The sequence below is a fragment of the Coregonus lavaretus genome, assembly GCF_964263955.1.
Source record: "Coregonus lavaretus genome assembly, chromosome: 4".
Lineage (NCBI taxonomy): Eukaryota > Metazoa > Chordata > Actinopteri > Salmoniformes > Salmonidae > Coregonus > Coregonus lavaretus.
Window position 1 is genome coordinate 67,750,972 of NC_139991.1, and position 288,358 is coordinate 68,039,329.

General features: G+C 43.8%; 13 protein-coding genes and 1 long non-coding RNA gene across 19 annotated transcripts in view; 7 read left to right on the forward strand and 7 right to left on the reverse strand.

Annotated features, from left to right (window-relative positions):
* slc25a25b (solute carrier family 25 member 25b) overlaps positions 1–42,233 on the forward strand; it is a gene marked incomplete at its 5' end in the record, with an annotated part of 63,381 nt that extends 21,148 nt beyond the window's left edge. The window contains 9 exons of one of the 2 annotated variants that reach the window (XM_084159918.1): positions 10,913–11,071; positions 21,170–21,296; positions 21,633–21,720; positions 27,663–27,774; positions 38,791–38,949; positions 40,380–40,532; positions 40,813–41,088; positions 41,260–41,410; positions 41,727–42,233. In XM_084159918.1, the coding sequence (XP_084016044.1) occupies positions 10,913–11,071; positions 21,170–21,296; positions 21,633–21,720; positions 27,663–27,774; positions 38,791–38,949; positions 40,380–40,532; positions 40,813–41,088; positions 41,260–41,410; positions 41,727–41,911 (1,410 nt within the window). In that variant the 3' untranslated portion in view covers positions 41,912–42,233. Of the gene's footprint in view, positions 1–10,912; positions 11,072–21,169; positions 21,297–21,632; positions 21,721–27,662; positions 27,775–38,790; positions 38,950–40,379; positions 40,533–40,812; positions 41,089–41,259; positions 41,411–41,726 lie in introns of those variants that run through there. The other variant, XM_084159917.1, reaches the window with a different exon arrangement.
* A 7,761-nt stretch (positions 42,234–49,994) lies between these two features.
* pkn3 (protein kinase N3) lies at positions 49,995–69,604 on the forward strand. Its single transcript, XM_084159106.1, has 22 exons — positions 49,995–50,297; positions 50,999–51,278; positions 51,616–51,770; positions 55,233–55,362; positions 56,723–56,874; positions 57,197–57,422; positions 57,720–57,902; positions 58,764–58,873; positions 59,865–60,008; positions 61,039–61,114; positions 62,846–63,035; positions 64,701–64,815; positions 65,072–65,145; positions 65,309–65,384; positions 65,591–65,682; positions 65,828–66,004; positions 66,276–66,338; positions 66,594–66,670; positions 66,960–67,102; positions 67,423–67,530; positions 67,969–68,049; positions 68,154–69,604. The coding sequence occupies exons 1-22, from the start codon at positions 50,277–50,279 to the stop codon at positions 68,352–68,354; spliced, it is 2,874 nt and encodes a 957-aa protein (XP_084015232.1). The 5' UTR covers positions 49,995–50,276; the 3' UTR covers positions 68,355–69,604.
* Positions 69,605–73,603: 3,999 nt separating this feature from the next.
* Positions 73,604–75,325, reverse strand: LOC311127525 (palmitoyltransferase ZDHHC12-B-like; the record flags this gene model as incomplete). The annotated part of the gene is made up of 3 exons (XM_084159346.1): positions 73,604–73,910; positions 74,182–74,289; positions 75,315–75,325. The coding sequence occupies 3 exons, from the start codon at positions 75,323–75,325 to the stop codon at positions 73,604–73,606; spliced, it is 426 nt and encodes a 141-aa protein (XP_084015472.1).
* Positions 75,326–77,043: 1,718 nt separating this feature from the next.
* On the reverse strand, positions 77,044–85,085 carry uap1l1 (UDP-N-acetylglucosamine pyrophosphorylase 1 like 1). Its single transcript, XM_084159527.1, has 9 exons — positions 84,366–85,085; positions 82,624–82,828; positions 82,201–82,376; positions 81,542–81,714; positions 81,157–81,350; positions 80,698–80,838; positions 80,147–80,332; positions 78,788–78,845; positions 77,044–78,248 (listed from the first exon to the last, which is right to left on the reverse strand). Exons 1-9 carry the CDS (start codon positions 84,649–84,651, stop codon positions 78,159–78,161), a joined length of 1,509 nt encoding a protein of 502 aa, XP_084015653.1. The 5' UTR covers positions 84,652–85,085; the 3' UTR covers positions 77,044–78,158.
* Positions 85,086–85,138: 53 nt separating this feature from the next.
* On the forward strand, positions 85,139–89,400 carry LOC311127667 (protein SET-like). Its single transcript, XM_084159528.1, has 8 exons — positions 85,139–85,385; positions 86,313–86,370; positions 86,470–86,612; positions 86,799–86,902; positions 86,979–87,092; positions 87,250–87,420; positions 87,820–87,948; positions 88,109–89,400. Exons 1-8 carry the CDS (start codon positions 85,316–85,318, stop codon positions 88,127–88,129), a joined length of 810 nt encoding a protein of 269 aa, XP_084015654.1. The 5' UTR covers positions 85,139–85,315; the 3' UTR covers positions 88,130–89,400.
* A 221-nt stretch (positions 89,401–89,621) lies between these two features.
* dync2i2 (dynein 2 intermediate chain 2) lies at positions 89,622–94,082 on the forward strand. The gene is made up of 9 exons (XM_084159923.1): positions 89,622–89,884; positions 90,436–90,696; positions 90,991–91,100; positions 91,209–91,366; positions 91,489–91,598; positions 91,951–92,118; positions 92,361–92,593; positions 93,137–93,294; positions 93,593–94,082. The coding sequence occupies exons 1-9, from the start codon at positions 89,807–89,809 to the stop codon at positions 93,829–93,831; spliced, it is 1,515 nt and encodes a 504-aa protein (XP_084016049.1). The 5' UTR covers positions 89,622–89,806; the 3' UTR covers positions 93,832–94,082.
* On the reverse strand, positions 94,083–142,254 carry LOC311127995 (spectrin alpha chain, non-erythrocytic 1). 4 transcript variants are annotated; one of them, XM_084159919.1, is made up of 49 exons: positions 142,158–142,254; positions 125,076–125,315; positions 124,523–124,648; positions 123,693–123,833; positions 122,601–122,881; positions 122,164–122,463; positions 121,692–121,827; positions 121,456–121,557; positions 121,214–121,351; positions 121,004–121,114; positions 120,850–120,927; positions 120,405–120,560; positions 119,925–120,129; positions 119,392–119,573; positions 118,524–118,890; positions 118,066–118,283; positions 117,810–117,902; positions 117,423–117,557; positions 117,051–117,199; positions 113,485–113,683; positions 113,160–113,264; positions 112,882–112,914; positions 112,734–112,769; positions 111,199–111,246; positions 110,149–110,240; positions 109,872–110,016; positions 109,469–109,750; positions 109,165–109,362; positions 108,554–108,804; positions 108,275–108,437; positions 107,504–107,518; positions 105,898–106,029; positions 102,745–102,882; positions 102,180–102,284; positions 101,679–101,887; positions 101,304–101,546; positions 100,918–101,149; positions 100,586–100,745; positions 100,350–100,426; positions 100,036–100,245; positions 99,541–99,837; positions 99,138–99,250; positions 98,245–98,262; positions 96,497–96,551; positions 95,813–96,009; positions 95,674–95,727; positions 95,069–95,215; positions 94,712–94,859; positions 94,083–94,499 (listed from the first exon to the last, which is right to left on the reverse strand). In XM_084159919.1, exons 2-49 carry the CDS (start codon positions 125,310–125,312, stop codon positions 94,374–94,376), a joined length of 7,383 nt encoding a protein of 2,460 aa, XP_084016045.1. In that variant the 5' UTR covers positions 125,313–125,315; positions 142,158–142,254; the 3' UTR covers positions 94,083–94,373. The 4 variants fall into 4 exon arrangements, with proteins under 4 accessions (XP_084016045.1, XP_084016048.1, XP_084016046.1 ...); XM_084159922.1 differs by lacking the exon at positions 111,199–111,246; XM_084159920.1 differs by lacking the exon at positions 107,504–107,518.
* A 6,351-nt stretch (positions 142,255–148,605) lies between these two features.
* LOC311128384 (outer dense fiber protein 2-like) lies at positions 148,606–177,582 on the reverse strand. The gene is made up of 19 exons (XM_084160501.1): positions 177,516–177,582; positions 176,811–176,924; positions 176,447–176,560; positions 174,814–174,966; positions 174,499–174,689; positions 171,349–171,496; positions 169,358–169,444; positions 168,976–169,050; positions 168,703–168,774; positions 168,478–168,594; positions 168,050–168,235; positions 167,687–167,796; positions 164,025–164,160; positions 163,421–163,531; positions 162,996–163,259; positions 154,228–154,328; positions 150,442–150,604; positions 150,117–150,242; positions 148,606–150,042 (listed from the first exon to the last, which is right to left on the reverse strand). Exons 1-19 carry the CDS (start codon positions 177,516–177,518, stop codon positions 149,872–149,874), a joined length of 2,442 nt encoding a protein of 813 aa, XP_084016627.1. The 5' UTR covers positions 177,519–177,582; the 3' UTR covers positions 148,606–149,871.
* A 1,729-nt stretch (positions 177,583–179,311) lies between these two features.
* LOC311128522 lies at positions 179,312–180,687 on the forward strand. Its single transcript, XR_014613214.1, has 3 exons — positions 179,312–179,417; positions 179,540–179,827; positions 179,953–180,687. It is a non-coding gene; the product is annotated as an uncharacterized lncRNA (long non-coding RNA).
* A 715-nt stretch (positions 180,688–181,402) lies between these two features.
* On the reverse strand, positions 181,403–182,753 carry LOC311128521 (D-dopachrome decarboxylase-A-like). The gene is made up of 3 exons (XM_084160714.1): positions 182,577–182,753; positions 182,197–182,372; positions 181,403–181,560 (listed from the first exon to the last, which is right to left on the reverse strand). Exons 1-3 carry the CDS (start codon positions 182,682–182,684, stop codon positions 181,488–181,490), a joined length of 357 nt encoding a protein of 118 aa, XP_084016840.1. The 5' UTR covers positions 182,685–182,753; the 3' UTR covers positions 181,403–181,487.
* Positions 182,754–185,842: 3,089 nt separating this feature from the next.
* chchd10 (coiled-coil-helix-coiled-coil-helix domain containing 10) lies at positions 185,843–189,650 on the reverse strand. The gene is made up of 4 exons (XM_084159802.1): positions 189,462–189,650; positions 188,518–188,758; positions 186,513–186,654; positions 185,843–186,084 (listed from the first exon to the last, which is right to left on the reverse strand). The coding sequence occupies exons 1-4, from the start codon at positions 189,506–189,508 to the stop codon at positions 186,065–186,067; spliced, it is 450 nt and encodes a 149-aa protein (XP_084015928.1). The 5' UTR covers positions 189,509–189,650; the 3' UTR covers positions 185,843–186,064.
* Positions 189,651–204,102: 14,452 nt separating this feature from the next.
* On the forward strand, positions 204,103–245,312 carry mmp11b (matrix metallopeptidase 11b; the record flags this gene model as incomplete). The annotated part of the gene is made up of 8 exons (XM_084160065.1): positions 204,103–204,216; positions 223,414–223,715; positions 233,526–233,669; positions 237,899–238,032; positions 239,644–239,858; positions 240,109–240,313; positions 244,679–244,939; positions 245,185–245,312. The coding sequence occupies 8 exons, from the start codon at positions 204,103–204,105 to the stop codon at positions 245,310–245,312; spliced, it is 1,503 nt and encodes a 500-aa protein (XP_084016191.1).
* Positions 245,313–253,487: 8,175 nt separating this feature from the next.
* Positions 253,488–268,598, reverse strand: LOC311128432 (SWI/SNF-related matrix-associated actin-dependent regulator of chromatin subfamily B member 1-A). 2 transcript variants are annotated; one of them, XR_014613210.1, is made up of 9 exons: positions 268,491–268,598; positions 267,654–267,765; positions 267,154–267,262; positions 266,641–266,778; positions 264,281–264,408; positions 263,834–264,000; positions 256,808–256,998; positions 254,977–255,634; positions 253,488–254,177 (listed from the first exon to the last, which is right to left on the reverse strand). XR_014613210.1 is itself a non-coding variant. In XM_084160566.1 (9 exons), exons 1-9 carry the CDS (start codon positions 268,572–268,574, stop codon positions 254,138–254,140), a joined length of 1,101 nt encoding a protein of 366 aa, XP_084016692.1. In that variant the 5' UTR covers positions 268,575–268,598; the 3' UTR covers positions 253,488–254,137. The 2 variants fall into 2 exon arrangements, 1 of the variants encoding a protein (XP_084016692.1); XM_084160566.1 differs by having other exon boundaries at positions 254,977–255,108.
* A 12,475-nt stretch (positions 268,599–281,073) lies between these two features.
* On the forward strand, positions 281,074–283,667 carry LOC311128402 (uncharacterized protein). The gene is made up of 2 exons (XM_084160522.1): positions 281,074–281,374; positions 281,921–283,667. The coding sequence occupies exons 1-2, from the start codon at positions 281,182–281,184 to the stop codon at positions 283,069–283,071; spliced, it is 1,344 nt and encodes a 447-aa protein (XP_084016648.1). The 5' UTR covers positions 281,074–281,181; the 3' UTR covers positions 283,072–283,667.
* The last annotated feature ends 4,691 nt before the right edge of the window (positions 283,668–288,358 follow it).

Genomic DNA, 288,358 nt, shown 5'->3' on the forward strand with positions numbered 1-288,358 from the left:
CTCTTAACGACAGGACATTTGGCCTGGCAAAGTTGCACTGCCATTTTTTACATGTGTGTCTTATGGAGTGAGTGTCGCACACACATCCCTCTCTCCATCCCCCCACACACATCCCTCTCTCCATCCCCCCACACACATCCCTCTCTCCATCCCCCCACACACATCCCTCTCTCCATCCCCCCACACACATCGTTCATGACACATGTACGTGTGTCACACATGTTACAGACTTTATCTCAGCTGTAACCTCCAACCTATAATTTAAACCTGTGATTTTCACCACTCACAACAATACATTAGGGCTGGGAATTGCCAGGAACATCACGATACAATATTATCATGATACTTAGGTGCCGATTACGATATGTATTGCGATTCTCACGGTTCTATATGTATTGCGATTCGATAGTGCGATTGTATTGCGATTCAATGCTCTCAATTGGCTCCCTATTTTTAAAAGAAGTTCGAGAACAAGCTTTGAATAAAACATTTTGGGGTGTTTTGGTGCAGGTACATCCAAGTAGCGCAAAAATAATATTGCGATATTGTCAATACAATATATTGTCAAAAATAATATCCTGATGTAACTGTAGCGATTTACTCCCCATCACTACGATACATACTGACTGACCGCATGTTTCTCTGCTCTAGAAAAGCGGTTTGACATTTGGACTGATTATCTGAGAACTTTTTAGACATGCCTAATGACAGAACTGTATTGGAGAGGGATTGCTGATATGCTGATAAAACTATATGTTTATGTCCATTAATTATAATCCACATAATAATTAACATTTCCTTTTGCGGCAGTATTGTTATTCCTGCTTTAGCAAACTGGCTCAAATTAAGATCCTACATCTGTAAGACTGCATTAACGAATGAGGGTAATGTCCCATACCTAGGGTCGTCACTAGTTGCCACAAAGTCATAAACCCTGCCTATTTCTACAATTGATCTTCTTAAAATGTGATTATAGACCTAACCTTAACCTTAACCACACTGCTAACCTTATGCCTAACCTTAAATTTAAGACCTAAAAGCTAATTTTTGTTTACATGGATTTTTACAATAGCCAACTTTGACTTTGTGGCTGTGGTAACTAGTGGTAGGGATGTCCCCAACAAACAAACAAATATTGGTTGACCGAAAGTCGTCTGTTCTTTCAACCAACCGATTGGTTGAAGTATTTTTCCATCTATAGACACATCCTATGTGTTTTTTAATAAAATAAACTATATGCATAGAGCTTGTCTGATGCTTTAAGCTTACTGTTTGACGAAATAAGACACAAATGACTCGAGGGCGCCATTGATCAAGATAACCAGAAGAAAAAAACCTTAACCTGACGCAACCATTCTCCTCCCGCTCCTGCTGGCTTTCACAGATTCAGCCGTTACTCTCCTGAAGTTGCCGGTAATAAGTTACACGAGGAGTCGGCAACCTTTCTCATGTGGAATGCGGATTTATCTTACCGATCTGCGTGCCAGTTATGGTTTTCATATGCATATTTTCCTGGACCAGTTTCATTTAATTTATAATAACGTCTCAATCTCAATCATTGTCATGTGGTTAATCAACATTCTATCCAAATCTAAATTAAAATGATACAAACCTAAACAGTAACTTCTATTGCCATTGCCAACTATGTAAAAATAGCCTACATAAAGCCAACAAATAAAAACATTGCACCCTGCAGGTAGAAAACATCCTGAAAAAATAAAATAATCCTATAAATCACATTGGCTTCGCATGGCCTGTCTGCAATGAACTTGAATATTGTATCAACTATTAACTTGGGTCTGGCCTGAAGCTTGCACTAGCAAACTTGTATAAAATATTCTAGGCCCTCAGTTTCCCACGCCAGTGAGCTCGGGACAGACACAGCTGTAGCTATTTGCGCAAGGGATAGGAAGCAGTGCATGACTTGGGCAGGAGCTCACCAGAGCTGAATATCGACACCTCAAATGTTCTACTACTTGAGCTCCTGTTTCTCTTATAGAATATTAGCTCAAAAGTATTATGGAGATCCTGCACCTAAATATAAACAGTACCAGCACCAAAAATGAGTACCGGAACCTATTTCAGTCCATGTCAAGCATTGATAAGATGTAGTCAGGTAGGCCTATTTTATGACGTTTCCACTGGATCAGAGCATGACATTTTTGAATTAGTATTCCTTTAACTTTATATCAAGTGAATCACATTTGTGTTACTGTAAATACACTGAACAAAAATATAAACGCAACATGTAAAGTGTTGGTCCCATGTTTCATGAGCTGAAATAAGAGGCCAGAAATTTTCCATACGCACAAAAAGCTTATTTCGCGCAAGTTTTGTGCACAAATTTGTTTACATCCCTGTTAGTGAACATTTCTCCTGACAGGTGTGGCATATCAAGAAGCTGAATAAACAGCATGATCATTACACAGGTGCACCTTGTGCTGGGGGACAATAAACGGTCACTCTAAAATGTGCAGTTTTGTCACACAACACAATGCCACAGATGTCTCAAGTTTTGATGGGGTGTGCAATTGGCATGTGGACTGCAGGAATGTCCACCAGAACTGTTGCCAGACAATTGAATGTTCATTTCTTTACCATAAGCCGCCTCCAACTAGGGCTGGGCGGTATACTGTATTTGACTAAATACTGGTATTGATGCACGGACCGGTTTGAGTTTTTACTTTACCTTCTATAACGGAATGTTTGGTTTGTTAAATGTGATACTCCGTGTGTAACGCCCATTTTTATAGTTTACTTTGCTAGTTTGTTTTTTCTTAGCAAGTTGAGCCTATATCTTGTTAGCCGCTAATGCTAATCGCTAGTTAGCTGGCTTACTAGCTAGCTAATAAATGTACAGAGTCAGAGCAAACTTTATTAGCTATACAGCCAGATAATACCATTGATGGTGTATACCTAAATCAGTATGTTGTTTGTGCAATGGTATCTTCTAAATCAAAAGAAATACACGAAGCATGAATGATAGCTACATGAAGTAGCTAAGAGAGAACATTCAATGTAGCCAAAGATTATAGGGTCCCCTAAGAAACACTTACCCTGTCACAATAACTCCTCCCTGGCATTTTCATTTGTTGTCATGTCAAACAACACTATTCAAAGCGGCCACTATATAGTCTAACTATAGAATTAGAATAATCATTCTATTTCCGTGATTCCAACAGTTCACCCAAGTGTTTTGCTGTAAATCGCAAGTCAAATCGCAATTGCAACATTTGGTTAAAAGAAATACGGCCTAGATTGTTTGCCCATATCGTACAGCCCTACGTAGCAGTGTAAAAATGATCTCAAATGAGTGCAGAAATTGAAAATAATAAATGATTTTTGGTTGAATTGAACAGTATAAAACAATCAGAATGGAGAAAGACCCATTGAAATCACTTAGAATTTATGTGTTGCCACCCAAGGGTCACGCACTACTCATAAAACTAATTTAGAACGTATTATTCCAAAACATAAAATACTGGCATACCGTCATTTTTGTTTAAATACAGCGATTATTGTGTTTTGGCCATATCGCCCAGCCCTACCTCCAACGTCGTTTTAGAGAATTTGGCAGTACGTCCAACCGCAAACCACGTGTAACCATGCCAGCCGAGGACCACCACATCTGGCTTCTTCACCTGCGGGATCGTCTGAGACCAGCCACCCGGACAGCTGATGAAACTGTGGGTTTGCACAACCGAATAATTTCCTCACAAACTGTCAGAAACCGTCTCAGGGAAGCTCATCTGCGTGTTCATCGTCCTCACCAGCTTCTTGACCTGACTGCAGTTCGGCGTCGTAACCGACTTCAGTGGGAAAATGCTCACCTCCGATGGCCACTGGCACGCTGGAGAAGTGTGCTCTTCATGGATGAATCCCAGATTTCAACTGTGGCAGACGGTGTGTATGGTGTTGTGTGTGTGTGTGTGTGTGTGTGAGAGAGTAGTTTGCTGATGTCAATGTTGTGAACAGAGTGCCACATGGTGGGGTTATGGTATGGGCAGGTATAAGCTATGGACAACAAACCCAATTGCATTTTATCGATGGCAATTTGAATGCACAGAGATACCGTGACGAGATCCTGAGGCCCATTGTCGTGCCATTCATCTGCCGCCATCCCCTCCTGTTTCAGAATGATAATGCACTGCCCCATGTTGCAAGGATCTGTACACAAAGTTTGTGGAAGCTGAAAATGTCCCAGTTCTTCATTGGCCTGCATACTCATTAGACATATCACCCATTTGAGCATGCTTGGGATGCTCTGGATCGACGTGTACAACACCGTGTTCCAGTTCCCGCCAATATCCAGCAGCTTCGCACAGCCATTGAAGAGGAGTGGGACAACATTCCACAGGCCACAATCAACAGCCTAATCAACTCTATGCGAAAGAGATCTGTTCCGCTGCATGAGGTAAATGGTGATCACACCAGATACTGACTGGTTTTCTGATCCACGCACCAATTTTTTTGAAGGTATCTGTGACCAACAGATGCATATCTGTATTCCCAGTCATGTGAAATCCATAGATTAGGGATTTAATAACTAAGCAGAGTAAAAGGGACTGAAATGTTTTACCTTATAAATCATTGACAGCTTAATGGCCCAGCTTAAAGTCATGACATTGACCAGACTGTTCAGATGTTTGTTTGTAAATGCCTATAGTAGATTATAGCCTAACTCTAAAGGGGTGACTAGGTTTAGTGGATATTACTATGTTTTAGGATCTAAAGATCTAGCAGCATCTAAACTCTGTACAGGTATTCTCCTTGCATGCACGTGTAACAGCTCCTGGATGTGCATACGTTATCTTGAACCATGGATTTGACCTTCAATTTGACCTCACAACACACACACACTCACCCTTTACCAAGACGCCTTTCGTCAGCGGCCATTCCTCCTTCACCCTTGGACCCCAGCCGAGTGACTCACCCAGAAATAGCTGGCCAGGTGAAATGGGAAGACCGAGAGCTAGATACCTGGCTTCAGCCAAGAGTTGCTTGGCTGAAAATGCCCCCCTGTGCCCCGCACACCCCCTCAGTGGGATAGCTTTACAGGTGATTCCTCTAGCAGGCAGTGGACAAGTGCGTGGGTGCTACAGGCTTGCTGCTGTCAGGCATCCTGCTGTCTCTGGGACTCTCCATTCTCCTATGCCTGTAATTGAATCACTCCTAACTCTCACCACCTCTATCGTTGACAGGACACTTTATTGGAGCAGACTGTTATGTCAATGGTGTTCTCCATTACTGACACACAATACTGTCTGGGATGGAGGTAACCTCTCATTAGTCCTAATTCTACGGGTACATGGCATGTTCTTTCTTCAGAATGGGAAGTTTCATGCTGCTATTTACTTGAGTTTTCTACTTAAAGGGCCCATTTGTAAGCCTACCTGTATACATTTCAAGAGTAAGCTACTAAATTCAAATAGGCTAAACTTAATAAATCCACCAATCTCATCCCTCGGGCGGCAGGTAGCCTAGTGATTAAGAGCATTGGGCCAGTAACCAAAAGGTTGCTGGTTGAAATTCCAGAGCCGACTAGGTGAAAACTCTGTCGATGCGCCCTTGAGCAAGGCACTTAACCCTAATTGCTCCTGTAAGTCGCTCTGGATAAGGGCGTCTGCTAAATGACTAAATGTCAAACGTAATCCCTCTTGACTACACTTTGGGTTAGACTTTGTGCTTCTGCTACAGTGGGGAGAACAAGTATTTGATACACTGCCGATTTTGCAGGTTTTCCTACTTACAAAGCATGTAGAGGTCTGTAATTTTTATCATAGGTACACTTCAACTGTGAGAGACGGAATCTAAAATCCAGAAAATCACATTGTATGATTTTTAAGTAATTAATTTGCATTTTATTGCATGACATAAGTATTTGATACATCAGAAAAGCAGAACTTAATATTTGGTACAGAAACCTTTGTTTGCAATTACAGAGATAATACGTTTCCTGTAGGTCTTGACCAGGTTTGCACACACTGCAGCAGGGATTTTGGCCCACTCCTCCATACAGACCTTCTCCAGATCCTTCAGGTTTCGGGGCTGTCGCTGGGCAATACGGACTTTCAGCTCCCTCCAAAGATGTTCTATTGGGTTCAGGTCTGGAGACTGGCTAGGCCACTCCAGGACCTTCAGATGCTTCTTACGGAGCCACTCCTTAGTTGCCCTGGCTGTGTGTTTCGGGTCGTTGTCATGCAGGAAGACCCAGCCACGACCCATCTTCAATGCTCTTACTGAGGGAAGGAGGTTGTTGGCCAAGATCTCGCGATACATGGCCCCATCCATCCTCCCCTCAATACGGTGCAGTCGTCCTGTCCCCTTTGCAGAAAAGCATCCCCAAAGAATGATGTTTCCACCTCCATGCTTCACGGTTGGGATGGTGTTCTTGGGGTTGTACTCATCCTTCTTCTTCCTCCAAACACGGAGAGTGGAGTTTAGACCAAAAAGACCACATGACCTTCTCCCATTCCTCCTCTGGATCATCCAGATGGTCATTGGCAAACTTCAGACGGGCCTGGACATGCGCTGGCTTGAGCAGGGGAACCTTGCGTGCGCTGCAGGATTTTAATCCATGATGGCGTAGTGTGTTACTAATGGTTTTCTTTGAGACTGTGGCCCAGCTCTCTTCAGGTCATTGACCAGGTCCTGCCATGCAGTTCTGGGCTGATCCCTCCCCTTCCTCATGATCATTGATGCCCCATGAGGTCAGATCTTGCATGGAGCCCCAGACCGAGGGTGATTGACCGTCATCTTGAACTTCTTCCATTTTCTAATAATTGCGCCAACAGTTGTTGCCTTCTCACCAAGCTGCTTGCCTATTGTCCTGTAGCCCATCCCAGCCTTGTGCAGGTCTACAATTTTATCCCTGATGTCCTTACACAGCTCTCTGGTCTTGGCCATTGTGGAGAGGTTGGAGTCTGTTTGATTGAGTGTGTGGACAGGTGTCTTTTATACAGGTAACGAGTTCAAACAGGTGCAGTTAATACAGGTAATGAGTGGAGAACAGGAGGGCTTCTTACAGACTAACAGGTCTGTGAGAGCCGGAATTCTTACTGGTTGGTAGATGATCAAATACTTATGTCATGCAATAAAATGCAAATTAATTACTTCAAAATCATACAATGTGATTTTCTGGATTTTTGTTTTAGATTCCGTCTCTCACAGTTGAAGTGTACCTATGATAAAAATTACAGACCTCTACATGCTTTGTAAGTAGGAAAACCTGCAAAATCGGCAGTGTATCAAATACTTGTTCTCCCCACTGCAGTTCTCCTTGGGTTAGTGGTAGCGTAATAGCGTAGTGGTAGCGTATTAGCTGTGATGGTCTACTACTGCAGTCAGTCTCATAAAAGATGTCATCAATGCTAATGGTGTGGTAGTGTGTTGCCAAAGTTCCTGAGCACATCAGACGGCCTCAACCAGTGGGCCATTTTCATATCTAACAAGATGGCTAATATCCACTGTATTAGCCATCTTGTTAGGAAGATGTTAGACAGACGTTTCAAAGTTGCCCCACAAGTACAAGTACACTGCAGTGAAACACAGATTTTGTGCATGACCTTGTACTGTAGGAGATGGTCATCAACGTCAAACATCGGCTAGCTTAAATATCATGGGTTGGGTAACACTTCTCTGTAAGCGTATAGCGCATAGAATTAAAAAGGTATTGTCGGATATTATTCATTCTAATCAGACAGGTTTTTTACATGGAAGATACATTGGAGATAATATAAGGCAAGTATTGGAAACAATAGAACACTATAGAAAATATGGGAAACCAGGCCTGCTATTCATAGCAGACTTCGAAAAGGCATTTGATAAAGTACGACTGGGGTTTATATATAAATGCCTGGAGCATTTCAATTTTGGAGAATCTCTTATAAAATGGGTCAAAATCATGTATAGTAACCCTAGGTGTAAAATAGTAAATAATGGCTATTTCTCAGAAAGTTTTAAACTGTCAAGAGGAGTGAAACAAGGTTGTCCACTATCGGCATATCTATTTATTGTGGCCATCGAGATGTTAGCTATTAAAATCAGATCCAATAATAATATCAGAGGATTAGAAATCCAGGGCTTAAAAACAAAGGTGTCATTGTACGCTGATGATTCATGTTTTCTTTTAAATCCACAACTAGAATCCCTCCACAGCCTCATAGAGGATCTAGATACATTTTCTAACCTCTCTGGATTACAACCAAATTATGACAAATGTACTATATTACGTATTGGATCACAAAAAAATAAAAATTTTACATTACCATGTAGTTTACCAATAAAATGGTCTGATGGTGATGTGGATATACTCGGAATACATATCCCAAAGGAAATAAATGATCTCACTTCAATACATTTTAATAGAAAGTTAGCAAAAATAGCTAAGATCTTACTACCATGGAAAGGAAAATACCTGTCAATTTGTGTAAAAATCACCCTGATTAACTCTTTAGTATTATCCCAGTTTACATATTTGCTTATGGTCTTGCCTACGCCTAGCGAACAGTTTTTTTAATTATATGAGAAAAAAAGATTCCATTTTATTTGGAACGGCAAGCCAGACTAAATTAAAAGGCCCTATTTGTATAATGAATATGAATTCGGAGGACAGAAATTATTAAATATTAAAGCATTAGACCTATCACTAAAAGCTTCAGTCATACAAAAGTTATACTTAAATCCGAACTGGTTCTCAAGCAAATTAGTAAGATTCTCACCCAATGTTCAAGAAAGGCCTTTTTCCCTTTATTCAGATTACAACAACTCATTTTCAGTTATTTGAAAAGAAAATAATCTCCCAAATATCACTATTTCTAAAACAAGCCATAGAAAGTTGGTTGCAATTTCAATTTAATCCTCCAGAAACGACAGAACAAATAATGCAACAAATATTGTGGTTAAATTCAAATATACTAAATTACAAAAAACCTTTATACCTTTTTTAAACATTCTGTCAAAAAATAATCTTTGTAAATGATATCATCGGTAGGACTGGTGGAGTTATATCGCACATGCAGCTAACAAAAACATATGGAAATGTCTGCTCTACCCAAAATTACAACCAAATAATTGCAGCCTTACCGCAAAAGTGGAAGAGGAAAGTGGGAGGGGGAGAAAGTAAGGAACTTGTCTGTCGGCCTTGCATTAAAGAACATAATTGGTTAAGGAAAACTGTGATAAATAAAAAAGTATCAGTTTCACTTAAGGACCAAAGGATTGACAGCCGTCCCATATAGATTGCAAAATAGTTGGGAAGAGATTTTTGACGTACCGATCCCATGGCATAGTGTTTATGAACTGACACGCAAAACGACACCGGATTAAAAAATTAGAATCTTTCAATTTCAATTATTATATAAAATTCTTGCTACCAATATAATGTTATTTATATGGGGGATACAATCTTCCCAGCTCTGCAGATTTTGCTGTGAAGAGACAGAATCATTAGATCATTTGTTTTGGTACTGTCCATTTGTAGCTTGTTTTTGGACACAGGTCCAGGAATGGCTAAAGGATTGCAATATTTACCTGGAGCTAACCTTGCAGATAGCATTACTGGGTGATCTGAAAAGTCATAGTCAATCGATCAATAATATAATAATACTTTTAGCAAAAATGTTTATTTTTAATTCACAATCTGTAGAAGCAATGAGAATAGAAAGGTTCAGAACTTTTGTAAAACATCACAGTACGGTTGAAATATATATGGCAAAAATAAATCCTATATGGATGGTGTTAAGAGATAGATGGGAGGTATTGAATGGAGTTGGAGGGGACTAATAACAAATAACAACAAATAATAACAAGATAACTAATAATGTAAGCATACTGTGTCCATAATAAGTATATAGGTTGTATGTTGGGAGCTTTTGGGAAAGAGCACAGTTAGAAAGATATGGCATATAGAAGCAAACCGGATGGACATCATGAAAATGATCGGAGAGGTTGAGAGTAGAAGAAGTTCAGGAGCAAAAAAAAACAACAACAAATAAAATAGAATTATTGTCAAATTGACTGTGTCCATAAGGTGTAGATAGTAAGAATAGGCTGGAAGTAGAGGCCTGGGCATTGTTGTTCACTAATTTACCCCAAGTAGGGAAAGGATGGCGGGGTTGAAAAGTAATAAAGGGGAGTATATATATATATATATATATATATATATATATATATATATATATATATATATATACATGGGGGATTGGAAGTGATGCAGACAATTACATTGATAGAAGTTACAATCTATCTGCAATATTGAGCTGATCTACCCCCCCAAAAAAAAAAAAAAAAAAAAACACTTCTCTGTAATACCCCAGTTAAAGGTGTTGATCAACAGTTACCCACAGTTTGGGTCCCAAGATCTGACTCCTTGTAATGCTGATGATCTCATGATTTCCTCTGTATAAGAAAGAGGAAGATTAATATTATTGCCACAAATGGTGACGTTCCAGCACGGTAGGATATGGCTTGTGTATTTAAGCCATTGTAATTAATTACAAATAAGAAGCATTTTGACTGAAAGAAAGAGGGGCTTTAAAAGGTTTTCTGGAAAGTTCACCTCTGGTTCCTTCGTTTCATTCAAGTGCACAAGTAATTTTTTTCATGAAGGGGCCATTTGTTGGGGGCTGAAAGGGGGGGTGGGCTCCTTCTTCGGAATGCTGTCTTGATTAGTGCTCTTGAAATATTGACAGCCTGTGGTGTAAAGATAGTAAGAGGGTGGGATGTTGTGGCATCCAATAAGATTGCTCCTTGGTCCTACCGGCCTCTGTGTGGGAGGGACCTTTTTGAGTCCTTTTATCCCGTATGTGTCTTCTGCCTAACAGCATTTTAGCTTTGCACTACAGAGCGGGCAGACTCATTTTTCTATATAACTTATTTATTTATTTGTATTTTACACTTACCTAAGAGAAACATGCTGTGCGTGTGCCTGTACGTGCCCTTTCCAAACTCAGAACAGACTGAATTTGAGTATTTTGAATCGAATGGACTACCAGCTGAACTCAAGTCTCTCTTCAAATTGAGCTTATTTCTTCCATCTCAGGAATTTTCTACATATCGAAACTGGCGGAAGGTATATGTGCTGTTTTTAAATCTGGAATCTTTTTATAACTGTATAATTCTGTTTTTATGATCATAGCTATAGCACTTGTATGCATTCCGGTTTGCATTTTGCTATTTCATTCAGCGCTTTCATTCAGCGCTTTCATTCATATGGCAACACTGGCAGACAGCCCGACAGCTGTCGAATGCGCCTTTTGAATGATTGTGTGGGTGGCCAGTCTGTAGACAGGCTCTCTGCCTCTGAGTAATAACTTAGAAATTATTGTAAATTCATACAAATTTTAATTAACTCTTTCTTGTTATATATCATCTGACATTCTGCTGAACATTTGTCAGCAATGCATTGTCCTTTGAACCCCCTCTTTTATTGTGCTTCATGCACTGTCCTTATTTGGTAATTTGGTCTTTCATAGGGGTCAAATATGGCCTTAATGATTTATTCCAACAAAGTATTTTTAATAACCATGAGTTTGTCATTAATTCATGTTCTTTCCAACTCTATCCAGTGGCTATGTAGTCAGACTTCATTTAGCCTCTGCCACAGGCTTTGACCTCACCTTCTGTATGTGAGTGAAGCCTGGGAGCCGATGCTAGACTACTCTTGACTCTGAGTCTAAACTGGTTCTTTAGATTATTAATTTAATCAAGGTTAGGTCAGTGGTTTGGCAGCTATCCTTCAAAGAGGGCTCAGACTCTTCCTGTGGAACAAAGTGTCTAGAAAATCTAAGAAGAAACTGGATTAGTGACGTCAAAAATTATTAGAATGTAGGCTAGTGCATTGGTTGATATTTGCTTGTTGTCAAAATAACTTAAATGTATTCTGAGGGATGTGTAAGAAAATGGCGCAATAGTTCATAACAGACTGGACTTTGAACTCATTTCTGTTATCGCCCAAAAATTCTGTACTTCCTCAATAATTTGACTATTATCTGGAAAACCCACTATTTTATAAACAAACTGGTGAGCATCTGTCCAGTTTTACCCTCAACTGCCTAAGCTTTTGTAAATTGCTCCCGGTCTGTTTTTAGGCTTCGGCTTGCAGAAATAGCCAACTAGTGCACATGGTTGAGTTTATCTGATGTTCAGTCAAAGGTGTCTCCTTCTTTTCGAGGGCAAACAAACCATTGTTAAAAGGATTGCTCATGGTCATCCGTCTGAGTTAGCGAACACCCATATTAGCTTAGTTTCCTGGGTCCACTGACCGACCCTGGTTATTTGAATTTTTTTATTTGCCCTCTCCTATTCTCAAAGTATCTCTATATACAGTGGGGGGAAAAAGTATTTAGTCAGCCACCAATTGTGCAAGTTCTCCCACTTAAAAAGATGAGAGAGGCCTGTAATTTTCATCATAGGTACACGTCAACTATGACAGACAAATTGAGAAAAAAATCCTGAAAATCACATTGTAGGATTTTTAATGAATTTATTTGCAAATTATGGTGGAAAATAAGTATTTGGTCACCTACAAACAAGCAAGATTTCTGGCTCTCACAGACCTGTAACTTCTTATTTAAGAGGCTCCTATGTCCTCCACTTGTTACCTGTATTAATGGCACCTGTTTGAACTTGTTATCAGTATAAAAGACACCTGTCCACAACCTCAAACAGTCACACTCCAAACTCCACTATGGCCAAGACCAAAGAGCTGTCAAAGGACACCAGAAACAAAATTGTAGACCTGCACCAGGCTGGGAAGACTGAATCTGCAATAGGTAAGCAGCTTGGTTTGAAGAAATCAACTGTGGGAGCAATTATTAGGAAATGGAAGACATACAAGACCACTGATAATCTCCCTCGATCTGGGGCTCCACGCAAGATCTCACCCCGTGGGGTCAAAATGATCACAAGAACGGTGAGCAAAAATCCCAGAACCACACAGGGGGACCTAGTGAATGACCTGCAGAGAGCTGGGACCAAAGTAACAAAGCCTACCATCAGTAACACACTACGCTGCCAGGGACTCAAATCCTGCAGTGCCAGACGTGTCCCCCTGCTTAAGCCAGTACATGTCCAGGCCCGTCTGAAGTTTGCTAGAGTAAATTTGGATGATCCAGAAGAGGATTGGGAGAATGTCATATGGTCAGATGAAACCAAAATAGAACTTTTTGGTAAAAACTCAACTCGTCGTGTTTGGAGGACAAAGAATGCTGAGTTGCATCCAATGAACACCATACCTACTGTGAAGCATGGGGGTGGAAACATCATGCTTTGTGGCTGTTTTTCTGCAAAGGGACCAGGACGACTGATCCGTGTAAAGGAAAGAATGAATGGGGCCATGTATCGTGAGATTTTGAGTGAAAACCTCCTTCCATCAGCAAGGGCATTGAAGATGAAACGTGGCTGGGTCTTTCAGCATGACAATGATCCCAAACACACCGCCCGAGCAACGAAGGAGTGGCTTTGTAAGAAGCATTTCAAGGTCCTGGAGTAGCCTAGCCAGTCTCCAGATCTCAACCCCATAGAAAATCTTTGGAGGGAGTTGAAAGTCTGTGTTGCCCAGCGACAGCCCCAAAACATCACTGCTCTAGAGGAGATCTGCATGGAGGAATGGGCCAAAATACCAGCAACAGTGTGTGAAAACCTTGTGAAGACTTACAGAAAACGTTTGACCTGTGTCATTGCCAACAAAGGGTATATAACAAAGTATTGAGAAACTTTTGTTATTGACCAAATACTTATTTTCCACCATAATTTGCAAATAAATTCATAAAAAATCCTACAATGTGATTTTCTGGATATTTTTTTCTCATTTTGTCTGTCATAGTTGACGTGTACCTATGATGAAAATTACAGGCCTCTCTCATCTTTTTAAGTGGGAGAACTTGCACAATTGGTGGCTGACTAAATACTTTTTTTCCCCACTGTAATATTATACTCAAATTGCTGTCACCTGATTTAGTTTATGGCAGTCAACTTCCACTTGGCACTATAATCCACTCTTTCCCACCTTTTTGCTGCCAACAACAGACTGTTCAATATGGTATAAAACCGTATGCTCTAAAAATACTGTCTGGTCCAAAATTATTGGCACCCTTAATAAAGATGAGCAAGAAATACTGTGTCAAATAAATAATACAAATACTGAGCTATATTGTATGCTCAAAATATATTTTGCTTAACAAGTAAGGTTTGTTATGTTTTTTAAGATGGGAGTCAAAATTATTGGCACCCCTGTTTTCAATACCTCACCTTGCGAGGATAACGGCACTGAGCCTTTTTCTAAAATGTTTTATGAGATTGGAGAACACATTGGGAGGGATCTTACACCATTCTTCCATAAAGAATCTTTCCAGATCCTTGATATCCTTCGTCTACATTTATGGACTGCCCTCTTCAATTCAAACCACAGGTTTTCAATGGGGTTCAAGTCAAGAGACTGAGATGGCCATTGCAAAATGTTGATTTTTGTGGTCAATTAAGCTTATTTTTGTGGATTTTGATTGGTGCTTGGGGTTATTGTCTTGCTGGAAGATCCACTATTTTGCACTATATTCACTGGTCCTGGGGCCCTTGTTAAGGTCAACGGCATCATGAACATTACCCAGGACATTTTAGCCAAAAACCTGGTTGCCTCTGCCAGGAGGCTTAAACTTGGCAGCAAATTGATCTTCCAGCATGATCTTCCCCAAGCACACATCAAAATCCATAAAGAAATGCTTAATTGACCACAAATTTAATTAAGCAGGATCGAGTTTGGGAAACCCTGGTCGAAGATCCTTCCAAACGTGTTTTCCAATCTCATAAAACATTTTAGAAAAAGGCTCAGTGCCGTTATAAAAGGTGAGGTATTGATGACATCCCATATGGATGTCGATTAAGGCAGCCCCCCGCACCTGTCTAATTCAGAGGGCAAGTATTTGGGTAGTCTACTCTATAAACCTGATGTAATAGGCGTTTAGGTTAACATAAGGAGTTACACTCAGTTAACGAAGGGTTATTCTTTCACCTAACACGTCCCCCAAAGGTCAGTAGTTCAGATATTGCTGGAAACTCTCAGAACCGTACACACACACCCCTACAGTCATGTTTATGCACACAAGCACGCGCACACCCCTGTGAGTCAGTCCTCATAGATTCAGCTGGCCCAGACCCACTCATAAACTCCTCACCCAAAGTTCATAACTGTGAGTCAACATTGACTGTACAAGATGCAATACTCAAATCTCTGAGCACAACTCCCAGGTTTAGCTCTACCTTTTTAATAAAGGCTCTTTCTTGGCCCAGAGCCCATTGGGGTAGGGGTTAATGATTGAAATGCACAAGGCACTCAGCTCCACATCCATTTCTCAATGCCTTCAGCTCAATGGCTCGGACAGCCTGTGTGCTCCTTCCGCCAGGCCTGAGTTTGAGTTCAACGTGTCTGTGATGGTCTAAACGCTCCACACTAATGGAGCAGGTGGATCAGGTGATACCCACTATATGACCACTCTGGAGCAAACAAGACCCAGATCACCTTCCTCTCACTGACCTACACTCCTGTCCTCAAATCACTCCTTCCATCTCTTTCTCGTGGCTCACCTTTTGTCATAGTTTTAACTAAACGTAGGCTATAATTTCCCCTAGCCTTGAGAATCCTCAATTTCTTTTTTAAAACAATCTCATAAAACATTTTAGAAAAAGGCTCAGTGCCGTTATAAAAGGTGAGGTATTGATGACATCCCATATGGATGTCGATTAAGGCAGCCCCCCGCACCTGTCTAATTCAGAGGGGTTGGGTTATCTTTTTGAGAGAAGGATTACTTCTTAAACAAAGTATCTTTCTCTGAGCAATTGTATTAGTATAAAATAATATAATTTTCCAATTTTGAGTATACAATATAGCTCATCTTTATCAAGGGTGCCAATAATTTTGGACCTAACTGTATATCTAAAATGCATCCCATCTTTATGAAGACGGGTGAATCATGCTTAGTTTGTAGAGGGAAGGACACTTAAACAAGGGAACCTTTTTCCCCCTCCCCCAGTGATGGCCCAGTTGTCCCCAAAAGTAGGACTGTTGGTAGGCAGGTTAGTGTCCAGTGTCCGGCTTAAAGAACTTCACACGCACTCTAGCGCAGCACGAGGCATTAAGGCAGTGAAAGAAGATCTATCTTAACCTGTTGGCCTTGTTTTACCCAGCAGCCACTACTGGCCATCAGCTAACTGCTCAAGAAGACCTGAGATTTGTTCTATTTATTGAATCATAAGGAGGAGAGACACACACACACACACACACACACACACACACACACACACACACACACACACACAGTAGTACACACACTTCTCAGGAAATGACTGACTCTCAGGGTCCTCCTGTTGGGTAGGAGTTAACCAAACTTAGCATGCGTAAAAGAAACGCCTGAAACTAGATCCCCCTACATACTGGTCTTGACCAGAAGGGGGGAAAACTGGAGGTTCTCTTCTGCACTGTTCAACCAATCCAGTAAATGTGGAGGAGGAGTTAAGATAGAGTGTCGCCTTGTTAACGTCCAAAAGCAGAATTTGCGTCACAGGCTCTCTTTCCATTTCCCCTGAAAACCGGATGCATCCGGTTGTTGGGGACTCGGCAGAGGCTAGGTAGGAGTTAAAAAGGGTCTTGACGGTTAGAAACACAATAGTCCTAGAATATATAGAATAGATTGGGCAAGTATTTGGGTAGTCTACTCTATAAACCTGATGTAATAGGCGTTTAGGTTAACATAAGGAGTTACACTCAGTTAACGAAGGGTTATTCTTTCACCTAACACGTCCCCCAAAGGTCAGTAGTTCAGATATTGCTGGAAACTCTCAGAACCGTACACACACACCCCTACAGTCATGTTTATGCACACAAGCACGCGCACACCCCTGTGAGTCAGTCCTCATAGATTCAGCTGGCCCAGACCCACTCATAAACTCCTCACCCAAAGTTCCTTATGTGAGTCAACATTGACTGTACAAGATGCAATACTCAAATCTCTGAGCACAACTCCCAGGTTTAGCTCTACCTTTTTAATAAAGGCTCTTCCTTGGCCCAGAGCCCATTGGGGTAGGGGTTAATGATTGAAATGCACAAGGCACTCAGCTCCACATGCATTTCTCAATGCCTTCAGCTCAATGGCTCGGACAGCCTGTGTGCTCCTTCCGCCAGGCCTGAGTTTGAGTTCAACGTGTCTGTGATGGTCTAAACCAGGGGTGTCAAACGTACGGCCCGCGGGCCGGATCAGGCCCGCAAACGGGTTTAATCCGGCCCGCGAGATGAATTAGAAGAAAAAAAAGAAAGAAAAATAAATTTTTTTTTTTTTTTTTTTAAGTATAAAAATGCGCTGCAATTTTTCAATAAAATAAACTGCTGTTCCAATTGCGTCCACTGGATGGCGCAATAGCAATTGTGTTAAGCAAGCAAACTGTTTATACCGGGGCAGAGCAAGTAGGTCAAGCACGTGCAGCCAATGAGCTACTTTGTTTTGCCCGCGATATTTATTACGGCTTCTACTTTTAACATTATGTGCTTTGGCACTCTCATTGCCCCAATATGTCTCTGTCAAAAAAGAGAAAAGTGGACGCAGAGTGCAGAGTGTTCCAAGAAAAATGGTCATCCTATTTAATCACGGAATTGAATGGGAAAGCTGTATGTTTGGTGTGTTCAGAGCATGTTGCAGTGCTGAAAGAATATAACCTTCGTCGCCACTATGTGAGTCTTCATGCCGACAAATATGACAACTTTCAAGGACAGCGGAGATGAGAGAAGGTGAATGAACTGTTGGCGGGTCTGAAGAAACAGCAGTCTGTGTTTACTCACAGCCGAGACATCAGTGACGCTGCAGTGAAAGCTAGCTACCTCATTGCTAATGAAATCGCAGTGGCTTCAAAACCATTTAGTGAGGGTGAATTTGTAAAAACATGCATGATGAAGGCAGCGGAGATTGTGTGCCCTGAAAAGCGGCCGGCTTTTGCAAATATCAGCCTGACAAGAAACACAGTTGCAGACAGGATTTCCGATCTTTCAGTGGATTTGGACAGCCAGTTGAAGCAAAAAGTAAAGTCATTTATTGCGTTTTCGGTTGCAATTGATGAAAGCACGGACATTACAGATGTTGCACAACTGGCCATTTTTTCATCCGCGGAGTTGATGACACATTGACCGTCACCGAGGAGTTCATGGAGTTGGTGCCGATGACAGATACATTACATTTAAGTCATTTAGCAGACGCTCTTATCCAGAGCGACTTACAGTTAGTGCATACATTTTTTTTTTTTTTTTTCATACTGGCCCCCCATGGGAATCGAACCCACAACCCTGGCGTTGCAAACGCCATGCTCTACCAACTGAGCTACATCCCTGCCGGCCATTCCCTCCCCTACCCTGGGCCAATTGTGCGCCGCCCTGTGGGTCTCCCGGTCGCGGCCGGCTACGACAGAGCCTGGATTCGAACCAGGATCTCTAGTGGCACAGCTAGCACTGCGATGCAGTGCCTTAGACCACTGCGCCACTCGGGAGACAACGACAGCAGCTGATATTTTTACCGCACTCGTCGGCGCGCTGGACAGGGTCGGAGTGGACTGGTCCCGCGTTGTCAGCCTGGCTACAGATGGTGCGCCCTCAATGATCAGGAAAAAAGCAGGCGTTGTGACAAAGTTCAGAGAGAAAGTGCAATCTGCAAATGGAGGACGTGATTTTTTGACTTTTCACTGTATTTTGCACCAGGAGGCTTTGTGTTGCAAGTCATTAAAGATGGATAACGTCATGAAGGTGGTCATCCAAACTGTTAATTTCATCCGATCCAGAAGTCTGAATCACCGTCAGTTTGACAGCCTTCTCAGAGAGAAAGACCACATCTATGGCCTGCCATGCCACACTGAGGTAAGATGGTTAAGCCGAGGTGCTGTGCTGAGGCGTTTCTTTGATTTACGAGAAGAAATTGAACAGTTCATGGAAGAAAAGGGCAAACCAGTGTTAGAATTTCATTCCGCAGAATGGATGCCGGACCTTGCATTTATGGTGGATGTTACAGAGCACCTGAATAACTTGAACAAACAGCTGCAAGGGCGCAACAAAGTTATCACGCAGTATTATGACAGCATACGTTCTTTCAAGTTGAAGCTGTCATTGTGGGAGACGCAACTTGCCGGTGGTGATGCAGCTCACTTCCCCTGTCTGAAAAATGTGTGCGCGACCCAACATGTGGCAGACATGAAGCGGTTCAAAGATAAAATAACTGGACTGTTACGGGAGTTTGAGCAACGCTTTCAGATTTATGTTTATATGTTTTTATGTTGATGTGCTATTGTTTTTAATTGATTTTATTTTATTTGTATATTTAACCTATTCTTGACTCTGTGGTTCTTGCACTTGTTTGGGGAACAGGATTTCATTATTTTTATCTACATTTCTGCCTGAGAAATGACACCCTTATATAGTTCTGTGATCTGTGATATACTTCTGTGAATCACTGAGGCATTGTGTGTTTGTGTGTTCTTTGTCCTCAGAACTTTCAAATAACTTGAGGTGTTTTATGATTCAAATCAAATCAAATCAAAATCATTTTATTGGTCACATGCGCCGAATACAACAGGTGCAGACATTGCAGTGAAATGCTTACTTACAGCCCTTAACCAACAGTGCATTTAATTTTAAACAAAAAAAGTAAGAATAAACAACAACAAAAAAAGTGTTGAGAAAAAAAGAGCAGAAGTAAAATAAAGTGACAGTAGGGAGGCTATATATTACAGTAAAATAAAGTGACAGTAGGGAGGCTATATATACAGGGGGGTACCGTTGCAGAGTCAATGTGCGGGGGCACCGGCTAGTTGAGGTAGTTGAGGTAATATGTACATGTGGGTAGAGTTAAAGTGACTATGCATAAATACTTAACAGAGTAGCAGCAGCGTAAAAAGGATGGGGTGGGGGGGCAGTGCAAATAGTCCGGGTAGCCATGATTAGCTGTTCAGGAGTCTTATGGCTTGGGGGTAGAAGCTGTTGAGAAGTCTTTTGGACCTAGACTTGGCACTCCGGTACCGCTTGCCGTGCGGTAGCAGAGAGAACAGTCTATGACTAGGGTGGCTGGAGTCTTTGACAATTTTGAGGGCCTTCCTCTGACACCGCCTGGTATAGAGGTCCTGGATGGCAGGGAGCTTTGCCCCAGTGATGTACTGGGCCGTACGCACTACCCTCTGTAGTGCCTTGCGGTCAGAGGCCAAGCAGTTGCCATACCAGGCGGTGATGCAACCAGTCAGGATGCTCTCGATGGTGCAGCTGTAGAATTTTTTGAGGATCTGAGGACCTATGCCAAATCTTTTTAGTTTAATAGTGATGTTGTGCTTTTGGACACTGTCCTCAGGCTCCAGCTTTATGTTTATATGTTTTTATGTTGATGTGCTATTGTTTTTAATTGATTTTATTTTATTTGTATATTTAACCTATTCTTGACTCTGTGGTTCTTGCACTTGTTTGGGGAACAGGATTTCATTATTTTTATCTACATTTCTGCCTGAGAAATGACACCCTGATATAGTTCTGTGATCTGCGAAACAGTTCTGTTAATCACTGAGGCATTGTGTGTTTGTGTGTTCTTTTTCTTTAGAATTTTCAAATAAACTTGACGTGTTTTATGATTAATAGTGATGTTGTGCTTGTACTATTTTGGACACACTGTCCTCAGGCTCCAGCTTTATGTTGTATGTTGATCGTATTAAAACAAAGAAAACAATCTGAAGTTGTTGTTTTTAAGTTATATATACCATGATTTTTCCGGTCCGGCCCACTTGGGAATAGATTTTCCTCCATGTGGCCCCTGAGCTAAAATGAGTTTGACACCCCTGGTCTAAACGCTCCACACTAATGGAGCAGGTGGATCAGGTGATACCCACTATATGACCACTCTGGAGCAAACAAGACCCAGATCACCTTCCTCTCACTGACCTACACTCCTGTCCTCAAATCACTCCTTCCATCTCTTTCTCGTGGCTCACCTTTTGTCATAGTTTTAACTAAACGTAGGCTATAATTTCCCCTAGCCTTGAGAATCCTCAATTTCTTTTTTAAAACAGTTGTATCCTTGACTCACCTCTCTTGTCTTCAACCTGTATGTACGTTGATATTTAATCCTTATCTAAATGTAAAATGCCTCTCTTTCTCTTCTGACAGAAAATAGTGAAAGCAGGAGACAAGGACCTGGACGGCCAGCTGGACTTTGAGGAGTTTGTCCACTACCTGAGAGACCACGAGAAGAAGCTCCGGCTGGTCTTCAAGAGCCTGGACAAGAAGAACGATGGTACGATTGGAACACAGAGAGGAGCCCCATAGGCTGGAGCCACACAACCACTGCATGTGTTTACTTGTATCACTACCAGTTACACTTAAACCAATGTTTAGCCTTCGAAGTGCTATAACGTACTAATCACTTGGGCAGGTGGGGGGAAGCTGTGCATACATAATGACATACTGTAACTGAGGAAATTCTGCATTCAGATCTGTTACATTTGATGTACTATTCTATAAGCTGATATTCAAAGCTTAGTGATATAATATCCGGTCAATGAGATGATGTCATCATAATTCAAGCCCATTGCGAGTGGCCGATGTTGATGTTTACTCTTTTGCCCCACAGGTCACATTGACTCGCAGGAAATCATGCAGTCCCTTCGAGACCTGGGGGTTAATATCTCCGAGCAGCAGGCTGAGAAGATCCTCAAAAGGTGAGGCTGTCAACCTGGGCTGACGAGTCTCCCGTCTCACCAAAACTCCCATCTAAACTAATGGCTCGTAGTGTCTGTGTTTATCAGTCCAGCATGCATTTTGTCTCTGACCATCTCTACTTCTCTCTCCTCTCAAATTCAAATTCAGATTGCTTTATTGGCATGAAATACAATTTGTAGATATTGCCAAAGCAGTATAGTGGTACAGAATTTCAGTAAATACAGGACAATGCAAAGAGGATAATGAAATCCAGTTCATTTCAGTAGTAATAATAATAGGACATATTATCATGTATGCAGGTTCAACACTACTGCTGTTGTATTGCGTAATCTTCGGTCAAATATCCTCGGGGGAGAGTTCATCTCTCCTCTCTCTTTTTCTCTATTTAATCTTTAATTCCCGACTGGCTAACCGGTCTTGTCTGATCGCAGTCAGTGTCGTCTATTTACCACTGCCTGGGTCGACTGGGTAACCCGAGTCCACCAGAACATTCCACAGAAGTATTGGTATTTCCCTCAATCACCCTGCTAGCCCTGGTCAGAGCTGCCACTCCAGTCCTATACTGTCTTACCTGATGGCTTTTCTGAGGCTTGGCCTTTCAGGATTCTCCCCAGGATTTTTTAACAAGGTGGTGCTGCTGAGTACGACGGCGGGAGAGGCTGGAGGAGGGCAATGACCCCCTTTGGACTCAAAGATTTTTGAGTTTTTTAACACCTGTAACTGCCATTTCCTGCAATCGAGAGAAAATAAATGCTATATATATATATATATACACACATATACACAGTGCCTTCGGAAAGTATTCGTGGTCCTCTGTAGCTCAGCTGGTAGAGCACGGCTTGTAACGCCAAGGTAGTGGGTTCGATCCCTGGGACCACCTGTACACAAAACAAATTATGCACGCTTGACTGTGAGTCGCTTTGGATAAAAGCGTCTGCTAAATGGCATATTATTATTATTATTATTCAGACCCCTTGACTTTTTCCACATTTTGTTAGGTTACAGCCTTATTCTAAAATGGATTAAATTGTTTTTTCCCCCTCATCAATCTACACACCATACCCCATAATGACAAAGCAAAAACAGGTTTTTAGACATTTTTTATAATTTCTTAAAAGTAAAAAACAGAAATATTACATTTACATAAGTATTCAGACCCTTTACTCAGTACTTTGCTGAAGCACCTTTGGCAGCGATTACAACCTTGAGTCTTCTTGGGTATGACGCTACAAGCTTGGCACTCCTGTATTTGGGGAGTTTCTCCCATTCTTCTCTGCAGATCCTCTCAAACTCTGTCAGATTGGATGGGAAGCGTTGCTGCACAGCAATTTTCTGGTCTCTTCAGCGATGTTCGATCAGGTTTAAGTCCGGGCTCTGGCTGGGCCACTCAAGGACATTCAGAGACTTATCCCGAAGCCACTCCTGTGTTGTCTTGGCCGTGTGCTTAGGGTCGTTGTCCAGTTGGAAGGTGAACCTTCGCCCCAGTCTAAGGTCCTGAGCACTCTGTAGCAGGTTTTCATCAAGGATCTCTCTGTACTTTGCTCTGTTAATCTTTCCCTCAATCCTGACTTGTCTCCCAGTCCCTGCCACTGAAAAACATCCCCACAGCATGATTCTGCCACCAACATGCTTCACTGTAGGGATGGTGCCAGGTTTCCTCCAGATGTGACGCTTGCCATTCAGGCCAAAGAGTTCAATCTTGGTTTCATCAGACCAGAGAATCTTGTTTCTCATGGTCCGAGAGTCTTTATGTGCCTTTTGGCAAACTCCAAGCGGGCTATCATGTGCCTTTTACTGAGTAGTGGCTTCTGTCTGGCCACTCTACCATAAAGGCCTGGTTGGTGGAGTGCTGCAGAGATGGTTGTCCTTCTGGAAGGTTCTCCCATCTCCACAGAGGAACTCTAGAGCTCTGTCAGAGTGACCATCGGGTTCTTGGTCACCTCCCTGACCAAGGCCCTTCTCTCCCGATTGTTCAGTTTGGCCGGGCAGCCAGCTCTAGGAAGAGTTTTGGTGGTTCCAAACTTCTTCCATTTAAGAAAATGATGTCATGGCTTTAGAAGCTTCTGATAGGCTAATTGACATCGTTTGAGTCAATTGGAAGTGTACCTGTGGATGTATTTCAAGGCCTACCTTCAAACTCAGTGCCTCTTTGCTTGACATCATGGGAAAATCAAAATAAATCAGCCAAGACCTCAGAAAATACATAGTAGACCTCCACAAGTCTGGTTCATCCTTGGGAGAAATTTCCAAATGCCTGAAGGTACCACGTTCATCTGTACAAACAATAGTACGCAAGTATAAACACCATGGGACCACGCAGCCGTCATACTGCTCAGGAAGGAGACGCGTTCTGTCTCCCAGAGATGAACGTACTTTGGTTCGATAAGTGCAAATCAATCCCAGAACAACAGCAAAGGAAACAGGTACAAAAGTATCTATATCCACAGTAAAACGAGTCCTATATCAACATAACCTGAAAGGCCGCTCAGCAAGGAAGAAGCACCATAAAAAAGCCAGACTGCGGTTTGCAACTGCACATGGGGACAATGATCGTACTTTTTGGAGAAATGTCCTCTGGTCTGATGAAACAAAAATATAACTGTTTGACCATAATGACCATCGTTATGTTTGGAGAAAAAAGGGGGTTGCTTGCAAGCCGAAGAACACCATCCCGACCGTGAAGCACGGGGGTGGCAGCATCATGCTGTGGGGGTGCTTTGCTGCAGGAGGGACTGGTGCACTTCACAAAATAGATGGCATCATGAGGAAGGAAAACTATGTAGATATATTGAAGCAACATCTCAAGACATCAGTCAGGAAGTTAAAGCTTGGTCGCAAATGGGTCTTCCAAATGGACAATGACCCCAAGCATACTTCCAAAGTTGTGGCAAAATGGCTTAAGGACAACAAAGGTATTGGAGTGGCCATCACAAAGCCCTGACCTCAATCCTATAGAACATTTGTGGGCAGGACTGAAAAAGCGTGTGTGAGCAAGGAGGCCTACAAACCTGACTCAGTTACACCAGCTCTGTCAGGAGGAATGGGCCAAAATTCACCCAACTTATTGTGGGAAGCTTGTGGAAGGCTACCCGAAACGTTTGACCCAAGTTAAACAATTTAAAGGCAATGCTACCAAATACTAATTGAGTGTATGTAAACTTCTGACCCACTGGGAATGTGATGAAATGAATAAAAGCTGAAATAAATCATTCTCTCTATAATTATTCTGACATTTCACATTCTTAAAATAAAGTGGTGATCCTAACTGATCTAAGACAGGGAATTTTTACTAGGATTAAATGTCAGGAATTGTGAAAAACTGAGTTTAAATGTATCTGGTTAAGGTGTATGTAAACTTTTATATATATACAGTATCTCACAAAAGTGAGTACACCCCTCACATTTTTGTAAATATTTGAGTATATCTTTTCATGTGACAACACTGAAGAAATGACACTTTGCTACAATGTAAAGTAGTGAGTGTACAGCTTGTATAACAGTGTAAATTTGCTGTCCCCTCAAAATAACTCAACACACAGCCATTAATGTCTAAACCGCTGGCAACAAAAGTGAGTACACCCCTAAGTGAAAATGTCCAAATTGGGCTCAATTAGCCATTTTCCCTCCCCGGTGTCATGTGACTCGTTAGTGTTACAAGGTCTCAGGTGTGAATGGGGAGCAGGTGTGTTAAATTTGGTGTCATCGCTCTCACTGGTCACTGGAAGTTCAACATGGCACCTCATGGCAAAGAACTCTCTGAGGATCTGAAAAAAAGAATTGTTGCTCTACATAAAGATGGCCTGGGCTATAAGAAAATTGCCAAGACCCTGAAACTGAGCTGCAGCACGGTGGCCAAGACCATACAGCGGTTTAACAGGACAGGTTCCACTCAGAACAGGCCTTGCCATGGTCGACCAAAGAAGTTGAGTGCACGTGCTCAGCGTCATATCCAGAGGTTGTCTTTGGGAAATAGACGTATGAGTGCTACCAGCATTGCTGCAGAGGTTGAAGGGGTGGGGGGTCAGCCTGTCAGTGCTCAGACCATACGCCGCACACTGCATCAAATTGGTTTGCATGGCTGTCGTCCCAGAAGGAAGCCTCTTCTAAAGATGATGCACAAGAAAGCCCGCAAACAGTTTGCTGAAGACAAGCAGACTAAGGACATGGATTACTGGAACCATGTCCTGTGGTCTGATGAGACCAAGATGCACTTATTTGGTTCAGATGGTGTCAAGCGTGTGTGGCGGCAACCAGGTGAGGAGTACAAAGACAAGTGTGTCTTGCCTACAGTCAAGCATGGTGGTGGGAGTCTCATGGGGAGCTACAGTTCATTGAGGGAACCATGAATGCCAACATGTACTGTGACATACTGAAGCAGAGCATGATCCCCTCCCTTCGGAGACTGGGCCGCAGGGCAGTATTCCAACATGATAACGACCCTAAACACACCTCCAAGACGACCACTGCCTTGCTAAAGAAGCTGAGGGTAAAGGTGATGGACTGGCCAAGCATGTCTCCAGACCTAAACCCTATTGAGCATCTGTGGGGCATCCTCAATCGGAAGGTGGAGGAGTGCAAGGTCTTTAACATCCACCAGCTCCGTGATGTCGTCATGGAGGAGTGGAAGAGGACTCCAGTGGCAACCTGTGAAGCTCTGGTGAACTCCATGCCCAAGAGGGTTAAGGCAGTGCTGGAAAATGATGGTGGCCACAAAATATTGACACTTTGGGCCCAATTTGGACATTTTCACTTAGGGGTGTACTCACTTTTGTTGCCAGCGGTTTAGACATGAATGGCTGTGTGTTGTGTTATTTTGAGGGGACAGCAAATTTACATTGTTATACAAGCTAAGCTGTACACTCACTACTTTACATTGTAGCAAAGTGTCATTTCTTCAGTGTGGTCACATGAAAAGATATACTCAAATATTTACAAAAATGTGAGGGGTGTACTTACTTTTGTGAGATACTGTGTGTGTGTATATATATATATATATTATTATTATTTTTTACATAGTGCCGCAGCGCCCCTCTTACATTCGTTGGGAAGAACCCTGCCTTTTATAGTTCTAAGGACCCACACATTTTATATGTGCAAGACATATTGATAAGCGGAGGAAACTACAATGATTTACTCTAGTTGAGATAAACGTAGCGTCTTTCCTTCTCTGACTGAAGTGAAGTTGTTTTAATTACCCGGAAGTAGATCTATTTCTCTTGTATGTTACATATTAAGCCATTTTTCACCACGTCCAATATGGATATCATGAAATCACTAAGAGTAATTGGTTTTATTCCATCCATTTGAAAGATTCTTCCTCAGGCGTTAGTTAGGGTGAGCATTATGACATCACCACCAGAGCCCCCCTCGTTCTTTGTAGTTCTAATGTGTGTGTATATGCATGTCCCTGCCCTCCCCCTTTCTGTGCCTCCCCTCTCCTTTCTCTACCCCTCTCTTTCACCCTCTTGCTGGTCTCAGAATAAGGAAGGGCCTTGTCTGGGCCCCTATCATGTAGTAAGTAATGGAATCCTCTCCGTCTGCTTGCCCTGCCTCACAAATGCGCATCATCGTCTTCGCTTCGTATTTCACTTTCTTTATGTTTCTGCCCTCTCCTCCTCAAGTTTTATTTTCATTGTTACAAAAAAAGCCACCGCAAAAACCTGCAGCCCTTTAATTGCTTGTAAAAAGCCCAAATTAAGAAGATTACTGAAAGAGATCCCAATAGACAAAATGCCAATGGCATGCTTACATTTGGAAAGGATAAAAGCAGCACTTAAAAGCATTTATCATTTATTTCAAAAAGTTGTGCATGTGTGAGCTTACTGACTGTGAATTCAGGCACACGCCCACACATAGACGGTCTGGTGAAACAACAGAGAAGACGCGCTGTGAAAAGCTATTTTGTAATGGTTCTGGTCTTTTCTGTTTTCTCTGTCAACAGCATGGACAAGAACGGCACGATGACCATCGACTGGAACGAGTGGAGAGACTACCACCTGCTGCACCCTGCAGATAACATTCCGGAGATCATCCTGTACTGGAAACACTCTACGGTAAGATGGACGACTTAGTTAGATGGAAAAACATCACTTTTTCCTCTCGGTTGTTCAAAAGCAAATTTTGTTTTTCATCAGTCGTTTCAAAAGCACAAGTTTTGGTTGTTTTTCATTAAGTAAAAACAGTGGGTCCTGTATGGCGCAGTTGGTAGAGCATGGCTCTTGCACCGCCAGCGTTGTGGGTTTGATTCTCGGGGCCACCCATTCGTAAAAATGTATGCACGCATACCTGCAAGTTGCTTTGGATAAAAGCGTCTATATGGCGGCGCGAACGCAGCGCCCCTCTTACATTCGTTGGGAAGAACCCTGCCTTTTATAGTTCTAAGGACCCACACATTTTATATGTGCAAGACATATTGATAAGCGGAGGAAACTACAATGATTTACTCTAGTTGAGATAGAGCTAGGCTCCCGAGTGGAGCAGTGGTCTAAGGCTCTGCATCGCAGTGCTAGCTGTGCCACCAGAGATCCTGGTTCGAATCCAGGCTCTGTCGTAGCCGGCCGCGAACATCAACTAGTCCCTGCATTCGGAAAGTATTCAGACCCCTTGACTTTTTCCACATTTTGTTACGTTACTGCCTTATTCTAAAATTGATTAAGTTAAATGTTTTCCTCATCAGTCTACACACAATACCCTATAATAGCAAAGCAAAAACAGGTTTTTATAAATTTGTGCAAATGTCAAAAAAAAAAAAAGCCCCTTTACTCAGTACTATGTTGAAGCACCTTTGGCAGCGATTACAGCCTAGAATATTATTGGGTATGACGCTAGAAGCTTGGCACACCTGTATTTGGGCAGTTTTTCCCATTCTTCTCTGCAGATCCTCTCAAGCTCTGTCAGGTTGGATGGGGAGCGTTGCTGCACAGCTATTTTCAGGTCTCTCCAGAGATGTTCGATCGGGTTCAAGTCCAGGCTATGGCTGGGCCACTCAAGGTCATTCAGAGACTTGTCCCGAAGCCACTCCTGCGTTGTCTTGGCTGTGTGCTTAGGGTCGTTGTCCTGTTGGAAGGTGAACCTTCGCCACAGTCTGAGGTCCTGAGCGCTCTGGAGCAGGATTTCATCAAGGATCTCTCTGTTCTTTCCTCTATTCATCTTTCCCTTGATCCTGACTAGTCTCCCAGTCCCTGCCGCTGAAAAACATCCCCACCATATGTTGCTGCCACCACCATGCTTCACCGTAGTGATAGTGCCAGGTTTCCGAATGCACTGATCCAAAACTTTAAGGAACTGGCAGTTTCTCTCTCTCCTTCTCTCTCTCTGTTTTCTTCTATTGAATTATACACTGAGTGTACAAAACATTAGGGACAGCTTCCTAATATTGAGTTGCACCCCCTTTTGCACTCACAACAGCCTCAATTTGTCGCGGCATGGAATCTACAAGGTGTCAAAAGCGTTCCATAGGGATGCTGGCTCATGTTGACTAAAATGCTTCCCACAGTTGTGTCAAGTTGGCTTGATGTCCTTTGGGTGGTGGACCATTCTTGATACACACAGGCTCTGTCGTTGTCGGCCGCGACCGGGAGACCCATGGGGCGGCGCACAATTGGCCCAGCGTCGTCCAGGGTAGGGGAGGGAATGGCCGGCAGGGATGTAGCTCAGTTGGTAGAGCATGGCATTTGCAACGCCAGGGTTGTGGGTTCGATTCCCACGGGGGCCAGAAATAAAATAATAATGTATGCACTCACTAACTGTAAGTCGATCTGGATAAGAGCGTCTGCTAAATGATTTAAATGTAAATGTAATGCTCTACCAATATTAAAACTACTAGGACTGTATGTTGACAGGTTTGTCTTATGTCCTTTCTCCTCCAATTGAATAGCATAGTAGTGTTCATATATTATTAATGGTCCCACAGATACGAACACATTCTCCATGCCCCAACCATATTAGCCGTCTAGGCCCTGACCAGTGTTCCCGGAAAGACTCCCTAGAGGGGCCAAACTGGTCACTGGGATCCTGCTTAATCCCCTTGACCAGATCAACCAAGAACTACTGCTGACGTCAATCAGCTGGTCTTTCTGCTACCCCATCCCGTTAGGCCAGACAGTCGGACCTGTAGATCGCAATGGAGATTCCATTCACACACTCGTCGTTCACACACTCGTGGTCCATATGTGACCGACTGGCTCGATTCGGTCTTATGTAGCAAAATTTGAAATGGTGTTTTTTTACATTGGATAAAAGTAGGGACAGAGCTAGAAAATGTTACACCATACACTAGAGTTGAGGAAAAATGGGGAGGTAATTCTGCTTTGAGTTAATAAACTTGTAACCCCACTTTTGAGAAAATGGCCCTTGAATCTTTTGTTACAGCTACAGGAGAGCTCTTCTTTGTCTACGCCCATTCAGCATCGTTCACACCCTCTTAAGCCTCCCCCCCCCCCACCCTCTTATTACTTTCCAACCCCACCACTCCTTCACTAATTGGAGTAAACTAGTGAACAACAATGCTTAGGCTTCTACTTCCAGCTTATACATACTATATACATTTTATGGACAATTTTACAATAATTGTATTTTGTTTGTTTTTACTCCTGAACTTCCTCTACCCTCAACCTCACCCTCATAAGCCTTAGCCCCACCCATCTCTTTAAGGATTCACATGTGAGGCCATGTGCTAAACAGAGTGAGTACGGTAGTGTACTAAACAACCAAAGATTTCAAGACTAAAGTCTGGTTTATACTACATCTATCGACATGTTTGTAGACAGTTGTCGCAGTGACATCATGAACATTCTATTGTTGTCCGACATCAAACTTGTCGTTGTCGTTATGAAAAAGTATAAACACAAAAAAGACAGGCTGCATGACATCAGCAGCCTGGTGGTCCAAAATGGCATATCTGGTGTATTTTAACACCAATAAACCCATCCGTTTAAAAATGAATGTAGTATATATCAATCTAGCAAACCAGGCAACTAAAAGCAACTTTCTAAACAATGTTTTGGTTCGTTTCTAGCTTGCTTGCTTGCTAACGTTAAGTTAGCTGGCTAGCCAGTTCAAATAATGACCATATCATAACTGACAACGTCTTAACTTTAGCAAAGAAAATATCATTATTATAGGAAAATAAACTCACAACAAGATCATTATTTACAAGTTAATTACAGAAAATAGCTTACGGTTGTGAGTGTGCCAAAATAAAAGCAGGGCATTCTACCTGAGAATTTTAGAACTTGGACACGGTCTCGTTGGCCTAACGTTATATCCTAATTTGACTGTTCTTCACATTACTGTCTCTGGTAAACACACACTATATAAAAAATAAAAATAAAGTTTATTTGTCACATGCACAGGATACAGAAGGTGTAAAGTGAAATGGTTACTTGCATAGTGGAGTCTTTGTTTAGACATAGCTAGCTAAACAATTAACCATAATCCCAACTCATAACGTTACTACCAAGTATGAATCTGCAGGTAGCAAAAGCTAACCAACTAGGTTCAATGTTAGCTAGCTAGCTAACATTAGACTATAACTAGCAATGCAAATGGTTTCTGAGATGATGATAATATTACTACACAGATCATACATGTAATGTTAGCTAGCGAGCCAGCCAGCTAACAGTACGCTTTAACTTGCAATGAAAACGACTTTCTTTAAAAAAAAGCTGCGTTAGAAAGGATTACCTACACGTACTGAGCAGCTCATGCTATAGACAGAAGCATGCTACATGGCAGACCAATCGGAACTCATCTCCCGGCATGTCCAGCCCATCCATTATCTCAGCCAATCATTGCTAGCGGGAAGGTTCCTATCTTTTTCCGTGGCTAAACCAACTAGTCTCGTAATTTAACAATTGTATTTACAGATGGCATAAGAGTTTGTTAATAAGACACGTGAAAGTTCACATGTTCCAGAAAGCATTTCTGCCAAAAAACGCATTTTGATAAAAAAAAGTAATGTTTACGGTTCAAATGCCTCTCCTGTGAAGTAGTGACGTGCAACATACTCCTAGTTTCCTGAAACGAGTCACATACTGGAGCTAGGCTTGGCGGTATCCAGATTGTCATACCTTCATACCGACCTTGTGCCATCCTGGGATATACGGTCATATCGGCACTGAACATAAGGAGCGCTATTTTCTAACCCCACAGTCTCTGTAATCCAAAGGTTAGCAATACAAAAAATGATAACTAAATGCTAGTGAGCCCATTGCGAAAATTTTTATAAAGTCTTTGACCTAAACTATTTGCAGGACAGACACCCCAGCTCATAAAGTTATACATTTAACATTTAGTTGTGAATTCCATACTGTAATTAGATTTTACACCTGGCGCGTGCTGCACAACAGTGAGTGACTCACAAGGCTCTGGTCTCTCGTCGTTGTGTGCTTGTAAACACCACGTGACTGGGGACTACCGGTACGCTTCATCATGAAAAATTGTGACAGGTGAAATGAAGAAAGCGATCTTCAAATCAAATTTTATTTGTCACATACACGTGTTTAGCAGATGTTATAGCAGATGTAGCTAAATGCTTGTGCTTCTAGCTCCGACAGTGCAGTAATATCTAACAATTTCACAACATATACCCAATACACACAAAACTAGTAAGGAATGGAATTTAAGAATATATACATATATGGACAAGCAATGACAGAGCGGCATGGACAAAGATACAGTAGAATATTATAGAATAGAATGCAGTATATACATGAGATGAGTAGTGCAAGATATGTAAACATTATTAAAGTGACTAGTGTTCCATTTCTTAAAGTGGCCATTGATTTCAATAGGCAGCAGCAGCCTCTAATGTGCTAGTGATGGCTATTTAACAGTCTGATGGCCTTTTGATAGAAGCTGTTTTTCAGTCTCTCGGTCCCAGCTTTGATGCACCTGTACTGACCTCGCCTTCTGGATGATAGTGGGGTGAACAGGCAGTGGCTCGGGTGGTTGATGTCCTTGATGATCTTTTTGGCCTTCCTGTGACATTGGGTGCTGTATATGTCTTGGAGGCGGGTAGTTTGCCCCCGGTAATGCGTTCGGCAGACCGCACCACCCTCTGGAGAGCCCTGCGGTTTCGGGCGGTGCAGTTGCCGTACCAGGCAGTGATACAGCAGCCTGACAGGATGCTCTCAATTGTGCATCTGTAAAAGTTTGTGAGGGTTTTAGGTGCCAAGTCAAATTTATTCAGCTTCCTGAGGTTGAAGAGGCTCTGTTGCGCCTTCTTCACCACACTGTCTGCGTGGGTGGACCATTTCAGTTTGTCGGTGATGTGTACGCTAAGGCACTTGAAGCTTTCCACCTTCTCCACTGCGGTCCCGTCGATGTGGATAGGGGTGTGCACCCTTTGTTTTGTTGATGTTGAGTGAGAGGTTATTTTCGTGGCACCACACTCCCAGAGCCCTCACCTCCTCCCTGTAGGCGGTCTCGTCATTGTTGGTAATCAAGCCTACTACTGTTGTGTCGTCTGCAAACTTGATGATTGAGTTGGAGGCGTGCTTGGCCACGCAGTCATGGGTGAACAGGGAGTACAAGAGGGGGCTGAGCACGCACCCTTGTGGGGCCCCAGTGTTGAGGATCAGCGAAGTGGAGATGTTGTTTCCTACCTTCACTACCTGGGGGCAGCCCGTCAGGAAGTCCAGGACCCAGTTGCACAGGGCGGGGTTCAGACCCAGGGCCTCGAGCTTAATGATAAGCTTGGAGGGTACTATGGTGTTCCTCTTGTCCAGATGGGATAGGGCAGTGTGATGGCGATTGCATCGTCTGTGGATCTATTGGGGCGGTAAGCAAATTAAAGTGGGTCTAGGGTGGCAGGTAAGGTAGTACTTCTTGATCTGCTAACGTATTGCACAAGTTGACTGCAGGTATTTACTTGAAAAGCAGCTACAAATATTCACATTTATTAAAACACTTCAAATAAATAGTTTCAACGGTATGGAAAAACTATCCCATGGCTATTTCCAAATACCCCGGTATATGGTACACACTGTCGCTTATATGTGAATTAGAGTTTGGAGCAGGATGCCTTTAAACTACTGTCACGGGGAATCTGGTTCTGGTCGGTTAGACGGTGAATCTTAAAAGCGGTTCTGCAGCTGAGATACAGTGGGTGTTTTCACTGTTTGTTGTGACCCCCCCCCACCCCCTTTTAAGAGCTGTAGTGACCCCCCCAACACCTTGTAAGAGCTCAAAGTTAATTTCAAGGGACATTCCTGTTTAAATGATTGTGGGGTACCAACTGGCTGATTCCCTGCAGGAGGTGGAACGCATGTAATACCTGTTACTTGTGATGCTTATTTTCCTTAGAGGACCCCCCCTCTACAGTTGTCAAAACAAAGCTTTAAATGATTTCCCAATCGAATGCCTATATATTTATATACCGTTTATACTAGGGTGTAATACTGTGCTACGCCACTGCTTATAACTAACTATAAGTTAAGTATAACTATAAGAAATCTAAGATGTGTCAAATAAATTATATCCAGCTCAGGGCTCCAGCTATGCATTTGGCTCGATGTCATAATACGTATATAGGTTATAGGTTAAGAACTTTTGTGAGAGAGCACAGTTTGAAAGATATGGCATATAGGAGCAAACTGGATGGACACATGAAAATGATCGGAGAGGTTGAGGGCAGAGGAAGTTCAGGAGTAAAAACAAACAAAATAGAGCTATTGTAAAATTGACTGTGTCCATAAAATCTATATAGTATGTATAAGCTGGAAGTAGAGGCCTAAGCGTTGTTGTTGTTCACTAGTTTACTCCAATTAGGGGAGGGGTGGTAGGGTTAGAAAGTAATAAAGGAAAATATATATTTTTAAAGGGTGTGTGTATGTATGTATGTATGTACAGTGGGTAGAACAAGTATTTGATACACTGCCGATTTTGCAGATTTTCCTACTTACAAAGCATGTAGAGGTCTGTAATTTTTATCATAGGTACACTTCAACTGTGAGAGACGGAATCTAAAACAAAAATCCAGAAAATCACATTGTATGATTTTTAAGTAACTAATTTGCATTTTATTGCATGACATAAGTATTTGATCACCTACCAACCAGTAAGAATTCCGGCTCTCACAGACCTGTTAGTTTTTCTTTAAGAAGCCCTCCTGTTCTCCACTCATTACCTGTATTAACTGCACCTGTTTGAACTCGTTACCTGTATAAAAGACACCTGTCCACACACTCAATCAAACAGACTCCAACCTCTCCACAATGGCCAAGACCAGAGAGCTGTGTAAGGACATCAGGGATAAAATTGTAGACCTGCACAAGGCTACAATTTTAGACCTTCCCTCACTGTATGTAAACTTCTGACTTCAACTGTGTGTGTGTGTGTGTATATGTATATACACTGCTCAAAAAAAGAAAGGGAACACTTAAACAACACAATGTAACTCCAAGTCAATCACACTTCTGTGAAATCAAACTGTCCACTTAGGAAGCAACACTGATTGACAATACATTTCACATGCTGTTGTGCAAATGGAATAGACAACAGGTGGAAATTATAGGCAATTAGCAAGACACCCCCAATAAAGGAGTGGTTCTGCAGGTGGTGACCACAGACCACTTCTCAGTTCCTATGCTTCCTGGCTGATGTTTTGGTCACTTTTGAATGCTGGCGGTGCTTTCACTCTAGTGGTAGCATGAGACGGAGTCTACAACCCACACAAGTGGCTCAGGTAGTGCAGCTCATCCAGGATGGCACATCAATGCGAGCTGTGGCAAGAAGGTTTGCTGTGTCTGTCAGCATAGTGTCCAGAGCATGGAGGCTCTACCAGGAGACAGGCCAGTACATCAGGAGACGTGGAGGAGGCCGTAGGAGGGCAACAACCCAGCAGCAGGACCGCTACCTCCACCTTTGTGCAAGGAGGAGCAGGAGGAGCACTGCCAGAGCCCTGCAAAATGACCTCCAGCAGGCCACAAATGTGCATGTGTCTGCTCAAACGGTCAGAAACAGACTCCATGAGGGTGGTATGAGGGCCCGACGTCCACAGGTGGGGGTTGTGCTTACAGCCCAACTCCGTGCAGGACGTTTGGCATTTGCCAGAGAACACCAAGATTGGCAAATTCGCCACTGGCGCCCTGTGCTCTTCACAGATGAAAGCAGGTTCACACTGAGCACATGTGACAGACGTGACAGAGTCTGGAGACGCCGTGGAGAACGTTCTGCTGCCTGCAACATCCTCCAGCATGACCGGTTTGGCGGTGGGTCAGTCATGGTGTGGGGTGGCATTTCTTTGGGGGGCCGCACAGCCCTCCATGTGCTCGCCAGAGGTAGCCTGACTGCCATTAGGTACCGAGATGAGATCCTCAGACCCCTTGTGAGACCATATGCTGGTGCGGTTGGCCCTGGGTTCCTCCTAATGCAAGACAATGCTAGACCTCATGTGGCTGGAGTGTGTCAGCAGTTCCTGCAAGAGGAAGGTACTGATGCTATGGACTGGCCTGCCCGTTCCCCAGACCGCTCAAAAAAATTAAGGGAACACTAAAATAACACATCCTAGATCTGAATGAATGAAATAATCTTATTAAATACTTTTTTCTTTACATATTTGAATGTGCTGACAACAAAATCACACAAAAATGATCAATGGAAATCAAATTTATCAACCCATGGAGGTCTGGATTTGGAGTCACCCTCAAAATTAAAGTGGAAAACCACACTACAGGCTGATCCAACTTTGATGTAATGTCCTTAAAACAAGTCAAAATGAGGCTCAGTAGTGTGTGTGGCCTCCACGTGCCTGTATGACCTCCCTACAACGCCTGGGCATGCTCCTGATGAGGTGGCGGATGGTCTCCTGAGGTATCTCCTCCCAGACCTGGACTAAAGCATCCGCCAACTCCTGGACAGTCTGTGGTGCAACGTGGCGTTGGTGGATGGAGCGAGACATGATGTCCCAGATGTGCTCAATTGGATTCAGGTCTGGGGAACGGGCGGGCCAGTCCATAGCATCAATGCCTTCCTCTTGCAGGAACTGCTGACACACTCCAGCCACATGAGGTCTAGCATTGTCTTGCATTAGGAGGAACCCAGGGCCAACCACACCAGCATATGGTCTCACAAGGGGTCTGAGGATCTCATCTCGGTACCTAATGGCAGTCAGGCTACCTCTGGCGAGCACATGGAGGGCTGTGCGGCCCCCCAAAGAAATGCCACCCCACACCATGACTGACCCACCGCCAAACCGGTCATGCTGGAGGATGTTGCAGGCAGCAGAACGTTCTCCACGGCGTCTCCAAACTCTGTCACGTGCTCAGTGTGAACCTGCTTTCATCTGTGAAGAGCACAGGGCGCCAGTGGCGAATTTGCCAATCTTGGTGTTCTCTGGCAAATGCCAAACGTCCTGCACGGTGTTGGGCTGCAAGCACAACCCCCACCCGTGGACGTCGGGCCCTCATACCACCCTCATGGAGTCTGTTTCTGACCGTTTGAGCAGACACATTTGTGGCCTGCTGGAGATCATTTTGCAGGGCTCTGGCAGTGCTCCTCCTGCTCCTCCTTGCACAAAGGCGTCCACATCTCCTGATGTACTGGCCTGTCTCCTGGTAGCGCCTCCATGCTCTGGACACTACGCTGACAGACACAGCAAACCTTCTTACCACAACTCGCATTGATGTGCCATCCTGGATGAGCTGCACTACCTGAGCCACTTGTGTGGGTTGTAGACTCCGTCTCATGCTACCACTAGAGTGAAAGCACCGCCAGCATTCAAAAGTGACCAAAACATCAGCCAGGAAGCATAGGAACTGAGAAGTGGTCTGTGGTCACCATCTGCAAAACCAGTCCTTTATTGGGGGTGTCTTGCTAATTGCCTATAATTTCCACCTGTTGTCTATTCCATTTGCACAACAGCATGTGAAATGTATTGTCAATCAGTGTTGCTTCCTAAGTGGACAGTTTGATTTCACAGTGTGATTGACTTGGAGTTACATTGTGTTGTTTAAGTGTTCCCTTAATTTTTTTGAGCAGTGTGTATGTATGTATGTATGTGTATATATATATATATATATATATATATTTGCAAAAAATATATATATTTGCAAAAAATATATTATTTGCAAAAAATATATATATTTGCAAAAAATATATATATTTGCAAAAAATATATATGGAGGATTGGAAGTGATGCAGGCAATTACATTGATGGAAGGTACAATCTATCTGCAATATTAAAGCTGATCTACCCCCTACATTTTTTATTTATTTTAAATGACATTTTATTTTTGTGTCAAATCACAAGTTGAGAATCCCCTCCTGGATCAAGATCCCTGTTGCCTAAATAGTTATTTTTTTATATATATCTTTTTAAGAAATAGTGCCCCTTGTGTGCACATTCTTTAACACTCTGTACCCCAGTATGGTACAGAAACGGTATGAAAATGTGGATACCACCCAACTCCATTCTGGATGATGATTGCATAATACTGTTGGTCACAGGTTAGAATAAGGAAAGCAGACCCACCAGTCCAACAACTCTGTATGTCAATCATGGGACCTCACTGGAAGTGTGTATGCGTGCCTCATACTTCCCTCTTATCATGTCAGAGCAGCCTGTGCCGCTCCTCATCCCTCCCATGTCCCAGAGAGTCTTATAGAACTCACCCAGACCTGATGTGGTGCTTCAATGCTCACCTAATGCCCCAGTCAAGGCCCGTAGCTGCCAGTTCAAGGCATAGCAGTCATTAGGACATGGTCATAGCCTTGAAATGGTACACACAGACAATAGTCTTGGGTATCATACTTTTGCAATGTTACACACATAATAGGCCTCTTGTTTCAGCCTCTAAACGTATATGGACGTCTGATAGAGCTGTTGAAGGTACTATTCAACAATGTACATGCACTGTAATGTGTGTGATTATTACACTGTAGTTGCCTATGTTATTTCCATGTAAATACCTACATGCCTTGTCAAACATCGCAAGACACGTTTTCATTGACAGTGTTCATGGTCATTTTAAAATGGGTTTGCCTATAGTTGTGTTGATATAGTTTAGGCCAGAGGAGAAACTCCATTGACCTGTCATCTTACCTGTACCTCTTTGTTTATCGGTCAGATCTTTGATGTTGGGGAGAGTCTGATGGTGCCAGATGAGTTCACCGCAGAGGAGAAGAAGACTGGGATGTGGTGGCGACACCTAGTGGCTGGAGGAGCAGCCGGCGCCGTGTCTCGAACCTGCACCGCACCTCTGGACCGGCTCAAAGTGCTCATGCAGGTAAGGACACTCCCTTTGAGAAGATATGTCAAGAACTGACCTCACGCAAAAGGGACAAGAACTCAGTTATTTGTGTTCACACTGCAAGTGAAACCGGATCCCCTTTTAATGCAACAATTCTTAGTTCACTTTAACGTTAAACAGCCAGTCAGGATTTTGGCTCACATTAAAAACAAGCTTGAAGAGACCCCACCTCTACCTTAAACAGTAGTAATATCACGTATCTATGTGTTAGTCCTATAGACGGGTTGGTCGTTTAGCAACAAAACCAACGCGTGCGCAACTATGGAGCAAAACAGACTGGGTTGGCTTAGATTGTTGACAACATGTAAACTATGTTTCGTCTCCAGTGTTTCTTGAAAACATAAATACATTTGCACAATGAGCACTTGTTGTCTCGCATACATCATTAAAGTTGTTGGTTAGCTAGCTAGTGAATTTTTGCCATATTAGCATAGATGTGACATCAGTCAAAACACCTCAAAACAACACATGTTGTTATTAAGAACAAGATAAAACTAGCTGAAACGAGCCATCTACGATTCCCTACATGGCAGCTTATTGTCATTGTTGCTAGCTATCTGGCCATCCAGAATCACAACAACACACAGACTTCTGACGTTGTCAGCTAACCCATCTATGGCAGAGAGCCAATTGCATAAGGTCTGTCCTTAGGACACCGTTTCTGCTAGCATGTGCAATTCCACTGATATGATGCACCAGGGATTGAGACACAGATGGGTGACATGGCAGAGTAGGAGGCAGAGTTCAGCTTTCTCACATTACATTTTTTATTCAACCTTATTTATCCAGGTAGTATCATTGAGATAAAATATATTTTTCAAGAGCAACCTGGTCCAACCAAGACAGCAGCAGGGGGGAACAATGTTTCAGCCAATTATCAGACGTATACACGCCATAAACAAATGTATAGATGTAGACAAACATTATAATGACATCCTCAGATCAATCCCTAAGGCGCCAGCCCGAGCACACCCTCGTGTTGTAACGTGATTGGGTGGAAGAGAGCCAATGCGAGGGAATGTTCATGCATGTCTGTTGGTCAGTGATGTCAGCAGCGCTCGTGTGTTCCATCAGCAGAAGCAGACTGGCATAGATAACAGCACGGAGTTTGTCCCTCTTTCTTTTTCTCTATCTGTTCATCCCTCGTTCTCTATCTGTGTTTTTCACTCACATCCAGTTTTTTCTCATTCATTATTGCATAAGCAGGGTAAGTACAATAATGGCAAATGACATGAAAATATGAACAATGACTTAACATTCCATCAACATTCATAAGGGGATTTGATAAGGAGTAGGAGGATGTGAAGTTGCATCCAGTTCCTCCCTGTTACCAGTCAGTTCAATAACTTGACTTCACAGGCAACATGGTGTTGACTAAATAACGTGTCTCTCGGTTTGGTGTCCAGGTCCACGCCACCCGTACCAACAGCATGTGCATCGCCGGCGGCTTCACCCACATGATCCGCGAGGGCGGCATGAGGTCACTATGGCGAGGCAACGGCATGAACGTCATCAAGATCGCCCCCGAGTCGGCCATCAAGTTCATGGCTTACGAGCAGGTAAACCTATCATTCAGCACCCTTACTTTGACATGACGGGACCCTTTCTAGTGTTGTCAATTGAAGCCAATGAAATATTTGGTATCAACAGCTCTGTCGTTTACTGTCCTTCGGGCAAAAAATTACTCCTTCAGACTCTGTCTAGAAACATACCCCGAGGAAATATTTTAAGCAACTGTCACTTAACAAGTTTGTCTTAACTAGGTCCTCATGGCGTAGTAGTTGAACTCAAATGCTCTTCAGGACTGACACTAACCAGAGTTGTTGTGGTGTTGTCCAGATCAAACGGTTGATAGGCAGCAACCAGGAGACCCTGGGCATCCTGGAGAGGTTTGTGGCTGGATCCCTGGCTGGAGCCATAGCTCAGAGCAGCATCTACCCTATGGAGGTGTTGAAGACCCGCCTAGCCCTGAGGAAGACAGGACAGTTCTCTGGCATCGCTGACTGCGCCAAACACATCTTCCGGAAGGAGGGCATGGCAGCCTTCTACAAGGGCTACATTCCCAACTTGATAGGCATCATCCCCTACGCTGGCATTGACCTGGCCGTCTACGAGGTGGGTGTGTGTGTTTGTGTGAGTGAATGGAGGGAATCTAAAGGAAGTTGTTTAATATTATTTTAGTCTCACTGTCATTCTTATCTCTCGTTCCCACACATCTACTTTCTCTACAACTAACCTCATTGTCTATTTCTTTCTCCCTTCTCCTCCCTCCCTCCATCCATCCAGACTCTGAAGAACTCATGGCTGCAGCGCTACGCCACAGACAGTGCAGACCCGGGGGTGTTCGTCCTGTTAGCCTGCGGTACCACCTCCAGCACCTGTGGTCAGTTGGCCAGCTATCCCCTGGCCCTGGTCAGGACCCGCATGCAGGCACAAGGTACGCTCACTGCCAATTTCTCTTTGGAGTTTCATTAGATCACTTGCACAGAATTAATTGGTGACAGTGTTGGTTCATGGACCCACCAAAATCAGTGGTACAATGGAATGTGTTAATCGGGGATGCATAAATACGTCTGTCTCCGTAATTGGTAGTGGGGTACATGGGAAGTGTATTTTATAACAGATATTATATATATATATAGTTGCCATATCAGATAGTTGACATTGACTTAGTTTCCAGACCGGTGCATCCCTAGTGTTGATGTGTATCTCTTGTCTCTCATCTAACTTCCTCTCATGTTGTGTCCCCTCAGCCACCATCGAGGGCGGTCCCCAGATGACCATGTCGGGTCTGTTTAAACATATCGTGAAGACTGAGGGTGTGTTCGGACTCTACCGGGGCCTGGCCCCCAACTTCATGAAGGTCATTCCAGCGGTCAGCATCAGCTACGTGGTCTACGAGAACCTCAAGATAAGCCTGGGGGTTGTGTCTCGGTGAGGACCAGGAGGAGAGGGAGGGGGCACCTCCCCTAAAGGCCAAAGGGTTCTTTTTTGCTTTTCTTTTTGGAGAGAAAAAGAGGAGAGCGAGGAGGAGGAGACTGTGGGAAGAGTTGCCAAGCAGCGGAGCGGGTGACTCGGAAAGAAGGGGTTGTTGCTGGGGTTGTTGGAAACGTCATCTCATTCTGTGAATGTTATGAGGACAGGTGAGGAGAGGTGGATGGAGGGAGGAGATATATATACTGTATATACTACAACACTAACGACTAAAACTGGGTTCTCCAACCCTGTTCCTGGAGAGCTACTGTCCTGTACGTTTTCACTCCAACCCTAATCCAGCGCACCTGATTCTAATAATTAGCTGGTTGATCAGCTGCATCAGGTTACTTACAACTGGGGTTGGAGCAGAAATCTACAGGAGGGTAGCTCTCCAGGAACAGGGTTGGAGAACCCTGGACTAAAAGAAGCGATGGACAGATGTGGACGGACACTGTGACTTGGAGGGAGGTATGGGGATCCTCTCTCAGATGTAACCTTTAATCATCATTATTTAATGCGTTATTTTGTTATCAATCCAGAGGCACTTCACCTTGAGTCCACTGTTGGCTTTTTGTTATTCAACATGAAGACCCAGGTTAACTAAAAAGCAATCTCTTCACTGGAACACCAATATTCTCCAACCTGCTTGAAGTTTGCTAACAAAAATGTTTTTAGGGACCAAGAAGCTGCTTTTGGTTGTGACTGTTGCATTGCGGCGGCTGTTGTATGTTTGTGGGGACTGACAAAAGCAGCTGGGGGAGCAGGTATCAAGTAAATGTTTGACCCTTCATCCCATAGTACTATCCTATAGATGGCAGTATTGGTTAACCTATCTGGCTTGTGAAAGACAACCAAAGCCTAATTCATGACAAAGGGCTTTTCTGATTGTCATCTAAAATGTTCTTATGTATTATCTGTCCCCCTTTAACGCAGCACTCCCCAAGTCGGCAACTATTAGGGCACTAACTGTGTTAAATTTGTCTCAAGGGAGAAAAACCTCAACTCAGAATTTTGGTTTATCTGGTTAATTCCTGTATTGTTTTGCCCCATTCAAAAGAAATCCAAACTGTGGTTTTCCTTTTCCTCATTGTTTGACTTGATGATAAGAATGTTAAACTGATTTGAACTGAAAAGGCGATGCAGGTTGGATGCCCATAGTGTCTTATTGTCCACTTAGTCTTAAAACAGCTGGTAAGAAGAAGTTTGTGTCTTGATGCTATCTTTTATTTTATTTCGTATTGTAACGAGATATTTATTAAAATGTGGTCCGTACAGGCAGCACTCAAATAATAGATGCTGTTAGCATATGTTTAGTTACAATACTATAACAACATATTCAGCAACTATTTATATATTGTTTTTATCGATATGATGCAACACACAATGATTAGCCTACCTACCTATTGATCAAGGTTTGGGGTGTTATGCTGTCACTACCTGTTTAACATTTCGGACAGGAAGTCCTGATTTGACATGGTTCCTCCGGACCTTCTCTGCACCTGAAGTCTACAGTCTGTAAATGCGTGAATTTCCAGGGTGCTGGATATTCCATGTCCCATTTCAATAAGTGTGTGAGGGCGTGGTGGTGTAGTGCGGCCTTAGTCAAAGTGCAGTGCACTTGGAAACACAACATTAGCAAGTGTGGGACAGGGCAATGGTCTGTGTGAATGAGGTCTCTCGTTCTGCTCCATTACATTTAAACTGCAATGAGCAAACACCTCCACTACCAAGCTTCCTCTCACTGCACTTAAACAAAGAACACTTAATAATGCACTTGAAGGTAATTTTCTTTTAACTTTAACCAGACTTTAATATATTTTTTTTTTACTGAAATCAAATGATGGATGCTAGCGTTGCATTGTGATGTCTTTAAAAAAAAAAAAACATACTTTTCACTAAAATTATTAATATTAAAGGCCCAGTGCAGTCAAAAACAAGATTTTCCTGTGTTTTTATATATATATTTCCACACTGTCGTTGGAATAATATTGTGAAAATGATAATGCCCTTTTAGTGTAAGGGCTGTTTGAAAAGACCTCCTGAAATTTCAGCTTGTTTGGGTGGGATGGAGTTTTGGTCTTCCATGGTGACATCACCATGCGGTAAATTAGTTAGACCAATAAGAAAGAGTTCCAAACCTCTCCGCCCATAACAGCTAATTTTCTGTTTTCCCCTCCCAACTCAGACCACTCCCAGACAGTCCTAGCAAAATTCTTGCTTTGATAAGAAGATATTTTTGTTTCTTTTTGATCATTTTTATTAAAAATAATCCCAGTAAGGTACTTAATTGTTACCCAGAAATTATTTGATATTGAGATAAAAATGGCTGCATTGGACCTTTTAAGTGTTATATGGAGCATGAATGGAGGCTGATGTGTTATTTGTTGTAAGCCTTAATGTCTCAAGCTGTTTTTCCTGTATGCTGAAGGCCATTTATTTTGTTTTCCTCTGAATATGTGAACAAAACATATTTAAAGTTCCAATTTGAGACTTGGTTATCCCTCGCAAATCTTCAAATGCAAGACTTAAGTGTTCTTGCAGTTGCCTTATTTTACCTGAGATCCATTAATCGAAAAGTACTCCGTTTCCAGAGGATGGAGAGGAAAATTGGTCTAATTAAGTAATTTGTTATTTTGTTCCATCCTCAGGGAGAATTTAGTATTTCTTGAGTTCGGGCTTTCAGTGTTCTGAAAAACAACAAATTTTCCCTTAATTCCCCCGTCAATGTTTCCCAGTGTTCACTAGGCAGCGTCAGTTTCCCTTGTCTTCACTGTCCCCTCACTGCATGTATTTATCAAGGGGACATTATATGCATAAAGACGATGACACGATTGTCATTATTTGGCTAAATGCTTTTTCTGCTTGGTACAGCTCCACAAAAATAAGTTATCTTTTGCACTTTTGCTTTAGTTCAAATATCGGTGCCTGAATCCATATATTCTGCTGTGTCTGTAGTATTGTACTCCAACTAAGGATACCACTCCATACTGCCTGAAATGTAGCGCCTTATTACATTTATGCCTTATCTTGCATTGACGAGCGGGCAATCAGACTCATCGCTTTTGTAAACTTGAAATGCACTGCACATGGTCCCCCCCATTTATTGCTGAAGGCTGAAATGTATAGTATCTATATATTAGTCTTTTAGATGGTCTCTTTTGAATCAAAACAGCTCATTCATGGTATCTAAATATTTTACAAAACATATACAGACTAAATCCTGATTATATTTAGAAAAGTATTGAAAAATGTAATTGGAAACAACTGTCCTTTTGTAGAAGAATACATCTTTATTGAAGGAATGTACATCTAAATGTATTTATGCTTATATGTTTTAAAGTAACTCAATATAAAATTTTGTATTGAGTCCTGGTTTGAATTGACCACATCTGAATCACTTCACATCTTAAGCACTATACACAGATATTGCATAGCAAATGGTGAATCAATGACTGTCCCAGCCTGTACCAACCAGGCCTCATCATTGACATGGTGGGAGAGGGAGGTACAGACTTTAAATGGGATAAAATATGAACGAACATGAAACTTGACACCTGCAATAATTAATTTTATAATGCTTAAAAATTGTATCCCAGACAATGGAAGTGAGAAGACCATAGTGACAATTAGTCAAATCTATTTAAAGTGGAACAGAGACTTTGCTTTTGTTTGTCACTGTTGCACTGGGATGGCAGCTGTTGTGTGTTTGTGGGGGAGACAAAAGTAACTGGCAGAGCTGGTATCTCTATGAAAAGTGAGCCTTCACCCTGCAGTACTTATGAATATCATATAGGTGCCAGTATTGGTCAACCTGGCTAGTGAAAGACCACCAAATTCAAGACAAAGGGAAGATAGTCATCATACAGCCCTACACCTCCACAAACTTTACACATCATTTAAGGGGAAAATGCCATGTATGCTACAAAATACAATCTACAAATGTGTATCTTGCATAGGGGGAAAAAACGTAAATACATTTTGATTTCTAAACTTTCTGATACTGATAAATAATTGGGATTTCCCCCAGTGTTTTACCAAAAAGGCTCAGACTTTTGTTTCCATGGACCAGCTCTAGTGTCGCGCTGGGCCGTGGCCTCCGTGGACCTGCTCTGACTTGGGACCAAGGCGAGACCACTGGTACTTTTCAGCTTGCATTTACATAACAATGGCTAACTGTGAATATGGGTTAACAACAATGATGTATTGTTATAGGTCCCCTGTAGCTCAGTTGGTAGAGCATGGCGCTTGCAACGCCAGGGTTGTGGGTTCGTTTCCCACGGGGGGGCAGTATGAAAATGTATGCACTCGCTAACTGTAAGTCGCTCTGGATAAGAGCGTCTGCTAAATGACAAAAAAAATATATATATATATATATAAACTCTGGATTGCTGTATTGCCCATTGAGAGGCTTTGAAGTCACTGGTCGGCCATATTGGCACTCCCCAGTAGGAGCAGTCCTCCTTCGAAATGAATGGAATTCTACAATATTTCAATTAAATGTTTCAAGGACAAAATTACATGTATTTCAGTATTTATTTGTTGTAGTGGGGACAGTAACATTAGTAATAAATAAAAAAGTATGTTTAGCTCACATATAATTTGAAAGTATGCATTAAGGTGTCTGTAATAGAATAAACATGGCAAAAACGAATGTAGACATTAAATGCATTTCTATAGCTTCCAAAATATGTTTTACAATTGTGGGGGAGTGCCAAGATGGAGGCAAGGTGGCTTCAACACAGTGCCCCCTATTAGTCATCTAGTGTATATATAAATCAACACACTTGTGCTGTAATGGGAAAACCCTATATAAGACTCTGTCTGGGGGTAGCCCCTGGCCTCTGCCTTTGGGGCACTTGAGTAGATCTGGGGGAGTTGGTTGGGTGGGTGGATGATTTAGTGGTGGCTCCACCTTGCCCTCCAATGGGACGGGTGGGGATTTTTGCTGTGTTGCTAGTGACTGACCGGTCCCTTCCAGTCTGTGAGTGGGGATGGGGGTTGGGAGGTGTTTACGGACAGGGTCGCTGTGTCTCTGGACTGCCTCTGTTCCCAGTGGTTATGATGCTCAGTCAGCCAGAAGAGGATGCCCCCCCCCCCCCCCCCCCCCCACAGTCCGCATAGTGCCTTAAGGTGTTTTTTTTAAATCTGATACTAAATCTGATGCTACTCGCTTGAGTTACTTGATATGGCAGACAGTTTCATGTAGTCATGATTCTATGTAGTACCGTGCGTTTCCCAGTCTGTTCTGGACTTGGGGACTGTGAAGAGACCCCTGGTGGCATGTCTTGTGGGGAATGTATGGGTGTCTGAGCTGTGTGTTAGCTGTTTGAACAGACAGTTTGGTGCTTTCAACACATCAATACTCATAAAGACCAGTAGTGATGCAGTCAATCTCTCCTCTACTTTGAACCAGGAGAGATTGAAATGCATGTTATTGATATTAGCCGTCCGTGTACATTTAAGGACCAGGGCCCGTTGCATAACACATCTTAAGTGTTTCCCTTAAGGAATAATTTTCCCTTACCTAAGGGAATTTATTAAGGGCGTTGCATAGATCCTTTCAAATATTTCCTTAGGTAAGGGCATACTTAAGGGGTTTTACAGTAGTTTGAAGGCATGTTTGGCAGAAAGAGTATCTGGTTACCATGGAGACGGCCTGATTCACTGACTAAATGTCTCATCAAAGAGATGGCTTTCATTTTGTGAGATAGCAAAATAGAACTTCTACGATCAAGACAGGATAATCAAATTGCTTAAGAAGATAATAAACCACGTTTCTTGTTACTTTTTTCTCAATTTGTTTATAGTACTTTCTAGTACATCAAGCTAGCATACAGAGTAGCTAAAGCTAACTAGCCAGCTGGCTTTGTAGCCATGGATTGTGCACCTTCCATTGTTTAGAATGAAGCCGTTAAGGGACCTCATGGGCACCCTTAACTTTTTCACTTAATTTAAGGGGGAAATTCACCATACAATGTTTTGTGCAACTGACTTAAAGTTAAGGAAACTTTAAGGGAAAAGATAAGGGGGATATTAACTTAAGGTGTTTTATGCAACCGGGCCCAGCTGTGCTGCTCTGTGGCCATATAACTGGGCAGTAGTCCAGGTGTGATAAAAGGCCTGTAGAAAAGCAGAGCAGTGCTTTAACACGGACAGACCTCTTCCCATCTTAGCTACCATTGCATCAATATGTTTTGACCAAGTCAGTTTACAATCTAGGGTTACACCAAGCAGTTTAGTCTCCTCAACTTGCTCAATTGCCACATTATTCATTACAGAATGAGATTTAGATGAGATTTAGGGTTTAGCAAATGATTTGTCCCAAATATACTGAATAAAAATATAAACACAACATGCAACAATTTCATTGATTTTACTGAGTTATAGTTCATATGAGGAAATCAGTCAATTGAAATAAATAAATTAGGCCCTAATCTATGGATTTCACATGACTGGTCACAGATACCTTTAAAAAATGGGACTCACAATGGGCCTCAGGATCTCATTGTGGTATTTTTGTGCATTCAAATTGCCATCGATAAAATGCAATTGTGTTTGTTGTCTGTAGCTTATGCCTGCCCCTACCATAACCCCACCGCCACCATGGGGCACTCTGTTCACCACGTTGACATCAGCAATACGACGCCATACACATGGTCTACGGTTATGAGGCCAGTTGGACGTACTGCCAAATTCTCTAAAACAATGTTGGAGGCGGCTTATGGTAGAGAAATGAACATTCAATTCTCTGGCAACAGCTCTGGTGGACATTCCTGCAGTCAGCATGCCAATTGCACGCTCCCTCAAAACTTGAGACATCTGGGGCATTGTGTTGTGTGACAAACTGCACATATTTAGAGTGGCCTTTTGTTGTCCCCAGCACAAGGTGCACCTGTGTAATGATCATGCTGTTTAATCAGCTTCTTGATATGCCACACCTGTCAGGTGGATGGATTATCTTGGCAAAGGAGTAAATGCTCACTAACAGGGATGTAAACAAATGTGTGCCCAAATTTGAGAGAAATAAGCATTTTGTGCATATGGAAAATTTCTGGGATCTTTTATTTCAGCTCATGAAACATGGGACACTTTACATGTTGAGTTTATATTTTTGTTCAGTGCTCTTAGTTTTTTATATATGTAGGACTTGCTTATTACTTGCAGTCAGTTTTAGAATGGGTCGCAACTCTTTGTTAAGTATTGCAGTAATTTCACTTACTGTGGTAGCTAACGTGTATAGTAATCAGCGTACATAGACACACAGGCTTTACTCAATGCTAGTGGTAGGTCATTGGTAAAAATATAAAAAAGTAAGGGTCCATGTCCACATACTTTTGTATATATATAGTGTAGGTAGGCTCTCGATCCACGATACGGTAGAGGATGTAAAGCCATAACATATACGTTTTTTTCAGCAGCAGACTATGATCGATAATGTCAAAGGTCTAACAAAAGTCTAACAAAACAGCTCCCATAATCTTCTTATTATCAATTTATTTCAGCCAATCATCAGTCATTTGTGTTAATGCCGTACACGTTGAGTGCCCTTCCCTATAAGCGTGCTGAAAGTCAGTTGTTAATTTGTTTACTGTGAAATAGCATTGTATCTGGCAAACACAATATTTTCCTAAAGTTTGTTCGGTAGCACCCTGATTGGTCGGCTGAGTGACAATATAGTCCGCTACCAGTTATTTTCCATCCAAATTGTCAGTACCAGTAGGTTAGTAATTATTGATAGGCAACAATAATGAACGCAATAATGCATTTTGGCAGCACATCTGGAGTATTTTGTTAAATGGAAATCTGTTATGATGTAAACAGTTTTGAGTACATATAAACTTTTTTTCCAGAGAAATAGATACCTTGGCAGGTGCACAAAAAGGATGATCCAAAATAGCACGTGACACGATCTGATTGGGGATTCTTGTGGTTGTGCTTTGATTGACAAGGTATTCAGCCAATCGACATTTTGGAAGGGGAGGCGTCAATGTTTATTCAAACCATCAGCAGGGTGTAATGCCAGGAAGCACAGGCAGTTTGCTTTTGCCACCAAGTACATTCAATGGATGAGGAATCCGTACGTGCAGACGCTTTACTGCGCCTTGGTCACTTTTTGTAACTTTTACAACTTTTAGTTGTCGGTTGTGATAACTCAAAAAAAGCTGTTCACGATATTTTAACTGGTTATAAAGTTGTTCAAATTGTGTTTCTTTCGAGCGAAACAGGACGAGACGCTGACGTTAGCAGTGGTCAGTGTATGGCTATATTCCCAAGCCTCCCACCCAGTTTGAAATCCATAATCGCGTTTATGACATTTTGAGTCTGACATGGCAGGTTTAACACTACAGGTAAGCACAGATTAATATGTTTTATTTAGCCTAATTACTATCTACAATCGCTTCTCTCTCATCAAGATTTGTTTGTACCACTGTCTCGTGAAAAATCATTGTGAATAGCCACCAGACAATGGATGGTTTCTGGTTAAACTGGTTTCACCACTTTACTTTGCTTTTATTAATTACATTTTCCTTATGCAACAATGCAGCCTGGGTAATACCAAAGTAGCTAGTTAGCTATACCAACCGGTTTGTTTCAATGGTTCATGTTACTGTTGTGAATCAGACAGGCGTTTTCCCACATGTAACCAGCCATCAACTCCATTGGCAGACATGCCGGAGAGTTATATCTACTCTCGGTTCTCTACTTCTCAAGCCATAACACTGCTCCATCACCAGCTACAATGTACCGTTCTTGAAATATCCAGTGGTAAAAAGCATAAATGAGTAGTTACAGTATTAATTCTGATTTGGCCAGTGGGTGACAGGGTGTGTCAGAAGTGTGGTCAGATGATTCAGTGTTTCCCTTAGCCTTTAGGCAGGGAGGGTTGTTCCTCTACAGAGCTTTCGTCTACAAATGTTCTGATTGGACAAAAACTGGTGCCACATGCAAACACAACACATTGCCTTATATTGGCCCGGTTGTTGCAATTTGCTCACATATATAAACCGTTGCCACCTTCCATTCATCAAAAGTTCCATCCCTCCCAAAGCACCTGCCTGCGGGCCTGGTGGAGGGGGACATCCTGGACCCGGAGTTCCAGCAGCGGCTGGAGGACGCACGCACCCTGCTGAGGCAGGAGATCCAACGGGAGCTGAGGATCAAGGAGGCGGCCGAGAGGCTGCGGCGGGCCGTCACTAACCGTAAGAGCGCCGCCGAAGTGGAGGGCCAGTTGAGGGCGTCGAGCCGCAAGCTGGAGCAGCTGCACTGGGAGCTGCAGGAGCTCAACACTCGTGCCATCACCCCCAAGCCCCAGAAGGACAGCACCACAGGTAATAATTATGACTGTTCTCAGATCTGTGTGTTCTGTAAAGCCAACTTCTATGGTTGACAATGACCATGGACATGGGAGTTGGCTTTACAACACAAACAGGTTAGTAATAATCATGATGATGATCATCATCATGATGACAATATTAACTTTTGACAAATTATGCTCAATCTGCCATCTAAAACAGATACTATTAGCAGTAGGAACAAGTAATGGTACGTTTTTGTTGTTGTTGCAAGGAATAGGCTAAGACAAATAGATCACTAAATAGGCTTTTTCAGCAACTGTATCCCAACTTTCTGTCCTGTCACTTACTGCTTGTGTCTCTGTCAAAGCAGATGACACCACGTCGCCTGACCCGTGTCGCTGGGAGGAGGTGACATCCCCACTTGCCGGGCGCATCTGTGCCCTGAAGAAACAGCTCACCATGGAGACCAAGGTGAAGCAGGGGGCCGAGAACATCATCCAGACCTACGTCAGCAGCTCTGTCAAGGTTTGGTACACACACACACACACACACACACACATTTACACTATGCATCTGTCAAATAAGCTTTCCATGTTACACGAATGCCACTAAGGTCAATGTTTTGGAAACCACTATACTCACCATATGAGTGAAGAGCCAATTCAATTAAGGCATTATAGTGCCTCAGCACTTTTGTTTTGGACCAATGCCAGAAGGATTTCAGCACTCCGTCCCCCCCAAGACGCACACACAACTTTTAAAGTCCTCCTTGCGTGATATTGACTCTGTTGAAAAGCAGAATACATCATGCTGTCTAATGTAGTGGCTTGTAAATGATATTAGACACAGGGCTCCCATTTGTTTTGTCATGTTGAATGTTCAGTAATGTGATGCTGAGGTACGCTGTTGAACTCTGCACTGGCAGCCAGTGATTTATGCCTCCACTGCTATGTGTGATTCAGACTCAGCTTGTGTATGGAGTTTCCATCACATGCACTCACTTACTTGCTCAGTCAAGCACACTCACACACACCACACACACGCGCTCTCAACTGTTCTCTCTCACACATACACAGTCACTCACTCAAAATCAGAGATATATGATCACACAAACACCCACACCCTTCTACTGAGCCGACTGGGTTTATGTGTGGACTTCTCTCCTCCCGGCCTGGCGACAGCAGCAGACCATGTGACTCTATGCTAGCCAATGTAGTTGTAGGGTAGAGTCAGCCAGGGTCCTGCCAGGCACAGAGTTAAACTTGTCCTGTGGAAGGAAGTCTGGAAACAGAGGGAGAAAGGGAAGAAGAGGAGACTGAAGGAGGGATGGAGGAGGAGACTGAAGGAGGATGCTCTCAGCATGCTGCTGTTCTGAGAAGCTGGGCGTCTGTTAAGTGTTAAGAGCGAGTGAAGACATAAGGACCGAGTATGGTGGTCAGTGTCGCTAGCCAGTGAAGAGTGGATGAAGACGCTCTGTAAATGAGCAGCCCAGGAAGGGCCAAGAGAAGGACACCAACATAAGAGAGGGGGAGAGAGAGGAGGTAACTTGTGGTATGTTCGTTACAGATGCTGTTTTGAATTAAAGAAAATTGTACCTCCACACTGAAGAAGGCTGTAAAGCCGAAACGTCTGTGTACGCTATCCCTGATGCAGTGAAACGTCTGTGTATGCTATCCCTGATGCAGTGAAACGTCTGTGTATGCTATCCCTGATGCAGTGAAACGTCTGTGTATGCTATCCCTGATGCAGTGAAACGTCTGTGTATGCTATCCCTGATGCAGTGAAACGTCTGTGTATGCTATCCCTGATGCAGTGAAACGTCTGTGTATGCTATCCCTGATGCAGTGAAACGTCTGTGTATGCTATCCCTGATGCAGTGAAACGTCTGTGTATGCTATCCCTGATGCAGTGAAACGTCTGTGTATGCTATCCCTGATGCAGTGAAACGTCTGTGTATGCTATCCCTGATGCAGTGAAAATCATTAATAACATTGAATAATGAAGAAAGCTTTATGCTACATCTTTTTGAGTGTGAACCCATTACATCTCCTTGCATTTCAAGGTGAGGCCCGAGAGCGGCTTTTGAAACTATGCATGCACCCTGTACGAATGTAATTAGAAATGTAACACTAGCCATAACCAATTACCAGCTGTAATCCTAACATTAAGGGTTTAGGGAGTGCTCCTAATCTCAGCTTGTTACCTGTATAAAAGACACCTGTCCACAGAAGCAATCAATCAGATTCCAAACTCTCCACCATGGCCAAGACCAAAGAGCTCTCCAAGGATGTCAGGGACAAGATTGTAGACCTACACAAGGCTGGAATGGGCTACAAGACCATCGGCAAGCAGCTTGGTGAGAAGGTGACAACAGTTGGTGTGATTATTCGCAAATGGAAGAAACACAAAAGAACTGTCAATCTCCCTCGGCCTGGGGCTCCATGCAAGATCTCACCTCGTGGAGTTGCAATGATCATGAGAACGGTGAGGAATCAGCCCAGAACTACACGGGAGGATCTGAAGGACTGAAATCCTGCAGCGCCCGCAAGGTCCCCCTGCTCAAGAAAGCACATATACAGGGCCGTCTGAAGTTTGCCAATGAACATCTGAATGATTCAGAGGAGAACTGGGTGATGTGGTCAGATGAGACCAAAATGGAGCTCTTTGGCATCAACTCAACTCGCCGTGTTTGGAGGAGGAGGAATGCTGCCTATGACCCCAAGAACACCATCCCCACCGTCAAACATGGAGGTGGAAACATTATGCTTTGGGGGTGTTTTTCTGCTAAGGGGACAGGACAACTTCACCTCATCAAAGGGACGATGGACGGGGCCATGTACCGTCTAATCTTGGGTGAGAACCTCCTTCCCTCAGCCAGGGCATTGAAAATGGGTCGTGGATGGGTATTCCAGCATGACAATGACCCAAAACACACGGCCAAGGCAACAAAGGAGTGGCTCAAGAAGAAGCACATTAAGGTCCTGGAGTGGCCTAGCCAGTCTCCAGACCTTAATCCCATAGAAAATCTGTGGAGGGAGCTGAAGGTTCGAGTTGCCAAATGTCAGCCTCAAAACCTTAATGACTTGGAGAAGATCTGCAAAGAGGAGTGGAACAAAATATCTTCTGAGATGTGTGCAAACCTGGTGGCCAACTACAAGAAACGTCTGACCTCTGATTGCCAACAAGGGTTTTGCCACCAAGTACTAAGTCATGTTTTGCAGAGGGGTCAAATACTTATTTCCCTCATTAAAATGCAAATCAATTTATTAAATTTTTGACGTGTTATTCTGTCTCTCACTGTTCAAATAAACCTACCATTAAAATTATAGACTGATCATGTCTTTGTCAGTGGGCAATGTACAAAATCAGCAGGGGATCAAATACTTTTTTCCCACATGGTACTAGCGACTACGGTGCTGCACTGCAGAGAGCATCTCACTTTCATAAGCAGATGTGACCATCTTCTATAGGTTAATCACCTGTCACACTTGCCTGCCCTGAATTGCAATTTAGATTGGTTTGTTGCTAGCGCAGCATCTGACCTGAGGGGTAACTACACCGCTTCCTTTCCCCATCTTCTCCATTCATGAGCATGAACGGATTGGCTAGGATCCACCACCTTACTTTTACCTTGGAAGTCCTATGGGGACACCGCCCGAGAGTGTTCACATCAGATGAATGGTGCTGCGCTTGTAAAGGGTTGGCCAAGCTGTCAATTCAAACTTTACACGGCAGCGCTCTCGAGGGGACTCGATTCTCATTCATCATGCTGCCATAGACTTTGAGTGAATGCAGGTGTTAGTGGTGATGGGTGTTGGCTAGCACCATGCATGTCAATGACCAAGGGCACTAGGACTGCTGTAAGTGGCCAATGCTGTTAAGGGCTGCTATACCATGGACAAGGGAGGTACAGGACATGGCTGACTTGTGCACTAGGTGCATATCATTTGAGGTAGAACTCTCTTGTGTCTGGTCCCCCCTCCCCAGGACCGTAAGATGCTGTCCACGGCCCAGCAGATGCTTCAGGACAGCCGCACCAAGATTGAGCTGCTCCGCATGCAGATTGTGAAAGTCACCCAGGCCAGAGAGGGGGAGCGGGAAGCCACAGAGACAGACGGTGAGATGTACACAACCTTTGTGTGTTTGTGTGAGCTTGTTTGTCCTTTGCCATGTCATTGTCTTGGTTATACACTACATGGCCAAATATATGTGGACACCCCTTCAAATTAGTGGATTCAGCTATTTCAGCCACACCCGTTGCTGACCGGTGTATAAAATCGAGCACACAGCCATGCAATCTCCATAGCTAAACATTGGCAGTAGAATGGCCTTATTGAAGAGCTCAGTGACGTTCAACATGGCACTGTCATAGGGTCCCACCTTTCCAACAAGTCAGTTTGGCAAATTTCTTCCCTGCTAGAGCTGCCCCGGTCAACTGTAAGTGCTGTTATTGTGAAGTGGAAACGTCTATGAGCAACAACGGCTCAGCCGCAAAGTGATAGGCCACACAAGCTCACAGAACGCGAGTGCCGTAGAGCGTAAAAATTGTCTGTCCTCGGTTGCAACACTCACTACAGAGTTCCAAAATGCCTCTGGAAGCAACGGTAGCACAATAACTGTTTGTCGAGAGCTTCATGAAATGGGTTTTCCATGGCCGAGCAGCCGTCCACAAGCCTAAGATCACCATGTGCAATGCCAAGCGTCGGCTGAAGTGGTGTAAAGCTCGCCGCCATTGGACTTTGGAGCATTGGAAACGTGTTCTCTGGAGTGATGAATCATGCTTCACCATCTGGCAGTCCGACGGAAAAATCTGGGTTTGGCGGCTGCCAGGAGAACGCTACCTGCCCCAATGCATTGTGCCAACTGTAAAGTTTGGTGGAGGAGGAATAATGGCCTGGGGCTGTTTTTTCATGGTTCGGGCTAGGCCCCTTAGTTCCAGTGAAGGGAAATCTTAATGCTACAGCGTACAATGACATTCTAGACGATTCTGTGCTTCCAACTTTGTAGCAACAGTTTGGGAAAGGCGCTTTCCTGTTTCAGCATGACAATGCCCCCGTGCACAAAGTGAGGTCCATATAGAAATGGTTTATCAAGATCGGTGTGGAAGAACTTCACTGGCCTACACAGAGCCCTGACCTCAACCCCATCGAACACCTTTGGAATGAATTGGAACGCCAACTGCGAGCCAGGCCTAATCGCTCAATGTCAGTGCTCAACCTCACTAATGCTCTTGTGGCTGAATGGAAGTAAGTCCCCGCAGCAATGTTTCGTGGAAATCCTTCCCAGAAGAGTGGAGGCTGTTATAGCAGCAAAGGGGAGACCACCTCCATATTAATGGCCATGATTTTGGAATAAGATGTTCGACGAGTAGGTGTCCACATACTTTTGGTAATGTAGTGTGTTTTTCCCAAGTGCCATTCTTTTTATTGTTAGTTCACTGGTGAATGCTCACCCATTCCTCCTCTCCCTCCCTACAGGCCGTCCCTCTGAGACGATCAGTCCTCTAGAGCTGCGGGTGGCTGAGCTACGGCACCACCTGAAGATTGAGGCTGCCGTGGCAGAGGGGGCCAAGAACGTGGTCAAGCATCTGGGCGGGCGCAAGGTGCAGGACCGCCGGGCACTGGCAGAGGTAGGGCACCAGGATATAACTGAGGTCTTTCGAGGAAATCTGGTAAATGCAGGTCTGATTCCTTTTAGGTTGCAGCTTAAAGATGGAATCTGCAGTAGGGGGAAACGGCGCCACTGTCCGTCCTACGGACATTGTTATTGTTTTTAGTTTTTTTGACGAAGCAGAGGTGGGGAGCATTGCGCATCAAGGTAAAAAAATAATAATAATGGCAGTACATATGCTGCTGTTCCATGCAATGATGTCAGAGGGGGGAAAATATTTATTTAAGTGTGTTTATGTGTGTGTTTGTGCTCATGTATGTGACTATATGTATGTTCCCCAGGCCCAGACTAGGCTGCAGGAGTCGTGCCAGAAGCTGGACCTGCTGCGTCTGTCTCTGGAGCGCCGTCTAGTCGAGCTGCCCGGGGACCACCCCAAACTGGCCGTTATCAAGGAGGAGCTCATCCTGGGTGCCTCCTCGCCCTCCCTGGGTCTGCAGCTGGAGCGCCTCAACTCCACCTCCTCTTCCTGCTCCTCGTCCTCCTTCTTCAAACCTGCCACTCTCACAGGTAACTGACAGCGTTGTTACTCTATGCTACAGCGGCCTGGTTTAGTTAACTATTCAAAATGTGTGTGGTACTTTGTTGGGTCTCGTGTTATTTTTGTATGGTAACGTTACAATTTGATATTTTGTTGTCGTATAGTATATTGATGTGACCCTGAACGAAAGTACTCATGAAAAGACCATTACAAAATGTGTGTATGCCCTTGTATAAAGTGGAGCCAAGGACATGGAGTTTGAATGACTTTCTCAGGGCAGTAAGCCTGAAGTAATGTTCCCTGTATGTTGTCTCTCCTCTCTCCAGGGCGGTTGGAGGTGCGTCTGATGGGCTGCCAGGACCTGCAGGAGTCAGTGCCAGGTCGGTGCCGCATGGCCTGCATCACCTCAACCCCAGGCAGCCCCTCAGAGGCCAAGTCCCTGAAGATGAGGGCCGGTCTCTCCGGACGCAGCACCAACGGCAAAGTCACCAAGACCGATGAGCTCTCCCGTGAGTCTATACTAGTCCTATACAAATGTTTTACATTTTCATTACTCCCATTAATGCATGTAAAACATGCAAATATTTCATACTCTGATATAGTTCATGTTCAGGGACAAGGAGTGGTAATTTGCTTACTAACAGGGTGTCCGCAGGTCCTTAAGTCTTAGTCTTATTCATTTATCTGATGTTTAAAGGCCTTAATATGTTTTAAAAGGTCTTAAAATCTGCGACAGAGATGACTACAGTGTTTCCATTATGTGCCACTGCTTAATTTTTCCAATGAAAAAACGGAAATAATACTTTTCGCACTTTCAAGAAGTTAGAGAGCTATCCAACCACACGTTGGAGAGCTATCCAACCACACGTTGGAGAGCTATCCAACCACACGTTGGAGAGCTATCCAACCACACGTATGCTACTACATTCATTAGGCTACAGGAAAATGCTCATTGCTAAAATAGCACACCTGCCTGATAATATGAGCCATGTAGGCTATAGCCAGCCCTAGAAATACTACTTATTGCCAATATGGGCTCATTTTAGGAGAGGAATATTAGCAGGTGTGTGGCGCGTGCAGACCTAAACATTTGTATTAAATTGCATTCCAAGTGGCACTAAAAAGGTCTTAAAGTCTTACATTCAACTTCATGGAACCTGCAGATACCCTGTACTAAGAGCAGAAATCCTCACCTAAGAAAAGTAGCTAAGGATATGGCCCTATTCTCTTTGGAATGAGAGGCATACAATCATTCGACCCAGAGTCTTTGGCTGTGGTAATTTAGTATCCCAGTCAGTATCTGACTGGGACAGCTAGTGTGTGTCTGTGGAGGTGTACTGACTATCTGTCCCACTGTATGTTGTCCACAGCGGAGATCAGTGCGGTGCTGAAGGTGGACAACAGGATGGTGGGCCGGACACACTGGAGAGCCCTGAGCAAGGATGCCTGGGACCAGAGCTTCAGCATCGAGCTGGAGCGGGTCAGTGTTCTCTTTAACACCAGTAGGAGCAGTTCAAGCGTTCTATTCCTTTGCATGGAAACTGTATTCTCTCAAAGTAACACTCTATAGGTGCCAAGAGTCATGTTAAATTGTGTAGAAATGCAGGAAATTAGCTTTAGATTGCAAAAATAATTCTGGGGGAGGAGCCCCAGACCCCCAGCCATCAGTTGTCCCCTACACATCTCAAAATCAAAGTTACCGGAACGCCACTTCCAAACAGTTGGTCTATCAATGGCACTCTTGTCTCATCGATGCTTAAATCTTCAGATGGAATGCTATTTTTTTTCATAATGATAGTAAATATTTGATAGGAGGATTTAAGTGTCTACTGTTGGATAGCAGACTGATAAAGACATGACCATCTTGCCCTCACGTACAAATGCCAGAAGCTTTCTTCCTTGATAATCTCCAGATCTAAAACGAATCACCTTCAGCGGCAGTCATCAAGCTCTAGAGTGCTCAGACAAACTGTCATCGTGGCCATCCAAAGGCCAGCAAGAGTCTCTGCTGGCTTTATCAACTCTCAGCTATTGGAAAGCAGTGAAGCAATCGCCCCTCTCTCATGCCTCCACTCCAACTCTGCAGATGTAATCCCACTGCTAATCCTTTAACACTTTCCACTCCTCTAAACCGTTGCCTCCAAAAGCCTGACATGGGTCTATGGTTCAGCTCCAAGACTACTTTCAGCTCCTAGCTCAAGGGCACACACTACTTTCAGTCCCCAGCTCCCAGCCTCTCAAGGCTCCACTAAGAGTCTTAAAATGGCACATCTGAGTCGCGCTGTACTGGTATTTTGGATTGTGCTGCGGAAAGCCTCAGGCTGGGGCTTTTTTAAAGCTAAACAAGATTAAATGTTATTTCTTGTAGAGGAAGATAAGGTGTTGCAGTGTGTGAAAATGTTCCCTTTTCCCCGCAAATCTATTTGTATTTCTTTCCCTAAAAATCGCTAACTAAAAGTATGTGTGTCCAGTCCAGGGAGCTGGAGATTGGGGTGTACTGGCGGGACTGGAGGGCTCTGTGTGGGGTCAAGTTCCTGCGTCTAGAGGACTTCCTAGACAACCAGCGCCACGGCATGTGTCTTTACCTGGAGCCCCAGGGCATGCTGTTCGCTGAGGTAACTAGCACCCTTATTTCACAATCAACATAAGACATTGTCACAATCACTATTATATATGCCACAATCAGTAATATGTCACAATCACTGGCCTTAATGGCCATGTACTCTTATAATCTCCACCCGGCACAGCCAGAAGAGGACTGGCCACCCCTCAAACCCTGGTTCCTCTCTAGGTTTCTTCCTTGGTTCCTGCCTTTCTAGGGAGTTTTTCCTAGCCACTGTGCTTCTACATCTGCATTGCTTGCTGTTTGGGGTTTTAGGCTGGGTTTCTGTATAGCACTTTGTGACATCTGCTGATGTAAAAAGGGCTTTATAAATACATTTGATTGATCACTATTTTATCACCATTAGACATTACAGGGCATTCGGAAAGTATTCAGACCCCTTTACTTTTTCCACATTTTGTTGCGTTACAGCCTTATTCTAAATGGATACAATTAATATTCTTCCCCATCAATCAACACAATACCCGATAATGACAAAGCGAGATTTTAGCATATTTATTACAAATAAACAAATACGTTATTTACATAAGTATTCAGACCCTTTGCTATGAGATTTTAAATTAAGCTCATGTGCATCCTGTTTCCATTGATCATCCTTGAGATGTTTCTACAACTTGATTGCAGTCCACCTGTGGTAAATTCAATTGATTTGGAAAGGTTTGTCTATATATAAGGTCCCACAGTTGACAGTGCATGTCAGAGCAAGAATCAAGCCATTTTGACCCCCCCTTTGTTCAGGGACACATTATTCAATTTCTGTTAGTCACATGTATGTGGAACTTGTTCAGTTTATGCATGTTGTTGAATGTTATGTTCATACAAATATTAACACATGTTACGTTTGCTGAAAATTAAACGCAGTTGGCGGTGAGAGGACATTTCTTTTTTTGCTGAGTTTACATTCTGTTTGATATGAAATCAACACCATCTCTTCTAGATTATGCTACCTGACCACAACAATCACCACTATACAATCACCACTACAACCACAGTTAACCATTGTTTTACTGTTTTAATTTTAGGTGACATTCATCAACCCTGTCATTGAGTGGCATCCTAAGCTTCAGAGACAGAAGCGCATATTCCCTAAAGAAAAAGGTATATGTTCCTGATATTTTCCAATATACAGTGGGGAAAAAAAGTATTTAGTCAGCCACCAATTGTGCAAGTTCTCCCACTTAAAAAGATGAGAGAGGCCTGTAATTTTCATCATAGGTACACGTCAACTATGACAGACAAAATGAGAAAATAAAATCCAGAATTTTTTTAATGAATTTATTTGCAAATTATGGTGGAAAATAAGTATTTGGTCAATAACAAAAGTTTCTCAATACTTTGTTATATACCCTTTGTTGGCAATGACACAGGTCAAACGTTTTCTGTAAGTCTTCACAAGGTTTTCACACACTGTTGCTGGTATTTTGGCCCATTCCTCCATGCAGATCTCCTCTAGAGCAGTGATGTTTTGGGGCTGTCGCTGGGCAACACACATTTTCAACTCCCTCCAAAGATTTTCTATGGGGTTGAGATCTGGAGACTGGCTAGGCCACTCCAGGACCTTGAAATGCTTCTTACGAAGCCACTCCTTCGTTGCCCGGGCGGTGTGTTTGGGATCATTGTCATGCTGAAAGACCCAGCCACGTGTCATCTTCAATGCCCTTGCTGATGGAAGGAGGTTTTCACTCAAAATCTCACGATACATGGCCCCATTCATTCTTTCCTTTACACGGATCAGTCGTCCTGGTCCCTTTGCAGAAAAACAGCCCCAAAGCATGATGTTTCCACCCCCCATGCTTCACAGTAGATATGGTGTTCTTTGGATGCAACTCAGCATTCTTTGTCCTCCAAACACGACGAGTTGAGTTTTTACCAAAATATATATTTTGGTTTCATCTGACCATATGACATTCTCCCAATCCTCTTCTGGATCATCCAAATGCACTCTAGCAAACTTCAGACGGGCCTGGACATGTACTGGCTTAAGCAGGGGGACACGTCTGGCACTGCAGGATTTGAGTCCCTGGTGGCGTAGTGTGTTACTGATGGTAGGCTTTGTTACTTTGGTCCCAGCTCTCTGCAGGTCATTCACTAGGTCCCCCCGTGTGGTTCTGGGATTTTTGCTCACCGTTCTTGTGATCATTTTGACCCCAAGGGGTGAGATCTTGCGTGGAGCCCCAGATCGAGGGAGATTATCAATGGTCTTGTATGTCTTCCATTTCCTAATAATTGCTCCCACAGTTGATTTCTTCAAACCAAGCTGCTTACCTATTGCAGATTCAGTCTTCCCAGCCTGGTGCAGGTCTACAATTTTGTTTCTGGTGTCCTTTGACAGCTCTTTGGTCTTGGCCATAGTGGAGTTTGGAGTGTGACTGTTTGAGGTTGTGGACAGGTGTCTTTTATACTGATAACAAGTTCAAACAGGTGCCATTAATACAGGTAACGAGTGGAGGACAGAGGAGCCTCTTAAAGAAGAAGTTACAGGTCTGTGAGAGCCAGAAATCTTGCTTGTTTGTAGGTGACCAAATACTTATTTTCCACCATAATTTGCAAATAAATTCATTAAAAATCCTACAATGTGATTTTCTGGAATTTTTTCTCTCAATTTGTCTGTCATAGTTGACGTGTACCTATGATGAAAATTACAGGCCTCTCTCATCTTTTTAAGTGGGAGAACTTGCACAATTGGTGGCTGACTAAATACTTTTTTCCCCCACTGTATCATGACATGGGAAACCGATCGAACTGTCTTTAGCTGCCTTTACCCGGTACCACAACCTGGCTTCAACACAACCTGTAAATGACTACTGACATCACATCCTGTTTTCTCAGGGAAGAACTTCCTGCGGGCGGCCCAGATGAACATGAACTTTGCCACGTGGGGGCGTCTGATGATGAGCGTCCTGCCCCCCTGCAATGGTTCCTTGCAGGCCATGAGCCCCCCGCTGGTGGGCTCCGACATGGCCGTCACCTCGCCCCCCTCCATGGAGAAGATGGCCAAGTCCACCCCCCCTCCACTACGGTAAGGGTACACCCAGGCCCCCCTCCACTAAGGTAAGGTGGGGGTACACCCAGGCCCCCCTCCACTAAGGTAAGGTGGGGGTACACCCAGGCCCCCCTCCACTAAGGTAAGGTGGGGGTACACCCAGGCCCCCCTCCACTAAGGTAAGGTGGGGGTACACCCAGGCCCCCTCCGCTAGGGTAAGGTGGGGGTACACCCAGGCCCCCTCCGCTAGGGTAAGGTGGGGGTACACCCAGCCCCCCTCCGCTAGGGTAAGGTAGGTAGGTACACCCAGGCCCCCCTCCACTAAGGTAAGGTAGGTAGGTACACCCAGGCCCCCCTCCACTAAGGTAAGGTAGGTAGGTACACCCAGGCCCCCTCCGCTAAGGTAAGGTAGGTAGGTACACCCAGGCCCCCTCCGCTAGGGTAAGGTAGGTAGGTACACCCAGGCCCCCTCCGCTAAGGTAAGGTAGGTAGGTACACCCAGGCCCCCTCCGCTAGGGTAAGGTAGGTAGGTACACCCAGGCCCCCTCCGCTAGGGTAAGGTAGGTAGGTACACCCAGGCTCCCTCCGCTAAGGTAAGGTAGGTAGGTACACCCAGGCCCCCTCCGCTAAGGTAAGGTAGGTAGGTACACCCAGGCCCCCTCCGCTAGGGTAAGGTAGGTAGGTACACCCAGGCTCCCTCCGCTAAGGTAAGGTAGGTAGGTACACCCAGGCCCCCTCCGCTAGGCTAAGGTAGGTAGGTACACCCAGGCCCCCTCCACTAAGGTAAGGTGGGGGTACACCCAGGCCCCCTCCACTAAGGTAAGGTGGGGGTACACCCAGGCCCCCTCCACTAAGGTAAGGTGGGGGTACACCCAGGCCCCCCTCCACTAAGGTAAGGTGGGGGGTACACCCAGGCCCCCTCCACTAAGGTAAGGTGGGGGGTACACCCAGGCCCCCTCCACTAAGGTAAGGTGGGGGTACACCCAGGCCCCCCTCCACTAAGGTAAGGTGGGGGGTACACCCAGGCCCCCTCCGCTAAGGTGGGGGTACACCCAGGCCCCCTCCACTAAGGTAAGGTGGGGGTACACCCAGGCCCCCTCCGCTAAGGTAAGGTGGGGGGTACACCCAGGCCCCCTCCACTAAGGTAAGGTGGGGGTACACCCAGGCCCCCTCCACTAAGGTAAGGTGGGGGTACACCCAGGCCCCCTCCACTAAGGTAAGGTGGGGGTACACCCAGGCCCCCTCCACTAAGGTAAGGTGGGGGTACACCCAGGCCCCCTCCACTAAGGTAAGGTGGGGGGTACACCCAGGCCCCCTCCACTAAGGTAAGGTGGGGGTACACCCAGGCCCCCTCCACTAAGGTAAGGTGGGGGTACACCCAGGCCCCCTCCACTAAGGTAAGGTGGGGGTACACCCAGGCCCCCTCCACTAAGGTAAGGTGGGGGTACACCCAGGCCCCCTCTTAAGACCAACTGTAACATTGATTTTGTGGCCCACATATTCACAAATAGTCTCAGAATAGGAGGGCTGGTATAGGATCACTTTTGTCTTTAAGATCATAATAACTAGGAGTATGGACAGGGGGGGCCTGATCCTAGATCAGCTTGCAAGTCAAGCATTTCACTGTACTTGTGCATGTGACAATAAAACTCTGACAGTGGTATTGATTACAGTAATGAAAATGGAAATATTTTGTTGCAGAGATTCTGCGGTGGTGAAACTGGACTTCAGTGAGGAACGCCCCACCAAGTCCCTGCAGAACAACGTGGGGAAAACTCCCACATCAGAATCCATGTGGCAAACCACTCTCTCTCAGGTAGGAGACTAACAGGAAAAACAACAATTTTTTTTAAACTATATATTATGTTTCATGAGCGCTACAAAGTCTCCGCTCATAGTTTCACACGTAGAAATAGGATTGCGTTCTAGCCATTCTGTTTAAATGGTCTCACTTTCCCAGCGAATTTGCAGTTCCACAGCATTTAGGGGCTCGTCCACTCATGTTTCTGTGGAGTATCAAATGTCTCCGTCTTCAGGTTATTTTTGTTCTCTCTCTCTCTCCCTTCCCTCAGTCCTCCAAAGGTCATTCAACCGAGGATAACAGGCCATCACCCAAGCTAAGGACTGTATCTCAGCCCACTCCTAAGTATGTCCCACTCACTCAGTATAACCACCTCCTACACACACACACAGCAGTAACCCAAATCCACTACTTATTATTTAAGCCCCGTCAGGACTGGAAGTTATGTTTGTTATCTAACCCCCCTCCCTCTTTCACGTTCCCTCCTTCTTGTTTGTTTTGTGTTCAGGAGGAAAGTGAAGGGTGGGATGCAAATGGAAGATTTCAACTGCATCTCGGTTCTGGGACGAGGACACTTTGGAAAGGTACTGTCACACTCCCAACCCAAGGCCCTCATACCTAAGAAGGGAACGTTTTATTTAGTTACACTGGGTTGTATTCATTTAAAACATATTTTGCAAAGGAAAGCAAAAAGTCCAAGTAGTCCCTCCTTGTTTTCTTCTGTTCGGTGTTCACGACCTGCTCACTGTGTGTTGCACCTAAATCCTTCCACCCTCCCCACTGCCCCAAGGTCTTGCTGGCAGAGTTCAAGAGGTCAGGCAAACTGTATGCCATCAAAGCCTTGAAGAAAGGGGACGTTGTGACGCGTGATGAAGTGGAAAGGTGAGCGAGACCAGTGAGTGTATTTAGACATATCACAGGTTGAGCAAACAGGATCAGAAAGACTCTAGCAGTTGCATTCCACCTAAAATTTACCGTTTTTTTGTTTGTGTGTTCGTTCTTTCTTGTGTGCATGTCTGTGATTTAGTCTAATGTGTGAGAAGAGGATCTTTGAGACGATCAACTCCTCCCACCATCCCTTCCTGGTGAATCTGCACGGCTGTTTCCAGACGGCGGACCACGTGTGCTTTGTGATGGCGTACTCCCCCGGGGGAGACCTCATGACCCACATACACACCAGCATCTTCACTGAGAGACAGGCTCAGTAAGCCTTACGCAACACACACACACACAACACAGACACAGGCCTCATTAGGACAGCGACCTAAGTGTGAAGCATTGCAATTCCAGGCTGTAAGGCAACAAAATATGCAAATAATGCAAGGGGCGTGTACATTTTCTACAGGCACTACGAACATGTGACTACAAATGGATAATGCAGGCTAGTCTAATTTTCATAGAAAGGGTACAGTAGTGAGTACGAGCTTTAGAGTTGGTGATGTATCTGAACTCACCGTTATGTGTGCCTTGTTTAGGTTCTATGCCTCCTGCGTGCTGCTGGGACTAGAGTTTCTGCACCAGAACAAGATCGTTTACCGGTGAGTAATTTCTCTCAGCGCTGCTTTCCAGCCCTCCGCTTTCATACACACCTAAGAACCTACCTGTGGGTCATTCTTTCCCGACAATGCAGTTATCAATAGTACTATAAAACATTTATTAAGTCAAGTAGAACAAAAACACACAAGAAATAGAAATAAGAACACGAGAAAGTAGGAAAGCTATATACAGGATCAGATCCTTCTTAGTGTCTCATTTCATCCTGTGTCATCTTTCTCACCTCTCTTCTCTCTCAGGGATCTGAAGCTAGACAACCTGTTGATGGACGCAGATGGCTATGTGAGGATAGCAGACTTTGGATTGTGCAAGGAAGGTACGTACGGTACATTATGGTTATGGAATTCCCTTTGAGACCCACTGTCCCACCCACTCACTTGGTTTATCAAAATGAACAGTCTGTGTTAATCCGCCAGTGTTATTAATCAATGATTTAGGTTGCACTTTAATTCAGTTATTCGCTTTTAGCCCTGTGCTAAGCAACACCTCACTATTTAGAAGTGGGACAACAGCGTCAAGCTTGCTGTCTTGATGCACACCCCTCCAATCCTTCTAAATAGTTCAATTTCCCCCTCCTGTGTGTGTGTGTGTGTGTGTATCTGCAGGTATGGGTCATGGAGATCGCACCTCCACGTTCTGCGGCACGCCAGAGTTCCTGGCCCCCGAGGTGCTGACAGACAACAACTATACCCGCTGTGTGGACTGGTGGGGCCTGGGTGTCCTCATCTACGAGATGCTGGTGGGAGAGGTCAGTAGAATAGAGATGATAAATGGAACATAGAGGATCTTTCTGGTCAGTTGGCTCACAGGTCCACTCCTATGGTGAATCTGCCAAGTATTTTGAGTTTGAGGTCTTGGTTGAATTTACATGTTTGGTCCAGAGAAATTCACAGAGAAACCTAAAGGATGTTTCTGGTCAGTTGGCTCACAAGGTCCAATCATATGGTGAACCCATTAAGTATTATTCTGATGATTGGTCTTGATTTAATGAAGATGTTTCCGGATGCTAAGGAGTGAGTTTGGTTGGACTTTTGTTGCGCTCTCTCTTTCTCCTCTCGTCTGTGGCAGTCTCCCTTCCCTGGTGACGATGAGGAGGAGGTGTTTGACAGCATAGTGAATGATGAGGTGCGCTACCCCAGGTTCCTCTCGCCAGAGTCTGTCTCCATCACCCAGAAGGTATGTGGGCCATCCTCTCGGTATACTGCCTTGTACAATTCAGGATACAGGTTACCTCTTTATTTATTTTTTATGTTTTTCTGAATCAACAACAAACTGCATTGCAAGTACACTAAATGAAAACTGAGGGGGGAAAAACATACAAAGATGCACAGTGGGGGGGCGGAGACTGAGCCGGTGGGGGGGCGGAGACTGAGCCGGTGGGGGGGCGGAGACTGAGCCGGTAGGGGGGGGGGGCGGAGACTGAGCCGTGGGGGGGGCGGAGACTGAGCCGGTGGGGGGGCGGAGACTGAGCCGGTGGGGGGGGCGGGCGGAGACTGGGGCGGCGGCGACTGAGCCGGTGGGGGGGGGGGCGGGCGGAGACTGAGCCGGTGGGGGGGCGGCAACTGAGCCGGTGGGGGGGCGGCGACTGAGCCAGGCTTTCCTATTGTGCTGCAGTTACTGCAAAAGAACCCTGAGAGGCGACTGGGATCAGGAGAGCCGGATGCCAACGAGGTCAAGAAACACAGGTTCTTCCAGGTAAAAACGAGCTTAATTTGTGGCCTTTGGGTCATTTCAATTCAGTTGAGCATCACCAAGATTTTGGTATAATACATTTTGATGTATAATTTTGTTGATCCCAGGGAGTGGACTGGGAGGCCTTGCTTCACAAAAAAGTGGTTCCCCCGTTCTTCCCGCACATCAAGACGCCAGGGGACGTCAGTAACTTTGACGAGGAGTTCACAAAGCTCAAGCCAGTCCTCACCCCCCCACAGACACCCTACTTTCTCACTGCAGACCAACAGGAGATCTTTGCCGATTTCGACTTCTCCTCGCTGCACTGACCTTTAAACATACACATGTATACACTGACGAATGGACGGACAGGACTGAAAGCCAAAACGGTTGCTGCTCCACTGAAGCTGGTTCCTTTACTTCACTGTGTCAAACGGCTACCTGTGGCTGAATGAGTACTGACGACACAGGCTACCGTGATGTCCTCTTGGGTAGCCATATCTCTTCAGGGCCGTTACTGTTCATATGATCTGTGGGTGATGATGAGAACTCCACCTGAATCTCTACAGCCAATCAGAACTGGGAGCTCGGCCTGCCGATGAGACCCCAGTCAGTTACACAGTGCTGTAGAAAGGGACTCCTCATCCATGTGAGTGTCAGCCACTGAACACGGTCTTCCATTTCTCTGCCTTGTTCAAATCTGGATTGGTATGTCAGTGTCTATTTGTGTGTTGGCTTTTATTACTACTGTACTGTAGCCATTTTTTTGTTTTGCTTTTGTCTTTAAGAGATTCCCGCTCCATATTAATAGTATATTAACTAGGTTCGACATTGATATTGCCGAATCAATACTTGACATGCCACTGTTTTGGTGCTGTGTCAACACTAATCAATAGGCCATTTGCTGCACTTTCTTATTAATTTGTGAAACTAAACAAGAGTACTTTGTTTCAAACATTGCACCAAAAAATTGGTTCTAATTAGAAGGTTATGCATGACCAGCACCTCCTAGCACTACACTCCAATTGTAAGAATCTTTGCTGTAAATCAAGATATTTTTCTATTTATTGTAACCCCACTGCTGTCTTGGATCTAACACTGTGATTATAGTGACTGATGTTTGTATGTTTAGCCTGGGAATCCAAACTGAATCGCCATTCATTCCTAGGCAAGTGTATGTTATCTTAATGGAGGAAACGGTCCCTGAAGCTGTTTAAAAACACTGTGTATTGTGCTACTTTATAATCAACATATTCCATGGGTCCATCTTGGGCTGGTTTAGGCCATTCAATGTCATGTTGAAACTGACATGATCCTGAAGTACCTTTCTAAAAAAACTAGTAATTGTAAGTAAACTTTTGGAAGCATTATACAGTTTAAGTATTCCTAAGGAGTAATTTTTATTCCATTCCAGTCATGAGTATGTTGCCATTTATATATTGTATTTTATATGAATGTACATGCTAAAATATATGCTGTGAATTACAATGAAAAATATACTGTGTCTAGAGGTGAAACAAATACGTTTTTCTTTACAATGCATTACGGAAATGTAAATTTAATAAATATATCTACTGGACTCTTGAAGCATTTTTCAGAAATAAACCATTTAATTCAATTTATTCATAGGATTACTGCGGCAGGTAGTTTAGTGGTTAAGAGTGTTGTGCCAGTAACCGAAAGATTGCAGGTTCTAATCCCCGAGCCGACTAGGTGAAAAATCTGTCGATGTGCCCTTGAGCAAGGCACTTAACCCTAATTGCTCCTGTAAGTCGCTCTGGATAAGAGCGTCTGCTAAATGACGTAAATGTAAAATGTATTCAAAATATTTATTTTTTTAATCATACATTATTTTGTTCAGAAACAGTTCACACTGAAACCAACACTCTCAAGGCCAAACATTAATGTATATAAAATCGCATCACTCATCTTCAAATTCTACTGGAAGAGACAAAGATTTTCCAATACTATAAAAAGTAGACCATATTACCATTATTGCTTATTTCTGTTTTTCAATGCTCTCCTATTGGATAAGCTAACGCTTGAGTTGGGGAACACGCAACATTGCATTGCTTCCTTATTTTAACTAAGATATGTCTTCGCTATTCTAGTTCTCTACGATTATTCCTAAAGTTACTAAAAACTAGAAATGTACAAATCTAATGCAAACTTTTTTTGTTCCAAAAATGGACATAAAAAAAAGTGATTTGCATCGAGTGATCAATACCAGTTTACAAAAATTGTTGTATGACATTCTGTCAATTTGGAAAACAGAGATCAATTATTGTAGTGAATGATTAGGCAAGTATGGGGTTTCACCCAAGGTCATCTCTCAAACCACCTGTTGATACAACCAATTGTGTGCTTTTCACATTTACTATACTTTAACATTATTCAGGTTTATAATAGAATCTCAAATGCCTTACTACTGTTTTATAAGGGGTGTTATAATTTGGCAGTGGATAATGTTACTCCAATTATATGTATATCATTTCATTAACATTTTAGTTATTAATTTGCCATCAAATAACTGCTTTGCTTTCATATAAACCCTGTTGCTTTCATATAAACCCACTACAGCTTTGAGCTGTAGTGCACACTTAAAACCTGACAGGCCTTTTTGTACAGATTCAATTACAGTAAACCAGACATTGAAAATGTGATATTGGTAACATTTCCATAAGCAAAAATACTAAAACGGTTAAGAATGTGTGTCTGGAAATCTAAAGGACTTGATTGACTAAGGGCTCTACTCAATCTGTATTGCTGAAGTATTACAGATTGCGTGCTAGAAATGTAAAGGTACATTTCCGATTTGAGCCGACAACATTGCCTTTCAATTTCAATTACGCTGTAAAGCTGAATTTCCACAATACGGATTGAATAGAGCCCTTAGTCAATCACCCACTTAGTGGCTACAGAGGCTCTGTCCATGCTGAGTCGATATTGGGGAAAGTACACCAACAAATAAAATCAGGCTCTAAAGAATAGACCAGTATGAAAAATGTATGCACTCACTAATTGTAAGTCGACTCTGGATAAGAGCGTCTGCTAAATGACTAAAATGTCAAGAGTATATGAAAGTACCTTTATACTGTATATAACAGTTGGTGTATAGCTTGTAATAGCTTAGTAAACTCAGGGAATAGTACAACAGGCCATAAGTGATTTGCATGCATCTGTTACCCTAACTGTCAAGGGCAGTATTTACCCAGGCATTCCAATTCTGATCTTTTTTTCACTCATTGGTCTTTTGACCAATCAGATCTGATGTGATTGGTCAAAAGACCAATTAGTGTAAAAAAAATACCAGAATTGGGCTGCCTGTCTAAATGCAGCCAAGGAATGGCGTGATCTATTCTGTAAATGTGTTCCCTCACGCAGAAGAGTTCCCTCACTTAGCTGAAATTCCTAATACTACAAATTCCTAATATTTATAAGTTTTCTTTGGACAGAGGAGGACATTGGAGTAGGTGGGAGTGTCCCACTGGGCACACACTGGTTGAATCAATGTAGTTGTCACGTTATTTTAATGAAATTACGTTGAACCAACGTGGAATAGACATTCAGTTGATGTCTGTGCCCAGTGGGGTAGAAGAGTTTTCAAAGACAAGGGTAAATTGGAAGGATAGAAAATCAACATACCAAGACTAAGGATCTCACTACTATTCACAGCAATTAGCTTTCTAACCCAGAGAGAATATCTGACCTATTTGTTTCAGTAAAACTTTTCCTGTCTCTGACATACCTTTGTTCTTTCGTCAACTGACACAAATACCAGGATTGGGGTCAATTCCATTGAAATCCACTTACCTACTGAACTGGAATTTCTTGCAATCCTGGTTCCAAAGAGTTTGGTCACAAACTGAAGCGATGAGAGGAGTCCATAGTTCATTTGGACATCTGTTTCGTGTAAAGATCATAGAAATAGAATGAGTAGAATGGGCTTGGAAGTTCTTACCCTGACAATTTTACTGGTAACCCCATGGGTATGGCTGCCTAGTATTGTGATGCAATCATTTCCATGGTATTTTGGAGTGTTCTATCAACTGATGTTGGATTGCCATTGTAATGTAGAATGTTCATTCAAATCATGCTAACTGATGTGGCTCATGCAATAGATGCAGTAAAGGGGTCAATGGAACGCAGACCATTCCAATTACCAGATTGGCGCATGTTCCATAAATCTGAACTAACAAAGTGGATATTTGTCAAATCCTTCATGATTTATGTATTGTAAAAGGCCCACAATGTGGTTACTTAAGTCCGATGTGGATATATTTGGCTGTTTTCGCTGCATAACGTTTAGAAGTTGTCCCTTTTCAGGTTTAGAAGAAGTGACTGCTAAATGCTAACTCCCGTTTTGTATAAGCTGGTTAGCATACAAAAATCAATGGTGGTAGTCAGTCGTTTTTTAACTGTAATGCAGTTGATTGGTGTGGATGACAACGTGTGTTGGGGTACACATCCATACAAGATTTCTACCTCAATATAGTGTGAAATACACATAAACACTAGCCTAAATGTAGTGTTGGGATTTATTTTCTCATAATTGGATGGGATGACTAACTTAGAAGGAATGCATTAATGATAAGCATAGGTTTGTACTATACTGATATAAATTGTTTCACATAACAGGCTGTGATTCATGTAAGGAACGTTAGGGGGTAGGACAGATAAGACTTGTATTTCTTACAGATACGAACACTCTCTCTTTGTTGTCTGTGAAACCGTCCTTGAACGTAGGTACATAGAGTACAGATTGGAAGGGTGTCTTTTGGGTGCTGACTACAGGTTATTATGATAGCAACTTATGCCTGGGAACGGTGGAGCGCCAAGGGGTGGAGCGCCAAGGGGTTGGGACTAACCCGTGCGCCAACGGATTGGCTGAGTAAAGTCTAAACCACACTCAGTTTTTACTCTGATTGGCCAGCAGAGAGGTGGGAACTCTCTGTCAGAGTATTTGAAGAAGAACCTGTAACAATGGCTTAGTTCTCTGAGTGCCCTGCGTGGTATTTCAGTGGACCCGTATACGAACATCATATTTACCATTGAAGGTTTTGCATTAATTAAAATACTAGTATATCTTAGAAGTCGTGTTGACCTCTTTTGTCCCAAATACCAGATTTGAATTGACGCAAGTTAACAGTAGGCACATTTTGCTGGGGGCACATTTTGCTGGGGGCAATGAGGAGATTCGGGATCTTTCCCCTACGCGTTTCCATGGCAATTCCATTGTGTTGCTCGAGTTCAATAGACCTCTTTACCGCGTCTATGGAATGTATTTTTTGTAATGTCAGTTGAGTTGACTCAACAAATCAAAGCACAGATTGAAGGGTACGCCTACACTTCCTGCTTTTACTTCCTGGCATGGGTATACTCAAAATGACAGCCATTCCACCCATTATGCCATCATTGAATTAAATGGAGACTCCTTTTCTATTCATTCTATTTTTATGGTAAAGATACTTCTAGAAAGGAGGACGTAAACACAATTGGAGGAAAAACGGGAAAGGCCGATTCTAGGGAAGGAATTAAGGCCTTGAGTGGACGGTGAGTTAGTTTGCGCATTGACTCATCAGATGGGGTCGCTGCCCTCCCAGAAGTACACCTGCTCCCACACTACAGCGCCCAAGACGCAGAAGAAGCCCCAGAGGTTGCGCAGCGCACCGCGGTCAAACGGGTTCTCGACGGCGCCGCAGTGCTTGAGGTAGGAGATGCGGTGCCTTGACATGAACTCCCAGGTGGTGGTGTTGAGGGAGACCAGGTAGATGTGGGAGCCCAGGAGTAGGAGCACCGTCGGGGAGAGCATCGCCGCCCCCAGCAGCACGCCATTGCCACACAGCCACAGCTGCCAGGTGTGTGCCGCAGTGAAGCATGACCCGCTTCACAGAAAACAAGAACTGAGATTGGCCACGCTCCCAAACAACAGTGCATAATATGATAAATGGAAGCAAAAATCATTTGTATTATCAAGTTCTTTGACCCTGGTCGTGGTGACCCATAGTGTGCAGATGTTTTTGTTCCAGCCCAGCACAAAAGCATATTGGCTGGAAGAAAACGCTGCACTGCAAACCTTGTGTGTCACCACCATATATATATGGTCACCACAACGACGATATATGTAACGGGATCTGAAGACTCATCTCCAATTACCAGGCCATGTGGAGGCCCCACAGCAGCACTAGCAGCTGGACAGCCAGGTAGAGCACAAACCAGCGGTGGTTCCTCTCGCCCACGCAGTTCTCGATCAAGGGGCTGCTGCTGCTCAGGCGCAGAAATGGGAGAAGGTGTCACATAATGCTCTTACTGGTCATAAACTAGCCCACTGACCTGTACTCCTATCATATGCCAGTTATATGCCAGCAGCTTATCTTGCCATGACCACAATTTAGTGAGAATCTCTTATCAGAATGAAAGCAGATGGTGAGTGTCAGCCTCCTGAGAATATAGCATCACTCCTAATGTCACCTCAGGAATACATACACAGTAAATGAACAAAAATATAAACGCAACAATTTCAAATATTTTACTGAGTTACATTTCATATAAGGAAACCAATCAATTGAAATAAATGCATTAGGCTCTAATCTATGGATTTCACATTACTGGGCAGGGGTGCAGCCATGGGTGGCCCTGGGAGGGCATAGGCCCACCCACTTGGCAGCCAGGCCCGCCAATCAGAATGAGTTTTTCCCCACAAAAGGGCTTTATTACAGACAGAAATACTATTTTTAATTTTTTATTAGACTATTCCTTCAAATCGATGGGGAAATGTTAACGAATGGAAGTATATGCTAATTTACAGAATGTGGCTTTATGAGATTAGTACAACTATCCTACTCTTACCTTATAAAAAGGACCAATAAGGACCTTACTTCCAGTATTTATAAGGATGTTTCTGTCATAGAAAAAATGGTGCATAAGAAAATTAAGGATTTGCTTATTTTATCGGCTACCTAATTGGCTGATTTGTTGATCATGTTGGTGGCACTGTTATGGTATGCATTACATACAGTGTAATAATGTATATATTATATATCCCGTGAATTAAAGCAGTGTAATGCATACAGCCGTCAGAAAATGTATAGCAGTGCTTGACTTGGGCCGGAGCTGTCTGCAGCGCAATACCGGCACTTCTAATTTTTTGGGAATTGAGTACCAGCTCCTCTATAAAACAAAGTAGTCTATCGCTGGCCCAGATTCACACACTGAGGCAAAAAAGATTAATCAAAGCGGAATATAGGCGGTATCTACTTTTAAATATGATCAATCACTTAAAAATATACATATCAGCCATTATCGGAATGAACCTTCAGTGCGTGTCTGTGTGTGCCAGCAGTGCGTGTCTGTGTGTGCCAGTGCAAGTGGGCCGTTGCCAGAGGAGAGAGCACGACATTTTAGCAGCAGGTATAAAATAATGACAGACAACAGACTAACTAGATGAGCTGAAGCGCAGCTGGGTCATGCGACTTGTTCAGTCGGATAGTTGCTATTTCCGAGTAGCATATGAACGTAGCAACAAAAATGCAGTGTACTGGATGGAAACTGAATTAAGTTACCACTAGATGACAATATTGACTCATTTTCAACTGCATTATGATGATCAAAGGAGAGTGTCGTCACTAGTTACCACAGCCACAAAGTCATAAACACATTTATCTTAACCCTATCCTTAACTACGCTGCTAACCTAATGCCTAACCTTAAATTAAGACCAAAAAGCTTATTTTAGTTTTCATGAATCTTTACAATATAGCCAATTTGCCATTAAACCCCTACAACTTATCCAGAACGCTGCAGCCCGTCTGGTGTTCGACCTTCCCAAGTTCTCTCATGTCACCCCGCTCCTCCGCATCCACCTCTGGCCTGCTAGCTCCCCTACCTCTACAGAAGCACAGTTCCCGCTCAGCCCAGTCAAAGCTATTTTTTGCTCTGGCACCCCAATGGTGGAACAAGCTCCCCCACGACGCCAGGACAGCGGAGTCACTGACCACCTTCCGGAGACACTTGAAACCCTACCCGCTCCATGATCTCGCCATCACGGTTGACAACTCCGTTGTGTCCTCCTCCCAGAGTGCAAAGAACCTTGGCGTGACCCTGGACAACACCCTGTCGTTCTCCGCTAACATCAAAGCGGTGACCCGATCCTGCAGGTTCATGCTCTACAACATTCGCAGAGTACGACCCTACTTTACACAGGAAGCGGCACAGGTCCTAATCCAGGCACTTGTCATCTCCCGTCTGGATTACTGCAACTCGCTGTTGGCTGGGCTCCCTGCCTGTAACATTAAACCCCTACAACTCATCCAGAACGCTGCAGCCCGTCTTCCCAAGTTCTCTCACGTCACCCCGCTCCTCCGCACACTCCACTGGCTTCCAGTTGAAGCCCGCATCTGCTACAAGACCATGGTGCTTGCCTACGGAGCTGTGAGGGGAACGGCACCTCTGTACCTTCAGGCTCTGATCAGTCCCTACACCCAAACGAGGGCATTGCGTTCATCCACCTCTGGCCTGCTGGCCCCCCTACCTCTGCGGAAGCACAGTTGCCGCTCAGCCCAGTCAAAACTGTTCGCTGCTCTGGCACCCCAATGGTGGAACAAGCTCCCTCAAGACGCCAGGACAGCGGAGTCACTCACCACCTTCCGGAGACACTTGAAACTCCACCTCTTTAAGGAATACCTGGGATAGGATTTTTCATTTTTCATTTTTTTAGTCATTTAGCAGACGCTCTTATCCAGAGCGACTTACATGAGCAATTAGGGTTAAGTGCCTTGCTTAAGGGATAAAAGTAATCCTTCTACCCCCCCCCCCCCCCCCCCCCCAAAGAAAAAGTGGTTGTCCCACTGGCTATCATAAGGTGAATGCACCAATTTGTGGGTCGCTCTGGATAAGACCGTCTGCTAAATGATGTAAATGTAAATGTAAAATGTGGACTTTGTGGCTGTGGTAACTACTGACAACCAAAGAGGAGCGGTAAAGAAAAATGTATAAAATAAAATATGCATTTCAGTCAAAGGCTGGGGTATAGAAAAGCTTTATAATTTCCACAGTTGCTTTGACCATTAACATGACACATTATACAAACAGGGTAAAAAAGGTTGATTCATTTCCTCAAAGTGTATAAAAAAGTAAAAACAATCATATGTATTATATTAGTTCCTTGGTATTAAGTTATCATGATTACAGTACTTGAGTTTTGCTTTATGAAGAACTTTTAGACCATTTCACTTTTCCAAATGCATATTGAAATGTGTATCCCGTTTAAATTAAGTCCATTAAATTAACTAAAATGTGTATAATCAGAAGATAAACACAATGTGTCTTAAAGCGCTAGACTAATTTGATTCCTTTTAAGCAATAGATCATAGAAGAGTATGGGACTTAAACAACATTGTAAGGAGCACATTTGGATACAAAAATGTGGATACAAAAATGTCCTTGTAATTGCCATTGCATCTTTGTGCTCTGGTGCCGAATTCCAAACAGACCCTTTGTCCCTTTACCTCAGCACTTCATGAAAATATGAAAGGACCAGATAGTTATGAGTAGGGTTGTGGAATAACATGTAATCAGTTACGTTAGCAGAAAAAAATTATGTAATCAGATTACAGATACTTTAGAAAAACTAGATGATTACTTCGTGGATTACTTAAATTCAGAAAGGATTTTTGTGAGATAAAAAAATACATTATGACACCTTACAGTTTTTCTCAATTACATTCAATTAAGCATTGAAAAAAGGCACAAGTTAAAGTTTGTTCCACCTGAGCGAGTCTGACCACAAGTCAGAGACCACTATGACGGCAGACCAAATGCGTTTGATGGATGCTTTTTGTCTTCTTCTAATGGCTCTTTTAAGGGGAAAGTAATCCAAAAGTAACAAAGTAATCAGATTACAGTACTGATTTTGGATCATCCAAAAGTTACGTTACTGATTTACAATTTTGGACAGGTAACTAGTAACGGATTACATTTAGAAAGTAATCTATCCAACCCTGGTTATGAGAAACATGCCATTAGGGGCAACAAAGGGCTCCATTTTGAAATTCGGCCAAGGAATGAGCACCTCATATCAACAGGCCCAACTGCTCAAGAGGTAAGCCCATCTGATGGGAACAGTGTACTGTAGAGCTACTGGGCCTGGAGGAGTTCCTTTGCCCTGTCCTCATCCAGAAGGAAGGGGGTCGTCAGGGCCTTCTGTCCCAGCAGCTGCTCCAAACCCTGTGGGAGACAGACATGGAGAGAGCAGATATGGAGAGAGCAGCTTTAGTCTGCCATACTTGACAGAGCAGTTTAGACTGACTGGAGTCTGTGAGAGGGGACCATAATGCGATAGGTGTCCTTGTAATGATTTGCATGATCTATTCACACTAACTCCTCCCATACTTCGAGCGACATTTCCCTCATATAAGTGCATGTGCAGGGCATTTTTTTAAATTTGAGAGCCACGCACTTAGCTCAATTTTATTTGGTCCAAGTCTCCCATTGACATCAATGAAGGATTTATTTGAAAGTGTGCATTCAGAGTAAAAAATAAAAGATAACCACCACCCAAACAGAACACTTTCCTAATTTGCCATGAGTGCACATTAACAATATTAGAGTGGTGAAGTAACTGCTCAATCTAGTGTAACCTTACAGAGAAGCTCAACACTGGACCATGCAGGTGAAATTTTAATGGTCATATTGTTAGGAGACTCCAATAGCAGAAAATAAGGGCAGGAAGTGACATCACATAGGAACTGTTGTTGTGGCCTCACCTCTCCGAAGAAAGACACCAGCGGGGAGATCTCACAGACAGCTGGTGGGTCTTCATCCCTAACAAGAATGTGAAAAAGGAAATAGATCATTATCCCAATGGTTCAGGTGCTGGACAGAACAACATATTGGAAAAAATGAAGGATGCTTGCAATTTATAAACTCAGCAAAAAAAGAAACGTCCTCCCACTGTCAACTGCGTTTAGTTTCAGCAAACTTAACGTGTAAATAAACTCAGCAAAAAAAGAAACGTCCCTTTTTCAGGACCCTGTCTTTCAAAGATAATTAGTAAAAATCCAATTAACTTCACAGATCTTCATTGTAAAGGGTTTAAACACTGTTTCCCATGCTTGTACAATGAACCATAAACAATTAATGAACATGCACCTGTGGAATGGTCGTTAAGACACTTAACAGCTTACAGACGGTAGGCAATTAAGGTCACAGTTATGAAAACGTAGGACACTAAAGAGGCCTTTCTACTGACTCTGAAAAACACCAAAAGAAAGATGCCCAGGGTCACTGTTCATCTGCGTGAACGTGCCTTAGGCATGCTGCAAGGAGGCATGAGGACTGCAGATGTGGCCAGGGCAATAAATTGCAATGTCCGTACTGTGAGACGCCTAAGACAGTGCTACAGGGAGACAGGACGGACAGCTGATCATCCTCGCAGTGGCAGACCACGTGTAACAACACCTGCACAGGATCGGTACATCCAAACATCACACCTGCGGGACAGGTACAGGATGACAACAACAACTGCCCGAGTTACACCAGGAACGCACAATCCCTCCATCAGTGCTCAGACTGTCCGCAATAGGCTGAGAGAGGCTGGACTGAGGGCTTGTAGGCCTGTTGTTAGGCAGGTCCTCACCAGACATCACCGTCAACAACGTCACCTATGGGCACAAACCCACCATCGCTGGACCAGACAGGACTGGCAAAAAGTGCTGGCATCTTTGGCATCTTTCTTTTGTTGTTTTTCAGAGTCAGTAGAAAGGCCTCTTTAGTGTCATATGTTTTCATAACTGTGACCTTAATTGCCTACCGTCTGTAAGCTATTAGTGTCTTAACGACCGTTCCACAGGTGCATGTTCATTAATTGTTTATGGTTCATTGAACAAGTATGGGAAATAGTGTTTAAACCCTTTACAATGAAGATCTATGAAGTTATTTGGATTTTTACGAATTATCTTTGAAAGACAGGGTCCTGAAAAAGGGATGTTTCTTTTTTTGCTGAGTTTATAAACCCAACTGTGATTTATTGGTGAGATAAGCGCACACGTGTACACGCACACACACACACCCTCCAATCCCCATTGAGATCCCTATATGTTATGTAGAGTAAGGCTCGCTCCCACCTGGGTCTAGGAGTTAGGGCCTTCCCTTGGGCATCCAGGAAGCTGGCTCCTGCAGCCATCGCCCAGCGGTAGTGCTGTGCCAGTAAGGATCGTCTGGCTGTGGTAGGAGTGTCCAGAGGTGCCCCATCAGCATTTTTCAATGGTGAGAATTCTTCCTCTCTCAGAACCTCAAATGCCACAAATTTCCTGCCGATGTCAGGAGGAAAATGTCTCATTTTGGTGTTTTGTGTGATTGTTTTAAAATAAGCAGTCATTTTATGATTATTATGTAACGTTAGTAAAATTGTCTAGAATTGGGCGGCAGGTAGCTTAGTGGTTAAGAGCGTTGTGCCAGTAACCGAAAGGTTGCTGGTTCTAATCCCCGAGCCGACTAGGTGAAAAAGCTGTCGATGTGCCCTTGAGCAAGGCACTTAACCCTAATTGCTCCTGTAAGTCGCTCTGGATAAGAGCGTCTGCTAAATGACTCAAATGTAAATGTAGAATATCAGTAAAATATCGGAAACTGTAGGAAAATTGTGTACTGCAAATCAGTCACAAAATTAGAATTTCACCTTGAAAACTGAAAGACATCAAAAACAAACTTCTCCATTTTGATCCCATTGGGCTTGGTGGGTTTCACCAGGTTTCCTTCTCTGTCCACAAAAGGGACTTTCTTAAGTGCCACGTGCTGCTTCAGCTGGCCCTGAAACTTCCTGAGGAGATAGGCGGATGAATGGAAAACATTATCAACTTGTGATTAACAGTTTGTTTGGCCCAGACAGTCGTATCAGCAATGCAATATAACAAGACAGTGACAGTGTGCAAAATTGTGCAGGAGTGGGGTCCATGTAATTAAAACTCATTCCATTCCAGTAATTAATGTTCATTTAATTTAATGTATTCATTTAATTTATTGAACCAATGCAATGCCCCATTACTTTCAGCAAGAATTTTGTTCATTTTTCTTCTTATTATTATTCTAACTGAAGTGTTGTGCACATGACATGTTTGCATCTCTTCATCTCACTCACTGTGCCACTTCGTTGAGGAAGGTCCGTGTGAAGAAGTGGTTGCAGATGTTTCCTGCGCTGTACACCAGCTCTCCTCCTGGGTCTCGCTGCTCGGCCGTCTCTGGGCGGAGCTCGCTGTACTCCACCACCTGGTACACTCCCTTTACCTTGCAGACTACGCCCACTGGCTCTGCTGGGTACGTCTTCTCAACCACCTGGAAATAGTCATGTCAACTGTCATAACATTTGAAATCTTAAGAACGTAGAACCAAACGTGCATATAAATAACATGCATATAACCAAGTTATAACAAGTACATAACCTAATAACTGAGTCCCACAAGTATGGATCAGGAAAACATGCCTGCATGATTACACTGTGGTTGTGATGATTGCCTTTCGTTTACCTTGGCACCGCAGTCTGCTCCTTTACTCACGCAGAAACCAATGAAGATGGGGTCGGCCATTTTGACCAGGATGTTGTCAACACAGTAGATGTGGAGGTACTCCACACCCCTCTTCTCCATGTCCTCAAGGACCTTGTTATCCACCAGAGCTCGGTACAGGCCACCGTTTCCATCTGAAGGTTAGCGAGATGGAAAATAGAGAAATGGATTCATATGCACTGCCCCTATCAACTAAATTGCATTAAAGATGCAATATGCAGAAATTGCTCTGCCATTTCCTGGTTGTTAAAATTCTAATAGTTAGCCAAATTTCAGTTGATGTGACAAAACAAGCAGTCATTGTGTAGAGAATCATTGTACCATCTAAACATCTGTGAAATATGTTTTCCATAACCAAAAATATTGTATTTTCAGCTGTTTGAAACCGGTGTACAAAACCGAAAGTAAAAGACGCAAATCGGAAATTTAAGAACGGGAAGCATAGAAATAGCGCACATAGAAATGAACTACTGCTTCTTAGACTTGCTTTCAATGAGTGACAGATCTATAACTCAGATTTCTATATGAATTTGGTCGGGTCGCCCCAAAAGTTACACATTCCTGCTTTAACAAAAACTTCACTTTAATCTGCCAACCCACTCTGCCAGCCATTTTCTTACCTGGGGCCATAGCTATCTTCCCTTTGTCCTGTAGGATGACCTTTCCATCAAAGGTCACAGCAGGGATCATCCTTTGCTCGAACATGACCACGTCAGACGGATCCAGACCAAAGTACTTATTCTCCTGGAAGAACTTCTTGGTGGGATCCAGGGTAAACTCACTGGTCATGATGTACCTGATGATGGCAGAACAGTAGCACAGAGAGGAAAACCAATGTCAGAGAGAAGGAACGGTCAGTCAAATTGAGAACTTTGGAGTTTGCAAATATAGTAGTGTGTGATCTGCAGTTTAAGAGCACTGTTTTTTTATTTTGTTTTGCTCATGTGTTTGGAAATGCATCTGATTCTGCACATATTGCATTGAATTGACATTTTGCCAGCTCATAAAATGAGAGCAGTCAATTGACCGCCATGAGATCTTACCATGCTACTGTGCACTTTGATCCATGCTTTGCATTCGCCAGCTCCTGTATTTTGCGGATGCGCTCTGCCTGGATTTGATACAGAGTTTTGCTGCTCGGGAGACCCACATTGTACATCCCTTTGGGGTATGGAACCCCAAGACGGGTCCCCTGGCCACCAGCCAACAGCAGCACAGCCACTCTGTTCTGGGAGATTTGCAAAAACCCTGTAAAGGGGAATACCAGAGGGGAAAAAACGATCATTACAGGACCATGACAGAGCACAGACAAACCAAAGAAACAAGTGTGACACTGACATTAACCAATCACCAAACAGGTGTTAGTATCAATATTTGCATTTGCTGTGGTTTTATAGAGTAATGTAGCTGCTATTTTGGTGACCTACAGTGGCCTGACAGTCCTAATTTACCATTATAACAAAAAATACAATTTTGGGAATCCCTGACCTATGCTTGATCAAAATGTAAGTGAAGTGTAATTGCCATACATTCAAATTACAGTGGGACCCAGGCACATGCACAGACAGAGGTCTAAGGGTACCTGAGCACCTGCCCTTTTGCCCTCCTATGAGAGTTTTTTGTATTATTAAATGTTTTCATTATTTTCTCTCTTGTTATTTAAATGATTTACCCATCAAACTAGCTAGCTAGATAACTAGTTGATTTACATAATCTACATTCGCTATGATCAGTATGAAAAATGTATGCACTCACTAACTGTAAGTCGCTCTGGATAAGAGCGTCTGCTAAATGACTAAAATGTAAATGTAGATCAGATGATAGCCTACACATCTTTGTAGCCTCGTACGAAGATCCTGATCTCGTGTAAGCTCGCGAGAACACTTGCTTACAGTGGGATGTGGGATTTAGCAGAAAATAAAGGCCTTTGCTAAAAAAATGTGTATCTATATATATATATATATATATATATATATATATATATATATATATGTTACAATTTGGTTACAGGAGCATTAGCTACTTCTCAAATTCTCTAGTAGGCCGTCATTGTAAATAAGAATTTGTTCTCAACTGACTTGCCTAGTTAAATAAAAGTTAAATAAAATAAAATACAAAATAAAAGTTTGACGCAAGTCACGCGACAATTCCAAGTGAAGCAAAGTTTTAATTATTTGAAGGGGCAATTTGCAGTTACTACATACAATTTTTGATTTATAATTAACGTTACCCATTGATTCTTGAATAATATAATTTATAAATGCCTCATAAGATTAGTTCAACTGTGGTACCCCATCAGAGCCCCAAAAATATACACTTGTTTTACTAATTTTACATTTTAGTCATTTAGCAGACGCTCTTATCCAGAGCGAATTACAGGAGGAATTAGGATGAAGTGCCATGCTCAAGGGCACATCAACAGATTTGTCACCTAATCGGCTCGGGGACTCGAACCAGCAACCTTTCGGTTACTGGCCCAACGCTCTTTAAACGCTTGGCTAACTATTCCAATGTTTCTACACATTGTTAAAAAAATAATATAAAAAACACCGTATAGCCTCAAAACATGCTTACAACTATAATTTTAATATCGTGGATGGTCAGTCCTTGCATCCCATATCGCTGTCTATGAATTTAAGAGAGGTTACATTTTCTCCAGCACCATCCCGAGGCGGGGACTACTTTGTTACTGTTAAATTGCTGATTTCCCTTTAAAGTAGCTAGTTGAGTGTTTACTTTTCTCATATCGAGAATACAGTACCCTATTGAGAATACAGTAGCCTACCTTCATTTTCCCAGCCAGTTAAAGCGGTTTGATCACTCTTCCGAATGCTCCCGATGAATTCTGAAGATACTGGCTCAATTTCCTGGTCAGCGGCTGTTGCGGAATGACCAGCTTTAGCAGACTCCGCGGCCAGTTCACAGTGCTCGCGCAATTCATGCAAGTCCAACTGAGACAACTCGACCAGAAATGTGCTTTTGTCATCCCCAGAAAGTTCGGGCCAAAATTGCAGAATATGAGACTGTCCTGCATGTTCTAAAGAAGACTTTACTTCCTCAAATGAAAGCATTTCCCCGACCTAACAATCACAAGAAAGCAAGTTCAATTATACCATGTTACAAAGCAGTGGTAAAGGTTAGTTTGACTTGGTCTATCTTCAGTTTGTTACTCCCTTCGTCATGAACTCGTGACTTGTGCAGGACTCAGGAGGAAAGAGCAAAATACACAAAGCCTGTCTTGTGATGAAATTTGAGTTGCTGGCTGTGTGGCTGGGCAAAGCAAAACCACACATCTGCTCATTCCTCAAAATATGAAGAAAAACGTTAGTTTGGGATGCGGTTTTCTTTCAGTGGTTGGCTTGCCATATTACAAACATTGTACAAAGGCTACAGTATCCAACTGCAGCCCCGGAGAAGGATAAACACTACTTCGAGTGGAAATCATGTGATTGCTCCAAGGAAAGAAGGAAGGATGCATTTTTTAAGTATTCGATTTCAACACGGCGAAATCGTTCTGTTGTGGGAGGAGTTTACTTTATTTTTGGGGGAATGCGCGTTCTGGCGAGCGCGAGAAGAGGAGTGTGTGTGCATGAGCAAAGCCTCTCTCGTTCACGACACACGCTTTATTTGCACTCCACCGTTCAAGGTGGAACTTCACCTTTCTCTTCCCGGAGGAGACGTCTAAACAACAGGGAATATATAGTCTGACGCAAACATCTACGGTGTTCGAAAATCATGGCAGCCTCGTCGGCGAAAGTCGTTAGAAAGGAGAACTCTAATCATGATGGAGCGGACGAGACCTCCGGTAAGAAATGGCGGCCTCCTGTACAACGCAATTTAGTTGTTTTTATATTGCAGTAACGTTACCATGGCGTATACTTTTGGTTTAGCTTTAGTTAGCCTGAAACGATGTATTTATTTGAAGGAGGCTTTAGCCAACTGATACATTTGATGGCTCGTACAGGACTAGTGAGAACAGAACTTGCTAGCTAACTGGCTAGCCAACTATGCTACAACGTCGTTGGAGGAGGCCATGTTGTGCCTTGCACAAGCTCATTGTGCCACGCAGGTTTGGGAGGAATTCGCGTGTATTTCCAAATTATAGTAACTTCTTAAGGTTAACTACCGTACACATGTTTTGTTAACTAACGTTGTTGTTTACAAAATAGCCCGTTAGTTAGTAAACTAACAAAATGCGCTAGTTAAGTTTGCGTGAGGCCCAGCATTCATTGTTGTTCCGCCATCGCGGTTTGCACCCATGCATTGAAGTAATTTGCGATTGTAAACGAACAAAATGCAGTACTAAGGTCGGCACGGATGTATAGATAACTGCAAAATATTGCATTAGTAAGACACTAGTAGTGTCGGGCCAGAATGCCAACAAGCTGTCGGTGAGGCCGGGGCGATATCAGTCCCCAGCGTGCAGCGGCCACATCATTCAAACCACGCGGCCTTGAGAAACAGCAGGAAGCTGCATCAGAGTACTTTGGCTCGTTTAGCTAGAGAGCTAGTTACGTCTTAATGGCTTGAAAGCTAATAGTTACTACAAAATGTGGTGGAATGCTTAGCTTGTGTACCCAATGCTCAAGTCTTCATGTACTAGACATTGTGTTTACGGTGGTTGGTTATCTTTACCCTGTATTTATTTTTACCATCAGCAAGATTTTCTACATATACATAATATTTCATTATTTTCTTTCAAGGAAATTAACACTAATTTAATCTCTTTCAGTAAAAGAGCAACAAGAAGCTATTGAACACATTGACGAAGTACAAAATGAAATTGACAGGTGAGCTAATTATCCGGAAACTTTTGTGGTTTTCAAGACTGACCTTTTACAGTATGAATATCGTCAAATTGTGTTGTTGCACGATTCTCTTCCCTTTAGATTGAACGAACAGGCCAGTGAGGAGATTTTAAAAGTAGAGCAGAAGTACAATAAGTTACGCCAGCCATTCTTCCAGAAGCGGTCAGAACTCATAGCTAAAATCCCCAACTTCTGGGTCACAACATTTGTCAACCACCCACAAGGTAAGTGCAGATATTATGCTCTTATTTTACTATTTCATGTTATTTTCTTGATGAATGAAGAGTTATTGTACACGGTGGGATTCTACACATGACAAACGATGTCCATCAGTATCAGTCTGATTATGGTGTTGCTATACAAACTGCTTTTGTCCAGTGACAAACTTTCTATGATTCTGTTCTTGTCAGTTTCAGCCCTTCTTGGTGAGGAGGATGAGGAGGCACTTCATTACCTTACCAGAGTGGAGGTGACTGAGTTTGAGGACATCAAGTCAGGTTACAGAATAGATTTTGTAAGTATTTAAATATTATTTTAGATTGTGCATTTTAAACAAAATTATGCATAAATTAACCATATTGTTTTTTCAGTACTTTGATGAGAACCCATACTTTGAGAACAAAATCCTCTCCAAAGAGTTTCACTTGAATGAAAGTGGGGACCCATCTTCAAAGTCAACTGAAATAAAATGGAAGGCTGGAAAGGTATGTTTACACATCTCAATTTTTACAGGGCATCTTATAAGTAAAGTGTTTTTAATATAGTCCAAGTGCTGTCTTGTGATGTCATGCTGCAGAAAACCAAAGCAAAATGCATGGCATCTCTGCTTTTTGATTATTTTGCTTTTCCCCCTGCTCCCAGGACCTGACAAAGCGTGCCGGCCAAACGCCGAACAAAGCGGGTAAGAAGAGGCAACACGAAGAACCAGAGAGCTTCTTCACCTGGTTCACAGATCACTCCGATGCAGGGGCAGACGAACTAGGAGAGGTCGTTAAGGATGACATCTGGCCAAACCCATTGCAGTACTACCTGGTATGATTCCATGCTATTGTCCATAGTTCTTTGTTGACTGCCCATGGTGCTTAATAAATTTTTTTGGTGTTAACCTAATCTTACTTTGGTAGGCCAGGTAGAGTATTCTGTATATTTCTTACAATTATCCAAAATATCCTGGCGTTAGGGCCATAGGGTTAGACCAAAGTGGCTCTGTAATAGAAAATATCTTGCAGATTTCACCTAAATGGTGTTTTGGGGACAACTTCAGAAGTGTGTTGAATAGCCATATGGTTCTACGGAACATGACTGAACCATATCCAGCCACCTAGACATCTCAACTGGATGCCTAGATTCCAAACTGTAAATCGTCTCCTGCTGGCATTATATGTCTGGGAACTCGTATTAATATAACATATGAACTCTTAACTCCACCAGGTCCCTGACATGGATGATGAGGAAGGGGAAGGTGAGGAGGATGAGGAAGAGGGCTTGGAGGACATTGATGAGGAAGGGGATGAGGATGAAGGAGAGGAAGATGATGAGGAAGAAGGGGAAGATGGAGAGGTATGGTAGATTTAATTCACTCCAGTCTTGTTTGCACAATATTGTACAACTTTTCCTGTCTTTGTGTATATATATATTTTTTAATGTGGTGGAAGATTGCCACTTGTCTGAAATGTTAGTCTTTACAGGCATGGGGTAAACGTGTATCTCTCTTCTACAGGATGACGGCGAGGATGATTAAGGCCGAAAATGACATATTCCAACCTACACCTTTTCCCATTCTTTCCTTTTACTCATCCTTCAACGCGTGGGCGCAAGAAGCTTTGTTTTCATTTTATTTTTGTATTATTTTGTGCTCTGTCTCCTGTTCCACATGCTTCCGCCTGTCCATACCATGTCTGCAGACGAGTAAATTCACAGGCCCACATCAGAAAACTCTGACGTCTCACGTGTCATAAAACTACTAGAAATGTCCATGAAGACCAATAAAAGAAAGTACAAGCATTCTGCACGTCATCTTATATAGACTAAAAGAAAGTTGAATAGCAATTTATATGTATGATAAATAAGGTTTCTGTTAAACTTGTGAGTTGAATAAAAATAAGCCATGGTGCTGTGATAACTTATTCTTAGCATCCCTAGACACTTAAAAAAAATATATATATATATACACACACACATTTTCTAAAACGGCAGAGTTTGGGGGGGGGGGGGTCTCCTGGAGTTTACACTTTTTCTTCGTCATGTGTTGTACTAACGGAAAGCACCAGCTTGTTCCTGTCAGCAATTGTAAATGTTTTGGGGTTGATATCTTGTTATGACATGGTTATTATTGTAGACAGTTAAATGGGGTTTGGTGGGGTAAGTGGGCATTTGACAACTCAACATTGATTGACTTTTCATTGTAATGTTTTACAGACACCCGTGAGGTTTGAAAATTACATTTTTAATAAAAACAAAACCCAAAAAAAATTCCTCTTGTAATTTTGAGCTTGGCTAATTAACAGGTTATTTAAAAAGAAAGTAAAGACCCTGTAGAATCTCATAGGATATACTGGTGATCTCCACCTTTTCCACTGAAAAACTGTTCACGTTAACATTTAAGTGTACAAGTTGCTTTGTTACAATAAATGTATACACAAGTGTTTGGGGTAGTTTTTGAACTGACACAATTTGTGTTGTGGGGGTAAAATATCTGTTAGGCTGATGGGGAAATAATTGTTACTGTCCAGAGAAACTTCTACTGATCACAGATTTTCAAGGTCATCATTCTTGTTCTGTAGTCACAACAGCCATTCAGTCGATCACCATAACTGTTTAATCAAATATTTTGTATACAGCACCCTATCTGTGGTTGAATGATGGATCGTTCATGTTCAGTAGGACCACTGCCCTTGTCTACTCACAGGAATACATTTTGTATACTTCAAATAAATCACGCCCTTCCCCTGCTTGGCAGGCGAGAATTCTACCACAAATGTTTGAGAAATAAATAATATAACTTGGCCCAGACATTGTGACTCTTGTTAAAATTCTTGCACCAGGTCAGCTCTAGACTGCGTGCCACTACTTGTCACGCGTTTATCGTGCCAAACATAAGTTATCGTCTTTGCTATTGATTTCACCAATCAGATCAGCGATTACTTCAAGGAAGGGTGCATTGTAAAAGTATTCGAACAGGGCCAAAATGACGACCCTTTTCAGAGGTAATGCGCATGGCGCTTAGAAACCCCCCCCCGGATTGGTTCCATCGTCGAGGTGTTTCCAAGGAAGCAGCAATAAACGGAAGTAAATCCATCTCTAAACATGGCTGTTTGTGTTGAATACATAAAATTAAGTTAACTGATATGTAACGCCGTATGGGGATGTTATTAATGTGCTACTAGCTAGACAGGTACGTCTATGAGGCACAGTAATCATGTTCACTGATGAAACTTTGGATGCCTTGGGCGTTGAGTCGCTGTGGAGGAAATCGCAACAGTTGGCACAGGAGTCGGTATGTTCTGTTGACAACCTAATTAGCTGGCATCAGAGGTTTTGCTATTGCATGCTAGCTGATTATTGGTTTAGCTAACTATCTATTTCGTGTACGTTTACCTACCTGGCTATATATGACAAGGCTATAGGCCCTGAAAAGATCAGACACATGAATACTACCAGTGGAGAATATTGCTAAAGCTCCTGAATCTGCCAATCGATGCCTTCTTTAGCTAGCCAAAATAGCTAGCTAGTTAGCGATGATGGTCTGGAGCGACAGTCTGCACATCACTGATCAGTGTTGGTGATGGGCTGACCACGTGCATTGTCCAAAGTGTCATTTTCAGCGTTGTTGTGAAGCCCAACATATTTCTAAACATACTAGTAGCTAGTTGACAAGGTACAAAATTGTGGGTTTCTCATCAACAGTTGGTGGAATTACTGACACACTTGGGTCAACTGGAGTCAGAAACATTATTTGTGCAATAATCAAGCCAGCTATGGGCATGCTTTGACATTATATAGGCCTAATATAACCCTAGTAGGCTATGTCTGTTGTTGGTTTTTCAGAGAGGTTGTCAGACCCGGCCCGTACACACAGCTGAGGCTGAAATACAGCCCCTGCTTAATGCAGATAATGGCACCCAGACGGATCCACAAGACCACCTCACAGACCAACTCCTCCTTGAAAGTGAGCTCCGACCAGAGTCTCCTGGGCTGAGGGACTTCCTGCATCGAGTGGAGGACATGGTTGTCAAGGAGTTGGCCAATAACGCCAAGAGTCATGCGTTTGATGGGTTCGACGTGAATTGGGAGGATCAGAACGAGACGGTGAGAATAGTATAAGTAACACACTAACAAAACTAATCACACAGTGTGCATTATTTTCATGTTACAAAAAAAAGAAAAACGTTCGTTTATTTAGTAAATATTTTCTTAACTCTTATTTCCTTAAAACTGCATTGTTGGTTAAGGGCTTGTAAGGACGCATTTCATGGTAAGGTCTACAGCTGTTGTATTCGGGCATGTGACAAATAACATTTTATTTGATATTGGACAAACTATATATTTTTATTTTTATTTCCCCCTGTTGTATTGTCAATTCTAAAATGTGTTTGTGTGTAGGTTTCATGCATGCATCGTCTCCAGCACCCCAGTGCCCAGGAGAAGGGTCTTCAAGTTACCAGCATATCCTGGAGTTGCACAGGTTCAGTAATCGCCTGCGCCTTCGGTCGGTATGTTCAAACTCAAGACTTCAGTCTTCCTTCACATTCATTTGCCAACATCGTAGTTGTGTAGCCAAAAGTTGAGGTGAACAGTGATCTATCTGTTCTCTGTCTCAGTGTTGATGACGGAGACTGGAGCACAGAGAAGTCCTGTGTGTGCACTTGGAACCTGGACCGCAGAGGCCTGAACCCCAAACGACCAGACACGGTCATAGACGTGGCCAGGCCTGTCATGTCTCTGTCCTTCCACCCCTCTCAACCCTCTCTCATAGCTGGTATACACTTCCATGTTGCTTCTGCCAGTGGTTTGATCACCTACTGATCTCAGTACATAAATACAACGGTCCTGTGTACCACACTCCTTCTTACTTATCTCACCATCCACCCAACGCCACAGGAGGTCTTTACAGTGGAGAGGTAGTGGTCTGGGACACGAACAGGACACAGGACCTCATTTTGGCGCAAACAGGAATGTCGACCGACACTCACCGGGAGCCAGTCTACCAGGTATAGACATCTCATACTGTCTCCTATGGCACTAAAATACACATGTTAACCGATGGTAAATGCTTTATCTAGTATTGGTTATTCTCATGGTGTAATTTATACACAGTCCCTATGTACTGTAGGTCCCTTGTATATTATTAATAAACTACATGAATATCACATAGTGGTGAGATAATCTTTATGAGATGACGACAGTAAGATTTTGATACCAGGGTCGTGTTCATTAGGCACCAAACAGAAGACAAGGGATTGAAACTGTGAGGGACTACCTGGACTTGTCCAATAAGAAACACACGTTTTCAGTAGCAAGCCATAATAAACAGGACACAGGTCTGAACAAGTGTGTTTTCAGGTAGCCTGGGTCCCCGGACCAAGGCGAGGGGAGATGGTGGTGCTGAGTGCTGGCTCTGGGGGCAGGGTGCTGCTGTGGACAGTGGACTCAGACGAGGGGAGGCTGGTGCTCAATGCCGGCTTTGCCCTCGTCAGACAGCAGGTTCCTCACAACAGTGCACTGAGCAAGGTGAGACTCGGGATACAGGGGCCAACGTGGTATGCCAACGTTGTGATTTATAAACCGTGAAAATTTATTTCGATTTTACATGAAAATGTGTGATAAATAGATGAAATATGATTGTGTTATTTACAAAACTGTATGAATGTTTATAGACATTTATCTATAGACATTGTTTTCTTAAACCTTCCAAAAATACTCTCCTTCTGAAGTTGTTCTTGTAACGGTACCTACCTGCCTGCCTGCTACAGGGCAGAGGGAGCAGCAATGTGGGGGTCACCTCCCTGGCCCTGTCCCCCTGGGACTTGGATACATTCCTGGTGGGCTCTGAAAGCGGCCTGGTCCTCAAGTGCTCCTTCTCAGCCCAGACGCTGGCGGCAGCGCCCCCCGATGGAGAGAGTGTGACGCTGCGTGCCCCAGCCCAGTTCTCCTTCAGCCCCCGAGGTGGCCCCATCCACTCTTTGCACTGCTCCCCTTTCCACAGGTGAGCGACACGTGGGTGGGAAGGTCGCAATGGCATACTCCTCACATCCTCGTCTCCTTCTCAAAACCCATTGGATGAGAAACCAGAGGTCCCTCCCCTCTGACCTACAATGGGTTTTGAGAAGGAGTCGAGGAGAGAGGATGGGAGGAGTATGCAATTGAGATGTTCCCCATGGTTCAGGTCAGGTCTGAAGGTGGTTTTAGTGAAAATTATCCAGACCGAATGCTTGAGACTATGATTTAAGATTTACAAAAATAAGAAAACTGAACATTCCTTTACTCGAACCTCTTAGTCGTTATACTGTTTTGATGCCAAAACCCTGGAACGAACCAGTGCTATTCATGTTTACTTGTTGTTTGTTACAGTTTGCCCTGTTCCTATAGTACATTTGGAAGCGTGTAGCTAACTCGCATCTCGTAATGGATCTCAAAATAAGCTTTGAACTCTGCAGCTGTAAAACCTTTGTAAAATGCTTTATGGTACCATATCATTCTGTCAATGAATCAAAGTTATTATCTAGTTGTCTCCCATTTCGTGTCTAAGGAACCTGTTTGTCAGTGTGGGGACCGACGGCCTTGCCCACCTCTACTCTCTGCTGCAGCCCGATCCTCTGCTCTCGCTGCGGGTGTCCGACTCCTATGTGTTCGGGGTACGCTGGTCGCCAACGAGGCCCCTTCTCTTTGCCGCTGCCACAGGACAAGGTATGCTCCATTTCAGCTCATTCTCAATTGGTTCATAGAACATCGCTATAAATAGTCTGACTTGAGCCAGAGTTAATATATTGAAAATCATAAAGGGCCCTATTCAGACTTGCGATAAGTCAACATCCAAAAATGTTCACTTAAGTCCATGTTAAGTCTACTTATCAAGTCTGAATCAGGCCCTAACTGCTAAAAACAATGGCACATCTTGATGTAAAGTTAACTCACCAGTTCAATTAACTTTTAGTTTTTCACTAAACAGCCAAGTTTAAAAGCCCATAACCTCCTCTCTTCCCAGGTCTGGTGCAGATATTTGATCTGGGCAGGAAGTCACTGAGACCAGCAGCCACCATAGACCAGCTGACGGGTGGCCAACCAGTCTACTGCCTGGAGTTCAACTCCAGACGGAAAGACCTCCTAGCGGTGGGCAATGCCGACGGCTCCGTCAACATTTGGCACCTGAGCACGGAGCTGACGGAACAGGGGCCCCGAGAGACCGCCAAGCTGGAGCAACTAGCCAATGAGGTGGCAGAGTGAGACGAGGCAGGAAGGAGAGGGCCAATGAAGTTAAAGAATAACAGGGCTGTGGATGTATATAGGTAGAAGAACGTGGGTTTTAGTTTTTGTGCCATATACTATTTTAGATTTGTATCCTTTTGAGATGGTGAAACGTCAACTATTACTCAGTAGGTACTGAAGACTGGTTATTAAGGCCTTCATTGTTTGTTTTTGTACTGAAATAAAACATAAGAGTGGATTCATGTTGTAATAAAGGCACAGAAAACACATTTCCAGTTCTAACCAGTAGCGTTTATTAAATCACACTGCAGTCCTTATTGTGATGTTACAGCATACCATCAATATAGGGTCTTAAATCCAGCGAAAGCACTAAAACATTCAAATGCAGACAGATCCACTAGGCTACCGTCAGTGAAGCACAAAGAGTGAGATATATAGCTATAGATAGATACTGATAACTATGGAGTATTCTAGTGTCAGACTCATGCAGTTTCAGTTGTGTTTTTGTGTGTGTGTGTGTGCGGCAAACGCATCCCGATTGGTCACTGGCAGGCAAGGGATCAGTTGACGAAAAGCGAGCGGGTGAATTCGACAAAGTCGAAGGCCGAGGGCATTTCCCGGCCCTTGCTGTCTAGGTAGGGCTTCATGTGCGAGATGCAGTAGTCTGCCTGTTCCTTGGACAGATTCTGAATGAAGAGGAGAAGAGATGGTAAGTTATTTTATCTCAGAAAAACAAAAAATCTTATAAAACCTCTTAAGTTATTTAAGAGACATTTATAAATGTGCAACTTATGGCTGAAGCTCATATTCATAATTCTGGTCCTATTTAATAGTCTCTTTTCCATAAGCACTGTGACAGAGCCAGAAAGTGGACGAGGGAAGGCCGGAGTGTAAGTACCTGGTAAAGCTCCTCCTTGGTAACGTAGGGCTTGGCATCGACGCTGAGGGCTCGGAAGGCGCTCTCAATCTCCTCGCTGGACTTGACGTTCTCTGTCTCGCGGCTGATCATGAAGGCCATGTACTCCTGCAAGGACACGTTGCCATCCCTGGAAAACACAGAATGAAATCATTTAGCCATAATAAAGCACTTGAAGAAAACCAAATAGAAGAAAATATGAGGCAACACGACATACACCCATTCTGAATAAAATCACATTCTTGTGAATGTTAGCTTTGCTCAAATATTATTCAAACTACTGATTGGACTTATGAAAACCCCAAGTAGAGATGAGTGAGAAGAGCTGGGGTTGCTGACCTGTTGGGGTCGACAGTGTCAAGGATGGACTCAAACTCGGGGTCTGGCTCTCCCTCCTCCACCATGGGCAGGTCGTAACCCAGCGAGCGCAGACACGACTTGAACTCCTGGTGGTTCAGACGGCCAGACTTCTCTTTGTCAAAGTGCCTGGGAGCAAAGGGAAAAGAAAATGGTTGAGATTATTGGGAGTTCCTTTACTTTAAGCAACTACTTGGTATGACCAGAAGGTATGGTGAAAACGTCCACCACTCACTTGAACATCATGTTAAGATGGCCGCCACTCACTTGAACATCATGTTAAAATGGCCACCACTCACTTGAACATCATGTTAAAATGGCCACCACTCACTTGAACATCATGTTAAAATGGCCGCCACTCACTTGAACATCATGTTAAAATGGCCGCCACTCACTTGAACATCATGTTAAAATGGCCGCCACTCACTTGAACATCATGTTAAAATGGCCGCCACTCACTTGAACATCATGTTAAAATGGCCGCCACTCACTTGAACATCATGTTAAAATGGCCGCCACTCACTTGAATATCATGTTAAAATGGCCGCCACTCACTTGAACATCATGTTAAAATGGCCGCCACTCACTTGAACATCATGCTGAACTCCTTCAGGGCATCCTCTGTCACTCCAGTGGTGTTCCTATGGTGGGAGAGAGATACAAGATTAGGAAATATGTTCACTGCTTGTGAGGTACTGTATGTGTGTGTGTCTCTCCCTCTCTGACCTGGCCTGGATCTGCTGCTCTAGGTTGTGCTGCATCCTCATGCCCAGTTGGTCTAGCTGGTCCCACTGCTGAGCCAGGCCCACCGTGCTGTGTTCTGTGTACTTGTTGTCCAGGATCAGAGCCTCCTCCATGGCCGCGCCCAGGTCCTCGATCTTCTTCAGTTGGCTGCGCATGGCCCGGATCTCCTGGTGCTTACGCTACAGACAGAGTGGCACACAGAAGGGTGAGGCTCTGCAATTACAAACCTAGTCAATACAGTTTAAATATAATTGGTACTCCCCGTATCTAGCTTCATTCTTGTGTTACTATTTTAATTTTGTATAATGTTTTACATTCTGAATTTGTTGGGAAGGGCTCGTAAGAAAGCATTCCACGGTAAAGTCTACACCTGTTGTATTCGGCGCATGTGACAAATACATTTGGATTTGAAATAGCCAAAATGGTTGTCTAAAGCAGGGTTTCCCAACCCTCTCCTCAAGCCCCCCAAACATTTTAAATGTTTATTTTAACCCTAAACTGGCACACCTGATTCAATTAGTCGACTAATCACTAAGCCTTTGACTAATTGAATCAGGTGTGCCAGTTTAGGGTTAAAACAAAAATGCAAAACGTCTGGGGGGGCCGAGGAGAGGGTTGTGAAACCCTCTAGTCCTATAGCATAAATGATGAGGGGTTCTTTCTTACCTTGGTTGCCTCAAGTTGTGATTCCAAGGTTCCGGACTCTTCTACCATGCAGGACCTAGATGCATACACACAAGTGTCAGGGGAGAGGGCCTTGACAGGATGATCAAATATTGGGATAAACAACATGCCACAGCCATCAAGATCAGGTGATACAGTCACACGCGTACACAGTCCCCACAGAGTCTGCACCCACACCCATCTGGTCGTAGGAACCCTTAGATACAACCCCATTCCTACTCTGAAATTCATTCTCATTTTGATAATAAGATCCATTTAATATATTTGAATATACTAGAGGTGTGTCAAGAGATTCCAAACAAATCTTGAAACTTACAAAAGAAGCAAAGTAAAGATTTTTCTGAAACCTCAATATTTTTCAAAAAATGTCTGAGAACATAAGACTGGAGAACATTTGGTGAATTAAAAAGGCAGGGAAATAGAAGTACAAAACAGTAGTAAAAAAAAAAAGTTTCCCTCACTCTCAAAATGTCCAGAGCCACCCCCACCCAAAAAACCTTCCCTTTGCACAATGCCAGTCAATTCATGCCAAAGAAGCCAACTCATAGCCATGGTAACCTATACCATGCAAGGTTAGGGCTACTGTGTACACGGCAGGAAACTGCATTTGAACCCTGAATCAGTTATGAATTAGTGTAACAAATTCAGCAAAAAAAATGTGTGTCCAACAACACATTTTGCAGTGTCCACCCCTAAATTTGGTGGGAAAAAAATCCCCAGAAGATGAAGACTCTTCACTCCTTTAAAACGGTGCTCAATGTAGCCAGACTCGCAAAAGAGTATCCAGACCAATCATGAAGTTGATCTTAGTTTCAGGAAGCTACATTGTGGTGACGTTAGTAGAGATGTAACTGTGCAAACAGATCTCAAATGGTGGATTTTAGAAGTGCATGAAGACACGCAACCCAGAGGGCGTGATAGAAGTAATGTAGGGAGAAGGAAAGGCGAGTGAGAATGGAAAACCATGTGGAAAAGTAAAAGACCTTCCGGAAAGATCATCACCGACTTCATATTGAATGACACAGACAACCCGTCGATAAGCTATGCTATTTAGAACAGGAGGGAGGAAAGGGATGAAAAGAAGGTAAATACCAACAGGAAAAGAGGGAAATTATACAACAGAGATATTCAAAAATGAAAGAAAATAGGCTAAAGTTGAAAAGGGGGGGGGCATACAGAAACTCAGAGGGAATTACAGTAATAATACACAATACAACATGGATTCCTAGTGAAACCTGGTCCAGTTTTACCTTCACTTGACAGATACCTACCTACCTGGTGCTTCTATGTTAACCAACATATATGATGCAATATCTTGCCACCGACCTGACAACAAACCTGTAGTGGCTCATCAACAAGCCTGTTTGGTCCAAAACACTGTCACTCCAATCAACCCTCATTGATTTGACCCCATTCACACAGTCGGACACAAACAAACACAGTAGAGCCGTATCGCTAAATTTCAATGGCAAAAACGAAAAGACGAAGCAGACCCAAGTCTTTGGTCCCATAACATACTGTATGTAAAATATTGTGTGCTATAGCTTGGAAAATAAATAAATGTGATCCTGGATAACAAACATAATGATGTGTGTTTCCAACATTAGGGATGTTTTCCTAAAGAAGTTAAATCCGCTTCGTGTTTTGTTTCCTTGCCATGATACTAATGAGTATCGCGATACTGGTATCGTCCCGGCCCCAACTGAGAGATAGTAAAATGTGATATTAACCCATCCAGAAGATATGTCCTGATTAGCAAAGTTATCCCAAGCATCAGCGAGGTAGCAGCAAGAGAGGGAGGGAGAGGAAAGGGGGGGGAGAGGGAGAGGAAAGGGAGGGGGGGGAGAGAGAGAGAGACAACAGTTAGAAACACTAGGCAGGGACAAAATGGTCACACCATCCCCCCCCCCCCCCCCCCCTAAACAAACATATACAGACACAGGCACAGAAATACAGTGTGAGCACAGGAGCATCTGCAGTATGATCCGTTTTCATTTTTAAACATTCACAGACCACTTGTGTGGTTATGTAAAAGTTGTATCAGTGCTCCCCCACCCACCTCCCAAAATATACATAACATACGATACACACTAAGCATGCGTTGCCTGGGGCCTATTCAGTGAGGAGCAACATTCAAAGCATGGCAGATATAAATGCAAGGTTGTAGAATAGAGACAAACTAAAGTAAAGAATCATGTCATTTTCATACAACAAACATCTATCTGCAATATTTCACATTCCGCTCCGATGAATAGCAACTCCCTGTTCTCTATGGCTGAGAACATTGTGGCAGAGAGAGACCGGATGTAGATTTCTGAGTAGCAGGCACATTTAAAGTAGCTCCATTGATTTCTCATTGTATTAAGAGAATCTAAAGAACGATGCATGCAACATTTAAAGACAGATCAATGCTATTCATGCAGGTCACGTTATTCAATTAACTCAAACTACATTCTTTAAAATCAGCCACAACGGCTTGGAAACGTCCCCATTCTATTCCTAGAAATAGTCCTAGTTTCCCATCTATTAAATTGCCAAAATCTATTAAATTGCCAAAAGGCATGTTGATTAAGGGAGTGCTGTGAGCTCACTGTCTTCCGGGCACAACAGATCCAGACCCTACCTGGTCTCCTGCAGCCACTGGTGGAATGCATTGGCATGCTGCGCAAACTCCTGCCGCAGCTTGTCGTTCTCCTCCTGCCTCCTCTGCTCCTTCTGCAGCTCCAGCTCTCGTTCCTATACAGACAGAGGGATGAAGATGGATGGATGAAGTGCTTCCCAGACATGATGCAGATCAAGACACCCCCACCCAGAGGTCCTCATTGGTTCTGGACATAAGTAGGGCATTGAAGTGGGGAATAGGACAACATTTGAGATGTGCATGTCCTCCTCACCAAGCCTGGTCCTCAGATACGTTTGTGCTGTATAGCCAACTCATATGGTCGTTGACATGCCAACTGGTTGGTGATACAACACAAAACAGATCTGGGACCAGGCTACCTCCCACCCCTATTCCCCCTCCTAACCTTGATGATCTTCTGCAGGTTCCTCCAGGTCTCCTCCAGGGCCTCCATGGTGAACCAGGTGTAGGGGTTGGACACCACCTGGTAGCTCTTGATCTGCCGGTCCAGCTCGGCCAGCTGGTTGAAGTCGGCCTGCGCCGAGCTCAGCGATGAGCGGAAGGCCTCGTGGGCGTCGCGCAGCGCCCGGATCTCCTCCAGCGAGTTGCAGCGCACCGGATCTGTCAAGTCCTCCTCAGCGTTTTCAAACCAGCTGTTGAAGGCCGACGCCTTCTTGGCAAAGGTCAGGAACAGGTCTTCCACCTGGAGAGAGAAGCAAGATGGAGTTGATGGAGGTAAGGGGTTCACATCCACTAAGGTTTTTTACTTTGCAGGTGAAGGATAGTCTGATATTCCTGTTCAAAATATGAACATTAACAACAATGACATCTATGAATTGTAGTCATGATATCCTCATCGTAAGCTAAATGATAATTACCTGTCATCATAGTCGTTACATACCTTCCTGAAGTGCTCCTGGGCCTCCAGCAGTTTCTTCTTGCGGGCCTGCGAGTTGTCGAGAAGCTGGTTCCAGCGTTTCATGAGGGCGGCATGGCGCGCCTCAATGGCCTTGGACTGGACGTGCTTGGCCGCCAGCAGCTGGTCCTTGAGGGCCGTGATGTTGGTGATGCCCTCCTGCTGGAAGGCCTGCAGCCCCGCGTCAAACGTCTCCTGTGGACCCGAGGGGGGAAGGGAGAACATGATGAGGCATGGGAGAACGAGTCTAGCTTTCTGGCACAAAACGGCTGCCGTGGCATCATATTGCTACACCGTACCTGCTTAGTGAGTAACGTCTGCACAGAGGAGAGATCTCGTCCGTAGTCATCAGTCTTCAGGCTGTTCTCCTTCTCACCTGAACAAACAACCAGACAGTATATATTCAGTGCTATGCCAAAAAACAAGAACATGCTTTCATCTTTCTGGGAACACATGCAAAAATCATATTGCAACACCAAAGAATGCTGAAGCCTCATGCCCTAAACCTTCCCCCCTCTCAGGTCCCAAACCTTACCGATCCAGGACTCTACCACGTCAGCCTTCCAGTTGAACTGCAGGAAGGCAGAGTTCTCATCCAGCTTGGCTTTCCTCATGGCAGCGGCCCGCTCCAGCTCAGACACCTTGCCCCGCAGGGACACCATCTTGGCTGAGATGCTGTCCACGTGGTGGTTGTTCTAATGGAGGGAGGGACGGACACAAGCAAAATATGCATTTAACAGTCTGGGTGAATTAACAACAGCCAAGGTAAGTGGAAAATCATTGTAAAAGTTGCTATTTTGTGTGTGTGAACTATTGCTTAAACACTTTCAGCTGGTACCGTATGACAATGGTATTGTCAGTGTTTACCTTCTTGATGAGCTCGTCTCCGTTGGAACACACGTCATTCACTCTGTCCCTGTGCACGGAGAAGTCAGTCTCAAACGCCTCATGCTTCTTTAATAGGCCCTGCACAGCGGCCAGGGTATCCCCGTAGTCTTCGCTTCCCACTAGGTTCAGCTTCTCATTAATCCAGGCTTCCTCCTCTTCAACATTTGCAACAAACTGCTGGTACTCCAGCGATTCCTCCAGCCTCTGTCCCCTAATCACACACACATAGGCACACACAGATTAACACTCAACATCCATGAATGTTTAAATTGATAATGGCGTTTCACTGCAAAACAGGCCTGTGAATGTGTGTGTGTGTCAGAATGTATACGTGTGTCTGCGTGTGTGCGCGTTCTCAGTCTAACCTGGCTGCAGCCAGGTCCTTCAGCTCCGTCCAATGCTCCTCAAACTGGCCCAGCCTCTGCTCGATCTCTTCCTGGCCGATGGTGTTGTCATCGGACAGCTTCTTCCCTGTGTCCTGCACAGACTGGATGGCCGGCTCATGGGCCCCCAACTCAGCTTCCAGCCTCTTGTGTTTCTTCCTCAGATTCTGCACTCCTGTCAAATCACGTCCATAGTCCTCCGAACTCACTAGCAATTTCTTTTCTCTGGATAGAGATAAGAGACAGTGAGAGTGAAAGAGATGAAAAAAGATAGTGTTAGTAATTGACCTCAACATTGAAAAACCCACAGATATTGACTTGCATCCATTCCTCCACAACTCCAGGAGGCGCTCTTACTTGATCCAAGACTCCTCGTCGTCCAGGTCCCTGAAGAACTGGTGCAGGCGGTGTGACTCGTTGAGCTTTGCGCGGCGGCCGGCGGCCATGCTCTTGATCTTAGCGAAGCGTCCATTGACGGCGTCGCGTTTGTCCTTGACCTGGGTGGGGTCGAAGGCCGTGCTGGCCGTCAGGCTGTCAGCCTGGCCGTTCAGGTCCTTCAGACGATCCTGTGGATGGACGGAAAAGACGGACAGACATTCAAACCAAAGCACTAGACTGAACTCAGTGGATGCCTTTGTACAAAAACATGCTTCATAGACATGGAAGTTGTCCAAGTTTAACAGAGGACACTTGGACTGAAAGGTTTCGATGGCCAATCAAACCGAGGCAGCGTCACCTTTCAGCCAGTCAGCATATAAAGGTGTATGATCTGACGGAACATTTAGTACATCAAGGCCCCCAGCTGAGCCCAGCATCAATCCCAGTTTGACAGAGATATGGGGACGTCGAATACATTACCTCATGAGCAGAGATGTCGGCTTCCAGAAGCTGGTGTTTCTTCAGTAGGTTGTTGACGGAGGCCAGGTCTTTGCCATAATCCTCAGAGGCAAGAAGGGCCTCGACCTACAGACAGAAAACAAGAGAGGAAACAAAAATGATTTAGTGACTGGTAGTTAGTCATTGTCTTTGTTTTCAGAGAGCATCATTTCCAAATCGAATCTCAGCCTCTTATCTTTTTGTTTTTGTTTTCCTACAGCACAGGTAGGTTAATGGGTTAACACAAGACAAATCAGAAAACTAAATGGTCTGAGACAATCTCAGATCCAGATGCCTTTTTGGGTGTCTGTCCAGTACTTCAAATCTCTCCTTTTCTAGTATCTTACTGACAATCTGTGCAGGTCTCAGATAAATCCTATTGAACATCAAGGTTTTCAGTACAGAATACACCATTTCTCAGCATCTTTAGCTTTGAGAATTGTGTAGTGGATGGTGGAGAAATGTGGTGGATGGAGATCTGAACATACATGAAAGTAGTCTCATTTTGACATCTAGAAAATATGTTAATTGTTTTTCATTATTTTACCTCAGAGAGCCAGAAGTCAAAGTCCTTGATGCCAGTGTTGAAGTTCTGCTGCTTGTTGGCTTCTTTCAGCTTCTGGCTCTTCTCTGCCGACTTGTTCACCAGAAACTGCCACTGCTCGTCCAGGGCACCCAGACGCGACTGGTAAAACACACACACACACAGGTTAGATACCCAGCTTTGGAACAGTAGATGTTGAATAAGGCAAGAATCGGTTCACGTAGCTTGACTGCCATAAGAACAGTTAACATTTTGTCTGCAATGTGATCACCATATTTTTCTCAAAGGCTTTCATCCTTGAAGTGGCTTTGTAGGTGTATGTAAAAAAAGTTTTTTTTAATATAAATGTGTATGTATAGTAACAAGTATGATGTGTATGTATAGTAACAAGTATAATGTGTATGTATAGTAACAAGTATAATGTGTATGTATAGTAACAAGTATAATGTGTATGTATAGTAACAAGTATAATGTGTATGCATAGTAACAAGTATAATGTGTATGTATAGTAACAAGTATGATGTGTATGTATAGTAACAAGTATGATGTGTATGTATAGTAACAAGTATAATGTGTATGTATAGTAACAAGTATAATGTGTATGTATAGTAACAAGTATAATGTGTATGTATAGTAACAAGTATAATGTGTATGTATAGTAACAAGTATAATGTGTATGTATAGTAACAAGTATAATGTGTATGTATAGTAACAAGTATAATGTGTATGTATAGTAACAAGTATAATGTGTATGTATAGTAACAAGTATGATGTGTATGTATAGTAACAAGTATAATGTGTATGCATAGTAACAAGTATAATGTGTATGTATAGTAACAAGTATAATGTGTATGTATAGTAACAAGTATGATGTGTATGTATAGTAACAAGTATAATGTGTATGTATAGTAACAAGTATAATGTGTATGTATAGTAACAAGTATGATGTGCATGTATAGTAACAAGTATGATGTGTATGTATAGTAACAAGTATGATGTGTATGTATAGTAACAAGTATGATGTGTATGTATAGTAACAAGTATGATGTGTATGTATAGTAACAAGTATAATGTGTATGTATAGTAACAAGTATAATGTGCATGTATAGTAACAAGTATGATGTGCATGTATAGTAACAAGTATGATGTGTATGTATAGTAACAAGTATGATGTGTATGTATAGTAACAAGTATGATGTGTATGTATAGTAACAAGTATGATGTGTATGTATAGTAACAAGTATAATGTGTATGTATAGTAACAAGTATAATGTGTATGTATAGTAACAAGTATAATGTGTATGTATAGTAACAAGTATAATGTGTATGTATAGTAACAAGTATGATGTGTATGTATAGTAACAAGTATGATGTGTATGTATAGTAACAAGTATGATGTGTATGTACAGTCGTGGTCAAAAGTTTTGAGAATGACACAAGTATTGGTCTTAACAAAGTTTGCTGCTTCAGTGTTTTTAGATATTTTTGTCAGATGTTACTATGGTATACTGAAGTATAATTACAAGCATTCCATAAGTGTCAAAGGCTTTTATTGACAATTACATTAAGTTTATGCAAAGAGTCAATATTTGCAGCGTTGACCCTTCTTTTTCAAGACATTTGCAATCCGCCCTGGCATGCTGTCAATTAACTTCTGGGCCACATCCTGACTGATGGCAGCCCATTCTTGCATAATCAATGCTTGGAGTTTGTCAGAATTTGTGGGGTTTTGTTTGTCCACCAGCCTCTTGAGGATTGACCACAAGTTCTCAATGGGATTAAGGTCTGGGGAGTTTCCTGGCCATGGACCCAAAATGTCTATGTTTTGTTCCCCGAGCCACTTAGTTATCACTTTTGCCTTATGGCAAGGTGCTCCATCATGCTGGAAAAGGCATTGTTCGTCACGAAAATGTTCTTGGATGGTTGGGAGAAGTTGCTCTCAGAGGATGTGTTGGTACCATTCTTTAATCATGGCTGTGTTCTTAGGCAAAATTGTGAGTGAGCCCTCTCCCTTGGCTGAGAAGCAACCCCACACATGAATGGTCTCAGGATGCTTTACTGTTGGCATGACACAGGACTGATGGTAGCGCTGACTTTGTCTTCTCCGGACAAGCTTTTTTCCGGATGCCCCAAACAATCGGAAAGGGGATTCATCAGAGAAAATGACTTTACCCCAGTCCTCAGCAGTCCAATCCCTGTACGTTTAGCAGAATATCAGTCTGTCCCTGATGTTTTTCCTGGAGAGAAGTGGCTTCCTCGCTGCCCTTCTTGACACCAGGCCATCCTCCAAAAGTCTTCGCCTCACTATGCGTGCAGATGCACTCACACCTGCCTGCTGCCATTCCTGAGCAAGCTCTGCACTGGTGGTGCCCCGATCCCGCAGCTGAATCAACTTTAGGAGACGGTCCTGGCGCTTGCTGGACTTTCTTGGGTGCCCTGAAGCCTTCTTCACAACAATTGAACCTCTCTCGTTCTTGATGATCCGATAAATGGTTGATTTAGGTGCAATCTTACTAGCAGCAATATCCTTGCCTGTGAAGCCCTTTTTGTGCAAAGCAATGATGACGGCACGTGTTTCCTTGCATGTAACCATGGTTAACAGAGGAAGAACAATGATTTCAAGCACCACCCTCCTTTTAAAGCTTCTAGTCTGTTATTCTAACTCAATCAGCATGACAGAGTGATCTCCAGCCTTGTCCTCGTCAACACTCTCACCTGTGTTAACAAGACAATCACTGACATGACGTCAGCTGGTCCTTTTGTGGCAGGGTTGAAATGCAGTGGAAATGTTTTTCTGGGTTTAAGTTCATTTTCATGGCAAAGAGGGACTTTGCAATGAATTGCAATTCATCTGATCACTCTTCATAACATTCTGGAGTATATGCAAATTCACATCATAAAAACTGAGGCAGCAGACTTTGAAAATTAATATTTGTGTCATTCTCAAAACTTTTGACCACGACTGTATAGTAACAAGTATGATGTGTATGTATAGTAACAAGTATGATGTGTATGTATAGTAACAAGTATAATGTGTATGTATAGTAACAAGTATGATGTGTATGTATAGTAACAAGTATGATGTGTATGTATAGTAACAAGTATAATGTGTATGTATAGTAACAAGTATAATGTTTAAAGACAGAGTGTGTGTACCTGAACTGCGTCCTCACTGCCGGAGCAGGCCCCTCTATGGATGAGGGCGTTGCCAGTGTCGATGACCCCACGGATACGGTCTGCGTTGGCGTGCAGCTCCGCCTCGAAGGCCTGGTGCTTCTGGTGCTTACTCTGTGAGCGCAGGCAGGGGAAGGGGGGGAGATCGGGAGTGAACTATGGGACGCAGTGGGTTGGTGGTGGATGGGTGACATCTCCCTTAGATTGTGTGAAAACACAATCCGGTAGGCTACTTAGAAACAATGTGTTGTTGTGTTTGAAAATATGGAGGCCGAGTACATGTATATATATTAGAATGGCACTTTTATAAGTGCGAGTCATTTTTCATGCATGTTTGTGTTTGGAGAGTAAATGGCTCCTAACTTGGGGATATTGTTTACATTTTACATTTACGTCATTTAGCAGACATACATTTACGTCATTATCCAGAGTGACTTACAAATTGGTGCATTCACCTTATAGCCAGTGGGACAACCACTTTACAATATGTTTTTTTTTTCTTTCTTTGGGGTGGGGTAAGGGGGGATGGATATATACACACATATATACACTAAGACTACATCCAGGAGATGACTGTAGGACAAAATCCACACAAGAGGTGCCGTCATAAAAAAAAGATGATGTCACAAAGGTGAAATTCAGACACCACCAAACGAGGACAGACAATGTGTGGGATTGACTACTAACAAGACGAGACACACCAAGGTGACAAACACTAAATGTAGGTGGAACAGACCCACAATGGGGCCGCGACACAATTTACTTTTCAAGAGTACCTAGGAGGTCAGGGTCTTTTCAAAACTCATTCCACAATGTTTTTACACATCCAGAGAGAGAGAGTGCAGACAAAAAAAACACTTAAGCGAGGCGTCTGAGCTATCCTTGATGTTTGACAGATCTTTGGCAATACTTATTTTGTGGCTAAAGCGTGTTTTTTGTTCACAACCATGGTTGCTGCTAGCTTACATATCTCTATGATAGTCTCTACGTTAGCTACAATTAGGCAAGGCACAACCATTCTAAGCTGGAGGTCTCCTCTCCCTCTCAGGTCAATGTGTTTGATACACTACAGATGTGCTCAATTCAAATTTACATTGCAGTTTTGATAGATGGAAGCCGCTTTCTTTTACACTAAACGTTTCATAAAATTATATATCAAGGTTCTGTTATATTAAGATCAGAACATGTTTAGACATTTCTCAAGATTTATAGGACTATTTCAACAAAAGCAACAATATGTGGAGCGTGTTTGAAGATGACCTGACCTCAAACAAGCAAAGAAAAACAAAGAAAACCCAAAATATGGAAGCCACAACCAGCAACTACAAGAAGTGACATTTGCTAAAATGATAACAGAACTACAGTCATATTACAAACATGTGCATTGATGGCAGAAGCTGAAAAAAAAAAAATGAACACATGAATGAAACCCACACAAAAAAGAAGCGGGCACTCGCTCGCGAGTGTGGAGGAACACGGAAAATAGACGGACGGGATGGCGTTCTACATCAGACAAGGCAACAGACGGGGACACATGACAGAAAACCTACTTTGGATGTTAGTTTAGCTGACACACTACTCAACTTACCAGCAGCTTGGACAGCTATAAATAAGACAATAAAAACAGAGGAGAGATTCAGTCCCATATAGACATAACACATTGGGTTGGTTCAGTAGTTACAGGAGTAGCAGTAGTCATTGTTAACAAGGAGCAACAAGACATTTACACAGTATTAAACTGCAGTATTAAAACCACTGACAAGTTAGATGTCATTCAATTTATATTAACAAACCCTCACACAAAATGGGTTACCCATCTATTGAAACAAAAATATAATTAATTAAGTCATTATTTGATCGTAATAAATAATAATATAATAATATGCCATTTAGCAGACGCTTTTATCCAAAGCGACTTACAGTCATGCGTGCATACATTTTTGTGTATGGGTGGTCCCGGGGATCGAACCCACTACCTTGGCGTTACAAGCGCCGTGCTCTACCAGCTGAGCTACAGAGGACCACATCGTGATCAATTGAACAGGTCAAAGTGTTTCATCTGATATGAAAGCCTTGACAGGCTAGGTAAAAAGTTAACCCTAACCACTGCCAGAGGGTCAGATATTTGTCATCCTACTAATGGGTATGGGGTAGTAGGGTAAACTGACCCTAAATCTGTGGATAGGAGCAGCCCATAGAGATGGTTAGAGGGCGTACTTCCTATGGTAAAAGTCCTCCATGGCACTGCCCATGCTATCATTGCCTTTTGTGGAAAGTGTGCCCTCTATCCATCTCTATGGGGCAGCGTGCTCAAACCTCTATGGGTGGAGCCCTGAGTTGCTGTTAGCCAATCCTGTACCTGGATGTTGGTGGGGTCCTTATAGGACTCGTCTGTGGCCGTCTGCAGCTTCTCGCTGATCCAAGCCTCGATCTCGTCCACGTCGCGGCTGAACTGCTGCAGAGTCTGGGACTCGCCCAGCTTGGAGCGCTTCTCAATCATCTGAGCCTTCAGATGGCGCCACCTACAGGCCGGGAGGACAAACACTGTTACAACCGGAGCAACAACGAACAGGCAGACAGTTACACACAAAGATGCCCACAAAGTCACACACATGGTCATCTAAAGAGAAAGACTGACCTGTCCAGGACTTCATTGCGACGGTTGAATATCTCAGGTTTGGCATAATGGTCAGCGCCAACCAGCTGGTCAGCAAAAGATTGTAGAGCAGCGATCTTCTCCTCCTGCACGTTGATGGCCTTGTCAAAGTCCTCGTGTTTCTTGATGAGAGCCTCCACGCTGTCCAGGGAGTCACCCTTGTCGTCGCTGGCCAGGAAGGCCTCTCGAGCCGCCATCCAGTTCTCTGCCTGTTCACAGTCACGGTTGAACAGCTGAGGGAGGAGAGCGAGAGAGAAGGAAAAAGAGAGAGGTTATTCACTGGCAGTGGATGTTGTATAGAGGCTAGTAATTGTTGTCTTGACCTGTTGAGTGGCGTTAAAAAAACAGTTTCTTTCTGTGGGTTGGCAAGCACACAAACTAGATTAGGCCTTGTTCAAAAGGTGCACTGTCAGGTCTGGTGCAACGGAACAAACTTATGTAGACACAAAAACATGTCCTTGAGTCGAAACAGCCAAAAGCCGCTGAGACAAGACGTTTGGTTTTGGAAGGATTCATCTGGCACTCTTCCATGTCCCAGGAGCAAAGATCAGCAAGAGGGGGTTTCTAAGAGTGCATGAAGAGTGTGTTTATACCTGGAGCTCCAGGCACTGGTCAAGCATCATTCGTCTCTGCACCCAGGCCTTCTCCAGGTCTGCCCTCTCGCGGTCCAAGGCCTCCAGCTTCTGCTGGATCTCAGGGCTGGCATAGTGGCCGCGCCCCAACAGCTGCTGACCAAACTGCTCAAAGGCCTGGAAGGTGCCCGCACGGGCGTCGATCTCAGTACGGTGCTCCTGGAGAGAAGGAAGAGCGAGAGACGGGGATGGTAAGAAGGTGATAACAAGTTTTGGATGGACGGTACCAGTGCAGTGTGTGTATGTGTGTGTGTAGAACCAGTACCTGGTGTCTCTCTAGCAGGGCCTCAGCCCCGGTCACGTCCTTGGCCAGCTCCTCAGAGGACACCAGGCCTCGGATGCCGTTGATCCAGGACATGAGGTCCCTGAAGTCGGAGAGGAAGCGCTGCAGGTCATGGGAGTTGCCTAGCTTGTCCTTGCGCTGGTCGGCGCGCCCCACCAGGCTGCTCCAGGCCGTATTGAGCTCTGTGCACTTCTCCTGGATGTCGTCCACCGCCTCCGGGTGGGACTGGATCAGACGCTCCGCTGTCTCCCCCAGGGAGTTCACCTGGAACAGGGGAGAGGAAGGCAAAGATCAGCTGAGGGTAAGTATTGTCTCTAAACAGCAGAGCAATGAAAGTGTGTGACTGTGTGTGTATGTTTGAGAGACCGACTGTGTTCCCTCTCACCTTATCTCCCAGGGCGGCCAGGTCTCTCTCAAAGCCCTCGTGTTTGCGCTGCAGGGCCTGAACGCTGGCCAGGTCATGGCCGTAGTTGTCTGTGTTCAGGGCCTGGTTCTTCTCCTCGATCCACTCCTTGGTCTCATCCGCATCCCTGAGGACAACAAAAAGCAGCCATTTTGATTATGACTCCACACCAGCCATTTTGTTTCATGTGCGTTGTAATATTCACATCCACTCACTGTTTCTTGCTCTCAACTGTATGTGTGTGTGTGTATATATATACCTGTGGAACCTCTGCACTTCGTGGGCACTACCCAGCATGTTGCTCCTCTCCTCTGCCAGCTGCTGCAGGGATCTCCAGCGGTTGTTCAGCTCCTACAAAACACACCCCCGGACACTTATCACCCAATCACAGAGCTAGACAGAGTTTCGCCAGGAGTCAATCACTCCCATGAAGCCTCTACCCAGGTTTCTGGAAACCAGCGCTCCAATTTAGCCGATTCAAATTGAGTGAATGTTTTAATGTATTGATAAGTCACTTATTTTCAGGATTTTATGATATTTAGACTATTGGTTGTATATCCTTCCAGGATAGGATAAATTCCATTTCAATTCAATAAATGAAAAATATATATATTTCATTTATTAGTTGAATTTGAACTCTTGTTTGAATTGACGGTTACAATGGAGCTCAATGAAATGGAGCCCAATCCTGGTAATCTTGACTTAAACTGATATCAGTGGTGAATATCAATCGTGAATCAGTGCTCAAAGATTCAGTTTGTGCTCCGTGTGTTTGACAGACAGACTGACGTAAAAGGAGGCTGTTGAACACAGATGAGGGGTTGGTGACAAGGAAGAAGGGAAGTCAGACAGGGAGAGGGATGCATGGTGATGAGAACACACAGGATGGAGAAACAAACGACAACAAAACGCTAGGGTTACAAAGATGGTGTTGAGGCATATTTCAATGCCTTTTTGTACCAGCCACCAGCCATCCTTCCTTTTGAAAACAAATAACAATGGTTAAAGAAGAGGGGGATGAAACAAATGAAAACCGGAACGAGGGACAAGGCCATTCAATGACATCGGTCACATGATTAGAACAAAAAACGATGTAAGACCAGACCAGTCCAGACCAATGTGCAAGACAATGGAACCACAGGACGACCACGAACAGACGGCAAGACAACAATGAGACTGTTGATGGAAGGGTTAGTCTCCCGAACAAACACGATGCAGGTATGAGACAAGCCAGGAGGACATAATGCAAGGGAGGAGGAGGGGGCGGGATCAGGGGCGGGACCGAGGGAGTGGTCTTGAAAAATCTTACCTTGATAGTATTAAAGTTAGCCGTCGTTTGAACAGCCAAGCGTACATTCTACAATCAAAGGTGAAATAAACAGATCAGAAAGGAGGGAGGAGAGGAAAAGGGGGGGAGGAGAGGAAAAGGGGGGGAGGAGGGAAAGGGGATTTGGACAAAAACAGAAAACACCACACCAGTCAAGAGAGGCACCATGTTAGCGCAGCAGGGAGGTAAAGGCTGCCCACGTCTTTACACTGTTTCCCAAGAGACAACCGGCACCATCACCATGGCAATAGAAGAGCAGCAGAACCTAAAGTAGGCACTGAACCTGAAATGAACCCCAAAATGGACTGCTACAGATACAGTGCACTAGGTAATATGGACATGTATGTGTAGGGTGTCCATAGAGAGACATAATACTGTGTTCTAATTCTATTTATATGGATGTGTCAAGATATGTGTCTGCATTTGTCTTTTCGGGCTGCTTTACATTTGAAAATGAACTGATTTTGAGGAATAATGTTTACCCTAATGAGTAAACAGCTAGCAAGTAAACAGAGTAGCTACTTAACAGTGGAGTACAGCTAAGGCACCTCGGGGGTTTGTGGTATATGGCCAATATACCACGGCTAAGTGATGTTCTTAAGCATGATGCAACGCAGAGTGCCTGGATACAGCCCTTAGCCGTGATATATTGGCCATATACCACAAACCCCCGAGGTGCCTTATTGCTATTATAAACTGGTTACCAACGTAATTAGAGCAGTACAAATAAAATGTTGTCATACCAGTGTTATATGGTCTGATATACCACGGCTGTAATACTATCAATGCTGACAGCCGTGGTATATCAGACAGTATACCACGGGTATGACAAAACATTTATTTTTACTGCTCTAATTATGTTGGTAACCAGTTTATAATAGCAATAAGGCACCTCGGGGGTTTGTGGTATATGGCCAATATATCACGGCTAAGGGCTGTATCCAGGCACTCTGCGTTGCGTCATGCTTAAGAACATCACTTAGCCGTGGTATATTGGCAATATACCACACCCCCTCGTGCCTTATTGCTTAAGTAGAGTAGCTGTACTCCACTGTTAAGTAGCTACTCTGTTTACTTGCTAACTGTTTACTCATTAGGGTAAACATTATTCTTCAAAACCACACCCCATCGAGCTTTATTGTTTAAGTATACAGTAGATAGAATGGTGAGTGCCACTGCCAGGTCTTCCATTCGTTTGTCTCTTGTTTGTGTTAACAAGTACGTCTTACATGAACTGATGTAAGCCCTTATGAACAAGGCTGAGTTAGTGGGCATGATTTAGGTTCATTCAAATAGTTTTGACTCCCACTGTGTCAAAAACCACACAATGCAGTTCAATCATGCTCAGGTTCATATGACAAGTCCAGATTGACAGGCTGCTACATGCTGTCCAATCTTAGCAGTTGTCTGTTATGGACTAAAACAACATTAAAATAACATGGCCAGGACACAAAATGTTTTGTTTGGAAGCACATGAAACCATGTTGATTGGTCATGTCAGAGGACGAGCGTCTTACCTTCCATGGTGAGGCATTCTTGTTATCAGCCTCATCCTGTTAGAACAAAGAGGGGAATTTGGGTTGACGTTGATGGCACATCTATACATTTCGATTGCATTAACTTTCCTTACCAGTATAATGTATTGCAACTGTGGAATCGTCTTACCTGTCCAGGAGCAGATCCCAGCATCACTTGTTCCTAGAGAGGAGAAGAGAGGAGAGAGGAAAAGAGAGGACAAGAGGAGAGAAGAGAGGAGGAGAGAGATAAATGTTGCCATAAACTCAATGTTTAAGCTGAAGTGATTACATTTGATTTGTTGCAAATAATGTACAAAATAATTTTTACAAATTCTCATAATAACATCCATTCCATATGCTTTTATCTTTGACCTCTAATATGAAACATATTAAATATCTCTGCAGTGGTTGGCTACACCATCCTACCTGAGCTTGGACCATGGTTGCCTCCTCTGCCATCAGGCCCTCAGACTCCAGCTCAGACGCCACCTTGTTGATGTCCCTCAGACGAGACTCATTGGCCTTCAGGTCCTTGGAGCCAAACAAACAGAAGACAGACAGTCAACACAAAACTCATACCAGTATTCACCAATGTACTGGATGAGATTGGACAGCATAGATTAGAAGAACTGAATAAGTGTAGTGCACACATTGCTCCTATGCTTGAACTGGATTTTTAAATGCTTTTTAGTCCAGTAAGTCAGATAGTGCCCTTCTCCTACTCTTGGCGGCCATGTTGTGTGCAGCGTACCTTCTGGAAGTCGTCAAACTTCTTCTGCAGCACCTCCACCTGCTCCAGGTCGGAGCCCACTTCTTCGTTGGTGAGGGCTCCCTCCTTCTCGTTGATCCACTGCTGCAGTTCGTTGGCCTCGCGGAACAGCATGAACTTCTTGCAGCTCTTCTCCAGCATGTCCTTGCGCTTCTCGCCCAGCTCCTGGAGAGTTCCGTACCTAAAAATACAGGATAAAGGCTTTTAGAATCCCCTGTGTTGGTGTAAAAAATAAGGGGAGACTGGGTAGTGGACAAATGTATCAACGCTGAAGTGTCAATACATGATGATTTACAGGGAGAGCTGAGAGCACTAGGGTTGTTGCCAAGATTATTAGATTTCAATTTGGATTACCGTAATCATTTTGAGCAAATGTTAAATACCGGTAGACCTCCAGGGTCAGCCCTAAAGTGCACAACTCTCCACTGTGATAACTGATGTGTGGTGAGCTTTCTGGCGCAGCACAAAATGGCTGCCATGGCATCCCTCAGGTGGTTGCAACACATTGGTGGCGGATTAGGTGATTTCCCCCTTACTATGTTGACAATTTCATATGATGCCATTGGAATGACGTAATCAGCCAGGTTTGTAACATGGCTGTCTATGACGCAGAGGGACAAACACGTCTATACGTTCTCATGGAGAAACAGAATGCAAGTGACAGCTCATGACACCCACAGGAAAGCTTGGAGATGGGAGGGAAAAGGAGAGATGAAGGAGAGATGAAGCTTCTATCCTTCTGTTGAATAGAAGATGAGTAATGGATATGAGAAAGAGAGAAAGCGCGTGCGCACTGGAACCACAGTCACAAGGACCACGACATCGACATGGGTATTGATTGAAGGAGTGGCGGGAATGGCAATGGCGTTGCCCGTGGCGATGCGTGGTGGCTTCACAAACACGACACCCTACGGGGACACTGGTCCTACTCACAGTTCCTCCACCTGCTTCATGCGTACAGACACACTGCACGCCTCCTTGGCCAACGGCCTGCTCAGTCCAGACATGACATGTGCAGGCAGGCAGGCGTTAGTGGTTAGAGAGAGAAACAGAGACAGATGGAGAAAAGGGCAAAAGGCCGTTAGTGATAGAGAAAAGTGTGACTCTCTAGGCTGTTTCACTAAGGAAGAGAAAGGGATCCAAAAATGATTTGAAAAAAGAGAGAGACCGAAAAGGAGAGAGGGACAGACAGAAGGCGAGCGAGACAGAGAAGGCGAGAGCGAGAGAGACAGAAGGCGAGAGCGAGAGAGACAGAAGGCGAGAGCGACAGACAGAAGGCGAGAGCGAGAGAGACAGACAGAAGGCGAGAGCGAGAGAGACAGACAGAAGGCGAGAGCGAGAGAGACAGACAGAAGGCGAGAGCGAGAGAGACAGACAGAAGGCGAGAGCGAGAGACAGAGAGAAGGCGAGAGCGAGAGACAGAGAGAAGGCGAGCGAGAGACAGAGAGAAGGCGAGGGAGAGAGACAGAAGGCGAGCGAGAGACAGACAGAAGGCGAGAGCGAGAGAGACAGAAGGCGAGAGAGAGAGAGACAGAAGGCGAGCGAGAGAGAGACAGAAGGCGAGCGAGAGAGAGACAGAAGGCGAGCGAGAGAGACAGAAGGCGAGAGAGAGAGACAGAAGGCGAGAGAGACAGAAGGCGAGAGAGAGAGACAGAAGGCGAGAGAGAGAGACAGAAGGCGAGAGAGAGAGACAGAAGGCGAGAGAGAGAGACAGAAGGCGAGAGAGAGAGACAGAAGGCGAGAGAGAGAGAGACAGAAGGCGTGAGAGCGACAGACAGAAGGCGAGAGAGAGACAGACAGAAGGCGAGAGAGAGAGAGACAGAAGGCGAGAGAGAGAGACAGAAGGCGAGAGAGAGACAGAAGGCGAGAGAGAGAGACAGAAGGCGAGAGCGACAGACAGAAGGCGAGAGCGACAGACAGAAGGCGAGAGAGCGACAGACAGAAGGCGAGAGCGAGAGAGACAGACAGAAGGCGAGAGCGAGAGAGACAGACAGAAGGCGAGAGCGAGAGAGACAGACAGAAGGCGAGAGCGAGAGAGACAGACAGAAGGCGAGAGCGAGAGACAGACAGAAGGCGAGAGCGAGAGACAGACAGAAGGCGAGAGCGAGAGACAGACAGAAGGCGAGAGCGAGAGAGACAGACAGAAGGCGAGAGCGAGAGAGACAGACAGAAGGCGAGAGCGAGAGAGACAGACAGAAGGCGAGAGCGACAGACAGAAGGCGAGAGCGAGAGAGACAGACAGAAGGCGAGAGCGAGAGAGACAGACGGCGAGAGCGAGAGAGACAGACAGAAGGCGAGAGCGAGAGAGACAGACAGAAGGCGAGAGCGAGAGAGACAGACAGAAGGCGAGAGCGAGAGAGACAGACAGAAGGCGAGAGCGAGAGAGACAGACAGAAGGCGAGAGCGAGAGAGAGAGACAGAAGGCGAGAGCGAGAGACAGAAGGCGAGCGAGAGAGAGACAGAAGGCGAGCGAGAGAGAGACAGAAGGCGAGCGAGAGAGAGACAGAAGGCGAGAGAGAGAGAGACAGAAGGCGAGAGAGAGAGAGACAGAAGGCGAGAGAGAGAGAGAGACAGAAGGCGAGAGAGAGAGAGAGACAGAAGGCGAGAGAAAGAGCGACAGACAGAAGGCGAGAGAGAGAGCGACAGACAGAAGGCGAGAGCGACAGACAGAAGGCGAGAGCGACAGACAGAAGGCGAGAGCGACAGACAGAAGGCGAGAGCGACAGACAGAAGGCGAGAGCGACAGACAGAAGGCGAGAGCGACAGACAGAAGGCGAGAGCGACAGACAGAAGGCGAGAGCGACAGACAGAAGGCGAGCGAGAGAGAGACAGAAGGCGAGAGAGAGAGACAGAAGGCGAGAGAGAGAGACAGAAGGCGAGAGAGAGACAGAAGGCGAGAGAGAGAGACAGAAGGCGAGAGAGAGAGACAGAAGGCGAGAGAGAGAGACAGAAGGCGAGAGAGAGAGACAGAAGGAGAGACAGAAGGAGAGAGAGACAGAAGGAGAGAGAGACAGAAGGAGAGAGAGACAGAAGGAGAGAGAGACAGAAGGAGAGAGAGACAGAAGGCGAGAGAGACAGAAGGCGAGAGAGAGAGAGACAGAAGGCGAGAGAGAGAGACAGAAGGCGAGAGAGAGAGACAGAAGGCGAGAGAGAGAGACAGAAGGCGAGAGAGAGAGAGAAGGCGAGAGAGAGAGAGAGAGAGAGAAGGCGAGAGAGAGAGAGAGAGAAGGCGAGAGAGAGAAGGCGAGAGAGAGAGAGAAGGCGAGAGAGAGACAGAAGGAGAGAGATGACAGGGGCATCAAAGAGGTAAATGTTATTGGGTTGAGCGCACACGCACATTTGTTCAAGTCAGGCAACGTTAGAACACATTAGAATACACAGTTAATTAACCCATTAGGGACAACACGTCCTAAGTTAAAGGGGTAAAAGTGGTAAATAACTATACAGAGATGCAGGAGTGTACTGAAGAGAAGTACTGGGGATAGGGGTACTAGGGATGGGGTATTCTGGAACTGGCTTAGGTGGAGGGAATAGAAGTAGGCCCTTACTGGTTCTCGATCTGATCCTGGCGCAGGCCGATGCTTCCCTGCTCATCCAGCAGGTTCTCTCTGGAAGAGGACTGGGTGGGATCCAGCTTCTTGACGTAGGCTGCCGGCACAAAACCCTGGCGGTCGTTCACCTCCACCTTCCACCAGTCCTACAGCAGGGGAGAGAGGGGAGGTCAGGAGAAAGGACCACAGGAGAAGACATGCTCTTTTTATCCCCCATAAAAGATGAAGAGATTAGTCCCAAACTATCTTGCTTATACCCTTACAATTATTTCCGTTCTACATCAAGTGCCTAGTCATGGGTATGAGCTAGCAGTTGTTTCTGGTACAAGGCTTTTGTTCATCTCGCTAAGATGCTGTGTTTGTGTGTACCTTGTTAGTGCTGTTGAGCAGGGTGAGGATGTCTCCCTTCTTCATGGTGACCTCGCGGGGGCTCTTCTCCTGGTAGTCATAGAGGGCCAGCACCAGCTCTTTACCCGTCTCATCATCGGTAGGAGCCACTTGTTGCTGCAGGTGTAATGAAAAATAAGAATTATAGGTGCAATCTAGACGATGGCAACATGAACATATTAGTTTGTGTATATGATAGACCTGGAGTTGTAAAGAAATTATAGATTTGTTGGACCTCTGGTTCTCAGATGTTTGCACGGATGTGAAACACAGTTTTTTAACTAGTTAGTTTAGGCATTCATTAGTTGTCAAATGGCTCACATCCATATTACAATAAGGCTAAATATACAATGTGGGTCCCAGACTTACCCTACAGGTTTGGGCCTGCTCCTTCAGAGCCTGAATGCTGCTTCCATAGGCACTCAGGTCAGACATCAGGGCTTCGTGCTTCTTCAGCAGGGCCTGGGAAAGAGCAGAGCAGGGAGGGGTGAGTATCATCTCCACTTTACATCCTCCAACATTCTACATCCAAACCTATCCTCAAACAAAGTATTCATTCATTCATTAATTCACCTCCTTAATTTACCCACCTAGATAACCAAATGTCCCTCTCCGCCTCCCTTACCTCAGCAGAGTCCTCGTCCTTGCCGTAGTCGGGGCTGCCCACGATGGGCTCCTTCTCCCTCATCCAGGACTCTGCCTCGTTGGCGTCAGCAAAGTACTGCTGGGCCTGCAGAGAGTCCTCCAGGTCCTGCCTGCGCTGGCCGGCCTTGCCCTTCAGGGTGTCCCAGCGGCCATTCAGCTCCTCCAGCTTCACCTTCACCTCCTCCCTGGCAAAGTGACCTAGTGGGGACCACAGGGAGAGGGGGATTGTTTATTTATTGGAGGGTAAATCATTGAGAAAAATATTTTACAATAAAGACCTGGAGAGCGGGGTTGGGACAATTCCATTTTAGTTCAGTCAATTCAGGAAGTTAACTTAAATTGACTGAATTTAAATGGAATTGACCCAACCTATTAGATAGTCAACAGGTGAACAGTTGAAAAAGGTGACAGTATGCATGTTAGTAAGAGCCGGCTTACCTTCCTCCACCATGGCCTCTCCCTTTTGAGTGACAGCCTTGATGCGGGGTTCGTGGCCGGCGATCTCCGCTTGCAGGGCCTGGTGCTTCTTCAGCAAGTTCTGAACGCCAATCAAGTCTTTTCCCCGGTTGGTGGAGGCGGCGATGGGCTCCTTCTCCCGGATCCAGGTCTCCTCGTCCTCCACATCCCTGAAGAGCTGCTGCAGCCGCAGGGAGTCCGATAGCTTCTGCTTACGGGCAGCCATTGGGTCGCGAAGGGCGTCATAGCGCGCCACCAGCGCCTCCTGCTTGCGCTTGATGTTGTCGGCGTCAAAGTGGCCCGCCTCCTGGAACTGACGTGCCTGGATGGTGATGCCGTCAATGCGGTCCTGGAGAGGGGAGAGCCAGTCGGTCAGTTACGTGGTGGCAGTAAGACTTACCTTGTGCACTGCCAGACAGTATAAGTCAGCCAGTCGACACAAATATTTGAATGCCTGAATATTGTAGACCATAATAATGTCTCTGCAACTGGGCAATGAAGGCGACTTGGAGTGGCAACTCCCATGCATAAAATCACAGAGTTCATATTTGCCGGTCAATCAAAAACCTATAGATCAGCACAGTCCAGCTGTTTCTAGGAACTACCAGGCATGGATGGGATTCTTCTAATTAGAGAAGCAACACACTGTCTAGCTGCTCACAGAGGTAAATGCAACAGTGTCTGTCAGTAGTTTACTTTTTGGGTCTAGTGATGGCAGTCAGTCAGTCAGTCAGTTACCTGGTGATGGCAGTCAGTCGGTCAGTTACCTGGTGATGGCAGTCAGTAGGGCAGTTACCTGGTGATGGCAGTAGGGCAGTTACCTAGTTTTGATATGACAGTAAATCATTACCTGGTGTGCGACCACATCGGCCTCCAGCAGGGCGTGTTTCTTCTGCAGGTTCTGGACACTGGTCAGGTCCTTGCCGTAGTCGTCGGAGGCCAGGTGGCCCTCCACCTCGTACAGCCACAGCTCAATGTCCTCCACATTCCTGTTAAACTGCTGCTGCTGGTTGGCCTCACGCAGCTTGATGCCTGGGGAGAGAGGAGAGGGTTGTGAGGAGAGGTTTAAGGGTAGATGAAATTAAGTTGGATGTAAGTATTGAAGTAAGAGGAAGGGAAGTTCTACATTTGTAGGTTTGGTTTCAGATCTTGGGGCTCTGAAATGAAACCTAATGTAGGGACTAAAAACAAGCTTAAAATCTAACAAATGCACCTTTTTGCAGCGCTCCTCTACAGAGTCACTAGCGTCGCCACCATTTTATATTTCCTCCACTCGAGGAAAACTCTAAATGGTGGTTGCTATAATAATAATAATAATAATAATAATAATAATAATAATAGCCACACACTCCATCTGAACTGCCTCTCTCCCACTCATCTCACCTTTGAGCTCGGTGGCCTCCAGCAGCTTCTTCCACTGGGAGCTGACCTCGTCCATGCGGACCGACACTTCGTCGGCGGCGTAGTGCTTGCCGTCCAGGAGCTCCTGTCCAGACTTCTGCAGCGCATCGATGCGGCTCTGGTTGGCTGACAGCTCCGCCTCGAAGGCCTGGTGTTTCTGGACCTTGCCCTGCAGGTTGGACGGGTCCTGAGGAGAACAGAAAGAGCAGAGAGATAGTGTAAGGAAGGGGTTGTTATAAGTATTAGGCCAGAGTACTGGGAAGAAGGAACTGTATGGTTCACAGTGGTATTGCAGCCTAATAGGATCCCATTGCAGTCTAGGAGGAAGCCATGTTGAGTATTGAAACCCCATTAGAAAGTACTAAGTAGCTAACTAATTAGCTAAAGTATACCACTATAAAGTAGCTAACTAACTAGCTAAAGAACATCACTATAAAGTAGCTAACTAAGAAACATTGATACCTTGTAGGCTTCGTCGGTAGCCGTCTTCATCTTCTCGTTGATCCAGCTCTTGAGCTCGTCCGAGTCGCGGGAGAACTGCTGCAGGTGGAAGGAGTCCTCCAGGGCGGCGCGGCGGGACTGGGCACGCTCATGCAGGGCGTTACGGCGGCTCAGCAGCTGAAGGGTGGGTGAGATTTTATACACAACACCCAGGATATGGTATAAGCAGATATAGGGTGGCAGGTAGCCTAGTGGTTCAGAGCGTCGGGCCAGTAACCGAAAGGTCGCTGGTTCGGACCCCCAAGCCGACTAGGTGAAAAATCTGGGCACTTGGGCAAGGCACTTAACCCTAATTGCTCTGGATAAGAGCATCTGCTAAATGACTAAAATGTCAATGTAAAATAGAGAGTACAAAGTGCTACAAACATAGGACACATTGCTGTCCTGATCATCGTATTCTACTTACAGCATCTCTACGAGTGGCCACATCCTCCTTGGCATAGTGGTTGTTCTGGATCAGTTTGGTGGCAAATTCATCCAGGGCCTGGAGAGAGGTTAGAGGTTAAGCGTAAGATTTGAGGAGGAAAAGCTGATCCTAGTGGTTACGGTTTGGTACTCACAGTGATCTTCTCCTCCTGGGCGCTGAGGGACTTCTCAAAGTCCTCGTGTTTCTTCAGCAGGGCCTCCACGCTATCCAGAGAGTCACCAAGGTCCTCGTTCAGAAGGAACGCCTGCACGCACACAATAATTACTTCACACCCAAACATTTTTGGAGAATAATAATTTGAGTGTAATTAAGTGAGCATGTTATTGTGTGTGGATGGAGATACCTCTTGCTTGCTCATCCAGTTGTCAACCTGCTCCGTGTCCCTGTAGAAGAGCTGCAGGTCCATGCACTGCTCGTACTGCTGCCTGCGCACCTCCCACAGCTCCAGCAGAGACTCCTTCTCCTCAGTCAGGACACCCAGCTACACACACACACGGATGGATGGGGTTCAATTAATCTGTCCACAGGTCCATGTAAAAGCTTGAATTCCAAACCAAGGACAAAGAGACAGACAGATAGCCCTACCTTCTCCTTGACCTCCTCGGAGGCGTAGTGTCCGGTGTTGAGCAGAGCCTGGCCGGCCTCGTCCGTGGCTTTGAAGCTGTCCTCATGGGCATCAATCTCACCCTAGGACCACACACACAGTAAACATTAGCAACATTGCAGGAAAAACTAGCATCACTGATTGAAGATCTGAGAAAATATACAGTACTTCACAACTGCAATTTTTTAAAATTATTATTATGATCAGTTTCCTGTACCTTGTGTTCCTGGTGACGGTCGAGAAGAGCCTCAGCTCCAGCCACGTCGTTGGCCAGCTCATCAGCGTTGATCAGGGCCTTCATCTCCGTCACCCAGCTGGTCAGGTCACGGAAGTCTGAAGTGTAGCGCTGCAGCCTGCAGGGGGCAAAACACACAGTCAGTCAGATGATAGGGTTCTACATACTTTCAACTAAACTGGGCTCAAATGGCTGATAAATGTGTTGTTTGACCATGCTATTGGGTAGTTGCTGTGTGTTGAGCGCAGTGGTGTTACGGTACTGACCCAGTAAAGTTACGGTAGTGACACTGCAAAGTTATGATAGTGACATAGTAACGTTACGATACTGACACAGTAAAGTTACAGTAGTGACACTGCAATGTTATGGTAGTGACATAGTAACATTACGGTACTGACTCAGTAAAGTTAAGAGTGTTTGCTGTTAAGGCGGCCAGGGTTTTACCGGTACCCACCTGTAGGAGTCATTGAGGCGGGCGTGGCGCTCGGCGGCCAGCGTGCGGATCTGCTCCCAGTTGGTGATGAGCTCGTCCCTCTTCATGTGGATCTGGGAGGCGTTCTGGGGGTGGGTCTGCTGCAGACGTTCAGCCTCTCCGCCCAGAGTGTTGACCTTGTCCTCCAGGGCAGCCAGGTCTCTCTCCAGGCCCTCGTGCTTGCGCAGCAGGGCCTGAACGCTGGCCAGGTCCCGGCCAAAGTCATCGGATGCCATGAGCTGCTCCTTCTCCTTGATCCAGCTGATGGTCTCGTCCACATCCCTGCAGGCCACATAACACTCTCAGTCAGAACAGAAAATCAACATTTATTGATCCTCTCAGTTCTCTTGTGGCTTCCCCATCACACAGACACCCACACACACTAAAAGAAACACACACCCAGCCTGTCCTGGGCATACCTGTTAAATCGCTGCACCTCGGCGGCTCCGAACAGCCTGCCCTGCCTCTGCTGCGCCAGGCCCTTGAGCCTCTGCCAGGCGGCGTTCACCTCCTCCTGCTTGCGAACGATGAGCTCCGCCTCGGGGTGGGACTCCTGGCTCAGCTTGCCCGCCAGCTGGTTCACCTCGTTCACGCGCTCCTCATGGGCTGCCAGGTCCGTTTGGAACTCCTCAAACTTCTTCTGGAGCACCTCTACGTGCTCCAGGTCCTGGCCCAGCTCCTCCGAGGTGGCCATGGCCTCCTGTTAGACACGGGTTTTGGTAAGCTTTAGGATCGGTTATCTAGTAGGGCCCTGCAGACATGGTTTAGGGATCGGTTATCTAATAGGGCCCTGCAGACATGGTTTAGGGATCGGTTATCTAATAGGGCCCTGCAGACATGGTTTAGGGATCGGTTATCTAATAGGGCCCTGCAGACATGGTTTAGGGATCGGTTATCTAATAGGGCCCTGCAGACATGGCTTAGGGATCGGTTATCTAGTAGGGCCCTGCAGACATGGTTTAGGGATCGGTTATCTAATAGGGCCCTGCAGACATGGGGAGGCTAATGTTTAGGATTGGTATTCTAGTAGGGCCCTGCAGACATGGGGAGGCTAATGTTTAGGATTGGTATTCTAGTAGGGCCCTGCAGACATGGGGAGGCTAATGTTTAGGATTGGTATTCTAGTAGGGCCCTGCAGACATGGGGAGGCTAATGTTTAGGATTGGTATTCTAGTAGGGCCCTGCAGACATGGGGAGGCTAATGTTTAGGATTGGTATTCTAGTAGGGCCCTGCAGACATGGGGAGGCTAATGTTTAGGATTGGTATTCTAGTAGGGCCCTGCAGACATGGGGAGGCTAATGTTTAGGATTGGTATTCTAGTAGGGCCCTGCAGACATGGGGAGGCTAATGTTTAGGATAGGTTGTCTATAAATGTCCTATGGCAATGGCCTCCTGTTGGACATGATTTAGGGTAAGGTCATGTTGTCTATTAGGGTTCTGTAGACATGTTTTAGGCCATGGCCTCCAGTAGAGATACAAGATGTGTGAGACTTCAGGTTGAGACACTGACCTTGTCACTGATCCAGTCCAGGGCATCCTCACACTCGCGCAGGTACTGCACCAGCTTCTGGGCCTGCAGCAGACGAACACCCTTCTCCTTGGTCTTCAGCAGCAGCAGGTCCCAAAGACGGTGCAGCTCCTCCAGACGAGTCTAAGGCAGAAAGGCAAACAATTTACACAGGGTGATGGAAAGTGATTCAAGACCAGGGCCCATATTCACAGTCTCTCAGAGTTGGAGTGCTGATCTGGGATCAGGTCCCCTCTGTCCATACAACGTTATTCACTACGATCTAAAAGAGAAATTAGGGCCCGTATTCATAAAGTATCTCAGAGTAGGAGTGCTGACCTAGGACCAGCCCCCCCCCCCCCTGTGATCTTGTCCATTATGATACAAAAGTTACAACTGATCCCAAATCAGCACTCCTACTCAGACACAGGTTATGGGTCCAGTACTATGGGTCCAGTACTTGCTGAAGCTGTAGTTTGAGACCAAGATAAGTGCTTATCAATGGAAAATAGGCACACACATCATGCACTTATCATAAAGTCTTCATAAATATGTCATAACCACACAGCAAACAGAATGGATCTGACAGAATTAAAAGGCAGTGGAACCTAAAAAGAGAGAGAAACACAAGAGCCAGGAGGTCCACATCACCCAAGCACCTACTTTTATATAGTCAGCCATATTGAAACTTGAGACTATGGGTCTCTGGGAAGTCCGGTAGGGCGTGAAGGACTGAACCAGACATGATCGGGTTAAAAAGTGTGGATTGTGTAGATCTATCTTGGTCAGGCACATAGCTCAGCGGACTGTGTGGGTGTGTCTTTGTCTCTTACGCGGATGGTTTCGGAGGCAAAGTGGCCTTCGGAGATCATGAGGTTGCCAGTCTCGTCCAGCTTAATGATGGCTCCAGCGTTGGCCTGCACCTCAGCCTCGAAGGCCTGATGTTTCTGGAGCTTGCCCTGTGGGGGGAGGGGAGAGGAGGCATGTTAGCATGGCACAAAGACTACAGTGGACAGGACAGAAATACCTGGCCAAGGGTCACAGCATTTAAGGATTATGATGTACTGATCATTCTATGTGAGGAGTTTTATGGCCTTGCGGTTTCATTTCGAATGGCCACTGGAGAGGCTACAAGTCAGTCAATTCACAAAAAGTGTCTCATGCACACTGTAATAAAGTAAGGTGACAATAAAATGGAATCAGGATGTTACCATTCATTTTGTCAAAGCCCAGCATACAGTACAGCACCACACAAATTCCAATAGCCTAAAATGGCAACTGGACAGGCTAATCATAAATCTACCCGGAGCTGTTGAAATGCAATGTGCGATTAGGTAGGTACTGTTATGCCGTATGCTGACAGACACACGGACAAGGCAGACTGACCTGGAGGTTGGTAGGGTCCTTGTAGTTCTCATCAGAGGCGATCTGCAGCTTCTCCTGGATCCACTTCTCCAGCTCGTCAGCATCGCGGCGGAAGAACTGGAAGCGGTACGAGTCCTCCAGCTTCTGCCGGCGCACGCCCGACAGCTCCTTGAAGCGCCGGTAGCGGTCCAACACCTGCTGCCGGCGCTCCTGGATGTCATCTGCAGACTCCAGCACTTTCACCCCACTGGTATCCATTCTCTGATGACATACAAGGGGGGGTAATCATTAACACTTCTTACCATATGCAACAAAACGATTCTGCTGGAACTTTTGTTTTCTAGTTGTTAGCATTAATAGTTACTACAATTGAGATGAGTGGATGAGAATGCCGTCAGCCATCTTGACAAATGCATGAGTTTATGAACAAGATAGCTGCTACCATTTGTCCATCCCTTTGAATAGTATAGAAATAACGGTCCAACTGAGCCTGCTATGGCAACGCTAGCATCGCATCCAGTATTTCTACTTGGCCGTCATCCACTTTCTCTAATCTCTGCTTCTTTAGGCCTTTAAAACACAAGAGCTCTCAGAAACTGAATAGCTGTGGAGGAGTTACAAAATGTCACGAAGTACCATTCTCTCTTTTACGTCACCACTTTCTCTTTCCTTGGGGGCATTTGAACACAGTGCAGCTCTTTATGGAGCTCTACTCACCATGCAAAAACAGATCTAGAGGAAAAGTCACGGAAGACACACAACTTTATGGAAGACAACGAGACAAGGCTCACTATGCTATGAAAGGACAAAAACTCCCCAGTGAAGTAAGTAGCCAGCTCCTCTCCAGTCCAGCTGACTCGCCGTGGGGCCAGCAGCAGCTGAGAACACGAGAATGCCACAGGGAGTGGAGGCGGAAATTCCACACAGCTCTGAACAAACAGTAACCAGACCTCGCTTCACAATTGGACTGCTGCTGTCAGCCCCCCTAACACACACTGGCCTTCAGTCCCCCTCTTCACCCAGCCTATATACCCCAAACCCCACCCATCCCACCATACACTGGGGGAGAGTGGAGGCCAGTAGGGAGAGGGAGGAGTAGAGTGAGGTAACCAGACAGAGTCACAGTCACCCACCCTGTATTCTAGTCCCCTGCCTGGATAGTATAGTAGGGCTGTCAGAGGACCACACCCTGGTAGTGACTGTAACTCAGTCTCTCTGCCAGGCAGGCATACCCAGGGTGCTTCCTTTCATTACTACTAGAGTCTCTGGACTTCGAGGAATGTGGGCTAAACATTTGGTGCCATTTCTGAAGTGGCGGGGGGGGGGGGGGGGGGGGTTAATACCATAAATTGAATTACCAGCATCCAACATGGTAGGACTTTGAAGCTGATGTAACTGTGAACTGTATCAGCATAAAGTGCATTTAAGATGGCAAGTCAATCATTGATGAATACACAACTTAAATGTGAGGCAGCCTCCAAATGGCTTCCGTGAGGTTGTAGGATTTTAGCACATGGGTGTAGTCCCAGCCTGACTGCCAACCGTTGTGGGGGGGGGGGGAATTGATAAATTGTCCTTGGCTGGTCTCTCCCAGTGCTTAGGCCTACATCTGGAGTCTTTTCTCAGGGAGGTGTGACCTACACTGCAGCCTATCAGGTTCATGTGACCTCTGATACACCCTGACCAGGCCCTTGTGGAGAGGCCAGTTCAGCTGAACACCAGGGGGAGAAAACTCACAGCATCCTTCATCTCAGGTCAGGACAGTTTGAGTATGGGTGACACCCAGTTCCAATAGACCATCTCATACCCTTCATACAATCAGAACCTCTCTCCGCCAGGGCCTGGTAAGGGTGTATCAGAAGAAAGGTACAGACAAGGTGTCTCACAATAGACATGGATAAGATCAAAATGTGATATGACGACTATGAACAGAATTCAGTGAACTTAACTGAGTCATTTATTTCAGTAAGGAGGAACAGAACATTGATTTGCCCAGCCAACCCAAGGACATTGAACCCCATGAGCAAAGAGGACCATATAGAAATAAAATAAATTGCTGACAGTCCAACAGTCTGCCCCAGGGGGTAGTGCTAGACTTGATGAAAGAGGCCCATTGTTAAAGCACTGCCAGCACAGCTCCCATTCAGCCAGTGAGAAAGAGGGTGGAGAGAGATGGATGGAGGGAGAGAGACAGTGAAATGGTCCATCTCTGACAGTAGGATTAGTGCTGTCAGCAGTGTGGTGACATTCCATTCAGCAGATCAAGGAGAGACTGCTTGGTCTGGTCTGGTCCACAGAGGGCCCGCTGGGCTGGCTGGATCTCCTCAACACTCAACAGATCAATTTGATGCCTGGTTCAATTCTTCCCCAAACATCTTCCTACACCAGTGGCTCCCAACCAGGGGTACTAGGACCCCTGGGGGTACTTGGCCTATCCACAGGGAGTACTTGAGAAGATGCACATGAAGGGGTAATTCGGGGGCAATCCGTGCAGAGCAAAATTCAGTTGGTGGTAGAGTAAATGAAAGAGGTTTGGAACCACTGAACTACACCATAATCCTAACCCACTGAAGAGATGGCATCAGCAAGAGAGGAAACTGAGGAACCATGAGTCCAGTCAAGTGCAGATTGTTCTGAATAGCTCATATACAGTGCACTCTGAAATTATTCAGACCCCTTGACTTTTTCCAACATTTTGTTACGTTACAGCCTTATTCTAAAATTGATTAAATCGTGTTTTCCCCTCATCAATCTACACACAATGCCCCATAATGACAACGCAAAAACAGGTTTAGACATTTTTGCAAATATATTAAAAATAAAAAACTGAAATATCACATTTACATTAGTATTCAGACCCTTTACTCAGTACTTTGTTGAAGCACCTTTGTGGCAGTGTTTACAGCCTCGAGTCTTCTTGGGTATGACGCTACAAGCTTGGCACACCTGTATTTGGGGAGTTTCTCCCATTCTTCTCTGCAGATCCTCTCAAGCGCTGTCAGGTTGGATGGGGAGCGTCGCTGCACCGCTATTTTCAGGTCTCTCCAGAGATGTTCAATCGGGTTCAAGTCCGGGCTCTGTCTGGGCCACTCAAGGACATTCAGAGACTTGTCCCGAAGCCACTCCTGCGTTGGTTTGGCTGTGTGCTTAGGGTAGTTTTCCTGTTGGAAGGTGAACGGTCGCCCCAGTCTGAGGTCCTGAGCGCTCTGGAGCAGGTTTTCATCAAGGATCTCTCTGTACTTTGCTACGTTCATCTTTCCCTCGATCCTGACTAGTCTCCCAGTCCCTGCCGCTGAAAAACATCCCCACAGCATGATTCTGCCACCACCATGCTTCACCATAGGGATGGTGCTAGGTTTCCTCCAGATGTGACGCTTGTCATTCAGGCCAAAGAGTTCAATCTTGGTTTCATCAGACCAGAGAATCTTGTTTCTTAAGGTCTGAGAGTTCTTTAGGCAAACTTCAAGCAGGCTGTCATGTGCCTTTAACTGAGGAGTGGCTTCCATTTTTCCACTATCATAAAGGCCTGATTTGTGGAGTGCTGCAGAGATGGTTGTCCTTCTAGAAAGTTCTCCCATCTCCACAGAGGAACTCTGGAGCTCTGTCAGAGTGACCATCAGGTTCTTGGTCACCTCCCTGACCAAGGCCCTTCTCCCCCAATTGCTCGGTTTGGCCAGGCGGCCAGCTCTAGGAAGAGACTTGGTGATTCCAAACTTCTTCCATTTAAGAATGACGGAGGCCGCTGTGTTCTTGGGGACCTTCAATGCTGCAGGTACCCTTCCCCAGATCTGTGCCTCGACACAATCCTGTCTCTGCACTCTACGGACAATTCCTTCAACCTCATGGCTTGGTTTTTGCTCTGACATGCACTGTCAAATGTGGGACCTTATATAGACAGGTGTGTGCCTTTCCAAATCATTTCCAATCAATTGAATTTATCACAGGTGGACTCCAATCAAGTTGTAGAAACATCTCAAGGATGATCAATGAAAACAGGATGCACCTGAGCTCAATTTCGAGTCTGATAGCAAAGGGTCTGAATACTTATGTAAATAAGGTATCCGTTTTGTATACATTTGCAAACATTTCTAAAACCTGTTTTAGCTTTGTCATTATGGGGTATTGTGTGTAGATTGAGGGGGGAAATAATTTAATCCATTTTAGAATAAGGCTGTAATGTAACAACATTTGGAAAAAGTCAAGGGGTCTGAATACTTTCCGAATGCACTGTATGAGTATATGGCTACTGTGCCATCAAACAAATCAATCTATAAAGAGAAAGAGATATGCTAGAAATAACTGACAAGATTATGAAAAATAACAAAGTCAGGCTGGCGACTAAGCCGATTAGTAGCCTCTACATTGGCCCATTTTCTGTAAAAAGCATCAGACTAGCTGATTTCCCCTCCCAATCCCCTAACACCAGTCCCAATTCCCTGAGGGCTTAAATCATCCCAGGATGACCCAGTTCTGCTCTGACATCTGCCTGTGGGGATGAAGGCACATGCTACCTACTATGACTAGCCTGCTGTGTTGAGGGACAGCTCTCTGGACCAATGAGAAAACAGCCTTTGGGTCATGTGTCTTCGGGGCACCGCCCTCTGCTGGGAGACACTGCTGCTCTTTGACACAATGTGCCAAAGTCGTTGTTGAAGGAGTGATGCAGCGAATTTTACAGCCGTGTGAGATATCGTCACTTCAGTGTGAACTTGAAGTCATCGGACCTTGCAAAGAGTTTGCCCTGTTGGTGTGTGGTTTAGAAGACAATTGAATGTGTGTGCAAGTGTCAAGTCCAGTGCCTTCAGAAAGCATTTCTTTTTTATTTATTTAATTTAACTTTTATTTAACCAGGTAAGCCAGTTGAGAACAAGTTCTCATTTACAACTGCGAACTGGCCAAGATAAAGCAAAGCAGTGCGGAAAAAACAACAACACAGAGTTACATATGGAATAAACAAAACGTAGTCAATAACACAATAGAAAATCTATATACAGTGTGTGCAAATGTAGTAAGTTATGGAGGTAAGGCAATAAATACCCCTTGACTAATTCCACATTGTTGTGTTACAGCCTGAATTCAAAATTGATTAAATATACTTTTTTTCCCCTCACCCATCTACACACGGTACCCCATAATGACAGAGTGAAAACATATTTTTAGAAATGTTTGCAAATGTATTATAAATGAAATACAGAAATATCTCATTTACATAAGTATTCACACCCCTGAGTCAATACATGTTAGAATCAGCTTTGGCAGCGATTATAGCTCTGAATCTTTCTGGGTAAGTCTCTTAAGTGCTTTACACACATGGGTTGTACAATATTTGCCCATTTTTCTTTTCCAAATTCTTCAAGCTCTGTCAAATTGGTTGTTGGTCATTGCTAGAAAACTATTTTAAAGTCGTGCCATAGATTTTCAAGCAGATTTAAGTCAAAACTAACTCGGCCAATCAGGAACATTCACTGTCTTCTTGGTAAGCAACTCCAGTGTAGCCTTGTGTTTTAGGCTATTGTCCTGCTGAAAGGTGAATTAATCTCCCATTGTCTGGTGGAAAGCAGACTGGACCAGGTTTTCCTCTATGATTTGACTGTGCTTAGCTCCATTCAGTTTATTTTTAATCCTGAAAAACTCCTTAACGATTACAAGCATACCCATTACATGATGCAAACACCACTATGCTTGAAAATATGGAGTGGTACTCAGTAATGTGTTGTATTGGATTTGCCCCAAATATAACTTTGTATTCAGGACAAAAAGTGAATTACTTTGCCACATTTTTTGCAGTATTACATTAGTGCCTTGTTGCGAACAGGATGCATGTTTTGGAATGTTTATTCTGTACAGGCTTCCTTCTTTTCACTCTGTCAATTAGGTTAGCATTGTGGAGTAACTACAATGTTGTTGATCCATCCTCAGTTTTCTCCTATCACTGTCGTTAAACACTAACTGTTTTAAAGTCACCATTGGCCTCATGGTGAAATCCCCTGAGCGGTTTCCTTCCTCTCCGGCAACGGAGTTAAGAAGGACGCCTGTATCTTTGTAGTGACTGGGTGTATTGATACACCATCCAAAGTGTAATTAATAACTTCTCCACGCTCAATGGGATATTTAATGTCTGCTACCAATAGGTGCCCTGAGGAATTGAAAAACCTCCCTGGTCTTTGTGGTTGAGTCTGTACTTGAAATTCACTGCTCGACTGAGGGACCTTACATATAATTGTATGTGTGGGGTACAGAAATTAGGTTGTCATAAAAAAATCATGTTAAACACCATTATTGCACACAGCGTGAGTCCATGCAACTTATTATGTGACTTGTTAAGCAAAGTTTTACTCCTGAACTTATTTAGGTTTTTTATAATTAAGGGGTTGAATATTTATTGACTGAAGACATTTCAGCTTTACATTTTTAATTAACTTGTAAAAAAAATTGATAAACATAATTCCACTTAGACATTATGGGGTATTGTGTGTAGGCCAGTGACAAAAATCTCAATTTAATCCATTTTAAATTCAGACTGTAACACAACAAAATGTGGAACAAGTCAAGGGGTGTGAACACTTTCTGAAGGCACTGTAAATGGTTACATTACAGACAAAAAATCTGTAGCATTTATCAGATGACGTGAATACATTTGGGGAAGGAAGAGGCCACGTCATAGCACGTTGTATCTTCGACCCGCGGAAGACCCCCTAGCACAGTGCAGCTGCAATAGCAGATAGCGCTCGACTGACTTTGTGAGTGGTAGATAACACCAATTCCCTCCATCTCCTGCCCCCTCTCTCTAACACTCTTTCCCTCCTTCACTCCCTCGCCCACTTATCCACTAACTACCTCACACCCCCCCCACATACTACTACTAAACAGCAGAGCTGAATGCTTCCTCGAGGCTCACGGTTTATGTAACCCTTGATCTCATTCATTTTTAGTGCTAAGAGGAGGAGACTGAGAAGTATCATGCACAAATTCCATCCACATTACATAGGATGGTCAAAGTCCAACCACCTGGTTTCTCAATCGTTAGCACTTCTACCTAACAGTGGTTAGGCCTGTTTATCAACTGTATAGAGACAAAGGTTGTGGATTGATGTGGTGGACGCACATCCTGTTGTTGTGGCGAGACCACATGAAGGACAGGCTGTCTTGCTAACTCAGGTTTTTTTCTGGATCAAAATAGCGCTTAGGTGGTGAACGTGACGGGTGGGTGGCCATGGGTGTGGCTAATGGTGCAGTCAACGACAGGACATTTTAGAGGCTTAGCTAAAAAAGTATATGTTTATTTCCTGCAATTCTACACATTTTGCCATGGCTTATGTCATCTGAGTGACTCAAACATAAAATCAATGGGGGCCTCATGCAATGACAAAAATACTCCTGAATGCATCATTTGGGGAATGTTTTATTCTCCCTGACTGTCTAGCTTTTATTTAGGTGATTGTTAGTTCTCCAAAATATAAAAAGGTCCATTATCATTTCTACATACTTTATCTGCCTTTAGTCGTTTAAGTTTACACAGAAATTTAAAAAATCTTCCCGAAAACTATTTTCCCCAATACTTTTTAATGCAGAAAAAAAAAAGAACTATAGGCCTAGATACCAGCGAAGTGGTATGGGTTAAATACTGACACAGGAAGCTAGGCTAAACTGCCACTTCAGTACCAAGTTCATAAGACATCTTTTGAGAAAGAAAGACGTTACGTCAGGTCTCATGCGCGGGCCCAGCACACTTGACGTGTTATGTAAATGTGGCTGTTTTGAAGTTCTCTAGAAGACTCTTCCCTCCCTCTGTCCTACCCTTCAGTCATTTAGCAGAGGTGCATTCAACATGGGTGTTTACCTCAAACTGTCGTGTCTAAAACTATTTCACATATTCAATGCATTAACGGAATGAAGTGAATCAGCAATATTTTAACTGAATATTAATTTGGTATTCCTGATGAGTCAACAACTTGAACGCAAATATCATTGCTGTCGTTGTCTGCAATAGCTCTGTCACTGAAATAACCACTTGTAATTGTCACTGAAATAACCACTTGTAATTGTCACTGAAATAACCACTTGTAATTGTCACTGAAATAACCACTTGTAATTGTCACTGAAATAACCACTTGTAATTGCCACACACTAGTGACACTACCTTTTCAGATGGTTAGCTATTGTCATGAAGGCATATTAGCAGGGCTGTTCAAATTCTGGTCCTGGAGGGCCGAAACACTTCTGGTTTTTGTTTCCATCTGGTAGTTACTTGCACTCACCTGGTGTCCCAGTTCTGAATCAGTCCATGATTAGAAGTAAAGGATGAAACCAGAAGTGTTTTGGCCCTCCATGGCCGACATTGAACAGCCCTGAAAAAGACATGACCTTGCAGTCTTAAACAGCTCTCTGCTTCTCTCGGGATGACAGATGATGGCCTATATCTGGTCCTTTTTCTAAAGTGATGGGATCTTTGTCCTAGTAATGGAGGAGATGAGACAAGGAAGGAGCCACTGTCCAAATGAGGTCTGGATAGTATCTCTAGTATAGCGATGTCTCATATTCCCACCACGGCGGCGATGCTTTGACAATACGGTCTCTGCAACGGTCCTAGCTCGCATCTATTCCCACTCTCTCCCCATTTAAAATCAGGTCGCTCTCATAAAGACGTGCCACAGACTCCATTCTAGGAGGCCAGAGATATTTATAGAGTCCTGTGTGGCTCCCATCGCTGCACAAGTATCCAGAGAGATATTGCTCTGCGGAGAGAGAATGCGACACAAGGTAGGTGGGTGAGTGGAGGAGGAGAGGGGAGGGGTATGGATTTGCTCCATTAGAATGATTGCCTACGCATTAGCCCTAGGCTACTCTTACAAGCTGGATATTTCATTTGACTGCACCAAAGTCTTCTCTTGCTTCCTTGCATAAACAAATCCATTCGTTTTGACGGAGCACAAAAAAAACGATTATATTGAGGAGAAAAGGTTGTTGTTTTATTGGTTTTACTTTGACATCCATACCTTATCCGTTCAAATTGCCGGTGTCACCAGCAAACAAGAAAAACTTTTGTTATGCAAAAGCTCCCTCTCAGTTCTTGATAACATAGGCCTGACTTGTCCAAATGAATAGGCTACAAAATGAGATGGAAACAATGAGTAAGGAAATTAAGCTTGGGTGTAACCTTGAGAATTAACAGCCCAACACAAGGCCCCTTCCCAAGTCCACCAAGAAAAGCACCCCTCAGTAGAGTGGAGCACTTTATCCTGAAGGCCCATCATCACTCCCAAAGGGAGAGACAGTGGGAAACAGATGAGGTCACTAAGGCTGCATTTACACAGGCAACCAAATTCTGATCTTTTTTCCACTAATTGGTCTTTTGACCAATCACATCTTTACACATCTGATATTTTTCAGAGCTGATCTGAAAGACCAATAGGTGAACAAAAATATCAGAATTGGGCTGCCTGTGTAAATGCAGCCATAGTAAGCTCACTCACGATTCCCATGGTAACACATCTGTTAGCAAGGGGTTATATGACGCCATACTGCGTGAATGCAGACCGAAGGAATTTACAGGAAACGGCAGGATGATCCCAGAAGACTTAGTACATGCCAAATACACGTGCAAAGAGGAGAAGAGGCGTAGCAGAAAGGAAAAGGATAAGGGCCCAACAATGCTTTAGTTCCCCTCCCTCGGAGTGAACCTTGACCCTCCTTACAGCCCATTCCACTCCTGGCTGATCGGTAAAATGCCCAGGGGAGATGTGAGTGCAGCTGAAGAAGTTAACTCACAAACCAACCATCCACTGTGTGATTAGGCTACATCACAAAAGATTGAATTCTGCTTCATTGTTACTCTTATTTTCATAAGTTTTCACATAAAACACTTTAAAATCAGTCATACAAGTCTCAAATCCTACTCTGGAACATCACCAAAACAATCATTTATGGATTAAATCAAAATGGCTGCCGCCCAGTCAACAACGCATTGGAAAGTCAATTTCAAGAGATTTGACATCTGTGGAGGTTAACCATGCCAAATGCAAACATGATTCCCTTGCATGTATTTTTTTCTCATAAATAATATTCAGTGACATTAATTTATAATCCAGCTCAGTTCAAATCAACACAAACCCTCAGTTTCATGCACACAACTCCACTGACAATGCATGCAGTAGCCTACACGCAGGCCTGAATTCAGTGATTCAATTACCACGGAATTCAGGTAAAACCAATCAAATTACCAAATTAACCAAGTCCTGTCAAGACAAAAAACATTTGCTTACACACAAACACACAATGCATGCAGAAAACGCAGGCCTGAATTCAGTGACGAATTACCATACAAATAAACTAAAACCAATCAACTGACCAGCGTTAGATTAACACAGTTAACCATAACCATTTACTCACAACTTAAATTCTCAAAAATGAAGGGACATGGGCTAACCAGTAACTTTGGTTATGTAGTAAGTCAAGAGTAAGTCAAGATATTATGGGCTGCTTATCCAGAGCCCTGTTCTGTCTGACACGGTCTCTGCAATCAGTACCTGAGGAGAGGTGGTGGCCATGCAGCCAGCAGCAGTCACTTCGGTCTAGGCTCCAGAGAAAAGGCTCAACTGATAAAGGAAGAATGAGAAACTGAACGCCTCTCTTATTCGTTCTCTCGCTGCAGCGCAGACAGACGCATCGTCCCTGCGGTGGCTAGGCCGTGAGGGGAGCAAGCCAAGATACCGCCCAGACCTTGCGTCTCTCTGCCTCTTTCCCTCCCTCCCTCCCTCTCTTCCTCAATTCAGCAAAACAGCAGCATCATGGCCTGATCTCCAACATTTTCCCTGGTTGCTCTCAGCATTCCAGAAACGTCCATGCATTCAATGAACACTCCTTCCAATAGGAAAACACACGGCAATGCATACAACACACAAACTCACATACAGGAGTGACACACGTTACCTTCAGTTTTGGTTTAATAAACTGGGACATGATGACAGGTGCCTGCGCAGGCTAAAAGCAACAACATACACCACAGTTTCATGTCAGATCAACGGGTTATTTCCAATCATTCAAAAAGAGGAGAGAATTAAAACGATCGCTTTGAACGAACATTACATTTTAGTCATTTAGCAGACGCTCTTATCCAGTGCATACATTTTTCATACTGGTCCCCCGTGGGAATCGAACCCACAACCCTGGCGTTGCAAGCGCCATGCTCTACCAACTGAGCTACACGGTCAATGTCAACATGACTTGTTGACATTGATAAATACAGTTGCAATAAGAATATTCATTCAGTCGCAGCATTATAAAAGTGTCTGTTATTCGCTTGGCGTCGAGTGTGCATGCCCAAAGTGAGAGGTGAGTTAGAACAGCCAACCAGCAGCCTGATAGGCCACTGAGGCCAGGGTAACAGCATTGGCATGACATCCAGATAAGAGAGGCTCCTTAGCCTAGTTCATATGGCGTTAATGCCGCTACACACTTTTCTACGTAGTTCTACGTGGGAGACTCTCATGAAACCAGTTTTAACCATGGCAGTATCAAATAGAGTTAGAAAACAATGATGCATCTGCGAGAATCAAGTATCATTCTGAAGACGAAGATGCCTAGTTTATGGCACAGTGTCTTATTTGAAATCAATTTTACAATTGCCTGAATTTTACATTTTCACCCCATATTCTCATTACCGAAATGCGACCGGATGAAATTATTGAGTAATTTTATACTATTTTACTTGAGAAAACCGAACTTATTTGAATAAAAAAATTCACCCATGATGCATCCTCTAGAGGAGTAGTCCTTAGATGAGCACAAGTTCATTGAATTTCTTCAAGTATATCTTGTTCTCAAACACACCCTTTACGACACTTGAACTTTTCATTACCAAAATAACTAAAAAGTTCAAATTGGGAAAAACTTAGGGAACATGGAGACATGAATTGGCTTTAGTGATGTGGTCAATGGTTTGCTGACTCATAATGGCTGTCTCCTATTACTTGCAGATTGAGCCAAGAGCCTCATTAAAACACACATTTCTCATTACCAAATAATTTGTAGGTCTATTTCTGTAATGATAATGAGGTAATTCTAATGTATAGTCAACAGGTGTCCTGTGCTGGTAACTTTAATGATTTACTAGGACCACTGCTTACACCTATTGTATAGTGTTCTTGTAAAACATCAGTTTTTTGATTAAGTAGGGGTTGTCAAGAAATATGGGTGTATAAACCCCATTTCATTTACTTAAATATACACAATCTGGAGTTTGTGTTTCAGCAAAGAGCAACCCCGCCACTTAAAGGAGGATATCCCCCATTTTGACACGTGCACCTGTTTTAACACTTACCTATACTGTTGTTTGACATCCCAAGACAGTTGTTGGTCCATATCCCACATATTTAGATACTTTATAGGCATATCATGTTATGCCATTTGCCCATAGGATCCCATTCCCAAAATGCAAACTAGGCAACACTCATTACTGAAACATGCATTCTCATCTCCGAAAACCATTTTGGAAAAATAAAACGTATACTTTAGCAATTTGGGCTTTAATCTGATAGTGTGTCTTTTGTTCTTTATACATATACAAAAGTATGAGGACACCCCTTCAAATCAGTGGATTCGGCTATTTCAGGACACCCCTTCAAATCAGTGGATTCGGCTATTTCAGGACACCCCTTCAAATCAGTGGATTCGGCTATTTCAGGACACCCCTTCAAATCAGTGGATTCGGCTATTTCAGGACACCCCTTCAAATCAGTGGATTCGGCTATTTCAGGACACCCCTTCAAATCAGTGGATTCGGCTATTTCAGGACACCCCTTCAAATCAGTAGATTCGGCTATTTCAGGACACCCCTTCAAATCAGTGGATTCGGCTATTTCAGCCACACACGTTGCTGACAGGTGTCTAAAATCGAGCACACAGCCATGCAATCTCCATAGACAAATATTGGCAGTATAATGGCCCATACTGAAGAGCTCAGTGACTTTCAACGTGGCACCGTCATAGGATGCCACCTTTCCAGCAAGTTAGTTCGTCAAATTTCTGCCCTGCTAAAGCTGCCCCGGTCAACTGTAAGTGCTGTTATTGTGAAGTGGAACGGTTTAGGAGCAACAACAGCTCAGCCATGAAGTGGTAGGCCACACAAGCTCACAGAATGGGACCGCCGAGTGCTGAAGCGTGTAAAAAATCGTCTGTCCTCGGTTGCAACACTCACTACCGAGTTCCAAACTGCCTCTGGAAGCAACGACAGCACAAGAACTGTTCGTCAGGAGCTTAATGAAATGGGTTTCCATGGCCGTGCAGCCGCACACAAGCCTAAAAACACCATGCGCAATGTCAAGCGTCGGCTGAAGTGGTGTAAAGCTTGCCGCCATTGGACTCTGGAGCAGTGGAAACGCGTTCTCTGGAGTGATGAATCACCCTTCACCATCTGGCAGTCGACAGACGAATCTTGGTTTGGCGGATGCCAGGAAAACACTACCGGTCCCAATGCATAGTGCCAACAGTAACGTTTGGTGGAGGAGGAATAATGGCCTGGGGCTGTTTTTCATGGTTCGGGCTAGGCCCCTTAGTTCCAGTGAAGGGAAATATTAACGCTACAGTATACAATGATATTCTAGACGATTCTGTGCTTCCAACTTCGTGGCAACAGTTTGGGGAAAGCCCTTTCCTGTTTCAGCATGGTAATGCCCCTGTGCACAAATCGAGGTCCATACAGAAATGGTTTGTCGAGATCAGTGTGGAAGAACTTGACTGGCCTGCACAGAGCCCTGACCTCAACCCCATCGAACACCTTTCGGATGAATTGGAACGCCTACTGCGAGCCAGGCCTAATCGCCCAACCTCACTAATGCTCTTGTGGCTGAATGGAAGCAAGTCCCCACAGCAAGGTTCCAACATCTAGTGGAAAGCCTTCCCAGAAGAGCAGCAAAGGGGGGGACCAACTCGATATTAATGCCCATGATTTTGGAATGAGATGTTCGACGAGCAGGTTTCCACATACCATTGGCCATGTAGTGGATGTGTACAGACAAATAATTATGACAAAAAACAAGCTTCAGAAAAGATTGTGTTGCAGTAATGAGAAATTACGAAATACATTTGAATAATTTACTTTTAAATATATTTGTTTTCAGTGTTGTTTAAATAAAGATAAAGATCCTAATGTTAGTGATCCAAGAGGAATTATGATGGAAAATGTTCGTTTTTTGTGTGTCAGTTGTGTGAGAATAACCCGCATATTTTGGTGAGGCTCAAATTTTAGAACGGACCATAACCGGCGCTCTGTTTGCGTAGGGCCCTTTAAACAAAACTGACAAACTGAACAGAACATATACGGACAGTATAACTGAATAAGGGTGGCCTCTGTCCTTGACCATTTCAGACAGGGAGTGACTAAATGGATAGGGGTGCTTTAAATTAGACTACTTCACTGTCACTAAGTAACACATTCTCTGTTCAAATGTGATTATCAGTCAGCCAGCAGAGAAACCACATAGCTGACCATGTTAAACAAACATTGGGGGAAAAAGCGATTGAATATGCCAGGAACTGGAAGCTAAATCAGTCCACTGTTAATATGTTTAGGGTTAGGCCTATATGAGGTTTGGACTTTAAAAAGGAATCCATACAACATATAATTTGTATATATTTAAGTGAGGAGTGCTGACTAAACGTTTTTCATGTGAATTTGTCCTTGGTCATGTGTCTCATTCACTCTGGTGACAGTTGATGACCTCAACCGTGTTCTTGAACCCATCAAGAATGCAAAACACACATCAAGAACGCAAAACACAGACCTGCTAAGGGGACATTACGGTATTTCATTACGGTATCTCTTATGGTTTGAGCAGTTTGTTGTTGAGCCACACCCATTCTGTCACCCTTCAATAGAAACAATGTGCATCAGCTATGAAGGGAAGTGGGTGGTGGTGGGTCAGTGGGCTTAGAATATATACACATTTCTGAGCATGGTGGATGAACTGCCTTGACTACACAAGAAGCTAATGAAGTTAGTTCATTTTGGTTCCTGCCTGGCCCCTTCCATTCTATATATTTCCAGTGATTACATCATTGAAGGGATAGGGACAGACAGCAGCATTATGATTGCTCCACCTAACCCACCGAAATGCTAAGCGGAGCTTCATTCCCCCATCCAATCGGTTCAGATCTGTGCATAGTAGGGCTAGGGACTATTGGAAGGAGTTAGGGGCTAAAATGCAACCAGGCCTGAGTTTGGAACATACCGTCTTTAGTCTGGAGTGATGACTGGAAGACTAAATTCTGACATTGGTGCAAAATACCAGACGCACTATGAGGACAGAGAGGAGACAACTGAACAGGCTCATCCATAACGCAGAAATTCTTTCAGCACTCAGGCCGCAGCTCGGAGAATAGACCTGAAATTCTATTAATAAATTAGCACAGAATTAGGCCATCAGCTAGAAAATTGGTCTTACTAGCTCACAGGAGAAGTAAATACTAAAACAGCTAAAGGCAGCAAACACAGATCACAAGCCTTGCATGCTAATCTTTGAGGACGTAGTTGTTACTTTCTCCATGGATTTCTCACTGAGGATGGAAAAGGCTTATGTCATGTCCACAATTGGCCACCACCCTTGAAATGGGTGGTGGTTGGGACTGTCAAAAGCAATGATGCAAGCGAGGCACAGCGTGGTCCAAATTCTCAGAGGTCATCACCCACCCAGCTGGGCAAATCCTCTCCCTGTGACTTCAACACTTATATCTATCTTTTATTTTTATTGGCAAGGCGTGTTTGTTCACTTCTGTATTGCCTTAGGGCCTTGGCAAAACTTCTAAAGAGGGTGGACTGCTGACAGGAGCAGCTGTTCATCTGAGTGGTGTTGGAGTAGAGACAAATATTGTCAAATATTGATAACTTTGCATTTATTTGGATTTTTATTAATTTTGTTTTGGGTGAGTATAAACTCAATTTAGTGCAAGAACTTTACCACACCATTACATTTTAGTCATTTAGCAGACCCTCTTATCCAGAAAGACTTACAGTTAGTGAGTGCATTCATTATTATTTTTTTAATATATTTTTTTCATACCATCAAGACAATTGGTGGTTCTCACCATCAAGACCATTATAATCAGAAAGGATTAGGTATACAAGGGCTAGCAATACCACCACCCAATGTGAGATCCATCAAAATGCATTGAAAGCGAGGTGAAAGACATATCGACAAAGGCCATCGACACCACCCAATGACTGAATAACTAAAACAATGAACAGTCAGCTGACAATAGCTGTCAACTGCGCTGCTAAGTGTGCTTTCTGCTTACCGTGAGAATGATTCGTTTAGGTTATTCTTAAAGCCGTAATTTAGAAGTATGTAAATATTTGCCACTATGTAGTATTGCTGCTGTTTACAAACGCTTTGGCTGGCTAGACCAACAGCCGATGCCATTATATTCAATAGCATTCCAACTGTATGGCCGTGGTGCTGGGCGGGTCCTTCGCCTTTGGCCGACACGAAATATGTCTTCCGTCGCCAACTGACAATAAATAACAATTGATTAAATAATGTATCTATACTAAGGTCAATTACATACCATATGTATAAATGGGTATTTGATTTGTAAACATTTAATAGCTGCACATTTAGCTGTTGAATGGGTCGTTGTGTGAGCTCGCTCGGTCAAAGTCAACGCAAGGAAGCTTAGCTAACTTGCTAGGAAGCTGACAAGCCGTGTTTCTGCCTCAGCTAGCTAATGAAGCTACCCTCCTCCATAAGGATAAGTCTGTAATAAATTAAGTTATAAATTAAGCTTTTTATTTTATACCAGGGAGGAAGTGGCGGTGCCCTGACAGTTATGTAAAAAATTGTATAGTAGGTTTAGAAACTCTGTGGTTCTGTTGTCGGGTTTGCATCTCCCAGATGGCTCAATGTTTAGTTGCATCTAGCTAGCTTAGTTAGCAGGGGGGTGGTGAGGCCACTGGGGTATATGATGAGGCGTTTTGTGAGTGACTGAAATGCTAGCCCACACAAGCTACTAGAAAAAGCAGAAAGTGCAGGATGGTAAATTACTCTATGAATAGGCTAGTTAGTAAACGCCAAATCCGTTTTTATTCAAACCCACCACGTGCACGCTTACCTCTACTTTGCAGTTAGCTTGGGTAGCTTTCTAGAACCGGATCAAAAACGTGTGGAAACCTCCCGGAATGAAATAGCTGTCGACTGCGTCGAGCTGTTTCGGGCTGTAGCGCGAGCTGTTTGGGATGTCGCAAGTGACATCATACACCGCAGCACCGAATGTGTGACGGGGACTACCGGGAAATACCGAACCTCATCATCTCATACTTTTGCATGCTCATGTAATACATTTGTAATAAATGTGACTTAAATTATCATTATTTTCCAGTGATAATGAAACTATATCATATCACATTCATTTAGTGACTGTTTCACATGTGTAGAAGTAGACTGGGTGTGTACTCGTGCAGGACGCAGGCCATTTAGCAACTACCCTGGCCTTGTGCCACAGAATACATGGTGGTTCTATACAAATATGTATAAAAATGTGTATGTTTGTATTGTATGTACTATCGTATCACCTTATGATTGTTGTCTTATTCATAGAAATAAAACATGTTTTGTTTTGTAATGCCCCTGTATCAAATTACCAACATGACCAATTCTAGGCCTACAGTAGTACTGACTCACTTGGGTGGCTTGGGAAGCCTGCACACATCTAACATAATTTATTTGTAGCAAATAACACAGAATACCTACTCCTCCCAACATGTGATCACAGAAAACAAAACTCACTCTCAAAGTGTGTATCTAAAGAGAAAGAAAGATGATAGGCTTGCCCTGGCTTGCCCATTTCACATGTGAATCAAGGTTATGCCTATGAACAGAAGGACAGTAATGTGCTTCAATTTATATTATAATGCAACATGTTTCCCAGATGGCTCTTTGTCTTGAAGTACCTCCTCAGCAGACATGCATGCAATGAACCATGTCACAACTTTCAATTTCCGGCTCTGTTTACGTTAGACAGCCCCATCAATATAGAATGACAAAGAGGACAGAAACAACCAATAGAAAGACTCTCTAGATCCAGAACCCCATATAAACCAGCAATCAACCCTTGTAATCTTCACATTCATTGCAATGACAGACACAGACCAGACCATGAAGATGTCAACTTCTGAGGCATCCACAGTGTCCAGTGAGAACTTGGCAGCAAAGGACAATGGCAGCAGCATTACATTCCACTTGTAAGTACCATATTTCTTTACTATTATCCTGTTGGCACTTCCATGAATTAGTCCTTTGCTGAATTGAGGTTGCCATACGAAATTGTTCTATTGCAACTGATCTGCCGCTGGCTGAAAGGTGATGCAATAATACAACTATTATTTGCTCAACAGCTTTGATACAGTTGACTCAGGACACAGTTTGCGACCTGGTGTCATCCCAACCAATTTTGACGTCCAACAATTACAGGTAAGCCTATCTTGGCTTTATTTTTGCTGTTTTGTGTGCTAATACTATCTGGTGTGACCATGCCTTGTGGAACATACTATTGCCTGATTTGTAGGCAGGCCCAACACCCGACCTCACTTTTATCAACACTCTATGCAAATGCTATCCACATCCCCCATTCTGTCACACCTCTGGGAAGCAGTCGGTGCTGTTGTGATTACAGCCTGTAGGTCTGATGATGTGATTGGAAGTTCACTTTTACAGTATTCTATTGGTAAACTCCGATTTCGAATCCAAACAACTCAAATGGTTATAAAAGGGTCTTAGACTCATTGTGTCTTTCTCTTTTGTTCCTGACCTGCTGTGGTGAGATACCTACACTGTCTCTCTGTCTCTCCTCCCCATGGACTCTTGGGGCGTGGCCTTTCAGGCCATGAACTCTCTCACTTTCCATGCTGGGAAGGACAATCAAAAGACATTACTAGGTCTAAGTGTTTGCACCAGATGCAGTTATCACCTATTATCTTTTCAATCAGAATTAAAGTGTGTCAGTGTGTTAAAAAACAGACTCCAACACTCAACAATTATTTGTGTTAGAATTTGGTATAGATTTATCTGAATTTGTCTTTGTTTTGATGTTTTCCAGGAAATGCCTAACCTACCTAGTCCAAGAAGAACTCTTCATGAATTTCAGTACAACAATGCCATGAGAAGTCCCACGATTGCTCTCTGTTCTTGTAAAGGATCTCCCATCGCTACCACAACCCACCTAATAGCCGAAATGAGTTCACGAGATGAACTGAAAAACAGACTCCGAAGACAGTTAGTGACAACAATCCAGCAACGTGACGAGTACCAGAGGAGAGACAGAGAAGCCAAAGCCAAAGTGAGGATGTTTGAGAGAAAGGCCATTGTGTTGAGGGCACAGGTCAGTGCTTTACGACCAGATCAGATCCCTTTACGACCTGGTCAGATCTCAAACAACTCAGTGCGAGCCGGCAGAACAATACAGGTAGGTCTACTTTTCTGGCTAGGCTGTGTAGGTAGGGCTGTATTTTTGTGCAGAAAGTGAAAGCTAAAGACAAATGGGGTGACCATTCCTTAAACATAACGAGGGCCAGATTTATGTGTCAATTATTTGTGTTGAAATTAGATGTAGAACTTTTAGCTTTATTTTGATCTCTTCCAGGAACTGTGTGAACAGGCTAGACAGTATCGAATGCCTATTCCGAGAATAACTGTTTGTGGATCTCAGAACAATGCAATGAGAGGCCATGGTGACACTCTCTGTTCTTCTTGTGGCCAACCTCTCACCTCAATCAGCATACGCCTACGGGCGGTGATGAGATCCCGGCAAGTACTGAAAAACACCTTTCGAAGACAGTTAGCGACGATAATCCAGCAACGTGATGAGCTCAGGAGCAGAGCCAGAGAAACTGAAGCTAAAGGGAGGATTTTGGAGAGAAGGCACATTCTGATGAAGGCACAGGTCAGAGCTGTGCATGAGGCCTACCTAAGAGATATTGTGTTAGGTAATCTCAGCAACCCAGAAACAAATGTTGTGTGAGCCTTGGGTTCTGGAACCGGAGGATATGATACAGTGAGGGAAAAAAGTATTTGATCCCCTGCTGATTTTGTACGTTTGCCCACTGACAAAGACATGATCAGTCAATAATTTTAATGGTAGGTTTATTTGAACAGTGAGAGACAGAATAACAAAATAATCCTGAAAAACGCATGTCAAAAATGTTACAAATTGATTTCCATTTTAATGAGGGAAATAACTATTTGACCCCTCTGCTAAACATGACTTAGTACTTGGTGGCAAAACCCTTGTTGGCAATCACAGAGGTCAGACGTTTCTTGTAGTTGGCCACGAGGTTTGCACACATCTCAGGAGGGATTTTGTCCCACTCCTCTTTGCAGATCTTCTCCAAGTCATTAAGGTTTTGAGGCTGACGTTTGGCAACTCCAACCTTCAGCTCGCTCCACAGATTTTCTATGGGATTAAGGTCTGGAGACCACTCCAGGACCTTAGTGTGCTTCTTCTTGAGCCACTCCTTTGTTGCCTTGGCCGTGTGTTTTGGGTCATTGTCATGCTGGAATACCCATCCACGACCCATTTTCAATGCCCTGGCTGAGGGAAGGAGGTTCTCACCCAAGATTTGACGGTACATGGCCCCGTCCATCGTCCCTTTGATGCAGTGAAGTTGTCCTGTACCCTTAGCAGAAAAACACCCCCAAAGCATAATGTTTCCACCTCCATGTTTGACGGTGGGGATGGTGTTCTTGGGGTCATAGGCAGCATTCCTCCTCCTCCAAACACGGCGAGTTGAGTTGATGCCAAAGAGCTCAATTTTGGTCTCATCTGACCAAGTTGTTAACGTCCTATTTGGTCTCAACACTTTCACGCAGTTCTCCTCTGAATCATTCAGATGTTCATTGGCAAACTTCAGACGGCCCTGTATATGTGCTTTCTTGAGCAGAGGGACCTTGCAGGCGCTGCAGAATTTCAGTCCTTCACGGCGTAGTGTGTTACCAATTGTTTTCTTGGTGACTATGGTCCCAGCTGCCTTGAGATCATTGACAAGATCCTCCCGTGTAGTTCTGGGCTGATTCCTCACCGTTCTCACGATCATTGCAACTCCACGAGGTGAGATCTTGCATGGAGCCCCAGGCCGAGGGAGATTGACAGTTATTTTGTGTTTCTTCCATTTGCGAATAATCGCACCAACTGTTGTCACCTTCTCACCAAGCTGCTTGGCGATGGTCTTGTAGCCCATTCCAGCCTTGTGTAGGTCTACAATCTTGACCCTGACATCCTTGGAGAGCTCTTTGGTCTTGGCCATTGTGGAAAGTTTAGAATCTGATTGATTGATTGCTTCTGTGGACAGGTGTCTTTTATACAGGTAACAAACTGAGATTAGGAGAACTCCCTTTAAGAGTGTGCTCCTAATCTCAGCTCGTTACCTGTATAAAAGACACCTGGGAGCCAGAAATCTTTCTGATTGAGAGGGGGTCAAATACTTATTTCCCTCAATAAAATGCAAATCAATTTATAACATTTCTGACATGTGTTTTTCTGGATTTTTTTGTTGTTATTCTGTCTCTCACTGTTCAAATAAACCTACCAATAAAATTATAGACTGATCATTTCTTTGTCAGTGGGCAAACGTACAAAATCAGCAGGGGATTAAATCCTTTTTTCCCTCACTGTAATTGTGAGAAATGGGTAGTTATTCGATGCAAGGTGATTTGCAGTTCACAGCAAGTCAATAGCCTTATGACAGGCGTCTGTATTGAGAAAGTTAGGTGAAAAAATTAAAATATACAAACAATTCCCATGCATTTGTGCATAATTCTTTTGAATACCATAAAGATCTTTGCTTTTCTGTACAATATTTCACACAAAAATTATACATTGTATCTATCTATTTCCCTTTTACCTATAGTACCAGTTTGGACACACCTACTCATTCAAGGGTTTTTCTTTTCTTACTATTTTCTACATTGTACAATAATAGTGAAGACATCAAAACTATTAAATAACACATATGGAGTCATGTAGTAACCAAAAAATGTTAAACAAATCAAAATATATTTTATATTTGAGATTCTTCAAATAGCCAGCCTTTGCCTTGATGACAGCTTTGCACACTCTTGGCATTCTCTCAACCAGCTTCACCTGGAATGCTTTTCCAACAGTCTTGAAGGAGTTCCCACATATGCTGAGCACTTGTTGGCTGCTTTTCCTTCACTCTGCCGTCCGACTCATCCCAAACCATAGCCTGGAGGTGTATTGGGTCATTGTCCTGTTGAAAAACAAATGATAGTCCCACTAAGCCCAAACCAGATGGGATGGCATATCGCTGCAGAATGCTGTGGTAGCCATGCTGGTTAAGTGTGCCTTGAATTCTAAATAAATCACAGACAGTGTCACCAGCAAAGCACCCCCACACCATATCACCTCCTCCTCCATACTTTACGGTGGGAACTACACATGCGGAGATCATCTGTTCACCCACACCGCGTCTCATAAAGACACGGCAGTTGGAACAAAAATCTCCAATTTGGACTCCGGACCAAAGGACACATTTCCACTGGTCTAATGTCCATTGCTCGTGTTTCTTGGCCCAAGCAAGTCTCTTCTTCTTATTGGTGTCCTTTTGTAGTGGTTTCTTTGCAGCAATTCGACCACGAAGGCCTGATTCACGCAGTCCCCTCTGAACAGTTGATGTTGAGATGTGTCTGTGACTTGAACTCTGTGAAGCATTTATTTGGGCTGCAATTTCTGAGGCTGGTAACTCGATTGAACTTATCCTCTGCAGCAGAGGTAACTCTGGGTCTTCCATTCCTGTGGCGGTCCTCATGAGAGCCAGTTTCATCATAGCGCTTGATGGTTTTTGAGACTGCACTTGAAGAAACTTTCAAAGTTCTTGAAATGTTCCGTATAGACTGACCTTCATGTTTTAAAGTAATGATGGAATGCAATTTCGCTTTGCTTATTTGAGCTGTTCTTGCCATAATATGGACTTGGTCTTTTACCAAATAGGGCTATCTTCTGTATACCCCCCTACCTTGTCACAACACAACTGATTGGCTCAAACACATTAAGATGGAAAAACGTTCCACAAATTAACTTTTAAGAAGGCACACCTGTTAATTGAAATGCATTCCAGGTGACTACCTCATGAAGCTGGTTGAGAGAATGCCAAGAGTGTGCAAAGCTGTCATCAAGGCAAAGGGTGGCTATTTGAAGAATCTCAAATATAAAACAATTTTTTGGTTACTACATGATTCCATATGTGTTATTTCATAGTGTTGATGTCTTCGCTATTATTCTACAATGTAAAAAATAAAGAAAAACCCTTGAATGAGTAGGTGTGTCCAAACTTTTGACTGGTAGTGTATATTAAAGTGGATGAGATTTTTTTTTATATTTTCTAATTGTGTGTATGTACCATAAACCATTGACACTAAGAGTGTAGGCTATAACCAGATTTTTTTGGATAACCTTTTAAATTGCTTTATTGTAACTCAATATAAATCTATACACTTTCAAGGTATATAAAATACTTTAATATAATTATTTTAAAAAATATATATCCTATTTCATAATTAAAGTAGAGGTACAAATGTTTAAATTATTGCCAAGAGCACATCAACTCCTTCACTGTTGACTCTCCTCATTGGTGAAGGAGTTGATGTGTCCTCACCTTTGAGACAAATACTGACCCAAATAAACAGTAAAACAACCCAAACTAAATCATTAGTTTCATTGATATGGCCTTGGTTAGCAGATAGCACCAATCATTAGCCTGGGTACCATTCTGTTTGTGCCATCATGCTGCGCCTTTTCACGCCAAACATGACAAGGAGTTGACATGATAGCACAAACAGATCTGGGACCAGGCTAATCAATCATAGCACCAATGGAACAATTCCATAACATGACAAGATAATAAATAGACGGATGCTATATATATGACACCTATGCGACAGGGTAGCTGGACAGCTGTAGTTTGGTACAGTCCATTTGTTAGGTGGGTGGCCAGCTCTATAGTGTTGTACAGTAGGGTACAGCACAGAATGATACAGTATGCTGAGATATCATGAACCGTAGAGGTGAAAACATAATGGACTTAGTAGGACGTTAACAACTATAGGCAACTGTAACAACTACTTGACAAGCAGGAAGTAAATCCCCAAAACATTCCTTACCCCAGGACACTTCAGTTGGTAGAGCATGGCGTCAGCAACGCCAGGGTTGTGGGTTCGATTCCCAGGGCCACCCATACGTAAAAAGCGACTTACATGACCGTCTGCTAAATGGCATATATTATTCAACTAGTGACTTTCCGGGAGCCAGGCTCTGATGAAGACGATTCATGCCTAAACGTAAGCCTATTGTTTGTTTGTCCCGTCAATAAATCTACCAGATTTACCCAGAAACAGAATGCTCCTTTTTCTTTATTCTCCCAGATAGTCACTAGTTGATGTGTCCTGGGGTAAGGAATGTTTTTGGGGATTTTCAAGTCCCTCAGTCGAGCACCTGATTCCTTTTTTGTTTTAGCTGGGCTGAAGTGTGTTTGGGTGTACTTTTCCAAGCTGGAAGTAAAGTCTGTGTAAACTATTGATGTCTGCAAACAACACTTTCCTCTCTTGAAAAAAAAGTGATATATTATAGCCATATTGATATTGTATAATTGTAACATATACACACTCAAAATCCACATATTTCATGTATATGAAAAGAGCCCTCTGAATATAGACCTGGATAAATAAGAGTGTGTGGGGAGAGTACCCTCAGATGGCATAGGTGTGTGTGTGTGTCTGTGTGTGTGTGTGTTCTGAGAGAATCTTCGGGGAGGGTCCCCTCAGATGGGAGAGGGGGCCCGCAGAGAGCTGGTGAGGGCTAAGTCGCCGAACACGTTGGCGTAGGAGGCTTTGAGGAACTGGACATAGTTCTGCAGACTCCTGTTGGTGCTGTCTGACTGCTCCAGACGATCCTTCACATCCTGCAGACGCGACTGGTAACGCCGCTCCGCCTGAAGGGGAGCACACACACAGTTATGAAATTATCTCTGATTGAGATGTGCATTTATGAAACGCTCCCCCTCACCTCCTCTTTGCTACGGCGTAGGGTGGTGAGTTCTGTGGCGGTCCTGCTCAGCTGTGTCTCTAGGTCCACCACCTTGGAATGGGTGGAGCGCTCTTTGGTGGCCGCACGCTCCCGGGTGTTGGACACCTATACACCAGGACAGAGATACTCCATCAGACAGAGCAACGTACTTCTCACCTTGTTACAACAAGGATAAAACAACCTCAAGGAAGGACACTATTGTCACTGAGTATTTTAGCTGATGTTGTGGTGAGATTTTTTTGTCTCAAAATGACTGCTCCCCAGCCTTCCCCTGTCCCCAGGCAGCCAGGAGCCCCAGACAGACCTGTTGTCGGGCGTCATCCAAAGCCTCCTCCAGCTGGCGGGTCAGGTGGGTGCACTCACTGGACTTCTCCTCCAGACAGAGATGGTTGCTGTGGATGGTCTCCTCCCGCTTGGCGATCACCCCCGCCAGGTCCCTGTTCTGACTGGTGGCCTCCTCCAACTTCCTGTAAGGGAGAGACGGTGGGAAGGAAGGAGGGAGGGATGGGGGGACAGGGGGGTTAAAGAGAGAGATAGAGGGGAGGGCTGTAAGACCCAGGTATGTTCACACATACACCATACAAACAGTATACATAAACACACACGGGGGGTGGTCACATGTATCCACCAGGGTCACACACTAACAATGTATACACTCACTGTACTGTATGTCACTTTGGATATATTAGTCAGGGGCACAACTTTGGTTTTAGAAGTGGGGGGTACATAATGTTTTCTATATATATATATATATATACTGTGGGGAAAAAAGTATTTAGTCAGCCACCAATTGTGCAAGTTCTCCCACTTAAAAAGATGAGAGAGGCCTGTAATTTCATCATAGGTACACGTCAACTATGACAGACAAAATGAGAAAAAAAAATCCAGAAAAGCACATTGTAGGATTTTTTATGAATTTATTTGCAAATTATGGTGGAAAATAAGTATTTGGTCAATAACAAAAGTTTCTCAATACTTTGTTATATACCCTTTGTTGGCAATGACACAGGTCAAACATTTTCTGTAAGTCTTCACAAGGTTTTCACACACTGTTGCTGGTATTTTGGCCCATTCCTCCATGCAGATCTCCTCTAGAGCAGTGATGTTTTGGGGCTGTCGCTGGGCAACACGGACTTTCAACTCCCTCCAAAGATTTTCTATGGGGTTGAGATCTGGAGACTGGCTATGCCACTCCAGGACCTTGAAATGCTTCTTACGAAGCCACTCCTTCGTTGACCGGGCGGTGTATTTGGGATCATTGTCATGCTGAAAGACCCAGCCACGTTTCATCTTCAATGCCCTTGCTGATGGAAGGAGGTTTTCACTCAAAATCTCACGATACATGGCCCCATTCATTCTTTCCTTTACACGGATCAGTCGTCCTGGTCCCTTTGCAGAAAAACAGCCCCAAAGCATGATGTTTCCACCCCTATGCTTCACAGTAGGTATGGTGTTCTTTGGATGCAACTCAGCATTCTTTGTCCTCCAAACACGACGAGTTGAGTTTTTACCAAAAAGTTATATTTTGGTTTCATCTGACCATATGACATTCTCCCAATCCTCTTCTGGATCATCCAAATGCACTCTAGCAAACTTCAGACGGGCCTGGACATGTACTGGCTTAAGCAGGGGGACACGTCTGGCACTGCAGGATTTGAGTCCCTGGCGGCGTAGTGTGTTACTGATGGTAGGCTTTGTTACTTTGGTCCCAGCTCTCTGCAGGTCATTCACTAGGTCCCCCCGTGTGGTTCTGGGATTTTTGCTCACCGTTCTTGTGATCATTTTGACCCCACGGGGTGAGATCTTGCGTGGAGCCCCAGATCGAGGGAGATTATCAGTGGTCTTGTATGTCTTCCATTTCCTAATAATTGCTCCCACAGTTGATTTCTTCAAACAAAGCTGCTTACCTATTGCAGATTCAGTCTTCCCAGCCTGGTGCAGGTCTACAATTTTGTTTCTGGTGTCCTTTGACAGCTCTTTGGTCTTGGCCATAGTGGAGTTTGGAGTGTGACTGTTGGAGGTTGTGGACAGGTGTCTTTTATACTGATAACAAGTTGAAACAGGTGCCATTAATACAGGTAACGAGTGGAGGACAGAGGAGCCTCTTAAAGAAGAAGTTACAGGTCTGTGAGAGCCAGATATATATATATACAGTGGGGGAAAAAAGTATTTAGTCAGCCACCAATTGTGCAAGTTCTCCCACTTAAAAAGATGAGAGAGGCCTGTAATTTTCATCATAGGTACACGTCAACTATGACAGACAAATTGAGAGAGAAAAAACCCAGAAAATCACATTGTAGGATTTTTTATGAATTTATTTGCAAATTATGGTGGAAAATAAGTATTTGGTCACCTACAAACAAGCAAGATTTCTGGCTCTCACAGACCTGTAACTTCTTCTTTAAGAGGCTCCTCTTTCCTCCACTCGTTACCTGTATTAATGGCACCTGTTTGAACTTGTTATCAGTATAAAAGACACCTGTCCACAACCTCAAACAGTCACACTCCAAACTCCACTATGGCCAAGACCAAAGAGCTGTCAAAGGACACCAGAAACAAAATTGTAGACCTGCACCAGGCTGGGAAGACTGAATCTGCAATAGGTAAGCAGCTTGGTTTGAAGAAATCAACTGTGGGAGCAATTATTAGGAAATGGAAGACATACAAGACCACCGATAATCTCCCTCGATCTGGGGCTCCACGCAAGATCTCACCCCGTGGGGTCAAAATGATCACAAGAACGGTGAGCAAAAATCCCAGAACCACACGGGGGGACCTAGTGAATGACCTGCAGAGAGCTGGGACCAAAGTAACAAAGCCTACCATCAGTAACACACTACGCCGCCAGGGACTCAAATCCTGCAGTGCCAGACGTGTCCCCCTGCTTAAGCCAGTACATGTCCAGGCCCGTCTGAAGTTTGCTAGAGTGCATTTGGATGATCCAGAAGAGGATTGGGAGAATGTCATATGGTCAGATGAAACCAAAATATAACTTTTTGGTAAAAACTCAACTCGTCATGTTTGGAGGACAAAGAATGCTGAGTTGCTTCCAAAGAACACCATACCTACTGTGAAGCATGGGGGTGGAAACATCATGCTTTGGGGCTGTTTTTCTGCAAAGGGACCAGGACGACTGATCCGTGTAAAGGAAAGAATGAATGGGGCCATGTATCGTGAGATTTTGAGTGAAAACCTCCTTCCATCAGCAAGGGCATTGAAGATGAAACGTGGCAGGGTCTTTCAGCATGACAATGATCCCAAACACACCGCCCGGGCAACGAAGGAGTGCCTTCGTAAGAAGCATTTCAAGGTCCTGGAGTGGCCTAGCCAGTCTCCAGATCTCAACCCCATAGAAAATCTTTGGAGGAAGTTGAAAGTCCGTGTTGCCCAGCGACAGCCCCAAAACATCACTGCTCTAGAGGAGATCTGCATGGAGGAATGGGCCAAAATATCAGCAACAGTGTGTGAAAACCTTGTGAAGACTTACAGAAAACGTTTGACCTGTGTCATTGCCAACAAAGGGTATATAACAAAGTATTGAGAAACTTTTGTTATTGACCAAATACTTATTGTTCACCATAATTTGCAAATAAATTCATTAAAAATCCTACAATGTGATTTTCTGGAATTTTTTTCCTCATTTTGTCTCTCATAGTTGACGTGTACCTATGATGAGAATTACAGGCCTCTCTCATCTTTTTAAGTGGGAGAACTTGCACAATTGGTGGCTGACTAAATACTTTTTTCCCCCACTGTATATATATATATATATATATATATATATTTTTTTTTTAATCCAGTCGGATAAACACTCCAAACAGCCTACCCGACCGCTTGGAGGCGTCCGCATGGTCCTAAAGCACACCGTTGCCTCGTTATGTATCACATTCTGATGATAAAACTGGGGGGGGGGGACAAAAATGCAATTTCCCCAGTGAAAGTTGCGCCCCTGATATTAGTTATCATATTACAAACACACACAGGAACATGCACATTGTACACACATACAGACTCATACTGTTCAGTGTGTAATGATATTCATGCGGGTCACTACATGGGTCAGGCTCTGGAATGGCCGTAACTGTCTGACCTCTCCAGACTCTCCACACGGTGTTGCAGCTGTTTGTTCTCCTCCAACAGGACCGAGTTCTTCACTCTCAGCAGCTCCACCTGGCTGCCTTGTTGCTCCACCTAGAGTGCGATACACACATTATACACACACATATATACACACACATTACACACACATCTATACACACACATAATACACACACACATATATACACACACATATACACACACATTATACACACACATTATACACACATATATACACACACATTATACACACACATATATATACACACACACATATATATACACACATACAGTGAGGGAGAAAAAAGTATTTGATCCCCTGCTGATTTTGTACCTTTGCCCACTGACAAAGAAATGATCAGTCTATTTTTAATGGTAGGTTTATTTGAACAGTGAGAGACAGAATAAAAACAACAAAATCCAGAAAAACGCATGTCAAAAATGTTATAAATTGATTTGCATTTTAATGAGGGAAATAAGTATTTGACCCCCTCTCAATCAGAAAGATTTCTGACTCCCAGGTGTGTTTTATACAGGTAACGAGCTGAGATTAGGAGCACACTCTTAAAGGGAGTGCTTCTAATCTCAGCTTGTTACCTGTATAAAAGACACCTGTCCACAGAAGCAATCAATCAATCAGATTCCAAACTCTCCACCATGGCCAAGACCAAAGATCTCTCCAAGGATGTCAGGGACAAGATTGTAGACCTACTCAAGGCTGGAATGGGCTACAAGACCATCGCCAAGCAGCTTGGTGAGAAGGTGACAACTGTTGGTGCGATTATTCGCAAATGGAAGAAACACAAAATAACTGTCAATCTCCCTCGGCCTGGGGCTCCATGCAAGATCTCACCTTGTGGAGTTGCAATGATCATGAGAACGGTGAGGAATCAGCCCAGAACTACACGGGAGGATCTTGTCAATGATCTCAAGGCAGCTGGGACCATAGTCACCAAGAAAACAATTGGTAACACACTACGCCGTGAAGGACTGAAATCCTGCAGCGCCCGCAAGGTCCCTCTGCTCAAGAAAGCACATATACAGGCCCGTCTGAAGTTTGCCAATGAACATCTGAATGATTCAGAGGAGAACTGGGTGAAAGTATTGTGGTCAGATGAGACCAAAATCGAGCTCTTTGGCATCAACTCAACTCGCCGTGTTTGGAGGAGGTGGAATGCTGCCTATGACCCCAAGAACACCATCCCCACCGTCAAACATGGAGGTGGAAACATTATGCTTTGGGGGTGTTTTTCTGCTAAGGGGACAGGACAACTTCACCGCATCAAAGGGACGATGGACGGGGCCATGTACCGTCAAATCTTGGGTGAGAAACTCCTTCCCTCAGCCAGGGCATTGAAAATGGGTCGTGGATGGATATTCCAGCATGACAATGACCCAAAACACACGGCCAAGGCAACAATAGGAGTGGCTCAAGAAGAAGCACATTAAGGTCCTGGAGTGGCCTAGCCAGTCTCCAGACCTTAATCCCATAGAAAATCTGTGGAGGGAGCTGAAGGTTGGAGTTGCCAAACGTCAGCCTCAAAACCTTAATGACTTGGAGAAGATCTGCAAAGAGGAGTGGAACAAAATCCCTCCTGAGATGTGTGCAAACCTGGTGGGCAACTACAAGAAACGTCTGACCTCTGTGATTGCCAACAAGGGTTTTGCCACCAAGTACTAAGTCATGTTTTGCAGAGGGGTCAATACTCATTTCCCTCATTAAAATGCAAATCAATTTATAACATTTTTGACATGCGTTTTTCTGGATTTTTTTGTTGTTATTCTGTCTCTCACTGTTCAAATAAACCTACCATTAAAATTATAGACTGATCATGTCTTTGACAGTGGGCAAACGTACAAAATCAGCAGGGGATCAAATACTTTTTTCCCTCACTGTATGTGTGTGTGTTATGTGTGTGTATATACAGTGGGGGAAAAAAGTATTTAGTCAGCCACCAATTGTGCAAGTTCTCCCGCTTAAAAAGATGAGAGAGGCCTGTAATTTTCATCATAGGTACACGTCAACTATGACAGACAAATTGAGGAAAAAAAATCCAGAAAATCACATTGTAGGATTTTTTATGAATTTATTTGCAAATTATGGTGGAAAATAAGTATTTGGTCACCTTCAAACAAGCAAGATTTCTGGCTCTCACAGACCTGTAACTTCTTCTTTAAGAGGCTCCTCTGTCCTCCACTCGATACCTGTATTAATGGCACCTGTTTGAACTTGTTATCAGTATAAAAGACACCTGTCCACAACCTCAAACAGTCACACTCCAAACTCCACTATGGCCAAGACCAAAGAGCTGTCAAAGGACACCAGAAACAAAATTGTAGACCTGCACCAGGCTGGGAAGACTGAATCTGCAATAGGTAAGCAGCTTGGTTTGAAGAAATCAACTGTGGGAGCAATTATTAGGAAATGGAAGACATACAAGACCACTGATAATCTCCCTCGATCTGGGGCTCCACGCAAGATCTCACCCCGTGGGGTCAAAATGATCACAAGAACGGTGAGCAAAAATCCCAGAACCACACGGGGGGACCTAGTGAATGACCTGCAGAGAGCTGGGACCAAAGTAACAAAGCCTACCATCAGTAACACACTACACCGCCAGGGACTCAAATCCTGCAGTGCAAACTCGTCGTGTTTGGAGGACAAAGAATGCTGAGTTGCATCCCAAGAACACCATACCTACTGTGAAGTATGGGGGTGGAAACATCATGCTTTGGGGCTGTTTTTCTGCAAAGGGACCAGGACGACTGATCCGTGTAAAGGAAAGAATGAATGGAGCCATGTATCGTGAGATTTTGAGTGAAAACCTCCTTCCATCAGCAAGGGCATTGAAGATGAAACGTGGCTGGGTCTTTCAGCATGACAATGATCCCAAACACACCGCCCGGGCAACGAAGGAGTGGCTTCGTAAGAAGCATTTCAAGGTCCTGGAGTGGCCTAGCCAGTCTCCAGATCTCAACCCCATAGAAAATCTTTGGAGGGAGTTGAAAATGCGTGTTGCCCAGCGACAGCCCCAAAACATCACTGCTCTAGAGGAGATCTGCATGGAGGAATGGGCCAAAATACCAGCAACAGTGTGTGAAAACTGTCACGGTGTCGGCCGAGGCTGCTCCTCCTCCTTGCTCGGGCAGGCTTCGGCGGTCGTCGTCCCCGGAGTACTAGCTACCACCGTTGTATGTTATCGATGTTTGTTTGGTTTTGTCTTTATTGTACACCTGTTTCCGTTTGGGTTAATTATGTCCCCTATAAGTTTCTCGTTTTGTTAGTCGTGTGTTGTGTGTTATTGTTCGCCTGTCTATGGGTGCTGCTCGTATTTCGTATTTTGTATAGTCTTATCCGTCGCACTGTTTGTTTCGTGCGCCTAGGATTATAGTGTTTTACGCACTGCTGCGTATCATTCGCCTCCTGTTTTGTTGAGGCCCAGTGTCTTGTTTAATTTTGTGCAGTAAAGTCGGTTTGACTTAGCTTCTGTGTCCTGCGTGTGACTCCTCCACCACATCCACATCAGCCGGTTCTGACAGAGTAACACACCACCATGGAGTCAGCAGGAGCAGCAGCAGCGCACGAGTCGATGGAGGAGCGCGTCCGCGGGCAGGACGAGAGGATACAACAACTCAGGGTCGCCCTGCAGGACGTGATCAACACTCTACACCGATGGGATACCAGAGGGGTACCCACACCTCCACCTCCCGTACCTCCACCATCGGCCAGCCCGGCCATCCAAGCTCCGGAATCCAGGGGAATTCGGCTCTCGCTCCCGAGGGCGTATGATGGCACCGCAGCCGGGTGTCAGGGGTTCCTTCTGCAGGTGGAGCTCTACCTGGCCACCGTACACCCGGCGCCCTCGGGACACGAGAGCGTTTCCGCCCTCATCTCCTGTCTCACCGGCAAGGCGTTGGAGTGGGCCAACGCCGAATGTAGGGGGATAGACGCCGCCACCATCACCTACGCGGAATTCTTCCGCCGCTTCAGGGCCATGTTCGACCATCCACCTGAGGGGAAAGCGGCGGGGGAGCGTCTATTCTACCTCCGACAGGGGAAGAGGAGCGCACAGGAGTTCGCCCTGGAATTCCGGACCCTAGCGGCGGATGCAGGGTGGAATGAGCGGGCCCTCATCGACCACTACCGTTGTAGTCTACGGGAGGACGTCCGTCGAGAGCTGGCCTGCAGGGATACCAACCTCACGTTCGACCAGTTGGTGGACATGTCCATCCGGCTGGACACCCTGCTGGCCACCCGCGGACGTTCCGAGTGGGGTTCGTCCATTCCACCCTCCAGCACCTCCGAGCCGAGCCCAATGGAGCTCGGGGGTGCTGGCGCTAGAGAGAGGAGGAGCCCGAGGGGGGCCGTCCCCTGCACCAACTGTGGCCGTGGAGGGCACACCGCGGCTAGGTGCTGGGGAGGGTCTCCTAGGGGAGAGGACAACAGGCCACGCACTGGGGAGCCCTTCCAGGTGAGTAGGCGTCCCACTTACCCAGAGCTCTCTGTTGTGCACTTCTGTATACCTGTACGTTTTCCACAGGTTGCACCTCATTCCCAGCATAAGGCGCTAGTAGATTCAGGCGCAGCTGGGAATTTTGTTGATCGGAAATTTTGTTTAGAGTTAGGGATTCCCCTCCTTCCTGTTGACGCCCCATTTCCCGTTCATGCACTAGATAGCCGTCCGTTGGGATCGGGGTTGATTAGGGAGGTCACAGCACCACTTAGGATGTGTACGCAGGGGGGTCATGAGGAAACTATTCAGCTATATCTGATCGACTCTCCTGCGTATCCGGTGGTGCTGGGAATTCCCTGGTTGAGTACCCATAATCCTTCCATTTCGTGGCAACAGAGGGCTCTTAAGGAGTGGTCTGCCCAGTGTGAGGGGCGATGTCTAGGTGTTTCCGTGGGGGAGACCTCGGTGGAGAGTCCAAACCAGGTGCCCGCAATGCACATTCCCCCTGAGTATGAGGATTTGGCACTTGTGTTCAGTAAATCGAGGGCGACGCAGTTGCCTCCTCATAGACAGGGGAATTGTGCGATAGACCTCCAGGCAGGAGCAGCGCTTCCGCGGAGCCACGTGTATCCTCTGTCTCAAGAGGAGAAGAGGGCTATGGAGACTTACATAGCCAAATCTCTGAGACAAGGATACATACGGCCCTCCACTTCCCCTGCGTCCTCGAGCTTCTTTTTTGTGAAGAAAAAGGATGGAGGGTTGCGCCCGTGCATTGATTACCGTAGTCTCAATCAGATCACTGTGAAATACAGTTATCCACTCCCTCTGATTGCGACTATGACGGAATCATTGCACGGAGCGCGTTTCTTCACAAAACTGGATCTCAGGAGCGCATATAACTTGGTGCGCATTAGGGGGGGCGATGAATGGAAGACAGCATTTAGTACCACCTCGGGTCATTACGAGTATCTCGTCATGCCATACGGGTTGATGAATGCTCCTTCAGTCTTCCAATCCTTCGTGGATGAGATCTTCCGGGAAATGCAGGGGCAGGGTGTGGTCGTGTACATAGATGACATTCTGGTGTACTCTTCTACCCGAGCCGAGCATGTAGCCCTGGTGCGCCGAGTGTTGAGGAGGCTGTTGGAGCACGACCTGTATGTCAAGGCAGAGAAATGTCTGTTTTTCCAGGAGTCGGTCTCCTTTCTGGGTTATCAGTTGTCCGCGTCAGGGGTGAAGATGGAGGTGGACCGTGTGTCAGCCGTGCGTAATTGGCAAACCCCAACCACGGTTAAATAGGTGCAGCAGTTTTTGGGGTTTGCAAAATACTACCGGAGGTTTATCCGGGGTTTTGGACAGGTGGCAGCTCCCATAACGTCCCTTTTGAAGGGGGGTCCGGTGCGTTTGCAGTGGTCAGCCGAGGCGGACAGGGCTTTTGGGAGACTGAAGGACCTGTTTACTTCAGCTCCGGTGCTGGCGCATCCGGAACCCGCTTTACCATTTCAGGTGGAGGTGGACGCGTCAGAGGCCGGTATTGGGGCCGTACTATCGCAACGGTCCGGCACACCACCTAAACTCCGCCCCTGTGCTTTTTACTCTAAGAAGCTCAGCCCGGCGGAGCGAAATTATGACGTAGGGGACAGGGAGCTGTTAGCCGTGGTACAGGCCCTAAAGGTGTGGAGGCATTGGCTTGAGGGGGCTCAACACCCTTTTCTCATTTTGACTGACCACCGTAACCTGGAGTACATCCGGGCAGCTAGGAGATTGAACCCTCGTCAGGCGCGGTGGAACATGTTTCTGGCCCGGTTCGTATTTAAAATCACGTACATCCCTGGGTCCCAGAACGGTAAGGCAGACGCCCTGTGCCGGCGGTATGACACAGAGGAGAGGTCCGTTGAGCCCACTCCCATACTGCCGGAGTCGTGTCTGGTGGCACCGGTAGTGTGGGAGGTCGATGCGGAAATCGAGCAGGCGTTGCGTACCGATCCTAGCCCTCCCCAGTGTCCTGTGGGTCGGACGTACGTTCCGCTCGAGGTTCGGGATCGACTGATTTACTGGGCTCACACGTCACCCTCCTCTGGACATCCAGGTATTGGCCGGACAGTGCACTGCCTTAGCGCTAAGTACTGGTGGCCAATGTTAGCCAGGGATGTGAGGGTTTATGTCTCCTCCTGCTCGGTGTGCGCCCAGTGTAAGGCGCCCAGACACCTGCCCAGGGGAAAATTACAACCCCTGCCCGTTCCACAACGACCCTGGTCTCACCTTTCGGTGGATTTCGTCACAGACCTTCCCCCCTCGCAGGGGAGTACCACTATACTGGTTGTTGTGGATCGGTTCTCTAAGGCCTGTCGTCTCCTCCCAATGCCGGGTCTCCCTACTGCCCTACAGACCGCTGAGGCACTATTCACCCACGTCTTTCGGCACTACGGGGTACCCGAGGATATAGTGTCTGATCGAGGTCCCCAGTTCACCTCCAGAGTCTGGAGGGCGTTCATGGAACGCTTGGGGGTCTCGGTGAGCCTTACCTCGGGTTACCACCCGGAGAGCAATGGGCAGGTAGAACGTGTGAACCAGGATGTGGGTAGGTTTCTGAGATCGTATTGCCAGGGCCGGCCGGAGGAGTGGGCGAGGTATGTTCCCTGGGCAGAGATGGCCCAGAACTCTCTTCGCCACTCCTCCACCAACCTAACCCCTTTCCAATGTGTGTTAGGGTACCAGCCGGTTCTGGCACCGTGGCATCAGAGCCAGATCGAGGCCCCTGCGGTGGATGAGTGGGTATGGCGCTCGGAGGAGACGTGGAACGCTGCACACGTCCATCTGCAGCGGGCCATCCGTCGACAAAAGGCGAGCGCCGATCTCCACCGCAGTGAGGGGCCGGTGTACGCACCTGGAGATCGAGTCTGGCTCTCGACCAGAAACCTACCCCTCCGCCTGCCATGCCGGAAGCTGGGTTGGCGGTTTGTGGGGCCTTTTAAAGTCCTGAGGAGATTGAACGAGGTGTGTTACAGGTTACAACTGCCTAATGATTATCGCATTAACCCCTCGTTCCATGTGTCTCTTCTCAGGCCGGTGGTAGCTGGTCCACTCCAGGAAGGTGAGATAGGAGAGACTCCTCCGCCCCCTCCGGCGTACACAGTTCGGTCCATCTTGGACTCGAGACGTCGGATGGGGGGTCTCCAATATCTCGTGGAGTGGGAGGGGTACGGCCCGGAGGAACGGTGCTGGGTGCCGAGGAGGGACATCCTAGACCCGTCTCTCCTGACAGAGTTCCACCGTGGTCACCCCACGCTCCCTGCTCCGCGTCCTCCTGGTCGTCCCCGAGGCCGGGGTCGGCGCACGGCTGGAGCCGCGCGTCAAGGGGGGGGTACTGTCACGGTGTCGGCCGAGGCTGCTGCTCCTCCTCCTTGCTCGGGCAGGCTTCGGCGGTCGTCGTCCCCGGAGTACTAGCTACCACCGTTGTATGTTATCGATGTTTGTTTGGTTTTGTCTTTATTGTACACCTGTTTCCATTTGGGTTAATTATGTCCCCTATAAGTTTCTCGTTTTGTTAGTCGTGTGTTGTGTTGTGTGTTATTGTTCGCCTGTCTATGGGTGCTGCTCGTATTTCGTATTTTGTATAGTCTTATCCGTCGCACTGTTTGTTTCGTGCGCCTAGGATTATAGTGTTTTACGCACTGCTGCGTATCGTTCGCCTCCTGTTTTGTTGAGGCCCAGTGTCTTGTTTAATTTTGTGCAGTAAAGTCGGTTTGACTTAGCTTCTGTGTCCTGCGTGTGACTCCTCCACCACATCCACATCAGCCGGTTCTGACAAAAACCTTGTGAAGACTTACAGAAAACGTTTGACCTGTGTCATTGCCAACAAAGGGTATATAACAAAGTATTGAGAAACTTTTGTTATTGACCAAATACTTATTTTCCACCATAATTTGCAGATAAATTCATTTAAAATCCTACAATGTGATTTTCTGGATTTTTTTTTCTCATTTTGTCTGTCATAGTTGACTTGTACCTATTATGAAAATTACAGGCCTCTCTCATCTTTTTAAGTGGGAGAACTTGCACAATTGGTGGCTGACTAAATACTTTTTTCCCCCACTGTATACACACACACACACATATATACACACACACATGTCTACACACACACATATATACACACACATTATTACACACACACACACACACACAACACCATTAATAAACCATTAATAACACCAATAAATCCACAGTCTGGAAGCATTCCATTAAGTTTTGTGTGCAGCACACACACCATGCTCAGGTCAGCCCCCCCCACACACAGACACACCTTCATGTGCAGGTCGGCCAGGGCGGTGCTCAGCTCGGTGCTGTGTCTCTCCTGGGCGTGTTCCCTGTCCTGAGCTTCCTCCAGTAGGACCTCGGAGCGCCGCAGTGCCTCAGGAAGAGTCTCCAGCTCTGTCAGCCGGCCAAGCAGCTCCATGCGCACCACCTCCACCTCCCTCTCCACCTGGTCCCGGACCTCCCGTGCCTCACGCTCCGTTTGTCCCAGCCTGGCACAGTACTCATCCGCCTCCGCCCGAGTCTCCATCACCTGAGTGGTGGGCAATGGGTAGCATTACACAGACGCACTTATACACATAGAGCACAAATAGTCATTTATTGACAATTCTCTTTCATTTAGTCTATTATTGCATGTTTGCATTCAGAGTCTGTGTGTGGGTACTACATGGTGTATACTTGTACATACAGTACCTGGGTCTTATAGTTGTCTACCAGGCTCTCGTATTGCTTCACAGAGGCTTTGACTTGTTGTACCTCTGACTGGGACAGAGCCAGCTTCTCCTCCACAGCAGATAACCTGGCCTGAATGAGGGAAACACAGACATAGGCCTGTCAACCTGCAGTAGAGAACGGTGTGCATGTGTGTACTAGAATAATCTGACCGCAAATCAGTGTTATGATGCAATAAAGCAATCTATTATCTGGTCAGCTAAATCTATGGATAATGAATTACTTCTGTAGCTTTGTAACGTACTGAAACCAGAACCAACACATACTATTTGTTAGGTACCGGGTAGAATTGGGATTCTCGTAAAAGAAGAAAGTACCACGTAGTGCCACATAATGGATTGGTACAGACACAGATTAAAGGGGAAGGGAAACATAAGGCTTTTGAATGCCAGCTAACTATAACCTTGCTTAGCTTTACTTCCTAAAGTGTTTCCATTCCCCTTTAAAGCCCAATGAAAAATATCCATTCAAAAGTGATTTCTAGTCCAACTTCCAGACTAAAATGAATCTGTCTCCGGGAAACTGGCCCAATAATTTCAAGTGTTAATCCATTGTCGTAATTGACCTTGAGGCCCTGGTTCTGTAGCTTGGCGTGGGTACCCTCTGTGGTGAGACTGTGCAGGCGGTCCAGGAGCCCCTCTCTCTCAGCCCGGCCCTTGTCCTCTCTCCCATGGAGTTGCTGTGTCAGGTCTGACATTCGGCTGCACACACACATGGTGGGGCAGAATGATAAAAGTTGGATTATGAAGGCTTTCTGTTAGACCATGGGGTTTTGTACTGTGTATTTAAAGAGAGTATTATTGACATAGCTCATTCTAATATTTATACTACCGTACATTACATTGTAGTTACACAGTGTATAAACACCGAATATTTATTTATATACTGGATTCTTGACATAGCTCAATCTAACAGATCTACTGCTGTACATATCATTCTTAGTATACACTACATTACCAAAAGTATGTGGACACCTGCTTTTGGAACATCTCATTCCAAAATCATGGGCATTAAAATGGAGTTGGTCCCCCCTTTGCTGCTATAACAGCCTCCACTCTTCTGGGAAGGCTTTCCACTAGATGTTGGACATTGCTGCGGGGACTTGATTCCATTCAGCCACAAGAGCATTAGTGAGGTCGGGCACTGATGTTGGACGATTAGGCCTGGCTCACAGTCAGCGTTCCAATTCATCCCAAAGGTGTTCAATGGGGTTGAGGTCAGGGCTCTGTGCAGGCCAGTCAAGTTATTCCACACCGACCTCAACAAACCATTTCTGTATGGACCTCGCTTTGTGCACGGGGGCATTGTCATGCTGAAACACAAAAGGGCCTTCCCCAAACTGTTGCTACAAAGTTGGAAGCACAGAATCATCTAGAATGGCATGGTATGCTGTAGATTTAAGATTTCCCTTCACTGGAACTAAGGGGCCTAGCCCGAACCATGAAAAACAGCCCCAGACCATTATTCCACCTCCACCAAACTTTACAGTTGGCACTATGCATTGGGGCAGGTAGCGTCCTCCTGGCATCCGCCAAACCAGTGATTCATCACTCCAGAGAATGCGTTTCCACTGCTCCAGAGTCCAATGGCGGCGAGCTTTACACCCCTCCAGCTGACGCTTGGCATTGCGCATGGTGATCTTAGGCTTGTGTGCGGCTGCTCGGCCATGGAAACCCATTTAATGAAGCTCCAGACTAACAGTTCGTGTGCTGACGTTGCTTCCAGAGGCAGTTTGGAACTCGGTAGTGAGTGTTACAACCGAGGACAGACGATTCTTAGGCGCTAAGCGTTTCAGCACTCGGTGGTCCCGTTCTGTGAGCTTGTGTGGCCTACCACTTCGTGGCTGAGCCGTTGTTGCTCCTAGATGTTTCCACTTCACAATAACAGCACTTACAGTTGACCGGGGCAGCTCTAGCAGGGCAGACATTTGACGAACTGAGTTGTTGGAAAGGTGCCACCTTGAAAGTCACTGAGCTCTTCAGTACAGGGCATTCTACTACCAATGTTTGTCTATGGAGATTGCATGGCTGTGTGCTTGATTTTATACACCTGTCAGCAACGGGTGTGGCTGAAATTGACAAATCTACCAATTTGAAGGGGTGTCCACATACTTTTGTATATATTGTGTATCTTGTGTAAATTCATCCGGTGTATATACAGTCGTGATCAAAAGTTTTGAGAACGACACAAATACTAATTTTCACAAAGTCTGCTGCCTCAGTTTTGATGATGGCAATTTACATATACCCCAGAATGTCATGAAGAGTGATCAGATGAATTGCAATTAATTGCAAAGTCCCTCCTGAACTGAATCCCCCAAAAACATTTCCACTGCATTTCAGCCCTGCCACAAAAGGACCAGCTGCCATCATGTCAGTGATTATCTCGTTAACACAGGTGAGAGTGTTGACGAGGACAAGGCTGGAGATCACTCTGTCATGCTGATTGAGTTAGAATAACAGACTGGAAGCTTTAAAAGGAGGGTGGTGCTTGAAATCATTGTTCTTCCTCTGTTAACCATGGTTACCTGCAAGGAAATATGTGCCGTCATCATTGCTTTGCACAAAAGGGCTTCACAGGCAAGGATATTGCTGCTAGTAAGATTGCACCTAAATCAACCATTTATCGGATCATCAAGAACTTCAAGGAGAGAGGTTCAATTGTTGTGAAGAAGGCTTCAGGGCGCCCAAGAAAGTCCAGCAAGCGCCAGGACCGTCTCCTAAAGTTGATTCAGCTGCGGGATCGGGGCACCACCAGTGCAGAGCTTGCTCAGGAATGGCAGCAGGCAGGTGTGAGTGCATCTGCATGCACAGTGAGGCGAAGACTTTTGGAGGATCGCCTGGTGTCAAGAAGGGCAGCAAAGAAGCCACTTCTCTCCAGGAAAAACATCAGGGACAGACTGATATTCTGCAAAAGGTACAGGGATTGGACTGCTGAGGACTGGGGTAAAGTCATTTTCTCTGATGAATCCCCTTTCCGATTGTTTGGGGCATCCAGAAAACACCTTGTCCGGAGAAGACAAGGTGAGCGCTACCATAATTCCTGTGTCATGCCAACAGTAAAGCATCCTGAGACCATTCATGTGTGGGGTTGCTTCTCAGCCAAGGGAGTGGGCTCACTCACAATTTTGCCTAAGAACACAGCCATGATCAAAGAATGGTACCAACACATCCTCCGAGAGCAACTTCTCCCAACCATCCAAGAACAGTTTGGTGACGACCAATGCCTTTTCCAGCATGATGGAGCACCTTGCCATAAGGCAAAAGTGATAACTAAGTGGCTCGCGAAACAAAACATTGACATTTTGGGTCCATGGCCAGGAAACTCCCCAGACCTTAATCCCATTGAGAACTTGTGGTCGATCCTCAAGAGGCTGGTGGACAAACAAAACACCCACAAATTCTGACAAACTCCAAGCATTGATTATGCAAGAATGGGCTGCCATCAGTCAGGATGTGGCCCAGAAGTTAATTGACAGCATGCCAGGGCGGATTGCAGAGGTCTTGAAAAAGAAGGGTCAACACTGCAAATATTGACTCTTTGCATAAACTTAATATAATTGTCAATAAAACACTTTGACAGTTATGGAATGCTTGTAATTATACTTCAGTATACCATAGTAACATCTGACAAAAATATCTCATAACACTGAAGCAGCGAACTTTGTGAAGACCAATACTTTTTAGAACACCTACTCATTCAAGGGTTTTTCTTTATTTTTACAATTTTCTACATTGTAGAATAATAGTGAAGACATCAATACTATGAAATAACACATATGGAATCATGTAGTAACCCCAAAAATTGTTGAACAAATCAAAATATATTTTATATTTGAGATTCTTTAGAAAATTGTAAAAATAAAGAAAAACCCTTGAATGAGTAGGTGTTGTAAAACATTTGACTGGTACTGTATGTATAGCTTGCATTTGGATTACTGTTACAGTGCTATTTGGGTTGTTAATTAATTTGTTCAGAAATTTTTGATAAATATTTTGGTTGATTATTTGTGTACTTCTTTGACATTTTACTGCATTGTTAGGAGCTAGTAACATAGGCATTTCACTGCATTCAGTATAAGATCTGCTAAACTGTGTACGCAACAAATAAACTTTGATTTGACTATATTTTACATTTGACATATTCATGATTGTGCTTGATTCTGTGCTCCCTCTTATTCTGAGAGAAAGTGGTCAATCAACTGATGCATCTCTCTCTTTCACTCACCTGTTGAGGACTGAGACCTCCATCTCTAGCTGAGTCTTGTCCTTCATTTCCTGGGTGTGGCAACCACGCCAGTTCTCTGCTGCTGATAGGGCCTCTGCCATCTGGTTCTCCTGTGAAATCAACAACATCATCCAATATATTTAAACATTATTCAAGCCTGGCCCCAGAGAGCTACACGGTACATCTGGCTGTTGTTCTAGCCCATTACTAACAAAGGTGGACTAATCATCAAGCTATTCTTCTGTGGGATATCTTGTTCCTAAGCACTGATTCAAGGTCAGTTTTTGTACCTCTTTAACACCTCTAAATGATAAAGATTAGACACAAACTGAGCTAGGCCACCTTCTCCTCCCCTTCACCTACCACGTCCAGTAGCTGGGTGCCGAGCTGCCCGGCGGCGTCTTCGCTGCGTTCAGCCCGGTGTTTCTGGGCCCGCGTGGCCCTCTTCAGGTCCTCTTTGTCGGCCTCTGCCTGAAGTTTCAGACCCCGCAGCTGCTCCAGCAGGTGACCCATCTCCCCCTGCTGCTGACTGGCAGCCCGCTCCAGGTTCTTGACAAAACCCAAAAGCAGAGGATGAAAAAAACATACAGGAAGAAATGTTGTGTCTGCAGAAGAAAACAGCAAAAATACCTTATTTCTCACAATATTTGTAGTGGGAATGATCTTTTAACTTTTATTTTACAACAAGGCATAGGCAAAATATGTAAATATAGCAAAATGAAGCTGCTCCAGAGCAAGTTGAATTACGTACTAAACAGAATCCAAACAACAAACATGTCACTCTACTCTACCTTGATTTGCACAACAAGGCGGTTGTTGTCAGCCTCTTTGCTGCGTAACTGGCTCTGCAAGTGGGCCCGAGTAGACTCCAGCACTTTAGACAGTTCGCCTGTGGTCTTAGCATTCTCCTGGAACATCAACAGACAGCAAATACATTATCATAATCATTCAAATAACGATATATTTGATGAACACGCTGTGAGTGTGTGAGACACATTACTGCCTCTGTACTTGACCTTCTCTGTGTCCAGAAGTGCAGTCAGTTGCGTCACCTCTCTCTCTTTCTGTTGCAGTTTCACCAAAAGATTCTGTGTGATGACATGCCATGTTTATGATATGCTTATAGTGTAATGTATGCTTTATGAATGACACAGACATTAACTTCAGTATAACCTTCTTCTATTCATCAGCTGCCTAAAGAGCAAAAAAAATTTGAAGAGGACATTTTGGTGATTCGTAATTCAAGGAATATTTTGCTGACGGACAGTGGCTTATTCAAAGAAACACACCGAGTTTTCTGCCTGTGTGTCCGTCAGCCTCTTCAGAAGTACATCTTTCTGTTCTGACATCCTCATAGATTCCACCTGTTAAAAACACAGCCACCACAACAGGTAAAAGTGCAGTTATAAGAGTGCCTTATTTCGGCCACATGATACGATTGTGAGTTGTAATTGGCTTGCTGCCTCTTCCTGCTTCTGAAAGTCATTGGTTCCTCATCTTGTCAGCATTTTCACCATCCTGGAAGTTGTTGAAACTTACGGGTTCAAGTAGGGTTATGGTTCAGGGTAAGTAAAGTATATTTGCTAATCATGTTGTTATGGCTAAAAGTATGTTGCTCTCCTCTGCTGTAGGCTAATCTGCCCTCTACTGGCCTGAAGGGTGTACCAGTACCTCACGTCCGTGCTGTTCCCTCAGTAGGTGGCTCAAGGTGCGGTTGGTGGCCTCAAACGTCTCCAGTTTCTGGAGCAGCATCTCCTTCTGACGCGCCAGGAGAGAAGACTCAGTCCCAGACATCCTCTTTTCCAACCAAATGAAAGAATTTCATATATCAACACCTACAGTATATCCTGAGGTTGCACCTACAGTGAGGGAAAAAAGTATTTGATCCCCTGCTGATTTTGTACGTTTGCCCACTGACAAAGACATGATCAGTCTATAATTTTAATGGTAGGTTTATTTGAACAGTGAGAGACAGAATAACAACAACAAAATCCAGAAAAACACGTCAAAAATGTTATAAATTGATTTGCATTTTAATGAGGGAAATAAGTATTTGATCCCTCTGCAAAACATGATTTAGTACTTGGTGGCAAAACCCTTGTTGGCAATCACAGAGGTCAGACGTTTCGTGTAGTTGGCCACCAGGTTTGCACACATCTCAGGAGGGATTTTGTCCCACTCCTCTTTGCAGATCTTCTCCAAGTCATTAAGGTTTCGAGGCTGACGTTTGGCAACTCGAACCTTCAGCTCCCTCCACAGATTTCCTATGGGATTAAGGTCTGGAGACTGGCTAGGCCACTCCAGGACCTTAATGTGCTTCTTCTTGAGCCACTCCTTTGTTGCCTTGGCCATGTGTTTTAGGTCATTGTCATGCTGGAATACCCATCCACGACCCATTTTCAATGCCCTGGCGGAGGGAAGGAGGTTCTCACCCAAGATTTGACGGTACATGGCCCCGTCCATCGTCCCTTTGATGCGGTGAAGTTGTCCTGTCCCTTAGCAGAAAAACACCCCCAAAGCATAATGTTTCCACCTCCATGTTTGACGGTGGGGATGGTGTTCTTGGGGTCATAGGCAGCATTCCTCCTCCTCCAAACACGGCGAGTTGAGTTGATGGCAAAGAGCTCGATTTTGGTCTCATCTGACCACAACACTTTCACCCAGTTCTCCTCTGAATCATTCAGATGTTCATTGGCAAACTTCAGACGGGCCTGTATATGTGCTTTCTTGAGCAGGGGGACCTTGCGGGCGCTGCAGGATTTCAGTCCTTCACGGCGTAGTGTGTTACCAATTGTTTTCTTGGTGACTATGGTCCCAGCTGCCTTGAGATCATTGGACAAGATCCTCCCGTGTAGTTATGGGCTGATTCCTCACCGTTCTCATTATCATTGCAACTCCACGAGGTGAGATCTTGCATGGAGCCCCAGGCCGAGGGAGATTGACTGTTATTTTGTGATTCTTCTATTTGCGAATAATCGCACCAACTGCTGTCACCTTCTCACCAAGCTGCTTGGCGATGGTCTTGTAGCCCATTCCAGCCTTGTGTAAGGTCTACTATCTTGTCCCTGACATCCTTGGAGAGCTCTTTGGTCTTGGCCATGGTGGAGAGTTTGGAATCTGATTGATTGATTGCTTCTGTGGACAGGTGTCTTTTTATACAGGTAACAAGCTGAGATTAGGAGCACTCCCTTTAAGAGTGTGCTCCTAATCTCAGCTCGTTACCTGTATAAAAGACACCTGGGAGCCAGAAATCTTTCTGATTGAGAGGGGGTCAAATACTTATTTCCCTCATTAAAATGCAAATCAATTTATAACATTTTTGACATGCGTTTTTCTGGATGTTTTTGTTGTTATTCTGTCTCTCACTGTTCAAATAAACCTACCATTAAAATTATAGACTGATCATGTCTTTGTCAGTGGGCAAACGTACAAAATCAGCAGGGGATCAAATACTTTTGTCCTTCACTGTACCATATGCATTTTGAAAGCCTATATTGGTTTCTTAGCATGGTTGGGGTCAATTCCATTTCAATTCAGTCAACTGAGGAAGTTAACTGATATCCCCTCTGAAAATAATAAATAGTCTGTGAATTGGCATGTCAATCCACCCCCTGAATTGAAATTGTGCTGACCCACCTAACCCTGTTTCTGCTGACACTCACGCTGGCACTGACGCTCCTCATCTTGGTGACAGTCTCTCTGAGGGCTGACACCTGTATTGCAGCCTCTGTCCCGTCTATCTCAGCCTCCATCAACTTCCTGAGCAGTGTGTCCTTCTCCATCTGCATCGACTCCATAGGCTTCTCTAGTCTGGACAGGTGTGTAGGCAGACGTCGTATGAGAGGCAGAGCAATGGCAAATTGTGAATATGGGACACAGAAAGGAAAAAAATGTGTATTATAAACTGGGTGGTTCGAGCCCTGAATGCTGATTGGCTGACAGACGTGGTATATCAGACCATATACCACATTTATTTTTACTGCTCTAATTACATTGGTAACCAGTTTATAATAGCAATAAGGCACCTCAGGGGTTTGTGGTATATGGCCAATATACCACGGCTAAGGGTTCTATCCAGGCACTCTGCGTTGCTTCGCCATATGCCACAACCCTCGGGCCTTATTGCTTAATTATACACTGAGTGTACAAAACATTAAGAACACCTTCCTATTATTGAGTTGCACCCCCCCTTTTGCCCTCAGAACAGCCTCAATTCGTTAGGGCATGGACTCTACAAGCTGTCGATGCTGGCCCATGTTGACTCCAATGCTTCCCACAGTTGTGTCAAGTTTGCTGGATGTCCTTTGGGTGGTGGACCATTCTTGATACACACAGGAAACTGTTCTGCATGAAAAACCCAGCAGCATTGCAGTTCTTGACACAAACCAGTGTGCCTGGCACCTACTACCATACCCTGTTCAAAGTCACTTAAATATTTTGTCTTGCCCATTCACCCTCTGAATGGCACACACACAATCCATGTCTCAATTGTCTCAAGGCTTTAAAATCCTTCTTCAACCTGTTCCTCCCTCTCATCTACACTGATTGAAGTGGATTTAACAAGTGACATCAATAAGGGATCATAGCTTTTACCTGGATTCACCTGGTCAGTCTATGTCATTGAAAGTTCTTAATGTTTTGTACACTCAGTTTTTATTTATTTTATTTTACCAGGTAAATTGACTGAGAACACATTCTCATTTACAGCAACGACCTGGGGAATAGTTACAGGGGAGAGGAGGGGGGATGAATGAGCCAATTGGAAGCTGGGGATGATTAGGTGGCCATGATCATATGATGGCCAGATTGGGAATTTAGTCAGGACACCGGGGCTCATTGCATGACATTATAACAGGCCAGTGATATTTTGCATGGCTCGCAAGTCATTGGTGGCTCTCGATAACTTAACTTTCGGCTCCTGACAATTATCCGATTTTATACACTACCAGTCAAAAGTTTGGACAAACCTACTCATTCAAGGGTTTTTCTTTATTTTTACTATTTTCTACATTGTACAATAATAGTGAAGACATCAAAACTATTAAATAACACATATGGAGTCATGTAGTAACCAAAAAATGTTAAACAAATCAAAATATATTTTATATTTGAGATTCTTCAAATAGCCACCCTTTGCCTTGATGACAGCTTTGCACACTCTTGGCATTCTCTCAACCAGCTTCATGAGGTAGTCACCTGGAAAGCATTTCAATTAACAGGTGTGCCTTCTTAAAAGTTAATTTGTGGAATTTCTTTCCATCTTAATGCGTTTGAGCCAATCAGTTGTGTTGTGACAAGGCGGGGGGGGGTATACAGAAGATAGCCATATTTGGTAAAAGACCAAGTCCATATTATGGCAAGAACAGCTCAAATAAGCACAGAGAAACGACAGTCTTCAAGTGTAGTCTGACCCACCACACCTCCAGGCTGTGTAAGGGCTATTTTACCAAGAAGGAGAGTGATGGAGTGCTGCATCAGATGACCTGGCCTCCACAATCCCCCGACTTCAATCCAATTGAGATTGTTTGGGATGAGTTGGACTGCCGAATGAAGGCAAAGCAGCCAACAAGTGCTCAGCATATGTGGGAACTCCTTCAAGACTGTTGGAAAAGCATTCCAGGTGAAGCTGGTTGAGAGAACGCCAAGAGGGTGCAAAGCTGTCATCAAGGCAAACGGTGGCTATTTGAAGAATCTCAAATCTATGTTTTCCCGTGTGATTATCTCTTACCCTAATGCCCTTGCTGGCTGTGGGAAACAATGACTGTCAAGTCAGGAAGATGGGTCAAATAATCAAGCAGAATTCAATTTAGCCTAATTAAATGCACCACTCATTTCGTATCGCTATGAACAAGATTAATACCCACAAGACATATTCCCAAGCAGAGTGAAGAAAGGGATGGAGAAGGAAATCTGCTAAAAATGCACAAGATCGCTAAACCTGTTCTGTTGTTTCCGGTCAGTCTGATAGATACCGGAAAACCTATACAAATGTGGGTGTCGTTGTTGTAAAAAGGGGTGGGTCTCAATAAGTAATTAAATGCTATTTATTTAATCATCCACTTAAAATGTTCTTACTCACTTTACATAAAGCTATTCCAATACCATGTAGCAGGGACATTTTGAAACTCCAGCAAATCAGCACCAAGTGATTTTAATTGTGGAAATCTGTTCCAAAGTATTCCCATGCATAATAGAGAGAATTATGTGATTGTATACAAATGTACAATAGCATTCCAGGTGAAGCTGGTTGAGAGAATGCCAAGCGTGTTTAAAGCTGTCATCAAGGCAAAGGATGGCTGTTTGAAGAATCTCAAATATATTTTGATTTGTTTAACACTTTTTTTGATTACTACATGATTCCATATGTGTTATTTCATAGTTTTGATGTCTTCACTATTATTCTACAATGTAGAAAATAATAAAAAATTAAGAAAAACCCTTGAATGAGTAGGTCTGTCCAAACTTTTGACTGGTACTGTATATAAATAACTACTAAATATACCTTCTTTTATTTTAAAGACAATTGATGGGTTAAAGGCATCTGAGAATCAAGGCTCATCATCACAGTCAACTCTGGACTACACATACCTGCTGGCAACAGGGTATTGAATCCCACCTAGGCCCTTCCTGTCTGTCTGCCACTCACTATCTGTTTCCCTCTCTACTTTCTGACTAACACTGTCCATAAAATACTGTATATAATTTTAATACATGGGAAAAAAATAAGTTAAAGCTGGAACGTTAGGAAAACAAAGTAAATTAAATTAAATTTTAATAAACTATGGCTTCAAGTGTGTCTGTCTGGTCCATACCTGCTGGTGCAGTCGGTCTCCTCCAGCATCTTCTCCATGGAGTGGCGCAGGCGGGAGTTCTCCCTCTCCGTGACCTCCAGCTCATTGGCCACCTCGGCCAGCTCCTCCTCCTGCTCCTCGATGACCCGCTGGGAGGTGCTCAGCTTCTCCGATTGCCGCTCCAGCAGCTGCTCCTTCCTCCGCAGCTCCACCTAAACACACACACACACACTTATAAGATTAAATAAATGTTGTATCAAGAGGTAGGGAACTTGTGCATCCGGGCCTAAGGATAATTTTATGGGATGGACAGACCACACTTTTGAACGAGCTGACCTCAGTCATCAGGCTGTCAATCTTCCTCTCGTACTGGTTGATTCGTCCATGCAGAACTTCCTCCTCCTCTGACGAGAGGTCAGCAAATCGCAGCGGAGAGTGGGAGGTCTCGGGCTGAGGTAATGGTGTGATCTCCAGACGATGAGTCGGCCCCTGAGACATGAATAGATTCAGCGACCACAGACTCTGGCAACATCGCTTCTTTTGATCCATTGTAACACATTATTGAAAGGGTTGATAGGAGAGTCTTGAAATGAGTGCTTTCATGAGACATTGCTTTAATAGGCACATGGATACATTGCATTAGTGGAAATTAACCTCTTAAGGATCTGACCCTTTTTTTCAATTTTGGCCTAAAATGACATACCCAAATCTAACTGCCTGTAGCTCAGGACCTGAAGCAAAGATATGCATATTCTTGATACCATTTGAAAGGAAACACTTTGAAGTTTGTGGAAATGTGAAATTAATGTAGGAGAATATAACACATTAGATCTGGTAAAAGATAATACAAACATAAAAACATGTGTTTTCTATTTTTTGTTCCATCATCTTTGAAATGCAAGTACTCCCGAGTGGCTCTGTCGTAGCCGGCCGCGACCGGGAGACCCATGGGGCGGCGCACAATTGGCCCAGCGTCATCCAGGGTAGTGGAGGGAATGGCCGGCAGGGATGTACCTCAGTTGGTAGAGTGTGGTGTTTGCAACGCCAGGGTTGTGGGTTCGATTCCCACGGGGGGCCAGTATGAAAAATAAAAAAATATATGTATGCACTCACTATCTGTAAGTCGCTCTGGATAAGAGCGTCTGCTAAAATGACCAAAAAAAAAGAAAAAGTAAAGGCCTCAATATAATATTGCAGTTTAGGCGCAATTTAGAAAATGTCCACTAGATGGCAGCAGTGTGCGCGCAACGTTTCAGATTGATCCAGTGAAGCATTGCAATACTGGACTATTTTGTATCAAGTCTTCCCAAATCTGCCGAATTGGTCAATTGATACATTTTCAAGTACATAACTATAGAGAACATACAATGTAAGTTTACACACTCCCAGGAATGTCATACATGATGGATCATTAACTTATACACTAACTTTCACACATCTAGATGGTAGTTTATACACTAACTTTCACACATCTAGATGGCCGGGCGGTGTGTGTGTTGAGCCAGAGACATTAAGGGTTCAAACTGTAGAACCCAGTTCCTACATTTGAATATAAAAATTGATTTTATCAAACAAAACTATGCTATATTTTATCTCTGGGACCCTTAGGATGACAAATCAGAGCAAGATTACTGAACATAAGTAAATTATTTACCTTCAGAGGTGAATGTATCAAACCAGTTGCTGTGATAAGTTTTTTGTTTTTGTGCACTCTCCTCAAACAATAGCATGGTCTTTTTTCACTGTAATAGCTACTGTAAATTGGACAGTGCGGTTAGATTAACAAGAATTTAAGCTTTCAGCCCATATAAGACATGTCTATGTCCTGGAAAGTTTGCTGTTACTTACAACAGTCATGCTAATCACATTAGCACATGTTAGCTCAACCGTCCTGTATACGTGACACCAATGCCATAGAGGTTAAGATAAATAGACAGACAAGATAAAAGGAGTGAAGAGCATTTCAGACCTCCCATTTGTAGGAGGCATCCCGTATGGAGGCCTTCCCAGGCGGTATCCACGGCACTCGTGTTTTGACCTTTGCAGTAGGTCGCAGTTTCCCTCCATCGCTCTTAGTCCTACCCTAAAAAACAGACAGCATGAAACTCAAGGGAGACACTATGCCTTTACATGTAGTGCATGGTACACAGTATCAAATAGCATAAGAGAAAGGAGTATACATTCAGAGACCCTTGGAAACAGTGTAGAACATATTCTCCATTCTTTTCGTATCAGTTCAGCACCTCAGGCCCTGAATCAGAACTGTATTGATAGGAAACTAGGACATCTAATTAACGGTTTCAAATGTGTTCGCCTGAAAAGGTTTTTCCAACCTGTGGTGTCCTGGCAGGGCTCCTACTCTTCTTCACATGCACATGCACAGGCGTGGTCTCATTCACATGCACATGTAGGGGCGGTGAGATTGATCGGGTACTCATTGCTTTTTTCTGTAAAAAAGCAGTGTATCAACTACGCAAAGGCCACAAAATAACTCCCTCTTCAGCTCAACCTTTCTATTGTGGCCCAGCATTACCACACCTTCAAACAAACTCAGCCAAAGGGAGACTTTTTCAAAAGGAGGCAGAATCATAAGCACTGTCAGGAACAGAGTACTTGGTGCAAAGCAGGACTTGATAAGGGACAGTTTCCCTGGTTCCATCATCAAACACAAACCTCAATGAAATGGGGGCAAGTGTAAACAAACAAGGTGTGTTCTTGTTTAGTTGGAGATTGTATCTGGCAATCAAAAGATAAGTAGTTAGTTAGATAGCCACTATACTAGCAATCTAGATAGATAAGTAGCTTAAAAAATACAGTCGATACCACAATACATTTAAGTTGAATGCACCAATTTGTAAGTCGCTCTGGAAAAGAGCGTCTGCTAAATGACTTAAATGTAAACGGCCTGGTAACGTTAGCTAGCTAGCTATTTGGCTTAACCGAGTTTCTGCTAAGACAGAGACTGCGATGTGTACAAATTGATTAGCTAAAAATAAGTTGAAGTATCTACTGTAGCATTAACATCAGAAGTAACTCACCATGTGAAAACCCAAATATTCCTCGAAATTGTTGATTATATATATTGTGAAATATATTTTACTTAGCTTGCTAGCATTTCATTCCACAGGCAAAGCGTCCTCCAAAACACCATTCTTCCGGTAGACTAGCATTCTGATAGGTGATTGGCTGATTCAAAACTTTGCTGGTCTGTGATTGGAGCAAAGAGCTGACCTTGACGTTTTATGGTCCACGTTGTTGATAGCAACGGGTTCCCTAGAAGCCGTCCAAGCCGACACAAGTTTGCTTTGGTTGGGGGTCGCTCGCTCCTCTCCTGGGGTCATGGTTAGAAGGGCTTACGCAGCAGGTTAGGATAATTAGGTTAAGGTGAGGAAAAAAATACCTTTTGACGTTCATTTGACAAAAGCTGGATGGATCCCTTCTAGCCATGACTATCCTGGCTGCACTCTTGATTGTGATGGCAGTAGTTAGGTGGCCCAGTTAAATATGAAAATAGCCTAGATCAGTGGTTCCCAACCAGAGGTACTTGACCTATCCACAGGGGGTACTTGAGAAGACTCATGAGAAGACCATAGGCTTACTGAAAAAATGCACATGAGGGGGTACTTCAGGGGCACTCCGGGCAGAGCGAAATTCAGTTGGTGGTACAGTAAGATAAAAAGGTTGGGAACCACAGGCCTTGATAAGACAGTTGTTGTGAATTAAGTCAAGTTTAGGTACAGCCACGAGAATAGAATATAATAGAATTATAGAATGCAGTGTAACTGACTGAACTGATAGAATAACTGATATAAAATAAAATAATACAATACAATAACTTTATTTTTCCCAGAGGGACTTCAGCTGTGGCAAGTGGCTTTCACAGTAGATTATAAACAAACAGCAACATTCACACATGTTAATGACAGACTATAGTTATGTGATGAAAATAGGACTGCAAAACTGATCAATATCAGAGTTTCCCAGCCCCAATATTGTTTCGGTTTATAGAAAAATTCCAGATCATCAATGTTGTCTTGTAGATGTCAATGTATTTTTTATTTTTTATTCTTTACAGGTTTCTTTCTTTACTGATGGAGTTTGTACTACCTCCTCCAGCCACCATGTCAATGTTGAGGTCTGGTTGGTAGGGGACATTTCCAACAAATTAAATCAGGCTCAGGGTGGTCCTTAAAATAAACCAATGTTTTAATTGTTGTCAGCTCTACCTTCTTTGGTTGCCACTCATGCCTTTTCCTTCTCATATATGACATTATGAGATGTGTAGCCTGTCATCTGGTCTACATGATGCAAGGTTGGTCATGGGTTCTTATAGTAATTTTTCAGCAGTGGTGTCCATCATTGAATTGAAGGAACTGTGGAAACATTTCAATACTAATCAAGGATCAGTGGAAGAGTGTACAGGAGAGAGTCCACTCCTCTTCAATCTGTGCAAGGCCCTGTCCAGTACTGTATTCATACTGTAAACTCACTAACTGTAAGTCGCTCTGGATAAGAGCGTCTGCTAAATGACTAAAATGTAAATGTAAAATGTAAACAAAGCCAAATTTGTATACACAATATTCTCAGGTTTAGATTACACTTATAACAGATGCAAACAGGCCACCACAATGTTAATCTGGCCCTTATTCTAATCACTTATTGTAGGCCTATTGGTCCTTCATATACATTTTTATTTCTGAAATAACATGTGCTTTTAAGAGGAGCATTTTTCACAACTAAACAAGGCAGTCCTACAGACCTGCCTCTCGCTGTCTCTCTCTCTCACACACACACACAAGGAAGAAGGAGTTTGCGAGTTGTTTCCCGCCAGAGTGTACTCATATACAGATATTTCCTGGTGTCAAAAGTGAAAGTAAACCCAGGGTGTTGCAATCGTGACACGGTGGCACTGATAAAAGCTTATTTTGGATACCAAAAAGGTAAGACGTTTTGCCTCAATAAACACTAAAAGGTTGTATTGTTTTTCTATATATTTTTTAAAAACCAATTATTAGAGGGTGCTTCAGTCAAAGTTTGACCAGTTTTTCTACTTGTTCTAAAGTACTGTGTGTAGTGATCAACCATGGTGATCAGTTCGGATCTGCTGCTTAACATTATGGAGCAACTGACGTCTGACGAGTTGAAGAGATTTCAGTGGCACCTGACTCAGTGTGTATTGGATGGCTATCCTCCCATCCCAAAGAGCCGGCTGGAGAATGCAGACAGGATGGACACAGTGGATAAGATGGTGCAGACCTACCATCTGTGCCGTGCTGGGACAATCACTATAGCAATCCTGATGAAGATGAACCAGAATAGTCTTGCTGAGCTGTTACGGAACAACATATAGGTAGGTAACACAGTCTTATCTTTTGACTGATATGGGGAGATGGGTAGGAATCACTGTGCAGTAATTCTCAATCTAAGAAAGTAATGCATCCCTGGTTGTCTTTTCACATCCTTAATGATGAGGAGCTAGAGAGAGGAGGCTCAGGGGCTCTACTGACCAAGCTGATGAATAAGGATAAAGCTAAGGAGAGATTCTACCTGGCCCCTCAGAGGACCTGGAGAAGCAGACGACATCCTGAAAGATGCATACAGCAAGATTAAAGGGATGTTGTTCTGAATTCAACACAAGCCAACCAAGAATGAGCAAGATCATTTTCATTTGCCTTGCCATTCAAACAAAAGGACATTACTGTATACTAATAAACTAATCCAGCAGGGGTTGTTACAAGGCAAACTTAAAACTTTCCAAGACTAGCAGCTAATTGGGGATCCTAATAAATTCTAAATTGTATTATGTATGGACAGCAAGCACACAGTCGAAATATATTTATATATTTTTTCCTTCATATGTACATGGCTGTTGGACAAGATTAGGCCTAATACTGGACTGTAGTGGACAGTATTGCATGGAAAGATAGCACTTCATTGGTTTGGTTTACAGTGCATTGTTCCTAAATATCTAGCTATTCAATGTCACATTTTAAGCACATCTTCTATTATTTTAACACACTTCCACTCTTCCTGTTGAGTGTCAAGAAATATCTACAAGACATTAAATTCTGCAAATAATTTGGAGTCATGTGGGGACACTCAAGTGAGAATATAAGTATCTTTACTTCATGTATGACTAATTGTAGAGCAAATCCTTCGCAACGTTTTCTTGATACTTGTGAGCCTAATAAATTCAAAAGGAATACAGTATATGGAAATTCACTGAGCACAGCCCTTCACAAATACCGTCTGCATATTAGTCCAATGCAGCATACAGTGTGTAATGTCCTCATCTGCTTCTACACTCAACAAATGCATAGAATGCTGTTTCACAGCTGTGGTACAGTATGACATTTACTTAGCTTCCTTTGTACTGAAAGTACTTGGTAATACTAGTCTATCATCTATGTTAGTCATTGTGATTCTTACTACCAAAACAGCAGAAAACAAATCTCAACCACATTATCCAATGTTCTTGTGATATGAAATGAATAGTTGAAATGACATAGTAATAACATTGAATACAGGTCAATTGACTTACATTTCTTCTAATCAGGTTCAGACGAATATATTCTTATATCATCTAGCTTGTCAAATGTGTGGTTCTGGTTGACATTTACATTTTACGTCATTTAGCAGACGCTCTTATCCAGAGCGACTTACAGTTAGTGAGTGCATACATTATTTTTTCATACCCCCCGTGGGAATCAAACCCACAACCCTGGCGTTGCAAACGCCATGCTCTACCAACTGAGCTACATCCCTGGTTTACTATTGCAGACATGTACAGTAATTGAAATGAACAAGTCCTGGTTCCAGGGCATAGTGTCATTGGGTCAAATTCCATGGGATCAAATTCCATTATGATAAAATGCAATACAAGTCTTAATGATGACATGTGGCACTCTTGTCCAATTGAGTGGTGGAAATCCACTGGCAGGGTTTGTTCTCGCCGATGGCAACTGTTGTGGAATGGATGCTTGAAGTCACTCTGTCGTCCATAGTGCCTCCTACAGGTAACTCATAACAGTTCCTTCCTTTCCGACCTGATGTGGCTCCAGTGCATAGAACCTGATCACGATCCTGGAGAATACAAGTTAACCTATAATTAGGTTCATGCAATGCAAATAATATACAAAAAAATCATGTTTCTATAATTAATATCTACTAAATGCAATATTATATTCATGCAATATCAAATGAAATACAGTACATAGTAAATACACTACCGGTCAAAAGTTTTAGAACACCTACTCATTCAAGGGTTTTTCTTTATTGTTACTATTTTCTATATTGTAGAATAATAGTGAAGACATCAAAACTATGAAATAGCACATATGGAATCATGTAGTAACCAAAAAAAGTGTTAAACAAATCCAAATATATTTTATATTTGAGATTCTTCAAATAGCCACCCTTTGCCTTGATGACAGGGCGGCAGGTAGCTTAGTGGGTAAGAGCGTTGTGCCAGTAACCGAAAGGTCACTGGTTCTAATCCCCGAGCCGACTAGGTGAAAAATCTGTCGATGTGCCCTTAAGCAAGGCACTTAACCCTAATTGCTCATGTAAGTTGCTCTGGATAAGAGTGTCTGCTAAATGACTAAAATGTCAAATGTTAAAAAATGACAGCTTTGCACACTCTTGGCATTCTCTCAACCAGCTTCACCTGGAATGCTTTTCCAACAGTCTTGAAGGAGTTCCCACATATCAACTACTAACCTGTCCTCAGTAAGACCAAGTTCTCCAGTAAGAAAAGTGAAGATATTGGCACTGTGTTCGTTGTTCTTCACCGCAGTGTCAGTGACACCGATGGCGGACACAGACAGTATCACGCACGGAGCGCAAGTTCCACCCATGAGCATTGGCAGTCCAGGTTTCACCACCAACATCATTCTCTACATTAAAAAAAGACAACATAAATACACACACGAGCATAACCTACCTAACATACAGCTAACTGCAATCTCGATAGAGAATGTGTCGTATTGGTGATATTTTGTAACCTCTGCTCTTTAGCTGCAGTGAGGCAACACTGTAACAACTTCACTCAGTAGCGTTATTAAACACAGTAACGCAGTGGACCAGAGCTACCTACTCACCTCTTCGGGTTTGCCTAGAATAGCAGCTGTTTGGTACCCCAGCTTTTTCAAGAACTCCTCAGAAAACTTACTAGCAGGTAAGTTACTTTCTAAATCAATGAACGGCATGATGATTTTGTAAAGAGACCGTTCTGTCAGATGAGACGGCTAGAAAGGTCAGTTTACTGCAAGTGTTCACGATTGCACTTCTCTTTTGCTCATTGGTCGGTAGAGAAACGCCTCAGGAGCTGTGATTTGTCGGTTCCCACCCAGGTTCTCATGCATTATTCACGTTATATTTGATAGCAACCCATGGCATAAAATCCTAATAAATTGTGGACATTTGCTAGCCTTTATGAATTTTGACATTAAAGCTGCAATATGTAACTTTTTGGGCGACCCGACCAAATTCACATAGAAATGTGTGTTATAGATCTGACATTCTCATTGAAAGCAAGTTTAAGAAGCAGTAGATCTGTTATATATGTGCTATTTCTATGCTTCCCCTTCCTAAGTTTCGGTTTTGCTTCTTTTACTTTGGGTTTTGTACACCAGCTTCAAACAGCTAAAAACACAACATTTTTGGTTATGGGAAAATATATTTCACAGTTGTTTAGATGGTACAATTACTCTCTACACTATACTTGCTTGTTTTGACACATAAACTGAAATTAGGTGAACTATTAGAATTTTTGCAACCGGGAAATGGCAGAGCGATTTCTGCATAGTGCATCTTTAAACTATTGTGTTCTTTTATTATTGGTTTTATTACCTTGTTTTTTTATGAACTGTTTTGCTAGTTTTATTTGTATTGTCTATTGATTGACTTTGCTACTTTACATTTATTCTGCAGTTGAGGAAGAGCTGCAAGTAATCATTTCATTTTACTGTTTACACAAGCTGTATCCTGTGCACATGACAAATAAACTTTGATTTGATAATATACTTTATTCAGATATAATATTATTTGTGGAGAATAGTGCTGAGAAATTAAACAACTAATTTACCGATGTCGGTTCGATTACTTGAATTCCATGTAGTAGTTATTTTTGTGAGCCCAACACGCAGTTTTTGTAGGGGTGCGTTCGTAAATTCACTCTGGCTATCTATTCCGATTTCAGAGTTCTCTTATCTGAGTGTGCAAGAGTGCAGAATAACTGATGAATTTACCGAACGTGCAACACCCATTGAATATGACCTGTGTCAGTAAAGGTCGGCAAAAAACGTAATTAAATTGTTGCCAGCAGCACAGTTACAGTCACCAACGCTCTAAATAACATGAAAACATCCTAACCAGCTCTGCTAGGACGAGACAAATGGTCAGAGGGAGGTGTTCTCAACATAGGGTGCGTTCGTAAATTCAATCTGGAGTGCCAGACTGCGCTCAGAGTGCCCTCTGGACATTCATAAATTCAGAGCATTGTCAGATTGTCCTTTGGTAAATTCAGAGTTTTGCTCTCGGAGCGTTCATAGCGCACACTGTACACTCTGGCCGAGGAGTAGAATTGATCCAAGCGTTCTGGGCTCACAATGGCTGTCAAGCACCCAAGCTAACTGGCTAACTTGCTAGCTACTTCCAGAAACAAATGAGAGAACACCTCACTCTGACCATTTTACTCGCCCTAGCAGAGCTGGTTAGGCTGTTTTATGTTATCCAGAGCGTTGGTGACTGTAACTGCTGCTGGCAACAATTTAATTAAGCTTTTTTGCCAACGTTTACTGACACCAGCCATATTCAACGGGTGTTGAGCGTTTGTAAATTCGTCAGTTTTTCTGCGCTCTGGCACACTCAGACGAGAGTGCTCCGAAATTGGAGTAGATACCTAGAGTGAATTTACGAACACACCCTGTCTGGAAGTAGCTAGCTAACTTTAGCCAGAACTTGGGTGCTTGACTGCTGTTGTGATCAAGCCTACTCCTTGGCAAGAGCGTCCAGTGTGCGCTCTGAACGCTCCAAGAGCGAAACACTCTGAATTTACAAACAGACAATCTGACAACGCTCTGAATTTTACGAATGCCCAGAGCATACTCTGAGTGTATTCTGGCACTCCAGAGTGAATTTATCAACACACCCTAAGGGTGCGTTCGTAAATTCATTCTGGCTATCTACTCCGATTTCAGAGCACACTCGTCTGAGTGTGCCAGAGCGCAGAATAACTGATTAATTTGCGAACACTCAACACCCTTTGATATGGCCGGTGTCAAAAAAGCTTCATTAATTTGTTGCCAGCAGCACAGTTACAGTTACCAACGCTCTGGATAACATGAAAACAGCCTAACCAGCTCTTCTACGGTGAGTGAAATGGTCAGAATGAGGTGTTCTCTCATTTGTGTCTGGAAGTAGCTAGCAAGCTAGCCAACATTAGCCAGATAGATTGGGTGCTTGACTAACGTTGTGAGGTCAGAACGCTCGGATCAACTCTACTCCCCGGCCAGAGCGTCCAGTGTGCGCTCTGAACGCTCCAAATTTACGAATGGACAATCTGCCAGCACTCTGAATTTACGAACACCCAGAGCGCACTCTGGCACTCCAGATTGAATTTACGAACACACCCGATTAAATTTACGAACGCTGGGCTAAAGGGAGTTGTACTTTTCATTAAACCGGTATTCAACCTAGTTCAGGTCAGAAACGTGGTAATTAACTACAATCCCATAATCTATTGCGCCATTTTTCCCCGTTTCGGCGATGGATCAGAGAGCTTTGCAGCGTAGGCTATTTAGGCAGGCTAGCCTAGCTAAATAGAATGACTAAAGACAGCACAGTATGGGGAGCACATAGATAACGTTAGGTTTGGCTGGCAGACTACTACTGCCTGAGCAGAGATGATATGATGACTTTAAGGAATGAAAAACAGTCAAATAAAAGTCATATACACAATTGAAATATTGTATTATTTCATAGTAATTTTCTATTTTTCTATTGATGTCTACCCAATGTGGACCTGACAGAGACAATGGAATATTTTAAATGTTTTGGCAATTGAATAGCATAAGCATAAGGGCATTTGCTCACTATTTTTGGCTTTGGAATTTTTATTAAAAAAGCTTTATTTCATAATGTATTTAATGTTTAAACAAATATAACACTAATTACATTTGGACATAGAAAAATGCATTGTTATGTTAATTCTCTCATCTATACACCCACTTGGATACCATCACCTACATGCCCATTGTCCTCATCTGAAGCACTTAATTCACAGGGTCATTTTAAGAGATGGATAACCAAGGTATCTGACCATCCTTACTTTAAAAAAAGTGAAAGACTGAACAGGCCTCTAGCAGAAAGTAAACAGCAGCTCTTTATTTCACAATATCATATACATTACCAAAAAAATCATACAGCACACATTTCCTTACATGTCAACAGTGAACAAACATAATTCCTTTCTTGTAATAGTGGAGAGTTAGTTGAATAGAGTTTATTTAATGACCGAGTGGCTCATCTGTCTACAGTAGGTGTTCATCCGAACATGGTGTCTTGTTTTGACTCCCAACACCCTCGCTCAAACCAGTGATGTCACACCTGAAGGAAAAACAACCAAAGACAAGGTCAAGTCATTTGTAAAATAACTATCTGCAAATCATATTCCAAAATAGTTAGAGCTCAGAAAAGGATAAAACATTTTAAATAAAAAAAGCACATGCAAGACACTGAACAAAGCAAGCACACCCATGTCTTGTGTCATGTGTTGAAATACGCATGGCAAAGTCTTAACTTCTGATCTTCTAGATCTGACAAATACTGTATCACAATCCAAATTGCATCCCCAATAACATAAGAAAAATAAGAATGTAAATATATTTTGGTTATACCACAGAATTACTCCTTTGAGTGGAAATTGAGTAGACATTAATGTTCTATTTATTCAATGTCACTGGTTTAACCAAGTGTCCTGTGATACAATTGATTGTTCATAATTCCTAGCTACCAATCATTAACGAGAGCCTTACCGTGTGAGCCCTTGCACTGTTTGAGCGCCTCGTTGAAGCCCTCACACAAGCTGAGGTCAGCCTGAGTGGTGGCGCAGTCCAGGAACTGTCGCACTTCAAACATGCATGGGCCTGGCTGGGATGAGGCAGGTCGAGGGGCCTCCTGTAATGGCACAGACACACACGCTTAATAAGTCACCTGTCAAAGGTACTGTAGACATCTGCATTACCATTAACAAGCACTGATTTCACTACAGTGTGACAGTCATGATCTAAATCTCCATGCTATCTCAGGTACATTGTGCAACATTTCCACCTGCCCTTTATATTTATGATATAGTAGTGAAGAAGTGCAATTGTTTGATCGAATAATTCAAATATTAAACACTGTTGAAGCTATAAAAGTGCTTGTTTACTGAAGAGTGACTGGTTCCAAGCTGTATTCTTTCATGTAAAATCATGGCAAATTGAAATTATTGTTACATTTCTGCATAGTGCACCTCTAAACTGGTTCTGCAGAGATTTCATAGAACAGTATCGACAAGCTAGCTTAAAAATGTTGCTTGTGTATCTAGAGCCTTCCTTTGCTATGGCTAGGCCTACATGATGTTCAGCATCCACAACCTCACGGGCAGGTTGACATGATTTAATACTTAGCGCTGTCAAATTCATCACCCATAACATAGAATAAATACAAGAACCACTCTTGTTGGAGTCAAGTCACTTTTCAAGACATCCCATGCTTCCTTTAAACAATAGTTTCCTCCACTGTTTGCAACTATTAGGCATAGATATTGTAACACTGTCAGCACCAGATTAAATTGGCTCAGTGTTAATTGGGCTCCTGAGTGGCGCAGTGGTCTAAGGCACTGCATCGCAGTGCTAACTGTGCCACTAGAGATCCTGGTTCGAATCCAGGCTCTGTCGCAGCCGGCCGCGACCGGGAGACTCATGGGCGACGCGTTGTCCAGGGTAGGGGAGGGAATGGCCGGCAGGGATGTAGCTCAGTTGATAGAGCATGGCGTTTGTAATGCCAGGGTTGTGGGTTCGATTCCCACGGGGGGCCAGTATAAAAAAAATATGTATTCACTAACTGTAAGTCGCTCTGGATAAGAGCGTCTGCTAAATGACTAAAATGTAAATGTTAATCTAGCCTCAATGTCTGACATCAAGGAGTCTGTGACACTTCTTGGGCGGCAGGTATCCTAGAGGTTAAGAGCGTTGGGCCAGTAACCGAAAAGTTGCTGCTTCGAATCCCCGAGCCGAATAGGTGAATCTGTCGATGTGCCCTTCAGCAAGGCACTTAACTCTAATTGCTCCTGTAAGTCTCTCTGGATAAGAGCGTCTGCTAAATTACTGAAATGTAAATGTAGCTAGCATGAGCTTAATTAGCCCAAACTCCTTTCTTCAGCTTTCTAGGACAGGTCTAGTTCTATTTTCAGACATGCTATCAAGAAATCAAACTGAGACGTCACATGTTTAAATACCCAAGATCCCTCCATCTGTGTTTTGCACACATAACAGAGTTCTTTCGGTTCTTCACCCGCACAATACTCAATGTTAAACAACGTTGTTAGGTTCAATTCTAAAATGTAAATTTGAAAGCTGAGAGGTCAAATCACTTAGGGCTATAGCTCATCTTCACCATGGCTGCCAAAGTCAGTAATGCCTTTCAGAGACATCCTCTGCTGTCCAACGGCCACACCAAATTTAGTACCGTCAGAACAACAGACAGAAACAGTACATCCTATTTTTGGCTGTTGTTCTTTCCAGACAACATACCTTTTTGTCAGGCAAATTGAATATAGGTAAGAATTTGGGAAGACCTCACCAGTACAACGTCCCAACCTGAATAGACCAAAACTTCCTTCTAGTCCATTGCTTTGGTGAAAGCAATAACCTACGGTGGAAACTAATCTAGTCCTATCACCTGTCAATGTTTCTGAAGAATAGGAAGCCATTTAGGAGTATTGTAACACTGCCTACTTTCGTTCACAGGTTCTCAGCGGCCTCGTGCCCTGCTCACCTGGTATGTGCTGGCGGCGGGTTTGGCTGGCTCAGGGCTGCTGCCACCACTGAAGGCGCCTGTGAGGGCACTGCCCATGACGTGGCCCATGGCAGAGCCCACTGCCACCCCGGCCGCGGTGGTGGCCATCTGGGCCATCAGGCCGGGTCCTTGGGGTGCAGCAGGAACAGCCAGGGTTGACGGGGCTGGAGCGACTGGGGCCGGGGCATTTTGGGCCGGGGGATGATAGGCCGGAGCTGAGCTGGAAATTTAAAAAAACACAATGAAGCCAACATGGCCTCTAAAATGGAACAGCAACATACCTAAAGGGGGAGGGGGGGGCAGACTGATGCAACAATTTTTCTCTGACATCACTTGCACTGATTACAATTGTTATTTTGTTGCATCAGGCAGCCTTGCACATTACCTGATACATTAGTAAGCAGCTGAGCTCTAATCGTATGCACCCACATAGATTATCATCATCATCGTGCTTCTACACCTGCATTACTAGCTGTTTGGGGTTTTAGGCTGGGTTTCTGTACAGCACTTCGAGATATTAGCTGATGTAAGAAGGGCTATATAAAATAAAATTGATTGATTGATTGATCTAGGATGAATACAGGCAGGAAAACATATTCTGAATGACAATAAGAATCAACATTTATTGAAGTTGAATGGCATAACTTGGTATTTAGCTTGTGCAAACTTTACTAGGAAATGTTGACCTACCCAGTGCCCTTGGGGTCAACAACTGAAAAATGACCCACTCAAATTTAGCCAAGGACCTCTGCTATTAGGAAACGTGTAAAAGTGATTTGGCAGTAGTTTTAGGCTGCATTTCTAAAACAGTTGTGTGTCATCCAATTACAATAGGTATGTACTATAATTTGTTAAGCAAACGAGGCTGTAATTTGTAATAACAGTCATCTGAATCGGTTACATAATCGTTCAAAACACATTACCTGGCTGGTGCCGAAGAACGACTGGCACTGCGACTTCCTCTTGCCATTTTTGATACAGATAATGTTCTTGACCACTTCAAGCTGTTTCTGCCAGGGTAAACTTGTCGTCGTTTATATAAAGATTCTTCTTCCAACGGCTGTTGTAACGCAAATGGGTCTTGATGACAGCATGCACACGTGCAAGTGACCTTGTGTGGATTGTCTTGAGCGCATGCGTATACCGGTAGGTAAAATTACCACTCGTGTAAAAATAATTTTCAAATTTGATTACCGATTTATTAGAGTTCAGTACAATGTTGTTGTTTTTTTTACAATCACGTTACAAACAAAATAGGTACTTTGTTAATTCTAATTATCTGACTACAGTTGTAGAGAACCGGTAAACAGATTATGAAAACTTTCTAGATGTTTCTCTGACTGCAAAATAAGATTAGGCAAGCATGACACGCTTTTAGTGACGTTCCAGTGTCCCCAAATCTCTGTTGAACTAGCCAATCCCTTACAAAAAAATATTTCAGTTTTGAAACTGCAGTAAAAGTGCAGTAACTGCAGTCGACTGTGGTATTTTGGAAGCAGTTGAACTGCATTTATACTGCACTCTAATTGCAGTTACACAGTGTCCAAAAAACGGTGTTATTTTGGACGCAGTATTTGCAGCATACTGCAGTTTTCTGAGCAATCTTTAAAATGATTAGGACATATAAACACATGAATCGGCTTTCCAGCAGTGTATTTGATCTGTGCATGTGGTAGAACCAGCTGAGCGAGCCTCCCTCTTTAACGCGAGTGAAGTGAGTTTCGGAACATTCAGCTATAATAAGCTTCGGAACAAGTGGTTGTATGCGTCTTAGAAGTAGTTTTCACATATAAACTTTATATGTCCGAACTCAGAATAAAATATGCTTCACAAATATAACATGGTCGCTGTGGTAAATCGTTTATTTTTATTGGCGATTTTCTTCATTTATCAGCGTGCTATCAGGTTGCCTGATTTCAGATGTGTCCATGTAAACAGTATTATTAGGGAAATCGTTCTTCTTGCAAAGCATGTAAACGTTTTAATCGAACTATTATATTAATATGACTAGTCACAATAATCGCATTATTGTGTGCATGTAACCGTACTCACTTTACTGTAGCCAAATAGGAAAATATGACAATCTTTTATCGGTCATTCGCTGATGTATTGCCTTTGATGGCCACTTGATGACGCTGAAAGTCCAGCGGAAAATAAGTCCATCCTCAGCAATTTAGCAAACTGTGATTAAATTAAAGAAGATGCCATTTCAATGTTCTGTAATATAATAACAACTCCCAAGTTCTTAATGATCATTTATTTTTTAATATGTGTGTTCTATAAAACCCTTATTGAAGCATATCAAATAAAATTGTATTTGTCACATGATTCGTAAACAACAGGTATAGACTAACATTGAAATGCTTGCTTATGGGCCCTTCACAACAATGCAGAGAGAAAAAATAGAAAAATAATAACACGAGGATAAATACACAATGAGTAACAATCTTTTCGATATATATACACAGGGTACCAGTACCGACTCGATGTGCAGGGGTACGAGGTAATTGAGGTAGATATGTGCATATAGGTAGGGGTAAAGTGACTAGGCAACAGGACATACTGTATAATAAACAGTAGCAGCAGCATATGTGATGAGTCAAAGGAGTTTAATCCATCTCAATTAAGCACTTGTTTTGTTTATAGAAACCAATAATGAATGCGATGTTTACGGTTTGCTGTACTGCAATCTTGGCCAGACAGAGAAAAATAACTACAGTAAGCACATACTGTATTAGGAGAAGGTAGAAAGTATGGTTAAGTATAAACACAAAGAGTGATGGAAAAAAAGCGTTCCATTAAGCCTTAATCTCAAGGATGGATGGCTAGTAAATAGTTTCCATACATTCCTTGCAATTGAAGCCTCTGAGGTGGTGGTGAATGCCTGGAGAGCGTCGTCGCCATAGGAGACACATTCATGAAACATCAGTCGGGTATCATAAGCAAATTGAACCTGTGGGCTGCAGGAAAAATGCACAAGCAGACAGAACTATTGTTTGATGTGTTTTTGGTACAGAGCAAACCAGCATGTTTGCCTCTCATCTATGATGGTGGGTAATTGGTGTCTCTGTGTATGTGTCTCTGTTTCTTTTCTTTGTGCTGTGGTTGGTGTATTTACAGGGGCCCAATTCCATTGGGATTGCCCTGGTCTTTGACCTCTTTATCCTTTTGCCCTATTAATTTGCCACTTGTGTCCTGTTTGTGACTTTGATGAGGAGCACCACTACAGTTACACAATACCCCCAAGGCTCTTAGAGATTTAATATTGATACTGATACAGGCACTTTTCTTCAATTCCAAGTCAATACACAGCGCAAGGTCTGTGAAAACAAGGGCTGAAGACATGGCCTGTCTATTTATGCATTAATTTAGAACTATCTGTGCAGCGTTTAATGTAAGCTCACAGGATCAGTCGGCTTTGCAAGGCTAATGGGATTGGTGATTCAGGGAATTTATTTGAGGCTGTTGCGTCACTTGTCATGTTGACCTGCTTACTCATCTCAATGACTTGCAGCTGGGCTACAACATTAAAACTATAGTCTGCTATTAGAAAAACAACAAAATGGGGTCCCCACCATGCACTTGTTTTGGTATTCATCCCAAATTCCAGACTGTACAGATATAGGATTTTCATTAGGGCCAGTTTGCTACAGCAAGAAAATAATCCATCAGGAACAGAACATTTGAATTATTTTGTGGATTATAATGAATGGACATTTTTGTAGGGGTTAATACATATTTCGTAAAGGAAAATCAAGTCTGAAATTTCAAAGTGGAAATTAGAAACTTCAGAAGCCTTTTTAAACCTCAAATACACTACACATTTTACATTTCCTGCATTACAGGTAAATTCTCCTGCAATAGGGTGATCAGATTAAGATCCTACATCAGTACACAGCACACGGTCTTCATTTAGAACTAGTGTCCAAAGTTACTCTGTGGTTATGTAGCCTATAACTGGACCCGTTCATTTCTTCTCAGTGTGTGGCATCGCTTGGGGTGTTTAATCGAGGAGGAAATGAGTATGATTCACCCACTTTTAGTTTGTTGAGGTTTGGGACGGAATTGGTGATCCAGGGCATTTATGTGAGACTGTTACATCTCTTGTCAGGTTGACATGCTTACTCATCTCAATGACTTGCAGCTGGGCTACAGCATTAAAGCTACAGTCTGCGATTAGAAAAACTATAAACTGGGGTCCCCGCATCACACTTGTTTTGGTATACATCGCAAATCCCAGACTGTAGCTTTAACCAAACGCCAAGATCACAAGGGAGATGAACCAAGACCTAGTGATGCTATGTGGAGTGTGACCAAAAACATCCCCTTGTGTGCGATATCAAATGCTGATGTTGATAAGTTTACTTAAACCAGCTACTATATCACAGGTGCTGAGTTTCACAAGTGATGTGTTATCATTGGAGAATAATCCCATTCCCTCCACATGACCACAGTGCCTCCTCACAGAGAATGACTCACAAAGGCTAATAAGCTAGTCAAAAGGCCCATAAGCCATCTCTTTCAGTTAGACCAGCCGGTGGTGACCAACTCCTGGCCTTGAGACCACCTGGTACAAAAGAGAGAGAGCAATCCTGGTTATATATAACTGAGGGACTTTTGATGTGCTGACTCTCCATATGAGTGAACCTCAAAGACTCCCCCATGGAGGGCAAATGGGGAAATACCAAAACATCGAGGGATGGAGACAACAGTTAGCCTACTGCAGCACTTGATTGATGAGCTTCAGTGGACCATAAAATATTTCACTAAGCATATTGTATTCCTCACTCCCTCCTTGGTGGATAGGAACTGCATTGGATTCACTGAAGCACTAAAAAACAGAGGGTGCTTAAGGCTATACTGTGACATCCCTCCTGGAAAAGGATGTGTACTGTACTGTATGTGGCAGTGGGGCTGCATGCCTGGGCAACATCTTTTCATGATCACAGTGCAATCAAATAATCATGCCAAATTCACAATCCTATTTTTTTGCCATGGGCCGCTACCTCTCCAGCTGAGCAAGCCAGCTGCTCCCCCAATCTGTACCCCGGCCCCACATCCCCTCCCCTTCCCTCAGGCCCCCCCCCCCCTCCCCCCTAGGTCCTTTCTTGTGGTCAGCAGCACACAGGCTGACTGGGGAAGGGGAGGGGGGCCAGGGGGGTGATTAGATCCTCGGGGGCAAGCTTTCATGTTGGAGCCCATTCCCTGTTTTACTGACCCTCTGGGGGCTAGTTGGATCGGCGTCTGTGGCGGGACCACTCTCTTATGGTCTGGCTTGAATTTGAGAGAGCATGCAGACCCCATGTCATTAAAAAGGGCTGACATTGGCATAAATAAATAAAAACACTGGCTCTGTGCAGGGCAGCGAGAACCGACTCGCTCTCAAAGCAACACCTCAATGAAAGGTGTCCTGATTTGGCTTAATGGTAGTGGAAAACCTCTCCCTACTCGTCTCAAAGCACCAGTGGAGGCTGCTGAGGGGAGGACGGCTCATAAGAATGACTGGAACAGAGTGAATGGAATGGCATCAAACACATGGAAACCATGGAAACCATGTGTTTTTAATGTATTTTATACCATTCCACTGATTCCGCTCCAGCCATTACCACAAGCAAGTCCTCCCCAATTAAGGTGCCACCAACCTCCTGTGCAAAGGACAACACTGATGGGTGGATACCTGGTGGACACACACACACACACACACACACACACACACACACATACTTACTGCAAAACAGAAACACCAACAAAATAATGGGAAGAATGCCTGGGTCCTTTGTTGACGTTTTATAAGCAGCATCACATGAACACAATAACCTAGAGGTTCCTGCTCCCGGTTGGATGTTGAAGTTACAGCGTTGTTATTTCTTCACAGGCTCCCAACAGATTAAAAAGCTTTATGTGAAATGATGGCTTCATGTAGCTGTTTTGGTAGCACTTTGCCCAATGTCCTCCAGCACAGTTTCCATTGTAAACCTCCACCCTTTCTCTTGACCTGTTTACCCCCATTTATAATGACTTCAGAACAGGAACAATTTATAGGTCTGAAGTTTTTCTTTGCAAAGTCTTATGTTTGTGTTTTCTGCTCATTTCTTTGGCAGACAGTTACAGGCTCAATTTTCGTATATAATCATTGAATTCCACCAACCTAGGCTAATCCCCATGTCAAGCGAGGCCCATATGACCCACCGAACCCATTCAGATAAACAGTGTCTTCTGTAACTGAATCCCCTATTGTTGCACCAAAGTTGAGATGACACATAGGCTTCCCTTGGATAAAGGTTGAATAAAGGGTGAGAAATGGTTTAAAGGTGCTACGCTGAATTAAGACAGTATAAGGGAAAAGGACCAGAGGGGGTTGAATAAGGGCAATTCATGTCTTTGAAGACTGTCTGAAACATAATTATTTTATCATACCCTTGCCTTCACTATCTCAGCTTTTTATGACTTCATTTGAGATTAATGACCACATTGGAATACATAAACTGTCAAATGAATCAAATACAGATGGCAAGCTGTGGCATTAGACCAGAGTTTCTATCACAAACAGAGATTTGCAGCTTAGTTGTAAAGTGTCTGCAATAACATATTTGACTCATATCCACTAAAGTCAGTTCATGAAAGGTCTCATTTGATGACAGTAAACACCGAATAGATAAACATTTGCCTACAAGGCTACCTGAGGGTAATGTCTAAGATCACAGGTGCAATTTACGAGAGTACCACAGGAATCCATAGTAATCCATAGGTCTCTTGAAAAATAGATTTTATTCCAGAGACTAATAAAGGTTAAATAAATAGTGCAACATAATGACAAATATATGACACAGTTGTTTCTGAGACAGGTTATGGGAATTATACCACACTTGTTATACTTCAACTGTGTAAAACAAAATGGATTCCACAGCGCCATGGGACCGATTTATAAACTTGGATGTCTCTGTAGGATATGCCATTTGTGAATCGCTTGAATTGCTATTATATGCTTTGGCACTTTTTCTGAACATTCCCTCTGGGGTACCCCAGTAGAAATATGTCCAAAAAGAGACCAGATGGAAAAGACCCTCAAATCCTCAGCTTTGGGTATCAGATCAATCATTTTAAAAGCAACGGCCTCAATCGGACCCGCTATTGTTCTAACAGTTGTTTCCCCTCCTCTCTCCCTCTCTCTCTCTGTCGCTCTGTAATTCTGTAGGTAGAATTACAACAATGTTTACCTACACGTGTGTGTCTGCATAAAGGGAATTACTTGCTTAATCTGAATGAAAATAACTCTCAGATATCTGAAAATTGAAAAGTCTGTTGGTTTGCATTTCAGAGAACCACCCATCAAGTATACTCTCATCCAAAGGATTATTACTGTAATAATAACCACATATTTAAATGATAACAATATGTGCTCTGTTTGAAACAATGTTTCAACCAACACCATCACCCTTATTCATGAAACTGGGTTAAAGAAACCCTTTCATGACCTTGTAACTTAACCCAGGCATTAGGAAACTTGAGCCACAGCCCGGTCTGTGGAGGACCATTATCTCAGTAAATTGTGCCATTAGAACTGGGTGGCAGCTATTAATAGATTTTCACTGTTTGCCACTATTGAGTCATTCAGGGGAAACCCATCCCTACAGGCTCTTTACCTACCTATCTGATCTGGTGTGTGTGTGTGTGTGTGCCGGGGCGGCCCCAGGCATAAGCGACATAAGTGTCCGCTTAGGGCCTCCGGCCGCTAGGGAATTGCATGAAAGTTATAAAATTGCAAAGTCTTCTCTCCGCCCCTTGGCAAGTGTGTAGAGTTGCAGGAAATTAACTCTAAAGCTTCATTTGTTTTATCGGCGCCATCAAGAGGGGGGCCACTAAAATGTTTTGCCTGCGAGACCCATGTAGCTCAGTTGGTAGAGCATGGCGCTTGCAACGCCAGGGTTGTGGGTTCGATTCCCACGGGGGGCCAGTATGAAAAATGTATGCACTCACTAACTGTAAACATCCACACAGCATGATGCTGCCAACACCATGCTTCACTGTGGGGATGGTGTTCTCGGGATGACGAGAGGTGTTGGGGTTTGTGCCAGACATTTTCCTTGATGGCCAAAAAGCTCAATTTTAGTCTCATCTGACCAGAGTACCTTCTTCCATATGTTTGGGGAGTCTCCCACATGGCTTTTGGCGAACACCAAACGTGTTTGCTTATTTTTTTCTTTAAGCAATGGCTTTTTTCTGGCCACTCTTCCATAAAGCCCAGCTCTGTGGAGTGTACGGCTTAAAGTGGTCCTATGGACAGATACTCCAATTTCCGCTGTGGAGCTTTGTAGCTCCTTCAGGGTTATCTTTGGTCTCTTTGTTGCCTCTATGATTAATGCCCTCCTTGCCTGGTCTGTGAGTTTTGGTGGGCGGCCCTCTCTTGGCAGGTTTGTTGTGGTGCCATATTCTTTCAATTCTTTTAATAATGGATTTAATGGTGCTCCGTGGGATGTTCAAAGTTTCAGATATTTTTTTATAACCCAACCCTGATCGGTACTTCTCCACAACTTTGTCCCTGACCTGTTTGGAGAGCTCCTTGGTCTTCATGGTGGTGTTGCAGACTCTGGGGCCTTTCAGAACAGGTGTATATATACTGAGATCATGTGACACTTAGATTGCACACAGGTGGACTTTATTTAACTAATTATCTGACTTCTGAAGGTAATTGGTTGCACCAGATCTTATTTAGGGGCTTCATAGCAAACGGGGTGAATATATATGCACGCACCACTTTTCCGTTATTTATTTTGCAAGGCACTGTGTGTGTGTGTGTGTGTGTGTGTGTGTGTGTGTGTGTGTGTGTGCGTGTGTGTGTGTATTTATGTGTGTGTGTATGTGTGTGAGGTGCAACAGGAGAGCTACAGCAGGAGGAAGACAATGGGACTGTATCAGCGATAATACAGGTCTATTTTGCAATTTCACGCCAAATGAGTGGCAATAAATTCAACGATATAACATGACATGAATATGAAACCTGTACAGCTTTTGGCAACCTTTTTGTGCTGCCTTGGTTTTGCCAATCCTCTTTGGGAAACACAAACACAGTTAAAATGACATCCAGGTGTGAAGGAAAGCAAGCAGAGGGTTGTCCAATCCACTGTTGAGGATCAATGAGCACTGAAGTGGACACAGGTCTTGCTTGGAGAGGTGTGATTGACATGTGGTCGGCTTTAAGATCCTCTGATGAACAACACCGAGCCCGCTGGAGGAAGTTTATGGATGTCTGACGACTATAGAAAGGCCATTGAGGTCTGTCCACTAGCCACCTGGCCCTGGTTGCCCCCCCCATTCTAACTTGTTAGCCTGTTCTTCACTGTTGAACTATCTCTGGATGAGGCATTGCTTTGTGAGGTCTTGATTGGGCTTAATCGGTGCTTGAACATTGCTCTAATGACCGGCTAGCTATTAATCGAGTCAAGTGCAGCCAAAGCCAGGTGCGGGTGAATCACACAATTGATAAACAAATAAGTAGTTGGCAGTTGAGCAGCATGGTGGTGCACGGAATCTAACGTATAGAACAATATGATTGTGTATCGTGGTGATTTTTGATGGAACTACAATGACCTCAGTCTTTATCTATGGCTCTGCTTGAACTTTGAACCCTTTTCTGCGACTGCATCAGTCAAAAGAGGATGGCTTTCCTCCTCCGCTCTTTTTAAGGCTTCTTCCAAAGGTTTGAACTGAGCCTTTTCGTAGTTAAAGGTTCTATGGGACAAAACAAAACAAACTCCCAACTAAAGGTTTTATGGTGGATTGATGGATTTGACACAGTTCTGACAGAGGAAGAGGAACCTTGAACCAAACTTACCACAATCTACTGTGAGGTGACCTGTCCAAACATCCAAAGAGTTTGGGGGTCCTGTATTTACAACCCCCCCCCCCCGCGCACCTGGTCCCCCAAAAAAATCTAAAACACTTTTGTTTTTTCTGTTTTTAAGCTGGTTATCGAGTCAACCGGTAATTTGAGATGACTCAACTTTAGTGTTGTTCTCTGAAAAAAAAGGGAAGGGGGGATTTTATGGCTTTTTAGGAAAATCTGCCAGCGATTAAGCAGGACAGCATACCTCTTTGCTCTACCGTCCATTTGGGCCCATAATTGACCATAAGTGGGTCCTTATGGGTGAGGGGTGTTGCGGGGCAGCTTGCCTGTCCGTCTGGCTTTGTTGTGGCTAGCAGCACCAATACATTCCCAGGTCCAGCAGCCTGGTCCAGGGGATTGGGGTCAGGGGAGAGAGTTGTGTGTGTGTGTAGGGGGTGGGGTGGGGTGGGTTAAGACTGACAAACTGGCTTGGCTGATCAACCTAAATCTGCACCTGACTATAAAGGGCAGGAAAACCATGAATTAACCACAGGCTTGGGTGACTCAGGGTTTCAACTGGGTCTCAGTTACCTGGGCATCCATCTCTAGAGGGGTGAGGGGGGATTTTGAGAGGACAGAGTAGTCTGAGTTGGCACTGGACGATCAGTTGCATTTACTCTGCAGCCAAGAGGTGATGCTGGCTTGCAATGATAACATATCAGTAGTGAGGTGATGGTGGGAGGAAAAGGCTTCTGGGGAGACACAGACAAGGAGGAGCACAGTGACCTATTCTTCTGAACAAGGTTCACTATACCACCCTTCTAACCTTTAGCCCCCTTGCTGCCACACCACTCTAAAGTGTGGATCCACTTCAAGGTTTTAACAAATCAAATCAAAGTTTATTGGTCGAGTACATTGATTTGCAGATGTTATGGCAGGTGCAGCGAAATGCTTTTGCTTCTAGCTCCAACAGTGCAGTAATTAATACCTAGCAATAAAAAATAAATACAAATAAAAACACAATGCACACATAATCCAGAAAAATCGAAATTAAGAAATATCAGAATGAGCAATGTCAGAGACCAGAATATAAATATATTTACATAATGGTGTGTAAAGATGGTATGGACAGTAAATGAATTGAAAAGTTGTGTACGGCAGTAGTTATATGGGACTAGAATACAGTATATACATATCAAGTGGATAAAACAGTATGTAAACATGGTTAAAGTGACCAGTGTTCAATGACTCTGTACATAGGGCAGCAGTCTTTAAAGTGCAGGGTAGAGTCCCGGGTGGTAGCCGGCTAGACCAGTGACTAAGGTTCAGGGCAGGGTACTGGGCGGAGGCCGAATAGTGGTGACTGTTTAAAAAAAAAAATTGAGTCGATGGACTGGTGGGTCAATCTAGGTATCATAATAAAATAAATCCCCATAAAAATCCAGCAGTTTAAGCTAGAGATGTTTTCTTTTGCATTGGATGCGTCTCAATCCACCGCATCCGCTTATGTCGCACTTTCGCATCTGTGGTGAAAGGTGGCAGAGCTAGAGCGGTGTTTGTCAGACCATGAGACATCCCGAAAATCGGTCTTCTCACGAAAACGAACCAATTAATATGACCCCACTGTGGAAAGGGGAGATTCTCACGAACACGATGGTGTCCTCTGTTTTGCTCTACGACCGCCACAAGTGTCCTCCCCCCCAGCTTTGATGCACCTGTACTGTCTCCGCCTTCTAGATGGTTGCGGGGTAAACAGGCCATGGCTCGGGTGGCTGAGGTCCTTGATGATCTTCTTGTCCTTCCTGTGACACCGGGTGCTGTAGATGTCCTGGAGGGCAGGAAGTGTGCCGCTGGTGATGCGTTGGGCTAACCGTGCCACCCTCTGGAGAGCTCTGCGGACGGTGCAATTGTAGTACCAGCCGATAATACAGCCCGACAGGATGTTCTCAATGGTGCATCTGAAGACGTTTGTGAGGGCCTTAGAGGCCAAGCTGAATTTCTTCAGCCTCCTTAGGGACATGACGGAATGCAGCTAATAACAGAACCGGCCTCCACCATAAAGAGCAGGTAATAAACTCTAAACCCAGTGCCCTGTTTGTTAGAGAAGAAAATAGATGTCTTCTCCATTAGCGGCCATCTCAAGTTCATACAATCACAGTGGGAGATTGATTGATGAGCTCGACGGGGATGCCCATGTCTGGTTTGTGGCCTGACTGGTCTGTGGTCAGGGTTCACCAGCCAGACAGAGAGAGAGGTGGGGGGGTTAGGGTTAATCACTAAAGACCCTTGGCGAGCCGGAGTCCATTAAGACCAAGAGGAGAAGAGGACACAGCCAACCTAGTCTTGACATGAGCAGAAGAACATTGTAAACAATGTGTGGTCTTTTTGTAGTCTTATTGTTCCCCAGTGGTTTTGCTTGCTAGCTCACTTCCATTGGACAGGGCTTGGGCCTCTTTCTTACAGCACGGAGGGAATGTGGCAGTTACAATACAGTTCAGTTTCAATTAGCCTTTGTTTACTGGAAAGATATCTTCTCAGCACAAGGCTGAGCATTGGTTGCTGAACATCGTCTTGAACCGTTTAGTGATACCCACTGCCAAGAGCAATATGAGATCAATTAGAAGTGTGTGTATCTTGGCTTGCCACGAGCTGTAAATCCGGTTCCCCTCACCACCTCCACTTTTGGTCTGCATCGACGCATGCTGCATAATTACACAAGATCCTTTGTTAAAACGATACACACTACCGGTCAAAAGTTTTAGAACACCTACTCATTCAAGGGTTTTTCTTTATCAGGGTCAGGCAGCCAGGGAACTACATTGTAGAATAATAGTGAAGACATCAAAACTATGAAATACCACATATGGAATCATGTAGTAACCAAAAATGTGTTAAACAAATCAAAATATATTTTATATTTGAGATTCTTCAAATAGCCACCCTTTGCCTTGATGACAGATTTGCACACTCTTGGCATTCTCTCAACCAGCTTCACCTGGAATGCTTTTCCAACAGTCTTGAAGGAGTTCCCACATATGCTGAGCACTTGTTGGATGCTTTTCCTTCACTCTGTGGTCCGACTCATCCCAAACCATCTCAATTTGGTTGAGGTCAGGGGATTGTGGAGGCCAGGTCATCTGATGCAGCACTCCATCACTCTCCTTCTTGGTCAAATAGCCCTTACACAGCCTGGAGGTGTGTTGGGTCATTGTCCTGTTGAAAAACAAATGATAGTCCCACTAAGCCCAAACCAGATGGGATGGCGTATCGCTGCAGAATGATGTGGTAGCCATGCTGGTTAAGTGTGCCTTGAATTCTAAATAAATCACAGACAGTGTCACCAGCAAAGCACCCCCACACCATAACACCTCCTCCTCCATGCTTTACGGTGGGAAATACACATGCAGAGATCATCCGCTCACTCACACCGCGTCTCACAAAGACACAGCGGTTGGAACCAAAAATCTCAAATTTGGACTCCAGACCAAAGGACAAATTTCCTCGGGTCTAATGTCCATTGCTTGTGTTTCTTGGCCCAAGCAAGTCTCTTCTTATTATTGGTGTCCTTTAGTAGTGGTTTCTTTGCAGCAATTCGACCATGAAGTCCCGTGTAGCTCAGTTGGTAGAGCATGGCGCTTGCAACGCCAGGGTTGTGGGTTTGTATAAAAAATTAAAATAAATGTATGCACTCACTAACTGTAAGTCGCTCTGGATAAGAGCGTCTGCTAAATGACTTAAATGTAAATGAAGGCCTGATTCACACAGTCTCCTCTGAACAGTTGATGTTGAGATGGGTATGTTACTTGAACTCTGTGAAGCATTTATTTGGGCTGCAATTTCTGAGGCTGGTAACTCTAATGAACTTATCCTCTGCAGCAGAGGTAACTCTGGGTCTTCCATTCCTGTGGCGGTCCTCATGAGAGCCAGTTTCATCATTGCGCTTGAAGAAACTTTCAAAGTTCTTGAAATGTTCTGTATTGACTGACCTTCATGTCTTAAAGTAATGATGGACTGTCATTTCTCTTTGCTTATTTGAGCTGATCTTGCCATAATATGGACTTGGTATTTTACCAAATAGGGCTATCTTCTGTAATACCTTGTCACAACACAACTGATTGGCTCAAACGCATTAAGAAGGAAAGAAATTCCACAAATTAACTTTTAAGAAGGCACTCCTGTTAATTGAAATGCATTCCAGGTGACTACCTAATGAAGCTGGTTGAGAGAATGCCAAGAGTGTGCAAAGCTGTCATCAAGGCAAAGGGTTGGCTATTTGAAGAATCTCAAATATAAAATATATTTGGATTTTTTAACACTTTTTTGGTTACTACATGATTCCATATGTGTTATTTCATAGTTTTGATGTCTTCACTATTATTCTACAATGTAGAAAATAGTAAAAATTAAGAAAAACCCTTGAATGAGTAGGTGTTCTAAAACTTTTGACCGGTATGGTACAAAGAAACAGAGTCTGATTAGTGATTTGGCTGGGGTTCTGAAGAGGGACATTTATATAATTTGATTTATAGGGGGTTAATACCAAATTCTCGATTGTAATGCTAAACCTCATAGTATAATGGCGCAGATTGGAATGACATAAGTCTGACTGTCACTGGAAGTCTTGATGCTGGTACCTTTAAAAATGTTATAGATGCTTTTCATGATACTGTAGTGACCCTCAGCGGGTAGGGTAGGCAGGCTGGCAGCACCAGTCATGTTAATTGTTTATGGGGTTGTCATGGTAATAGAAGAGTGAGTGGGGGAGGTTCGAAATAGGTTTGTGTGGATATAGCTATCTCTCGCTCTCTCTCTTGTGATTATCTCTCTGGGGAGATACCTCCCGCTGTACTGTGATTTATGTTTTGTGCACCTCCCCTTTACCCCGTGTAGTGTAACATTAAAACGCCTCTTAGCATTAACTGTATTTCCCTCTCTGTCCATTTGTTATTTAAGCTAGTAAAGTTATAGCTAAGATCGGGAAACCCATAAACACCAAAATACCTTGGTGGAAGTCTTGGTGGATGGTTCAGTGGAATGCTATTTGGTGTTTTTTGGGGTAAATTTTGTTCAAGGGCAGATTTGTCCTCTGGGCAGATTTGTGGATAACCCTGATTGAACCCTTCACTAATGTTTCCAGTTCCACTAAAGTTTCCTGAAAAGTGTAAATACCTGCACCCATGGTTGGGCAAAGATAGGCTGCATCAACATTGATCTTGTTACAAAATACTTAATAGGCTACCACAAAAACAGAAAAAGTAACTTTGCAAGTAAACATCTTGAGTTATAAAAACAAATCTCCATCAAAGTAGCCTATAAATAAAGAGTAATAAACATGTTATGAATTACATATGTGACCAACCAATCAAACCCTAGTGGTTTACTCTGCGCCTAAAGACCACATTAGCCCACTGAGCTTATGCCTATACCCCTAACCCTAGAGGATCTTTCAGGTCAGAGTTCTGAAAAGGTTTACAAGGCAAGGCTTCTTGCACATGGGCATTGATGCAGCGGGAAACGGGTTAAATCACGTGAGCGCATGTGTACTTGACTTGCCACCGAGGCCCATAAAAAAGTGTAATTTGAAGAAAGAGAACAAAGAAATAAGGGAGTATAAAATCCCCCTGCGAGACACCTCTCCGTCATTCACTGACTCCACTTCATCCCGCTCACATCCTCCGCCTTCTCTATCGCCAAGGTGTGCTCAAGCGCGGTCAAACTGCGAGTCCGCTCCGAATCAAAAGATGATGCCGTCTCTTTGGGTTTTCTGTAGCGTCTTTGCGTTGCACCTCTTGCTCTGCATTCATTCTCTGCCAGTACCGGAGGGGAGAGCCAGCAACAGGTACAAAGCGGCGGCGGTGAGTGACGATATAAATGCAGATGATGTGGAATTATTTTACATTTTGCAGAGCAAGGGCGTTTTATGAATCTAAATTATGGAGAATGTGGGTCCAGACTAACTGTTTGTGTGTTATTCCTTTGAGAGAGAGAGAGAGGGAGACACAGAGAGAGAGAGAGAGAGAGATCAGAAGAAAGAGAGAGAGTAGCCTACCTACTGGGCAAAAACGGGTTGAATCAACGTTGTTTCCATGTCATTTCAACAATAAAATGCAATGTGATGACGTTGATGTGGAAAACTGATTGGATTTGCAAAGGTCATTTTTTGACCAAACGTTTAACCTAAATTCAATGAATTTTTTTGTTGATTTCACATTTAATTCATGATAGTTGACAACTAAACCAAATGTAAATCAAAACTAGATGTTGAAATGATATCTGTGCACACAGGGAGCACCGTTTACTTGTGGAAGAGTGTCTGTCCTAAATCAGTAAAGTTGTTGCACAATTTACAGGTAGCATGCCTGCAGAAAGTATTCATACCCCTAGACTTATTCCACATTTTGTTGTGTTAGCCTGAATTCGAAATGAAAAAGTGAAAACATGTTTTAGAAATGTTTGCACATTTATTGAAAATGAAATACAGAAATATCTCATTGATATAAGTATTAACACCCCTGAGTCAATACTTTGTAGAAGCACCTTTGGCAGTGATTACAGCTGTGAGTTTTTAAGTTTCTAAGAGCTTTCCACACCTGGATTGTGCAACATTTGCCCATTATTCTTTTCAAAATTCTTCAAGCTCTGTCAAATTGGTTATTGATCATTGTAGGCAACCATTTTCAGGTCTTGCCATATGTTTTGAAGTAGATTTAAGTCAAAACTGTAACTTGGCCACTCATGAACATTCACTGTCTTTTTCCAGTGTAGATTTGGCCTTGTGCTTTAGGTTATTGTCCTGCTGAAAGGTGAATTCCTCTCCCAGTGTCTGGTGGAAAGCAGACTGAACCAGGTTTTCCTCTAGGATTTTGCCTGTGCTTAGCTCCATTCTGTTAATTTTTTATCCTGAAAAACTCCCAGTCCTTAACGATTACAAGCATACCCATAACATGATGCAGCCACTACTATGCTTGAAAATAATTAAATAAAAAATTGCTTTGCCACTTTTTTGCAGTATTACTTTAGTGCTTTGTTGTAAACAGGATGCATGTTTTGGAATATTTGTTATTCTGTTCAGGCTTCCTTCTTTTCACTTTATCAATTAGGTTAGTATTGTTGAGTAACTACAATGTTCTTGATCCATCCTCAGTTTTCTCCTATCACAGCCATTAAACTCTGTAACTGTTTTAAAGTCACAATTGGCCTCATGGTGAAATCCCTGAACGGTTCCCTTCCTCTCCAGCAACTGAGTTAGGAAGGACACCTTTATACACCATCCAGAGTGTAATCAATGACTGCTTTTTTCATTTTTACCCATCTATCAATACGTGTCCTTCTTTGCGAGGCATTGGATCTTTGTTGGAAATTCACTGCTCAACTGAGGGGCCTTACAGATAATTGTATGTGTGGGGTACAAAGATGAGGTAGTCATTCAAAAATCATGTTAAACACTATTATTGCACACAGAGTCCATGCAACTTATTATGTGACTTGTTAAGCAAATTATCCAGAGCAACTTACAGGAGCAAATAGGATTAAGTGCCTTGCTCACGGGCACATAGACAGATTTTTCACCTAGTCGGTTCAGGGATTCAAACCAGTGAATTTTCAGTTACTGGCCAATGCGCTTAACCATTAGCCTAACTGCCGCCCCATTAATGCTTGATTTAGATATTTAGGAGAACATGTGTAATTTTCTCTAAAAGGTGTGTGTGTGTGTGGAAGAGAGAGAGTGTGTGTCTATGTGTGTGTGTGGGAGGCTGAGGGTGACAAGAGTGGAATATTGACAGATTGTATGCCATTGTATGAATACTTTAGGATGCAACCTATTTTCCCTATGATTTGTAAGACCTTGACAGCCCTCAATCTTTCCAGTGGGTGGACAGACATGACAAAGGAGAAGCCCTACACATAACACTTGCCTCTTGGATACACATTTCAGATTGGCGCTGGGCTTTGTGCACAGTTGACGACAGCATCAAGTGGCTCTTTGCTGAGAGAGAGCTAACATAAGGACTCTGAGTTGTTTATATAGAAAGGGTGTGGGAGGGGTTTGGAATGCTTCAGACCATTAAGGTGAAAAATACTTATGTACTAGGGTCCGAACTCAAGTAAAAGTATCCATACACCGGATAGGTGCTGTGAAAGTGTTGTTTTACAGGGTCAGCCATAGGACACATCAACACATTTTTCACATTGACAGCTCGGGTATTCGAACCAGTAACCTTTTGGTTACTTGCCTAATGCTCCAACCACTAGGCAACCTGCCACCCTAGCTAGTGTGTGTCAGTGGTGCATGCAGTCAATTTGTTCCCTGCTGTTGACAAAGCGCGAGAGAGGGAGATTATGCAGGCTGAGGCAAGTAATCTGGCATCTGGTGCAGGATAACAAACCCCTCTTTCTGCTGACACAGGGAAAAGGGAAAGAACAAGATAGCTGCTGCGCTGAGAGAGCCGGCTCACCTCCGTCGGGTCTTCCTTTGTGCGTTCTTCTCTATCACAACTTCCCTTTGTGCTGTCAAAAAAGGCACCCCCAAAAGCATAATGCTGAGAGTGCAGTTGGTTGGAATCAAAGTGTCTGTCAATAGTATAGTCAGTAGGGATACAGTTAAGTTGTTTTCATGCAAATATGACCACCAAATATGAAGCGAGATTTGTGTTCAAGTTTTCCTTGCATACCATGCACGTACACTATATATACAAAAGTATGTGGAGACCCCTAGTGGATTCGGCTATTTAAGCCATACCCGTTGCTGACAGGTGTATAAAATCGAGCACACAGCCATGCAATCTCCATAGACAAACATTGGCAATAGAATGGCCTTACTGAAGAGCTCAGTGACTTTCAACATGGCACCGTCATAGGATGCCACCTTTCGAACAAGTCAGTTCGTAACATTTCTGCGCTTCTAGAGCTGCCCCGGTCAACTGTAAGTGCTGTTATTGTGAAGCGGAAACGTCTAGGAGCAACAATGGCTCAGCCGCGAAGTGGTAGGCCACACAAGCTCACAGAACGGGACCACCGAGTGCTGAAATACGAAAAATCGTCTGTCCTCTCCCCAATTTTGTGATATCCAATTGTGATCCGATTACGATCTTGTCTCGTTGCTGCAACTCCCCAACGGCCTCGGGAGAGGCGAAGGTCGAGTCATGCGTCCTCCGAAACATGACCTGCCAAACCACGCTTCTTTACACCCGCCCGCTTAACCAGCCGCACCTATGTGTCGGAGGAAACACCATTCAACTGACGACCGAAGTCAGCCTGCAGGCGCCCGGCCCGCCACAAGGAGTCGCTAGAGTGCGATGAACCAAGTAAATCCCCCCCGGCCAAACCCTCCCCTAACCTAGACGACGCTGGGCCGACTCTATTCTCTGTGTATATCAATGATGTTGCTCTTGCTGCTGGTGACGCTCGGATCCACCGCTTTCCGGACGACACCATTTTGTATACATCTGGCCCTTCATTGGACACTGTGTTAACAAACCTCCAAACGAGCTTCAACGCCATACAACACTCCTTCCGTAGCCTCCAACTGCTCTTAAACACTAGTAAAACTAAATGCATGCTCTTCAACCGAACGCTGCTGGCACCCGCCCACCCGACTAGAATCACTACTCTCGGCGGGTCTGACCTAGAGTATGTGGACAACTACAAATACCTAGGTGTCTGGTTAGACTGTTAACTCTCCTTCCAGACTCACATTAAGCATCTCCAATCAAAAGTTAGATCTAGAATCGGGTTCCTATTTCGCAACAAAGCCAGCCTCCTTCACTCATGCTGCCAAACATGCCCTCGTAAAACTGACTATCCTACTGATCCTTGACTTCGGCGATGTCATTTACAAAATAGCCTCCAACACTCTACTCAGCAAATTGGATGTAGTCTATCACAGTGCCATCCGTTTTGTCACCAAAGTCCCATATACTACCCACCATTGTGACCTGTACGCTCTTGTTGGCTGGCCCTCACTACATATTCGTCGCCAAACCCACTGGCTCCAGGTCATCTATAAATCACAGCTAGGCAAATCCCTGTCTTATCTTAGCTCACTCATCACCATAGCAACACCCACCCGTAGTCTGCGCTCCAGAAGGTATATCTCACTGGTCATCCCCAAAGCCAACACCTTCTTTGGCCGCCATTCCTTCCAGTTCTCTGCTGCCAATGACTGGAACGAACTGCAAAAATCTCTGAAGCTGGAGACTCTTATCTCCCTCACTAACTTTAAGCATCAGTTGTCAGAGCATCTTACCGATCACTGCACCTGTACACAGCCCATCTGTAATTAGCACATCCAACTACCTCATCCCCATATTGTTCTTTATTTTGCTAATTTGCACCCCAGTATCTCTATTTGCACATCATCTTTTGCACATCTATCATTCCAGTGTTAATGCGAAATTGTAACTATTTTGCACTATGGCCTATTTATTGCCTTACCTCCATAATTTACTACATTCGCACACACTGTATATATATTTTCTGTTGTATTTTTGACTTTATGTTTTGTTTACCCCATATGTAACTCTGTGTTGATGTTTTTATCGCACTGCTTTGCTTTATCTTGGCCAGGTCGCAGTTGTAAATGAGAACTTGTTCTCAACTGGCTTACCTGGTTAAATAAAGGTGAAAAAGATATATAAAACAAATTGTGCGCCACCCTATGTGACTCCCGGTCACAGCCAGTTGTGACACAGCCTGGGATCAAACCTGGGTCTGTAGTGACGCGTCAAGCACTGCGATGCAGTGGCTTAGACCGCCGCGCCACTTGGGAGGCCCTAGCACAATAATTGTTAGTCGGGAGCTTCATGAAATGGGTTTCCATGGCCGAGCAGCTGCACACAAGCCTAAGATCACAATGCGCATTGCCAAGCGTCGGCTGGAGTGGTGTAAAGCTCGCCGCCATTGGACTCTGGAGCAGTGGAAATGGGTTCTCTTAAGTGATGAATCATGCTTCACCATCTGGCAGTCCGACAGACGAATCTGGGTTTGGCGGATGCCAGGAGAACGCTACCTGCCCGAATGCATAGTGTCAACTGTAAAGTTTGGTGGAGGAGGAATAATGGTCTGGGGCTGTTTTTCATGGTTCGGGCTAGGACCCTTAGTTCCAGTGAAGGGAAATCTTAACGCTACAGCATACAATGACATTCTAGACGATTCTGTGCTTCCAACTTTGTGGCAACAGTTTGGGGAAGGCCCTTTCCTGTTTCAGCATGACAATGCCCCCGTGCACAAAGCGAGGTCCATAAAGAAATGGTTTGTCGAGATCAGTGTGGAAGAACCTGACTGGCCTGCACAGAGCCCTGACCTCAACCCCATCGAACACCTTTGGGATGAATTGGAACGCCGACTGTGAGCCAGGCCTAATCGCCCAACATCAGGGACTGACCTCACTAATGCTCTTGTGGCTGAATGGAAGCTAGTCCCCGCAGCAATGTTCCAACATCTAGTGGAAAGCCTTCCCAGAAGAGTGGAGGCTGTTATAGCAGCAAAGGGAGACCAACTCAATATTAATGCCCATGGTTTTGGAATGATATGTTCGACGAGCAGGTGTCCACATACTTTTGGTATGATTTTGACTGAATGATAAACAGACAAAGGTTACCATGGCAAAGCATAGATTAACATTCAGAGGGCAGTCACAGACATATGTCTAAAGGGGAGCAGGCCGATGCTCCTTAAAAACCTGTCAATTGAGAAAGAACTATGGTTGAAAGCAATGCTGGCAGCTCCGCTTTGAGAGACGCTACTGAGCATTATCTAGTGATATCTGAACATGTAGATGTTTGTGTAGATACTGTAATTTAAGCTCAAGAGGTGCTGTACTGGAGCTTGGCAAGTCTACATTCTTATCCCATCATTTTTCAGAGATAAGAGATCTCCATATTTCAATAGACTTAGAGAGATTCTGAACCGTAAAGATTGAGACACTTCATGATATACTTACACGTAGTTTACAATTCAAGCCATTGGAAGTACTTAAGTCAAGGTTCCAAAATGGGTCTGTTGGAGTTGTCTGACGTAGTGTGGCAACATAAACAGAACTGTGAGTTTACCAGAGAGCTCTTAAAATATTCCCTAAAGTTGTTAGAACGTTCACTCATGAGATGAATCTACACTACAGAATTTGTTTCGAAACCTTTTTGTCTTTAATTCTTTCATTGTTTCCTTTGAGACACACAGACTCTAGTGAGCCAGAACCCAATGTCTAACTGGGAAACATTGATTTGACAATTTGAGGAATCTCTTCACCCCAAGTGAAAACTGCCATCTAAATACTTTTCCTTAGCAGCGATCTTTGGAGTGGCAACCAATTCATTCTTCGCTAACAAAGCAACTTAGATACACCACTGTCAATGCCTCATTATATCTCTCATCTCCCATCATCTTAATCCTCATCCTTTTCCTGCCAAACCATTTCTCCACTCAGTATAATCACTTTGTTTGTGTGTACAACCTCTCAAGGCATGCAGAATGCAGATCTCTGGGGCTCGTTGTGTATAAATATTTATCCTAGATGGATTTCTTCCAGCATACACATTCTTTATCTTTATGTCCTACTTGTTATCTGCCAAAGGATGTCTGAGTTAGTGGGGATAGCGCTTATCAAATATAGACTTTTTCCACATTTTGTTATGTTACAGCCTTATTCTAAAATTGATTAAATTGTTTTTTTCCCTCATCAATCTACACACAATACCCCATAATGACAAAGCAAAAACAGGTTTTTAGAAATGCTTGCAAATAAAACGGAAATATTACATTTACATAAGTATTCAGACCCTTTACTCAGTACTTTGTTGAAGCACCTTTGGCAGCGATTACAGCCTTGAGTCTTCTTGGGTATGACGCTACAAGCTTGTCACACCGGTATTTGGGGAGTTTCTCCCATTCTTCTCTGCAGATCCTCTCAAGCTCTGTCAGGTTGGATGGGGAGCATTGCTGCACAGCTATTTTCATGTCTCTCAAGAGATGTTCGATCGGGTTCAAGTCTGGGCTCTGGCTGGGCCACTCAAGGACATTCAGAGACTTGCCCCGAAGCCACTCCTGTGTTGACTTGGCTGTGTGCTTAGGGTCGTTGTCCTGTTGGAAGGTGAACCTTCGCCCCAGTCTGAGGTCCTGAGCTCTCTGGAGCAGGTTTTCATCAAGGGTCTCTCTGTACTTTGCTCCGTTCATCTTTCCCTCGATCCTGACTAGTCTCCCAGTCCCTGCCGTTGAAAAACATCCCCACAGCATAATGCCGCCTCCACCATGCTTCACCGTAGGGATGGTGGCAGGTTTCCTCCAGACGTGACGCTTGGCATTCAGGACAAAGAGTTCAATCTTGGTTTCATCAGACCAGAGGATCTTGTTTATCATGGTCTGAGAGTCTTTAGGTGCCTTTTGACAAACTCCAAGCGGGCTGTCATGTGCCTTTTATTGAGGAGTGGCTTCCGTCTGGCCACTCTACCATAAAGGCCTGACTGGTGGAGTGCTGTAGAGATGGTTGTCCTTCTGGAAGGTTCTCCCATCTCCACAGAGGAACTTTAGAGCTCTTTCAGAGTGACTATCGGGTTCTTGATCACATCCCAGACTAAGGCCCTTCTCCCCTGATTGCTCAGTTTGGCCGGGCGGCAGGCTCTAGGAAGAGTCTTGGTGGTTCCAAACTTATTCCATTTAAGAATGATGGAGGCCACTGTGTTCTTGGGGACCTTCAATGCTGCAGACATTTTTTGGTACCCTTCCCCAGATCTGTGCCTCACCACAATCCTGTCCTCGGAGCTCTACGGACAATTCCTTTCGACCTCATGGCTTGGTTTTAGCTCTGACATGCACTGTCAACTATGGGACCTTATATAGACAGGTGTGTGCCTTTCCAAATCATGTCCAATCAATCTAACTTACCACAGGTGGACTCCAATCAAGTTGTAGCAACATCTCAAGGATGATCAATGGAAACAGGATGCACCTGAGCTCAATTTCGAGTCTCATAGCAAAGGGTCTGAATACTTATGTAAATAAGGTATTTCCGGTTTTTATTTTTAATAAATTAGCAAACATTTCTAAAAACCTGTTTTCGCTTTGACGTTATGGGGTATTGTGTGTAGATTGCTGAGGATTATATAAAAAAAAATCCATTTTAGAATAAGGCTGTAACGTAACAAAATGTGGAAAAAGTCAAGGGATCTGAATACTTTCTGAAGGCACTGTACATATACTGTGTGCAGTATGTGCTCAGTATGTGGGAGGAAAGTAAATGTTGCGCCTTCTTCCTGTTTCATGCGTGGATTTGGATGGAAGCCACAAAGGGTGCATTGAAAAGTCTGAGGACCTCAGCGGTAGCCTTTCTTCTTCTAAGGAAGAAAGGCTACCTTCTAATCAGGGGTGAAAGTATAATTAAAATGTGCACACGCTTGCACCCAAAATAATAATGGGCCTAATCATAGAATTACATATAGAATCCCTATTAATTCAATAGCATCTCTGTGGGCCAAGTGGTAAAGATTAGTCATTTAACTTTTAAAATGTATTGTGGCATAACACAGGCTGTCACTTCAAAGGGCTCCTTTACTAGGCAACCTGCAGATGTTCATCCACTCGCAACATATTTCCAGCCTCCAAACAGTGGTGAATGGAAAGAGGCATCTGTTACACAAAACAGCCAAAAGTGTAATGACATTTGCCGATTGTCATTAGGCCAGAATTTATGCGTCCACTGCTATCCGCGCGCGTCTCAGTGTCGGCCACATTTTTCATGTCACTGACCGGTACAGCGTACCCCCATGATATATTTTGCCGGGATGCCGGGATGCCGTACCAGACCGTACCGCCTTACTTTCACCCCCTGGTTCTAATCTACAGTAAAACAATCTCCAGCGGTTAAAGTAATAGCAATCCTTAAATTTCAATTAGAGCCCGACCGATATATCGTTAGATAATTCCAGCGAAAGCCGATATTCAATAAATGGGATGAAAAAAGGGAATCTCTTATCTGAACACTTGCGACCATTCTCATGATATGTCATTATTGTCACAATTTAAGAAATCAACAATTGAAGCATATTTCTTGGAAAATTGCTCTTTTGGATGGCAAATTATGAGAACTCAGTGTGGAAAAATAACACTTTTCCTTCACTCATCCCAAACCTTCTGAATTGGGTTGAGGTCGGATGATTGTGGAGGCCAGGTCATCTGATGCAGCACTCCTTCACTCTCCTTGGTCAAATAGCCCTTACACAGCCTGGAGGTGTGTTGGGTCATTGTCCTGTTGAAAAACAAATGATAGTCCCACTAAGCCCAAACCAGATGGGATGGGGTATCGCTGCAGAATGCTGTGGTAGCCATGCTGGTTAAGTGTGCCTTGAATTCTAAATAAATCACAGACAGTGTCACCAGCAAAGCACCCCCACAGCATCACACCTCCTCCTCCATGCTTCACGGTGGGAACCACACATGCAGAGATCATCCGTTCACCTACTCTGCGTCTCACAAAGACACGGCGGTTGGAACCAAAAAATCTTACATTTGGACTCATCAAACCAAAGGACAGATTTCCACCGGTCTAATGTCCATTGCTCGTGTTTCTCGGACCAAGCAAGTCTCTTATTGGTGTCCTTTAGTAGTGGTTTCTTTGCAGCAATTCGACCATGAAGGCCTGATTCACGCAGACTCCTCTGAACAGTTGATGTTGAGATGTGTCTGTTACTTGAACTCTGTGAAGCATTTATTTGGGCTGCAATCTGAGGTGCAGTTAACTCTAATGAACTTATCCTCTGCAGCAGAGGTAACTCTGGGTATTCCTTTCCTGTGGCGGTCCTTTCAAAGTTCTTGAATTTTTCCGGATTGACTGACCTTCATGTCTTAAAGTAATGATGGACTGTCATTTCTCTTTGCTTATTTGAGCTGTTCTTGCCATAATATGGACTTGGTCTTTTACCAAATAGGGCTATCTTCTGTATACCTCCCTACATTGTCACATCACAACTGATTGGCTCAAAAGCATTAAGAAAGAAAGAAATTCCACAAATTAACTTTTAACAAGGCACACCTGTTAATTGAAATGCATTCCAGGTGACTACCTCATGAAGCTGGTTGAGAGAATGCCAAGAGTGTGCAAAGCTGTCATCAAGGCAAAGGGTGGCTACTTTGTTTAACACTTTTTTGGTTACTACATGATTCCATATGTGCTATTTCATAGGTTTGATATCTTTACTATAATTCTACAATGTAGAAAATAGTAAAAAATAAATAAAAACCCTTGAATGAGTAGGTGTGTCCAAACTTTTGACTGGTACTTTATATCGGCAGAGATATCATTCACTACAGCTGTGTGTTTGGGGTATGAGGGAGGGATTGGGGGTGGGTAAGGTGGCGGTTTTAAGTGAATGAATGACATAGACAAAAGCCCCTTTATAGCAACAGACGCCACCGGGGAGATTACCCCCCAGAGCCATGGTTTATAGCAACAGACGCCACCGGGGAGATTACCCCCCAGAGCCATGGTTTATAGCAACAGATGCCACCGGGGAGATTACCCCCCAGAGCCATGGTTTATAGCAACAGACGCCACCGGGGAGATTACCCCCCAGAGCCATGGTTTATAGCAACAGACGCCACCGGGGAGATTACCCCCCAGAGCCATGGTTTATAGCAACAGACGCCACCGGGGAGATTACCCCCCAGAGCCATGGTCTGTAGCAACAGACGCCACCGGGGAGATTACCCCCCAGAGCCATGGTTTATAGCAACAGACGCCACCGGGGAGATTACCCCCCAGAGCCATGGTTTATAGCAACAGACGCCACCGGGGAGATTACCCCCCAGAGCCATGGTTTATAGCAACAGACGCCACCGGGGAGATTACCCCCCAGAGCCATGGTTTATAGCAACAGACGCCACCGGGGAGATTACCCCCCAGAGCCATGGTTTATAGCAACAGACGCCACCGGGGAGATTACCCCCCAGAGCCATGGTTTATAGCAACAGACGCCACCGGGGAGATTACCCCCCAGAGCCATGGTCTGTAGGTGGGCACATTTTGTTGTCATGTTTCACAGTAAGCTGGGGTTTGCCAAGGTGAGCAAGACACAGCTATCCAGAATTGTCCTGTAGGGACATGTCTGCTCTCTTTTCCTGGGTTTTCCCCAGTTTCCATCTGACAGACTGCAGTTCTGTGTTTTTCAACCTCATTGGCTCTTTAAGCCTGTTGTTGAAATGCAACCCAACATCCACCACCACATGCTTGACTAAAACCAGTCACTTATTCAGTTATATTGGACTACTGTTGATGCCAATGTGTTCAGCTGAGCTCATCAACTAATCTGTGTGCAGTATGATGTGGTGTTGCCCAGGGTTGGGCTTTATTCCATCTCAACTCAATTCATGTAAGAAATACATGTGCATACAAATCATGAATGGGGAAAAACGTGGAGCCATCTAGGGTTATGTCAAGTGTTGAGTCTAGACATGATGATGCAAGAACAGATCACTGACCAGTGACCACCATCCTACTACAACAAAAAGTTACCACAGGCTACAAATCTGAGTTGAGTATAAAATCACAAAAATACCTTCATTCAAATCTAAAATGTTTGTGTAAAAGTATAGCTCCCTGAATATGTGAAATATTTACCTTTAGAGGTTCAGAGTAAACTAAGTTTTCCAAATGGAGGGTTGGGACCTATTGGTTGGTCGCAGCAAAAGCCTTCTTGGCTGCGGCACAAAGTTGGGATCCTGGCTAGAAATTTGTATTTTATTTTATTTTATTTCACCTTTATTTAACCAGGTAAGCCAGTTGAGAACAAGTTCTCATTTACAACTGTGACCTGGCCAAGATAAAGCAAAGCAGTGCGATAAAAACAACAACACAGAGTTACATATGGGGTAAAACAAAACATAAAGTCAAAAATACAACAGAAAATATATATACAGTGTGTGCAAATGTAGCAAGTTATGGAGGTAAGGCAATACATAGGCTATAGTGCAACATAATTACAATTAGTATTAACACTGGAATGATAGATGTGCAAGAGATGATGTGCAAATAGAGATACTGGGGTGCAAATGAGCAAAATAAATAACAATATGGGGATGAGGTAATCAAATCAAATCAAAATCAAATCAAATTTTATTGGTCACATGCGCCGAATACAACAGGTGCAGACATTACAGTGAAATGCTTACTTACAGCCCTTAACCAACAGTGCATTTATTTTAAACAAAAAAGTAAGAATAAAACAACAACAAAAAAGTGTTGAGAAAAAAAGAGCAGAAGTAAAATAAAGTGACAGTAGGGAGGCTATATATACAATAAAATAAAGTGACAGTAGGGAGGCTATATATACAGGGGGGTACCGTTGCATAGTCAATGTGCGGGGGCACCGGCTAGTTGAGGTAGTTGAGGTAATATGTACATGTGGGTAGAGTTAAAGTGACTATGCATAAATACTTAACAGAGTAGCAGCAGCGTAAAAAGGATGGGGTGGGGGGGCAGTGCAAATAGTCCGGGTAGCCATGATTAGCTGTTCAGGAGTCTTATGGCTTGGGGGTAGAAGCTGTTGAGAAGTCTTTTGGACCTAGACTTGGCACTCCGGTACCGCTTGCCGTGCGGTAGCAGAGAGAACAGTCTATGACTAGGGTGACTGGAGTCTTTGACAATTTTGAGGGCCTTCCTCTGACACCGCCTGGTATAGAGGTCCTGGATGGCAGGGAGCTTTGCCCCAGTGATGTACTGGGCCGTACGCACTACCCTCTGTAGTGCCTTGCGGTCAGAGGCCAAGCAGTTGCCATACCAGGCGGTGATGCAACCAGTCAGGATGCTCTCGATGGTGCAGCTGTAGAATTTTTTGAGGATCTGAGGACCCATGCCAAATCTTTTTAGTCTCCTGAGGGGGAATAGGCTTTGTCGTGCCCTCTTCACGACTGTCTTGGTGTGTTTGGACCATGATAGTTCGTTGGTGATGTGGACACCAAGGAACTTGAAGCTCTCAACCTGTTCCACTACAGCCCCGTCGATGAGAATGGGGGCGTGCTCAGTCCTCTTTTTTTTCCTGTAGTCCACAATCATCTCCTTTGTCTTGGTCACGTTGAGGGAGAGGTTGTTGTCCTGGCACCACACGGCCAGATCTCTGACCTCCTCCCTATAGGCTGTCTCATCGTTGTCGGTGATCAGGCCTACCACTGTTGTGTCGTCGGCAAACTTAATGATGGTGTTGGAGTCGTGCCTGGCCATGCAGTCATGGGTGAACAGAGAGTACAGGAGGGGACTGAGCACGCACCCCTGAGGGGCCCCCGTGTTGAGGATCAGTGTGGCAGATGTGTTGTTACCTACCCTTACCACCTGGGGGCGGCCCGTCAGGAAGTCCAGGATCCAGTTGCAGAGGGAGGTGTTTAGTCCCAGGATCCTTAGCTTAGTGATGAGCTTAGAGGGCACTATGGTGTTGAATACTGAGCTGTAGTCAATGAATAGCATTCTCACGTAGGTGTTCCTCTTGTCCAGGTGGGAAAGGGCAGTGTGGAGTGCGATAGAGATTGCATCATCTGTGGATCTGTTGGGGCGGTATGCAAATTGGAGTGGGTCTAGGGTTTCTGGGATTATGCTGTTGATGTGAGCCATGACCAGTCTTTCAAAGCACTTCATGGCTACAGACGTCAGTGCTACGGGTCGGTAGTCATTTAGGCAGGTTATCTTAGAGTTCTTGGGCACGGGGACTATGGTGGTCTGCTTGAAACATGTTGGTATTACAGACTCAGTCAGGGACATGTTGAAAATGTCAGTGAAGACACTTGCCAGTTGGTCAGCACATGCTCGGAGTACACGTCCTGGTAATCCGTCTGGCCCTGCGGCCTTGTGAATGTTGACCTGCTTAAAAGTCTTACTCACATCGGCTACGGAGAGCGTGATCACATAGTCGTCCGGAACAGCTGGTGCTCTCATGCATGCTTCAGTGTTGCTTGCCTCGAAGCGAGCATAGAAGTGGTTTAGCTCGTCTGGTAGGCTTGTGTCACTGGGCAGCTCGCGGCTGTGCTTCCCTTTGTAGTCTGTAATAGTTTTCAAGCCCTGCCACATCCGACGAGCGTCAGAGCCAGTGTAGTATGATTCAATCTTAGACCTGTATTGACTCTTTGCCTGTTTGATGGTTCGTCGGAGGTCATAGCGGGATTTCTTATAAGCGTCCGGGTTAGAGTCCCGTTCCTTGAAAGCGGCAGCTCTAACCTTTAGCTCAGTGCGGATGTTTCCTGTAATCCATGGCTTCTGGTTGGGGTATGTACGTACGGTCACTGTGGGGACGACATCATCGATGCACTTATTGATGAAGCCAGTGACTGATGTGGTGTACTCCTCAATGCTGTCTGAAGAATCCCGGAACATGTTCCAGTCTGTGCTAGCAAAACAGTCCTGTAGCTTAGCATCTGCGTCATCTGACCACTTTTTTATTAGCCGAATCACTGGTGCTTCCTGCTTCAGTTTTTGCTTATAAGCAGGAATCAGGAGGATAGAGTTATGGTCAGATTTGCCAAATGGAGGGCGAGGGAGAGCTTTGTATGCGTCTCTGTGTGTGGAGTAAAGGTGGTCTAGAGTTTTTTCCCCTCTGGTTGCACATTTAACATGCTGGTAGAAATGAGGTAGAACGGATTTAAGTTTCCCTGCATTAAAGTCCCCGGCTACTAGGAGCGCTGCATCTGGATGAGCGTTTTCCTGTTGATTAATGGCCTTGTACAACTCATTCAGTGCAATCTTAATGCCAGCATTGGTTTGTGGTGGTAAATAGACAGCTATGAAAAATATAGATGAAAACTCTCTTGGTAAATAGTGTGGTCTACAGCTTATCATAAGATACTCTACCTCAGGTGAGCAAAACCTTGAGACTTCCTTAGTATTTGATTTTGTGCACCAGCTGTTGTTTACAAATATACACAGACCGCCGCCCCTCGTCTTACCGGAGTCTGCCGTTCTGTCCTGCCGATGTAGCGTATAGCCTGCTAGCTGAATGTTGTCATTGTTGTCGTTCAGCCACGACTCCGTGAAACATAAGATATTACAGTTTTTAATGTCCCGTTGGTAGGATAACCGTAATCTTAAATCGTCCATTTTATTCTCAAAAGCTTGAACGTTGGCTAATAGGATTGATGGGAGAGGCAGTTTACTCGTTCGCCTTCGGATCCTTACAAGGCACCCGGATCTGCGTCCACGATATCTCCGTCTCTTCCTCACGCGAATGACGGGGATCTGGGCCTTGTCGGGAGTCTGTAGAATATCCTTCGCGAACGCCTCGTTGAAGAAAAAGTCTTCGTCCAATACCAGGTGAGTAATCGCTGTCCTGATATCCAGAAGCTCTCTTTGGTTATAAGAGACGATGGCAGAAACATTATGTACAAAATAAATTACAAATAACGCGGAAAAACACACATAATAGTTCAATTGGTTAGAGGGCTGTAAAACGGCAGCCATCTTCTTCCGGCGCTGTTCTACTTTGGGTGGGCTAATTTCAGATGGGCTGTGTACAGGTGCAGTGATCGGTAAGGTGCTCTGACAACTGATGCTTAAAGTTAGTGAGGGAGATAAGAGTCTCCAGCTTCAGAGATTTTTGCAATTCGTTCCAGTCATTGGCAGCAGAAAACTGGAAGGAAGGGCGGCCAAAGGAGGTGTTGGCTTTGGGGATGACCAGTGAGATATACCTGCTGGAGCGCATACTACGGGTGGGTGTTGCTATGGTGACCAATGCGCTAAGATAAGGCGGGGATTTGCCTAGCAGTGATTTATAGATTGCCTGGAGCCAGTGGGTTTGGCGACGAATATGTAGTGAGGACCAGCCAACAAGAGCGTACAGGTCACAGTGGTGGGTAGTATATGGGCTTTGGTGACAAAACGGATGGCACTGTGATAGACTACATCCAATTTGCTGAGTAGAGTGTTGGAGGCTATTTTGTAAATGACATCGCCAAAGTCAAGGATCGGTAGGATAGTCCGTTTTACGAGGGCATGTTTGGCAGCATGAGTGAAGGAGGCTTTGTTGCGAAATAGGAAGCCGATTCTAGATTTAACTTTGGATTGGAGATTCTTAATGTGAGTCTGGAAGGAGAGTTTACAGTCTAACCAGACACCTAGGTATTTGTAGTTGTCCACATACTCTAGGTCAGACCCGTCGAGAGTAGTGATTCTAGTCGGGTGGGCGGGTGCCAGCAGCGTTCGATTGAAGAGCATGCATTTAGTTTTACTAGTGTTTAAGAGCAGTTGGAGGCTACTGAAGGAGTGTTGTATGGCATTGAAGCTCGTTTGGAGGTTTGTTAACACAGTGTCCAATGAAGGGCCAGATGTATACAAAATGGTGTCGTCTGCGTAGAGGTGGATCTGAGAGTCACCAGCAGCAAGAGCGACATCATTGATACACAGAGAAAAGAGTCGGCCCAAGAATTGAACCCTGTGGCACCCCCATAGAGACTGCCATAAGTCCAGACAGCAGGCCCTCCGATTTGACACATTGAACTCTATCTGAGAAGTAGTTGGTGAACCAGACGAGGCAGTCATTTGAGAAACCAAGGCTATATAGTCTGCCAATAAGAATGCGGTGGTTGACAGAGTCGAAATGTGGTATTGTTAATGTTTAGTGAAGGAAAGTAAAGTAAGAAGTAAAGTCATTAGGCTATAGTTGGGTGATGTCTCCAAAACGTTCTCATATCTCAGGCTATCACAGACCAAAACATTGCTATCAGGTGATAAATACATCTGTTGTAAATCTGCCAGCGGTCCCAGCGGCATACAAGGCTTCACATAGAATGGGGCAGTCCTCAGTTTTTATGGGGCAGACCTGGAGCTGTCCCATTGTGACAGATGTGCAGGGAAAACACATTTAGTTTGGCTTTCTCTCCTGCACAACTACTATGTTGTTCTCCAGTGTCTTAATCAGCTGAGGCCTGTAAATGTAGGCTATTGTCTGCAAATCTGAACAATGACTTATTGGGCCTTTCTTTGAAACTCACATCCAACTAAGAAAATCAAACCCATGCACCTCTCCCTCACATAAGGATGACATCTGATCCAATGTCACATGTTTCTAATAAGCATGGAACTCCTAACTCCCATTGGAGCGTTTGTCTTTTAAAAACATATTTCAAAGCTTTTGATGGTCCTGAGTTATGAGTAATTAATTCCTCTGTGTGTGATTGTTATGAGCATACTGAATAGCTGACAATATGCTGGAGGGCAGTTTTCTTCTCAATAGGTTTGGCCAAGTCTCACAAAGACGCTATTTTGGCTCTGCTGGTGAGTGGTTATTCTCACCGTAGTTAGCGTTTTTTCATCATGAATGTTGTTCTGGAGGCAGCTCTGCAGTGGTCACTAGCTGGCACAGCCACAATATCATAAAATATGATTTTAAACCTAACCTTAACCACATTGCTAACCCTAATGCCTAACCCTAACCTTAAATTAAGACCAAAAAGCTATTTTTGTTTTCATACATTATTACAATATAGACAATTTTGACTTGACAGCTGGCCTATCGAAGGGGAAATCGCTCAGTTCTGCCTCCAGGACAAGACTCATGATAAACGTCAACCTGCGTTCTGCTTGGAGACTTTTTTGGCTAAAGTTCATTACATCAGCTGAACCCCAAAAGATCTGAACTAACTGTCTTGCCCAAAAAATATAGGTGGTCTATTAAATAGTATTATGAAAGTTTATTTTTTAAATATTGGATGAAAAGTGAGCACCTGCCCTTGAATGTTTTTGAAGTTGCTTGCTCTTGCAGCATTCTTCAACACAGTATCTGCACTTTGATATTAGAGTAGCAACGTCAAAACCCTTGGCTGAACACAGTGTGCAACATCCTAAATTGTCTGAAAGTCCGAAAATGGTGGTGGAAAACTGTATTTTATTAAGACATTACACATATTTTTCCCGTTTTTTAAAGCTAGTTAAGGAGGGAAAATATGCCTTTGCAGCCTGAATGGTGGATGCTTTATGTACGAGCCGGTCCACGGGGGACACGAGTGTATTAACGGCTGGGCACATCAATTCTAGATGATAACGCAGATCTAGCGCCCACTATCAGCTGCCTAGGCTACTTGCTAATCAAATTGGGGTTTCTTCCATACATCAAGGTCAGTGTCATTGTGATCAAAAACATATTTTAAGATAGGCATGGGATGAAATCGAATGGCTACAGAATTTACAGAATAACTTGGAGATAGGAGGGAAAGCTGGGAAAGCGTTCTCATTCAATGGCTGAAAAGCAGAAGGATTTAATGGCTGAAAAGCAGAAGGGTACCTGGTTACCTATTATGTTAGATCGTACAACTGATAGACCTAAATGGGATTCCTCTCTTAATGTCCATCTGCAAGGTTTGAGCAAGGAAGTTAGCGTGTACTAGGACCTGATCACAACATCCAAGTCTTAAAAGCCTTTGCGAAAATGCACCACTGCATCAAAGCCTCTCATGTTAGACTTTTAATGGCCGTTTAAAAATAGCGTGTTCACAAATTACAGCTTTTAAAAGGTACCCTCGGGCTGTCGGATGCAGAAGCATTTTTAAGACCGTTAAAACAAGAAAGAAACTACAATTCACCCTATTTCACCTCTACAACCGTCATCCCTCCCATAGAAAAAAGCCAGAGAAGGAAATGTTTCCAAGCCTTCACAGCTGCTTTTTAGGAAACCAGTAAACTGTAATAAAGCGAAGCCAAAGATAGAGCAAGGATAAAGTGGTGAGAGGGTTCAGCCCTCCAACCCCTCCCTGTCCTCCACCCAATCAACTCTCCACCCAGTCAATTAACAGACCAATTCCCTCTAAATTCTCTGGAGGAAATGGACTAATAACCCCTTGTTGATTTATCTGGGTCCCGGAAACCCAGCTCCTTCTGAGGTTCTCTGTCAGAACGTTACAGTAATGTACCATGCCGCCATTTCCTGTGATGACAATGTCTTGCGATGCAGCTATCTAAAAACATTAATTCAATTTTCTGTTTGATTTAGTTTAATGTAATTTGATTCACTGGACTGCATTTGTAGCCTTTGCGATTTTGTCAAAACATTTACATTCTTTGAACGGTACTTAGTTGCACATACCTCTGTTCACAGGGATGGCCTCAGAAGACCCACCCATATGGCCTGAAGAAGAGGGCAAGGTTTGGCCATACTCAGGACACTCTGAAGGAACCATTGCACCCCTCGGAAGGTGTCTATCCAGAGACTGTGTTGCCATGGAATGGCACAGAGTTGGTCTGGAACCGGCCTCGCTGCGGTGTTCCAGACTATCCTACTCAGAAAGGTGGCATCTCGGACTACCACATGCAGAAGGGGGGCACCTTTGGAGGAAAGCAGCGGCGGAAGCGCTTCGTTCTCTTTGGGGGGCGCTGGGACAAGACTGACCTCACCTACAAGTAAGGTTATTGTTCTTTGGTCGCTCTAGACATATCCATGCGTTGCTTTTTCACTGGGGTCTGCTTTTCCTGAGTTTTCTCAGGATTTTTTTTATACATGGTGCACAAATTCAAGAGGTTATCACTGATGTCTGTAGTTTAGCCAGCAGGGACAGAGACACAAAGGCAACCCCTGTCATGGTAAACTGGTTCACTTATACAGTACACTGGCTGCTACTGGCTGACAAAGGCCACTACATTGTTCTGAATTAAATGCGGGTTATGTGTACATCATATGTATCACACTGGTCCCCAACCCAGCACCCCAGCTTATTTTATATGCTCAAAATCAAGACTAATTTGGGTTAGGCCACCTGAAGCCAAAACTTCTAAAGAGACACATTTCAGTGATGGATAATTTACTTTGTTGTAGACTTGCAACTGCTGTCAAAAGCTCTGCCTAAGGATAGGCTGCCCAGTCTATGTAGATGTGAATTCAGTGTTTGGCTGAGTTCATGTTTTTGATACAATTTCAAACCAGACATGGCAGAAAACTAGGAGGCACTACTTCAATTTACTTTGGGATTTCTTTGCCTTTGAAGCACCTTTTGATTGACATGGTGACCTTGTGCCCTCGGGGTCGCCTGCACTCCTCCCTGTGTTTGGACTGCCTCGCCTCCTCCATTAACTCCATTAAAGTCAAAAGACCGCTACACCGGACATTTGCCACCCAGCCCCTCTGTCATTTGGAGTCGGGTGGGTCGCGACCTGAAAAAACACAGCCATTTACAAGACAGTGTCAGCGCACTCAAGCATGTTACAGCAGAGCAGCTCACATGCTTCCTGGTGTCTTCACATACAGCTCAGCAGGAAGGGGACTGAGAGGGGAAAGGTCAAGCTAATAGTTACTTCCAGGGGAGTGTTATCAGTAGAGCAACACTGAGTCTTTGTCATGGAAAGCAATTTCCTTTTCAGCACGACAGTAAGTGTCACTCGTGATTTTTCTTTTTGAGATGATGTAGAAACATAAAAGAGAGACATTAAAGGAGAAATCCACTCAAAAACAATATTTTGGTATTTTTTTCATTAATCCACTGTTGATACAGTACCAAAACATTTTGCATGTCAGCAGTCAAGTTTTCAAGATATAGGATTTTGTCACGTGCCACATAAGCCATTGGGCCCGCCCTGCAACGTCATTGGATAACGCTGGGCAGGCCTCTTGCTAGCTGTCAATCAACTTGCTAGGGGGCTGGACCATGTGGGGGTAAAATGTAGGGAACATGGCGCGGCACAGCTTCAAAAAAACAGTTGCTTTCAAACTAGGGATTTTGTGACTAATTGAGGTAAAACAGTAATTCTGCTCATAGATTATGCATGTATGAACTATACATTGACACATCCAGCCAAAAGCAGGATATTTAAAAAATACTCTCTTAGTCGCCAAAGTGCCGGAGCATGACTTTAACAGTGGACTAATGAAAAAAATACAGAAATATAGTTTTTGAGTGGATTTTTTCTTTAACGGCGTAGAATTTGTATATTATGTTGTATGAATAGTGAGCTTCTGTTTTAATGTGAAAAATGCCATATGTATTGATCAAGCATAAAAATGCTGTGTATGATCAACTACCTTTCCCCAAACAAACACCAATAGATTGCATCATACAGTAAGTCATCATTACTCATGATCCCTTTGAGGTAGCCACTTATTCAGTGTCCCTAAATATAGCTTCATGGTCATTTCACTGAACCTCCGTGCCCTGCACTCCCTCTCACACACAATCATTTCTGTACACACAGCTTTTCAAGAAATAAACTAATAATTGTACGATTGTACAGGACAGTAGGGGTGTGTACTGTACTCTGCTGGCTCATCACATTTTAACCTCAGGAGACATACAACAGCACAGAGCGGGACCTGCCTCTTTTGGCCCGCGAGCCAGCAATCAGCACTGTTGTCCCCGCTCTGGTTCCAGAGTGGCTGTGGTGAGGGGGGTCATTACCAGGCCAGCGTTTTGCTGTCTCCTCTGTGATGACTAATAATAACGGGCCGTAGCATTAGCAACACAGTGACTGTTCCACATTCTGGAACTGAACTCCCAGGACACAGATTTAATGGGTGTCTGCTGCAGCCGCGGGGGCCCTGGTTGGAATCGGGCCCCGGCATGCATCACTGTGGCAGGGTTAGGGAGGTTGTTGAGGTAGAGTGGGGTTATACAGCAACAGCACAAGGCTGGCCTCTCCTGTCTGGGCATGTATGTAGGGCCTCCACACAATCAAATCAAATCAAATTTAATTTGTCATGTGCTGAAGACAACAGTAGTAGACCATACCGTGAAATGCTTACTTGAGCACAATCCATTTCTACAACCCCCCCATTCATTATGAAATCTAAAATGAAGAATGAAAGTGATAGCTGCCATGGCTGGTATCCAGGGAGGCACTAGGGGAAATCTCTGCAGGGCAGTGGGGTAACAGATTGCAACAGAAAGCGGGGGTGAATGATTGTACTGGCGCCCACTGAGAAACCCATAATATGAAACACGAGACGGACATTGAGACTGAACATGTCACGGTTCTTTAAATGTCCTCCATGGGGTGTCGCCTGGTAATAACGAGCGCTGCCCTTTCTGTCTGTCAACACCTGTCATAATAATGCAGGTCCTACTGGTTGGACGGACGCACACACAACCTCTGTCAACTCAGCATTCAGCCTTGCTGCATGGTAATCCACAACAACTGTGAACAAGTGAAAGTTATGTTTGTATGTACTGCACATTACCTATGCCTCGTATGAATCCAAATACATCAAATCAAATGTTATTTGTCACATGCACCAAATACAACAGGTGTAGCCTTTACAGTGAAATGCTTACTTACGAGCCCTTTCCCAACAATGCAGAGTTAAAAAGTAAGACAATTAGCAAATAAAAATAGAAAATAACAATAACGAGGCTATATACAAAGGAGTACCGAGTCAATGTGCAGGGGTTCGAGGTACAGTGAGATAAAAAAGTATTTGATCCCCTGCTGATTTTGTACGTTTGCCCACCGACAAAGAAATGATCAGTCTATAATTTTAATGGTACGTTTATTTGAACAGTGAGAGACAGAATAACAACAAAAAAATCCAGAAAGACGCATGTCAAAAATGTTATAAATTGATTTGCATTTTAATGAGGGAAATAAGTATTTGACCCCCTCTCAATCAGAAAGATTTCTGGCTCCCAGGTGTCTTTTATACAGGTAACGAGCTGAGATTAGGAGCACACTCTTAAAGGGAGTGCTCCTAATCTCAGTTTGTTACCTGTATAAAAGACACCTGTCCACAGAAGCAATCAATCAATCAGATTCCAAACTCTCCACCATGGACAAGACCAAAGAGCTCTCCAAGGATGTCAGGGACAATATTGTAGACTTACACAAGGCTGGAATGGGCTACAAGACCATCGCCAAGCAGCTTGGTGAGAAGGTGACAACAGTTGGTGCGATTATTGGCAAATGGAAGAAACACAAAATAACTGTCAATCTCCCTCAGCCTGGGGCTCCATGCAAGATCTCACCTCGTGGAGTTGCAATGATCATGAGAACGGTGAGGAATCAGCCCAGAACTACACGGGAGGATCTTGTCAATGATCTCAAGGCAGCTGGGACCATAGTCACCAAGAAAACAATTGGTAACACACTATGCCGTGAAGGACTGAAATCCTGCAGCGCCCGCAAGGTCCCCCTGCTCAAGAAAGCACATATACATGCCCGTCTGAAGTTTGCCAATGAACATCTGAATGATTCAAAGGAGAACTGGGTGAAAGTGTTGTTGTCAGATGAGACCAAAATCGAGCTCTTTGGCATCAACTCATCTCGCCGTGTTTGGAGGAGGAGGAATGCTGCCTATGACCCCAAGAACACCATCCCCACCATCAAACATGGAGGTGGAAACATTGTGCTTTGGGGGTGTTTTTCTGCTAAGGGGACAGGACAACTTCACCGCATCAAAGGGACGATGGATGGGGCCATGTACCGTCAAATCTTGGGTGAGAACCTCCTTCCCTCAGCCAGGGCATTGAAAATGGGTCGTGGATGGGTATTCCAGCATGACAATGACCCAAAAGACACGGCCAAGGCAACAAAGGAGTGGCTCAAGAAGAAGCACATTAAGGTCCTGGAGTGGCCTAGCCAGTCTCCAGACCTTAATCCCATAGAAAATCTGTGGAGGGAGCTGAAGGTTCGAGTTGCCAAACGTCAGGCTCGAAACCTTAATGACTTGGAGAAGATCTGCAAAGAGGAGTGGGACAAAATCCCTCCTGAGATGTGTGCAAACCTGGTGGCCAACTACAAGAAACGTCTGAACTCTGTGATTGCCAACAAGGGTTTTGCAACCAAGTACTAAGTCATGTTTTGCAGAGGGGTCAAATACTTATTTCCTTCATTAAAATGCAAATCAATTTATAACATTTTTGAGATGCGTTTTTCTGGATTTTTTTTGTTGTTATGCTGTCTCTCACTGTTCAAATAAACCTACCATTAAAATTATAGACTGATCATGTCTTTGTCAGTGGGCAAATGTACAAAATCAGCAGGGGATCAAATACTTTTTTCCCTCACTGTAGTTGAGGAAATGTGTACAGTTGAAGTCTACATAGTTTACATACACCTTAACCAAATACATTTAAACTCAGTTTTTCACAATCCCTGTCATTTAATCCTAGTAAAAGTTCCCTGTCTTAGGTCAGTTAGGATCACCACTTTATTTTAAGAATGTGAAATGTCAGAATAATAGTAGAGAGAATGATTTATGTCAGCTTTTATTTCTTTCATCACATTCCCAGTGGGTCAGAAGTTTACATACACTCAATTAGTATTTGGTAGCATTGCCTTTAAATTGTTTAACTTGGGTCAAACATTTCGGGTAGCCTTCCACAAGCTTCCCACAATAAGTTGGGTGAATTTTGGCCCATTCCTCCTGACAGAGCTGGTGTAACTGAGTCAGGTTTGTAGGCCTCCTTGCTCGCACACGCTTTTTCAGTTCTGCCCACAAATGTTCTAAAGGCTTTGTGATGGCCACCAGAATACCTTGACTTTGTTGTCCTTAAGTCATTTTGCCACAACTTTGGAAGTATGCATGAGTTCATTGTCCATTTGGAAGACCCATTTGCGACCAAGCTTTAACTTCCTGACTGATGTCTTGAGATGTTGCTTCAATATATCCACATAATTTTCCATCCTCATGATGCCATCTATTTTGTGAAGTGCACCAGTCCCTCCTGCAGCAAAGCACCCCCACAGCATGATGCTGCCACCCCCGTGCTTCACGGTCGGGATGGTGTTCTTCGGCTTGCAAGCATCCCCCTTTTTCCTCCAAACATAACGATGGTCATTATGGCCAAACAGTTATATTTTTGTTTAATCAGATCAGAGGACATTTCTCCAAAAAGTATGATCTTTGTCCCCATGTGCAGTTGCAAACCGTAGTCTGGGTTTTGGAGCAGTGTCTTCTTCCTTGCTGAGCGGCCTTTCAGGTTATGTCGATATAGGACTTGTTTTACTGTGGATGTAGATACTTTTGTACCTGTTTCCTCCAGCATCTTCACAAGGTCCTTTGCTGTTGTTCTGCACTTTTCGCACCTAAGTACGTTCATCTTTAGGAGACAGAACGCGTCTCCTTCCATAGCGGTATGATGGCTGCATGGTCCGATGTGTTTATACTTGCATACTATTGTTTGTACAGATGAACCTTCGTGCATTTGGAAATTGCTCCCAAGGATGAACCAGACTTGTGGAGGTCTACAATGTCTTGGCTGATTTCTTTTGATTTTCCCATGATGTCAAGCAAAGAGGCACAGAGTTTGAAGGTAGGCCTTGAAATACATCCACAGATACACCTCCAATTGACTCAAATGATGTCAGTTAGCCTATCAGAAGCTTCTAAAGCCATGACATCATTTTCTGGAATTTTCCAAGCTGTTTAAAGGCACAGTCAACTTAGTGTATGTAAACTTCTGACCCACTGGAATTGTGATACAGTGAATTATAAGTTTTGGATTTTTTTTTATAACCCAACCCTGATCTGTACTTCTCCACAACTTTGTCCCTGACCTGTTTGGAGAGCTGCTTGGTCTTCATGGTGCCACTTGGTGCCCCTTGCTTAGTGGTGTTGCAGACTCTGGGGCCTTTCAGAACAGGTGTATATATACTGAGATCATGTGACACTTAGATTGTACACATGTGGACTTTATTTAACTAATTATGTGACTTCTGAAGGTAATTGGTTGCGCCAGATCTTATTTAGGAGCTTCATAGCAAAGGGGGTGAATACATATGCACGCACCACTTTTCCATTATATATATTTTTTAGAATGTTTTGAAACAAGTTATTTTTTAAATTTCACTTTACCAATATGGACTATTTTGTCTATGTCCATTACATGAAATCCAAATAAAAATCCATTTAAATTACATGTTGTAATGCAACAAAATAGGAAAAACGCCAAGGGGGATGAATGCTTTTGCAAGGCACTGTATGTGAAGTGTAAATGTGTATGTGTGTGTGTGTGTGTGTGTGTGTGTGTAGCGTCAATATGCATGTGTATGTGTGTGAGTGTATGTGTGTTGGAGTGTCAGTTTAAGTATGTGTGAGTGTGTGGGTAGAGTCCAGTGAGTGTGCATAGAGTCCATGCATGAGAGTCAGTGCAAAAATAGGTCAATGCAAATAGTCCAGGTAGCCATTTGATTAACCTCTACGGGATCGGTGGCCATATGCGGGACGGTTGAGCTAACGTGCGCTAATGTGATTAGCATGACTGTTGTAAGTAACAGCAAATTTTACAGGACATAGACATGTCTTATATTAAATTCTTGTTCATCTACAGTGGGGAAAAAAAGTATTTAGTCAGCCACCAATTGTGCAAGTTCTCCCACTTAAAAAGATGAGAGAGGCCTGTAATTTTCATCATAGGTACACGTCAACTATGACAGACAAATTGAGATTTTTTTTCTCCAGAAAATCACATTGTAGGATTTTTTATGAATTTATTTGCTATTTATGGTGGAAAATAAGTATTTGGTCACCTACAAACAAGCAAGATTTCTGGCTCTCACAGACCTGTAACTTCTTATTTAAGAGGCTCCTCTGTCCTCCACTCGTTACCTGTATTAATGGCACCTGTTTGAACTTGTTATCAGTATAAAAGACACCTGTCCACAACCTCAAACAGTCACACTCCAAACTCCACTATGGCCAAGACCAAAGAGCTGTCAAAGGACACCAGAAACAAAATTGTAGACCTGCACCAGGCTGGGAAGACTGAATCTGCAATAGGTAAGCAGCTTGGTTTGAAGAAATCAACTGTGGGAGCAATTATTAGGAAATGGAAGACATACAAGACCACTGATAATCTCCCTCGATCTGGGGCTCCACGCAAGATCTCACCCCGTGGGGTCAAAATGATCACAAGAACGGTGAGCAAAAATCCCAGAACCACACGGGGGGACCTAGTGAATGACCTGCAGAGAGCTGGGACCAAAGTAACAAAGCCTACCATCAGTAACACACTACGCCGCCAGGGACTCAAATCCTGCAGTGCCAGACGTGTCCCCCTGCTTAAGCCAGTACATGTCCAGGCCCGTCTGAAGTTTGCTAGAGTGCATTTGGATGATCCAGAAGAGGATTGGGAGAATGTCATATGGTCAGATGAAACCAAAATAGTTTTACCAACTTTTTGGTAAAAACTCTACTCGTCGTGTTTGGAGGACAAAGAATGCTGAGTTGCATCCAAAGAACACCATACCTACTGTGAAGCATGGGGGTGGAAACATCATGCTTTGGGGCTGTTTTTCTGCAAAGGGACCAGGACGACTGATCCGTGTAAAGGAAAGAATGAATGGGGCCATGTATCGTGAGATTTTGAGTGAAAACCTCCTTCCATCAGCAAGGGCATTGAAGATGAAACGTGGCTGGGTCTTTCAGCATGACAATGATCCCAAACACACCGCCCGGGCAACGAAGGAGTGGCTTCGTAAGAAGCATTTCAAGGTCCTGGAGTGGCCTAGCCAGTCTCCAGATCTCAACCCCATAGAAAATCTTTGGAGGGAGTTGAAAGTCTGTGTTGCCCAGCGACAGCCCCCAAAACATCACTGCTCTAGAGGAGATCTGCATGGAGGAATGGGCCAAAATACCAGCAACAGTGTGTGAAAACCTTGTGAAGACTTACAGAAAACGTTTGACCTGTGTCATTGCCAACAAAGGGTATATAACAAAGTATTGAGAAACTTTTGTTATTGACCAAATACTTATTTTCCACCATAATTTGCAAATAAATTCATTAAAAATCCTACAATGTGATTTTCTGGATTTGTTTTTCTCATTTTGTCTGTCATAGTTGACGTGTACCTATGAGGAAAATTACAGGCCTCTCTTATCTTTTTAAGTGGGAGAACTTGCACAATTGGTGGCTGACTAAATACTTTTTTTCCCCACTGTAACTACACTGTCCAATTTACAGTAGCTATTACAGTGAAAAAATACCATTCTATTGTTTGAGGAGAGTGCGCAACAACAAAACTTATCACGGCAACTGGTTTGATTCATTCACCTCTGAAGGTAAATAATGTACTTACATTCAGTAATCTTGCTCTGATTTGTCATCCTGAGGGTCCCAGAGATAAAATGTAGCATAGTTTTGTTTGATGAAATCAATTTTTATATTCAAATGTAGGAACTGGGTTCTACAGTTTGAACCCTTGCTGTCTCTGGCTCCACACCCACCCCGCCCGGCCATCTAGATGTGTGAAAGTTAGTGTATAAGCTAATGATCCATCATGTATGACATTCCTGGGAGTGTGTAAACTTATATTTTGTATTACCATATCATTTTTGTATGTTCTCTATAGTTATGTACTTGAAAATGTATCAATTGACCAATTCAGCACATTTGGGCAGACTTGATACAAAATAGTCCAGTATTGCAATGCTTCACTGGATCAATCTGAAATGTTGCACACACACACTGCTGTCATCTAGTGGCCAAAATTGTGCCTAAACTGCAATATTATATTGTGACCTTTCTCTTGCATTTCAAAGAGGATGGATTTTTTAAAAACAATAGAAAACACATGTATTTTTGTTTGTATTATCTTTTACCAGATCTAATGTGTTATATTCTCCTACATTAATTTGACATTTCCACAAACTTCAATGTGTTTACTTTCAAATGGTATCAAGAATATGCATATCCTTGATTCAAGTCCAGTTAGATTTGGGTATGTCATTTTAGGCGAAAATTGAAAAAAAGGGTCAGATCCTTAAGAGGTTAACTGTTCAGCAGTTTTATGGCTTGGGGGTAGAAGCTGTTCTGGAGCCTTTTGGTCTTAGACATGGCACTTCGGTACCTCTTGCCATGCGGTAGCAGAGTGAACGGGTCTATGGCTTGGGTGGCTGGGGTCTTTGACAATTTTCCGGGCCTTCCTCTGACACTGCCTGGTACAGTGCATTCGGAAAGTAATTTATTTTTAAAAATGTTCCCTCATCAATACCCCTTAATGACAAAGCAACAACAGGTTTTTAGAAATGTTTGCACATTTATAAAAAAACTGTATTCAGACCCTTTACTCAGTACTTTGTTGCACCTTTGGCAGGGATTACAGCCTCGAGTGAGGCTTCTCTCTCACAACAACAAGATTATCCCAGGCCAAGATCACCCCGTGGCCCATGAAGCAACCAGAGAAGGGTGACACTCACTCTGCCCCCTGCAAGAGGATTATGGGTAGAACATAAAGATGGCGATCGCGCGGGTGGTCTCTGACACAAGTTTGTGTGTGTGTGTTTCACAGGATCATGCGCTTCCCTTGGCAGTTGAGTAAGGAGAAAGTCCGTCAAATCTTGCAGGAGGCTCTGTACGTGTGGAGTGAAGTCACGCCCTTGAAGTTCACGGAGGTCAGCAGTGGGAGAGCTGACATCATCATCGACTTTACCAGGTAATCATCAAACTACAGGTGTAGGATCTTAATTTGACCAGTGTTGTCGTAGCAACATAATCCTGCAGCAACAAGATTTTAATGTTTAGTTTAGTCCATAATGTGGCTTGGTCGATGGTTAGACTATTAGCTGGCCAAAATTAGGCTACATAAAAAGTGCAATACTGTAAATATAACCGTGTGTTAGTGTGGGTTTTCAGTGAATTTATGTAAATCACAAAGCTCATCTGCATTTACTGTGGTGCAGAACACTCTGAGAACCTGAGGCAAGCTTGGGATCAACTCTATTTCAGCTCACTTATTTCAGAAAATCAATTGAAATTCCATTCATGCACTGAAAAATGTCCTATTGATTTCTATTACCGTTTTTAAATATGCTTTCAATATAACAGCATTACTGGTCATATGACTCGGTGTGTTGGTACACATCATCAATACTATGTATGTATCATTGGCAGGGGCGGTGTGTTCAATAGGGCGATATGGGCGACGCACTGCCAAACGGGAAAAGGAAGGGATTTTTTTTCTAATCAATTATATCACGGCAACAGTAGTTATCAGTGTTGTAATCTAGACGTCTGATCAGCCACTAAATGTCCAATCAGGCTAAAGTCGTGCTTCAAATGGCCCCCCCCCCTTTTGGGGCGATTTCAGTCAGGTTGAAAATCACCCAGAAGTCTGTCATAGACTCCCATGTAAAATCAATTTTTTTCAAATATCAGAGCTTTCAATACAATCTCTATGGGTTTCTGAGGGCTTGCACTTACGCGCTTTCGTCATACGTAACATAACCATGAACGTAACTAAGAAAAGAGCGGGTAGCCTCATCAATCAATTCACTACTACTGTGAAAATGGCTAGGCTTCAGTGCAACTCGATTGTGTCTTTGAAAGAAGTTCCTTTTTGTCGGCGAACAAATGAAGATAAATTGGCAACGAAACAATTAGGACCTCCCAGACCAAATTTAATAATTCAACAGGTTTCTACTAAAGGGGGGAAGTCCTACACCCGAGGATTTTCCAAAAATTGGTACGAACGAAAAACCTGGCTAGCAGGCTGCGATGTAGCTAATGCAGTCTTCTGCTACCCCCTGCTTACTCTTTCACCCTGAAGGCGGCACGGCAGACAGCACCGCTTGGACAGCGACTGGTGTGTAACGGACATGCACCATCTTTCAGGAAAGATTAAGAAACATGAGCTGTCAAAGACCCACATGGATAGCTGTTTGAGATTGTCTGCTTTGGGGAGAGTGAACATTCCCACTCAACTGGATGAGGGATACAGGCTAGCTGTCCGCCGCCACAACGATGAGGTTAGTGTTGATAATCACAAGTTTACTGGAGAACTGAAACTGACAAGGCTGACAAGATAGGACCCTTTTGTCCATTGTTATTGGATAGGAACAGAACTTATAACCAGCTCCTGACCTAAATAGATCTTAGCACAACATTTTACTCAACATATCATATTCCATATTCACTATAACAAATATATTTACTACGACATTAGCAAGAACCGCCACATCCTCAGCCGGCTAATCCAGTGTGTGAAGTTTTGCGGAGTGTTTGAGTTAGCTTTGCGAGGCAAAGATGAAACTGAGGGCTCCACCAACCCTGGTAAGCCAACACTTTTGAGATCAGTCAATAAATGCTTCTGGTATTGACTTATATGCTGCCCCTGTCTTCATGTTGTTGCTGGACATATCTTTTTTTAAATGTGTGTAGGTCACCTAAATCATCAGAAAAATTGCCCCCCCTGAGAATTTTTTCAGGAGCCGCCACTGATCATTGGTATGTCTTGTATCACTTTCCTGACTCACTCAATATGACTGCGCTTATCTGTGAAGCACTCAAACTTTACTACAAATATTACTAATGCTAACACCCAGCACATCCTATTTTGTCTGTCTAGTGCTTCTTATCAGGTTCATCTTGTTGACTTAAAGAGGTGAAGTTCTCATCTTATCAGACAAAAACACAAGGACCTTTTTTAAAAAGAGAAGTTGAGGGATTAGCGTTGATGGTTGTATAGATAACCAGCTTTGCTGTTGGATATTCATACAGCTGTGTTCTGGGCTTGTTATCTGTTAGGGAAATAGGGGCGTGGTGTTACAGCTAGTACAGCATTTCTCACTGGCCCAGCACTAGTGTTCAGGTATCGCGGTCCAATCACCAACCTTGAGGGCAATTTCCATTTTACTCCAAAAATGTGAAGCAGGTATGTATTAATTGGTGAATGGCCATTTTATTTTCAAAGAAATGTTATTCCTGAATTATATTTTCTAATTCAAACCCTGAACTCACCAACTCAGTTAAACTGAGTTGAATTGACCCCAACCCTGCCCGTCACTCACCCATGTCTATAATAAGCCATGCTCAAGTGCGGATTCCCCCCGGAGGGTAGTTCTCCAGGAACAGGGTTGGAGAGCCCTGTTCTATATCTATGGATGCAACCCAGTTGTTAGTTCGATCACTATGCATGCCGGCAACGTTAACTGGATTTAATCGCTGTGGTATGAGCCGTAACTCAATGCCCCCGCAGTGCAATTGGGCTGAGCAATGGCATAGTTTAGGACCTTTTACCTTACATCAAAAAGATGCCTCAGTAATGACATGATGTTCAGTTACTGTACTAGGTTGGATCTTGACATCAAGAGGGTTATGGAGTCCCAAGATTAGTTATAGACCCAGATGTTTTACTGTCTGCAATGACAACATTACTTTGATTATTTACTGTACAGAAGGTCCATGGAGCCTACTTGAATATCTGAGCAGAAAGGAAAGGATCAAATGTCAATTTCCCCTTTGAATGCATCTTAATTAATGTTGAAATGGATACATGGATACATCCTCAACTGGCGGCCGGCGGGTAGTTTTATTTGGCCCCCCAAATTTTCTGAGCCAAATTAAATATTTTTATACTGAACACAAATATAATAATATAATAATAATATGCCATTTAGCAGACGCTTTTATCCAAAGCGACTTACAGTCATGTGTGCATACATTTTTACATATGGGTGGTCCCGGGGATCGAACCCACTACCCTGGCGTTACAAGCGCCATGTACCAATTGAGCTACAGAGGACCACAAAATATAAACGCAAAATGCAACAATTTCAACGATTTTACTGACTTACAGTTCAAATAAGGAAATCAGTCAATTGAAATAAATTCATTAGGCCCTAATCTATGAATTTTACATGACTGGGCAGGGGTGCAGCCATGGGTGGGCCTGGGAGGGTATAGGCCCACCCACTGGGGAGCCTGGCCCAGCCAATCAGAATGCGTTTTTCCCCACAAAAGGGCTTTATTACAGACAGAAATACTCCTTAGTTTCATCAGCTGTCCGGGTGGCTGGTCTCAGACGATCCCGCAGGTGAAGAAGCCGGATGTGGAGGTCCTGGGCTGGCGTGGTTACAAGTGGTCTGTGGTTGTGAGGCCGGTTGGACGTACTGCCAAAATCTCTAAAACGACATTGGAGGCGGCTTATGGTAGAGAAATTAACATTAACATTAAAAATTATCTGGCAACGACTCTGGTGCAGTCAGCATGCTAATTGCATGCTCCCTCAACACTTGAGACATCTGTGACATTGTGTTGTGTGACAGAACTGCACATTTTAGTGCAGCACAAGGTGTACCTGTGTAATGATCATGCTGTTTGATCAGCTTCTTGATATGCCACACCTGTCAGGTGGATAGATTATCTTGGCAAAGGAGAAATGCTCACTAACAGGGATTTAAACAAATTTGTGCACAAAATAAGTTTTTTGTGCGTGTGGAAAATTTCTGTGATCTTTTATTTTAGCTCATGAAACATGGTGCCAACACTTTACACGTTGCGTTTATATTTTTGTTCAGTATAGAATTTTCATTGTTCAACATAAAAGACTGTAAAAACACCAGGAAATCAGCTCCAAGTGATTTTAATTTTGGAAATCTGTTCCCAGGTATTCCCACGCATAATAGAGAGACATGATCTTATACAAATGTAAGCAAGGTTTGAAATAATCTGTTTGGGATTCTTGCGGTCAAATTGCAGTCTACAAATTATTTGTAATTATGTTCCGGGCCCCCGACCATCCGCTCAAGAAGACAATTGGCCCGTGGCTGAAATCTAGTTCATGATCCCTGTCCTAAAGTGACATTATTACTTATGAAGTGGTGAACTTAGTCTAAAACAAAATGGCTGACCACCCTGCCTTGTGCCATTGTGTTTGTTGTGTAGGTACTGGCATGGTGACAACCTGCCCTTCGATGGTCCTGGAGGCATACTGGCCCATGCCTTTTTCCCCAGAACTCACCGGGCGGGCGACATCCACTTTGACTATGATGAGAGTTGGACAGTGGGAAACAGCATGGGTGAGTGAATAGCAAAAATAAGAGATTTAATTTACCGGTCTATAGCAGTGGAGGCTCCTCAGAGGAGGAAGGGGAGGACCATCCTCCTCAGTGAATTTCATAAAAATAAAAATAGTGAAACATTAAAAAAGTTATAATTTCCAGATAAAACTATACAAAATATATTCACATGTCACCAAATAATTGATTAAAACACACTGTTGTGCAATAAAGGTCTACAGTAGCCTCAGCAGCAGTCTGTAGGGTAGCACTATGGTGTAGCCGGAGGACAGCTAGCTTCTGTCCTCCTCTGGGTACATTGACTTCAATACAAAACCTAGGAGGCTCGCCCCCTTCCATAGACTTACACAGGAATTATGACAACTTCTGGAGGACGTCCTCCAACCTATCAGAGCTCTTGCAGCATGAACTGACGTGTTGTCCACCCAATCAAAAGATAAGAGAATAAATCTAGTACTGAAAGCATAAGCTACAAATAGCTAGCACTGCAGTGCATAAAATGTGGTGAGTAGTTGACTCAGAGAGAGAAAGATAATAGTTGAACAGTTTTGAACAAATTAATTTCTTCCAAAATTAAGGAGAAGCGAGAGAGTGAGCTAGCTATTTTAGGCTATTGCATTAGGCAAATGCAGCTAGCTAGTTTAGGCTATTCAAACACCCAGCCCAAACAGAGAGGGATGCTATGTTAGCTAGCTGGCTATGGCTATCCAACACAGGAACTCTTCCAAGTCAAGGTAAGCTTTTGGTTTTATTAATTTATGATTGTAGCGGGTTTACTAGCGCGTTAGTTCTAGTAGCTTTGTTGACTATGACGTGAAAATGATGTAGCGATTAGCGTTCATGATATGAAGGTTTGGCTTGGAAATGTTTTTTCGCCTGGTCACAGACAGCTGATGTGTTGAGCACTGAAGTCCACAAGGGAAGGGAAAACGTGAGAGGAGGAGAAAACGTAGCGAGAAGGAATTATATATATATACAACGAGCAAAGAGATCATGCTGTTTTTATGTGGCTGCTATGAACGTGAACTGTGTTTGTGTGTGATCAGGGATGTATTCATTCCACCGGTTCTATCGAGGAAAAAAATTAAATAAACGGAAGAGAACGAAACGGGTATAAACATTCCTGAATTTGTCCAATAGAAACTCACATTTGCAACTGTTGGACTAATGATTACACCCTAGATCAGCTAGATGCAGGCAAGATTGTGCAAGGCGATTTTGAATGTGTCAATGTCTGTCACCTTGAGTACTCAAAATTCTCTCGACCTGTGCACCTATGCTGTAAACTTTCATTCATAGGCTAGGTTGTAGCAACCTCATGATGGGTACAGGGAAAATTAGAGTATCATGTAGTAGCCTAAACCTATCGATGTTACATTGAGCTGGATGAATGGAATATGAATGACAGTCATCCAATATGCCGTAATAGAAATATGGCCAATAATCGTCCTCCCTCATCTTAAACGGCACCACTGGTCTCTAGGTAGTAGTTTACAAGTGAAGATACTGAACAAACATTGCTAAAGATACTGCCTAAATCTTGCTCAGGCAAGTTTGGTTGAAGCCCTCTGTCTCAATGTCACTGACCCTTGTCCCATGGTGGTCCCGCAGGCACGGACCTCCTGCAGGTGGCAGCCCATGAGTTTGGCCACGTCCTCGGCCTCCAGCACTCCCTGGTCGACGGAGCCGTCATGTCCCCCTTCTACAGCTTCTCTTATCCCCTGGAGCTGAGTGACGATGACAAGCAGGGTATCCAATACCTGTACGGCCCGCCGCGGAAAGCCCCGCCCGTCATCACCGAGACCAATGAGATCGAAACCACCGTGGTGAGGACTGAACATGACAAGAAATTAATAGAAGTTCAACTTATCAGTGAACACATCAATTGTTGGAAGCATATAGGTAGCAACTGGAATATTAGTAGGTTAATACACAATGCTCATTTCAGTGACCCAATTTGTTGAGATTGAAGAAAGTTTCCAGGCCTCTACAAGGCTGAATTGCGCTTCCGCCATATTGATTTTGCATGACATAACCTGTGCTCACTCTGTCTCTCTCTCCATGACTTGGCCACAGCCAGACCCCTGCAGGACTAACTTTGACGCCGTGTCCATGATCAGAGGGGAGATGTTCTTCTTCAAGTCCCGCTACGTGTGGCGTATCCGTGATGGCCGACTGCAGGCGGGGTACCCGGCGCTAGCAACGCGCCACTGGAGGGGGATCCCCGACAACATTGATGCGGCCTACGAAGACAAGACTGGAAACAGCTGGTTCTTCCAAGGTGGGTTCCACCATAGAAATAGAATACCTGCCATAGTCTGGGGTTTTACCCATTCTAGTAAGTATTTATATGGGCTCCACTGTTCTGCTGGTAGCAGTTGCTTTTGAGCTCTGATATTTGGCAGGAGTACAGAAGTAGTACAGAAGTAGCTCATCGTAGGGCGATGTGTCCAATTTTTTTAAAGAAGATATTTTTATGATATGACAGTTCAAAACAGACAGGAGAGGCCCAAGGTGAGAGTCAAACCCCTGTCGCCAGGACGTGTGTGTGGTCCAGAGTCGGGAGCTTAGAGCGCTGTACCAGACTCTGGCATGTTGGTAGCAGTTCTGAGTGGGACAATAAGGGTTTCGATTTGAGACTGCCATTTTTCTGAAAGGCAGGCACAGGAGGCTGCTGAGGGGAGAACGGCTCACAATAATGTCCGGAACAAAACAAATGGAAACCATGTGTTTGATGTATTTGATACCATTCCACTGATTCCGCATCAGTCATTACCACGAGCCCGTTCTCCCCAATTAAGGTGCCACCAACTTCCTGTGAAGTCAGGTTAGGTCAAACTTCTAGAAAGAAAGTATTTGACAGCAAGAGGGGTAAATGCAAAGTTATATTAGTTGCTTCACACAAACAATCCACAGCTTAAGGACTCTCTGCTCTGGTTTAGTTTAATCATAGTGATGACAGGTGGGAGAAACATGGTCTACTCTTGCACGGGTGTATAGTGTGTGTGTGTGCAGATATATACGATTGTCTGTGTGTGCCTGTGTGCAAAGGCACGTGTCTGTGTCTGTCTGTGGGTGTGTGTTGTTTTATGGGTGTCTAAACTCTCCACCTCCCACCAGGGCTCTGCCAGTGTTTGGGTGGGCAAATTAGGCCCAGCAGTTAGCAGAAGGTCCTATAAACACAGCAGTAGCAGCAGTAGTAGTAGGGAGAGGGAACAGCTGCAGTAGGGGGAGGAAACAGCTGCAGTAGGGAGAGGAAACAGCTGCAGTAGAGAGAGGAAACAGCTGCAGTAGGGAGAGAGAGGAAACAGCTGCAGTAGAGAGAGGAAACAGCTGCAGTAGGGAGAGGAAACAGCTGCAGTAGGGAGAGGAAACAGCTGCAGTAGAGAGAGGAAACAGCTGCAGTAGGGAGAGGAAACAGCTGCAGTAGAGAGAGGAAACAGCTGCAGTAGGGAGAGAGAGGAAACAGCTGCAGTAGGGAGAGGAAACAGCTGCAGTAGGGAGAGGAAACAGCTGCAGTAGAGAGAGGAAACAGCTGCAGTAGGGAGAGAGAGGAAACAGCTGCAGTAGGGAGAGGAAACAGCTGCAGTAGAGAGAGGAAACAGCTGCAGTAGGGAGAGAGAGGAAACAGCTGCAGTAGGGAGAGGAAACAGCTGCAGTAGAGAGAGGAAACAGCTGCAGTAGGGAGAGGAAACAGCTGCAGTAGGGAGAGAGAGGAAACAGCTGCAGTAGGGAGAGGAAACAGCTGCAGTAGAGAGAGGAAACAGCTGCAGTAGGGAGAGGAAACAGCTGCAGTAGGGAGAGGAAACAGCTGCAGTAGAGAGAGGAAACAGCTGCAGTAGAGAGAGGAAACAGCTGCAGTAGGGAGAGGAAACAGCTGCAGTAGGGAGAGAGAGGAAACAGCTGCAGTAGGGAGAGGAAACAGCTGCAGTAGAGAGAGGAAACAGCTGCAGTAGGGAGAGAGAGGAAACAGCTGCAGTAGGGAGAGGAAACAGCTGCAGTAGAGAGAGGAAACAGCTGCAGTAGGGAGAGGAAACAGCTGCAGTAGGGAGAGAGAGGAAACAGCTGCAGTAGAGAGAGGAAACAGCTGCAGTAGGGAGAGGAAACAGCTGCAGTAGAGAGAGGAAACAGCTGCAGTAGGGAGAGGAAACAGCTGCAGTAGGGAGAGGAAACAGCTGCAGTAGGGAGAGGAAACAGCTGCAGTAGGGAGAGAGAGGAAACAGCTGCAGTAGGGAGAGGAAACAGCTGCAGTAGGGAGAGGAAACAGCTGCAGTAGGGAGAGAGAGGAAACAGCTGCAGTAGAGAGAGGAAACAGCTGCAGTAGGGAGAGAGAGGAAACAGCTGCAGTAGGGAGAGGAAACAGCTGCAGTAGGGAGAGGAAACAGCTGCAGTAGGGAGAGGAAACAGCTGCAGTAGAGAGAGGAAACAGCTGCAGTAGGGAGAGGAAACAGCTGCAGTAGAGAGAGGAAACAGCTGCAGTAGGGGGAGGAAACAGCTGCAGTAGGGAGAGAGAGGAAACAGCTGCAGTAGGGAGAGAGAGGAAACAGCTGCAGTAGGGAGAGAGAGGAAACAGCTGCAGTAGAGAGAGGAAACAGCTGCAGTAGGAAGAGAGAGGAAACAGCTGCAGTAGGGAGAGGAAACAGCTGCAGTAGAGAGAGGAAACAGCTGCAATAGAGAGAGGAAACAGCTGCAGTAGGGAGAGGAAACAGCTGCAGTAGGGAGAGGAAACAGCTGCAGTAGGGAGAGAGAGGAAACAGCTGCAGTAGGGAGAGGAAACAGCTGCAGTAGAGAGAGGGAACAGCTGCAGTAGGGGGAGGAAACAGCTGCAGTAGGGAGAGGAAACAGCTGCAGTAGGGAGAGGAAACAGCTGCAGTAGGGAGAGGAAACAGCTGCAGTAGAGAGAGGAAACAGCTGCAGTAGGGAGAGGAAACAGCTGCAGTAGGGAGAGGAAACAGCTGCAGTAGGGAGAGGAAACAGCTGCAGTAGGGAGAGGAAACAGCTGCAGTAGGGGGAGGAAACAGCTGCAGTAGGGAGAGGAAACAGCTGCAGTAGGGAGAGGAAACAGCTGCAGTAGGGAGAGGAAACAGCTGCAGTAGGGAGAGAGAGGAAACAGCTGCAGTAGGGAGAGGAAACAGCTGCAGTAGGGAGAGGAAACAGCTGCAGTAGGGAGAGGAAACAGCTGCAGTAGGGAGAGGAAACAGCTGCAGTAGAGAGAGGAAACAGCTGCAGTAGGGAGAGGAAACAGCTGCAGTAGGGAGAGGAAACAGCTGCAGTAGGGAGAGGAAACAGCTGCAGTAGAGAGAGGAAACAGCTGCAGTAGGGGGAGGAAACAGCTGCAGTAGGGAGAGAGAGGAAACAGCTGCAGTAGGGAGAGAGAGGAAACAGCTGCAGTAGAGAGAGGAAACAGCTGCAGTAGGGAGAGAGAGGAAACAGCTGCAGTAGGGAGAGGAAACAGCTGCAGTAGAGAGAGGAAACAGCTGCAGTAGAGAGAGGAAACAGCTGCAGTAGGGAGAGGAAACAGCTGCAGTAGGGAGAGGAAACAGCTGCAGTAGGGAGAGAGAGGAAACAGCTGCAGTAGGGAGAGGAAACAGCTGCAGTAGAGAGAGAGAGGAAACAGCTGCAGTAGGGAGAGGAAACAGCTGCAGTAGAGAGAGGAAACAGCTGCAGTAGGGAGAGGAAACAGCTGCAGTAGAGAGAGGAAACAGCTGCAGTAGGGAGAGGAAACAGCTGCAGTAGAGAGAGGAAACAGCTGCAGTAGGGAGAGGAAACAGCTGCAGTAGGGAGAGGAAACAGCTGCAGTAGAGAGAGGAAACAGCTGCAGTAGGGAGAGGAAACAGCTGCAGTAGGGAGAGGAAACAGCTGCAGTAGGGAGAGGAAACAGCTGCAGTAGGGAGAGGAAACAGCTGCAGTAGGGAGAGAGAGGAAACAGCTGCAGTAGGGAGAGGAAACAGCTGCAGTAGGGAGAGGAAACAGCTGCAGTAGGGAGAGGAAACAGCTGCAGTAGGGAGAGGAAACAGCTGCAGTAGGGAGAGAGAGGAAACAGCTGCAGTAGGGAGAGGAAACAGCTGCAGTAGGGAGAGGAAACAGCTGCAGTAGGGAGAGGAAACAGCTGCAGTAGGGGGAGGAAACAGCTGCAGTAGGGAGAGGAAACAGCTGCAGTAGGGAGAGGAAACAGCTGCAGTAGGGAGAGGAAACAGCTGCAGTAGGGGGAGGAAACAGCTGCAGTAGGGAGAGAGAGGAAACAGCTGCAGTAGAGAGAGGAAACAGCTGCAGTAGAGAGAGTAAACAGCTGCAGTAGAGAGAGGAAACAGCTGCAGTAGAGAGAGGAAACAGCTGCAGTAGAGAGAGGAAACAGCTGCAGTAGGGGGAGGAAACAGCTGCAGTAGGGAGAGGAAACAGCTGCAGTAGGGAGAGGAAACAGCTGCAGTAGGGAGAGAGAGGAAACAGCTGCAGTAGGTCCATTCACCAGGTACAGGTTTCAGCCTGAGCATCTGGTTTATGTGACCCACCGTCTACCTAGCACAGATGTCGCCCCGAACAGCTGATACAGGATCAGATATTATTTAATCCCCCTAATAGTTAACATTAGGATTGGCTAGGCTAATCCCAGATCTGTGTCTAAAAAGACGTGTGACATCATCAACAGGCGACAGTTACTGGGTGTTTGACGCAGAGAGGAGGATCACGGGGCCAGACTCAGTGCATCGGCTGGGCCTTCAAGTGTCGGACATCCAGGCAGCCCTCATGTGGGGCGAGGACAAGGCCCAGAAGACCTACCTCTTCAAGTCGGGCACCTACTGGCGCTTCAGCCCCCTGGAGAACCGGGTGGACACGGCACACCCGCGTAGCATGCAGGACTGGAGGGGCATCCCCATGGACATTGACGCAGCCTTCCAGGACCGATATGGTGAGTCAGAGCTATACAAAAAGAGTCAAAGGCTAAATGTATTTGGACAGGATCCATTATGTCGTGTTGTGTTCCCAGTTCGGTTGATAGCAAGCATGTGGATATCTCTGAGTATTGTGTATTTCTGACAGTTTGTGTGTGTTTGTGTGTGTGTGTGTGTGTGTGTGTGCGTGCGTGCATGTAACCCCATGGTAATTCCATTTAACTGCACTGAGCTAATTGTTGACCTCCTAACCTCCTAATAGGCTTTGCTCATTTCCTGAGTGGGAGGCAGTATTGGAAGTTTGACCCTGTGGAGGTGAAGGTTCTGGAAGGATACCCCCGCTATATCGGCATGGACTTCTTTGGCTGCCCCGCTTCCTTTTATCGATAAAGCCCAGGAAGAGTCCATATCGCCCCAAGAGGTGAATGAAATATCACGGCCATCTTTATTTTGTTCCACTGGGACTTTAGACTGATACAATTACATAATTGTGTAACATCAACAGGTTTACTGTTGATTTTGGTCTACTGGAGGTCAGGACTTAATGCTATTGGTTGAAACCTTCATTATGACCCCAGTCTGAGGTTCGTGGCTGTCTGAAGACCAATAGAAATTGAGGTCATAATTCAAAGGATGAATTGAGTACATTTAGTTTTATCATCATCCACAATATAATAATAGCTGGTTTGAAATCGATGCACACTGTTTCAGAGATCAGTTAAAGAGCGGACGGCCAGCTAACTGAAAAACAATGTACGCAACTGATATTTGTAAATGGACATTTTTGTTCAAGATAAGTAACTTCAACACTTTTGTTCACGATTATCATAACCCAATTAATCAATAGGCAGCTTTTTCTCAAGACGAATGCTTACCTCTGCATCAAATAATAAGTTGTGGTATGTTATGTTTTTATTTTTTCAGAACAATAACTTTTGTAACGGTCTTTAGCCTCTGGTACATACTATTGAACAGTGGCATTTAAAAGTAACATTTTACATAGGCTTGTCTTTTCAAATCCGTAGGAACAGTGTAGTTACAGTATTATTTCAATACTGTATGAGTACTTTTCTCTTTAAAGGGAAATTTCAAAAAAATTCTACGTCATATTCATAATCTCCAGCACCACCCCAACATCAACATATGTGAAAATAGCACGTTTAGATGTTTTGTATTAAAAAAGATAGAGGAAGAAAAGTGTTTCACATGACATCATCGGTGTGCATCATGTGATTTTAACCAATTATGAGTAGGCATTGCCTACTAATTGTCCACTAATTGGTTGATGATGTCACTGGAAACACTTATTTTCCTCAATTTTTTTTTATACATAACATAGAAAACCACAAATTTCACTTACAGTATGTTGATGTTGGGATGGTGCTGGAAATGATGAATATGAAGTTGAACATTTTAGAAATGTCCCTTTTAAAAATTACAACCGGTGTACTAGAGAGTGAGGTGATAGTTCTATGTTTCTTATTGGTGCTCATCGCCCTTTCCATCCACAGCCAATGATACTCTTCTCAGGAAAAAGCACATTTAACAAACTATACCATCTGAATAGTTGTTTGCCTTGATACTTATTTATTACTGTTTATGTGTTGGCAAAAATATTTTACCCACAGATGAGTCTCAAGTATTTCTCTGTGCAGTCCTGCTTTCTTTTCTACCATTGTTTAGACAAAACCCATCAGGTGTAGCAATGTAAACCTATTTGAGAGGGACACACATTTTCTCTCTAGCCTCACTGAGCTTTCGATTTCTCACACAGATGCTAAAACTGACTCAACAATGAAAAGATCTGACAAAGTTTGATTTGGGAGTATAACGTCCCTTTAATGATGTGATGATTTTACAGTGGTGAAAGCCAAGCATTGCATATCCACAGTTGTCATGGTGATACCTCATCAGGTAAAACGTCCTTCAGTTCTTTGACAAACTGTTCCTTCCAAGATGGTGCTGTAAACCTTATTCATGTTGTAGCGTGGAACCATTTGTCATGCAGCTAGCCTCAATTGCTAGTCATTGATGCTTCAGTGTATCAGCGCAGGCCACTGATACCATTTCCTCACTCTTTTTGATATATTGTGATGTCATTGACTGCAAGATAACTATTTCACATAGCTTGCACTGGTAGTTTTGGTTTCAGAACATTGTCTGTAGAATGATGTCTCCCAAACACTGTTTTTTTTAACCATGTATCCCACATAACAACATGACCATTAATCTTTCCTAGGATTGTTTTTTTAACCGAAATATATATTTACTATGTAAATCATTTTGTATAAATTCTTTGGTACCAATAAAAAGCCTCTTGGTTTAAATGAAATTACATTTTGTTTTGTGAATGAAATGTTTCACTTCCATATGTTGGGCACCGTTTGTAACATGCCATGTTTTGTGAAAAACATCAATTCCATGCCACAAAATGCTAACATTTGTCTCATATACAGTGCTGGATCAGTATCAGTAATGTTATTAATCATTGCAACATAACACATGTGGATTGCATCAGCTGCATGCTATTGAAGTGCAGGCATTATTGTAAGGATTGTTCCGGACTAATGCGGACTGCGCTCATGTTTTTGTTTATGAGCTGGGGACCCAAAGGCTTCATCCTCTAAGTGCCAAAGCAGGTCTGGAACCAATCTATCCTCCTCACCCAGTGTTGAAATGGAACCCGGGTTCTACTGTGTTGGAAATGGAACCCGGCTGTTCCGTGCTCCTCCCGTGGACCACATTCCACAACCATGTCACCTCTGGCCCCCAACACCACCAATTTGTTACATGTTGACGGCTCTGTTTTGATTGGATCTTTCTGCTAATAATCATCCCACAACTTTGAGAGATACAATTATGGGACGATGGGTCTGTCCCATAATGTTAGTCTCCAATAGAAGTAGGGGAGAGTGGGGAACGTTTGAAGCATTTTTTACATTAAGCATCCCTCCGTCAAGGGAAATATACTATTCTTTCTAGCAAAGATATCTACATATAATTTATTTCAGGATGTTGTGTATCCCTGGAAATAATCTGAATTCATGTAAACATGACAGGTTTGAAAACATAGTTTGTCCACAAAAAAAGTGGTCTCTTGGCACAACTTACCTAGGGAATGGGGTCAGTTGAGCCGCGGGACAGGGTAAGTTAAGCCGCCTACAAATTTCTGTACTGAATTAAATATTACGGCAGGTAGCTTAGTGGTTAAGAGCGTTGTGCCAGTAACCGAAAGGTCGCTGGTTCTAATCCCCGAGCCGACTAGGTGAAAAATCTGTCGATGTGCCCTTGAGCAAGGCACTTAACCCTAATTGCTCCTGTAAGTCGCTCTGGATAAGAGCGTCTGCTAAATGACTAATTATTTATTACCACTACCTTTTTAAAACCATGTTTATCTTTATTTCCCAAACACAACACAATCGTTTTTTTTGTCTTTTTAACACTTTTAACATAGGCCAGGCCATGTTGTTACCTCATATCCCAGTAAAATGCCTTGCTTTAGGACTGGGAAGAAAACACTCCAATTGGCTCAAACAGTGGCTCAATTTACCGCAAGGCAAACATTTTGACTACATTACCCCACACAGCTACAAGGAGGCACTTTCATGCTAGGTTTAGGACCTCATATTCAAGTTTATAGAGACCCCAACAGATGTATAGAACTATCTTTAAATGATTTACTTTGGTTTAGATACATGCATCATGAAACCTCAAACATTCAACTTTATTTATATATTTTTTACCTTGTTTTCACAGACTCCTTGAAATGATGATGTCAAATGATTAATTTTGTGTATGGTTTCCTAGAAACAAGGGTGAATCAACTTTAACCCTTTTGCTCAACTTACCCCACTCTCCCCTAATTCCTTATCATCCTTGTGTGGGATGATGTCACTTGGCATAGTTAAAGCTGCAGGAAGTCCAAAAAAAGAGACTATTACTTAATCTTTGCGGCCATCTCCGAGCAATGCTGAGTTGAATAACTGTAAACCTGTATGCTGCCAGTATTCTGCTCTGTTAAAACCTTCTGCCATAAACAATACAGACTGGGGGCTGAAAAGATGATAAATGGTAGTCGGAAGGATTATCCTAACACACACACACACTATGGAAAAGATGATAAATGGTAGTCGGAAGGATTATCCTAACACACACACACACTATGGAAAAGATGATAAATGGTAGTCGGAAGGATTATCCTAACACACACACACACTATGGAAAAGATGATAAATGGTAGTCGAAAGGATTATCCTAACACACACACACACTATGGAAAAGATGATAAATGGTAGTCGACAGGATTATCCTAACACACACACACACTATGGAAAAGATGATAAATGGTAGTCGACAGGATTATCCTAACACACACACACACTATGGAAAAGATGATAAATGGTAGTCGGAAGGATTATCCTAACACACACACACACTATGGAAAAGATGATAAATGGTAGTCGACAGGATTATCCTAACACACACACACTATGGAAAAGATGATAAATGGTAGTCGACAGGATTATCCTAACACACACACACACTATGGAAAAGATGATAAATGGTAGTCGAAAGGATTATCCTAACACACACACACACTATGGAAAAGATGATAAATGGTAGTCGACAGGATTATCCTAACACACACACACACTATGGAAAATATGATAAATGGTAGTCGACAGGATTATCCTAACACACACACACACTATGGAAAATATGATAAATGGTAGTCGGAAGGATTATCCTAACACACACACACACACTATGGAAAAGATGATAAATGGTAGTCGGAAGGATTATCCTAACACACACACACTATGGAAAAGATGATAAATGGTAGTCGAAAGGATTATCCTAACACACACACACACTATGGAAAAGATGATAAATGGTAGTCGAAAGGATTATCCTAACACACACACACACTATGGAAAAGATGACAAATGGTAGTCGAAAGGATTATCCAAACACACACACACACACTATGGAAAAGATGATAAATGGTAGTCGAAAGGATTATCCTAACACACACACACACACTATGGAAAAGATGATAAATGGTAGTCGAAAGGATTATCCTAACACACACACACACACTATGGAAAAGATGATAAATGGTAGTCGAAAGGATTATCCTAACACACACACACACACACTATGGAAAAGATGATAAATGGTAGTCGAAAGGATTATCCTAACACACACACACACTATGGAAAAGATGATAAATGGTAGTCGAAAGGATTATCCTAACACACACACACACTATGGAAAAGATGATAAATGGTAGTCGAAAGGATTATCCTAACACACACACACACTATGGAAAAGATGATAAATGGTAGTCGAAAGGATTATCCTAACACACACACACACACTATGGAAAAGATGATAAATGGTAGTCGAAAGGATTATCCTAACACACACACACACTATGGAAAAGATGATAAATGGTAGTCGAAAGGATTATCCTAACACACACACACTATGGAAAAGATGATAAATGGTAGTCGAAAGGATTATCCTAACACACACACACACTATGGAAAAGATGATAAATGGTAGTCGAAAGGATTATCCTAACACACACACACACACACTATGGAAAAGATGATAAATGGTAGTCGAAAGGATTATCCTAACACACACACACACACACTATGGAAAAGATGATAAATGGTAGTCGAAAGGATTATCCTAACACACACACTATGGAAAAGATGATAAATGGTAGTCGAAAGGATTATCCTAACACACACACACACTATGGAAAAGTGGTGGACAGAACCTGACAGAAACTGGAAATTAATTGCAGCTTCCCTTCTTTTATTAGCCATATGTAAATATCCCTCCTTCTTTGATGTGGGGAGCAGGGGAACAAGCATATGCTCTCTGTTCTCCCCTCGGCAAACAAGCCATTCCTCAATCTTTTCACTTTCCTTAAACCTCAATGTCATTCCTCACTCTTTTCACTTTCCTTAAACCTCAATGCCATTCCTCACTCTTTTCACTTTCCTTAAACCTCAATGCCATTCCTCATTCTTTTCCTCAGTACATTTATAGTGACTGAGCTCGCTCATTAGGCAGTGACTGCAAGGCCCCTTGTAAGATTTGGATGTGAATAGAACAATGCACGGAGGTGGATCACGTGGTCCTCTGTAGCTCAGCTGGTAGAGCACGGCGCTTGTAACGCCAAGGTAGTGGGTTCGATCCCCGGGACCACCCATACACAAAAATGTTTGCACGCATGACTGTAAGTCGCTTTGGATAAAAGCGTCTGCTAAATGGCATATTATTATAACTGATGGGCCAGATAGGGAGGGAAGGGGAGGAGGTTTGGTGCCTTGCGAGCTAGTGTGTTGGTTTTGGACAGTTCAAACAATCATGAGTCCACAATATACAGTATATATACTGTGGATATACGTTCTAAGGCAAAAAATTATAAAGCACAAAACTACGTTTCTACAGATTTCTGATATACACTGAGCGTAAAAAACATTAGGAACACCTTCATAGATTTCACCTGGATTCACATGCTCAGTCTAAGTCATGGAAAGAGATGGTGTTCCTAATGTTTTGTATACTCAGTGTAGATCAGTTCTTACAGAATTTCACAATGCAGTCCAGATCCTTTTATTAGGAATGTCTCCAGAAGGGAATATGGAAAGATAAGGCACTATCTGAAACAATGTAAACCACAATACTTAACCTATACAGTGTCCCCTCATCACTCTCTGTGACAGTGACTGTGGAGCATCACAAGGAGATAAGCCTTTAGAAGTGAACCAGAGTTATTGCTAGTATCCTGTCCTTGCGGTTACGCTGAAGAGTGATAATCATATCTGCATGTCGAGCAGGAGGAACGCAGCCAAGGATAAAGCAAGCCTGTACTGGCTCAGACACAGGCATGCGCATACACTTGACCCCTAAACTCTGCTATTTTATACATGCATTATTCAGGCGGCAAGAGGACGTTGCCAAGTTCATAAAAGTTCAGCCATGTACAGTTACAGTTTCACAGAGAGTCACTGATACAACAGTGTTGCATTATGTGAACAAAGGTGGAAATTAGATGTGGGAAAAGTTATTTTGCAGGATACTTTGAGGAATAGGGAGGCCTTTCAAGTTATCATTTATTTAAATGGATGTTGTCTCAATCATTCCAAAACATTTATTTCTCACAGTTCTCATGGTGCTCACTAAATTGTTATGCCATGGCCAACGTCCACCATCTTGCTGCTTGTAGCTGCTGTAATGTCAATTTGTGCCTCAAGATAAAATTATTTGCGGTTTAGTTTTTTATTCATTATGGTTTGAATTACCACAATGTATTTGGTTCCAAAAACAAGTATTACATTTTCATCCATTTTCAATGTTTTGAGTGAAACAGATGGTTTTCGGAACTAGCGATGTAACCACTTTTCCCCAAACCAGATTCAGATTACTTCCTATGAGTTTGATGGTGTTTTCTTTCTTTCTGTTTTGCTTAGGCAAGCATTAGTCATGGATCTGTCATCCTTTTGTGGTCTGCTTCAACCAATCAAGCGTACAGTAGGAATCTGAGACACAGGAAAGACCCCCCTTTCAACTACTCTGAGCATAAATTGTTTTTGGCCGTGGTACGAGGCTTTTAATGCCAGTTACAGAAAGATGCATCTTCGTTATTCATATGAATTCACATACCGGTTTGTCGCTAATTAAGAAAGTGGACATGTATAATGCATTATTAGATGTTATAAGCATGTACAGTGCGAACATTTATAATGTCTTATAAGGCTTATATTATGTAGCAATTCAAAATTATTTAGTCAGTACAAGACATTGAAAGGGGGTCATACATGTTTATGACAAGTATTACAATGCATTATAACCACATAATGCATTATATCCGTTAGCTTGAAGTTGTGTTAACAGCTGGTCTATTCTTTAACAAACACAGCTAGTAAAGTAGTTTTTCTCCACATTTAAATATGTAAAATTCATCTGGAGAAATACTCAAATGCACTTACAATGCCCTTGGAGGCATGTCAAGTGCATACTAGTGTGATTTCCTGTAGTTTTGCATGTAACTTACAATGTGGTGAATGACACAGAGGAACGTCCATATATCTGAAACAGCCCTTCCAGCTCATTCATCAGTGCCAACACTACCACCAATGAAAGAAATGGGATTGGTTGCCAAAGGATTGTGGTTTTTCGTTAATCTTTTAGTCTTTTCAGTTTCATGTGAACGATCTCCAATTGCTGACCGTATAAAAGATATGGCATCTTGCATTTCAAAGGGCCACACTGGAAAATCTTACCCTGAGAACACAATATCTCAAATGTGAAAAGTGTTGGTGTACAGATTTGTTCAGTATAATCAGCTTAAAATGGGGACCAGAGTTAAAATTGTGTTTAACCAAGAAACCATGCAGATTCAGCACTTCAGTATGGGAGATTAGGTCACAAGGAAGAGCTTGAGCGAACTAAAGAGAAACAGAATTGATGCCACACAAACTGAAGCATATCTACTTTAAGTACCTCAGTGACAATGAATAATAGCCCACTTGACAATTGTAGAGCAACAAACATGGCATTTTATTAAAAAAAGGAAACAAAACAAAAACGTTGACTAAAAGTAACAGCACCTTTACAAAAAGAAAGCACAATACATACGTTTACATTATTTGCAAGAGTTGAGTCTGCTCGAGTGTAACAATAGTTTCTATTAACGGACACGTCAGTCAGTCATCCATCTGCATCGTCCATCAAGAGGGATACGAGTGCATCAGAGCAGTATTACAGTTTGAGCTCACTTGGATGGTGAGTCCGTAGAAACAACAAAGGCTACATTTCATACTGATCCATACACTCTGCCCATGGCACCTGTCATTTACCACCTCATCTCATCAGAAATGAGTAGCGGCTTGAACCACTACAGGGGCTTGGATTGGGATTCATCAATAGAAATGGATAAGGCTCCTTCAACAAAAGTCTCTGTTCCTGGATCAAATGTAATTCTAATTAATGGAGTTCGGTATGTGACAATGGTCCTGGATCTGTGTCCAGAGGACATGACAGCCAAGCATAGAGTTAGTTAACATTATGGGGGCTGTAAGAAGGGACCAGTGGAATGTCTATTGTTGAGTTTGTGTGTGTGTGTCAGAGGGCCCATTGGGGCTGACCGTTAGTTGACCAGAGGCTCTGTAGTAGTTTATTGCTGCTTCGCTCTACCAGGCAGGGGCAGTGTTGGCAAGTCGTCTCATGCGCCTGAAAGGAAAACACATGGAATAGATTATTATGTGGCCGATGGCAGATAGGCTGGATGAATACAGTAGAGAATATTCTTAGATGGGGAATCTGATGATTCAGGCTTTCATACTTTTCTGACCAGATACCCTATTCCAAATTATAAAGTGGTTTTGCTCAGATCAGTTTTCAATGGTCTGACTGGTGCAGACCAAAAACAATGTCTGATTTTGAGGCAAAACCATCTCGCGGTCTCTCCTCAACCTTCCGGTTACTGGTCTGTCTCTCTAACCTCTGGCCAGCCCACTTTCTTTAATGATCGCTTCCTAGAGGACAGGGTGAGTTCTAATAAGTTCCACCACAATGCTCCATCGCCCATTAAAAGGAATATTACACACATTAGTCCCCAGTTAATACAATCCACCTAAATTGTGCACGTCAGCAGTCAAGTTTTCAAATTAGAGAGCAGTACAGAGCAAAAACTCATGATGATGTGTGTTCTATCTTGAAAACGTAATTGATGACATACAAAATTATTTGCACTAATGAACAAAAAAATGGACAATTTAAGCCATTCTACAACAGTGGACATAGAGACTAGGAGAGGGCACTAGTCGTAGAGTAAGGCTCTATCTCAATGTCTTTCTGTGATTCCTCAACTCCTTCTCAACTGTAGAAGGTCCAAGGTCCCTCCCCTCGAATCTTCTTCTCCAATGGGTTTTGAGAAGTAGGCAAGGAGAGAGGATGCGAGGAATCGAAAAGGAAAGATGAATTGAGAAAGAACCCAGGTTTTGAATGGCAGGCCATCTCTCTCTATTACCTGGTGTTCCTGTCCTGGTCCCTGATCTTCTTCTCCATCTCTGCGTCCGTCAGGGTCTCCAGTAGGGGGCACCACGTGTCGGCGTCACCTGTGTTGCGGATAGCGATCTCCACTGTAGGCAGGGGATTCTCACTGCAGGAAATTACATCAGAGCGACAGGAAGTCAAAGACGCAAACGAGGAAGAGAGCGCCCAGGATGGGACATGCTGCGGTCATGGTGTGTTGAAGAAGTGGGAGAGCAAATAAGAGGCAAACATTTTTGTCGCTCTTGTGGGTTAGTCCCATTTTGATGAGGAATAGACACACCCTTGATACAAAGGGACAAACATTTGACTTATTGGAACTTAAAGTTTTCCAAAAATGTCTACCATGTATTTTTTTCAAGCCCAAGATGCCATGTAAAAGTAGGAAAGTAAAGCACTGATTCACCACTAGCACACTTAGCCAAAGTCATAAAGCATCCATCAATCAAAAGAGAGTACTGCAAAGTCAAGTCAACGGACGAGAGAGAGCGAAAGAGATATAAAGTGTAAATGTACTCAGCTTCCCAGGGCAGACCGTGTCAAGAGAACGTGGGTGGGTGGCAGAGGGTTAAGCTTGGGGGAAGAGGGGGGGGGTAGGTCAAGTAATTCAAAAGCATATTGACCTGAAATCAGACCTATAAGGGACAGACAAGTGGGGGGAGAGAGAGTAGAAAAGAGAATTAATTTGCAATGCAAAACAAAACAAGCCATGATGATGATTATGATGTTAGCAAAACTCCTCATTTCCCATTTACACACAATCAATGGCTTGAAATGACTCGGAAAGCATTGGCATCAGGGTTGGGCTCAAAACCGAAACCAATGGAATGTCAATTGTTTACTAATACTAAAGAAAAGAAAAAATCTGACATTTCTAAATTTGTTAATGTGCTATTTCAGTACATTTCATGAAATGACCAATAGTGAAATTGAATTGAGCCCAACACTGATTGATAAGCAGGGCCCAAATGATCCAAACGTCCCAAATGAACCGAGCCAAGCTGGTGAGACAAACCATGCAAGGCAGAGTGGGGGGAGGAGCATATACACAAACAATATGGCTGTATGTCTGTGTCACTGGCCGGGGGGAAATCTGTACTGCGTTAAGATATTTCAATATGTAAAACGAATGCCATTACACACTAAAGGAACTGTTTCAGGGTTCAGTTTGCTGGAGAGTACTATTTGAACAGATGAGGGGTAGCGAGGTTTTTGTTTTGGTGGAAAAACACATGGTATTTGTGCTTGTGAATAATGGATGTAGGTGTGTGTGTGTTTGTGTACTCAGTGATGTAAACAGGACGCAGGCAGTCTGTATGTGTTTGAAATCTAAATCCACTTTGTGAGTCATAGGCAAGCAGCCAACTGCTACACCCCTCCACACACACAAACGCCTTAACTTGACCTCACTCCATGTTCATGTCACTGTGAGATACAGTTAATCTTAAAGAACACAGAACATAGTAACATTAGGTGAACTAAATGTGTTCTGGCCTTATTCCAGCAATGTTCCACGATGCAGGCGACCTCAAATCTTGAGTATTTAAGACATCTATTCTACAGGACAGAATGAGGCACTGGGGAATGCTGCGTCTAGGCTGAAAAATGTGTGGGTGTTGCAACAAATACTTTCCAAGCAAATATGTGTGCAGGTATTTCTACCTCAACTTTCAATTTCATCAGTACTCTGGGCAATGCATTGGACATTAATTTGTCTGACCGAGCATGAGTGTGTGAAGGTTCTTGTCTGTGCGGGTGTCCTGTGTTGTTCTTGTGTGTGTGTGTGTGTGTGTGTGTGTGTGTGTTACCTGAAGGCGTACGTCCTCTGGTGCCAGCTGAGCTGGCCGCGGATGCTATAGGCGATGGTGGTGACAAACTCTCCTCCCAGGCCCAGCTCGGAGCACAGCTTGAGGGCAAACGTCTCCGGAGAGTTTTCCCTCTCCGACATGTCCCACTCAAACTGGTCCACCAGGGAGATGTTCCCCACGTGGATATTCAGCTGAGTCACACACAACAAACAGTTTAAGTGATACAGTATGTATACGAGTGATGTTGTGACAAACAGGGGTCTCAAACTGGCGGCACTTGGGCCAGATGCAGACACTTGATTTTACTATTGAGATACAGCCCTTGATCTTTGCAGCAGTGAAGTCTTTGTCTTTGTGTGTGTGTGTGAGACAGACTGACTGACAGACAGACTGTGTGTGTGTGTAGGGCCCTATAAAATCCACGTTGCGGTAAACGCGGACGGAATCACGGAATCCAGACATTAAAACGGAATTTAACAATATTCAAAAATGCATTGAACTTAGTAGGAAATCAACTAAATGTATTCAACTTATTAGAAAATTCATTCATTTGCCCAAGTTAAATCATAAGACATGAACAAAATGCATCAGTGATTTGTATTTTCCTGCAACTTTCTGAAAGGGCACAGTAATGCCCGTCTGTGTGTGTTGTGTGGTGCTCGTATGTCTGGTCTACACTCTGTGTAGCCGTTAGCGATAATGCTAATGATAACCATCTGCTGGTAGATGGAAAGGCTTTCCCAAAAACCTTCTCAATTTTTCACTACAAAGTAGCCTATGCCTACCTGGCAGAATGATTAGAGCCCGACTGATAAATCGGTTATCGGCCAATATTAGCCTTTCACAGAAATATTTGTATTAGTCTTTATTACACAGATAAAAGCGCCAATATTAAATACATAGAATCAACAAATACGTCTGCTCATTTGTGTTAAACATTTTTACATTTCAATGGTTGCCTGAAGAGGGCGCTTGACGAGCTGCTCATTGAACATCATTCAATCCTAGGTCACAATTTGAGAGAGAGCAGGCATGGTGGTTTGAGGGTGAGTAGCATGCCACAACCAGCATATTTGAATAAATAAATAATCAAAAGTACACTTCCCCAAGCAAGCAGCCCTGTCCTCATCATATTCGCACTTAGTTATAGGTCCTGAACAGTTATTCTGAAAAGTAATTTCTCTCTCATGGCTACCAGGAAGTTTGAAAAGAGACTGAGTGGGCGGGGAGCTTATATTCATGAACTCGCCTTGACTGACAGCTCTTTGAAGAGCCTACAGTGCATTCGGAAAGTATTCAGACCCCTTGACTTCTTCCACATTTTGTTACGTTACAGCCTTATTCTAAAATTGATTAAATACATTTTTTCCCTCATCAATCTACACACAATACCCCATAATGACAATGCGAAAACAGGTTTAGAAATACCTTATTTACCCTTTGCTATGAGACTCGAAATTGAGCTCAGGTGCATCCTGTTTTCATTGATCATCCTTGAGATGTTTCTACAACTTGATTGGAGTCCACCTGTGGTAAATGCAATTGATTGGATATGATTTGGAAAGGAACACACCTGTCTATATAAAGGTCCCACAGTTGACAGTGAATGTCAGAGCAAAAACCAAGCCACGAGGTCGAAGGAATTGTCCGTAGAGCTCCGAGACAGGATTTTGTCGAGGCACAGATCTGGGGAAGGTCCCCAAGAACACAGTGGCCTCCATCATTCTTAAATGGAAGAAGTTTGGAACCACCAAGACTCTTCCTAGAGCTGGCCGCCCGGCCAAACTGAGCAATCGGGGGAGAAGGGCCTTGGTCAGGGAGGTGACCAAGAACACGATGGTCACTCTGACAGAGCTCTAGAGTTCCTCTGTGGAGATGGGAGAACCTTCCAGAAGGTCAACCATCTCTGCAGCACTCCACCAAGCAGGCCTTTATGGTAGAGTGGCCAGACAGAAGCCACTCCTCAGTAAAGGGCACAACAGCTGGCTTGGAGTTTGCCAAAAGGCACTTAAAAGGATTCAGACCATGAGAAACAAGATTCTCTGGTCTGATGAAACCAAGATTGAACTCTTTGGCCTGAATGCCAAGCGTCACGTCTGGAGGAAACCTGGCACCATCCCTATGGTGAAGCATGGTGGTGGCAGCATCATGCTGTGGGGATGTTTTTCATCAGCAGGGACTGGGAGACTAGTCAGGATTGAGGGAAAGAAGAACGGAGCAAAGTACAGAGATATCATTGATGAAACCCTGCTCCAGAGCACTCAGGACCTCAAACTGGGGCAAAGGTTCACCTTCCAACAGGACAACGACCCTAAGCACACAGCCAAGACAACGCAGGAGTGGCTTCGGGACAAGTCCCTGAATGTTCTTGAGTGGCCCAGCCAGAGCCAGGACTTGAACCCGATTTAACATATCTGGAAAGACCTGAAAATAGCTGTGCAGCGACGCTCCCCATCCAACCTGACAGAGCTTGAGAGGATCTGCAGAGAAGAATGGGAGAAACTCCCCAAATACAGGTGTGCCAAGCTTGTAGCATCATACCCAAGACTTGAGGCTGTAATCGCTGCCAAAGGGTCTTCAGCAAAGTACTGAGTAAAGGGTCTGAATACTTATGTAAATGTAAACTGCCCCCAGTCCGCCTGGCCTTGCTGCTATTCCAGTTTCAACTGTTCTGCCTGCGGCTACGAAACCCCTACCTGTCCCAGACCTGCTGTTTTCAACTCTAAATGATCGGCTATGAAAAGCCAACTGAGAGACCTGAGCCCTAGGACCATACGTCGGGACTACCGGCCGTGGTGACTCCTTGCTATCCCCAGTCCGCCTGGCCTTGCTGCTATTCCAGTTTAAACTGTTCTGCCTGCGGTTATGGAACCCCTACCTGTCCCAGACCTGCTGTTTTAAACTCTAATGATCGGCTATGAAAAGCCAACTGAGATTTATTCCTGATTATTATTTGACCATGCTTGTCACTTATGAACATTTTTGAACATCTTGGCATGGTTCTGTTATAATCTCCACCCGGCACAGCCAGAAGAGGACTGGCCACCCCTCATAGCCTGGTTCCTCTCTAGGTTTCTTCCTAGGTTTTGCCTTTCTAGGGAGTTTTTCCTAGCCACCGTGCTTCTACACCTGCATTACTAGCTGTTTGGGGTTTTAGGCTGGGTTTCTGTACAGCACTTCGAGATATTAGCTGATGTAAGAAGGGCTATATAAAATAAAATTGATTGATTGATTGATTGATATTTCTGTATTTTATGTTTAATACATTTGCACACATTTCTAAAAACCTGTTTTGCTTTGTCATTATGGGGTATTGTGTGTAGATTGATGAGGGGGGGGAAAACAATTGAATCCATTTTAGAATTAGGCTGTAATGTGGAAAAGGTCAAGGGGTCTGAATACTTTCTGAACGCAACTTGGATGCAGTGAGGAGTTTTGCAGTAAAATCATCAAGCAAATTTGGTGATACACAAAGCAACTCAAACATTGAAATTTCATCGATCATTTATATATATATATATAATTGTTTTCTACATCTCCCATTTGGCATGTCTCTCGTGATGCGGTTCACAGCTGCACTGACGGATGTGTTGACTTGACAACTGCGTCAGAGTTTAACGACCACCCCCCCCACCCCCACCCCCCTTTTGTTCCATGCTGGCTGAAGACCTAGCTAGCCGGTAACCAGATACAGATGAAAGGGGAAACATAAGTATCTTTGCCATAGATAAATAGGGTAAACTTTATTATATTTGCCGACACCCTACAGTCCAATTTTGGTACCAGTAGAGTAGCTATCTAGCTATATAAACCACGCCCCTCTGCAAACACGCCTTCTCCGATGTTGGTTACAAGGCGCTGGTACTTATTTAAATTAGGTAAGAGAATATCATGTTACCATTGGTGTATCAAAATGAGAGTTAAGGTGATGTCACTTTGTCCCCTTAATAATGAATCCAAGTGTTTGACATGGTGGAGGAGACGAGTAACTATGATCAAACTTTATCAACGTAGAAGCAACATTCATTCTTCATACTTTGGTCATCATACTTTGATCTGGTTTCCTTCAAATATCATCCAATTTCATGAAAAACATGATTAGGTAGCTTAGCTAGCTCGCAATCTGTGATACTTATGTGCCAACACTGGATTGGCACCAAAGTGAACACTCGTCATTGATACAAAAATAACACTGTTACTGTATGGACCTATTTTGTTAGCTGGTGGGCTTATTTAGTTAGTTGTTTTCCCAAATATGCAATCTGCAAAAAGCAAGACAGTTGGCGCAGATCTATCATTCAGGCCATGTGCTTGCATTAAATGATGAGATAAGTAGCTAACTTTAGCTAGCTAGCTAAATTAGAATGTGTGATTAAAACCAGTGCGGCAAGATATGCCTGCATAAACGTTTTCAGTCATCAGCGCATGACATTTGCAGTTGAAATTTATAGCCAATACCTTTCGAATTACAATGTAATGTACATATGGTTTCTGTAAGGAAACATTGTCGTAATGAACAGCTAGCTTGCGCTTGATATAACGTACTCTCACTGCGAGGTTGCCATAAAGTGTTTGCTTACATGACCTTTGACTGTTGTAAACACTGTAGTAAATCTACTCAAGACAAATGCTGATACCTAGTTACGAACAGCAGGTTACTGCATTTCAATGCTTATTTGTGAACAGTGCCATTTCAGATTGACTTTGAGACAAAGTTTAATTCTCTCAGCCAGCCACCCCTAGCAAACACTTTTGCATACTTCTTATGCACTGCCACAGATAGGGCCAACTTCAAAATGTGTCTAAGAAGATAAAATATATTTTAACATATTTTACTGTCGTATTTATAGAGGCTATACAGTGAGGGAAAAAAGTATTTGATCCCCTGCTGATTTTGTACGTTTGCCAACTGACAAAGAAATGATCAGTCTATAATTTTTATGGTAGGTTTATTTGAACAGTGAGAGACAGAATAACAACAAAAAAATCCAGAAAAAATAATTGTCAAAAATGTTATAAATGGATTTGCATTTTAATGGAGGGAAATAAGTATTTGACCCCCTCTCAACCAGAAAGATTTCTGGCTCCCAGTTGTCTTTTATACAGGTAACGAGCTGAGATTAGGAGCACACTCTTAAAGGGAGTGCTCCTAATCTCAGCTTGTTACCTGTATAAAAGACACCTGTCCACAGAAGCAATCAATCAGATTCCAAACTCTCCACCATGACCAAGACCAAAGAGCTCTCCAAGGATGTCAGGGACAAGATTGTAGACCTACACAAGGCTGGAATGGGCTACAAGACCATCGCCAAGCAGCTTGGTGAGAAGGTGACAACAGTTGGTGCGATTATTCGCAAATGGAAGAAACACAAAATAACTGTCAATCTCCCTCGGCCTGGGGCTCCATGCAAGATCTCACCTCGTGGAGTTGCAATGATCATGAGAACGGTGAGGAATCAGCCCAGAACTACACGGGAGGATCTTGTCAATGATCTCAAGGCAGCTGGGACCATAGTCACCAAGAAAACAATTGGTAACACACTACGCCGTGAAGGACTGAAATCATGCAGCGCCCGCAAGGTCCCCCTGCTCAAGAAAGCACATATACAGGCCCGTATGAAGTTTGCCAATGAACATCTGAATGATTCAGAGGAGAACTGGGTGAAAGTGTTGTGGTCAGATGAGACCAAAATCGAGGTCTTTGGCATCAACTCAACTCGCCGTGTTTGGAGGAGGTGGAATGCTGCCTATGACCAAGGACACCATCAAACATGGAGGTGGAAACATTATGCTAAGGGAGTGTTTTTTTGCTAAGGGGATAGGACAACTTCACCGCATCAAAGGGACAATGGACGGGGCCATGTACCGTCAACTCTCGGGTGAGAACCTCCTTCCCTCAGCCAGGGCATTGAAAATGGGTCGTGGATGGGTATTCCAGCATGACAATGACCCAAAACACACGGCCAAGGCAACAAAGGAGAGGCTCAAGAAGAAGCACATTAAGGTCCTGGAGTGGCCTAGCCAGTCTCCAGACCTTAATCCCATAGAAAATCTGTGGAGGGAGCTGAAGGTTTGAGTTGCCAAAAGTCAGCCTCGAAACCTTAATGACTTGGAGAAGATCTGCAAAGAGGAGTGGGACAAAATCCCTCCTGAGATGTGTGCAAACCTGGTGGCCAACTACAAGAAATGTCTGACCTCTGTGATTGCCAACAAGGGTTTTGCCACCAAGTACTAAGTCATGTTTTGCAGAGGGGTCAAATACTTATTTCCCTCATTAAAATGCGAATCAATTTATAACATTTTTGACATGCGTTTTTCTGGATTTTTGTTGTTGTTATTCTGTCTCTCACTGTTCAAATAAACCTACCATTAAAATGATAGACTGATCATGTCTTTGTCAGTGGGCAAATGTACAAAATCAGCAGGGGATCAAATACTTTTTTCCCTCAGTGTAGTTGCTTTTTGTTGGATATCCTGTAAACCACAAATAAAATGTTCTTAAATAAATGATAGAAAAAATATTTTTTTAAGAAATCATCAGAGTATCTGGTAATACTTTGTAGCACAATTGGTGTAAAAAATAATATATGTTTTTCATTCCACCTCTAACAAACAATATATCGGTAGATATAACGGTAATCGGTGACTTTTGCTTCCCTAAAATCTGTATTAGACCCAAAAATCTCATATCGGTTCGGCTCTAAGAGTGATATCATGATTATTTGCATCAATCCAGTGCCGATTTGTTTTTGCAAACTCTGCAATCACATGAGCGCAGTCTCTGGCTGGTGGCACTTGCATTAAAGGGTAACTACACCATTTTTTTCAGAGACCTCAAAAGTGGCTTTGTGAAGTGGTTTAAGCATTGTTGTGGACTAAGAACAAACTTTTGTTGTTTTTCTATTTAAAAAATGTATGATTTTGAGAGCGAAAACCAGAAAAAAACGGAAACCTGTAAAAACAAAAACGGAATCAGGCAAAAAAAACTAAAAACAAATTGTATAGGGCCCTAGTGTGTGTACCCACCTTGATGATGACCCTCTGGTCGGTCTGCTCGTCCAGGATGCTGTCTGTGGGGTAGGACTCTATCTGCTGGCGGATGGCTGAGGCAATGGCCGGGACAAAGGCCAGGGGGTTCAGGTCCAGGTCGTCACACAGGATCTCTGCAAACATCTCCGGGGTCATCAGCTTCTCTGAAGGAGAGGATGGTGGGAGAGTCTCATTAGTCTAAAGAGGCTTCCTATGTGTATGTTCATGCATCTTCAGATCAGTGCACATAAAAAAAGAGGAGGCAAGGATAGGAAGGAAGCCACTTTAGATTAATGAAATGCATTCAGTGTGGCTTTTGAGGCCGTTTCTGTTACAGGCAAACAATTCTACAGCCTTTTAGGTTGTTTTCAGAATAACACCCTTAACTGGACTTTGTTGCTCCAAAGCAGTCTTCCACCCGGGGGATGGAGAGTGGAGCAGTACCGTTCATGTTCCAGGTGAACGCATCTCTGAGCTTCTGCCCGTCAATCTCCATGTCCAGACGGATGGGAACTAGCACCTCGGCCTGAGACGCGTTCTCGTGGATCACCGCCGGGTCGTGGTCGTCAAAGCTTCGCAGAGGGAAGAAGAGGGGGAAGACAAGGCGTTAGATTACGCTACAATCTACGAAACGTTAGTACGTCATTTGTTGGCATCCTACAGAGTTATTGTAGACACCTTTAAAGACATTTATCATGAATAACAGGCTCTAAAATCTACCGCTAATTTAGCTTTTACTCGCCTGCAGCAGGTCATTGCTAGCAAAAGATTAATCCAAACAACGTCATTGTACACGGGTGGCCATATCTGATACACCATTGGGAATGTATGATGAATTGATGCTTATCACATGGGAATTATGTGTGTCTCTCTCTGTCAGCATTCTACTAGCCTGGTGGTCTAGTCTGTTTGTACTTGCGCCAACTCCTTTCTGTGTTTGTTCATTTGTCATGCTAACCCTATGTATGTCTTGACAACGACAGAAGAGTTGGCTCCACACATAAAGAAATGGCCAGGGTAGTAGTCTACACATTCTTAGTAAATTATTTTTAGTTCTGTGTTGGACCCCAGGAATATTAGCCGATGTCATGACATCAGTTAATTGGGATGCTAATAAAATTAAAATTCAACAATGGCAAATTCTACTGTCCCGACAAATTGGGTGGACTGTGAAAGATTCATAGATCTGTCTACTCTACTGGTTTATAGGGTATTTTCTGGTCTAGATGTCTATCAACATTAACATTCAGAGTGCAGCTTGCACAACATGCGCTGTTCAGCAGATCACATCTGCGTCAGAGAAAGGAGAGATGTTCACTAGAGAAGCCACAAGATGGGTCTCGCCAAAACCACAGCAAAATAAGCAATGCTTTGAGACATACATGCTTACGTTGTGTGTTTTCAAGGTCTTGAAAAAAAGATGTTATTTCTAGCATTGTAGAGGCCTTTTGGAGACATTGTGTCAACAACCTAGCTGGGAAAGTGATACTAGGTCCAACATTTTTTAAGGATTCAAAACCCACAGAAAAGTGTTAGACCTCCGAAGTAAACAAGTGTTGTTTATTACCCCACCCTGTTGCCTTAGCAACTTAGGCTATACGATGTGAAAAAGCATCACTGTTTATTCACCCACAGTTTACATCACTCTTTGTTTGTTCAAATAATTTAGTTATTTAGGCCTACATTTTTCACAAGTTAAGGGTGTCCTATTACAAAACTAACTTTTCTACCATCAGATAAACAAGACACTAACATAATTGAGTATGTACTTCCCTATTTATTATCTAAACCGTAGTTACAAACGCACACAGCAACTAAACAAAGATGGCCACCTTGCAATTCCAGCATGAAAACAAGCGCTACGGTCAGAGACCATGCCTGTTGAAAACATGGCAACGGCACTTAAAAGCCTCCATCTTTCAAGGTCAGCAAAAAATGCCCCTGTATAAACATATGTTTTGATAAGTTCCAGCCACACAATTAAATGCGTGTGTGATGTAGACGAGTGGGCTGTGGGAAGGGGGAGAGAGGGAGGTATGTTTTCATAGACGGTCATGTCAGGACAGGAGACAGGGCTTGCTTTCTGGAAGACCATCGGAAAAGCAGCTGATGATGAACGAGCAACTCTACCGAATGTAAAAACAAGAGGAAGGAGTCCCAGTGACCCTGGATGGCCTCTGTCTCAGACTGCATCGCCTGACCCCCAAATAGCTTGAGAGCAGGAGGGTGATATAGAGTGCGACTGAACCATCCCTTAATTTTCCCACACTCTGAAGGTTCCCCATAATGGATCGCGGCTATACAGTCATCCATTCACTGATGAGAGCCGTTGAGCAAGCAGATCTGAGATTCCTTGTGTGGCCATATCGGGACCTTGTAGCGATCAATGAGAAACAGAGTAGAAAGCCAGTCTCTCAAGAGTCAAAGGGCCATTCTAACCTGGCCTGAAAAATGCAGCAATGTCTCTCAATTTGGAAGACAAGATTCATTAAGACTATAAAACAACTTTTTGTTCTAACACAATTTTTTTTAACAAATCAAAACATAACTAAAAAGAAGAAATTGACACTTACATCTGCAAATGATGTTATGTAATTATGAACTCAAATGTATTGATGTGAAAGTTGGATTGTATTTTTGTGAAGTATATATTATTTTAAAATGTGAAAAACTTAGTTTATTAAAAAAATAAAAATAAAGGGCACATCTATATAAATGGTACACAAGCAATCAAAGTATATTTGTAGTTGTATTTATATGAATACATCCACAAACATTGGCCAATATGGAAGGGCTTTCCTCACCACAGGGGGAAGGTCCTCTTCTTGTCGCGGCCCATGCGGTTGCGGTTGATGGTGGTGGAGCAGGGAACGGCGTCCAGGTGGTGGGAGCTGTTGGGCAGCGTGGGGACCCACTGGCTGTTCCTCTTCGCCTTCTGCTCCCTGAGATGGACAGAGAAGTAGGGACTTTTGAGAATGTGGGGACATTGAAAATGCAATACTGTGACCAATGAAACCCATTTGGGTTTGTTCACACGCCAAGGTGCCTGTAGGTAGCTTGAAAAGGCACAATTTGGTAATAGTCGATATTGTCATGCACTAGCTGTTACGCAGGACTCGTATGTAATGGTCCCGTTTGGCTCAGTTGGTAGAGCATGGTGCTTGCAACTCCAGGGTTGTGGATTCCATTCCCAAGGGGGACAAGTACAAAAAGTATGAAAATGTATGCACTCACTACTGTAAATTGCTCTGGATAAGAGCGTCTGCTAAATGACTAAAATGTAAAATATGTAAATGTAGATAACAAGTAGGCATTACCTGAGGTAGGCTGGTGGCTCTGTGCTGATAGAAACAGCTTTGTACTTCTCATCGTTCCCCTCGAAGATCTCTTCACATTCGGATGCCTTCAGCAGAGTCACACTTGTGGCTAAAAGTTATGTAACCATGTGTTAATAATGTTTTGCACTAACTCACTTTACCCCTACCTAGATGTACATAGCTACCTCTATTACCTACTACCCCTGCACATCGACTCGGTACTGGTACTCCCTGTATATAATATAGTCATGTTATTTTTTACTCGTTACTGTTATTTGTCATATACCGTGTGTTTATTCCTCGTGTCACTATTTCTTTAACTCTGCATTGTTAGAAAATGACCATTAAGTGAGCAGTTCACTGTTAGGCTACACCTGTTGTTTACGAAACGCGACAAAAAAAAGGACGCTAGGATGCTACTTGCTGCCTGGGCGTATAAGTGTACGTGTGAATAACAATAAAATAAAAATGGTATAAGATGTCAAGAGCGTATCACTCACCGTGAGATGATGCTACAATTTTCTTCCTCTCCTCTACGGAGGCTAACCTCCTCGAGAGTGATGGGTACCTTTTATACAGGGAGCCCCTGAACATACGCAGGTAGTTTCCAACCTGAGAGTAAGGAAGAGAGTCAGCTATTCTGTGCTTACTAGTAGAGTATAGAGCCCAGAAACAACCCCAAGCCCCTACACTTCATGTAGCCAAGTATTGACGGAGTACGTAGCTAGCTAGCCGACGAAACTCAACGATTTACGATCGTACATCGCAGGGGGTTGAGTCGGCTTGTAGCTAGCTATTTATACAGTTGTTCACTTTAGTTAGCTAGATCTAGTTGCTGCCTAGGGATCCAAGGCATCTCATATCTCCAATAGTGTTTGACTATAGTATGGGCAGGGAGTAGCTGTCTGGAGTTGTTGAATGAACAATGTTGGGAGAGAACCACCCAGCGCACAACTCCAGACCGGACGGTCACAACAATGCCGGACTTAGCTAGCTAGCTAGCTACCTAACGTTAGCTTGATACAAAGCAGTTTGTCCATTGAATGGGTCAATTGTACTAGCTCCTACAATACAAAGTATAGCCTACACTTTAATTGCATGCAAGCTTGACAGTGCTAGCGAACTAACGTTAGTTAGCTAGACATGATTCATTCTGCAAAGCGGGATGTTAGCTAGTTTGAGCTCTAGCTAGCTAACTTGCCTAGTTAGCTGCTAACGTTAGCTTTCAGAACAGACACAACAATGCAACCGCACAGGCTGATGATGACCAAAATTCTGGCTGCCAGTACGCTGTGTTGCCAGCTAAATATTCCCGTTATTATACAGCTCATACATACCTCTGATCCAACCATGTAAAAGTCTCCATCTTGCTCTAACTGAAATTTTATCGGTTTCTGCCCAAAGGTTTTGCTTAACGCCATTTTTACAGTAGCTAGTAACTGGGCCAAAGTAGCTAACAGTAACAAAGCTCCACAGCGCATGCTCAAACTGACATGTTTAAAAGCGTCAGTTCCGCGCGTAGGCGCGATATCTTGTGAAGATAAGAAGAAGAAAAATAAAAACTGTATTTCTATGGTCAATAACCTGGCATTTGACCAGTGATAAAATGTTTGGCAAACATATTTTTTTTAAATCAATGTAGCTACCACCTCTGTGGAGAGTTGGTGGTCTAATGAAAATTGTGCATCTGTGACTGTGATTGTTTGTAGTGTCAGCGGAGTCTGTCTGATTGTCAATTTCGGACAGTAGAGTAGCCTTCTTCCTCCAGTGGTGGAAAAAGTGCCCAATTGTCATACTTGACTAAAAGTAAAGACACCTTAATAGGAAATGACTCAAGTGAAAGTCACCCAGTGAAATAGTACTTTATTAAAAGTCAAAAAGTATTTGGTTTTAAATATACTTAAGTATCAAAAGTAAATGTAATTGCAAAAATGTACTTAAGTATCAAAAGTAAAAGTATAAATCATTTCAAATGTATTATATTAAGCAAACCAGATGGCCAATTGTTCGTGTTTTTTTGAATTTACGGATAGCCAGGGGCACACTCCAACACTCAGACATCATTCAGAAACAAAGCATTTGTGTTTAGTGAGTCCGCCAAATCAGAGGCAGTAGAGGTGACCAGGGATGTTCTCTTGATAAGTGTGTTGTGGGGATCTATTTTCTCATAACTGGATCTGGATGTGATGAATAGCTTAGAAGGAATGCATTGGTGATTAAAACATAGAAGGTTTGTACTGTACTGATATAAATTGTTTCACATAACAAGCTGTGATTCATGTGAGGAACGTTAGGGGGTAGGATGAGATAAGAACTTGTGTCTCAAAATACTAGACTACACTGCTTCTTTGTGATCTGTGAACCGTCCAAGGATATGGGTACTGCAAAAAAGTGCTGACTTTCTGGATAAGTTGCAAAACAACTAGATGCCTGGCAACAGTGTGCAACAGTAGAGCGCCAAGGGGCTGGGACCAGCCGGTGCGCCAACGGATTGGCTGAGTAAGTCTAAACCACGCTCAGTCTCTACTCTGATTGGCCAGCAGGGAGTGGGAACTATCTCTGTCAGAGTATTTTAAGAAGAACTCATAACAATGGATCAGTTCTCTGTCTGCCCTGCGTGGTATTTCAGTGAGCCTGTATACGAACCATCATACTTATCATACATACATTTTGCATATAATAAATTTAGCTTGGATTGAATATCTCTTGATTATGTTTTCTCTTATTCCAATACCAGATTTGAATTACGCAATTTCTAACAGTGTGAATTGGACCATTTCTGTCCTGCTAAGCACTCAAAATGTAACGACTACTTTTGGGTGTCAGGGAAAATGTATGTAGTAAAAATGTTTTCAATGATTTATATGTGCCACATTCACGTTCTAGTCGAAACTAGGAAACTCAAAAATGTTCGACTTGCTAACTAGTTGCACGTGGCATGTGTATAATAATATGCCATTTATAATTACAACCAGTTAGCAAATCGGAAATGTCCGAGTATCCTAGAACTAGCACATGAACATGTCAATAAACCCTGGATTGCTGATGCTCTGTATTGGCCAATGAGAGGCTTTGAAGCCACCGGTCGGCCATATTGGCACTCCCAAGAAGAAGCAGTCCTCCATAGCAGTGGGCAGCTGGTAGCTTAGTGGTTAAGAGCGTTATCGGCTTTATAAATGAAAACATATCAATCTATCAACCTACGTGACATCAAAGAGGGCCTACCAACTTTCTGGTAGAGAATGCAGTGATGAGTACTAAAATTGTTGCCCGTAATAAAGCACAGTGCACTGTGATAAACTGCATCTAATGGCTTTAATAAAGTGACAGTTGAGTTAATATAGATGATGTCGCGATAGTCTAGGACCGATAGGAATGCTTTCTACTATTTAGCGAGACCTATTTCTATGGAAGAAGCCCATTTTTATTCTCAGCTTCTTAACGAACTAATCAATACTCTTTTTAAAAGACAGCTTTTCATCTATCCAGATACCCAGATATTTGTAAACAGGGACTTGATCAATATGGACACCATCCAAAGTTCATATGCTAAATCATCAGCGTTATTTTTATGCGCTCTAGAGAACAACATACAGTCCTGGTCAAAAGTTTTGAGAATTACACAAATACTAATTTTCACAAAGTCTGCTGCCTCAGTTTTGATGATGACAATTTGCATATACTCCAGAATGTCATGGAGAGTGATCAGATGAATTGCAATGAATTGCAAAGTCCCTCTTTGCCATGAAAATGAACTTAATCCCCAAAAAACATTTCCACTGCATTTCAGCCCTGCCACAAAAGGACCAGCTGCCATCATGTCAGTGATTCTCTCGTTAACACAGGTGAGAGTATTGATGAGGACAAGACTGGAGATCACTCTGTCATGCTGATTGAGTTAGAATAACAGACTGGAAGCTTTAAAAGAAGGGTGGTGCTTGAAATCATTGTTCTTCCTCTGTTAACCATGGTTACCTGCAAGGAAACAAGTGCCGTCATCATTGCTTTGCACAAAAAGGGCTTCACAGGCAAGGATATTGCTGCTAGTAAGATTGCACCTAAATCAACCATTTATCGGATCATCAAGAACTTCAAGGAGAGAGGTTCAATTGTTGTGAAGAAGGCATCAGGGCGCCCAAGAAAGTCCAGCAAGCGCCAGGACCGTCTCCTAAAGTTGATTCAGCTGCGGGATCGGGGCACCACCAGTGCAGAGCTTGCTCAGGAATGGCAGCGGGCAGGTGTGAGTGCATCTGCACGCACAGTGAGGCGAATACTTTTGGAGGATGGCCTGGTGTCAAGAAGGGCAGCAAAGAAGCCACTTCTCTCCAGGAAAAACATCAGGGACAGACTGATATTCTGCAAAAGGTACAGGGATTGGACTGCTGAGGACTGGGGTAAAGAGCGCTACCATCAGTCCTGTGTCATGCCAACAGTAAAGCATCCTGAGACCATTCATGTGTGGGGTTGCTTCTCAGCCAAGGGAGTGGACTCACTCACAATTTTGCCTAAGAACACAGCCATGAATAAAGAATGGTACCAACACATCCTCTGAGAGCAACTTCTCCCAACCATCCAATAACAGTTTGGTGACGACCAATGCCTTTTCCAGCATGATGGAGCACCTTGCCATAAGGCAAAAGTGATAACTAAGTGGCTCGGGGAACAAAACATCAACATTTTGGGTCCATGGCCAGGAAACTCCCCAGACCTTAATCCCATTGAGAATTTGTGGTCTATTGTCAAGAGGCAGGTAGACAAACAAACACCCACAAATTCGGACAAACTCCAAGCATTGATTATGCAAGAATGGGCTGCCATCAGTCAGGATGTTGCCCAGAAGTTAATTGACAGCATGCCAGGGCGGGATTGCAGAGGTCTTGAAAAAGAAGGGTCAACACTACAAATATTGACTCTTTGCATAAACTTAATGTAATTGTCAATAAAAGCCTTTGACACTTATGGAATGCTTGTAATTATACTTCAGTATACCATAGTAACATCTGACAAAAATATCTCATAACACTGAAGCAGCGAACTTTGTGAAGACCAATACTTGTGTCATTCTCAAAACTTTTGACCACGACTGTATACTTAGTTTTACTTGCATTCAATACTAATTTCAGGTCAATAAAAATTTTCGGTAATATAATTAAAGTAGACTTTAGTTCAGATAGAGCCTTTTCAACTGTGGGGGCAATAGCATACACAACAGTATCATCGGCATACAAGTGCAGGTTACAACATTTCAGTATCATCGGCATACAAGTGCAGGTTACAACATTTTACAAACAAGTCGATATTGTTCATGTACAGTGAGGGAAAAAAGTATTTGATCCCCTGCTGATTTTGTAAGTTTGCCCACTGACAAAGACATGATCAGTCTGTAATTTTAATGGTAGGTTTATTTGAACAGTGAAAGACAGAATAACAACAAAAAAATCCAGAAAAACACATGTCAAACTCAAAATGTAATACATTTCAACTCCATATCTGACATGGGGTACGGTGTCTTCTTTTTTTTAAGGCCATAACCGTGTGTGAGGTGTATACTTTTGTTTCAAAGTAGATTTGTTGAAGTTTACCAATAAACACTCTGTGTGACCCTGATTTAGCCTACTGCAGTAAAATGTTAAAGTGGCTGGTAGCAGGATAAATACTAAAGGATAATAATAATCGTGATAAACAATATAGCAGCATCGGATGGTAATATTAATCCCTCAATCAATCAATCAATCAATTATGGCAGCAGCGTATGGGGTGCATGGTAATGAGTGAGTGTGAGTGTATGTGTGAGGTGTCAGTGGGGAGTGTGTGAGCATGGGTGCATGAGTGTGAGTGTATGTGTGAGGTGTCAGTGGGGAGTGTGTGAGCATGGGTGCATGAGTGTGTGGGCATGGGTGCCTGTTGATCCTCAAACCGATGCTCCGGTACCACCTGCTGGACGGGAGCAGAGAGAACAGTCCATGGCTCAGGAGGCTGGAGTCCTTGGCAGTTTTTCGGGGCTTTCTCAGACACCGCCTGGCATGAACGTCTTGGATGGTTGGGAGCTCAGGTGTCTGTGTCAGGTAGAGACATGCTGTCACCTAGTGGATAAATGGTAGAACTTGAGATCTTTGCAATGTGATGACTCATTTAATAATACATTGATGGGTGCTTATACAGTGGGGAGAACAAGTATTTGATACACTGCAGATTTTGCAGGTTTTCCTACTTACAAAGCATGTAGAGGTCTGTCATTTTTATCATAGGTACACTTCAACTGTGAGAGACGGAATCTAAAACAAAAATCCAGAAAATCACATTGTATGATTTTTAAGTAATTAATTTGCATTTTATTGCATGACATAAGTATTTGATACATCAGAAAAGCAGAACTTAATATTTGGTACAGAAACCTTTGTTTGCAATTACAGAGATCATACGTTTCCTGTAGGTCTTGACCAGGTTTGCACACACTGCAGCAGGGATTTTGGCCCACTCCTCCATACAGACCTTCTCCAGATCCTTCAGGTTTCGGGGCTGTCGCTGGGCAATACGGACTTTCAGCTCCCTCCAAAGATTTTCTATTGGGTTCATGTCTGGAGACTGGCTAGGCCACTCCAGGACATTGAGATGCTTCTTACGGAGCCACTCCTTAGTTGCCCTGGCTGTGTGTTTCGGGTCATTGTCATGCTGGAAGACCCAGCCACGACCCATCTTCAATGCTCTTACTGAGGGAAGGAGGTTGTTGGCCAAGATCTCGGGATACATGGTCCCATCCATCCTCCCCTCAAAATACGGTGCAGTCGTCCTGTCCCCTTTGCAGAAAAGCATCCCCAAAGAATGATGTTTCCACCTCCATGCTTCATGGTTGGGATGGTGTTCTTGGGGTTGTACGCATCCTTCTTCTTCCTCCAAACACGGTGAGTGGATTTTAGACCAAAAAGCTCTATTTTTGTCTCATCAGACCACATGACCTTCTCCCATTCCTCCTCTGGATCATCCAGATGGTCATTGGCAAACTTCAGACGGGCCTGGACATGCGCTGGCTTGAGCAGAGGGACCTTGCGTGCGCTGCAGGATTTTAATCCATGACGGCGTAGTGTGTTACTAATGGTTTTCTTTGAGACTGTGGTCCCAGCTCTCTTCAGGTCATTGACCAGGTCCTGCCGTGTAGTTCTGGGCTGATCCCTCACCTTCCTCATGATCATTGATGCCCCACGAGGGGAGATCTTGCATGGAGCCCCAGACCGAGGGTGATTGACCGTCATCTTGAACTTCTTCCATTTTCGAATAATTGCGCCAACAGTTGTTGCCTTCTCACCAAGCTGCTTGCCTATTGTCCTGTAGCCCATCCCAGCCTTGTGCAGGTCTAACATTTTATCCCTGATGTCCTTACACAGCTCTCTGGTCTTGGCCATTGTGGAGAGGTTGAAGTCTGTTTGATTGAGTGTGTGGACAGGTGTCTTTTATACAGGTAACGAGTTCAAACAGGTGTAGTTAATACAGGTAATGAGTGGAGAACAGGAGGGCTTCTTAAAGAAAAACTAACAGGTCTGTGAGAGCCGGAATTCTTACTGGTTGGTAGTTGATCAAATACTTATGTCTTGCAATAAAATGCAAATTAATTACTTAAAAATCATACAATGTGATTTTCTGGATTGTTGTTTTAGATTTTGTCTCTCACAGTTGAAGTGTACCTATGATAACAATTACAGACCTCTACATGCTTTGTAAGTAGGAAAACCTGCAAAATCTGCAGTGTATCAAATACTTGTTCTCCCCACTGTATATGTCCTATTTCACACATGTAGTAGTGTGCATTACTATGCACGTGTGAATTGGAAATGTGTTTTTTGCATATCCCAACTCTCCTTGAGACACCCTCGGAAGAGTGGGATCACGGCCAGGGTCTTCCATTATTAACGGCGACCCTGGAGCAAGTGCCTTGCTCAAGGGCCCAATGCGCTAACCGCTAGGCTACCTGCCACCCTACTCATTTAATGAGATCTTATAAAAAAAAAAAAATCATATAACCCGACATGCAAGCATTTTTATATAAAATGGTGGATCTGACTGTTTACTAGGAAAACTTATGAAAACTATCTCAATCAAAACCTTTTCAAATAACTTTTTTCCTGGGCTGCAGATGGCTGTATTGGTTGAGGGTGCTGCAGCACCCTCAGCACCCCTACTTCCCGCGGCTTTGCGTGAGGAACAGAAAAAAAGATACAGAAGAGAAAGATATGATGTAACCTCCTCGAATATATGTAGATGAAGCTTATTTATTGTTTATTTATTCATGACTCTAGCGTCTTGGGTTCGTACTAGTTTGACTTATGATGACTAATTTATTAGCCTAATAAAGGATGCAAGACAGTGACAACTTTTGAGGGATCCAAGTAGCCTCTCCTGTGGTCGACCATAAAAACCTATTTGTGATGTCATAAAGGTAGTCCATGATGTAGCACGTAGCCCTAAATTAAAAGAGCCAGCAAATATTGTTCTCCAATCATCATAACTCGATTTGGATGCAAATAGTCCGGGTGGCCATTTGATTAATTGTTCAGCAGTCTTATGGCTTGGGGGGTAGAAGCTGTTAAGGAGCCTTTTGGACCTAGACTTGGCGCTCCGGTATCACTTGCCGTGCGGTAGCAGAGAGAACAGTCTATGACTTGGGAGACTGGAGTCTTTGACAATTTTTGGGGCCTTCCTCTGACACCGCCTACTATATAGGTCCTGGATGGCAGGAAGCTTGGCCCCAGTGATGTACTGGGCTGTACGCACTACCCTCTGTAGTGCCTTACGGTCGGATGCCAAGCAGTTGCCATACCAGGCGGTGATGCAACCGGTCAGGATGCTCTCGATGGTGCAGCTGTAGAACTTTTAGGATCTGGGGACCCATGCCAAATCTTTTCAGTCTCCTGAGGGGGAAAGGCATTGTCGTGCCCTCTTCACAACTTTCTTGGTGTGTTTGGACCATGATAGTTTGATGTACCTCTACAGTGGTAAATATTAAAATAAAAGCTTATTCCAAATTAAACAAACATAATTATGAATTACTGTATGTCTGGATTTGATTAGAGCTTTGATCAGCCTGAGCCTGATGAACCATATATTAAATACATTTTATGAGCCCTACATTAACAACATTTAATGAGCCCAAGCCCAAAAAAATCCCAAATGACTGTGCCATTATCCAATACATATTTGATATATAGGCTACTGCACATTACGCACGGCAGAAAAACATAAAAGCCCATAGATGTAGCTAGCTATATATGCACTCTTGGGTAAATAAATTAAACTAGCTCCAGTAGGCTAATCTTTGAGTGTGAACTTTATTACTGTACTGTGTGGTCCTCTGTAGCTCAATTGGTAGAGCATGGCGCTTGTAACGCCAGGGTAGTGGGTTCGATCCCTGGGACCACCCATACGTAAAAATGTATGCACACATGACTGTAAGTCGCTTTGGATAAAAGCGTCTGCTAAATGGCTTATTATTATTGTATTATACTGTATTATGGGAGGTGACTAGGGAGGTGACCAAGAACCCAATGGTCACTTTGACAGAGCTCCAGAGTTCCTCTGTGGAGATGGGAGAACCTTCCAGAAGGACAACCATCTCTGCAGCACTTCACCAATCAGGCCTTTATGGTAGAGTGGCCAGACGGAAGCCACTCCTCAGTAAAAGGCACATGACAGCCCGCTTGGAGTTTGCCAAAATGCACCTAAAGACTCTCAGACCATGAGAAACAAGATTCTCTGGTCTGATGAAACCAAGATTGAACTCTTTGGCCTGAATGCCAAGCGTCACGTCTGGAGGAAACCTGGCACCATCCCTATGGTAAAGCATGGTGGTGGCGGCGTCATGCTGTGGGGATGTTTTTCAGCGGCAGAGACTGGGAGACTAGTCAGGATCAAGGGAAAGATGAACAGAGCAAAGTACAGAGAGATCCTTGATGAAAACCTGCTCCAGAGCGCTCAGGACCTCAGACTGGGGCGAAGGTTCACCTTCCAACAGGACAACGACCCTAAGCACACAGCCAAGGCAACGCAGGAGTGGCTTCGGGACAAGTCTCTGAATGTCCTTGATTGGCCCAGCCATAGCCCGGACTTGAACCCGGTCGAACATCTCTGGAGAGACCTGAAAATAGCTGTGTAGCGACACTCCCCATCCAACCTGACAGAGCTTGAGAGGATCTGCAGAGAAGAATGGGAGAAACTCCCCAAATACAGGTGTGCCAAGCTTGTAGCATCACACCCAAGAAGACTCGAGGCTGTAATCGCTGCCAAAAGGTGCTTCAACAAAGTACTGAGTAAAGGGTCTGAATACTTATGTAAATGTGATATTTCAGTTTGTTGTTTTTGTATAAATTTGGCATTTAAAATAAAAATAAACGTTTTTTGCTTTGTCAATATGGGTTATTGTGTGTAGATTGATGAGGGGAAAAAATGATTTAATACATTTTAGAATAAGGCTGTAACGTAACAAAATGTGGAGGGGTCTGAATACTTTCCTAATGCACTATATATAGGGCTATATATAAATCTAGAACAGGATTATCTATTTTGGATGCAATTTTAATGGAGTTGATGGAGAGGGCGAGAGAGAGACTGTGAGAGTGCTCGCATGTGCACTGATTTAAAGCAACAATATTCGAGTGATACGCGTTTTAAAACTCTGCAGCTGCAATTTAAAAAAGTATAATCTTTAAATTAAAAAACAAGGTCACCCCCGAAAGCCAAATGGAGATGGGTAAATGAGACGCGCATTCAGTCTTTATATTACTGTAGTTTAGGCTATGCTGCAGCAAATGTAGGTCTCCATGCATTGTGAACTGCGCTCTATACTGAGATGGTCTGTCCCCACCCTGAGCGTTGATTCATCATGCAGAGGCTGTAGAGAAGCCCTATTTAGACATCACATATAATTGAATAGTTCAATTTCACACCATGCTGTTCATATAAATAATTTATTATAATTTTACCGGTTTCTCGCAGTTATTTATCCCGGGAAAAGGGAGTGGTTTTGGGCGCTAAATCCCGGGTAAATCTCGGTAACCAGGGGCCTCATGTACAAAGACTTGCGTTGAATTCATACTAAAACATTGCGTACGGACAAAGCCATAAATGTGCGTACGCACCAAAAAAATCTGATGTATGAATCTCTGCGTACGCAGCATTCCACATACATTCTCTTTGTACATCCCAATCAACGCGAAATTGAGCGCACATGCACGAGCACCACACCACACCCTGTCTCCTCCCTCAATTAAATCAATTTAAATATGGTAATTAGTCCAATTTGGCAAAAGAAACCTGCAAGAACATGGCTAAAGCAAGCAAGAAACGAAATTTCACTGAAAACGAATTAGAGGTGCTACTATCAGAGGTAGAAACAAGAAAAAATATTTTATTTGGAAATCTGTCCTCTGGAATTAATAACAAAAGAAAGAAAAAAGAGTGGGCGAGTTTGTCTGATGCCGTCAACGCGGTGGGATCTGAGAGTCGCACCGTAAATGAACTGAAGAAGAAATGGTCAGACATAAAGGTGGAAGTTAAGCGGAGAACTGCTGCGCACCGACAAAGTGTGGGCAGAACAGGCGGTGGTACAGGGACCGATGAACTTGCACCCTTTGATCAGAGAGTTGCCTCTATTGTAGGAGACACGTTAATCTCTGGAATCGTATCCGCTGATGTAGGAGACTCGGATATACTACAGGACTGCCAGCAAGGTGACTCAGATTTATTTCCTTAACTTTGATATACATAGCCAGCCACTGTTTAATTTTAAAATGCATGCAATATAGCAAAAGGTACACCAGAGATTTCACGTATCCACTGCTTTTATTGCAAATGCGTGTACCCATTAATAAGGAACAGACTCAAATTACTGTTAAGATGTGCCTGTGTTTAATTGGACTTAGGAACCGCAGGAACGTCCACTGGCACGCACTCAGAGTCCGCACCACCTGAGCAGCCAGAGCCCATTCAGTCCAGCGTCTCCCGTGTCTCTAATGTTCCCCCCAGTGCTGAAGCCCGTCCATCTGGCCGTGTCTTGACGCATGCTGTTCTGGAGTCACAACAACAAATTGTTAGGGCCATTGAAGAAATGAACAGTCACCTTAAAAATGTCACTGACGCACTCACAGAAATAAGCCATTCATTAAAAGAATTGGTCAAAAAATTAACTTTGTGTCTGAGTACCATTTATATTGTCGCAATTACACGTTGACGGGCCTGAATGGCTTGTTGATTGTGCTGCACATATACTGGTCCTGGGTCAGGGTCATCTGGCGGTGCCCCCACCTCACCAAGGGGTATGCCATGCCTGTGCGCGACATTGTGCAGCACTCCACAGGCCAGTATGATGCTGCAAACCTTGTCAGGGCGGTATAACAGCATCCCCCCGGTCCTGTCAAGGCAGCGCCACCGACATTTCAGCTGCCCAATCGCCCGCTCCACAACTGACCGAGTGCGGGAATGGGCATCATTGTATCTACGCTCTCGGTCAGTTTGTGGGTTGGTGAGCGGGGTTAACAGCCACGTCTTTAGTGGATAACCACTGTCTCCTGATGGGCAGTAATAATAATTACAGACACAAACATTTTACTTTTAGATAGAACCATACATTTAAATGCATAACTTACCAAGTAGCCACCCATCGCGCACCCTGCCAGCTTGGAGTCTCATCCCAACCATGCTGTTTGTAAGGATATATGAATCATGGGTTGACCCAGGCCACCTTGCCACAATATTTGTTAGGCGCATTTGTGCATCACATATAATCTGCACATTTATTGAATGGAAATGTTTCCGATTCACATATGCAAATTCGTCTTCAGATGGCGCCTTTATAGCAATATGTGTGCAGTCGATCGCTCCGATTACATTAGGAAAACCGGCTATCGCTGCAAATTGCGCTTTGATGTTTGGCTGGTCACCTGCATCGTATGGGAACGTTATATACCTGGTAGACAAGCGGATGATGCCGTCCCATACAGGTGGCATTGCACGGCTCAAACACGACTGGCTTATTCCTGAGCGGTCTGCCAGTTCTCTTTGGAAAGAACCGGTTGCTAGGAAACCAAGTGTAGTAAGCACCTGTAAAGGAACGGGTAATGCGTGGCTCCTCACTGTCTCTCTTTCCAAATTCGGACCCAACTCAGCGCAGAGCTCCAAGAGTATAGCCCTTGGAAATCTGAAACGGCTGATGAGCCAGTCATCGTCGTGGGCCAGAAAATCACCGTGGTCCCTAAAAACTCGTTCTCTCCGGATTTGTCCATTGAAAATGTCTTCTAATAAAGCCAAAGCTGCCATTGCTAGACGGGTTGTATCAATTTTCACATCCTTTATATATGTTCTTACTTAATTGCATAATTAATAGAATATTCTAATAAGACTCGTGTGACAATAATATGGCAAATAATTTATCAATTACAAATTATAAGCAATATCTGGCAGGTGCGATAGAACAGTTCGTAGTGTAATGTTAGCCACTTCACTTTATTGCCTCTATGAGTCGCCAACTGACAAACATCACAAAAATGTACGTACGCCAGGCCTGAAGTTTACGTGGAAGAACGCACATTCTTACGTTAATTTCACTGTTAGTACATCTGACCGTGAACGTGAAAGCTGGCGTACGCTGTGTTTTCGTGCGTACGCAAGATTGATACATGAGGCCCCAGGTTCCCACTATTCAACCCTAGTCCTGTTGTCTTCTTCTGTGGTCACAAGCACAGGAAGTGCAACCACGAGCTGCAAAACGCTACTGATCACCACTGAAAAGCTCGTGTAGTCTGCCTGGAGTGTTTTGACTATACTTATTCACTATACAAACAAGCCTCACACTCCAGTACAGTAGGTGGCGTTGTATGCACCTGTCAGTTGGTTGCGATTCGCCAATAACGCTTAAAGAAGACGACCGGAAGTGCTTTTTTAGTGTCACTGAAGAGACGCTGTTTTTTTGTTCTGGAGCTAGCAATCAGTGCAAACAAGCTTGTAATTCAGTTAACTAGCAACCTAAACTTGCATTCTCTGAAAATGTCTAAAATACAGTTGTTCAAAGTGTTTCTCAACCAGCGATTAACAGCGGCTGCTGAGGAGATATTTGGGGCAGTTGAACAAACGATAGCAGAGTACCAGGAAGAATGTTCCCGTACAAAGGAGGAGAACGTACGTTTACAGAAGCTGCTGGATATCGTAATTAAACCTGAAATAAAGGTACATCGAGCAGGTTTGTCGCTTTAGCTGTCATTTTCTGTAAATAATCCCCAGTGGCACGTTTTTCCCAAAAGCGTCAATAGAACATTCCTCTAGCAAGGAATTATACCAGTTTATAGACACATTGATATGGTTCTAACGATGAATTTAGCCTTAAGATGCCTTTGGGGAAACCTGGCCCAGATCGACTACAGACCGATGGTTCTAACGTTACATTTATCCTTAAAATGCTTTTGGGAACCGGGCCCAGATCAATGTCTATAAACTGGTATATAGCCTAATTCCTTGCTAGAGATAAATGTTATAGTACAAGCCTAGCCCATTAATAGACGCTAACTACCTTTAGCGCCTATTGACAATAGTATGTTTGGTGGACAGTACAGTGGTTTTTTTGTGGACCCCGGGAAGACATCTACAAAAGCTAATGGGGATCCAAATAAACATAAGACTATAAGGAGTAATGTTAGGTAGGCTCCTGTAGTCCATTATTGGGCTAGTACAGGCCTAGGCCAAAATCAGCGTTTGCGGTTTCATCCTCTATTTTTCTTTTTCTCTCCAGACCTCCAGCAGCTCATTGTCTCTAAGGAAGCGGTTCCCCTTGAGCAGCAACACTGTGAGAAGGAATGGAGCCCCAATCTGGGGCGGGAGGACCAAGAACTCACACAGATAAAAGAGGAACAGGAGGAACTCAGGACCAGTCAGGGGGAAGAGCAGCTTCAAGGGCTGGAGGAAGAGTTCATATTCTCTCCTGGCGTTGTGAAAAGTCACTATGATCAGGTTTCAAGTTGGACCGCACATTTTCCCAGCACCTCAAATGAACAGATCAACACAGAATCGGATGGAGAGGACTACAGAGTATTAGAACCAACCAGTGACTCCCAGACCCTCGCTGCAGTTAATCCAGACTGTTTTGCAGCTAACTCCATCGGTTCTCTAGTTTATCATATGAAAATGCATACGAAGGATGCAGACAATAGTGGTGTGTGTGAAAAACACTTTGATTCCACAGAGAGTATGCAAGATCACCTCCAAACTCATATTGACACTAGATTTTCTTGTGATGTTTGTAGTAAATGTTTTACTATGAGTAGTAAACTGAAAATGCATATGAGGTGCCACAGACGGAATCTACTTCCATGCCCTTTTTGTGGTAAATATTCCAACAGTGCTGCTAATCTGAAAGTACACATCAGGACCCACACAGGCGAGAAACCTTATCAGTGCCTGGATTGTGCGAAATGTTTCAGCTGTAAATCTAATCTGAAAAAACACATCAGATGTCACACAGGGGAGAAACCGTATCAGTGTCCTGACTGTGGCAAAGGATTTACTCAGAGTGCCCATATGGGGATGCATATGAGGATTCACACAGGGGAGAAACCACATAGCTGCAGTGTATGTGGCAGGTCTTTTAGCAATGGCCCTCATCTTAAAGTGCACATGAGGACCCATACAGGGGAAAAACCATATAATTGCAGTCTTTGTGATAAATGTTTTAGCAGTCACTCTGGTCTGACAGTTCACACAAGGACTCACACAGGGGAGAGACCATATATATGTCCTTTATGCAAAAAAGGCTTTACGTCAGCAAGTAATTTAAAGGCCCACAAAAAACGGCATACTAAAAGTAAAAGCAGTGTAGGTGTTATGGTTGCGGCAAATGCTTCACTACAAAGGAGTCCTAATGAAGGCACCAGTGGGAATAAATAAATGCTTTGTGGGGGAAAACATCATCATTGAGGACTGAGAGAAACATTGTAACTACAATCTGTGAAAGGAGATACTCAGTTCACTGCTCTTGGTTGAATAAGATTTGACTGAATTCGTTTAACTGGCGGAACATTGTAAGAAGCCCACATGTCAAACAGAGAGCAGTTGGTGGATTTCTGAGTAACAGGAGTCACTGCCCAGTGCCCATTATTAGGCACAGGTTAATCTGGTAGTCCAGGACCAAATCCTGCGTGCATGGACCCATCTGATTCTGGGTGCAGTGTGTTGGTGTTGAAATCTACACATATTGTTCTAGGGGTCTAAAAATGTACCAGCTGTATGTTATGAATTTTTTACTTGGCACCTAGAGGTTGTAATTGTCCAGAAGGTATCACAGAATAAATGTCTGTTTACATTCAGAATAGTTTTTACCTGGTCTCTTCTTTCTCGTCTGTCATGAGCATGTGTTTCATGATCATACCATTTTATCTATGCTGTGAATGATAACTTGCACAACTCAACTATAATCTGATTCAAGGAATGCAAAGTCATTTTTGTAATGTTTCATGCACACTTAATAAACTACCTACAGTGCCTTCGGAAAGTATTCAGACCCCTTTACTTTTTCCACATTTTGTTAGGTGTACAGCCTTATTCTAAAATTGATTAAATTGTTTCCCCCCCTCAATCTATACACAATACCCCATAATGACAAAGCAATGTTTGCTAATTTATTAAAAACAAAAATATCACATTTACATAAGTATTCAGACCCTTTACTCAGTACTTTGTTGAAGCACCTTTGGCAGCGATTACAGCCTCAAGTCTTCTTGGGTATGAAGTTACAAGCGTGGCACACCTATATTTGGGGAGTTTCTCCCATTCTTCTCCGCAGATCCTCTCAAGCTCTGTCAGGTTGGATGGGGAGCGTTGCTGAACAGCTATTTTCAGGTCTCTCCAGAGATGCTCGATTTGGTTCAAGTCCGGGCTCTGGCTGGGCCACTCAAGGACATTCAGAGACTTGTCCCGAAGCCACTCCTGCGTTGTATTGGCTGTGTGCTTAGGGTCGTTGTCCTGTTGGAAGGTGAACCTTCACCCCAGTCTGAGGTCCTGAGCGTTCTGGAGCAGGTTTTCATCAAGGATCTCTCCGTACTTTGCTCCGTTAATCTTTGCCTCGATCCTGACAAGTCTCCCAGTCCCTGCTGCTGAAAAACATCCCCATAGCATGATGCTGCCACCACCATGCTTCACCGTAGGGATGGTGCCAGGTTTCCTCCAGACGTGACGCTTGGCATTCAGGCCATAGTCCGCTGCGCCACTTGGGAGGCCCACATCTAACATATTCTAATGGCTCATGAAGAAACTTTTGCCCCGTCCAAAATCGACCCCTGCACTGAAGAGCAATATGCCTACAATTCCAAGAAGACAGCAAGGTGGACTGGATATTTACTATCTTGGTTATTTTCCAATATCCACAAGTGAAAAGGGAGATCAATTTGGAAATAGGCACTTGACTGAGTTTGCAGACAGATGGGGGCTATGAAGACTTGATAAATCTCATCCTCTATCCAGTGGTTCTCAAACCTCTCCCAGCCGATCCATGTATTTGATCTATTCCAGAGTTACCTGATTCAACTTGTCAACTAATGCTGCGTTCGTAACCAAGTGGGAGGTGGGAATTTACCAGTTGTGAAGTCGTAAATACCAGTTGGATGCATTCATATGCTTTGAACTCGTTGAGTTCAGGGTCCTCTGTAGCTCAATTGGTAGAGCATGGCGCTTGTAACGCCAGGGTAGTGGGTTCAATCCCCGGGACCACCCATACGTAAAAATGTATGCGCACATGACTGTAAGTCTCTTTGGATAAAAGCATCTGCTAAATGGCATATTATTATTATTATAACAAAGTTGTGAAATATCTGGGGGTCACAGATGAGAGGTTTGAGAACCACAGCACCATGCATTGGTTTACAGACGGGCAACTCCAGTCCTCGGGAGCCTGATTGCTGACATACTTTAGTCCCAGCCCCAGCTAACATACCTGACTCCAATAATCAACTAATAACCATGGGTCACGTTCCCCTGCTCAGACGTTGCATGTATGAACCGTGCCACGTCATCGACTGTCAGATTGCTATCATACAAATGTATTTATAAAGCCCTTTTTACATCAGCAGATGTCACAGTGCTATACAGAAACCCAGCCTAAAACCCCAAACAGCAAGTAATGCAGATGTAGAAGCACGGTGGCTAGGAAAAACTCCCTAGAAAGGCAGGAACCTAGGAAGAAACCTAGAGAGGAACCAGGCTCTGAGGGGTGGAGGCCGGGTGGAGATTATATGAGTACATGGCCATTTAAGGCCAGATTGTTTTTCAAGATGTTTAAACATTCATAGATGACTAGTAGGGTCAAATAATAATCAGTGGTTGTAGAGGGTGCAACAGGTCAATACCTCAGGAGTAAATGTCAGTTGGCTTTTCATAGCCAAGTATTCAGAGGTCGAGACAGCAGGTGCGGTAGAGAGAGAGAGTGGAAAACAGCAGGTCCGGGACAAGGTAGCACGTCCGGTGAACAGGTCAGGGTTCCCTAGCCGCAGGCAGAACAGTTGAAACTGGAGCAGCAGCATGACCAGGTGGACTGGGGACAGCCAGGAGTCATCAGCCCAGGTAGTCCTGAGGCATGATCCTAGGGCTCAGGTCCTCTGGGGGGGAGAGAGGGAGAGTGAGAGAATTAGAGGGAGCATACTTCAATTCACACAGGACACCAGATAAGACAGGAGAATTACACCAGATATAACAGACTGACCCTAGCCGCCCGGCACATAGACTATTGCAGCATAGATACAGTGGGGAAAAAAAGTATTTAGTCAGCCACTATTTGTGCAAGTTCTCCCACTTAAAAATATGAGAGAGGCCTGTAATTTTCATCATAGGTACATGTCAACTATGAAAGACAAATTGAGAAAAAAAAATCCAGAAAATCACATTGTAGGATTTTTAATTAATTTATTTGCAAATGATGGTGGAAAATAAGTATTTGGTCACCTACAAACAAGCAATATTTCTGGCTCTCACAGACCTGTAACTTCTTCTTTAAGAGGCTCCTCTGTCCTCCACTCGTTACCTGTATTAATGGCATCTGTTTGAACTTGTTATCAGTATAAAAGACACCTGTCCACAACCTCAAACAGTCACACTCCAAACTCCACTATGGCCAAGACCAAAGAGCTGACAAAGGACACCAGAAACAAAATTGTAGACCTGCACCAGGCTGGGAAGACTGAATCTGCAATAGGTAAGCAGCTTGGTTTGAAGAAATCAACTGTGGGAGCAATTATTAGGAAATGGAAGACATACAAGACCACTGATAATCTCCCTCGATCTGGGGCTCCACGCAAGATCTCACCCCGTGGGGTCAAAATGATCACAAGAACGGTGAGCAAAAATCCCAGAACCACACGGGGGGACCTAGTGAATGACCTGCAGAGAGCTGGGACCAAAGTAACAAAGCCTACCATCAGTAACACACTACGCCGCCAGGGACTCAAATCCTGCAGTGCCAGACGTGTCCGCCTGCTTAAGCCAGTACATGTCCAGGCCTGTCTGAAGTTTGCTAGAGTGCATTTGGATGATCCAGAAGAGGATTGGGAGAATGTCATATGGTCAGATGAAACCAAAATATAACTTTTTGGTAAAAACTCAACTCGTCGTGTTTGGAGGACAAAGAATGCTGAGTTGCATCCAAATAACACCATACCTACTGTGAAGTATGGGGGTGGAAACATCATGCTTTGGGGCTGTTTTTCTGCAAAGGGACCAGGACGACTGATCCGTGTAAAGGAACGAATGAATGGGGCCATGTATCGTGAGATTTTGAGTGAAAACCTCCTTCCATCAGCAAGGGCATTGAAGATGAAACGTGGCTGGGTCTTTCAGCATGACAATGATCCCAAACACACCGCCCGGGCAATGAAGGAGTGGCTTCGTAAGAAGCATTTCAAGGTCCTGGAGTGGCCTAGCCAGTCTCCTGATCTCAACCCCATAGAAAATCTTTGGAGGGAGTTGAAAGTCTGTGTTGCCCAGCGACAGCCCCAAAACATCACTGCTCTAGAGGAGATCTGCATGGAGGAATGGGCCAAAATACCAGCAACAGTGTGTGAAAACCTTGTGAAGACTTACAGAAAACGTTTGACCTGTGTCATTGCCAACAAAGGGTATACAACAAAGTATTGAGAAACTTTTGTTATTGACCAAATACTTATTTTCCACCATAATTTGCAAATAAATTCATTAAAAATCCTACAATGTGATTTTCTGGAATTTTTTTTCTCATTTTGTCTGTCATAGTTGACGTGTACCTATGATGAAAATTACAGGCCTCTCTCATCTTTTTAAGTGGGAGAACTTGCACAATTGGTGGCTGACTAAATACTTTTTTTCCCCACTGTACCAGAGGCTGAGACGGGGGGGACGGGACGGGGACGGGGGGATCAGGACCAACCAGGCAGGATATAACCCCACCCACTTTGCCAAAGCACAGCCCCCACACCACTAGAGGGAAATCAACAGACCACCAACTTACTACCCTGAGACAAGGCTGAGTATAGCCCACAAATACCTCCTCCACCGCACAAGCCCGAGGGGGTGCAAAACCGCACAGGAAGATCACGTCTGTGACTCAACCCACTCAAGTGACGCAACCCTCCTAGGGACGGCATGAAAGAGCACTAGTAAGCCAGTGACTCAGCCCCCATAATAGGGTCAGAGGCAGAGGATCCCAGTGGAGAGAGGGGAGCCGGGCAGGCAGACACTGCAAGGGCGGTTCATCGCTCCAGTGCCTTGCCGTTCACCTTCGCACCCCTGGGCCAGACTACACTCAATCATAGGACCTACTGAAGAGATGAGTCTTCAGTAATGACTTAAAGGTCAAGACCGAGTCTGCGTCTCTCACATGGATAGGCAGACCATTCCATAAAAATTGAGCTCCATAGGAGAAAGCCCTTTCTCCAGGTGTTTGCTTAGAAATTCTAGGGACAATAAGGAGGCCTGCGTCTTGTGACCGTAGCGTACGTGTAGGTATGTACGGCAGGACCAAGTCAGAGAGTTAGGTAGGAGCAAGCCCATGTAATGCTTTGTAGGTACGCAGAGGTCCTTCAGTTTTATTTGAGACAACTGTACAACCATCAAGAATAATTATCATATCCAACAGCAGATCTTTGTTTCTTGGGACCTAGAACTAGCATCTCTGTTTTGTCAGAGTTTAAAAGTTTTAAAAATTGCCGCCATC

What these genes read in the sequence shown, in the direction of transcription:
- pkn3 (XM_084159106.1), top strand. Translation starts at nt 50,277, where the DNA reads ATGGCAGGTTTAACACTACAG. An exon ending in ACCGCCGGGCACTGGCAGAG is followed by an intron (nt 56,875 to 57,196) that starts GTAGGGCACCAG and finishes TATGTTCCCCAG; the next exon opens with GCCCAGACTAGGCTGCAGGA. An exon ending in CATATTCCCTAAAGAAAAAG is followed by an intron (nt 61,115 to 62,845) that starts GTATATGTTCCT and finishes CTGTTTTCTCAG; the next exon opens with GGAAGAACTTCCTGCGGGCG.
- uap1l1 (XM_084159527.1), bottom strand. Translation starts at nt 84,651, where the DNA reads ATGCTTTCATTTGAGGAAGTAAAGTCTTCTTTAGAACATGCAGGACAG. An exon ending in AACTGGCTGGGAAAATGAAG is followed by an intron (nt 82,829 to 84,365) that starts GTAGGCTACTGT and finishes TCCCCTTTACAG; the next exon opens with GGTTTTTGCAAATCTCCCAG. An exon ending in TTCCTCAACGAAGTGGCACA is followed by an intron (nt 80,839 to 81,156) that starts GTGAGTGAGATG and finishes CTATCTCCTCAG; the next exon opens with GAAGTTTCAGGGCCAGCTGA.
- LOC311127667 (XM_084159528.1), top strand. Translation starts at nt 85,316, where the DNA reads ATGGCAGCCTCGTCGGCGAAAGTCGTTAGAAAGGAGAACTCTAATCAT. An exon ending in TGGAGCGGACGAGACCTCCG is followed by an intron (nt 85,386 to 86,312) that starts GTAAGAAATGGC and finishes AATCTCTTTCAG; the next exon opens with TAAAAGAGCAACAAGAAGCT. An exon ending in ATTTGTCAACCACCCACAAG is followed by an intron (nt 86,613 to 86,798) that starts GTAAGTGCAGAT and finishes TGTTCTTGTCAG; the next exon opens with TTTCAGCCCTTCTTGGTGAG.
- dync2i2 (XM_084159923.1), top strand. Translation starts at nt 89,807, where the DNA reads ATGTTCACTGATGAAACTTTGGATGCCTTGGGCGTTGAGTCGCTGTGG. An exon ending in GGGAGGATCAGAACGAGACG is followed by an intron (nt 90,697 to 90,990) that starts GTGAGAATAGTA and finishes GTTTGTGTGTAG; the next exon opens with GTTTCATGCATGCATCGTCT. An exon ending in TGCCGCTGCCACAGGACAAG is followed by an intron (nt 93,295 to 93,592) that starts GTATGCTCCATT and finishes CTCTCTTCCCAG; the next exon opens with GTCTGGTGCAGATATTTGAT.
- LOC311127995 (XM_084159919.1), bottom strand. Translation starts at nt 125,312, where the DNA reads ATGGATACCAGTGGGGTGAAAGTGCTGGAGTCTGCAGATGACATCCAG. An exon ending in GCAGTGAGGACGCAGTTCAG is followed by an intron (nt 102,883 to 105,897) that starts GTACACACACTC and finishes GTGTTTTACCAG; the next exon opens with TCGCGTCTGGGTGCCCTGGA. An exon ending in GACGAGGAGTCTTGGATCAA is followed by an intron (nt 101,547 to 101,678) that starts GTAAGAGCGCCT and finishes ATCTCTATCCAG; the next exon opens with AGAAAAGAAATTGCTAGTGA.
- LOC311128384 (XM_084160501.1), bottom strand. An exon ending in ATGCCTCCTACAAATGGGAG is followed by an intron (nt 174,967 to 176,446) that starts GTCTGAAATGCT and finishes TTCATGTCTCAG; the next exon opens with GGGCCGACTCATCGTCTGGA. An exon ending in CGTGTGGAGAGTCTGGAGAG is followed by an intron (nt 150,605 to 154,227) that starts GTCAGACAGTTA and finishes TCTCCCTTACAG; the next exon opens with GAAGTTGGAGGAGGCCACCA.
- LOC311128521 (XM_084160714.1), bottom strand. Translation starts at nt 182,684, where the DNA reads ATGCCGTTCATTGATTTAGAAAGTAACTTACCTGCTAGTAAGTTTTCT. An exon ending in TTCTAGGCAAACCCGAAGAG is followed by an intron (nt 182,373 to 182,576) that starts GTGAGTAGGTAG and finishes TTTTTAATGTAG; the next exon opens with AGAATGATGTTGGTGGTGAA. An exon ending in CTTGGTCTTACTGAGGACAG is followed by an intron (nt 181,561 to 182,196) that starts GTTAGTAGTTGA and finishes TGTATTCTCCAG; the next exon opens with GATCGTGATCAGGTTCTATG.
- chchd10 (XM_084159802.1), bottom strand. Translation starts at nt 189,508, where the DNA reads ATGGCAAGAGGAAGTCGCAGTGCCAGTCGTTCTTCGGCACCAGCCAG. An exon ending in CCGCCGCCAGCACATACCAG is followed by an intron (nt 186,655 to 188,517) that starts GTGAGCAGGGCA and finishes GTGCCATTACAG; the next exon opens with GAGGCCCCTCGACCTGCCTC. An exon ending in ACAGTGCAAGGGCTCACACG is followed by an intron (nt 186,085 to 186,512) that starts GTAAGGCTCTCG and finishes TTTTTCCTTCAG; the next exon opens with GTGTGACATCACTGGTTTGA.
- LOC311128432 (XM_084160566.1), bottom strand. Translation starts at nt 268,574, where the DNA reads ATGGCGTTAAGCAAAACCTTTGGGCAGAAACCGATAAAATTTCAGTTA. An exon ending in AAGAGGACCTTCCCCCTGTG is followed by an intron (nt 264,409 to 266,640) that starts GTGAGGAAAGCC and finishes CCCTCTGCGAAG; the next exon opens with CTTTGACGACCACGACCCGG. An exon ending in ACCAGAGGGTCATCATCAAG is followed by an intron (nt 256,999 to 263,833) that starts GTGGGTACACAC and finishes TGTGTGACTCAG; the next exon opens with CTGAATATCCACGTGGGGAA.
- LOC311128402 (XM_084160522.1), top strand. Translation starts at nt 281,182, where the DNA reads ATGTCTAAAATACAGTTGTTCAAAGTGTTTCTCAACCAGCGATTAACA. An exon ending in AATAAAGGTACATCGAGCAG is followed by an intron (nt 281,375 to 281,920) that starts GTTTGTCGCTTT and finishes TTTTCTCTCCAG; the next exon opens with ACCTCCAGCAGCTCATTGTC.